This window comes from Balaenoptera musculus, chromosome 11 (genome assembly GCF_009873245.2).
Source record: "Balaenoptera musculus isolate JJ_BM4_2016_0621 chromosome 11, mBalMus1.pri.v3, whole genome shotgun sequence".
In the NCBI taxonomy this organism is placed as follows: domain Eukaryota; kingdom Metazoa; phylum Chordata; class Mammalia; order Artiodactyla; family Balaenopteridae; genus Balaenoptera; species Balaenoptera musculus.
This window is the reverse complement of record NC_045795.1, coordinates 103,683,077-103,951,309: the sequence shown is the minus strand read 5'-3', so window position 1 is coordinate 103,951,309 and position 268,233 is coordinate 103,683,077. Positions and strand designations below refer to the sequence as shown.

Sequence of the window (268,233 nt, the reverse complement as noted above, 5' to 3'; positions counted from 1 at the left end):
AGGCCCATCCAGCGCCCCCCACGGAAGCCCTTCTTCACGTAGCTCCTGTGCCAGCCGCTCTCCCAGCCCCCAGCTCCCCCCGGCCGTCCTCAGACACACAGCAGAGCCTGCAGCCTCGGCGGCCTGGCCCCGGCCAGGGCCAGCAGGACTGGGCACTGAGTTGCCTACCCCACGTCATCCCTGCTCAGCGCTGGGACGAGGCCACAGCCGTCCCAGCCATGCTGGCCGTGCCCTCAGCCAGAGCCCCCTCGCCTCCCCACCACCTCCCTGACCGCCTGGAGCCGAGTCAGATTCAGCTGCTTCTCGCCCGTGCTCTCTGCCACTGTGTCCAGTGGGGCCATGACATCCCACGCGTCAGAGTGTCCCGCCAGCTGAGCGACCACTGCCTATTGGCCGAGCACAGGTGGGGTTCGGGCCCCGTTCTTGGGGAAGGCACAGCTCAGCTGGGGAGGTGAGATCCTCCCCAAAGCAAACGGGACAGCACACCCAGGGCCAAGAGGAGTGGCAGGGGCATAGGGGGCTTTGGAGGAGGGCGGCACTCAGCTGAGGGAGATGTGGGCATCAGGCAAGCAAAAGCTCCCCTCAGTGGGCCAGGGCTTTGGCAAAGGCTGTTGCTGCTGTGACGATGCTACCGGGCACGAGCGCCTTCATCTCTGAGGCTCAGTCTCCCCATCTGTAGAATGGGAGTGACGACAAAACCCATAGCGGGCCTGCGGGGTCAAGACTACCTGTACTTAGGCTGCCCAAAGGCCCCTTGGCTGCCTCTGACCGTCACTGCCCCCTGGGCTCAGGGCACCGTGGTGCCGTGTCCGAACACACCCACGAGGCCACCTGTGAGCAGCCGGCGGGCTCCCGGGAAGCAGCTCACGTGCTCCTCGCCTCCAGCGCTGGTCCTGCGCCCAGCCAAGCGGAGCCTCGTTCTTCCTCCGTTTAATCACTAACTCTCCGCTCCGTCCTCCCTCCCCCCGCTCGAGGGAGTGTTATGAATGGAATGTACCGATTCCGGCCTGAGCGCGCGCAGGAATGCGCCCGACCTCCCCCGGACGCGGCGCTCCGCCCAGAGCCGTGCCGGATGCTGCGCCGCCCGCAGGGGGAGGGCACGGGGGTGCCGCGGGGGGATGGGGGGCGGTGGTGGTGCTGAGCGCGTCTTGGGGGCGACGTCCAGAGGGGCGCTGGCCTCCGGGGCGGCGGGGGCACGCGCACCTCAGCCCAGGGCGTGCGCACGGGCGAGGGCGCGCGCACACACCAGAATGCACCGACACACTAAGGGGAACACACGGCCTTTGTGCACAAGCAGGCACTGCAGGTGGGACACAGTGGTGTATACCATCCACACCATGCTCTCCACAAACAAATACGCATAGTAGGGGTGTTTGCACACACAGAGGCATGCATTCATAGGCAAGATGCTTGCATACATGTGCACATATGCATTGCAGTGGAGTGCACAGACAGAGAACCTTCAAACACACTTGGAGGGAGGCCCTGGGTGAGCAGCCTGTCTCCTTAGTGGACAAGCCAAAGGCAAAGGGCCCTGAAGTCCTGGGCACAGAAAACCACGTCCAGCTCCCGCAGGGCGAGGAGCACCCTTGATTCCTCTCTGGCCCAGCCCGGCCCCTGCCCTGCTGGCCTGGCCTTTGGGGCCTGAGGCCTCCTGGGAAGAGCTGCACAAGGGGGTGTTGGGGGCCAGGCTTCTTCCTCAGGGGCTCCTGCTAACTGAGGTTTTTGTGTTTGTGCCTTTGTGCTTGTGTCCAACCGTGACAGGAGGGCTTAAGGAGTGGCAGCCGCTGCCCGGGGAAACGGAGCTCCAGTAGGGCCCCTGGGCCTGACCCCGCAGCTCGGGTCCTCCCCCGCAGCCTCCCGCTGCCATGGTTGTCGGCCAACCCTCCGGTCCCTGTGGGCTCCGGCACTTCCGTGGGCAAGCTCCCTCTGGACGCCATGTTCTCCCACGGGACATGGGGTAAACAACCTCGCGGCCCCATGGGAACCGGGCATCCTGCCAAAAGTTTCATTCATTCGTCCATCCATTCATCCACCCGTCCAGGAATTACTTGCTGAGTGCCTGTCATGCCGGGCACCGCAGGGACCCCTGTCACTCAGGACACCCCAGTCCCCGTCCCCACCCCCCTGCAAGCATCCAGCTCACAGATACGCTCTGTTTGGCCTTGCTATGATTTTCAAAGTTTTGATTTCCTATAACACCCAGGTTTCTTTTTGGAAAACTGGGACATTCTGACGTCAGGCCTGCCCAGCTGCGTCCTTCTGACAGCCATCCTCCCATCCGCCTCCCGCTGGCTGTGCTCAACTTGGGGCTGCTTGAGCCCCCAAGTCGGCCTTTGTGTTTGGCCCACAGGGTGTTTGTGGCGGGGCCCCCAGCCTGGGCAGGGGCAGCCCCCAGTGGCTGGAGGGACTGGATTAACTTCCCTAACTTGGAACTCTGGGCATATGTGTGTTTTAAATGTGAGGCAGGCAGGGAATCCAAGTGTTTTGGGAGAAAGGCCAATCGGGATCACGAGGTGGCAAGCCTTGGATTCTTCATAAACGACTGTAGCTTGAAACATCTCGGGCGCTGCGCTTACGTGAAGCCAAGCGGAGCCCTGCCCGCTTCTGTCCGAGACGCCCCTCGGAGGAACACCCGCTGCTGCACGGCCAGGCTTCGGGATGGGGGTGGGGTCCACTCCCAGCAGCTCTGATCCCACAGAGCCCTGGGCCACCTCCTGTCTCAGAGTCTTTGATGACGCATCCCCGCATTTCTGACTTGTAGTTTGTGTCGTCCTTTGCTTTCGTTGGTGGACGTCCGGTTGCAGGCTGAGGTCCAGAGCCCAAGTGAGTGACCCAGACACGTCCTCCAGCCCCGAGGCATGCCCCTGCCAGTTCAGGCCCAGCACCTGCACGTCCACTCCTGGGTGGTCTGTTTGTTCTGATAATGAGAACACAGTGCAAGGTGCAACAGGACGTTTGGCCAGTTGCACAGCTATCCTGCCGACGGCAGGGTGAGGCAGCCGGGTGGGTCGGCTGAGTCCCTCTGCGAGGCTGTGTCTGAAGGGGTCTGCTGTTTTCCCTCACGTTCTGGGTCTGTGTCCTCACACCCGGGCAACAGGCCCCTTGGAAAGAGGACCTGCCCGGGAAGTGTCCCACACCCCCAAGCTGCCTGTGGGTTCCCTTCCCTCCCCTCGCCCCTTGGGGTGGCCCTGCTCCTCTCGTCCTCCCACCGACGCCAGGGAGAGGGTGTGAGCCCACAAGTGATGCACGCGCCCATCCTGGCCCCCAGCTTTCCTGGACCCGGAGTCGGGGCCAGCATGAACACGGTGCTGATGCCTTCCCGACCCACAGAGATGGACACAGACCCAGAAAAGGGGACGAGTGTTCCTGAACTGACTGGGATTTTGGTTTGCTTACAATGGGAAGTGGAGAGAGATTAATTTGAGCGATGAATTCCATTTAAGATGCTGTGCTGCTTTATGGGCTAAAATTCATCCCGACCGCATGGACTTTGCCTTAAGTTTTTAAAGAAAATCTCTAACTTTTAATTTCATCAAAATTTAGCTGATTTTATTTCTTATATTGCGCTGTACTCTCATGTTTCACTTCTAATTTAGGCCTGGGGGGCTTCCGCGCCCGCCCCCAAGGTACCCCCGTGCGGCCTGAGGCTGCTTGCCCTGGATTTGGGGAGCTCAGCTCACCCACAGGGACAGGTGCCGCTCCTCACAGGCCCCTTCTCTGCTCTGAGACGCTGGGGTGGGGCAGCCGGGACCCGCAGGACGACAGTAGGGGAGGAGGAGGTGGCCGCATGCTCCGTGGAGGCCAAAGCGAAAGCCCGGATATCTTGGGGCCTTGCTCCTGGCAGGAGGGTTGCCACAGATCCCTCTGTGCCCCATCAAAGCCAGTTTCTCAAGAGGCAGCAGAAAGCCCTGGAAATGCTGAATCACACGCTGGCCTGGGCCGCTGAGCTGATGTAACCCCTCTCTCCGTTGTGTAATGGGATGAAAGGGCCAGCAGGGAGGGGAAGCACACACGGGGACTTTGCATCATGCACACGTCCAGCAGGGCCAAATCATCAAACACACTTGCCGGCGCTGCCTGCCCAGGAGAGCACGGGGTGGGGGGAGCTGAGGCACCCAGTACATGCTGAAGCGCCCACTGCACGCTCTGCTCTGTGCCCCGCAGCCCTGGTGGAACCAGCACCGATGCCTGGCACCGCCCGCCCTGCGGCAGGTCTCGGTCCCGGGACCTCTGTGCCCTCCCGAGGCTCCTCCAAGGTCTCGGACCCCAGGGCTGAGCGGCACCAGCAGCGCCCTGGCCCAGCGGCAGAGGCACTTGGCTGTGCTGACTTAGCCAGGCCGGCCGCTCGCGGCTGCTTTCCACGGGACTTTAGAGCGGCCCGCCCAGACCCTAGAACGTGGCCCCTGGGGGCACCGCCATCCCCGCCAGAGGTTTCCAGCAGAACCAGGATTCCAGATGGTCTGCTGCACTCCACTGCCCCCCTCCGGTCAGGCTGCAGGGCCACCCACAGGTCCAGCTCCGGTCTGGTCCGTGGGTCAGGGCACCAGGAGGAAGGCCCTTCACCCCACGGGGATGACGCCGGGATGGTGCCTCTGTTGTTATTCGTACGAGGGTCCTCAGGGGCCTTGCCAGCTCACTTGCATCACGTAAGAAGAGGAAACTTCCTGGCCTCTGAGGAAGGAGGGGGGCGCTGGCCAGCCTCGGGCCAAGCCTGGCACCCTCTTCTCTTTGCTCTCTTTCTCCTTCATGAAAGTTAAAAGATCTAGGAAGCGTCCCTGCTCCGTCAGGGGCTGTGAGACCTCCCAGGGCCTCACCTTCTCCATCCATAAACGGGCTCTTGGGCTGAGAGGCTTTGTGCTCTTCCAGACACTGAGATTCAGGGCAACTGAAGAACGTTCCCGGCCTCCAGGAGAAGAGGCACTAACGGGGCCTTTTCCCTTTGTGGAGGCTGGGAAGGAGGAAGACAGAAAGAGCCCAGGCTGGCAAGCCCCTCTCTGTGCCCCCTGCATCCGTGTGGACCGGCTGTGAGGCAGTGCCACAGAAAGCAGTTGCATAGCGACCCAAGAGCCCCACAGAACCCACGCCCCAGCAAGTCACCCACCAGCGGGGAGACAGGACTTGAATTCAGCTGCCTGGGCCTTCGAAGGCACCCAGAACCGGTGTGCGCTGGACCCCACCCCCTCCCCCTCGCCTCCGGCCCAGGCCTCCCCGTCTCTCTCCTGTGCCCTCAGTCCCCATGCGTGCCAGTCTTCCGTCAACACTATCTCTGCATCCACTGTGTCCACTCACCCGAGTCGCAAGGCCAAACACTCACTGGGGCCAGGAAGGCCCATGAGTAAGCAAGGCATAAGCTTAACAAAAAACATCCGTCTCAGGACAGTGGTGGTGGCCATGGTGTAGGGACATGAGGGGCGTTGGCGAGCAGGGCACGTCCTGAGCCTGCACAGCCCTGCCAAATGTAGCCACAGGACCATGGAGCTCGGTGGCCCCTCTGAGCTGGGCAGGGTCGTGAGCCTTGGCCTTAAACCTTCTTAGCGGTGACGCTCTCGCTGTTCCTCTGCGTGTGACCGAGGCCGGCTGAGGGCTGGAGCTGCCCCAGGACTGAGGTGCTAACCTCCAGGCCCGGTGCCCTTAGCATCCCAGGCTGCCTCTGGCTCTGGGGAGACCCTTGGGGGCCGCCGTCCTTGCTCGGCCTCCCCACAGGGCCGTAGCCACCGTGAAGCACGCAGAGGCTGGGGAAGTGCTTGTGGGTGGCGCTCCCCTGGGACACTTGCGGCATCACGGAGACACGCCGGGGCTGGCCTGCGGGAGGATGAGAAGCACGCCGGCCACTCTCCCCCCTGTTTCCCCAGCTGATGACCAGCCAAACCCCAGGAGCAGAGCCCCTGCTGACCTGCGGCCAGATGCCCGGAGCCACCCGGGCGGGGCCAGGTCAGATCACCTGTGGGCAAAACAAAACCACTGCAGTTTGGGTAGTTTCTTATGTACAACAGACAACGGAGTAAACCCTTCCACGCCGTCTGTCTCGCTAAAGAGAAAGAAGGAATGGACACTGTGAAAAGTAAACAACTCTGGAGTGGAGAAAGTGAAGTCTGGCCTCCAGGTATTTCTATCAAAGACAATCACTGCCAATGTCCAGATAAATCTTCCAAAAATCTCTTTTTTAAAAAATTTTTTATTTATTTATTTACTTTTTGGCTGCGTTGGGTCTTCGTTGCTGCACCCGGGCTTTCTCTAGTTGCGGCAAGCGGGGGCTACTCTTCGTTGCGGTGCATGGGCTTCTCACTGCGGTGGCTTCTCTTGTTGCGGAGCAGGGGCTCTAGGGCACTTGGGCTTCAGTAGTTGTGGTGCATGGACTCAGTAGTTGTGGCTCGCGGGCTCAGTAGTTGTGGCTTGTGGGCTCTAAAGTACAGGCTCAGTAGTTGTGGCACACAGGCTTAGTAGCTCCAAGGCATGTGGGATCTTCCCGGACCAGGGATTGAGCCCGTGTCCCCTGCATTGGCAGGCAGATTCTTAACCACTGCACCACCAGGGAAGTCCCCCAAATCTCTTTTTATAAAACATGTTCTCATCCATCTATCTTTTGTGTATCTATCTATTATCTATCTGTCAATCATCTATTATTTATCTATCAATCTTCTATCTATGTATCATCCATCTGTCTATCATGTGTCTATCATCTGCCTATCGTCTGTCTATATCTCTCTATCTAAATATCTATCAGGGGTCCTGTTGTACACACTGTAGTGTCACTTGCTTCTTCACCTTATGGCTAACGCAGCAGCTGTGACTCTCTAGGGCCCCGTGAGAGCTGCAGAGAAGGTAAGAACAGTCTGGCTGGCGGCAGGTCCACTGTTTCATTTTCCTCTTGCATCTAAGTGTTACTGACCAGGATTCTTGGCCTCCTTAACCAATAGATATTGATTAGAGGCCAGACAAGAAATTCAGGCAAGGCTTTATTGGGATTCGCGCTGTAGCAGGAGAGAGTGAAAACAAGTAACAGGTGCCCTTGCTCACTCCCTGCGGGGGGGTTGGTGAGCTGGTTCCTTATATGGGGTGAGGGTAGGGGTGGGTCCAGGGGTCCGGCTGGAGGGGTGACTTTAGGTGGCCTGCTCACCCCATGGGTGGTGCTGTGTGCAGGGTATATGCCCAGGACCCTGCTTTTGCTCCTGACTCATCAGAAGTGGCAGTTGGATTTTTTGTCTTTTTGTATCTTGTTGTTCATAATTTGCCCCAACTGAGCATGCATACAATAAGTTTTACTCCATTATACTAGTTTCTTTGTATCTGTTGCCCGAGGGGCCGTCTGTCCAGGTGCAAGCCCTGCAGCAAAGGGTCGCAGGTGCCAGGTGTTACACGGCTGATGTATCCGTCCGCGTCTCAGCAGGAGACAGACCACATGCTTTACAGAGTTTAACTAAGAGAAATAGGTGAAGGGATGATTTGCAGAGAGGAGGGCTGAGTCAGGGGGGCTGTTGGCCGTCTGCTCGGGAGACGGGCAGGTGTGTGGTTCCTGGACCCACGATGGCTGCAGCTGCACAAGGGACAGATCCAGGAGGGGACGCTGGCCGCAGAGGACAGAGCTACACTACGGGGAGGTGGGGGGAAGCGGCACTAATACCCTATCCCTGCCCTCCTGCCGCCTGCCCCCACCGGCCCAACCCCCTGGAAGCCTGGAGGATTTGCCTGTAGCGCACGGGGCAGAAAGGGCGGGAGAAGCAGAAGGCTCGCTTCTCCTTGGGGATCAGGGCGAGTTTTTCGAGGCAGGGGCGGCACAGGCATCATCTTCTGGGAAGAGGGGGGGCTCTCCCTGGAACTCCTTTTTTTCTTTTTAAATTTATTTATTTATTTATTTATTTATGGCTGTGTTGGGTCTTCGTTTCTGTGCGAGGGCTTTCTCTAGTTGCGGCGAGCGGGGGCCACTCTTCATCGCGGTGCGCAGGCCTCTCACTGTCGCGGCCTCTCGTTGCAGAGCACAGGCTCCAGACGCGCAGGCTCAGTAGTTGTGGCTCACGGGCCTAGTCGCTCCGCGGCATCTGGGATCTTCCCAGACCAGGGCTCGAACCCGTGTCCCCTGCATTGGCAGGTGGATTTTCAACCACTGTGCCACCAGGGAAGCCCCTGGAACTCCCTTCTTTAATCGTCCTTCACGGGCACCGGGAGGTGCACCTGGACGCTGAGGTACCACGACGAGCCCACCGGGAGAAGGGGCTCCCGGATGCAAGCCCGCCGCCATCTTGGACCTGGCCGGTTCCGGTTCCGGCGCCTCCGGTTTTCCTGTCCTCCTGGCGCTGCCGGCAGCCCGCATGCCCTCAGGGATGGCGGGGAGTAGCGCTGACTGCGTTGGTGACAACCCCCTGCCTTGTTACTGCTCCTCATTCTCAAGGGGACGGCAGGCGGTCACTGGGCTGAGAAGCAGGGTGTCCCTGGCCAGCCGAGGGAGCCCTGGTGGTCACCCGGCCGTCGCCGCGTTTTCTTCTACCCCTGGGTCGTCATTTGGAGCTTGATGGCCTTACTTCTCGAAGAGACAGAACTCACCGGGCAGATTGAGGACACACGGACCAGAGAGCCAGAGCCGGCGAATAACTGAGGGGCCTGGAAGCCGGAGCGCCCTTTGGAGGCCGCCCAGGCCTGTTGAGTCAGGCCCTGGCTCCGAGCGATTAGCCCGGCGGCCTTCCCAGCGAAGGCCGCCGCTCCTCTATTTGACCGTGGACGTTACCATAGCAACAGCGGAAGCGGTTGCTGGGGCACAAGCCCCCCTGGACCAGCCAGCAGGGAATCAGGAGCAATGCGGGGGTTGAGTGTCTTGTGGGCCGGAGAGTCCAGTGAAGGTTTGCCTTCTGAAGTCGGAACCGGGCTCTCCAGTTACCCAGGCCACTGTCGAGGTCCTTCCCACCAGGCTCACTCGGGCACCTACAGGGACGACCACGCCTGCGGCCACCAGCCCAGCTCTTCTCCTGCCCCGAAGAGTGGCTCTGCAGCCGGGCGGCGTGGTGAGTGAATTTAAAAACCTGAGTGTAGCGTGGGTCGGGTGCACACCGCCGACAGCCCCGCGTCCGCTGGAGCTTTCTTGGAGGTAGTTTGCGGCCTGGGTGCCCTTGTGCTGGGGCCCAGGAACACATACCCCTCGGGGGCGCACACTGTGTGGGGTTCTCTTTAGTCATCTTAGGGCTAATGATGGTGCCCTGACATCCAGGGCACTGAGTGCATGGGCCGGACACCTTCCAGGCTCGGTGTGATCATGTTCCCAGGGCCAAGAAGCATCCCATGTACCCAGGCTCCGGATGGGACGATTGGTTGGGCCCCCAGAAAACGGGGATTCGACTAACGCACGTGACTTTGTTGGGGTGGGAGTGGTAATGGGGGCAACCTTGGTGTCCCTGGGCAGGAGCACAGACGTGGAGGAATTAAACTGGAGTTTGGTGAAGTTCCCAGTTGTCAGTGGGGTCCCCTGTTGGTCCATGGGCCCATCTTCATTCCCGGATTGAGGCTGACGGCAGACCCAACAGTCCGTAAAATTCCAGCCCTGTTGGGTGTCTCGTGTGATGTTATAAAAAACTTTAACCCGCCAGGGAGAGATAACAGGAAGGACCATAAGAAGAATCGACCCTTGCATTCTAGTTGGGGACGGTGTTAATTGTCTTTAGGATGTCTTCAGAACCTTGGGGTCAGAAAGAGGCTCCCATATGCATTCTGGCCGAGGGGAGTCTGACACGGCTGTAAGGAGCTCAGGGTCCAGAGCCCGTTTGACCCAAGGGTGTTGCATCTGTAAGGTGATTCCCTGTAAAAATTCCTTTGTGTCAACAGAGGATCTAAGGAGACCTAGAGATCACAATGTTGCAGCTGCTTTGAGAATGACTGGAGGTGTCCTTGGGTCTGATACAGCTCAGAAAATTTAAGTTTTCAGTTCTTTGTCTGAAGTCTTGCCCACAGTGGCCATCCAGCTCTGTTTAGGATGCCCAGAACACAGTTACTATATTTTGATTTCTAAATGTATTTTTCCTTAATAATTAAAGGAGATGTACAATGCATATTCAATAGGCCACAAAAGCAGGCTGTTCTAGTTAAATCATATATAAATCACATATAACGCATACCTCAATATGTGAAAACTTTTTCTGTCATTTTCCCTTTTTGTTTGTAATTCCTTTAATAAATCAAAATATTTTACCCTCTGTCCAGGGTGGTTTCTGCCTGCCCTGGACCCATTACATCCCTCAGTGGTAGGCCTACCTTTTGTTTATTCGTTTGCCTAGCTATCCACGTTGGGGAAAACTAGTCAGATATCATGAACAAGCTCAGAGGTACGCTGATTGGAGAAACTTTTTATAGGCTATGCATTTTATCAATCATACGAAATTGTCACACAGACATTGTACACGTGGGCTTAGCAGCAAGCAGTGTTACGTGTCATGGTAGTTACACTCTGGGACAACTAAAGAATTTCCTTTCCTTCCTAAGTATTAGGGGCAACAGTACAGTTAACACAACAGCTTTCAATTCTCACAGGGCCTGGTCGCAGGTCATGGGGCATTTGATCTTCCTGTGAGGATAGATCACTGTGATAAGCTTCAGAAACAAACTTAGAGTGTCTTTTTAATAATTCAGCTAAACTTTACAATTATGTAACATAACATGGAGCTATCTGGCAGTTGAATCTTAGACTGTAAATGCAGACCTCAATGAACAGAACCAGAATTTAAAATCCACTCAAACATAATCTTTTTATCTCTAAAATTACCCTCATTTCTACCAAATATAGCCAAAATAAGGCTAATTTATTTGCAAAATAAGTCTGGTTTCAATAAACTTGGTCTGATGATTTTCATAAGTGTAGTTGATCATACACATTCTTTAAAAATTGGCTTTGCTGGAACTTTTTATAAGGAATCTCAGATTGAATTTTTAAAAGACCTCTCGAGGCCAGGAAAGCCATGCCAAGGGCTTGCTACCAGATTCTTCCTACGATATCTGTAGAGCTGGATGAGTTCCTCTTTTCTTGAGATTCCCGAAATATCTTGAGATTCTTGTACTTGTCAAGAGGTGGCTTTCTTTATTCACCTGATAAGGCTGCTGGGAACCTAAGAGCTTCCAGTCTCTGGAGGGATCAGGTAGAGAGAAAAGATAAATGTTTCAATTCTGCTTATGAAGGTATAATTTACCAAATTGCTGTAAGTCATACTTAGCTTGAGGGGAAGGATTTCCTTATATCTGGAAAACACAGATTAAAAGCCAGTAATGTTTCAGACGGAGCCCGTAAAAATTATAACCGTATTCACTAGTTCATTCAGTCTTATGTAACTACTCCTTGATCTCTTATTAACAGTTTTATGAAGCCGTCAGGGTTTCAATTAGAATTCTTTAATTTCTTTACCCAGTTCAGTGGTATGATCTTAAAGTTATCAGAAACCTATACTTGTCAAAAAGTCTTTTCTATGAATTTTCTTGAAGATAAAGCATTTTTGTAAAAGCATCAGAGTGAAACAATAACTGTTTATGAATGACAAAAGACTTTTTAAAAGCCTGATTAAAAATCTGATTATAATGCACTTAACAGTGCTGTAACACACAACATTTTAAGATAATAACTAGAATTGTGACTGATAACATTATACCAGAACATATTCAATTTTTAGGACCTTTATATAACTTTTTTTCTGGAATATTTACATTAATGACACTTACCCATACAGTATAACCTAAGAATGTTTATCACCATTCATCTGACAATGTAATTTAACATACCAAGCAATCCTATTTAGTTTCGTAGCTCTTTCTGAGATGGCTCAGGGGCCCTTTGGAAAACTCCAAGCTAGCTAGAGAAAGAAACTTACAATCTGTGGTCAAGAGCAGCTCAGTATTGCAGGAAACTTTGTTCTCTTAACAGAGGGCAAATCAGACTTCAGTCTTGCACCAGCTTACTTTTAACCGTAAAGTTCATTTAATTAAATTCACTCTACTCTTAGCCAGTCCTGATCACACACAAAACTCTCTTTTCCAAGGTTCCTTTTCCATGCACCTTCTACAAGTTTTATCTGTATTAGTTTAGAAATATCAAGCTTCAAGACATAATCATCCTCTTTCACACTTTCCTGGGTTCTGTGAGTCATTCTAGTGAATTCTCGAAGCTGAAGGTGTCATAGGAGCGCCTGAATTTATAGCCGGTCAATCAGAAGCGTGGTGGCTTGCGGAACCCCTGAGACTTGCAGCTGGCGTCTGAAGTGGGGGCAGCCTTGGAGTCTGACACTAACCCCAGGTGTTTAGAGTCAAGACTGAATCGCAGTACACTCAGCTGAGTTGCCACCAGATTAATGGCTGAATAATATTCCATTGTATGTATGTCACAATGCTTATTCACTCATACGTTGATGGACCTTTGGGCTGTCTGCACGTTTTTTTGGGGCTATGGAAAATAGTGCTGCTGCGAACATGTGTTTATCTGCTTTCAATTCTCTGGGTAAATACCTAGAAGTGGAGTTGCTGAGTCATATAGTTATTCTATGTTTAACTTTTTGAGGAGCTTCTACACACGTATCCATAGTAGCTGAACTATTTTACATTCCCACCAACAACGTACGGGTTCCCATTTTTTCACATTCTTGCTATTTTTGCCTGTTCAGGCTGCTATAACAACCAAATACCACAGGCTGGGTAGGATATAAACAACAGGGATTTATTTCTTACAGTTCTGGAGGCTGGATGTCTGAGATCAGGGTGCCAGCATGGTCTGGTGAGGGCCTTCTTAATGGTCCATAGCTGGTGCTTTTTCACTGTGTCCTCACAGTGTGGAAGGGGTGAGAGAGCTCCATGGGGGTCCCTTTATAATGGCACTAATCACATTCCTGCGGCTCCACCCTCATGACCTAAGTACCTCCCAAAGGCCCCACATCGTAATACCATTGCATCAGTAATGAGAATTTCAATATATGAATTTTGTGGGGACATAAACATTCAGACCATAGCACTTGCCCATGTTTGTCATTTTCTGTTTGTTTGCTTGTTTGTTTTTGTTTTAATTATAGCCATCCTATTGGGTGTGAAGTGGTATACCATTGTGGCTTTGGTTTGCATTTCCCTAGTGACTAATGATGTTGAACATATTTTCAAGTGCCTTTTGGCCATTTATACATCTTCTTTGGAAAAACATCTATTCAAGTTCTTTGCCCATTTTTAAATTGGTTTGTTTGTGTTTTTGTTTGTTGAGTTTTAAAAGTTCTTTATATATTCTGGATAGTAGGCCTTATCAGATATGTGATTTGCAGATATTTTCTCCCATTGTGTAACTTGCTTTTTCACTCTCTTGAGAATGTCCTTTGATGCCCATAAGTTTTAATTTTGATGAAATCCAATTTACCTATTGTTTTCTTTTGTTGCTTGTGCTTTTGGTGTCAAATCTAAGAGCCCACACTGACGCTGTGTTTTCTTCGAAGGATTTTATATTTAGGTTGTTGACAAAATTGTTTTTGGCTCTTTAGGGCCCCTACACTTATGTATGGATTTGGGAGTTGGCATTTCCATTTCTGCAAAAAAGGCTGTTGGAATTTTGGCAGGGATTGCATAAAATATGTAGATTGCTTTGAGTATCATTGACATCTTACCAATATTATGTCTTTCAATCAAGGAACATGGGATGTCTTTGCATTTATTTAGGTCTTCTTTAATTTCTTTCAGCATTGTTTTGTAGTTTTTAGTGTACAAGTCTTTCACTTTTTTGGTTATATCTATTCCTAGGTATTTTATTCTTTTGGATGCTATTATAAATAGAATTATTTTCTTAATTTCTTCTTTAGCTTGTTCATTCATTGTGTATAGAAACACAACTTAATTTTGTATATTGACCGTTTATATCCTTCAACTTTGCTAAATGTGTTTATTAGCTCTGGTAGGGTTTTTTGTTTGCTGGTTTTTGTTTTTTTGGGGTTTTTTTTGTGAATTCTTTTGGATTGTCCTATATCATGTCATCTGTGAGTAGACATAGTTTTACTTCTTCCTTCCCAACTTTGGTGCCTTTTATTTCTTTTTCTTGCTTAATTGATCTGGCTAGAACCTCCAGTACAGTGTTGAATAGCAGTTGTGAAAGCAGGCATCCTTAACTTTTTCTGATCATAGAGGAAAATCTGTCTTTCATCACTGAGTATGATGTTGGCTGTGGTTTTTCATGAATGCCCTATATCATGTTGCAGAAGTTCCCTTCTACTTATGAGTGGTTTTTATCATGGAAGAGTGTCAGATTTTGTTAAATGCTTTTCGTCCATCTACTGAGATGATCATGTGGTTATCGCCCTTCGTGCTCTTAATGTGGTGTATTACACTGATTGATTTTTCTCCTATTGGACCACCCTTACATTCTCGGGATTATTTAACTCTGAAATACAGTAAAATTTGTCAGTCTTTTAATTTCTGAGTTCTAGGTTTGATATCATGCTTAGGAAAATATTCCTCTATCCTGTGTAGCTCAGAATATGCCTTGAACCCACTGAAACCTTCTTAATAGCTGCAGAGAATGTCATTGCATGGGTGACCTGCACTTTTGTGAACCAATATCCAGTTGATGGGTGTTGGTGGTGGGCAGTGCTGGTGCCCTTCCCAGGTTTCCTTTTCCAAGATACTCAAAGAAAACATTGTGCTTTCTAGGGGGGACTCTGCCATTCACCAGCGTAATTGAGTGGCCACATGTATAGTAATTCATGGTGGGACAGCTGTTTGCTGGGTGCCTCCTCTAGGCTGCAATATGAAGAGGACATGCCTACGAAGTGTTTTGCTCCAAATCTTTAGCCTGAACTCAATTAAGCTCCAACCCCTAATTTCCATATTCGGAAAAGTGGAGGACCAAATTAAATGATCCTATTACAAAAAATCAGGCAAATCAGAATGTGGGACATTTTACAAGACCTGGGCTCTTCAAGAAGTCAGTGCCATTTAAAAAAAAGCTGGGTGACTGTTCTAGAACAACAGAGACTGAAAAAGCATAATAACCAAATGCAATGCATGAATGTAGATTGCATCCCCACTTTAAGAAAAAGCTGTAGAAGGAATTCTTAGGATAATTGGAGAAATTTAAATAATGATGAGATATTAGATGATATGGAATTATTGTTAATTTTATTAGATGTGATCATGGCATTATGATTTGTAGGAAATTATTTTTATTCTCAAGAGATACGGGCTGAAGTATTTATGAGTGAAGCATCACGATGTCTTCAATTGACACTCAAATGATAGAGCTTAGATAGATCAATAGAGAACAAAGATGGGAACATTTTATTTTATTTTATTTTTGTTTTTTTTGGTTTTTGGGTTTTGGGTTTTTTGGAATTTTTCAATTTTATTTTATTTTTTTATACAGCAGGTTCTTATTAGTTATCTGTTTTACACGTATTAGTGTATACATGTCAATCCCAATCTCCCCAATTCATCCCACCCCCTCCCCCGCCACTTTCCCCCCTTGGTGTCCATACGTTTGTTCTCTATATCTGTGTCTCTGTTTCTGCCTTGCAAACCAGTTCATCTGTACCATTTTTCTAGGTTCCACATATATGTATTAATATACGATATTTGTTTTTCTCTTTCTGACTTACTTCACTCTGTATGACGGTCTCTAGATCCATCCACGTCTCTACAAATGACCCAATTTCGTTCCTTTTTATGGCTGAGTAATATTCCATTGTATATATGTACCACATCTTCTTTATCCATTCATTTGTCTGTGGGCATTTCGGTTGCTTCCATGACCTGGCTATTGTAAGTACTGCTGCAATGAACATTGGGATGCGTGTGTCTTTTTGAATTATGGTTTTCTCTGGGTATATGGCCAGTAGTGGGATTGCTGGGTCATATGGTGATTCTATTTTTAGTTCTTTAAGGAACCTCCATACTGTTCTCCATAGTGGCTGTACCAATTTACATTCTCACCAACAGTGCAAGAGGGTTCCGTTTTCTCCACACCCTCTCCAGCATTTGTTGTTTGTAGATTTTCTGATGATGCCCATTCTAACTGGTGTGAGGTGATACCTCATTGTAGTTTTCATTTGCATTTCTCTAATAATTAGTGATGTTGAGCAGCTTTTCATGTGCTTCTTCCCCATCTGCATGTCTTCTTTGGAGAAGTGTCTCTTTAGGTCTTCTGCCCATTTTTGGATTGGGGTGTTTGTTTTTTTAATATTGAGCTGCATGAGCTGTTTATATATTTTGGAGATTAATTCTTTGTTGATTCATTTGCAAATATTTTCTCCCATTCTGAGGGTTGTCGTTTCGTCTTGTTTGTAGTTTCCTTTGCTTTGCAAAAGCTTTTAAGTTTCATTAGGTCCCATTTGTTTATTTTTGTTTTTATTTCCATTACTCTAGGAGGTGGATCAAAAAAGATCTTGCTGTGATTTATGTCAAAGAATGTTCTTCCTATGTTTTCCTCTAAGAGTTTTACAGTGTCCGGTCTTATAATTTAGGTCTCTAATCCATTTTGAGTTTATTTTTGTGTATGGTGTTAGGGAGTGTTCTAATTTCATTCTTTTACATGTAGCTGTCAAAGATGGGAACATTTTAATAGTTGTTATCTAGGTGGGGACTCTACAGATACACAGTTGTTTAATGTATTCTTTCAACTTTTCTGTATGTTTGAAATTTTTCCTAAAAGTTGGGAGAATAAATTTACAACAGTATGAATGGAAATACTCCATTCATACTGTTAAGCAACTTGATTTTTTTCCTTATCAACATATTGTGTATATCTTTCCTCATCCTCTTTATTCCATTGTATAAAAGTCAAGAGTTTGAATTTCAAAATCTCTAATGCAGGATACCAGACCCAGATGTGTTTCATTGGTGAATTCTAAAAAACGTCTGAGGAACAAGTGATATAAATTTTTCACAATCTTGTCCATAAAAGAGAAGTCAAAGAATGACTTCCTCACTCATTCTCTGAGGTTAGCATCATCCTAATACCAAAACAAGACAAAGACATTGCAAGAAAGGAAAACCACACACCAATATCTCTCATGAACATAGACACAAAAATCCTCAACAAAATATTAGCAAATCAGGGACTTCCCTGGTGGCGCAGTGGTTAAGAATCCGCCTGCCAGTGCAAGGGACACGGGTTCGATCCCCGGTCCGGGAAGATCCCACATGCCGCGGAGCAACTAAGCCCGTGCGCCACAACTATTGAGCCTGCACTCTAGAGCCTGCGAGCCACAACTACTAAGCCCACACACCACAACTACTGAAGCCCACACGCTCTAGGGCCCGTGTGCTGCAGCTACTGAGCCCATGTGCTGCAACTACTGAAGTCTGCACGCCTAGAGCCAGTGCTCCACAACAAGAGAAGCCACTGTAAAGAGAAGGCTGCGCACCACAACAAAGAGTAGCCCCCACTTGCCGCAATTAGAGAAAGCCTGCGCGCAGCAACGAAGACCCAACGCAGCCAAAAATAAATAAATAAAATTCAAAAAAAATTTTTTTAAGTTAAAAAAAATATTAGCAAATCAAACCCAACAACTTATACAAAGAATTATTCACCATGACCAAGTGGGGTTTCTTTCAGGTATGCAAGATTGGTTCAACATTCAAAAATCAATTAATGTTATCTATCACATCAATGGGCTAAAGAAGAAAAATCATATGATAGTATCAATAGGTGCAGAAAAAGCACTTGACAAAATCCAATACCCATTCATGATTTTAAAACACTCTTAGCAAACTAGGAATACATAGAAACTTCCTCAACTTGATAAAGACCATCTACAAAAACCCTACAGCTAACATCATACTTAATGGTGAGAAACTTCCTGATTTCTCTGTAAGATCAAGAACAAGGCAAGAATGTCCCCTCTCACAACTCTTATTCAGCTTCATGCTAGAAGTCCTAGCTAATGCAATTAGACAAGACAAGAAAAGAAAATGTATACAGATTTGGAAGGAAGAAATTAAACTGTGTTTGTTAACAGATGACATAATTGTATATGTAAAAAAGCCCAATGAATTGAATGAAACTCCTAGAACTAATAAGTTATTATAGCAAAGTTGCAGGATACAAACTTAGTATAAAAGTCAATGGCTTTCCTATATGAAGGCAATGAGCAATTGGATTTTGAAATTAGAAATGCAACACCATTTATATCAGCACCAAAAGTCATAAAATATTTAGGTGTAAATCTAACAAAATATGTACAGGATCCCTGGAACAAGATCTAGGGTCCAGAACAAGAATGTAGAGTTTTATAGTTATTCTTTTAAAACGAAAAAATCAAAGAAGATCTAAATAAATAGAAAGATATTTTGCGTCCATGGAAGGAAGACTCAATAAGTTGGTCTTTCCAAACTTGATCTTACATATTCAGTGCAATTCACATCAAAATTCCAGTAAGTTACCTTGCAAATATCAACAAACTGAGCCTAGAGTGTATATAGGGACTTCCCTGGTGGTCCAGTGGTTGAAAATCGGCCTTCCAATGCAGGGGACATGCGTTCAATCCCTGGTTGGGGAACTAAGATCCCACATGCCTCAGGGCATCTAAGCCCAAGTGCTGCAACTACTGAGCCCACACTCTGGAGCCCACGTGCCACAACTAGAGAAGCCCACGCACTGCAAAGAGCCCACATGCCACAGTGAAGATCCCGCATGCCGCACCTAAGGCCCGATGCAGCCAAATAAATAAATACATATATACATACATACATAAATATTAAAGTATACATGGAGAGGCAAAGGCCTAGAGCCAACACAATATTGAAAAAGAACAAAGTCAGAGGACCGATACCACCCGACTTCAAGGCTTGATATAAAGTTACAGAAATCAAGATAGTCTAGTATTGACTAAAGAATAGACTAAGAGATCAATGGAACAGAGTAGAGAACCCAGAAAGAGACCCACATAAATAGAGTCAACCTTTCTTTGACAAAAAGGTCAGAATCAGTAGTGACAAGTCATGTTTATGGCGTATAACCTTGATATGATGTGATGAAAATGGCTCTCTGCCTCTGTGGTCTTCCCATAACCTCAGTCTAATCATGAGAAAAACATCAGATAAATTTCAATAAAGGGGCATCTTACAAAACTCATTCCTCAGAGCTGTTAAGATCATCAAAAACAAGGACAATATGAGAAAATATCACAGCCAAGGCCAAGGAGACATAAGTAAATATAATGGGTACCCCTGGGACAGAAAAAGATGTTAGCTAAAAAGTAGGGAAACTAAATAAACTTGGACTTTAGTCAATAATCATGTCTCAATAGTAGCTCGTTAACTGCAACAAACAGACCATACTAATATAAGATGTTAATATAAGATGTTAATTTTAGAATTGGATGAGGGAGTTGATGGAAACTCTCTAAAATTCTCTCAATCTTTCTGTAAATCGAAACTGTTCTAAAAAAGAAATTTTATTTTTTTAAAAAATCAGTAACTGCAGCAAGTATGTAAGTCTTAGAACAACACAAGAGTTTTTTGAGGACGATTATATTGTATTACTAATGTTGAGAATTCCCAGTGCATTGTGATAATAAAGAGCTGACTCTATTTTAGTTGGTTTTGTAAGTTGTCTCCAGACAAGCCTCCTGTGATTGTCTGAACTGGAGGCAGGACCCCCACTGCCCCGCCCTGGGTATGCACTGCTCCAAACCTCTTATATTTATTTTTCGTGATTCCTGCCTTACTTGATATTTGCTATCTTCTTTGTTTATATCCTGTGATCACCTTTACATTTCATTTTCATCTTTTTTTATTACTGATATTTAAGAATTTTTTTATACCTAAATGCTATTAACTCTCTGTGTTAGTTTCCTAGGGTGACTCAGTCCCACAGACTGGGTGTCTTAGAGCAACAGAAATGAATTGTCTCTGTTCTGGAGACTAGAAATCTGAGATCAGGGTGCTGGTAGGGTCACGCTCCCGCTGAAACCTGCAGGGGAATCGTTCCTCGCCTCTTCCTGCTTCGGCTGGATTGCTGGTGATCTTTGGCGTTCCGTGGCTTGACGATGCATCACTCCGACCCTCTGTCTACACACGGCCTTCTTCCCTGTGTGTGTCTGTCTCTGTGTCCAGATTTCTTTTTTATAAGGATGGAAGGTATTCGATTGGGGCCCACCCTAATGACGTCATTTTAACAAGATTACCTCTGTAAAGATCCTGTTTCCAAACAAGGTCACATTATGAGGTGCTGCGGGTTAGGACTTCAACATACCTCTTTGTGGGAGGGGACGCAATTCAGCCCATAACACTCTGCGATGTTCATTTTGGTCGTGAATTTTTTTTACCAGTGACTTCTTCCTCTTTTAATATTTGCAGTACTTTTTAGCATAAAAATTCACATTTTTACGTGATTAAATCAGTTATGTTTTTCCTTTCTGACTTCTGAAAAACAAAATACTTTTTACTCCAAGTTTTTAGAATTATTATTGTATATCTTGTTGAAATAATTTTATTGATTTTTCATGTTTAAGTATTTAATCCTTCTAGAAATGAATCTGTGCGCGGTACAGAAGTATCTCTTGAATTAAACATAAACGTGTACTTAATGACCAGTTTTAGTTCTCCCCGCACTGAGGAAGGAAACGTCTCCTTACTGCCTCTTAATTAGCAAAGAGCCCACCCCTTCCATGGACTCAGTAAAGCACACCATTATCTGAAGTTTGGTCTTTTCCTGCTTCCCTTTCCGGCTTCGCCAGGAGAGAAAGTGCCCACAGACCCCCTTCCTTTACAGGCTGCTCCCTGGCAGCACAACGAGAGCCTTAGAAATGGACAGTCCAGAAAAGCCTGGACGGAATTATTAGCCAAGGAGTGTTACTGTCCTCGGTCTCCATCTGGGAGAAGAGAAAGGAGGCTACCCGCTCTCACACGCGTGCACAGATACACGCCCACGTGCACACGCGTGTTATAGTCATATATGCCAACACCAAATGCACAGATACACACTCACGTGCACACGTGTTTATAGTCATACATGCCAACACCAAATGCACAGACACACGCCCATGTGCACATGCGTGTTATAGTCATATATGCCAACACCAAATTTAATGAGTATAACTCTGAAATCCAGCTGCCTTACTGTACTCTCTTACTGTTTCGAAACGGACAGTTAATATAATGACACTTGTCTCCTTCCTTTCCAAAGTTTTTGCCTCATTTCTCGGTCTTGCTGCATCGTCTAGAATTTTGTGGGCAATGTTGATTGACAGCATAGGTCTTCAATCAACACTGCAGTTTCTAAGTGCCAAAAGCTCTGAAATCTCAAAGTCCTTCCATAGGTTTGTGGCAAACTCACTGGGAAACAAACCCTGAGCTGAGCTAATGTTGGTTGTTCATACTCCTCGCGTGCACACCTGGGGCGAGCGCACCCGGCTGCTGAGGTACTGGCCGCTCTTCACCTCCCCAGCACGCTGTGTCTGGTTGTACATCTCAGTGTACGGCTGGGTTCAAAGTTGTTGGATCATTTTGCCACCTCCTGTTTTCTGTTAACCCAAAATGCCGGACCGATCGTGTAGGCCTTACTATGACCAGCGGAGGCTCTGTGCCCTGGGCAGTGGGCAAGGACCTACATCACGTGTGGGCACCTCAGGGCAGCCGGAGAGGGAACAGCAGGCCGAGGATGGTCTGAGAGGGTCGGAGGCCAGCACTTCACCTCTGTGAAGCGCTGTGGTAGCGTCACCCAGAACCACCACAGTGGGTTCCATCGAATATAGACATAGGGCTTTTGGTGCCCTGACGCTAGGTGTGATCCTGGCCAAGACTGAGAACAGGCTTGGGAGACCTGAGTCTGTTGTTACTCCGTCAGGCTCCTCAACACGCTTGTATCAGATAGGAGAGGCCAGGTTACACCATGGTCGCAAGCAACCCTGAAACCGCAGTGGCCTCACACGGTAAAGCTGTATTGTCCCTCACCCAGAGTCCACTGCACATCCAGGCAGCGTTCTCGATGCAGGGCCGCGCGGTCTAGGCCATGATGACCTTGGGACTTTGTTGGGGGAGCTGCAGCAGGGCCACAGGGACTGGCCCTGTGGAGGGCCAACGCTGGCAACAAAGAGCTTCGGCTTGGACTTGACGTTCACCGTTTCTGTTCACGGGCCAGGGCTGGTCCCAGGGCCTCCGCTAACGACAAAAGCAGCGGCAACTGGCTGTGGCCAGCAGCAGGAGCTTCTGCCGTGACCCTGACGCCTGGCAGTTTTGAGGAGAAAAGGTGAAGGATGGGGTTTGGCATTTTTCTCCCCTCTCTCTTGAAGGGCAGCTGATCCAGCAGAATGCACAAATCTCGTGAGACAGCGTGACGAAGTTGTACACGTAGAAGGACAGCTATGTGATGGGCATTGTGTGAGACAGCACCCAGATCAAGACACCCACGTCCCCAGAAGGCACCCTGGTGCCTGCTCCAAGGGAACTGGCCCCAAACCTCCGCTCTGACCTCTCACACTGTAGATCAGTTTTGCTTGGTTTTGTATTTTAAAAAATGGAATCCACGGTTGTGTGCTGTTTTGTATGAATGAAAATTCAAGATTACGCCTGTGAGATCCACCCATGTTGCTGCAAGGATTCTTGTTGTTTTTGTTACTGTGTGGTGTTCTATTACATTCTTAAACACCACCATTTAATTGATCTTTCTACTGTTTAGAGACATTTGTGTTGTTTTACATTTGGGGCTGAAAAAACAGAGTTGTCGAGGGTATTCCTGACTGTAGCTTTTGGGGGATGTGAGCCTTCATTTCTGTAGATTCTGTACCAGGAGTGGAGGTGCCGGTTCACGTGGTCAGTTTGCTTCATCAGATGCTTCCCCGTGGTTTGCCACGTGGCTGCACCAGCCGTGCTCCATCAGCAGTGCACGGGTCCACACTCTCGGCCACGCCTGATTTGGTGAATGTAGCCACTCTGGTGGGTGGGGCGTGGTATCTTGCGGTGACATTTATTCGCATTTCCTGGTGAGTGACGATGTTAAGTACCTTCTCAGGTGTAGACTGACCATCTGGACATCCCCCTTGGTGAAATATCTACTCCAGCCTTTGACCAGCCAGTCTTTACTGAGTTATGTCGTTTTCTTATTGATTTGTTCTTCTTCCCATTTTCTGGTCATGATGAGCCCTTTACTGGATAAAAGGTGACTTTTGTTAGTTGTTTTTTTCATTCTTAACAGTGTCTTCTGGTGAATAGAAATTCATTTAATGAGGTTTAACTTTTCAACATTTTCTTTTCTGTTTCGTGTTTGGCGGTTTTGATGCTGTTCTAACCAGGCACACATAAATAACCACAGCCTCCAGGGGACCACCCCCCTCCCTGACTCAAAGCAGAGCAAGTGGCATCACCCGGCAGGGTGTGTGTCCTCTTGGTGGAGAGAAGGGGAGCGAGGCCCCCTCGCCCGAGGGCCCTGCGTGGCAGGAAGCAGGATGTGGACGGGAGATGGCAGGTCACGGACCGTACCTCCCGAGGGGGTCGAGGGCTGACCAGTGCGTCACACTCAACCCTGCAGGGAGGATCTGGGAAGATCCGCCTGGGCCTTGTCCTCCTTCCTGACCCAGGGACCTCGCGGCCACACGTGTGGTCAACGAGCCAGGAGGCAGTAGTGCGTCACGCGTCTGGCTTCCCTCGTGCCGCTGCTCCCCTGGGGCCCTCCCCCAGGTGCGTGACCGGGGCGGTAACTGGACGGGGCACCGGCTTCCTCCAGCTGCAAACTCACGGCAAGGCTCTGCCCCAAGGCGCTGGACAGCAGCAGCTCCACTCCTGGGTGTCACTCAGAACGTGTGTGCACGTTCAGCAGGAAGCATGCTCTCGAGAGCTCGTCCAGGGCTGTCCTCACAGTCCTGACGGGGCCCTCGGCAGGAGGGGGAGTAGATTGGGGTTCATCACGTGGCGGGGAGCCAGGCGGTGGCGAGGAGGAACCCGACGGACGACTTTCGCGCACTTGCCCAGAAGACAGATACGAGGGAATATCTGCCGTGAGATTCACGCACATAAAGGCCCCAAAGCAGGCAAAACGGACGTATGGTTGCAGAAATCCGGAAAGGGTTTTCCCCTGCTGGCAGGCGATCGGGGGAGCGAGAGGGCTCCTGGGAGCTTGTAATGTTTGCTTTCTGGATCCGGGTGATGGTGACATGAGTGTATTCGTGTAAAACTCAACCAGCTGCACGCTGAGGGGATGCCTGTTTCCTGCATGCATATTGAGTGTGCAAAAGTGAGAAAGGAAAAGACTCTGGCCTGGGGAACCCATCAGCGTGGGAGGTGGTACCCACAGAGATAAGCGCCCTAGCTGCCACTGGCACAGGTGTCGGTGGGGACCAAGAGGGGTGGAGTCTTTCCAGGAACCACAAAGGCATTCCCCCCGTGGCTTTAGACTCTGGAGCTCCTGGGCAGGAAGCCCCACATCCTGGGAGACAGCCCTTTGGAATTATGGGCAAAATGACTTTGGCTGCCATCCTGGAGGCGTCTCTGGAACCTCAGCCGCATGGTCTGCAGGCAGACGGGATGGCGGAGAGTGAGGAGCAGAGAGGAGGCCGTGGGCTCGGAAGTGCAGCCAGGAGGAGCAGGCAGGACCCCAGGCCCTCGGGTGTGCCGGGCTGGGGAGAGCGGGTGGCCCTGGCCCCGCGTGGCTCCCTGGGCTCTGGTGGGCAGGCCGAGGCAGCGGGGCACCGGCTGCTCCCCTCCCTGGGGCCAACCCCAGGTTTCCGGGCCCGCGTTCCCATTTGCAGCAGGACAGAGCTGGCTGTCCTCACCTCCTCTGGGAGGGCAGCCACGGAGGACTGCGGCCAGGACGGCAGGACGCTCTTGCCATGCAGATGAGCTGCGACAGCTCCGCCGAGACCTGCTCTAAGGCTCCTGATCTCAGACCCTAGTGTGGTTCCAGGCTGGGTCTTCCAGGGGCTGGGGGTGTCCTGCAGGCCCAGAGGAGCTGGGGGGAGGGCCTGGCGGTGCCCCTGGGTCTGTGGCGGGGCTGACTCCATGCTCTCTCTCTTTAGTTAATTTTTTGCAGCAGGTCATACGTTTACCTGGTTCAAAATCAAAATGATTTTTAACAAAATGATAAAAATGTTCACTTCTAAAACCTCGCTGTCCCTCCCTGTCTACCTGCTCTTCTGCGCCCCCTGCTGGCACGTTTATCAGCTCTGCACGTCTGGCTGTGACAGGTTCACCCCAAGGTGAAATACGCATTCCACGCCCCACTGTTCTCCATGTTCTCCGCCGGGCCCGCTTTCTTTCTCTCTCCCCACACATGCAGAGGGTTTCCTGCTCTTTCTGCCGGCGCACAGTGCTGTGGTGTCTACTTAGCCAGGCCCGGTGTGCGTGTGCCATTTTGCACTCCTGCACACGTATCTGTGGGAGCTCCCCTGTTTGTCACCCTCACTGACCTCGAGGCCCTTGGTGGCCAGGGCTGCACATCACGCGGGCCTGACTTATTGGCCCCCCACCCTCTCAGCCTCTCCTGCAGGAGACCCGGCTCAGAGAAGATTCGACGTGGCCTGACCCCCCTCCTGGGAGGCCCCTTAGAGGGTCTTTGGGTCTCCTGGACCAAGCACAGAAGGCTCAGAGTGACCCCTCCGGTCCTGCTGGTCCCCTGGGCTGCGAGCGTTCAGGGACCCTTGGGCAGTGAGGTCCACAGGACATGGCGAGCCCCGGCCGGGAGGTTGGCCCTGAGACCCCACGGAGGGGCATCTGATGTGCGGCCTAGGCCAGAGTGGAGAGAGGTGTCAGCCCGTCCGAGGCGCTGGCCCACCTGTGGGCTCTGGGCCCCAAGGAGAGGCGGGGCAGTGCAGCAGGGAGCCTGAGTGAGGATGCAGTCGGGAGGGACTTGCGGCTCCCAGGCCAGCCTGGGACATGGCGGTGGGCTTTCCGTCTTGGTCCCAGGACCGGCGCCTGGGTCAGGAGGGATGGGCACGGCTCAGGCAGAGCATCAGAGAAGCCCAGAGCTCGCCCAGAGCCCCTCCCGTGTTGCTCAGGCTGAGGCAGGGGAACTTGTGCCCACGAGATGTGCCAGGAATTAGGGGACACTCGCCTCAGGTGGGTGATGACCAAGGAAGGGGGGACACCCATCTCTTCACTGTGCCTTGGCTTAAACCTAGGACTGAGAGCTTCGTCCTGGGCCCGTGTTGGGCCAGGACCCCTCGTCCACGTGTGAGATCAGGACCCCTAGTCCACGTAAGAGGCTGGTTTTTCATTTTCAGTGTTGACATACACTTAGTTTTCAAAGGATATTAAACAAAGATATAACTTGATTTAAAGAAAATTTTAATAATTGTGCCTATAGTATCCAAATATGCCATAAAAACCAAGGGACTCAGGTTGGAGACACAGTGCCCTGAAGGTAAATCATGTAACGGGTGAGCAAGGGGGGCTCAGTGGGGTCTCGCCGCCGGGCCAGGTCTGGAACGACCCCCTCTGAGGCCAGGAGGGGAGGACCTGAGCCCCACGCAGGGCTCCCCCATAGCGGGCTCTGTGGGCCCCTCCCAGCTGGCGCCCTCCTGGGCAGGACAGTCCCCCAGTCTGTATGTAGCGAGTCATTTCCAACAAGAACCTTGGCCCATCTTGGAAGTGTCTCAGCCTAACTGACTTTAATTATGAACAAAGAGCCACACTGTGTGCTTGAGTCCTCGGGGCTTAAAAATGGGGCTTCCAGCTAGGAAAACATGTGGTGGGAATTTTGACAGGCAGTTTGGGAGAGAGCGTGATCAGAAAGGAGATGTCTGGAAAAGAAACCACAGCCAAAGTGTTCAAATGGCTCCTTTGTCAAAATGCCAACTGATGGCATTGTTTCAGGAGAAAGATGTGGCCGAGGTTTTGTGAAGGCCCACGGGCCTCCCCAGGCCTCTGTCCAGCTCAGGCCCTGCACGGGCCTGGGGGCAGGGCGGGGGACGGGGACACCTGGACCAGCAGAGGAATTCCCGGTGGTGAAAAAGCACTCGCCCTCTGCAGGCGGCCAGGAGCCTAGTGGGCTGGAGGTTTTTCAGGAGACAGTGCAGGATCTGGAAGAACCAGTCTGCGCACTGCGGAACCGATCCTGGGCTGGATGGATTGTGACTTTCCCTCTGTCATTCACTCGCTGTGACGTTGGTCAATCAGCTTCTTCTCTGAGCCTCAGTTTTCTCACCTGCAAAATGGGTTTTTTGCTTCACGGGGTTGTTTGTGGTCTGCGGGCCGCGGGGCCTGGCATGTGCCACTCCCCATCTTCCCAGGAGCCTCGGGTCTCTGCTGCCTTTGGCAGTGCCTGGATCGCAGGCAGCAGGACCCGTGTCTGGTCAACTGGAACGAGAATCACATAGCGATGGGGCAGCTCACAGAATCGAAGAGGAGGTGAAAAACAAATTTCTAAGAACCAGAGCCAAGGGTAGCTCCCACTGAAAAGCTGGAGGACACTCCTCTCGGGGGTGATGGTGGATCTCCTGCCGTCCACGTTTGCAGTACCCTGCTCAGGACTCAGGTCCCCAGGGGCCCAGAGTCTCGGCTTGTGTCACAGCCTGTTGCCCAGGAGGTGTCTTGATCGACTTCTCACCACAACCGCGTGCACTACGGATCTGCAGGCCCCAAAGCAAAACCAGCGAGCACTTGGACGTGGGACTGGGTCTGGGGGGTGCAGGAAGGAAGAGGGCAGGCGTCCATCAGCCCCTCCACTGAGTGTCTTCTCTCCTGAGAGCCTCTCCCGCTCCCCGCGTCCCCCGGGCCCGGGGCTCTCTAAGGACCGTTCAGGATAACAACGCACCTGCTCGATGGTGATCACAGCGTCGGAAGCACATAAACATCCCACGTGGGCACCAACCTTTATGTTCCCCAAGTGCGATCTCAGCTTTTTTTCACACCCACTCTCTCTGGCTCTTCATCGTACACCTTCGAGCTGGCAGGCAGGGGACCCCCCATTTTCAGGAGGCTCCACAGAGACTCGGATGGGAGAAGTGAGAGGAGGCGGCCGATGTCCGGTCACAGAGCTCACAGGATGGTACTTACTAATTTTAGTAGATTTTCTGTTTACTCTCTTGGGATTTTGTGGATCAAAATCATAACTTAAAGTAGTAGTACTTTATCTCTTCTGATTATTATGCATTCTACTTTGTTCTTATTTTATTACACTACCCCAGAAATTTACAGTAAAAACAACAGCCGATGCCCCTGTTTGCTTCCTGAACTTAATGCGTCTGCCCCTCAGGTTCTGCCTGGAAACACGATGCTGGTTGATGTGCTTAAAACAGTGTTTGGTCTACAGTAGGTGCTACATAAGTGTTAGAGAGTAATTATCGTCACTCCGCCTCACAAACAGAGGCAAGCCCCCTCCCCCCTTCCACACCTGGGCTTGGGTGGAGCTGAAGGGGCCTTGGGTCGTGAGGCCAGAGGCTCAGGCCCATAGTGGGGGCTCGGTGCGTGTTTACTGGCTTAAAGTGCGTGCCTGGTGGGCAGTGAAGGAGTTCCAGCAGCTCCGTCTGGGATGTGCCGGCCTCGCAGTGGCGGGGAAGGAGCGTGGTGGGAGCGTGTGATGGTCCTTACAGCTCAAGGTGGAGTCGGACACCGTCCTTCCCCCTGCCTGCAGCCAGGCTCCTCACACCGAGAGCTGGACTCTTCCCTCACCCCAGAATCTGGACTGTCTCCGGGACTGGCCTGACGGATAGACAGGGGTGGAAGGAACATTCTGGGGCTTCCGGGCCAGTGATGGGCCTCATCACCTCCACCTGGACTCTCGCTGAGCTCACTCTGGGAACACTTGTTCTTGGACGCTCCCTCGTGGGACCGAACTGTCACTGAGAGCAGCCCTAGCCTCCCAGAGATGCCGAGTGTGAGTGCTGCGGTCACGGGCCCCAGCGGAGGTTCCAGGTGACGGTCAGCATTACCTGCCAGCGATGTGACTGAGCCATCCTGGACTTCCAGCCCGGCTGGGCCTTCAGAGGGCCTGCAGCCCCAGCAAAGACCTGAGAAACCCCGAGGAAGAACTCCTGACCCCGTCAGTGTCCCTGACCCCAGGGTCTTTGCATGATGGCACGCTGTGTTTCAGGCCGCTGTGTGCGGGGCGGGGGGGGGGTCTTAAAGCTGGAGTCGATGCCCAGAGCTTCTGCTGAGAGGGCCACACACCACTTCCCCTCTCAGGATCCAGCACTGAACCCCCAAGTCACTGGCCAGGAATTGGTGTCCACGGGGCAGAGAAGTATCATCCTGCCTCAAAGGGGCTGCAAGTGCTCAGAGGAAAGTGGCTGGATACGAGATAAACACAGGGATAAGGTGCATTGGTACACACTAGCCATAACCCCTTACAAAACACAGCGAGTGAGGATCCCATTTACAGCCCCAGTAACAAAAATAAAGTATCTGGAAACAGCGTTCGCACCTTGAATACATCTGGTTCCTGGTACATGGCCCCAGGGAGGTGGGAGAGGTTTTGCAGTGAGTGCGTTAGCAGGGTTGCATGCTGGGAAATTTCCAGCCAAGTTGCACACGGGCTTCCTGCATCTTCCAGATGACTGAAAATGTCCTTCTGAACTGTTAAAATGTTACTGTGTATGTGCTGAGGGTGGAAAACATGGTGTAAAGTAGGGTAGCTGGTCTGATTGGACCATAGCTGGGAAATTCTTTTAAGTATGTGCCAACGTGAAAAAGCATAAAATCACCTGCAAGGCGGAGCCCCCAGGCCTGGGCACTGGTCCACAAGCACAGCCGACGCCACTGAGCCCTCTCCCTCCGTGGGCGCCCAGCCCAGGCCTGGGCGGATGGCCCCCGAGAAGAAGGCAGGTGCCCCTCCTCTAGAAATACAGTTTCTAATAAATCTTTGCGTGCAGAAGGAACGCAGCGAGCATCCCAGGGTTCTTAACCTTTGGGAGTGAGACTCTGACCAAGGCTACAGATCCTCTCTCGGGGAGAGCCCCGCCTGCACAGCACACACATTCCTGCGTGACGCTTCTGATGGCTGCTGAGTCTTGTCCCGACCCCCAGGTGAGCAGAGCCTGGGTTTTAGAGGTCTGCGTGGCCAGGGGCGGGGGAGGTCGGCAGGGAGACAGGCGAAGAGGGTTTGCAGCACGGAGCACACCTGAGCACACACCGTAGTGCTGGGCAGTGATCCGCAGGGGGCGGTGAGGGGAGAGTGAACAGTGAGGGAAGAGGTCCTGGGGTGTCTCGGAGGATGGGGTCCAGAGCCCTGGGGCCTGGGCGGCCCGGGAGGTGAAGGCCACCTCTCCTCTGGAGCGAAGGGAGGGAGAGGAGGGGGCAGGGACCGGGACCAGCCTCACGGGTGCAGGACCCTCCCAGGCACGGGGTCCTGGACCCCTCCCACAGGCATTTACCGAGCATCGCTGGGCTGGGGCTGCTCTAGGGCACCGTCCCTGCTCTCATGGGGCTTCAGAGGGGCAGATAAGTGAGTAGAATTTCGTTAATAAACTGGACAATTTCAGGCATTGCTTGGTACTGGAAGGAAGTATATCAGGGGATGGGAAAGGGGACAGTAGGGTCCTCGACGAGGCCAAGGAGCTGGCTGAGGAGAGCATCAGAGGGAGCCAGCAACTGCAAGGGCCTGGGGCAGCCGGCTCTCCTCCCACTCCCGACCTTCAGCTTCCCCCTTCCCCACGTAACTCTCACTGCCCACAGCGGGTGCTCACAGCCCTTAGTGCATGAGGAGCGAGGAAAGGTGGGTGTGTGGTCCATGGCCCCCCACGACCTAGGTGCTGGATGCACCCTGATTCCCCTTCACCCAGGAGCTTGCCAGGCACAGCCCTGCCCCACAGCCTGTGCTCAGCGTGCCCTTCGCCCAGGTGTCCCTTTCTTCCAGGTGTGCCCTTCTGCAGGTGTATCTTCCCCCAGGTGTGCCCTCCCCCAGGTGTATCTTTCCCCAGGTGTGCCCTCCCCCAGGTGTATCTTTCCCCAGGTGTATCTTTCCCCAGATGTGCCCTCCCCCAGGTGTATCTTTCCCCAGGTGTGCCCTCCCCCAGGTGTATCTTTCCCCAGGTGTATCTTTCCCCAGATGTGCCCTCCCCCAGGTGTATCTTTCCCCAGGTGTATCTTTCCCCAGATGTGCCCTCCCCCAGGTGTATCTTCCCCCAGGTGTGTCTTTCCCCAGATGTGCTCTTCCCCCAGGGCCCACATGGCTCCCTCACCTTCTCTAGGCCTCTGCTCAGCCATCGCTGTCTCATGAAGCTTCTCTCACCACCCTGTTTAAAAGGCAACGTCCCCAACCCTCCTCTTGCTCTTCCCCACTTTATTTTTCTGCGTCTCACACAGTCTGTACCTGCCGTGTATATTCTGTTTACTGTCCGCCGCCAGCCATCGGGTGTAAGTGCCAGGAGGGCGAGGTTGTTTTGAGATCTGTGTTCCTTCTGTACCCCCAGCGTCCAGAGCAGCGTCTGCAGCACGGCAGGTGCTCAGCGCACCTTAGCAAGAGGAAGAATGGTCTTCGACAGCTCTATTTCCCTGCCCCGGCTTTGAACCTCAGAAGCACAGGAACCCTGTCCTTTTCATCAGGGCCAACACACAGTGGGTGTTTGTTCAAATGTTGGTTAAACTCAGTGGCCCATCTGCCTCTAGAGACACCAGTAATTTCCAGGAAGCTCAGAAAACCCTTACGAGAAAGGTTCTCCCATGCCCTGGTGGGGACGGCTCCCTCCCCAGTTAACCAACTCCTGTCCCAGCAGTGACCTCGGTGGGGCTTACTCAATCTGATCAACAGAGAAATTTCACAAGCCCAGTGTCACTCCTGTGGGGAACCTCAGAACACAGGACAGCTGGGGCAGCCCTCCCTGTCCAAACTCCGTGCTCGGGGAACCAGTCGCTGGGATCAAACTCGCCAGAACAACCCTCAAAATGGAGAGCCGCCTGTGAGGCTAGCCAGACCTGCCTCGGCGGGCGGCTCACTGGGGGATGCGTCCGCCCAGGGATAGGGTGCCACGCTCCTGTGTGCAGTAGGGCCCCGTCAGGGCCTCCCCGGAGAGGGTCTCGGAGGTGGCAACGAGCTCCCCCAGACAGCACCCGAGTCATCAGCCCCGGGCACCCCTGAGGAAGAGGCCACATGGAGAGATTGTCATTGGCCTTCTGGGCCATCCGGGGGCCGTCCACTGGCCACGACCAGCATGCTGTCCGTAGACATTCCAGCCAAGTAACCCCCCAGCTGACCCCGCATAACTGTTGGGCCCTTTCAGCTTCCCGGGACCGCATGCGTGGAGCAGTGTATGTGTGTGTCTGGTGGACAGCCCTCTGCACCTGCATGTGGCGAGCTGCTCTGCCCAGCCCGGGCACTGGTGCAGACAGCCCTGCTGAGTGGACGGTGCCTGGAGGGCAGCACTGCCCAGGGAGGGGACACGGATGTGACCTGCAGGATGGGTAGGAGTGTAGTCCAGAGAGAGGGCAGGGCACCGGGAGAGCTCAGCGTGTGCATGACGTTCAAGGGACCGAGGTCGGCGTGGCGACCAGAGCGAGTGTCCTGGACAAGGGCGCACGTGTGGGTCCTTGGGTTGGGAAGGCGGCACCGGAGGAGGTGACGGGGAGGGGGGAGTCATACAGCCTCCCGGCAGGGTGGCCTCTGCTCGTTCAACCCACTAGCCTTCCGAGGAGCCTTTGGAAACGCGTCTCAGGCCGTCTCCGGGGAGGGGAAGCTCTTAGCCGTCCACCCCATCTCCCTCGGGTCCAGGGCTGCCTCGTGGGGTGGAGGTCCCTGAGCCGTGGCTGCCAGCCCCCGGCAGAGACGAGTCCAGACGGGCAGGCATTCCCACAGCAACCGAACAAGCATCCTGCAGCTGCACCTTGACAGATGCGCTTCCGTGGTGACCTGGAGGCCGCGTGTGGTGCAGGTCTTAGGCGCCCAGGCCTCCAGGGAAGGCCTGGCTTTCACGGGCCCTTGGGACAAGTGTAGAGTTGCATCTGCAGGGAGCTGGGATGGTTGTGTGGACCTTTATTTTTTTTTTTCTTTCATTTTAACTTTTTTTAAAAAATTTTTATCTATCTATCTATCTATCTATCTATCTATCTATCTATCTATTTATTTATTTATTTATGGCTGTGTTGGGTCTTCGTTTCTGTGCGAGGGCTTTCTCCAGTTGCGGCAAGTGGGGGCCACTCTTCATCGCGGTGCGCGGGCCTCTCACTATCGCGGCCTCTCTTTTTGCGGAGCACAGGCTCCAGACGCGCAGGCTCAGTAATTGTGGCTCACAGGCCCAGTCGATCCGCGGCATGTGGGATCCTCCCAGACCAGGGCTCGAACCCGTGTCCCCTGCATTGGCAGGCAGATTCTCAACCACTGCGCCACCAGGGAAGCCCTCATTTTAACTTTTAAAGGAAGTTACAGAAACCTGGTTAAAAGACATCCTTCCAATCCACCACCCTCACTTTAGACCCTCCTTTCAGTGTCCCGGACTCTGACCTGGTTATTGTATTCTGCCCCTACTGCTCCTTGGACGGAATTTGCCTTTTTACATTTGACAAGCACGTGAGCTTGTTTGGATGCATTGTTTTTACTTGCGCTCTGCTTATCCTAAACTTAATTATCAAGCAGCGCTTGACTCCGCCCTGATCGCAGGTTGAATTGGGATGTTCTGGTCGCCACATTCCAGCCATTGTCTGTGTGGGGTCGAGTGGGCCTGCAGAGTCCTGCCCTCCCTCCAGCCCCCCCTTGGGTGGCGTGGGGTCACCGACTCCGGCCGGGCCAGCCCCCAGGCCAGCCGGGACGGCCGTGGCCAGTCCAGGTGGATCCGAGGGAGGTCCAGGCCTCTCAGCGCTTTGACAGGAGGGGCGAGGTGTGAATGCCTCTAGAGATAAACACATCCCCTTGCCGTGTATGTGTCTCTTCTGCTTCGCAGAAACAAAAACTCCATTTCAGGAGCGTGTGTTACCGCCAAGGAGTTTTAGTGTAGGGAGCGCTGTGTGCACCTGTCCTGCTGGAAGGGGCGGGGGCCGGAACACTGGGCACTGCTCTGGACTCCGGGGAAGGGCAACATGTCCTGGGCACACCCCCGGCTCAAGGCCCGAGGGCCCCTCTCCCTGCGTGGTGTAAGGAGGCCCCTGAGTCTGCCGGCCTCTGCGGTGCGTGATCCTGACACTTGCGGAGGTTCGTCGGGTCGTCCGTAAACAGCAGGGCCCCCTGCCTCTCTCAGCACCCCAGCCCCGAGAGCTGGCACGCAGCTGACAGCGGGTGGCCTCCGCCTGGTGGCCTCACCTCAGCTCCTGCTTGGGCCCTGTCCCGTCCTCCCCGGCTCTTCACCTGCACTTGGTGACAAGTAACTGAAAACGCTGCAACGGCGCCAAGCCCGGGGGTTTTCTCCCCGGCCTGGTGCTTACCAGCGTGCTCTGGGGTCTGCCTGACACCCAGCAGGGGGCTCTGGTCCCCCGTGGGCAGAGGCTGGGTCTGGGAGGGGATGGGGGGCGGCCCTCCCGAGGGCGTGGGACGCGACCCATCAGACCACGTCCCCTGCCTTGTGCTTTTCTAGTCCCCGTAGGAGAGAGAGTGAGGGAGAAAGGGAGTTGGAATGACCCAGTTATTAACGTTTGTTTTTATGAAAACCGCACTTGCGCGCGGCTAAACACTTGAACAGCGCTAAGAGCCCAGGACGAGAAGGCCTCCAGACCCCGTCCACTCCGGCCCCTCTGCCGCACGCGGGCGCCGCCTCCACACCACGTCCGCTCCTTCGGCCGCTGGCTTTGCTCCCCTGTCCCTGTGCCTAGAACAGTGCCTGCCGGGCAGCGGGCCTTCCAGGACCATGAGGTGGGCTCGGAGTTGGTCAGTGTTTCCGAACAGTAGGCGTCCAGGACTGCGGCTCGGGGAGGAGGTCTGACCAGAGCCGCCGAGCCTGTCATGACAGGCGAGGGTCTGGTCCTTACCGGTGACTCCCCCTCTCCCTCACCCCCGACCTTCCAATACAGGAAGAGCAAAATTTTGGTAAAATTAATAATCAGTTATAAACTGAAGAACCTATCATCACTGTGCATCACTAGGCACTGTAGAGACACAGTAGGACATTGTGATTTTTTTTCCTGGTCCAATTCTTTGTTATTCTTAGAGTTAGTTTTTAAAATGTGCTTAATTTCAATGTATGGGTCTTTATTTTTTATTTTTCTGAAATGCCCCATCAGGCCTGTCACGTGCATAGCGATGTTCTTTCTTTCGTGCTTCTACTAATGTAGAATCTGTGGGCTTCGGTCCCAGCCCCTCTCTGTGGACGTTTGTCTGGCCCGGCCGGCCATCCTGAGATTGTCCTTTTTAACTTCCTATGCTGAACCCTGTTTCCTTGATCCAAATCCTGCTGTCTCTGGGTTTATTTTGTTGTTTTTTCTGGATCACGTGCTCCAGTGGCCTCTCAGAAAGAATGCTGTGTGTGTGTGTGTGTCTGTGTGTAACTTTCAGTACTAGCTTGTCTTCAAACTGTTCCTTATACTCTCTCTGTGTCTCACTTTGAGTTGGGAATAAAATATTTGGTTGAAAGTAATTTTCCCTCATAATTTTGAGAGTAGTGGTTCTTGCTTCTGAGAAAGCCTCCTTCTTTATTTGGTTCTCAGTGCCCTCCCTTTTCCCTGTTCTGAAATTGTGTGGACACCTGCTTTTCCGTTCATGGAAGTGGTGCCAGGCGAGTCCTTTCCATCTGGACGTCCTGGTCCTTCGATTCCTGAAGGGCATGAAGCGCCATTATTCAAGACTGTCTCAAATTATTCACTCTTCATACGAACTTGTTTCAGAACATAAAAGCTTTTCTTATTTCCAGTATACAGAGGGCTTCTATAAATTGACAAAAAGACAAAGAGAAAAAAGGGAAAATGCAGGCAAATTATAGAAGCAGAATCCACATCATGAATAAACATAGTAAAAGGTGATAGTTTCTCTGGTGTCACAAAGTTGCAATTTTAAAGCGACAGTAAGATTCTGGTTTTGAGGTTCTGGTTGGCAGAAATGAAAAAGACAACATCCAGCGATCTCTCACCCTGCAGTGTGAGGCGGAAGCGTGACATATTGTAACACCTTCAAAAAGCAAATTTGGGTAATATCTGCTAATATCAAAACTGTCCAAAAAAAAACTGTCCATACCATGTAACTCAGCAATTCAACATTTGGAAAACTAGCCTTCAGAAAAGTTCCAGCACATAAGGATGTTTGCTACAGTTTTGTTGGTTGGGGGGCAGGGGGGTGTGAAACGCTGCCATGTGCACCAGAAAGCCGTCCCAGCGGCCACACGTGAGCCCACGCCCGCTGCCGTGCACGTGTGTGTGGGACGGTGCCACCGGGCAGAGTGCACAGGTGCGAGAGGAACCACGGCTACTCCTGGCAGGTGTGCGGGGCTGCGGGATGCAGGAGCCTCTGTGACCATCAGTGTCCCAGGAGGAGAGCAGCACAGAGGGCAGACCAGAGGGTTCAGTGAGATGTTGCAGCTGAATTAGAGCGGAAAGTTTCATTATGAACTTGTGATAAATTCTGTCTTTGCACGTGTTTCCTAGCTCCTGACCTGGGGTTCCTGATAAAACTGATTTAATCAGGTGGTTCCTGATTAAACTCACCCCGGTCCTGCCAGGTCTCATCCTCCCAGGGAGGCCTGATGCACCCCAGGCCCCACTCCTGACGTCTCCCCTCTCACTGATCACAGCACTTCCCTGTCTTTGGTTTCTGCTCCCCCACTGGGCTCCAAGCACCTCCAGGAGGGACGCTGCGCCCGACCCTCTGCCGTTCTCACTTGCTCCCCTGCACTGAGCTCCTGGGGGACCCCCTGCAGCCCAGGCACTGTCGCAGGCGCTGGGGATACAAACCCAACCACCCCCCACCAAGGTTTGATTTTACATGGGGGTCAACAGGCCCCTGTGCGAGGCCTTCGCAGGAGCACAGCTGGGCACTCTGTGACTGTCAGCCCAGCTCTCCAGAAACACTTGTTTTTATTTCCAGGTCCTTGGGTGGATCCCGGTTCAAAGCCTGGAGCTGTATGAAGGTTCACTCATACTTTACCTCTGTCTGTGCTGTGCTCTGAATGTCCGTTTCCCCGAATTTGTATGTTGAATCCTAACCCCCAGAGATGCTGGTATTAGGAGGTAGGGGCTTTGGGAGGTGATCGGGTCATGAGGGTGGAGCCCTCGTGAAGGGGATTTGTGCCCTTAGAAAAGGGACCCCAGAGCTCCCTCGTTGCTTCTGCCACGTGAGGACACAGCGAGAAGTCTGTGACCCAGAGAAGGGCCCTCACTCGACCATGCTGGCACCCTGACCTCAGACCTCCAGCCTCCAGAACCCCAAGCGGTGAATGTCTGTTGTTATAAGCCACCCAGCCTGTGGTATCGTGTTACCAGCCTGAACTAAGACAATATGTAAAATCCCATGTTGCCCATTTCAAGGGGGAATATCTAGGAAAACCATCCTGAATTCTCAGTCCCCATGGGGGCTGGGCATCAGGTGACACCATGAATAATTCACAAGGTGGGTAGACGCAGGGGTTGGGGGGGCGGGTCTCACTTAGTACCTGAACAGGAGACCTTAGGACTTGGGCAAAGGAAACACTGGCCCCAAGTTGGAAAAGAAAGCCTGGGTCATGCGGCCACTGCCTTTGCTTTCCCAAAGGCCACAGACCTCCCGAGTTAATGTTTCCCTTCCAGCATACGCACAGCACCCAGCTCCTGAGTTCCTGAAGGACAGCTGAATCATCCTTACACAACAGAAAGAGATGCCATCTGGTCACTCGTCCACCTGGCTTGAGCCACACTCACCCCCTAAGCTACCCCGAGACCGCCTCTCACCCTCAGCCTCGGGCCGAGCAAGCCCCCGCTGTGCTCCCGGCCGCCGAGGGGCCTGCAGAAGGCTCAGCAGAGGCTCTGTCTGTTGGGGGCATCCTCCGTCCACACTTGCCCGCTGGGGCCTCTTTAGAGGCAGCTGACGGAGACCCTTCCCCCTCCTCGGGAGTCTTGCCATTGTGGAAAGACAGACAAGCATATGGCAAAGTATATTAGGGTGTGAGTTGTGCTATGAACGTGGGATGTAATCCCCTGAAATCCCCTGGACAGATACTGGAGGCTCCTGTCCCCTGCACCAAGGGAGGAGGGCTGGGGCTGCAGGAGCCCATCCCTGAGCCGAAGCAAGGCTCGGATAGACCAAGTGCACGGGCGTTCCGCAGAGCGAGCTGAGCTGGCAGAGGTGGGTGCAGTGTGACGCACTCAGAGCACCATGTAGTTCTAGGATGCAGGGGAGCTGCCTCCTGCCACTCTCTGACCTCAGGCCCCATTCCTCGATCTGGTCTTGAAAGGATGGACTCAGAGTCACACACTGTCACCTCCACCACGTTGCACGTGTGAGAAGTGAGCCACGGAGTTCAGGCCACACTCAAGGGCTCGAGGAACTGCACTCCTCTCCTGAAGGGGCGTGTTAAAGACCTCTAAACCGCCACAGTCCTCCAAGAGCCCGCAAGTTACTCAGTTCTCCCACACGCAAAACATACGCACTCCCCAAACCCCAGGCACAGCAGGATGGGCTCAAAGTCCAGAGTCTGCGTCTGAACCAGGTTCTGATGTGGAGGAGGCTCCTGGGGCGTATCTTCCCCAGGGTAGCTCCTGGGGTACAGTGGCTCTCAATCCGAACACCTGTGAATTCAAGGACCAGTTGTCGGCACTCCCAACCCCCGCCCACACCCAGCACACAGCAGTGGGACAGGCACAGCGTGACCACCACAGGCACTCGAAGGGGACAGGACCGGGAGGCGCACAGGTGTCACTCAGCCGCACGGTCCTGAAATCCCCTGGGCAGATGCTGGCAGCGCCTTCGTTAGGACTCGGTCTGGTTCTGGCCTGAAAGCGGGCCCTCGTGCTCTTGGTTCCACCTTTGGACTCTTCATTCTGCTCTGCAGGCCATCCTTTCATCTCCATAAAAGGTACCCTATGTTTGCACCTGTGTGGTTTCTCAGGCTGCTTCCTGCCAGAAGAATTTGGGGCTGGGGCGGGGAGAGTTCCAGAGGTCTCTTTTCATTTTGCACTGTCTCTGATACTTTCAGTCCAAGCTTTTGCCAATATAATTCTTTTAAAAACCAAGTGTGTCTTTATGAATCTTACTGAGGTTCAGTCCTTTGATCAGCTGGCAAACCCACTCAACCTCTTTGAGATACACCCTTCTCTACCTTGGGCTTCTGCTGAATGACAACTTTTTTTTTTTAAATTTATTTATTTTTTGTCTGTGTTAGGTCTTTGTTGCCGCGCGCGGGCTTTCTCTAGTTGTGTCGAGCGTGGACTACTCTTCGTTGAGGTGCGTGGGCTTCTCGTTGCAGTGGCTTCTCTTGTTGCAGAGCACGGGTTCTAGGCACACGGGCTTCAGTAGTTGTGGCGCACAGGCTCAGTAGTTGTGGCTCGTGGGCTCTAGAGCGCAGGCTCAGTAGTTGTGGCGCACGGGCTTCGTTGCTCCGCGGCATGTGGGATCTTCCCAGACCAGGGCTTGAACCCGCGTGCCCTGCACCGGCAGGTGGATTCTTAACCACTGCGCCACCAGGGAAGCCCTGAATGACAACTTTTAAGCTTCCCGGAAGTCCTACTGTTGAACCGAATACTCTGAGGTGCCACTTTTGACCTTTTTGAGAACTTAACAAAGGATCTTACAGCATACACTGGGCTTCATCTTTAGACCCTCTTTTCCTGCCATGGCCGTGCCTCATGTCTCCCTTCACCTGGGAGTTGTGTGTTAATTTTAGCATCACTTGGCATCCAGAGAAGCTAGGAAATCTGAAAACCAGCAAGTTCTGGTTCCTTTTTATTTAGCAGTCCTCCTTTGGCTTATCTGTCTTCTCTCACATTTTAGTATAAGCAGCAAGAAGAAGTCAGGAGGCACCTTCAACATTCTGCCTGGAAATTGCCCTAGCTGGGCAGCCCCGGTCCCCTGGCACATTTTCTGCTCTCCGTGTTACTGCAGGCGGCGTGCTGCCAGGCTTGCTGCGTAGACTCCCCTCCTCTCTGCACGCCCCCTAGGACTATGGGTTCTTCTCTGATTTCCTAACACCTCTCTGGGGTGTCCGATCTCCCAGCCATTCTTTCAGTGTCACCTGTCACTCTTCGTTCTCTGTTCCAGCTTCAACGTTCTCACACAGCTTTCCCACCCCAGGCTCCTCACGTTCAGCCGTTTATTCCGCAAGTGTTATTGAACACCTGCTAAACACAAGGCACTACACCAGGTGCTGGGGAATTCCTGCGACTGCGACCGTGTTTGACCTCGTGTTCCAGTGGGGGAGCCGGTCAGATAATCCCGAAAGCAGTGATAAACCTGCGGCTGAGAGGGTGCCTGAAGGAACACTGAAGCCCTTCTGTGGTCATGTGACGAGGGGGTCTTTCCTAGCGGCGGTGTGGTTAGGGGAAGCTTCCCTTAAGATGTGACTTTGAAGTAGGAGCCTCCTGAAGTACGGGTGGGTGTCCCGGAGCAAGACCTTGACAGCACGTGGAGAGTTCCTGAGCCAGCGAGTGAAGTTACCCGCCTGGCCACTTGCCCCTTATCCGTCAGCCCTGCGGGTGCTCACTACCGCGGGGCCTTTGCAAAGCCCTGTGAATCCGGGAGGGGTCGCAGCCCGGGAGCGCCCTCCCCTCCCGCCCCACCCGACCCGGCGGGACTCTCCGCCCGCCCCGGCCCCTCCCCTCCCGGGCTCTGGCCTTGGCCGGGGCTCCGGGACTGGCAGGGGCCGGCCCCACCTCCCCACCGCCCAGGCAGGGCCCGTGCCAGCTCTGTCCCTGCCCGGACCCGGACTCAGAGGTCCGTTCTGGCCAGCGACGCCTGCGCTCCTCCCGTGCGTGGTGAGTCCCGGTCCCCGGCGCCCCAGGGAGGGAGGCCGCCGCCGCCGCTCGCGGCTCCGGGGGCTCCGGGGGCCCTGGGCTCAGGTCCCCCCGCGGAGGCGCCTGGGGGCCCGCGAGCCTGGCCGCCGGGGCGCGAGTCAGGGCTCCCCCGGGGGCAGCCGAGGCTCCAGCCTGGCGGGGGGTCCTCTGGCTGCAGGGCCGCGGTGCGGGGCAGGGCCTGTGGAGGATCGCGGGGCGGCCTGGGTGGGCGTTATCAGCCCCGCTTACAGAAAAGGAAACTGAGGCCGGAGAGGGAAAGAGACGAACCGAAGGTGACTAGATGGTCCTGCCCCGCTGCGCCGCCTGCCCCCCCCAAGTCCCTCACCCCATTTTCGGGATGGGGAATGGTCCCCCCTGATTGGCCAGATCTGGGGGCCGGGAACGAGGACCTCTTGTGATTGGACAGCTCCAGCCCTCCGCCCCCCACACCCCCCCGCCCGCGCCGCCGTCCTTCTTGCGCCGGCGGGAGCTGGGACCCCAGAGCCCCAGCCCCGCCCCACGACCTGGTTTGGGGGTTGCACTAACTGCGTGTACTCAGAGCCCGGGCCCTTGGCGCATCTGTCCAGGCCCCTTACCTGCCACCTGCCTAGGGGAGGCGGAATCTCCCTCAGGTACCGGAGATGGATTCAGTGTGCTCGGAGCAGGGGGCCCACCCCCCGGGCAGGGTCTAGCCGCTGGGCTGGGGCGGGGGGCCTGGGGAGCCCGACGGTCCCCCTGCTGCCACCTCAGCCCCACAGCGTCCCCGGGAGGAGGGCACCGAGGGCGCCAACCGGGCGGGAGGCCCTCGTGGGCTCTGCGCTCCCCCACCTGACTTACCTGGCGCCAAAGCCCAAGGTGGGCTGTCCCTGCCCAGGGCTCGTGCCCTGCCAGCTCCAAAGGTGGCTTCCCTGACCCTGCCTCCCTGCTTCCAAAGGGATCTTCTTTGTCCCCTTTATTTTTCCACAAGTAATATACGCTCAATAAAAAAATTAAAATAAAAATAAAAGATTTTGGAAAGAAAAAGAGAATTACCATCATCAGAAGACTTCCAAACCCCAAAACCCTACCTGGTGACTTTTAATATTTCTGTGTGAGTCCTTCCAGGCTTTTTCTCTGCCAGTACACACGTGCACATACATACATACCACACACACACACACACTCCATACACACCACACACATACCATACACACCACACACACACACACACCATACACACACACGTACCATACACACCATACACACACACACACATACCACACACACGTACCATACACACACACACGACACACATACACACCACCCTCACACACATATCACACACACCACACACACACCACACCCACACACCACACACACATACCACACACACAGGACCACCATTCTCATTCATTTGACAGTGTCTTTTGCAGACTTTTTAATCTTGATGATGTCCAGCTTATGTTTTTCTTTCTTGAATCGTGCCTTTGGTGTTGTATCTAAAAAGTCACCGGATACTCAAAGTCATCTAGGTTTTCTCCTGTGCTATCTTCTAGGAGTTTTATACTTTTGCATCTTACATTTACATCTGTGGTGCATTCTGAGTTAATTTTTGTGAAGTGTGTAAGATGTGTGTCTAGATTCATCTTTTGCATGTGCACGTCCAGTTGTTCCAGCATCATTTGTTGAAAAGACCATCTTTGCTCCGTTGTGTTGCCTTTGCTCCTCTGTCAAACAATAAAGATTTTAGAAGGCGAAGAGAACATCTCTAGGAACTTGGAGGAAGCAAAGATTTCTTAAACAGAATAGAAAGCCCACTAAGCATGAAGGAAGATTTTGATGCAGTGTAGTATATTGAGTTTAAGAAACTGTGTTCATCAAAAGGCACCACAGAGTAAAGAGTCCAGCCACAGAACTGGAGAAGATGTTTTTTGTAAATATATCTGACAAAGGACTCATAGTCTAGATTATTTAAAAACAAAATGAAACAATACCAAGCAAACAAAAACCTCCTACAAAATCAGTAAGGAAAAGATCACCCAATGGAAAAAACAGACAGAAAGAAATCCAAGTGGCTGATAAACGTAGGAAAAGGTGCTCACCTTCATCAGCCATCAGGGCTGATGAAACCCCAGCAGGATAACTCCAGTCCCTGTCAGCAGGACAGTAAAATGAACAGATAGGAGGCTGCAACGCAAAGCACGTGGAAATCGGTAAAACCACTTTGGAAAACTGGCAGAGGCTGGTAAGGCTGAACATTTTCACACCTGGGACCCAGGAATTCCACTCCCAGGTACTCACCCAACGGAAGTGTATTCTTGTGTTCAGTAAGAACCACGTGCCAGGGCTTCCCTGGTGGCGCAGTGGTTGAGAATCTGCCTGCTAATGCAGGGGACACGGGTTCGAGCCCTGGTCTGGGAAGATCCCACATGCCGCGGAGCAGCTGGGCCCGTGAGCCACAACTACTGAGCCTGCGCGTCTGGAGCCTGTGCCCCGCAACGGGAGGGGCCGCGATAGTGAAAGGCCCGCGCACCGCGATGAAGAGCGGTCCCCGCACCGCGATGAAGAGTGGCCCCCACTTGCCGCAACTAGAGAAAGCCCTCGCACAGAAACGAAGACCCAACACAGCCAAAAATAAATAAATAAATAAAAAAAAAATAAAAGTAGCTATAAAATTTAAAAAAAAAAAAAAAGAAAAAAAAAGAACCACGTGCCAGAATCTGTATCACATCCGTCTTGGTAATAGCCTCAAGCTGGAAACGACCCAAATGTCCACCCACAGTAGGATGGATACATGAGCGTATTTATTTACCCTCACAGGGAAACACTGTGGAGCAATGAGAATGGACACAGCACGGCTACATGCACAGTGCTGGGGGGAAACGATCCACAGAACATCACGCAGTGTGATTCCATTTATGTAAACGGAGTCCACCCACATCCTACCTCTCTGTTATCTAAATGGGCTTCTGGAGTGTTTCTTTACTGAGCGCTGATTATACTGGTGTGTTCAGTTTGTGAAAATTCATTGAGTTACATACTTACAGTTTGTACACTTTTCTGTGTGTCCGAAGCATGTAATACTTCAATAAAATTTTCTCCAAAAATGTATATTTTTGTAGATAATTTAAAGAAACGTATCAAGTAGATAATAGGTTTTACGGATATGAGCATGGTGAATGAATGAGCAAACTTTGGTCCAGCCGTGCGTCTCCCCATGCAGCCCAGTGGCACCCGTCGCACCTCCCACCACACCTTTCGTCCTCGGCCCGTCCACTGGGCATCTGTCTCTATGCAGCCCAAGTCCAGGCCCATTGCTGCTTCCTGCCCAGGGAGAGCCTGGCCTGCAGGCTGGAAGCATTTGAGGAACATCTTTCTCATCAACAAGTGAGGAAACTGAAGCTGATGTGACTTGACCGAGGTCACAGGACTGGTTAGTTACAGAAACATGCTCAGATACGCCTGGGAAGACACCACACGCAGCGCCCCATGCCGTGTTGGAGGTTCCAGGGGGGGAGTCCCCGAGGCTGCGCTCGCACGCGACTCACGCTGCGGTATCTACAGGCCCACCGTTCAGGACCTCTTCCTTCGTTCCTCGTGCGGCTGCCTCCCCGCAGTGGCCGGCGGCCCAGGGAGCCCAGAGCTGGGCCGAGGGGTTGGGGCGGGCGTGGGTGGGCTGCCCCCTTGGGCCAGCGAGCCCTGTCTGACGCCGAGGTCGTATTCCTTTCCCAGGTCCTCCCGCCCCAGCCCCGCTGCCATGAAGATCGCAGTGATCGGACAGAGCCTGTTCGGCCAGGAAGTTTACTGCCACCTGAGGGAGGAGGGTCACGAGGTCGTGGGCGTGTTCACTGTGCCGGACAAGGATGGGAAGGCAGACCCCCTAGGTGAGTGGTGGCCCAGGAGCACGGAGAGGGGCTGCCCCGTGGGCCGTGGTGGGAGCAGAGCCTGCGGGGTCTTGTGTGGGGCTGTGGGCTTCCTTGGACAGAAGCGGCCACTCATGGTCTACCCCGGATCCTGCTCAGGTGCCAGTTGGCCGCTGGGCTTTTCTGGAACCAAGTGGACTGCAGGGTGGGGCTTGTGTCCTGGAGAAGGGCCGTGGAGAAGCCTGGCCTGCTCCCAGGGCCCTTCAGTCTGACCACTCTGGGCTCCCCCGACCGCGGCACCCATGCTCTGAAAAGGCCCCCAGGCGGGAGTCACCACGGCCAGCGTTCTCAGACGTGAGCGTGCCCTGCACCGCGTCTCGGGGGGCACCTGTTGAGCAGAGTGCTGAGGCCCCGACACCGCCCCCGGCCCCAGAGTTTCTGCTCAGAGGGATGGGAGGGGCCTGGGAGTCGCATTTCTAACAAGTTCCCGAGGGCACCTCAGCAGCGCAGCAGGAAGCAGAGTCCTCAGCTCGATGAACAGACCTTCAGGCCCCTCCCGGGTCCTTCTCAGGCCTGATGGATTCAGAATGTGGGGCCGGACGAGGAAGGGGGCGTCGCGGGGCTGCCAGGCCGCAGGGCTCGGTGCATCAGGAATAGAGAGTCTCCCCAGGTGGAGAGTGCAGGCTGCCCCCACGCCAGCCCGGCCTCGGCTCCAGATCTGAGCCCACCGCAACCCGTAGCGCAGCCCGAGTCCTGCCCGTAGCCGCTCGGGGACCCCTGACGGCAGCTCTGAGCCTGGCTGGGGCTGCTTCTTGACCTGACCTCAGATGTCCAGCAGATGTCCCTGGTCACAGTGGGGACAACTTTTGCAAGCGTGGTCCGGTCTGCTCACGTTGACCCACGTCCCTGAACCCAGGGCACAGAGGCAGAGGGACCGATACTGTGTCAGGTCAGCCAGGGCCACGCATCAGCCAGGTGTGTACCAGAGAACCGAGGGCTGGGAAGTGCTGGACAGGGGCTGAGGGGCAGGCAGAGGGGAGCTCGGAGGAAGCGGCTGGTGACGGCAGGGGCAGCGCCACCTCCGAGGGGCAGTGGGGCAGGCAGAGGCAGGAAGCTGCATTCTAGAACTTGGGGGCTTGCGGACTGCGCATCAGACCCGCGGGGAGGGCGCCCTGCTCCGGGCAGCTAAAGAGGCCAGGGGTCAGGCAGGCGTCTGGGAGAGGGAGGCGGTCAGCAGAGGTCAGTCCTGGCGCAGCAGCTCCTGAGACCTGGGCCCCGGCCGGCGCCGTCCCCTCTGGGCTGCCCAGGGCAGCCCGGCCGGGCAGCGGGGGAAGCTGGGGGGACAGGCTTGGGGAGGAGGTGTGGGAGCCACCCCGAGGTGCCGAGCTGGAGTGGGTGCGGCAGTGGGGAGCGGTTTCTCACCCGCTGTCCCGCAGGCCTGAAGGCCGACGAGGATGGAGTGCCAGTGTTCAAGTTCCCCCGCTGGCGGGCAAGGGGACAGGCTCTGCCCAACGTGGTGGCGGCGTACCAGGCCCTGGGAGCCGAGCTCAACGTGCTGCCCTTCTGCAGCCAGCTCATCCCCACGGAGATCATCAGCGCCCCCCGCCACGGCTCCATCATCTACCACCCGAGTCTGCTCCCCCGGCACCGGGGGGCCTCGGCCATCAACTGGTGAGCCAGCGCCCAGACACCCCACCTGCCTGAATCGTCCCCGTCCCTCAGCCCGGAGCTCTTCTCTGCGGCTGAGGAGCAGGTGTCACGCGGTGCCTGTGCGTGCTGCCAGACGGCGTCCACGCGGTGGATCGCAGCACGATCCCTGAGCAAGAACTGGGGTCAGGCAGCGCCGTGCACCCTGCATTCCCACAGTGAACCGCGAAGTGTTCCCGTCCTGCAGCGGGGTTGCCGGGGCAGAGTGGGCTGGGGGGCTCCCTGAGGCCTGCTCTAACCCCCACCGGCTACCGATGCTCTCAGCAGCCCCCCACTTGGAAAGAGATAGAGATGGAGGAAAGAATCACCTGAACAAGGTAGTCTGAGACGAGAGGTGATGTATGTATCTGGAGGGTGGAGCTGTTCAGAGGAGCAGTCAGGAAGGGGAGGCATCTGCGCTGGAGAAGAGAGCGGGTTTGTAGTCAGACTGGTCTGATTAGGATTCAGGCTCCCTGACCTCCAGTCATGTCTCCTCACTTCTCTGGGCCTTAGTCTCCTTATCTGTAAAAGGGGCATGCGATGCTGTTACACCAGTGGGGAGGATAAAGTTACACGGGGCGTTAAGGCTTTTAGCACAATACCTGGCACACAGTGGGCATCAGTGAACACCATTTTCCTTTTTCGGTCCTCCCCTGGGGAGATGGGGGTGTGCTGCAGGGCGGCGACGGTCACAGGGTCAGCCCCCAGGGCCTCCTTCTCCGTGGTCCTTCCTTCCGGACTCAGGTTCCACTCCTCTGCTCCCTAGGACCCTCATCCATGGAGACAAGAAGGGGGGGTTTACCATCTTTTGGGCAGACGATGGTCTGGACACCGGGGACCTTCTGCTCCAGAAGGAGTGTGAGATCTTCCCGGACGACACTGTGAGCACGCTGTACAGCCGCTTCCTCTTCCCCGAAGGCATTAAAGGGATGGTAAGGCTGCCCCCAGGGCCTCCCCTGCTGGCACCCCCACCCCACCCCGCCCAGCTCCAGCCTGCTGCCCTGAGCTGGCCAGGATTCTGGAGGGGGAGAACTCTCACTTCAGGGTTTCAGAGGTAGGATTAGGACATATGATATTGTATAAGGCAGGACTCTTGCTGACAACTGTCAGAACAACTCAACAAGCTTTAGCCAAAAAGGGACATTTTTGGCTCATTTAAGATAGAAGACTCCAGGCAGGATGCCATCAAGCCTGGCTGAATCCAGAGGCTTAAGGCCTGTCACGGGATTCTATCTTTCTGTTTCTTCACCCTGATTCTACTTTCCTCCGTTTGATTAGCTTCATCCTCAGGTTGCCCTTAAATGGGAGGAAAAGTAGTCACTGGTGGCTCAAGTTTTATACCTCTTGATTCTAGGGGAAGTGAAACCCTCTTTCCCCTAGAATTTATGAACAGAAAATCAGAGGAGACTCTGATTGGCCGATTTAGGTCATGTGATGACCCCGAGCCAATCACTGGCCGACATGGGGGAGCGCTGTGATTGGCAGCCTCTGTCACATGTTCCAGTCTTGGGGGCTTCTGGCCAAGGCTGGCCCAGGTGTGGTCACTGCACTGAATTCCCGCAGGAGGAGGAGGGCTGACCCAAAAGGCTGATGTCAGAGCTGGTTGTGCAGGCCCCATAGAGGTGGTGTGTCCAGCGGGGGAGGCTGGCCAGGGCAGGAGTCCGATGGGGACGTCTCCATAGCACAGCAGTGGCTGCGCCCCCAGCCCTGGGCCCCATTATGCGGCCTTGGATCCACCTGTTCACAGGAGTGAGCAGGGAGACCTGCTGGAGGTTTGGCGTGAGAGGCAGGAAGGGGTCATCTTGCTCATCCTGCAGAAACCAACCAAGAGCATCCTTCAGGGCGGCGTCCAGCAGGCAGCCGCTAGCCACGGGTGGTTATTAAATTAATTTAAATGACTTGTAGTTAAAGATCGAGGTCATCAGGCTCACTGGCTACATTTCAGGTCCCCAGAAACCACACGGGGCTGACGTGGAACATGTACGTTACCAGGGAAGTTCCCCCTGGGCAGTCCTGCCTTAGACACTTCTGAGTTCTCCCGGCTTCTCAGCCTCGGGTCTCCGGGGGCTCCCACCACCACCTTCCCTCCCTCCGGGCCTAGCGCCTTGGCTGTCCTCCCCTACATCCCTGACTTCTTCTCCACAACCTTCCTCTTTCCTGGAGCAGAGAAACTTCTTCTTGCTTAACTTATTAGGGACCTCCAAACCCATCACGCGGTCCGGGAGCCATTCTCCCTAAGAGACAGGGAAGGTTTTAGACAAAAACGTGGACATTGGTGTGTGTTACACCCGTAGAGGGCTTTAGCTTACATGATCTTCTAGGGCCTTGTGTGGGAGAGAGGATGAGGTCTTGCACTCATTGCTCAGACTGGAAGTAGATTCGAACTAATTTTACCTGTCCCTACAGCACCCATTCCGTGGGTGCCTGTCACGTGCCCACGTGGTTCCAGGTGGGTCTGTTCAGTGAGTGGCCTGGTCCAGACTCAGTGTGAACCCAGGGTCTGGGAGTTGGGGGGCCCTAATGTTGGGGACACCAACCAACCCGTGTCTCCCCAGGTTCAGGCTGTGAAGCTGATTGCTGAGGGCAGAGCCCCCAGGCTCCCTCAGCCTGAGGACGGCGCCACCTACGAGGGGATTCAGAAGAAGGAAACAGCCCAGGTGAGTGCCAGGGCCCTGCCCACCCAAAGCCTGCCTGTGCCCCGGCTGGGGAAAACGGGCGGCCAGGACGTACCTGTTTAAGGCCAGAAGAACGAGCAGCCCCAGTGCAGGAAGCATGAGCTAGGCTCGAGTGGCACCTGGACAGGCAGGGAACGGGGTCTGTTTGGGTTCTTCCCGGTTCCTCCTTAGGAAGAGGTAGGCGGGGCCCTCAGGGAGAAGAGCTGGTTGGGGGGGAGGGTGTAAGAATCAGCCGTGGTGCTGGCTCCTCATCTCTGAGATGAGACACCAGAGGGAATTCAGCTCCCCGGGGCTGTCGCAGGTCGGGAGCCTAGGTGGGCCCATGGGCTGTAGCTGTGCTCAGGGCTCGCGGGGCGCTCTCTCGGGATCTGTGGGAGCCCTGTAAGTGAGGAGAAGCCGCCGGGGGGGAGGGATGGGGTGGGACAGGCCTGCACTTTGTGTAGGGCCTTGGACTTCTTGACCACAGAACATTATCTCCCCCAAGCCATCCTGGAGTTCACATCCCGTGAAAGACTGAGGGTCCACGCGCACCCAGAGCCGGGTTGCCAGGGGGAGGCCCAGCCCAGCTCTGGGCCTCGGACTGGAGTCGAGAGGACGGGCCCAGCCCGTGCCCAGCGCTCCACCCAGTGTCAGGGTCATCAGGGCAGGAGGGGAGGCCAGAGGTGTTGCCCAGATGGTCAGGGAGCGGGCAGAGACCGCTGAGCACACACGTCCTGCCCCGCAGATCAACTGGGAGCAGCCCGCAGAGGCCATTCATAACTGGATCCGCGGCAACGACAAGGTGCCGGGCGCCTGGACGGAGGCCTGTGGGCAGGTGTGTCCCTGCGTGGCCGGGACGGGCTGTGCTCCGTGTGTGTCCCCCGGCTGCATATCTATCAGAATGCGGCTGAGCTAAGCGGTACATAGCCATCGCCCAGACCCCCAACCCCGGCCAGGTCCCCCGGCCCCCTCGGCCTCTCCCTCGGGACCCGTGGCTGCAGGAGAGGGGCCGGCACGGAGCAAGGCCGCCAGGCCCAGCGGCAGCTCTGGGGTCGAGCTGTGCTGGTTGTTCGACTCTCAGTCCCAGGCTGCCAAAAGTTCCGAAATAGCAGAAGTAAAACCGATGAATCGGCAAAGTACTGCTAAGTAAGTTCATTGTGCACACACGGAAAAGTCAGTTCCGGAACCAGGAGCCCTCAGACCACACGCGGTCTGTTGGTGAGCTTGTGAATTGAGGAGGCAGGGACTGGTTACAACAAGAATTTTCTCAAATGGTAGGGATTTGGCTAACGGTTCCTTCATATCAATTTTGAGGAACAGTTCAAATTTTGCTTACGATTTCCAGAGACACAAGCAAGACGTGACTAAGGTCAAGTTGGTCTTGACCAACTTGCAAAATAAGCTAAATTAAGCTCTGCTCGTGTGACTGAACTGGTTTTGTCTGCTCAGGGACTTTTCAAGGCTGGTCCGCATTTGTGTGTGATTGGAGCAGCTCTCAGAGACCCCAGGCCCAGCCCTGACTTGCCTTTGCCCCCGGGGGTGGGGCCCTTTGGCCGAGCCCCGTCGAGGGCAGCCCTGTCCTCCAGGAAGCCCCCGGCCGTCCCAACCCCTGCTCACAGGCTGGCTGGCAGACCGTCTGGGGTCTCTGCTGCCTGCGCCACCACCAGACCCTTTGCACAGTAGCCAGGGCTTGGTGTGTCCCCAGGCAGCACCCTCACCCGGTGATGCTGCCGCAGACCTCCTGCCGCTGTCTGTCCCCCTGGGTCGGAGGTCACGGGCCAGTGTGCGGTGACGCAGGGCCCCTCCGAGGCCTCAGTGCCTTCTCCAGGTCTCGTCTGTGCCCCCGTTTGTGCCCTGACCCTCACCCCCACCCCGTGATTCCCAGCCCCCCCTCAGCCCCTCCTGGTCCGCCACAGTGGGCCTCTCTCAGCCAGCACCTTCTGGTTTTCCTGTCCTCAACAGAAGCTGACGTTTTTCGGCTCGACGCTGAGCACTGAAGGCCTGGTGCCCGAGGGAGAAACTTTGCCCATCCCCGGAGCCCATCGGCCAGGGGTGGTCACCGAAGCGGGACTGATCCTCTTCGGGAATGACGACCGAATGGTAACGTTGCTGCTGTGGGTCCCCTGTCCGTACTGTAGGCTCAGGGCCACACACGCCTGTCCGGGTGCTCGGGCCCCACAGGGAGACTCCAGGCTTTTCTGGAGAAAACAGGGGAGAAGGAGACCACAGGCTCCAGGAGGGAAGACCCTCGACTGCTGGGTCAGCCTACTTCTTCCGTGTCCCGGGAAGGCTGGCCCTGGGCTCTTCCTGCCCAGGTGCCCCCACCCAAGTTGGGTGCCCTGGGTGGGTGTCAGAGTTGGGGAGGCCCTCTCCGGGGAGCCCGGAACTGGAGTCCGGGTGCCCAGGGCATGGTCACTGGACCTCTGTGCCTCAGTTTCCTTCTCTTTGAACAAGGAAGCCACACCGGGCACATAACGTGCTCTGACTCACCTGAGAGGAGTGCAGCTCAGAGTGACAGCTACGATGTATGCAACTAAATATTTATAGCATGCCTGCGTGCCAGGCACTGTTCTAAAACAGTTGGATGATTTAATTTAGTTTTCCCAACAACCGCATGAGACATGTATCAGTACTATACCCATTTTACCGAGTAGAAAACTGAAGCAAAGAGGTTAAATCACCTGCCCATCTTCACCCAGGCTAGCCTGTGGCAGAGCTGGGAGTCCAGCCCAGCTGGACCTCTCTGGCCCTGAGGCCCACCGCTCAGCCGTGATGCTCCGCCTTAGTGCTCACCCCACGCGGCGGTGGGCAGATCTGGGCCTTAAGGTACCAGGGGCAGAGAAGAAGGAGGACAGGCGGGGGGTCTTCGAGCACTTCTGGGAATTTCAGCAAACACTGTGGACGTTGAACGCTTGGTAGCGGTGGCACGTACAGGCCAGGTGGGTGTGGAGCAGCTTTGCTCGGACGGGCGTGAGCTCACGCTGGGTGCCCACCCTGCTGGCCCGAGGCTGCCTGCAACCTACAGTGACTGGGTGTTTCAGGTATCCGTGGTCGATGCCTTCGGACGCCACGTGTCTGTCCTGGATCACGTTCCCAAAGCAGGTCTGAAACAGAGTGCTAGTGCTTGTGAGTTATCGAGGGAAGCGGCCAGGGCAGAGGAAAACGCTCAGCAAAGATACAGGCCTGGAGCCGTACAGCCTCCTTCTGCCCCCCGGGCAGGCTCTGCGCTGTGAATTGCTTCTGCCGACTCTGCCCCCGCACCCTCACGTCACTCAGGCCTGGGTTTCCGCCCCCACTGGGGCAGGGTGAGGGGCAGCGAGGCGCAGCCCCTGGGCTTCTCTGCATGACCGTGACCGTGCTTACCCACCAACAGCGGTCAAGGAGGAGGGTGCAGGTGTAGACCTCTAGCGGCGGGCGGAGGAGGGAGGAGGGGTTGCGCTAAGTCCTCCCTGAATCCGTGAGGCCAGCAAAGTAAAGAAGCAGCCTTCGCGGAGACCCTTGGTCGAGCGTCTTTCCGGAACTTCCGGCTGGGGCCTGGCTGGGCTTTAGCTCCAGAAAGCTCCGGAGCATCTTTGGAAGGCAGCAGGGGTGGGCAGTCAGCCGGGAGCCCGGCTCTGGTTCCGTCCGGTGTGAGCAGAAGGTGCCGTTTTCCTAGACCACTGTTACCCGACAGACGCGGTCTCTGCCGTGAGCTCACCTGCTTCTCCGCCCCGAGGGGCACCTGATGACCTCTGCCAGGTTTCTAGGGAGTTTCTGGAAGCTTGGCTCTTGGGTGATTCGTTGTTTTCTCCATTGACTTTCAAGGCAGTGCTTGAATTACTTTAGTCTAACGAGTAGGCATCAGTTTTGTAGCGTAACCCAACCATTACAGGTTTTCGAGCTTGAGAGCGTGGTGGGGTGGATGGCAGGGAAGGAGCTCGAGCGAGTCCCTACGGCAGCAGCCTCCTTGCCCCATCTGGGCTCCCGGGCCTGCCTCCGGGGAGGATGGAGACGAGCGTGTGCCCACCGCTCAGGCAGCCTCGGGTCCTGACAGCCTTCCTTTTGCAGCTGCTGGTGAAGAACATCCAGCTGGAGGATGGCAAGATGATCCCAGCCTCTCAGTTCTTCAGGGGAGCAGACAGCACTGGCCTCGAGCTGACGGAGGAGGACCTGGTCATGGCGGAGGCTGTGCGGGTAAGAGACACCTGCGGGGCCACCGTCGGGTGGGGCAGGTCGTGCACAGCAGGTGCGTTTCGCAAATCTCACCCCCCGGGGTCGGGCTGTGCACACCCTCTAAGGACGTATGTCCTGGCCCCGGGCACAGTGTTGGTCCTGTCCTGTCACGGGGCTTCCTGATGCCCCCTGCCCTTCCTTCCTGTGCCACTGGGACCTAGGATTGGCTGCTGGGTCCGACTCCTCTGGGGACACACTGTCAACAGTGGGCAGATAGAATAGCTGAAGGACCCAGCTGTCCTGCCGTAGGGCATGTGCGCCGGCACCTTCCGGAAAGGCTTCCCGAGAGGGAGACCCCCACGTGGTCACCAGCACAGCTGTCACAGTCGGCCGCCCTGGACTCTGGGCCACCCCGCCCGTGTGCCGCTGGACACCGCTGCCCTCTAGGAGGCCCGGTGTCGCCCCCACCTGGAGTCCAGGCATCGGCCACTTCCCAGGACCGCCCCTCCTGCTCTCTGCTCCACCACCCTCTCCCTGGAAGGCGTGGTTTTGAGGGTGTTTAGCTGTGTTGCTCAGAGGGCGCTGGATGGATTTTCAGCTGTTCAGTCATTCGGTCGTGGGTTTGCTTATTTGAGATACACGTCCAGACACGAGGGGTGTGATGGTCGGCAGTGTCTCTGCTGTCACGTGTGTCCCTTCTCACAGGGAAGAGAGCCAGAGAACGACCAGGCAAGGGAATAAAATAATTTCCGACGGGAGATGTGCTCAGAGGGCAGTAACGGTGATGGGAACGAGGTGCCTGGAGGCCGGGGATGCTGCAGAAGGGAGGTCGGGGAAGGCCACCCTGGGTAGGGAGGTGGTTTGTGCTGAGACCCAAGTGGAGAGAGACGGCAGGCACAGCACATGCCGAGGCCCTGAGAGCCGGGGAGCCACGGAGGGCCAGGCGACGGCCGCGGGGCGACCGGGTGCTCGTGACCAGTGCGGACGCAGGACCCAGCAGGGGGGGGCGGGGGAGCCTGCCGGTCCGGGGGGCACCGAGCACCTCCTCAGGTGGAGGCTGAACATTCTGTATGTCTATTAAAAAGAAAAAAGCGCCTGTTCATTCAAAAAGTATTCTTGGAGCAATTGCTCTGGCCCTGGGCCTGAGCCTGCCCTGGGGTTACGGGGCCAGCTGGACAGACTGCCTTCTGGAGCTTGTGGCCGAGTGGTACCGGGATGGCTGAGGCTGGTGGCAGAAGAGGTAACAGCTTAGTGGCAGCTGCTAGGACCTCAGTGCCGCTGGCCGTGAGGCCAACAGTCATAAGAAAAGCAGATGCTTCTGGAGTGTCCGGGTTGCTCTAAACTGAGTTCCGGCTGTGCAGCAGAGCCCTCACGGGCTCCCGCACCCCGAGCTCTGCCAGCCCCATTCCGGGGATGCCCCCAGGGCTGCCCTCAGCCCCTTGCCCAGATGAGGAGACCGAGGCAGGGGAGGCTGCCTGCATCTGACGGCTTGTCAGGGGCCGAGCCTCTGGACGAGGCCACGCGGCTGCTCGGGTTCCACACACCCCAGGAGGGCCGGCGGGCAGCGCCCACACAGCGACAGCGACTGCTGGCCCCGGGCTGAGCGAGCGTTGCAGTCAGTGAAGGTTTGGGGCAAGAGGTGATTTAGCAGTTGACCTTGAAGGATGCCCAGGATTGAGTGTGAGCTGGGGGTTCAAGGAAGCATGTCACCAGAGGGTGAGAGCCTGGGTGGAGGCCCGGGGAGAAGGCGCAGTTGTGTGGGGCGGGGATGGCTCGGGACGGCTGCTGATGGTCCCCAGGAGGATGGGGGGGCGGGAGCAAATCCAGGGCAGCCTCCTGAGAGAGTCCAGGGAGGGTCAGCCTAGGGGTCACTGGGGGCTGGTCCTGGTTGGGCCACAGCCTGGAGCCCGGCCTGAGTGTGGGCCTCCCGGCTCCTGCCCTGAAAGGCCCGGCTGGGAGCTGCCCAGCGAGCAGTCGTCCCATAGTGTCCCGTCGTGTTCCATCGTGACCCTTAGGATGGCCCTCCTGTGCTGCCCACTCGGCTTTCACTGCCCTGTCCACGCTCGTCCACGAGGCCGGGGGCAGGAACCACTGCCCTCCACAGGCCCGGGGCAGAGGGGCACAGAGCCAGCTAGCCTCTCTGTGAGGAGGAGACCCAGGGCTCCCGAGCCCCCTCGGTGGCCCCGTTCACTCACAGAACCACCCCCCGCTTTGCTCTCCCTTCCACGTGGCAGCACCCACGCACAGTGTCACGCGGGGACGCCCACCCTGGGCAACCCTCCAGGTGGAGCTGGCTGGGGGCGGGTCTCGGGAGCAGCTCTGGCACATCCGCCCTCCCGCCCCCCCGGACCAGCGTGGGGACCCCTGCGAAGCTGCGGTCAGGGTGAGGTGGGTGTGCGGACAGCAGCCTGGGCTCCTGCTGCCCCAGGGAGGCTATCACCCCAGTACCATGAGGCACCGGGAGCGTCACAGAGCGGAGTGGACGGGCCAGCCTGGCGCCGGGCAGTGCGCACACACCCGGGGCTGTTCCCACCCCCGCCGCTCGCGCCCGGGCCCCGGGAGCTGTGTGCTCACCGCTCCTGCTTTCCAGGGTGCCTGGAAACGGATTCTCCCCAACGTCCTGGAGGTGGAAGACTCCACTGACTTCTTCAAGTCGGGGGCCGCGTCGGTGGACGTCGTCAGGTAAGGCCTGGAGTGGGGGTGGTGTCCCAGGTGTCTCTGGGTCAGGAGTCACCCGAAAACGTAGTGGCAGGAAACCATGCGGGTCAAGGATCCAGAAAGGACGCACATGTGCAGGCCTCGGGCCCACCAGGAGTGGACCAGCGGGAGCTGGGACAGCTGGGCAGGCGTGTCCTCCCCCAGGCTGTGTCGTGGCCCCAGAGCGGCCACTCTGGGACTTGGACGTCTAGCTGGCGGCTCCCGGCTCTGCAAACATGAGACCAGCAAGCAGACAGGTGCGGGCCACTGCCCTGACTGGTCTCAGTGGCCACAAGCCCACCCAGATTCAAGGGCAGGGGCGGGACTGAGACCCACCCCTCATGGGAGGAAGATCAAACAATGTGCGGCTCTTTTATTTTTTGTATTTATTTTATTTACTTTTTAAAAGTAAATTTATTTATTTAGTTTTGGCTGCGTTGGGTCTTCGTTGCTGCGCGCGGGCTTTCTCTAGTTGTGGCGAGCGGGGGCTACTCTTCGTTGTGGTGCGTGGGCTTCTCATTGCAGTGGCTTCTCTTGTTGCAGAGCATGGGCTCTAGGCTTGCGGACTTCAGTAGTTGTGGCATGCGGGCTCAGTAATTGTGGCTCACAGGCTTAGTTGCTCCGCAGCATGTGGGCTCTTCCAGGACCAGGGCTCAAACCCGTGTCGCCTGCATTGGCTGGCAGATTCTTAAGCCCTGCACCACCAGGGAAGCCCTGTGTGGCTCTTTAAAAACTGCCACAAGCCCAACACCCCTGTGAAAGCCAGCATGTGTGGGGAGGGACCAGGCAGGTCGGGTCTGGTACAGGTGGGCACGTTGGGCTGGAGCACGGGTGGTCAGGGAATCATGATTGCAACTCTTTCTATTTCATTTTATTTTTTGAAAAGGATAGTTGTTTATTTTTTTTAAGTCTTTATTGAATTTGCTACAATATTGCTTCTGTTTTACGTTTTGGTTTTTTGCTGCGAGGCATGTGGGATCTTAGCTCCCCAACCAGGGATCCAACCCACACCCCCTACATTTTAAGGCAAAGTCTTAACCACTGGACCGCCAGGGGAGTCCCGCAAGTCTTTTTAAATTTTAGGAGTGACTTTACGTGCAGTGAGGTGCACGGATCTTGAGAAAACAGTTTGGTAGCTTTGATTTAACATGTGTAATGCACACGTTATAGCACATGTATAATATATATATTATGTGATATGTATCGTATCTCACAAGCTACACCTTGATGAAGACATGGGCCCCAGCCTCACTCTAGGGGATCCCTCCTGCCCCTCCCCAGTCGGCGGCCCCCAGGGATGATCTGTCACCACAGATCAGGTCACCCAGTCTTCAACTTCATGTGAACTGTCCCTCTTGCCCTTTAACAGGGGTAATAAGTTCTAATTTGTATAAAGAGAAGGATAATTTTGCATCTGTATTCATCAGGGATATTAGCTTGTAGTTTTGTTTCTTCTGATGTCACTATCTGGCTCAGGTATCAGGGTAACGCCGACCTCGTAAAGTGAGTTTTGGAGTGTTTCCTCCCCTTCCGTTTTTTTGGAAGAGTTTGAGAAGGATTGGTATTAATTCTTTTTAAATGTTGGGTGGGGTTCACCAGGTTTTCCCTGGTGAATCCCACCCAAAGTCCTGGGCTTTTCTTTGTTGGGAGGTTTTCGATCACCAATTCAGTCTCCTTACTTGTTATTGGTCTGTTCAGATTGTCTGTTTCTTTATGATTCAGTGTTGGTAGGTTGTGTGTTTCTGGGAATTTATCCATTTCTTCTGGGTCATTCAATTTGTTGATGTGTAATTGTTGACAGGAGTCTCTTATGATCCTTTTTATCCGTGTGGTATCTGTTGTATTGTCTCCTCTTTCATCTAATTCTTTTGTTTTAGTCTTATCTTTTTCCTTAGTCTACCTAAAGATTTGTCTCCTTTTTTTATCTTTTCAAAAAGCCAACTCTTAGTTTTGTTGATCTTTTCTATTGTTTTTTTTCCCCCGGTTTCTGTTTTATTTATTTCTGCTCTGATCTTTGTTATTTCCTTTCTTCTGTTACCTTTTGGCTTAGTTTGTTCTTCTTGTTCTGATTCCTTGAGGTGTAAAATTAAGTTGTTTATTTGAGATTTTTTTTCTTCATACAGACATTGATCACCATACACTTCCCTTTAAGAACTCTTTCTCTGTGTCCTATAAGTTTTGGTATGTTGTGTTTCCTCTTTCATTTGTCTCAAGATAGTTTTTGATTTCCCGTTTGATTTCTTTGGCCCATTGGTTGTTCAGGGGTGTGTTGTTTAGTATCCGCATTTTTTTGAATTTAGTTTTCCTCCAGTTTTTGGTTTCTAGTGTCTACCATTGTGGATAGAAAAGATGCTTGGTATGATTTCAGTCTTCTTAAATTTGTTAAGACATGCTTTGTGACCTAACCTGTGATCTGTCCTTGAGAAGAATTTGTGCCGTGCTGCTGGGTGGAATATTCTGTGTATGTGTGTTAGGTCCGTTTCATCCACAGAGTTAAGTCCCCTGTTTGCCTATTGATCTTCTGCTTGGATATTCTATGCATTGTTGAAAGTGAGGTATTGAAATCTCATGGATTTTTTGTGATGCTATTTCTCCCTTCAGTTATCTTACTATTTGTTTCGTACATTTAGGTGGCCTGATGTTGGGTGCACATATGTTTATAATTGTTATATCTTCCTGGTAAATTGACCCTTTAATAACCATTGTACAACGTCCTTTTTTTCTTGACAGTTTTTAATTTAAAATCTATCTTGTCTAATAAGAGTATGACTACCCCAGCTCTCTTTTGATTATTATTTGCATGGAATACCTTTACTATCCTTTTACTTTCAGCCTTTTTGCATATTTTCATCTAAAGTGAATCTCTTGTGGTATATGGATGGATGCTGTTTTTATCCAGTCTTACAACCTGTGTTTTTAATAGGAGAGTTCAATCCATTTCCATTTAACCAGATTACTGATAAAGGATTTACTTCTGCTGTCTGTCTGTTTCCTGTCTGTCTTTTATGCTTTTTGTTCCTCAGTTTCTCTATCACTGCCTTTTTCTGGTACTATACCACTTTGATTCCCTTTTTTTTTTTTTTTTAGCTATTTCTTAATTACCTTGGAGATTGCAGTTAACATCTTTAACTTACAGCAATGTAGTTTGAATAATACCAACTTAATTTCAATAAAATATAAACACTCGTATCCTATATATAGTCACCCCACCCCTTTATATTGTTATTATCCTAGATTACTTCTTTATACATTGAATACCCATTAATATAGGTGTTAAATTTTTGTTTTATATATTTGCCTATTATGTAATATAGTAAAAGGGGAGAAGTTGCGAACCATACCAAAAGTACAATAATACTGGCTTTCCTATTTACCTACGTAGTTACCTTTGCTAGTGCTCTTTACTTTTCCTTATGGCTTTGAGTTACTGTTTAATGTCCTTTCATTTCAGCCTGAAAGACTCCCTTTAGGGCAAGTTTACTAGCAACGAACTCCCTCAGCTTTTGTTTATCTGGAAATGTCTTAATTTCTCCTTCATTCTTGAAAGATAGTTTTGATGCATATGGAATTCTTGGTTGACACTTTTTTTCTTTCAGGACTTTAAATAAGCCATCCCACTGCCTTCTGGCTTTCATGGGTTTTGGGGGGGGGGAATCAGGTTGTAATCTTATTGAGGATCCTTTGTGTGTGATTAGCTTCTCTGTTGCTGCTTTCCAAATTCCATCCTTGTCTTTGGGTCTCAGCAGGTTGACTGTCACGTGTCTTGGTGTGATTCTCTTTGAGTTTATCCCGCTTGGAGTTCATTGAGCTTCTTGAATGTGTATATTCATGTGTTTCCTCAGACTTGGGAACTTTGGGGCATTATTTCTTCAAATATTTTTTCTGTCCTGTTCTATCTCTTCTCTGGACCTGGTATGATGAGTATGATCTGATAATGATGTTCCACTGGTCCCTGAGGCTCATTTTCATTTTCATTCTTATTTATTTATTTATTTATTTATGGCTGTGTTGGGTCTTCGTTTCTGTGCGAGGGCTTTCTCTAGTTGCGGCAAGTGGGGGCCACTCTTCATCGCGGTGCGCGGGCCCCTCACTATCGCGGCCTCTCTTGTTGCAGAGCACAGGCTCCAGACGCGCAGGCTCGGTAGTTGTGGCTCACGGGCCTAGTTGCTCCGCGGCATGTGGGATCTTCCCAGACCAGGGCGCGAACCCGTGTCCCCTGCATTGGCAGGCAGATTCTCAACCACTGCGCCACCAGGGAAGCCCCATCATTTTCATTCTTATTCATTCTTTTTTCTTTCTACTCCTCATACTGGATTATTTCAAGTTCACGATCTTTTCTTCTGCTTGTTCAGATGTGCTCTTGAAGCCTCTAGTGAGTGTTTCATTTCAGTTATTGTATCTGTCAGCTTCAGAATTTGTTTGGTTTATTATTATAATTTCTATCTCTTTCTTGATATTCTCATTTTTTTCATAATCATTTTCCTACTTTCCTTTAAGTCATTGAACACATTTTTTTTTTAATTTATTTATTTATTTATTTTTGGCTGTGTTGGGTCTTCGTTTCTGTGCAAGGGCTTTTTCTAGTTGTGGCAAGCGGGGGCCACTCTTCATCACGGTGCGCAGGCCTCTCACCGTCACGACCTCTCTTGTTGTGGAGCACAGGCTCCAGAGGCGCAGGCTCAGCAATCGTGGCTCACAGGCCCAGTTGCTCCGCGGCATGTGGGATCTTCCCAGACCAGGGCTCGAACCCGTGTGCCCTGCATTGGCAGGCAGATTCTCAACCACTGCGCCACCAGGGAAGCCCTGAATACATTTAAGATGGTTGATTTAATGTCTTTGATAATAATCCCTAGGGATGGTTTCTTCCAAACTCTTTTTTCCTGTAAATGGGCCTGTTTCTTTGTACGTTTTGCAATGTTTTGCTCAAACTGGACATTTTGAGTGTAATGCTGTGTCAGTTCTGAGAATCTGATTCTCTCACTCCGGGGAGGTAGTTAAATCTTGCTTGCTGAGCGTTGGAGCCATCCATTTGTGACTTTTCCAAACTTTTCTTTGCATGGTGTGTATTCCTTGCTGTGTGTAATCATTGAAGTTTCTCTTCTGTTATCCCTGTGGTCATACACACTATGCAAAGCATGTATGGGATTGGCCAGCCTTTGGGCCAGCCCCTCAGCGATCAAAAGCAGCCTCAGCACTTGGAACCCACGACCCAGCTGTGTGGAGGACGAGGTCCTCATTGCCCCCCAACCCCCGCCTCCAGGAGGCCACAGCAGGAGTGACCTGCTGCCACTGCCGCCTCCTGCCCTGGGGGTGGAAAGGCTGGAAGTTACTGCCACAGCCCAGCTCTTCACCACGTTCTTCCCTGGAAGCTGCAAGTGTCGACCAGACTCGAGAATTCCAAAGCATTTGATTCAGACAATTCCTGCCTGTTCAATAGTTGTTTAGGTGGAGGGACGGATTTTTGGAGCTTCTTGCTCTGCCATTTTGTGTCTGTAAATGGGCTTTTATTTCTCTTGGGTAAATACCTAAAAGTGTTGGGAAGTATATGTTTAATTTTTAGGGAACTGCCAAAGTGCTTTGCAAAGTGGCTTCCAAAGTACTGTTTTACAATCCCACCAGCAGGGTACGAGGGTTCAGGTGCTCTGCACCCTCACCAGTGGTTGGTATGGTCAGGCTTTTAAGTTTAGTTATGCTGGTAAGTACGGAGCCGAATCTCATTGTAGTTGGTTTGCATTTCCTACTGACGAGTGATGCGAAGCATCTTTTCATATGCTTATTTGCCGTCCATATTTCTTCCTTGATGAAGCATCTGGTCAATCTTTTGCCTATTTTCACTTGGATTTTTTTCTTAGAATTGATTTTAAGAATTATTTACATATTCTGGAGCCGAGTCTTTTATCAGGTATGTGATTTGGAAATATTTTCTCCCAATCTGTGGCTCGTCTTTTCATTCTTTTCACACTGTCTTTCAATGATTATTATTAATCTTCTATTAATTATTACCACGTGGATTGTCTCATTTACTCATCAGGAAATAGTAGAGGAGCCATGATTGGTCCAATTTTACAGGCAAAGAAACTAGGCTCAGAGCAATTGGTCACTTGCCCAAGGTCACAAATTCGTAAGTGGTGGAGCCAGAACTTGAAACCAGAGCCTCTGAATCCACGGACGGGGCTTTTAACCCTAACTCTAGACTGACACCCACGCCTCGGGGGCTGAGATGAGCCACCACCTCTGCCGCTAGAACCAGGCAGGTCTGCCAGGCCTCCTCCAGGCCCTCGCTTTTCCATCTTCCCTCCAGATTGGTTGAGGAAGTGAAGGAGCTGTGTGATGGCCTGGAGTTAGAGAATGAAGACATTTACATGGCAACCACCTTCGGGGACTTCATCCAGCTGTTAGTGAGAAAGATGCGAGGGGACAACACGGAGAGCAAGTGCGTCATCGACCACGTGAGTCCTGGGCCCCCCACGCGGGCCCGGCCTGGGTGTCATCGACCACGTGAGTCCCGGGCCCCCCACGCGGGCCCTGCCTGGGTGTCATCGACCACGTGTGTCCCGGGCCCCCCACGCGGGCCCTGCCTGGGTGTCATCGACCACGTGAGTCCCGGGCCCCCCACGCGGGCCCTGCCTGGGTGTCATTGACCACGTGAGTCCCGGGCCCCCCACGCGGGCCCTGCCTGCACACCCCTCAGGCACCCATACCTGTGGATCCACAGTGACACTTGGGGGAAGGCTGGATGTCCAGAAGCTTTAGTGACCCAAGCTTCCCTTGGTAATTCCAAATAGCCTAAAGATGCCAGGCGGTAGGACAAACTCAACAGAGGAAATTGTTGTCTAAGACTCAGTATAGGGGACAAGTTCGGTCCCAAGACAGGAGACAGGGTATTAAGGAGAGACTTTTACAGTGTGCTTCTCTCTCCACCCCCTTTCTCCTTTGGTGGGTTTCCTGGCGTGGCTTTCAGCCCTGCCAACTCATCCTGTACCCCCATGTGACCCTCGCCCCTAGTCCTGGCCCCACCACCGCCCAGCAATGGCAGCGGCTTCCTGCTGGTGTCAGCCTCTGGCTTGACTCGTGGCTTCTCAGCTCTTCCATCACCTGTGCAACCAGTCACCTGTGTGAAATTCCGTTGGTTGAAACAAAAGAGAGAGAAAGGGATTGGGAATGTTCTCCCAATAAGGAAAACAAATGATCCTCTACATTCAACTTGTATATATGAAGTATGAGGAAGTAACTGCAAATCGATTTTTTAAAGAAACTGTGGAAAAACCATCCCTGGGGTATCTCAGTAGACTACCAACTCCTATGGGAATTAGCTTTGTGATAGTTTGTCTGGCTGGTGCTTTGGAACAAGGGCTGATGAAGAAAGTACGGGTGACCAGGGTGGACACCAGGCTGGCCTTAGGGTTGTGGACAAATGACTGCGGAAGGAGGGCCGGCATCCCAGAGGCTCCGCGTTCAGCGTGGGATTGCAGGCCCGAGGGGCAGTGAGCGGGGGCCGCGTCGTGTCTGGGGGCCGCAAGTGCTGTCTGCCCACTGGCGCTTCCTGTGTGCGGAGGCCACGCAACCAGCCCAAGGTCAGTGGCAGAGCCGGGGCTCCAGCCGGGCAGTCTAGCTGCGGAGTCTGGCCCTCCATCTCTTCTTATCACTCAGCTGCCACCTCTGCCCACACAACAGCTCCCTGGGCAGCAGGGCTGGATCCGACGAGGAGGCCGAGGAGGCTGGGCTCTTGCTTGTGTATTTGGAGTGGGGGGGACAGGGCGAGTGGTCCCTGTGTCTCTGGTGGGGTCGTGCCCATCAAGGATGCCCGTTCGCAAAGAATATACACTGCAGCTCCAGCCTGTGACCCTTCATCCCCAGGTGGAAAAGACCGTGAACAAGCTGACCCTCCGAATGCCCCACCAGCTCTTCATCGGAGGCGCGTTTGTGGACGCCGAGGGCGCCAAGACCTATGAGACCATCAACCCGACAGACGGAAGTGTGAGTGCAGGCCCAGCACCCCCTTGCCCCGCACAGGCCCCCGATGCCCCCTCTCCCATCTACTCCCCCTCCCCAGTCTGGGGGCCTCTGGGTCCCGGCTGGGGGCCTCTGCTGGGGCGAGAAAACGCTGCAGTCAGCCTCCAGCCCTTCCTACGGGAACGGCGTAGAGGCAGATGCGGTGGGGAGGGTGGTGGGGACGCGGGAGGACTCTGGAGGGTCTGCAGCAGAGCGAAGCCCTCCCAAGGAGGAAACGGAGGCCATTCCCTCCCCTCCACACCTCAAGAACAACCCCAGCGTCGGGAGGGCCCGCCTCGCATCCCGGGTTTGTCAAGACGCCCTGGCTGTAGCTGTCCTGCTTAGTGCACACGTATGGCACTGTCACTTTCGTGCACGCTCCCACACTCCTTCCTACAGACGCACACCGCAGAAGACAGGGCCTCAGAACGGTCCTCTGAGGGGAGTTTAAGAAAGTGATGGGTAGAGTGTGTGGACCCAGACAGGTGCCCTCAGGCGGGAAAGTCAGGCGCTGCCACCACAACCTCGGGGCCAGTTTTGGGAAGCCCAGGCAGGAGGCTGTGTGGATGCCTGGTGCCGGGGCCGTGGGCAGGGAGGGCACAGCCTACCTGTGGTGACCAGCAAGGAGGCGCTGGCCTCCGCCCTCCCACCCCGTCCAGGTGGCGGGAGGTATGGGGGCCTGTGCTCTCGGGAGGTGGGCACCTCGGGGCATGGGATGCAGGGGGGTCGGGCTGGCCCGCCTGCGACTGTGCCTCACTAAATTTATGGGTCTCTGCTCTCGGTTTGCAAACGCTGAGCTGACCCTCGGCCTTACGGCTTCAGTCTGAGTCCGTCACCCTGTTTGGGGTCAGCGGGAGAGTAGAGGGAAGGCCCTCGGGACGTAGGAACACGGCCCTTTCTGCAGGCCCCATCTCCCCTCGTCGTGCAGACCCTGCCCATGTCCTCCTGTCCGCCGACCTTGGCCTCCGCGGCCGCCCAGGTGGCCAGGCAGGGCTTCAGGGCTCCGCTCCACCACAGGTCATCTGCCAGGTGTCCCTGGCCCAGGTCAGCGACGTGGACCAGGCCGTGGCTGCTGCGAAGGACGCCTTTGAGCACGGGCTGTGGGGGAAGATCAGCGCGCGGGACCGGGGCCGCCTCCTGTACAGGTGGGACCTCGCCCGCACCCGCCTGCCTGTCCCGGGCCTTCCTCTCAGGCCGCGTCCTCGCGTCCTCACGGTGGGGGGGGGGGGCGGTCCTGGAAGGGCAGTGTGACCACGGCCTGAGGCCCAGGGGAGGCTTCTCAGGGGAAGTAGCTTGAGAGGCAGGAGGGACTGTCCCAGGCGGGGGCCCGGGGGAGGTGCCCGGCTGGAGGGAACAGTGTGGGCGGAGACGAGGCACCGAGTGAGTGAGGGTGCGCTTCGGAGCGGAGCCGCTGCTGCAGGGTAACAGCTGCTCCTGGGCCGGCCCAGAAGGCACCGCTTGCCTGGCCTGCCGGGTGGCCTGGGCCGGCGCGGGGCTCCCAGGAGCCGGTGGGCGGGGTGGGGCGGGGCGGGGCGGGCCGGGGCGGGGCGGGGCGGGGCGGGCCGGGCCGGGCCGGGCCGGGCCGGGCCCCGTGCGTCCTGGCCCAGCCGGCCTCTGGCTGCCAGAGTCTCCTGTCTCACGTTCCTCTGCTGTTAAACCCTCGGCCCCGTCGGAAGTCCAGGGAAGGGTCGGGGACGCTCCGGCTCATGACCCGGGTGGGGGTGAGGTGCGGGGGAGAGCTGCTGCCCGCCCTCCTCGAGCCAGGCGGTCCCGCTGGGGAGGAGCAGGTGCCCCAGGAGGCGGGGTGGTGCTTCCAGAAGGGGGCTGCTGGCCGATGAACTGAGCGGGGTCGGGAAGCCTGCTGAGACGGCCTCAGGAAGCCGTTTTTCTCTCTGGGTCCTGGGGAGCCGGGCTGGGGCCAGGTCGCACTGCGGGTCCCAGCTTGTCACTGGGCGGGAGGGCCCCCACCGTAGCCTTGCCGTCTGAAGGCCTTTTGTTTCCACTCCAGAGGCCAGAAATGCCGGGGCAGCTGCCACACAGGCAGCCGGAGAGAGGGGCCAGAGTGGTTTGCAAAACAGAACGGAGATGGTGGGTTTGGGGCGGGCGAGGGCACGCCCAGCCTGCCGTATCTCAGGAGCCATCAGTTGGAAGGCATTGGCTGGAGATCTGAGGCCCCAGAGATCTGGCAGGGCTGTGAACCCTGGCAGAGCAGGGACCCTGGTGGGCTGCCCTGAGCCAGACCGCGTCCCTCCCCCGAGACCCTCTGCTGCCCTGTGGTGGCACATGTTGCAATAGCCCCACTGGCCACAGGACCTTGGGGGAGGTGCCCCGAGCAGCTGTGTAGACAGACCCCTCAGGGCTCTACAGCTCCTGGCGACCCAGTTCCCTCCCAGTCCCTGGAGAGGGGCGAGACGGGATTTCCCTGGTCCATGGAGGGAAGTGGGACCCCCGTGGACACATCACAGGAGGAAGACACCACGCAGTTACGGGAGAAGCTGGGCAGAAAGGCCCAGGGGGAGAGTCAGAGAAAGTCACCAGACACCCCCAGGAGCCGGGGAGCCGTGTACCCAGCTGCCGGAATGGACCCTGCAGAGCCGGCGGGCGTCCGTGGAAAGCTGCTGCCCTGTGCTCGCACACTTCCTTGGGTCCACGGCCTAGAGTCTGGTGGTGGCCCGGGCTGCCGTGGTCAGGGGCCGGGGGAGGGGGTCTGAGCCGCCTGGCACCTCAGCGTCTGCCCCTCCCGGTGCCCACCCCGCAGACCTTCAGGAGGCCAGCGCTGCCTGCCTGCTCTTCCCCGACCTGGCGCTGTGCGGGGACCAGGCTCTGTCAGGCAGAAGGCACCCTCACCCAAGCTGCCCCCCAGCCTCCCAAGCAGCTCAGGTGACAATTACTTAGGGACTCGTGACACGGCCACATCACGCGCACGTGGCATTTTGCACAGGTGTGGTGGGTGGAGGGATTGGGGGCTGACCAAGGAAGAAGGCGTGGCCACGAGAGCCAGCAACACACCGCAGGCTTCATCGGGCGGCACCCCGCAGCGGGAGGCCCCCCGAGGCTGCAGTGGCGGAACAGGGGCGCTCCCGGGGGGAGAGGGTCCTGAGAGGGGCTCCCGTGTCCGGGTGAAGTCACCCAGCAGCACGCACGCCAGGGTCTCTGTGTCAGAGGACTGGGAAGGCCCGTGGCTGTAACTGCCCGGCCTGTCTCAGCAGTGGTAACAACTGTCGGGTGAGGTTCCTGGGGGACGCATCCACTTACCAATGGCTAAAAATGTGCATGTTTGGGCTATCTTTAATATAATTGGATGCGTAAAAGTTGGCGCTGGCGGGCTTTTGAGCTAAAGTGTCTCAGGCTGCAAACACCTTAAAAGACAGGAGACATGACAATCTAGGGGCCGACACACACAGGCCACCTCATGCTGATTTTACTATGGATTTATGTCTTTGGCCTTCTGTCCTCGTAGCTGACGGAACCCTCGTCCTTGTAACGCCAACAACACGGCGTCTCCACTGTTTGGTCTATAGTTTTTCTCAAAAAGTGACTTACCTTCGCTCCCGTACCCGGAGAGTGACCTGGCACGTGCCTGTCTCTGCAGTGGCGGTGGGCCCTTCCGCTCAGTCCCCAGTCCCCCTTGCCAGCCCCACACTGTGTGTGGGCCGTGCACCCAGCAGGTGCCGGAGGTCGGGGAGAGCAGGAGGCCAGAGCTGTCTCCGTGCTCGCGGGAGAGGCAGGCAGTCTGGAACACCTGTCCCAGCGTATGTCTGTGCCGGTCGGAGACTTTGAAGGGCTGCGGGGTGTGATTGGTGGTGGGGGGGGGCCGCAGCCGGCTTCCCGGGCCTGAAAGAGGCGCAGCGGTCGGGACGGGAAGCGGGAGGGGGCGTGGGGAGAGCCGTCCAGGCGCCGGGCGGGGCTGACTTACCTGAGCACCTGGACGAGGCTGACGTGGAGGGGGAAGAGGGCGGCGACACCATGGTCCCGGGAGGAAACGGGCAGGGCCTCGGGGCCGGTGGGCCGGGCAGGGGTTGAGGCCGCATCCTGAGTGCGGTGGGCAGCTTCGGGGTCCTGGGGTGTTCGGGCCGTGCTGGCGGCCGCACCAGTGGCAGGGTGCAGAAGGAGCGGGTCGGCCGGCTTTGATCCCACGGCGGAACTCGTCACGTGCAAGACCGAGGGCTGCTCTGGATTGGTGGTCTCCACCTGCCCCTGGTGCATGAGACCCTCACACGGCGGGGGGAGGGGGCGTCCCAACTCCCAGGCGCCCACAGCAGACGCCCACAGGGACCGCTGAGGGCGGCTGGACGCGGGCTCAGCCGGAGGAGGCTGTGCAGGTACAGCCGCGTGGAGTGCTTGGTGCTCGAGCCCGGCATGCTGTCCCCGGACAAGGCCTCTTGTCGCAGAGGCAGCGGGTGTGATTAGGAAGCAGTGGATCCATCGATACCCCCGGGAGGAAGAGAGAGAGGAGAGGAGGGGGCCGGGGCACCAGGCTCACGCCCCTCCAGCCAAGGAGACGCCGCCGTCCCGTCTCACGGATGAGGACGCTGAGGCCGGCACCTGAGCGAGGTGGAGCTGGCAGCGCCCCCGGCTCCTAAGGAAGGGCCCCGAAAGGGCAGGCGAGGCCGTGCCCGGCCTGAGCCCGGCTCCCTCCCCGCCCCCTCAGGCTGGCCGACCTCATGGAGAAGCACCAGGAGGAGCTGGCTACCATCGAGGCCCTGGACGCGGGGGCCGTCTACACGCTGGCCCTGAAGACCCACGTGGGCATGTCCGTCCAGACCTTCCGCTACTTTGCTGGCTGGTGCGACAAGATCCAGGTGGGGCCCCCGCGGGCGTCCGGGCCGGCACGGCACTCTGCGGGCCGCGGCACAAACCGCCGCAACGTTGTGGCCTTAAGGAAATGCCGGGCATTCGCTCCCGGTTCTGCAGGTGGGAAGCGGGTCGGGCTGGGCTGGGCTCCGTGCCAGGGTCTCAAGGGTCGGTGTCGGGGTGTCGCTGGGCTGGGCCTTGCGGCAGCTCCGGGGAGGACCAGGTGTTAGCAGCGCCCGGGGGCAGGGCTGCGGCCGGGGCTCCTGCGGTCCTGTCTGCGGTCCTCGCCCAGCCCTCCCCAGCCCATCCCTCTGACTCTCTGCTGCCACGAGCTAGAGGCCTAGAGGAGAGCCGCCTGCTCTCCCCGAGGTTCCCGTGGTTATGCTCGGCCCACCCGCACCACCTCCCCATCCTGAGGCCAACTCTGCCCTACTGTGTCATCGTGCGGGCAGCCCAGCAGGTCCCAGGGGTCAGGGCCTCGCTTGGGGGCCACCACTGGAGGTTTTCCTGCTGCAGGCAGTGGTGGGTGAGCCCCTGCAGGGAGACCCACGGCTGCGGGGCTCTCGGGGTCTCTGCTGGGTCTGGGCTCTCACCCAGTCCGAGTGCAGCCGCGAGTTCGAGGGAGGTGGTCTGCCTATTGCCTGCTCCCCGTTAGCCTCTGCGTCACAGGCCTCCTGGGCCAGCACAGCCCCCAGAGGCAACCGGCGCCCACCCTGGCCCCTGTCTGCCCCAGAGGCCGTCCCTGTGCAGGACCTGCTTCCTGTCTGAGGACTCGGCCAGGCTCGGCTCCTCACCCCCTGTGGCCGCCCGCTCCGCCCGGCTCTGGACCCCTCAGCTGTCCTGTCCTGCACGAGCGGGGGATCGGGACACAGCCCCGGTCCCTCCCCGGGGCCCAGGCGCAGGCTGGCTGCCCAGAGGGGAAGGGGTGAGGGGCCAAGCCCCTCCCGGTGATGCTGCTGCTTCTTCCAGGGCGCCACCATCCCCATCAACCAGGCCAGACCCCACCGGAACCTGACCATGACCCGGAAGGAGCCCATCGGGTGAGTCACACGCCGGGCACTTTTTAGGACTGCGTGGGGGGCTCAGACGTCCTCTTTCTGTGTATTTATCAGACAGCTGTTTATTTGCCAGCCACTACCTCCCAGACATGACAAGGGCCGGAGATGCAAAGAAGAGAAAAACCAATGCAAATTCCTGTTCTCAGCGTGAAAGCAGCTTTCACCTCCACAGCCCCTGGTCCCTGCCAGGCACTGTTTAACGACTTTGAGACTATAATTGTATCTAATCCCTACGGTAACCCTCCATCAGTCAGGGTCATGGGGGGAACAGAGGGCACGCCCCAAGATTTTATCTGAAGAGTGTAATGACCGGGGTACTTAAGGACAGGGAATTCCTACACAGCAGCGGGGACAGGAGCCCTCAGCGAGACCAGCCCGCGGCACAACGAGGAGGACAGACGTCCAGTCAACACGGAAAGACTAGGTTTGGGAGGGATTTTAAACCCGCAGCGAGGGGCCCCATGTTACCATCCGATGTCCAAAGGCCCGTGGGGGCAGCAGGCCCGCCTCGGCCGAGGCCACCCGGCAGTGACCGCTGAGACCTGGCGTCTCGCCCGCGAGGCTCAGTGCGGGGACTCGCTAACGCAGGACGGGGACGGGCACCCGAGGAGACGGCACGTGGCAGAGCTAAGGGCTCAGCACGTGGAGGCAGACGCCGCCGGGAGGGGCTCAGTGCCGGGGGAGAGCATGGGGTCAGGACACAGGGGCTGCAGGAACCACCCCCCCCAGCAAAGAACTACCCAGCCAAGGTGTCAGCAGTGTGGAGCCAGGACCCTGCTCAGAGCCGCCCTCAGGTGCAGGGGCCAGGGGCCAGTCACGTGAGTCTGCGAGGTCCCTGAGCCTCAGCCCCCGCACAGGGGGCCCATCCCGTCGGACTGAGTAGGGCGCTGACCCTGCCCGGGTGCCTGGCTGCCGGGCGAGTCGGTGGGGAGGCCTTCCCTGTACTGGCGGGTGGGGGGCTCTGTCGGGGCTTCGTAACCAAGCACCACAGCCTGCGAGACTCGCGCCGCGGACTTTGGTCGTCTCAGTGTCTGGGGGCCGGGGGTGTCGACTACGTGTCGGTAGAGTTGGCTCCTTCTGAGGCTGCCCCACTTGGTGCCCCTGGGCTCTGCCCTCGCGCCCACACGGCCCTCTCCCTCTGCGGGTCTGTCTCCACAGGGCTCTCCGTTCATAAGGACGGCGGTCACGTGGGGTTAGGCGCCCACCCTAATCCGGCGAGACGCCATCTTAACTAATTACACTTGGGATGGCCCTGTTTCCAGATCGGGTCCACCTGGGGCACTGGAGCTAAGCCCTCAGCGCCGGGATGCGAGGGCATGGTTCAGTCTTGAGGGCAGGATGTCTCTGCTGCGTTTTCTTCTTCGGACCCTCAGCCTCCTTCTCCTCGGTGACCTCTCCCACTTCCCTGGGGGCTCTTGCCCTGCCCCCTCTGCTGCCTTGTCCCTCTGGGTGTGCTGGGTGTATGTGGGGTGAGGACCGGCTTTCCTACCCCCTCAGCACACCCCACCACTCCCAGGAAGGTGTGTGGGGCCCCGTGCCGGCCCCAGGCCCCACTGTGCTCCCGCTCTCCCGGCCCATGAACCCTGTGGCTCCTCACCGACCCGTCATGCCCTTGGCCTCTGCGCGTGCCCTTCCCACTGCCGGCTCAGCTGAGCCATCATCGTCTGGGGAGACGTTCCCTGCTGATGATGGAGGTGATGACGATGAAGAGGATGGTGGTAATGACGGTGAAGGTGATGACAGTGAAGAAGATGGTGATGAAGTGATGATGGTTAAGATGTTGACAGTGAAGATGGTGGTGACGATGGAGAGGAAGATGGTGATGAAGATGGTAATGATGGTGAAGAAGATGGCGGTGAAGATGGTGACGATGGTGATGAAGATGATGGTGAAGATGGTGATGATGGTGAAGAAGATGACAGTGAAGATGGTGATGATGGTGAAGAAGATGACGGTGAAGATGGTGATGATGGTGAAGAAGATGACGTTGAAGATGGTGATGATGGTGAAGAAGATGACGGTGAAGATGGTGATGATGGTGAAGAAGATGACGGTGAAGATGGTGATGATGGTGAAGAAGATGACGGTGAAGATGGTGATGATGGTGATGAAGATGACGGTGAAGATGGTGATGATGGTGAAGAAGATGACGGTGAAGATGGTGATGATGGTGAAGAAGATGACGGTGAAGATGGCGATGGTGATGAAGAAGATGACGGTGAAGATGGCGATGATGGTGATGAAGATGATGGTGAAGATGTTGGAGGTGATGAAGATGATGGTGAAGATGTTGGAGGTGATGAAGACGATGGTGAAGATGAAGACGGCAGTGACAATGACGAAACAGCAGTCACTTGGTCTGCACGGGGCTCCATGTGGACAAGCTCATCTAACTGTCTGACTCACAGGGAGGGGCTGCCATCACCGACTTCTCGGGGTCAGGAGGAGGCAGGGCCACGTGCCTCCTGGGAGCACAGGTGTCATCAGTAGGTCTCCTAGGACGTGGGGGCTCCCTCCATGGAGACACTGCCCAGCCAGAGGCTCCTCTGGGGCAAAGGGGAAGCACTGACACTGGACACCATCTCTCAGTGCACAGCAGGCAGGCTTTGTCAGGTCCCCAGACTGACTGTGTCCTTCTTGTCTCCTCGGCACCGACCCTGGCCTGATGCCCAGGAGGACCCTCAGCCACAGCCACCTGTGGGACCCTTGACCCTGTCTCAAATCCTCCTGGTCCACACATATGACCCCTGATTCTCTCCCGCGTCCCCCCGGCCACCCCTGTGACCCCTGACTGTCTCCCAGCCCCTGCCTGCTGTCACCGCCCCATCTCCTGGTGCTGCCCGTACCCAACTGTGTCCCTAGACTGTGTCCCATCAGAAGCTGTGCGGTGTCCCCTGCCATCACACCCTGCTGGGAAGAGGGGCTACCGCCAGACTGGACATACTGCCCCATCAGGGCCTGGGAAGGCAGGTGTCAGCGGTCCCTCTGCGGGGCCATTGGCGCCGCATCGGGAGCCTGGCCCTGGGGTGGAGAGGCGGCGGTGGCAGGTCCACACGGGACCCAGCCGAGCGGAGAGACGAAGGCCTGCTTCCCTCGTCCGACAGGGTCTGTGGCATCGTCATCCCCTGGAACTACCCCTTGATGATGCTGTCCTGGAAGACGGCCGCCTGCCTGGCCGCGGGGAACACAGTGGTGATCAAGCCTGCCCAGGTGGGTGCGGGCACGCCCTGGCGGGGCCTGAGGGCTTGGAGGGCGGGTGGCACCTGCGAGGGGCGACGGGCAAGGAGGAGGGCCCTGCGGGTGAGGGCGGCCCTCGTGGGCCGGCGCACGGGGCGGAGGCGGCCTCGGGCGGATCTGGTGTTGTTGGGGCCGCGGGGCCGAGTCAGGCTAGCCGGGCTGCGCGTGCAGCTGCTTGGTGAGTGGTTGGCGGTCTTTCACAGGCGCCAGCTCAGCCCCCTTGCGCGGCCCCGGGAACCAGGATCCGGGCCCCGAGCCCTGGGTGTCTGCTGTTAGAGCTGGTGCTTCAGGGCCCAGACATCCTGGGGAAGCTTCTATGTGTCCACCACCCAGGCCCCTCTCAGAGTAGCCATGTGACGGGGTCCCTCATGCAGGCTGAGGGGCCTGAGCAGGGTGCCCTGCGGTGAGGTCACCCCACGAGCCTCGGACCCTCATCTGTACTTTGGAGGGTTCAGTTAGGAGCTGAAGGTCAGATGCTGGGGCGGTGGGCCCAGGGGGTCTCACTCAGCTCCTGTGGGGCGATTTGGCCTCAAGGGTATTAACATAGTAAAAACCAGCAAAATGATACTGGCTTATAGTGTCTACCCTGAGTTAGGCACTCCTCAGGCATTTTAACATGCATAACAAATTTCCCAGTAATTTGCGTACATCTGCTTACTAACCCCTGAGGTGACCCTTAACCTCCCCCTTTAGCGTGGGGGCATGCTGAGAGGTCAAAGCAATTGTCCCTGGAAGGCCCCACTCCCCCAGCCCCCACAAAGTCTGGGCACCCACAGATGCACCTCTCAGCCTGAGGCCCAGCGGTGGGTGGGGCGTGGACCACCGAACCAGATGAGGAAAGTTACCCCTTTTCCTCCAGAAGAGGAGCGGCTGCTGGCTTGTGGGGTGTCGAGGGCAGGGGACGGCCGCCAGCAGCGGAAGGCGGAGCCCACTTCCCTCCTGTCCTGCCTCCTCAGGTGACCCCACTCACAGCCTTGAAGTTGGCAGAGCTGACCTTGAAGGCTGGCATTCCCAAGGGCGTGATCAACATCCTGCCAGGATCCGGTAAGGGCCGTGGTCGGGGGCAGGAGGTGCATTTGGTCAAAACGGCCTGCTACGTGGTGTGCCCTGGTGGGCAGGGTAACAGTGGGGAGGCCTGCCTGGAGGCGGAGGACGCCGCCCTGCGATGGGGGAGAGCTGTACCTGGAAGGGTTTTGCGTTCAAATGCCTCCGCAGATGTTTTCCATTTTCTGTACGTGTGTGTGTGCTCTGGAATAAACTACAAAACTTGGGAATTATCAGTTAAGAAAGGAAAGGAAATGTGCATTTACCCTGTCTTTTATAATTATATAATCACCTTTACTGGTGTCCTATGTTTTTTTCTATGGATGTGAATTACCATCTAGGTCACTTGTTTTCCTGAAGTACTTTTCATAGGTGGGTCTACTAGCAACAAATTTTCTACGTTTTTGTTTATCCGGAAATGTTTTATTTTGCCTTCATTTTTTGAAAGATAGTTTTGCTGAATGTAAGGTTCTTGGTGACAGTTCTGTTCTCTCAGCACTTTGATTGTATCATCCCACTGCCCTCTGGCCTCTGCTGTTTCTGATGAGTCAGCTATTGATCTTATAGTTCTCTTATTTACAAGTCATTTTTCTCTTGCTGCTTTCAAAGTTTTCTCTGTCCTTGTTTTCCAGCATTTTTACTATGATACATCTGGGTGTGGTTCTCTTTGTGGTTATTTGATGTGGAATTCATTCCGCTTCATGGATGCATAGAGTAATGTCTTTCATCAAATTTGGGAAGTTTCTAGCCATTATTCATTCTAATATTTTTTTCTGTGGTTTTCTCTTTCTGCATGCCTTCTGGCACTTCCATTATGAGTATATTGATGTTCTTACTGCTGTCCCACTTTTCTATGAGGCTCTCTTCACTCTTCTTCATTCTTTTTCTCGCTGTTCTTTAGATTGCATAATCTCCATTAGTCTTCAAGTTTACTGATTCTTTCTTCTGCCAGTTCAAACCTACTGTCGAGCTCCTTTACTGAGTTTTCATTTCAGTTGTACTTTTTTAGCTCCTGGTTCTTTTTTTATTTGTTCTTTCTTGATATTCTCTGTTTGATGAGACATCGTATCACAGCTGCCTTTAGTTGTGGTTTTGTTCAGTTCTTTGAACGTCTTTATAACCGCTGCCCTGAAGTCTTTGTTAAGTGTGACATCTGGGTCCTCTCAATGTCAGTTTGTATTGCCTGCTCTTTTTTTCCTGTGATGGGTCACATTCTACGGTTTCTTTGCATGCCTCATAATTTTTTTGTTAAAAACTAGATATTTTAGGTAACACATCATACCACCTCTGGGTACTTGTCCCCCGTCCCCTCTCCAGAGCTTGTGTTCACCATTTTCTTGTTTATTTGTTCAGTGACTTGTTGGACGGTTTCAGAGACGTCTCCTTCCCCTGCAGTGTGCAGCCAGTGAGGTCGCCCCCCAGAGAGCACAGCTGTGGGCTGTGCAGCCTCCCAGTGGCAGCGGGTGTACAGGGGCCCCTTCCTCTCCCGGTCTGCTCATCTGTCTGCCTCTGTCGTTATCACACCAGCTGCTCAGCTCCGCTCACTGCAGGCTGGCTGCTTTGTTGTTTTCAACAATACCCTGGGGCATAAACTGCTGCGCAGTCTGATCTGATTAAATTCCTGTCTCTTTGCTCAGCCCTTGAGGTTTGTTCTTACTCGGAAGGGCTCTTCCCTGGTTCTCTCTGGTAAACTAAATGACCTGTGGTTTGTCTTATTGCTGCCATAGCGCTACCAGCCTCCTCTTAACTGTTCACCCCCAAAATCTCCAGTGTTTTTGAGAATGTCCTTAGGATTGAACTTCCTCATACAGTTTCAAATAAAGTCAGTTCCTCTGGGGAGTGTTTTGGAGCGCTCTGTTTTTACAGAAAGCCTCTTCCCGGGCCAAAATCTCTGAGCCACGGCCTCAGGCGCTGGGCCCCCTGCAGGAGATGGGACCAGGTGGACGAGGTCCCGGGAGACTCAGCCTGCCACACCTGGGAAAGAGCCGTCACCTTACAAGAAGGGCAGGTGGGAGCCATACTCACAAAGAATTTAGCCTCTGAAACTCAGGGTTGGAGGAGATGAGAACCACTGCCGGCCTCCCCTCCCGGAGAGGTGCCACATCCTGGTCTGCATTCCTGACCACACCCGCTTAGGCTGGAGGAGAGGGGAGAGTGGTTCACGGCTCAGGTGCCACAGACTCTCCTGAATAAATGCCTCTTCACTTGCTGTCTGCCCTTAGGAAAATTCACAGAGACTTTAAATTGTTGTTTTTTTAACGGTTTTCACCAGTTTTGGTTGTTTCCCTGAGAAGTTATCGATAGGGCCCCTCATACTGGCCTTTGGTGGTGACTCTCACCTCATACCTTTTGAATACATTGTGTTTATGTTTTTATTATTCTTAAAAAATATGTCATTGTAATTTTGGTATCCTCTCTGACCCGCTAAGTAAAAAGAGATTTTTTTTTCCAGGTGTCTTTTTCCCCCTATAATTCTGTTCTAATATTTCTAGCTTTACTATGTCATAATTAGAGAATTCAGCCTGTGTATTAGTTTTCTAGGGCTGCCATAACAAAGTACCCCAAGCCCGGGGGCTTAAACAACAGGGATGTATTGTCTCGCAGGTCTGGAGGCTAGAAATCCGAGATCCAGGTGTCGGCAGTTCTGTGCTCCCGCTAAAGGCTCTGGGGGAGGACCTTTCCTTGCCTCTTCCAGCTTGTAGGGCATCACCCTGACCTGTGACTTGACCTTTACATGGCATTTTTCCTGTGCATGTCTGTACCCAAGTTTCCTCTTTTATAAGGACACCATTGTCCCAACAACGACCTACCTTATTCCCAAATAAAATTACATTCTGTGGTACTGGGTGTTAGGATATCAACATATGAATTTGGGTGGGACACAATCCAACCCATAATAGCCTGTAAAAATTCTGCTTTCTAAAATGGAGAATTTCTTTGTGACCTAGTATATGATACTTTCTTATAAATATTTCTTGGATAGCCTAAAACAGTGATATTATTATTATTATTAAATAGACTTGATTTTTCAGAGCAGTTTTAGGTTCACAGAAGAATCGAATGGAAAGTATAGAGATTCCCATACATGCCCTGTCTCCCTCAGAACGTCCCACATTTGTTACGGTTGACAAACCTACACTGGCATGTCATCATCACCCAAAGTCCATAGTTGACATGAAAATTCACTCTTGCTGTTGTACATTCTGTGACGAGTGTAAAACAACATTTACCCAACACTGTAGTATCAGATGGAATGGATTCACTGCCCTAAGAATCCTCTGTGGACGAGGAAAAATCCCATTCATTTCTCCCTCCCCTGCAAACCCTGGCAACCGCTGATCTATTAACTGTCTCCAGAGTTTTGCCTTGTCCAGAATATCATTTAGTCATCATCATCAAGTATGTAGCTTTTTCAGGTTGGCTTCTTTCACTTAGTAATATGCATTTAAGCTTCCTTCGTGTCTTTCCCTGGCTTGGTGGCTCTTTCCTTTTTAGAGCTGAATAACATTCCGCTGTCTGGAAGGACCACAGTTTATTTATCCATCAGCTACTGAAGGACGTCTTGGTTGCTTCCAAGTTTTGGCAGTTACGAATAAATTGACCTTTCCATGGCATTTTTCCTGTGCATGTCTGTATCCAACCCCCTATGCAGGGTTTTATGTAGACATAAGTTTTTTACTCCTGCCGGTAAACACCAAGGAGCACGATTGCCAGATCATATGGTAATAGTGCGTTTAGTTTTGTGAGGAACTGCCCAAAATGACTACACCATTCTTGTGATGACGAGAGTTCCCGTGGCTCCACATCGTTGCTGGCATTTTGTGTTGTTAAGGTTCTGGATTTTGGCCATTCTGTGGATGTGTAGTGGTGTCTCATTGTTGTTTTAATTTAAATTTTCCTGATAACATATGATGTTGAGCATCTTTCCATGTGCTTATTTGCCATATGAATATCTTCTTTGGTGAGGTGTCTTTTCAGATATTTCACCCATTTTTTAATTAGGTTGTTTGTTTCCTTATTGTTGAGTTATTTGCGTATTTTGGATAATAATCCATTATCAGATACATCTTTTGCAAATATTTTCTCCCCAAGGCAGTGATTTTTTAAAACATTAGTGGGGGAATGAAATTAGCGTCAGAATCACGTATGGAGCCTTAACTATATAGAGAGAATGCAAGTGTCCTACTCCGAACCTTCCGAACCAGACCTTCACTGGTGCCGCTGGGCACAGGCAGTTCTACAGGCGTGGAGGCAGGGGGACAATGGCGATGGGGGGACTGGGTCGGGTGGAGGAGCCCCAGGACTGGCTGGTTAGTGGAGGGTGGGGGGAGGGCAGGTGTGGACACTGACGGTTGGCTTGAACGGCTGGCTGCCCAGAGAGGTTGCTGACTGAAATGGAGAACACGGGGGTGGGGGGGGGAGCAGGTCTGGGGAAGCTTAGGAGTTCAGTTTCAAACACGCTGAGTTTGAGAGGCTGTAAGGCATCCAAGTGGAGGTGACGAGCAGGCCAAGGAGTGATAGATGGGTCTGAATGCAGGGAAGCTGGGCTTGAGACAGAGATTTAGAGGATGATGGGCCTGCAGATGGCATTTGAAGAGGTGAGCCGGGGTGAGGTGACCGAGGAGACCGTGAATTGAGAAGAGAAGGGGGCCCAGAGTGCAGCCAGAGGCACTGGGTGTTGTAAGAGTGGGGAGAGGGAAGTGGGGCGCAAGGAGGTGGAGGAAGGGCAGTCAGGGAAGCGGGAGTGGAGTAGGAGAGGAGGAGACCAGCCAGAGGAGGAGAGGGACGTCAGCAGGGGCCTCGCGTGAAGTCTGCGCAGAGGTGACCCTGAGGTCTCATTGCACAGCAGCCCGGGAGGCTCAGTGGGCACTGGCCACATTGGGGAGGGTCCCTGCAGGTCCAGGAGGGTCAGTAGGCAGTGGCCACATTGGGGAGGGTCCCTGCAGGTCCAGGAGGGTCAGTAGGCACTGGCCATGTTGGGAAGTGTCCCTGCAGGTCCGGGAGGGTCAGTAGGCACTGGCCATGTTGGGGGGGGTCCCTGCAGGTCCAGGAGGCTCAGTAGGCACTGGCCATGTTGGGAAGTGTCCCTGCAGGTCCAGGAGGGTCAGTAGGCACTGGCCATGTTGGGGGGGGTCCCTGCAGGTCCAGGAGGGTCAGTAGGCACTGGCCATGTTGGGGGGGGGGTCCCTGCAGGTCCAGGAGGGTCAGTAGGCACTGGCCATGTGGGGGGGTCCCTGCAGGTCCAGGAGGGTCAGTAGACACTGGCCATGTTGGGGGGGGGTCCCTGCAGGTCCGGGAGGGTCAGTAGGGACTGGCCATGTTGGGCAGGGTCCCTGCAGGTCCGGGAGGGTCAGTAGGCACTGGCCACGTTGGGCAGGGTCCCTGCAGGTCCGGGAGGGTCAGTAGGCAGTGGCCATGTTGGGAAGGGTCCCTGCAGGTCCAGGAGGGTCAGTAGGCTCTGGCCACGTTGGGCAGGTTCCCTGCAGGTCCGGGAGGGTCAGTAGGCAGTGGCCATGTTGGGCAGGGTCCCTGCAGGTCCAGGAGGGTCAGTAGGCACTGGCCATGTTGGGAAGGGTCCCTGCAGGTCCGGGAGGGTCAGTAGACAGTGGCCATGTTGGGAAGGGTCCCTGCAGGTCCAGGAGGGTCAGTAGACAGTGGCCATGTTGGGAAGGGTCCCTGCAGGTCCAGGAGGGTCAGTAGGCAGTGGCCATGTGGGGGGGTTCCCTGCAGGTCCAGGAGGGTCAGTAGGCACTGGCCATGTTGGGGGGGGGTCCCTGCAGGTCCAGGAGGGTCAGTAGGCACTGGCCATGTTGGGGGGGGTCCCTGCAGGTCCAGGAGGGTCAGTAGGCACTGGCCATGTTGGGGGGGGGTCCCTGCAGGTCCAGGAGGGTCAGTAGGCACTGGCCATGTTGGGGGGGGGGTCCCTGCAGGTCCAGGAGGGTCAGTAGGCACTGGCCATGTTGGGGGGGGTCCCTGCAGGTTCAGGAGGGTCAGTAGGCACTGGCCATGTTGGGGGGGGTCCCTGCAGGTCCAGGAGGGTCAGTAGGCACTGGCCATGTTGGGGGGGGTCCCTGCAGGTCCAGGAGGGTCAGTAGGCACTGGCCATGTTGGGAAGGGTCCCTGCAGGCCTGGCATGGCGTGGGGGGTCGTGGAATGTGGGGCGGCCAGGAGTCCAGGCATCCCCACAGGAGGGGTAATGAGTACTGGTTGGTGGCCCTCACCCTTCTCTCTGCGTCCCCACATGGTCATCTGTGTCTCTGTGTGTGTGTGTCCTTGTCTCCTCTTCTCATAAGGACACGGGTCGTATTGGTTTAAGGCCACCCTAATGACCTCATTTAATTCAATCACCCGTTTAAAGACTCTACATCCAGTACAGTCACATCTGAGGTCAGGGGTCAGGACTGCAGCATGTGAATTTGGGGAGACACAGTTCCGCCCACACCAGGGAGCAAGGCGCGGTGAGCCCGGGGTGCTGAGGCCCTGGCTCGTGGGGCCCAAGCTCTGGCCATGGGTGGAGGAGGGTGGCCAGACCCCTGTCTCGCCCTGGCACCGTGGCCATGCTTATCCCCCGCCCACTCCTCCCTCCCCCAGGCTCAGTGGTCGGCCAGAGACTCTCGGACCACCCCGACGTGCGGAAAATCGCGTTCACGGGCTCCACCGAGGTGGGGAAGCATATCATGAAAAGGTAGGCGGTTGGAGTGAGTGGAGGGGCCAGCACTGTGGGACCGATGGCCTCTGGTGTGAAGTGGACAGTGCTGTGTGTGAGCCCGAGCCTGTGGCTGTCACAGGATGGGGCCACTGCAGACCCTGGTTCCATGAGTCTGACTAGCCCTCGGTCAGGCCGGTGCAGCGGGACGGGACCAGCGAGGGGCGGGACGTCACTGTGAGCAAGCGCGGCTGCTGGGGATGGAGCTGCTCGGGATTGAGATGAGCTGTGAGCACGAGGGACACGGATCTCGGAAACTTAGCACAAAGTAGAGCATCGCGGCAATTTCTATATAGGTTACCAGTTGAAATGACATTATTATTATTAATGGGGTTAAATTACATAGAGTTAATTTCACTGATTTCTTTTGAGCTTGCTTTTAATGTGGCCACTAAACAAAAATTACCATGTCCTGCGGCTGGTATGGGAGGCGTTTGCCCTCTCCTGCTGACCAGCGCTGGCCGAGGGCCCGCTCCCGGCTTGGTGCCTGGACTTCGGCCTCGAACCCGCTGGGTCGTGTCGCTGATTTATGACACGACGTGGGCCGCGCTCTGACCCTTCCAGGCCTGTTTCCCCCAGTCCCGTGAAGGGAGTTTGCATGTCGGTGGTTCTGGTCCGTGCTGCTGCCGAGCTTGGAGAGGTCGATGGGGCCGGACCCCAGGGCAGCAGCTGCAGCTCTGGCTGCCCCGGGCCTCGCAGGGCGCCTGAACCCCCCCAGTGCAGCTGAATTTCTGGGGTGAGGTCTGGGCAGACGTCTGCACTTTGAGTGACAGGTGCAAAGGGAGAGGAGCTGGGGGCTGCTGAGCATTCTGACCTGCAGGGTCTCCAAGCCCTTCCTCTGAGGACACCTGACCGCCACGACTGCTGTGCCCCGAGGGTCACGCATGGGACGTCCCAGGACGGTCCAGCTGTGGCGGGGCATCTCCACGGGGATTAAAGCTGCAGCCCTGCCCCCGCCCTGGCTCCCACAGGCCTCTCTGTACCCCTCAGCCCTGAGGTGGGCGCCATGTCCCCCTTCTTGAACGGGCACCACACGGGCGCCCATCGCAGTGGCTCTGTGTGGCCTCCTCTTGGGGTCAGGCCTGAGGCAGCGAGGCTGAGCCGGAGGACCGTCTGCAAGGGGAGGGGTGCGGGGGCGCCCGTGAGAGCAAGGCCTGGGGCACGGCTGGGCTGGGCTGCTGGGCTGGGAAGGCGGCAGGGAGCCAGAGGAAGTGAGGGGACGAGGCGAGAGTGACGGGAGAAGGCGCGGCCTGGGTCACACAGGGCTCCCCCCAGCCCGGACCCTCCGCCGTCCTTTTGAGTGAAGCGTTCTCTGGAGCTGCCCTCGTCCCTCACCTGGCGCTCCCCCCGCCACCCCGTGTCCCGGGCTCTGGGGACCCAGCTAGCCTACTCTCTGTTCCCTTCAGCTGTGCCGTGAGCAACGTGAAGAAGGTCTCCCTGGAGCTGGGCGGGAAGTCTCCCCTCATCATCTTTGCTGACTGCGACCTCCGCAAGGCCGTGCAGATGGTAAGGGCCGTGGGGGGCGGGGGCCGGGGCTCAGGGTCCACGGGCAGACGCACAGTCAGCCTGGACCGCAGAGAAGGAAGGAAGGGGCCTTGGGGACAAGGAGTGGCATGTACCTACAGAACAGACCCCCAAGAAGTTTCACAACTGCAGGGGTAACTGCAGTCAGCTGCAAGGATGGGGAAACGTGAACCAGGGTTCCGTCTGTTCTGAAATCAGCACGGCCAAGTTTCCTGTCCCACAGAGAAGCAAGCAGAACCCTGGGCACTTGGGCGGGACCCTGCTGGCAGCGGCCACCCCTGCTGTGGCTTGCCCACACTTGCCCAGCGCCGCCATGGACTCGCTGGGCAGCGTCGGGCAAGTCACTTAGCCTTTCTGGGCCTTGCACCCTCACCGGGACGATGGGGAGGATGGGAATACGGGATTCAGCTGTTACGTCTGAAGGGCGTGGACCACGTGGCAGGTGCTGTGGGTCAGTTGTCCTGACACTGTCACTGTCGTCATCACACCTCTGCACACCAGTGGGAGCAAGCCGGTCAGGCCACACTCAGCCAGGTGCCCAGACACCCCCCACCCCATCCAGGTGCTGCTGTGCCCCAGAGGAGGACGTGAGCCCAGCACCGCGTGGAAGGGGTTCAGCCTCATTAGAGGGGAGACCGAGGGACTGTCGGCCCCAGGGTCTTGGCGGCCGAGCAGAGGCCGATGCTGCCAGGCCGGAGGCCTGTCTGTGTCTCTGGGCAGTGCCGTCCCAGCTTCTTCCAGGAGAGCCGAGCCTGACTGGCTCCCCCCCCCTCCCACCCCCCCCCACTGCCCCCCCCCCCGACTCCCCAGGTCCAAAGAGCAGGCGCCCTGGGGCCTCGGAGGACGTTTATCCGGGACTCGGGCCTGGGCAGGCACCATCCCTCCCGAGAGGCCCACCCCTGCCGCCTGCTGCAGGGCGCAGACCCCGCCTCCCGAGAGGCCCACCCCTGCCGCCTGCTGCCGGGCGCAGACCCCGCCTCCAGGCTCAGCTCCGGGAGCGCAGCCCTGAGCCCCGTCACGCCCGGGAGCCCGCCCAGCCTGCGGGTGTCCAGGCTCCCCCACTGCACGCGCTTCGTGCTCCCCTCGCTGGTCTGGTCCCCCAGCGGCCTCACTTCCCGCTTGTTCCCCTGTGGCCTCTCCTCTCTGGGGATGGTGCCCAGTGCCCGCGAGCCTGGGCGGCCGCAGGAGGTCAGGACACCTGCCTTCTTCCCCTTCCCGATCAGGGGGCGCCTGGGCCCAGTGGGGGCTGGGGGCTGACGCCCGGGGGTTGTAACCCAGCCCTGTCACCTCTTCTGCGAAGGGAATGAGCTCTGTCTTCTTCAACAAAGGCGAGAACTGCATCGCCGCCGGCCGGCTCTTTGTAGAGGACTCGATTCACGACCAGTTTGTGCAGAGGGTGGTAAGTTGTGCCTCAGGGCCTGGGCACTGCCCACTCACTGGGTACAGGGCCTTGGCGGGCAGAGCCAGGGCCGGGCCAGGCACCATCCACCTGGTCGGGGGCGCTGTGACAAGTCTTCCCTGGTTTTTATTATTTGGGCAAGAAACGGCAGCCCCGCAGCTCCCCTGATGTGAGCAGCAGGGCCCGTGTTCGGGCGGGGCCCTCCCTGTGCAGCCCAGGAGGGCAGACGTGGGGCCGGGCAGGGGGGAGTCCAGGTGCATCCCCTGCACGCCGCGTCGTCTGCCCACCTTGTCACGGGGCGTCGTTGTCTTGTTTCCCTCCGCCCGTGGGCTGCAGCTCCTCCGACTGGGAGGTCGGGTGCAGGGGCGCCCTGTGCTGCCCCCGCGCCCCCCCTCACTCCCACCTGCCTGCACGTCTGCGTCATCCCAGCCCCCGGCACCAGGCCCAGGTCTCCTTGCACGGAGGGTGCACTGGGGGCTTCAGCCTGGAAGGCAGGTTTGGAACCAGAATGTGGTCCCAGGAGTCAGAGCCCTGCATGTGGACTTTGTTCAGGGGCCAGCGGCTGGTCTCTGAAAAGGGATACGTGGGAGGCGGGTCAGCCGGCGACTGGTCAGAAACCACGGCCCCCAGGCGACCCTGACGGGGAGGACCTTTGCAGGTGGAGGAGGTGGGGAAGATGAAGATCGGCAGCCCCCTCAACCGGGACACCACCCACGGGCCACAGAACCACGAGGCCCACCTGCGGAAGCTGGTGGAGTATTGCCAGCGCGGCGTGAAGGAAGGGGCCACGCTGGTCTGTGGTGGGAACCAAGTCCCCCGGCCAGGTCAGTCAGCCCTCCTGGCCACGTGGGCAAGCCAGGACGGCGGGTGGCGTGGCCTCCGGGGCAGGCGTCGGAGGGCCAGGCTCCTAGGCTCCAGCCCCCCATCCGGGGCCTCGGGGATGAGGGGCACCGTGGCTGTTTGGACACCTGCCAGGTCAGGTGTGGGGCTGGTAAGATGAGGCCCTGGAGCTGGTGGAATCTCTATTGGAGTGGCCCTGGTTGCCCAAGCATCTCCGCATCCTTGAAACTCTTTCCTCCCATGGATCCGTGGTGCTGGATTTCGTGGTTTTCCTATCTTTGGCCATCACTCCTCCATGGCCACTCTTGGCCGGAAACCCCCTCTCCACCTGTCCCTTGAATGTAGGGATAGCCCCAGGTCTGTCCTGAGCCTGGACACTTTCCCTGGAGGGTCTCTCGCCCTGCAGCGGCTCAGGCCCTCCCAGGACTTGTCTCCTCACCCAGACCCCTGACCCCTGGACCCCTCCGCTTGCACGTCACCCAGGCCCCTCAGTCTCAGTGGTACCAAGTGCACCTCATCACAGCATCCCCAGCCCCGACCTGACCCCAGACACGCCCCTGCCCCTCTAGAATCTTCAGTGCAATCCAGTCACCGAGCCCGAGGAGCCGGAGCAGCAGGGTCGGGCGATCTGGGCTGCTTCCCCTCGGGCCACCTGCGCCCCCTGCCAGGCACACGTCTGTCTCCTACACCCTCACCATCCAACCCTTGGTGCCGGCACCGAGCCTCACGCTAGCCTGTCTGCTCGATGGCGTGAAGGAGGGAAGGAGGGAACGGATTCCAGGCCCCTCTCTTTCTTGACCCCAGCTCTTAATTAACTGCCCGATTCTCTCAAACCTGGAGATGTTCCCCGCCACCATCGTGCCGACTCTGCCCTGAGTCTGGACCGTCACGGGGGCCCTGGGGGCCTCCTGAGCCCCCAGCATGCGCTTAGGCGGCTGCCGCGTCGGGCTGTGTGTCCCCCGTGCCGAAACCCTCCCACGGTGAGCGCTCCGCAGAGGCAAGCTCACCCCAGCGTGCCTCCCCGCCTGTGTCTAGCCTGCGGCCGTAACTCTCCCTCCGAACACGCCTGGCGTCCGCCTGCTCGCTGGGCGGGCTGCCCCTCTGCTTAGCGGATGCCTCCTGAGCGCCCCCGCCTGGTCACCTCATCACTCAGGTGACCTCGGGCTCAGGCCGCGGCGCTCCCACAGGTCTCGGCGTCCCTGGGCACCTCCTGCCTGCACAGAGCTTTTGTAGCCACTGCGCCACCGCTGTCTGCTGGCCCTCTTTTCTGCCCCCACGAACGTGGGCTTCCGCGAAGCCAGAGTCTGGGGCTGACGTGACGCGAAGGCACCTTTGCAGAGCAGCTAGGGCTGCAGCACCCAGGAGCCGTGGGGACCGCTGCCCACCGGCCCCTGGCCTGAGGGGCAAGGGCAGGGAGCTGAATTCCTGGGACCCCGTGGGGGACAGTGCTGTGAACACAGGCTCCCCCCAGTGGCCCACCCACCCGGAGGCCAGAGGGCGAGGGGTCCCGGGCGTGCAGCCCTCCTCCCCGGGGCCCGGCGCGTGGGGGCACGGGGGTGTGGGCAGAGACTGGCCACCGCGGAGCTCCGGGACCTGGGGGCACATTTCCTTTGCAGACAGGGTGAATACAGGCCACACCCCAGGGGTCAACACGTGCTCATACGTGACTCATGCTTTAGAAATTGTAATTACTGTTAAAATATAATTGATAAATTTATAAAAATATGGAACATTTTATTAAAGATAAACTTTTTTTTGTTCTTCTCAACACTAGAGGTAGAAAATTTCAAGTCTCTTGGTTTTCCCTAAATCAGGCCAAACTAAACCTTAGTCCAGCGGGTCTCAGGGCCCGCAGCTCTATGTCCAGAGGAGAAGTAGTCAGAGGTTGCCTTTCTGCCGCCAGAAGTGGTTTTGTGGGGCAGCCAGGGCCTGTGGGGCGGCAGTCGGGATGGGAGAAGGTGTGTCTGGCCGAGAGCACCGGCCCCTACCCCCGGGCAGGCGGCGCCCACCCCGCAGGGCCAGGAAGGATGGGGAGGCTGGAGGGCCTGTCCACGAGGACCACAGTCCAAGCCCCCCTCCACGGGGCCGATGGAGGGCCTTCCGGAGGCTGCGCTAGCCGAAGGATCCAGATGTGCTTTCAGACTAAACGTCACTGGAAAAACCCGTGTTTTGTCCGGCTGCGAGCTGCAGCCCTGGCGGTGGACACACCAGCTCCCAGCGTCACGTCACTGTCCTTACAGCACTTAGCCGAAAGGCTGTGAGGGTCAGGACTCGTGCGCCTGGGGCAGGAAAGCCACCCACAGGGTCACGAACTCCTCTGTCTCCACCGCAGGTTTCTTCTTCGAGCCGACCGTCTTCACGGACGTGGAGGACCACATGTTCATAGCCCAGCAGGAGTCCTTCGGGCCCGTCATGATCATCTCTCGGTTTGCCAACGGGTAGGGAGCCCGCTTATGGGTCATGACAGCCCTGATTCTTGCCCTTGTTACTGGGGTCTTCGCGTGAGCCGCGGGGCCGGGAGGGGAGCTCAGGCGGGTGGGGGCTGTGGACGCAGCCCGGCCCCCGCAGAACCCTCGCAGCCGCGGGGGTGGAGACCCCAGGGGACCGCAGGGCGGCTGGGCCCACCAGGAGTGTCCTCCGCGTCTCTCTGGGCATCTCCACGGCGTGCTGGGTTCAGCCCTGAGCACCCACGGCTGCGTCGTGAACCAGCCAAACGTCAGTGGCCGGAATAGCAGCCATTGTTTATTTCGCTTGTGAATCTGCAGTTTGGTCAATGGGGCTGACGGGTCTGTGCCCTGTGCTGTGTCGGGCTCCCCTCTGGGGCTGGGGACGCAGGTCTCTCTGGGTCCCACGTCCAGGGCTAGACCCTTGCTCTCCTCACGGAGGCCCCCCTGGCTTTTCCCTGCAGCGACGTGGACGCGGTGCTGTCTCGGGCCAACGCCACAGAGTTCGGCCTGGCCTCTGGCGTCTTCACCAGGGACATCAGCAAGGCCCTGTACGTCAGCGACAAGCTAGAGGCGGGCACCGTGTTCGTCAACACGTACAACAAGACCGACGTGGCCGCTCCCTTCGGAGGGTTCAAGCAGTCGGGATTTGGCAAAGACCTGGGTAACCTAATCGTGCCCGCTTTCATTTATTCGTTCAACAAACATCGGTTACAGGCCACTCAGTCCCAGGGGCCAGGGGTGGAGCTGACGAGATGGCTGCTTACTTCTTGCTGGGAGGGGATCGGTGATAAATGGGGCTGGAAGCCGGCCAGACAGAGCGATCTGAACAGGAGGCTGGAGAGTGGCTTTAGCTGGGGGCCAGGTGGGCCTCCCTAAGGAGGTGTCCCCTGGGCTGAGACCTGAGTGGCTGGAGGAGCTGCCGTGAAGGCCCAGGTTTGCGCATTCCTGCCAGAGGGGACAGCGGGTCCTGAAGGAACCAGCTTTGGTCTTGGAGCTGCAGAGAGAGGCTGAGTGCTGGAGTGGGCCCAGGGGCGGGGAGGAGGCCAGGGAGGCAGGCAACGGCCGGATTACAGGGCCTGGGGCCGCAGTCAGGGCTCAGGCTTCAGACAGGGGAACCCGTGGGGGCCGAGCATGCCCGACGTGGTGACGTGAGTCCCAGTGTAGAGACGGTGTCACCAGGCGTGCCTGCCCAGGGAAGTGGACTTCTGCCCGGCACCCCTCTTCCCCTGGCTGCTCTGTAATGTAGGGTGGGTCCCACTCCCCGCATCCTGCCACTGTGGAAGCCAGAAGCTGGGGGTTAGGTCCAGTCGGGATCAACCCTGAGGTCAAGCTTGCCGGGGGGCAGGGGGGTGCGAAGGTGCAGGAGAGCAGCATGCTCTTCTCAGCTACGGAGCCAACGGGGTCATGAGGTGACGGGGATCCGGGAGATGACTCCGGGGGTGCGGGGTCATGAGACCACAGTGCTGCCGGGACCATCACGTTGCCCCCGGGCTCGCGGTGTCTTGCAGGAGAGGCGGCTCTGAATGAGTACCTGCGGGTCAAGACAGTTACCTTCGAGTACTGAGGAGGGTCTCAGGATGTGTCCCCGGCTGCGGGCTCGCCCCTCCCAGTGCACAGCTCCTCCCTGAACGTGGTGGAAGCCTCCTGCCTGCACCCCTGTCCCCGTCTGGGACCCCCATCCTGTCCCGTCAGCGCGGCCGTCGGCTCGGGCAGAAAGTGGCCCCGTGCGAATAAAGGTTCTGGCTGGCGCCCTGCGTCTGGCCCATCTGTGTGCCCAGGCCCTCCGTGCGAGTCCTGCTCTCGGGCCAGCTGGCCGGGCTCGGGAGAGCCAGGCGCCCGCCTGGGCAGGGTGTCGGCTGCCGCCTCAGAAACCGGGTGCTGAGGTGAAGTCAGGACGCACGTCTGTTGGGGTGACCCCAGGAGACGCCAGGAAGGAAGCAGGCTGGGCCGCGGACGCCTCCCCAGCAAGCGGCCGGGCCCTCCCCCCAGGCCGAGCAGACCCGTCCAGGGCCCCGCGGGGGCGGCCGGCTCAGCTCGGGCCGCAGGCTGCTGGCCCCGATGGGCGTGCTCCCCCTTCGCCCTGCCTGTGTCTTCTGCGTCTCCCGGGGCCCAGCGGCCGCCCCACTTCTCCTGTCCCCCGCCATGCGGCCTTGCTCTCCGTCCGTCCCGCCCTCAGCGTCCCGACCCCCCGGGGAGTGACAGGAGGAGCCGTGAGGAGGGGTCCCTTGTGCTAACTAGACACTGCCTGCACAGCCCCTCCCTACCCCCGCCCCGCCTTGGGGCGGCCTCTCCCTGTGTCCTCTCCATCCCGAGCGTGAGGCGGCCCTTCTCCCCAGACCTTCTTAGGGGTCAGGAAGAACCAGCAACCCCGCCTCGAGGGGCGACGCAGCCCCACAGCCAGACCCCGCCCGATGCCCGCCTGCCTGCCCAAGGCAGGGCCAGCCCCCCAACCTGGTGCCGGGTCTCCAGTCTCATTGCCCACAGAGGGGAGAAATGTGTCTCGTCTCTGGACTCTGTCCCCTGCCTGGGGCCATTCGTGAGGACCCACGGTGGAGGGGACCGGCCCTGTCTGAGGGGACGTGGACCTGCCTTATTACCTCCTAACTGGAGTGACACTCCCACTCGTGCCCCTTTGCTGGGTCCCCGTTGTTTCGCCCCCAACACCCCCAACCCCAGGGCCAGGGCGTCCACAGCAGAGTCCGGGCTCTGCAGCTGGCTTGGCCCTCGGCTGCTGCTCTCCTGCCCCCCTCGCCAGGCGAGAGCCTGCAGGGTCCCCAGGGGTCGGCCTGGCTTCCCTGAAAACAGCCCCGCGGGCAGAAGAGCAGGCAGGGCCTGGAGCACAGCCCGTTCTCGCCCAGGTCGAGCTAGGAAACACCTTCCTCCCCGTGGCCCAGGGCTTGGCTGGCCGAGCGGCTAAGCTGCACTTGAGAATTCTGGTTCAGGTGCGAGGCAGCGCCTGGCTTTGTCCTGAATCCTGTCTCCAGAAGGGATTCAAGACTCCTCCAGAAGCCGCAGGCAAGTGTGTAAGAAAAGCACCCAGCGCTCCCGCCTGGGTCTGTCTCTCCAGTGAGGCTCCTTCACTTCCACACAGAACAGGTCACTTCTGGTCACTAGATGTCGGGGGGCTGGTCCCCACACCAAGCAATTCTCTGTGACACCAGCTGAGGGTCCTGCAATTTAACCAAATTCTGACACTGCTGCCTGGAGCTGGTGTCAGACCCCACAGATTGAGGGCTCAGCCCCACAAGACTGCCCCCCGGGTGCCAATCCCAAGCAGGGTCCCCAGGTTACCTACAACTTCTGTCTGACGTGGCTACAAAGCAGAGGCTCCCACGACCCCGTCCTTGGGTTCAATCCATTTGCTAGAGCAGCTCACGGAACTCAGGAAACACTCACCTACATTTATCAGTTTATTAAAGGATGTGGTAAAGGAAACAGATGAACAGCCAGAGTACGTAGGGCGAGGCCTGGGAGGGTCTGAGCACAGGAGCCTCTGTCCCGTGGACTTGGGAGTGCCACCCTCCGGGTGTGGATGTGCTCAGCCCCTGGACCCTGTCCTGTTGGGGTTTTTTGAGCCTTCACGTAGGCGTGATCCATCGTTAAGTCCATTCGCGGCCCCTCTCCCCTCTGTGGAGGATGGGGGGGCGCGGGAGAAGGGCTGAGAATCACAAGCTTCTCCTCCTGGCCTCGTCTCTCCGGTGACCAACCCCACCAGGAGCCCCCGAGAGTCGCCTCAATAAACAAAACATGCTCCCAGTGTTCTTACCATTTAGGAAATTACAAGGGTTCAGGGGCTCTGTGCCAGGAGCTGGGGCGGAGAAAACATGTATTTTCTGGTATCTCACAGTAAGGAGCATAAGACTGAGTTATCTGCCATTTCTTTCTTTTATCCCCTTCTTTCCTAAGTCATAGAACTCCCAAATTGTACCCGGGCGCATGGCTGCGTGTAGGACGCAGAATTCCCAGCGTCCTTTGCAGCCGGGCAGTGGCCACAGGGCCCAGTCAAGTGGACAGAGCTCCAGTGGACGTGGTAGCTGCCCCTCCTGAGGCACGGCCTGCAAGGGCAGTCGGGGCTCAGGCTGTCACCCCCTCCCTCCTCCCCTGGGGCGGGCTGGAGGCGGCCCGGTGGACCCGGTGGTAGGCGTTTTCCCAAAAAGCAGATACGGCAGGACGGTGCCCGGAGGCCATGGAGAGCACGGGAGGGAAGACGCCGAATCCCCACCATCACGGAGGGGACCCGCCAGCAGCCCGTTACATGGAGACAGTGAACTTGCCCCTCCCTTTTTATAATGTTTAAATGCATTTGTCCTCACCGAGTTGACAGAAGGGTTCAAGGCAGTTTAGAAAAATAATACAATTAAAATAGGCGTGGGTGAATCAGGGCAGAGAAGTGCAATAGGAAGGAAGACGAGCAGGAACGCGGCTGGCACAGACACTGCCTGCAGGGAAACTCTATCCGCTTCTAAAGCTGGAGCACAGTTTAGGCAGGGCTTTCCAGCTGCCGAGAGTGGGAGGAAACCTGATCGGTGACCTAATTCATGGTGTCTGTGCGACAGAAACAAGCTTGTGTTTCTGGAGAAGAGAACGAAATTCATCTTATGAGTCCTCCTGAGACACATTTTACAATGTGATGACCACTGTCTTACACGATTTTACACAAGGTGGTGATGAAATAAAATTCATATTTTAAGGCAAGACAAGAAAAAATTAAACATAAGCTGCTTCTCTGCCCTCTGGCCTCCTCCCTCCCCACTAGTGTGCCTGGGCGTCTGCATTGGGTGTAACCTGACCTCCCCAATGGCAGAAATATCTGCTCAGCCATAGAAATACATTTTCCTCCTTCTGGCGACAGCCATGGAACTCCTTAGAAGGTAACATTCCTTTCCTTATCCTCTAAGAGGTCACGATGACCCACCACTCACCTTGTACGTGCAGCCATCTTTGGTGGACTTTACGGACGAGGCCATATATCATTTCCCTTAAAGATAGTGATTGGTGCAGAACAGACTGGTCAGACGACCTGGGGAGATACTGGGCTGCACCTAAAAGAAGTTCTTAGCTCAAATACTTACGTATGACCTTATTAACGTCACTAGCTGTGTTACTTGTATTCTGCCTATTTTACAAGATTATTGTTTCTTTTTTTTTTTTTTTTTTTTTTTTTTTAGAAATTCACGTTCTTTTTATTTATTTATTTATTTATTTATTTATTTATGACTGTGTTGAGTCTTCGTTTCCGTGCGAGGGCTTTCTCCAGTTGCGGCAAGTGGGGACCACTCTTCATCGCGGTGCGCGGGCCTCTCACCACCGCGGCCTCTCCTGTTGCGGAGCACAGGCTCCAGACACGCAGGCTCAGCAATTGTGGCCCACGGGCCCAGTCGCTCCGCGGCACGTGGGATCCTCCCAGACCAGGGCCCGAACCCGTGTCCCCTGCATTGGCAGGCAGACTCTCAACCACTGCGCCACCAGGGAAGCCCAAGATTATTGTTTCTTGCATTACCAAACCCGATAAAAATAATGATGACCAGGTGACCTAAAACAATTGTCAAACACATAGTTCTGTAAGATCAGTGATTGTAATAGTATAACTCTAGATATGGGAAGAAGCTACAAGAAGGAACCATTTCCTGGACCATAACAGACTAGGAGGACAGGTGGCCCAGAGGCTTTGGGCTACTGTTAACAGGGCCCAGTCCAGTAACAGCACATTGAGTGGCCTATCAAGGAAATCCTCGCCTGACCTGGGAATGAGCATTCCTAGTGCCATGGGATAAATTGGTCATGAAATGCCTCCCAAACCTTGGTCAAAATTAAGACAAAAAGGAGGGGGCTGTGACATAAAGAATGTTGCCCACCATCCAGTCCTACAAGAATGAAGTCATCAACCACCACAGTCGCTGACTTACAGGACACGCTGAAGGGAATTCAGGGCGAAGATCAGGGTGAGGCACTTTGTGCTCGGGGAAAACTGGCAGAACTGACCCTCAGCGAGTTCGATATCTTCAGGAGAAAATTTTTATGAACCTGGATTCTCGCCTCTTCCCACACTTAGAAAAGCACTGAAACCATTAAGGTATCTGTCCTTCGTGAATAGCAGTAACCTCCTACCAAGCCGTGTGCTTGGCTGCACGTAGCCCTTCGTCAGAATCACACATAGGCTGCCCTCCCCCCTCACCTCTTCAGGACAGGCCTCAGAGTTTTCTGAGAAACCGTCTCCCGGGTTATAATCCTCAGGTTGGCTCAAATTACATTTTCTGTTTCTTTCTCAGATTGACTATTGATTAACTTTTCATCGACAGCAGTAAGCTTCAGACAGTTGTTCTCAGGACCTTCCGCAAGGTGAGCTGAGGACACGTCCAACCACAGCCACTACGACCCCTGCAGGGCAGCTGGGGTGGGGGCACCCCTGCTCCAGCCACAGGGCTCAGTGGGAGGGGGGCTGGCATTGCCCGCTGTTCACACTGCCGCTCTGGGCTCTCCGCTGGTCGGACTTGAAGAGATGGAACTCATCGGAGGCCAAGCCTTGCATTTATTCAGGAAAATGTTTCCGACGTGGTAAAATCGGGGCCGGTGGGGATGTTCAGAATCAAAACATGGTCACAGGATTGCTCCACATAATAAAGGAAAGAGCATTCGAAGGGAGGAGGTCCCACGGGGCTGGGGGCTGTGATGAGGGGGGCATGCTGTGTAAGCTCCTTCCCCTCCTCCCCTCCAGAGGACACGGTCCCAGAGACGAGATGGTTCTGTGCTCGAGGGGACACGGAGGGGACACGTGGAGCGGCCAGGCCTCTGCTTTCTGTTTCATATAGTAGATATGATCTGGTGATAAGTGCTCGGAGAAAACCACAGCAGTAAGGCATGGGGAGTGCTGTCTGGGGGGAGAGTGGGTGGTGCGCTGCTATTTTATACGGGGCGCTCAAGAAGGCCCTTCTGATAAAGTGGGATTTGAGCAAAGACCTGCAGGGAGAGGGAATGAGGTGGGACCCGCATTGCGAGTCTTAAAAACGGCCACGAGTTTGGGATCTGCTTCCACCAAGTAACGGGGTTGCTTCTCTATCTCTTGAATTGGGCAGGTCTTGCGGCTTGCTTTGACCAGTAGGATGTGGCAGATGTGATGCTGTGCCTGGTCCAAGCTTCAGCCTCAAGAAGACACACAGCTTCCGTGCTTGAACCAGCCTCGTGGAGGGTGAGAGACATGGGCCCAGTGTCGCTGGGCCCCAGAGCACAGCCGCCCAAGTGGCCGGGAACTGACCGCAGACTCACGGGTGAGAGTCTGAGGAGACCAGCCCCAGCACTGACCACTGAATCGTGGGATAAATATGACTGCTGTTTCCAGCCTTGCAGTGGCAGGGTGGTTTCTCGTGCAGCAAAAGCTAACTGATACAGACAGCTTTAAGAAGTGAAATCTCTGAGTCAATGTTTCAGTGCAGGTTAGACTATAGGACTCAGGCAGGGAAGGAAGGGCTAGACTATAGGGGGCTGTAGTAAAGCTATACGTTTTTGGAGCATCCAAAATATCAACCACTAGGGAAAAAGTTAAGTCAATATTCTCAATGCTGCCCATCCCAATATCTTCATTTTATATTACAAATATTTTTATATCCCCCTTTTTATATCCTCTAATGATTTGCAGGTCACATTACCCACCTGTACACGTAATCTAAATAAATTAATATATTGCCCTCACTGTAATATAGATGAGAAATGAAAGAAAGGGATTTTAAGTAAAATATTATGTGCTTCAGTACACAGAGGTGGGAGAGCTGGGGCTCTGCTCAGGCTCTGGCAACTAACCTGAATTCAGATTGCTCTCACGGTAGAACCAGGGGACTCAACTGCAAAGTGGGTGAGGCCTGATCAGGGCCTGTGCGTTTACGAAAGGCTCCAAAATTATAAAATTGTGGTAACGTACACATAACATAAAACTTAACCATCTTAACCGCTTTCAAGTGTACAGGTCAGTGGCATTACGTATGGTCACGTTGCCATGCAACCGTCACCAGCATCATCTTCAGAACTTCTTCATCTTGCAAAACTGAAACTCTCCCAGCAGAGACTTTAATGTTAGTGGCAAGTGAGGTGATTCATGGAGCTGAGCTGTCACTCACCGCCAGAAGGAAAAAGATGCACACTGTTCACCTGTAAATCTGTGCCTGGTCTCTACACAGTACACAACAGATTAGAGCTGTGAGGGCATCAGATCCCCCAGGTTATGGGCTCAGTCCCGCAAGTCTGCCCGCCCCCCAACTTCAGATGCCAGTTGCCAGTTGAAGCCAGGTTGTCACGTGTGCTTCTGACCCACCAGCTGTAGATCAGAGGTTCCCACGACCCCCTCCTCAGGTTTGATTAACTTGCTAGAGCAGCGTGCTAGAGCAGAACTCAGAGGAACACTTTACTTACTAGAGCGTAGGCTTAACGATAAGAGGATGTGACTCAGGAACAGCCAGATGGAAGAGACGCACCGGGGAGGGTGTGGGGAAGGGTCCCGAGCTTCCACGCCCCTCCCCCCACCCCACCCTCCTCTCCCAGTCTCCACGCCTTCCCAGCCTGGGCGCTCTCTGAACCCGCTCCTTCGGGGTTTCTATGGAGGATTCCTTACGTGGGCGTGATTGGCTACATCACGGGCCCCTGGTGACTGATTCCACCTCCAGCCCCGCTCCCCTCCCGGAAGGTCAGGGGCCGGGACCCACGTTCCAGGCCTCTGATCACACGGTGGCTCCGCTGGCATCCAGCCCCATCCTTGGGTGGTTTCCCAGAGTCACGTCATCGACATAAGGAAAGACACCTTCATCCCTCTCAGCCCAGGAGATTCCAAGGGTTTTAGGAGCTCTGTGCCAGGAACAGTGGACAAAGACCAAATGCGTCTTTCTTATGGGCCGAACTCCAAGCCAGGGCATGGCCTCTGGGAGACGCTGGGGAGGGAACCTGTGCCTCTCACGGGTCGGGGGACAGACGCTCACTGACCCCAGATCCCTTCCCTTTGCCAGCTTCTCTTCAAAGTGCAGGACTATTTTTAGCGGTGGCTCCGTCACTTTGGGCCCTGCAGGTCCGGGTCCCGGGAGCTGGACCATCGCTCCTGATGCCCCACCTGGAGGGAGAGCCAGCAGCTTCTCCAAGGTGCACCCGGGTGCCTGCATTTTAGGCTCCCTGCTCGGGCCTCGGCAGCGTAGGGTGGAGAAGACCCCCAGGCTGCCTGCCGTGGGGAGGCCGTCCAGCAGGGCGAGAGGCCCCACGCCCCTGACCCAGCACTGCTGGGCACCCTGGAGGGCAGGCCCGTTTCTTCCTCCCTGCTGCCCCCCAGGCCCAGCTCCCGAGCACATGGCAGGAGGGCGCTGAGCTGGGCACACAGAGGCCCGAGCCCCCGGCCTCGCAGCCCCTTCCGCTGCTGGGTCTCCGTGATGTCCCCACAGAAGCCCACGAGGGTCGTGTGGGTGAAGCCCAGAGCCGGCCTCTGCTGAGCAGGGCAGTCTGGGCTGGGGATGCAGCGCCGGCCCTGGATTATCCGAGAGCCGCGGGGGGATCCCTGAGGGCCCTAGACAAGGCTTCATCGTCATTAGAGACCAAATTGCATTCCTTGGAGTTCTACTGTTTCACATGGAAATGCCACATTATGACTTTAGTACCAAACACCGGACCATCCATAGAGCGGTGAACTCTTACCTGGAGCCCTGGGTTAATCAGAGTGCGGCCCTTCATCCACTCACTGTCGTGTGTTTGAAAGACACAGGCCGATGGAATGGAGAGACTGGCCTTAGAACAGAGTGTGAAGCCCGGCTCTGCCTCTCGAGGCGTGGCCTTGACCTTTGGGAGTTTCCTCATCCGTGAAAGGGGGTCCGCGGGCCATACAGAAAGCACAGGGGCCCAGAGCGCATGCCTGGAAATCTGACGCCCTGCCGCCCGCACCCCCTGCAGCCCGGCTGTGGGACCTGCAGGGACTCTTGGGAGGTCTCTCTGCCCTCGTAAGCCACCTGCCTACCTGGCCTGAAGGTCCAGGGCTCCGTTGTCCTGGAAACAGCCCTCACTTGAGGCCTGGTGGGATAGGAGTTGGCAGGGCCTTGGGGTGGGATCTCCGAGGCCCCGGCAGGACAGGACTGAGCTCCAGGCGCCCCGGCTGCCTCCCGCTCCCCACCCCCACCCCCACTCTCCCAGCGGGTTTCCTGGGACCACCTCCCAGACAAGCTTATCTCCAAGTCTCTTCCCAGCGGGAATCCAAGGGCGAACCAACAGTCCCCTGAGGAATTCGGGGTGTGAGAGGCAAAAACACCCTCCCTAGTATAGCACAGTGACGTGGCTAAGAGGCGTCGGGAGACCACAAGGAAGGAGGCCGAGGACCCGTGCCTGACACTCCCCGGGGGCAACAGTTCCCAAGCAGAGGCCGTGCAGAGGGAGCCTGTGTGGGACCCGGTGGGCAGGAGGCCGGGGGCTCTGAAGGCACACCTGAGCGGCACTGCAGGGCAGGTGGGCTCATTGTGGGAAGAGGCTTGAGGGCCCTAAACTCCAGTCACTTTGCGGGGTCAGTCTGGGTGGGGAGGGCAGGGCTTGGCCAGCCCGTCACAAGGGCCCCTGCCCAGCAGGTCTGCCCACCGGCCCTGACACTGGGTGGGCATGGAGGGCAGGAGGGAAGGGGGTGGCGCCAGGGCTGCTGCCACCAAACTGAAGGCCATTTGGGGAAGACAAGGACTGGCCGGGAACAAGCGTGGATGCCGTGGTGGCAGAGTGACAGCAGGAATCTGGAACAGACAGGAGGAAAGGTGCAGGCAGGGTCAGGCCTTCCTAGTGCCCCAAACATCCCCCAGTGGGCCATTCGGGTGCCTGGACTCACCCGTCAGAACTTTAATGGTAACAATAAACTTAGTAGCAGCAAACACCTCCTGGGCTCCCCGTTCGTGTGCTGAGGGCTTCACAAGGACCTTCCTGTCGTCCTCCGACCTGTGAGGCAGCACTCATACTATCCCCACGTTACAGACGAGAAAACTGAGGTTCACAGCTTTCCTAAAATCAGCTTGCTGTGAAATATTAATCCCCTGCCTTAGTCAGATTAGGGTGCCATAACAAAGCGCCTCGCACTGAGCAGCTTAAACAACAGAAGTTTATTTTCTCACGGTTCTGGAGGCTGGAAGTTCCCAGATCAAGGTGCCTGCAGGGTTGGTTTGTGGCGAGGCTATTCTTCCCGGCTTGTAGACGGCCACCCGCTTGCTGGGTCATCACAGGGCCACGGCTACTCGTTAGGACACCAGTCCTAGCCGGGCCCCCCTCCATGACCTTACTTAATCTTTATTGCCTCCTTATAGGCCCTATTTCCAAATACAGGCACACTGGAGGTTAGGGCTTCAACGTGTGAATTTTGAAGCCACAGCTGAGCCCATAATATCCCCTGACACTGAATGGAACTGTATCATTTGCAAACGTCTTTTGTGTCTGCGTATCTTACGTTTCCATCCAAAAACTACAGTTTGGGCAGAGCAGCTCTTCGCAAAAGCTACTCACTGCTTGGAATCTGGCCAGGGCTCTGGACACCCAGCGCTCTGGGCACCTGTAAACACCAGTGAGAGGGGAAGCGAAGGGGCAAACTGGGCACGAGCCAGCTTGCAGGACTGGTGCACGCTGCCTGCCACCTGCCGAGGCCCCAGAGAACGGGCCCCGCATCCTGGCACGGCAGCCGTCCTTTGGAGCTTGGCTGCGGCTGCCCCTTTGCAAGAGGGCTACATTCTCTCGTGCTTTCTCTACTACGGAGGTCAACTGTAAGTTGCCATTTATCATTATGCTTTGGCTGGTTTATTTTTCTTGTAGTAAAGTTAAGAATAAAATGAAATGTTTCTTGTGCCCATAATTATACTGAACCAAGACAGCCACAAAATTTACAGAACCCAGGGCAAGAGTACAAATGGGGGCCCACAGCCATATTTGCATTCACAGGAATTGCAAATAAAACAAACAAGTTGTAAAAGGGGGGTCATTCTAATTTCTGGCCTTGACAAATGTACTTCCATAGCAACTTGGGAGGCCACTGGACTTCCCAGTGGCCCTGTGGGAAGGGATAGCCCGTGTTCCTGGACCCGTTTCTTCTTTGGATTGCTGATCTGGGCACATCAGCAGAAGGGGCTTGGAGCCAGTGGGAATTCCTGGGTCCCAGGTAGCTGGAGCAGGTCTAGAAAGTTGAGAGCAGGACTCCTGGCTACAGGTGACATGACCCCTGTTCCATGGGGAGGGCAGGAGGGGCCAAAGGATGGCTGGCCCTCTGAAGACCAGGTGCCTGGGGAGTTCCAAAACCAGACATGGGTCAAGAAGGCCACATGCTCCTGAAAAACAGAGTGCACGTGTGTCTGTGACTCTGGAGAACTCTGTATTTCACACACAAAGTTGTCTTTTGTTGAAATAATATAGTGCAGTATTTACTGGGTCTTGCTAAATATCTGGCCTCCATCTGCACTTGATGGTCCCTCCCCTGCCTGGGACTTCCCTTCGTGGGACCACATTCTGGCTGTGACCCTGAGCAGGCTCCCAGCAAACCCTGCAGGTGAGCTTTGCCTGAGACCCCCTGCAAAATCTCATTCCTCCTCCCACCTTGGCTAGAGCAGGCCAACGGTCAAAAGACAGTTTTGAGTCCATCGGGGAAAGCTGAACCGCTGGGTATTATTAACTTTGTCAGGTGTGATGCTGGTATTATGGAAATGTTTCAGAAAACAGGCCTCATCGATTAGATAGACTCAAGTATTTACAGGTGAAATATGTCTGCTGGATGCTTTAAAATTACTGCAGGAGAAAAAAAAGGTGTGTGCGGAGCCCGGGATTTAGATGAAAAAAAAAAAAAAAAGCACGATGCAGCGCATGCCCGCAGCCGGCATGAGGGAAGTGGGGCCGTTTCACTGCCCCGGGCCGCCCGAGCGTTTCCGGGACGACACCGACGGGGGAAGACGGGCCCTCACGCCCCTCCTCCGGGTCTACCCGCGGCCCTGCAGCCGCCAAGGCAGAGAACCGTCCCAGGGCGGGTCTTGTCGCAAGAATCCGGGGGAGCCCGCCCTGCAGCCCGGGGAACGGGGGAGGCGACCCAACCGGCCCTTCCCCCGCCGGTCCCCCCAGCTCCGCCCCAGGACCTGTCCCGCCCCCGAGCCCCCGCCCAGAGTCCCGGTCCGCGGGGTCGGGCGGAGGGGCCCGGGGAGCGCGGACGCCCGGTTTGGGGGCGGGGACTCCGGGCCCGGGGGCGGGGATTCCGGTTTTAGGGGGCGGGGACTCCAAGCCCGGGGGCGGGGCGGGGACTACGGGTTTTAGGGCGGGCTTTGGGAGAAGGCCGCCGTCCAGCCTCCTCCGTGGCCCTTGCGGTCTCGCTGCTCCTCCAGCCGCGTCGCTTCCCGCCGCCGCCCGGGGGTATCCGGTGAGTGCGGCTCTGCGCCCGATGGGCCCGGGGTGGGGTGCGCGGAGGGGGCGGCCCGGGGCTCCGAGGGCCCGGGGCCGGGTGCGCGGAGGGGGCGGCCCGGGGCTCCGAGGGCCCGGGGCCGGGTGCGCGGAGGGGGCGGCCCGGGGCTCCGAGGGCCCGGGGCCGGGTGCGCGGAGGGGGCGGCCCGGGGCTCCGAGGGCCCGGGGCCGGGTGCGCGGAGGGGGCGGCCCGGGGCTCCGAGGGCCCGGGGCCGGGTGCGCGGAGGGGACGGCCCGGGGCTCCGAGGGCCCGGAGCCGGGTGGAGCAGAACGTACGCGGAAGAGGAGGCAGGACTGGGGGAGCAGGGGGCGGTCCGCGCGGCCGGGGTCAGGAGAGCGGGACGGGACACCCCTCGGCCCGGAGCGTGGGGGCCTGTCGCTCAGGTAGCTCTGGGGCCCGCGCCCACAACACCCGGCGTCGGCGCCGCCTGGCCCGCTCCCCACCCCCACCAGTGATGGGAAAGCACCCAGCTGGGTCCAGCACTGCCTGCCTTTAACGGCCCTTCCAGGTGATTCTGCTGCGGTGTAGTTAAAACCGTTGACTTAAAACGGCAGAGCCTCTGAGGGTTTGTGCTGGGGGTGGGGACAGGCCCCGTGTCCTGTGATGCAGATGCATTATTCCCCTGTGTCTTCACGACCCTAAGGAGGCACAGAAATTTAACATTTCCAAGGACACACGTATAGGAGGGGAGGAGCTGTGGGGGGGTGAGGCGCGTGTGGGGGGTGAGGCGCGCGTGGGGGGGTGAGGCGTGTGGGGGGTGAGGCGCGCGTGGGGGGTGAGGCGTGTGGGGAGTGAGGCGCGCGTGGGGGGTGAGGCGTGTGGGGGGTGAGGCGTGTGGGGGGTGAGGCGCGCGTGGGGGGGTGAGGCGTGTGGGGGGTGAGGCGTGGGGGGGGTGAGGCGCGCGTGGGGGGTGAGGCGCGCGTGGGGGGGGTGAGGCGTGTGGGGGGTGAGGCGCGCGTGGGGGGTGAGGCGTGTGGGGGGTGAGGCGCGCGTGGGGGGTGAGGCGTGTGGGGGGTGAGGCGCGCGTGGGGGGGTGAGGCGTGTGGGGAGTGAGGCGCGCGTGGGGGGTGAGGCGCGCGTGTGGGGTGAGGCGTGTGGGGGGGGTGAGGCGCGCGTGGGGGGGTGAGGCGCGCGTGGGGGGTGAGGCGCGTGGGGGGGTGAGGCGCGCGTGGAGGGTGAGGCGCGTGTGGGGTGAGGCGCGCGTGGGGGGTGAGGCGCGCGTGGAGGGTGAGGCGTGTGGGGGGTGAGGCGCGCTTGGTGGGGTGAGGCGCGCGTGGGGGGGTGAGGCGCGTGGGGGGTGAGGCGCGTGGGGGGGGTTGAGGCGGGGGTGGGGGGGTGAGGCGCGCGTGGGGGGTGAGGCGCGTGTGGGGTGAGGCGCGCGTGGAGGGTGAGGCGCGTGTGTGGGGGGTGAGGCGGGGGTGGAGGGCGAGGCGCGTGGGGGGTGAGGCGCGCGTGGGGGTGAGGCGCGTGGGGTGAGGCGTGGGGGGGGTGAGACGTGTGGGGGGGTGAGGCGCGCGTGTGGGGGGGTGAGGTTCCTGTTGGGGAGTGAGGCGCGCGGGGGGCGGTGAGGCGCGCGGGGGGGGGGGTGAGGCGCGCGTGTGTGGGGGGGTGAGGTTCCTGTTGGGGAGTGAGGCGGGGGTGGGTGGGGCTGGGTGGAGTGGGTGCTGGGCTTGGCGGTCCTGCTGGAGCCCGGCTGCTCACCTCTGGCCTGGCTCGGGCGGCACGCAGGGAGGGGCCGGTGGCTGCTGAGCGCAGAGGGACGGGTCTCTGTGGTTGTGTCCTGAAGGGTGGGGGAGAAGTGGACTGAGAGCTGGGGGGCAACTTGAGGTCAGGGGAGCTTGTTTTTGAGGCAAGTCCTGGAGCAGGTTCCTTTCCCAGCAGACGACCCTGCAGAGGTTGAGGGGAGGAACCGAGGTGAGGAGACCTTGCAGGTGGGCGTCCTTGAGCAGCCGAGGTGGGCCTGGGGCAGGGGGCTGCCTCTCTGGCCCTCTCCGCCCTGGTCGGGGTCAGCGGGGCAGTAATGGTCGGGCCGTCCTGGGGTCTGGTGAAGATTAAGGAGGTAAAGCATCGCCCCACGTGTCATGGGCGTGGGGTGGTTAGTTTTGGAGAGATGAGGGGTACGGCCCTGAGGCCCTGGGCCCACAGCCCTGTTCTGCTCAGCGTCCTCCCTCCTGTGGGTTCCACGTAGAATGCAGAGTGGGGACCCGAGGTCCCGCCGGCGGGTTTGGAGCACGGGCGGTGCTCGGTGGGGCAGGTCTGGACCCCTCCTCCCCCTCCGCTACTGCCTCTGCCCCATGGCCTGACCTGGCATCCTGGCTCAGATTACCAGCATCGCCAAGAGTGTGGCAGGAATTTAAAGGAAGGGGTTGGGCTTAGAGGGTTAAGGGCCAGAAGGCCACGGTGTGGGGGGAAGTGGGTTCCAGCCCTTATGAAGGACCAGGGCTTGGGCCCCCAGTGAGGGCAGCCCCTGCGGGTGGGCGGGCCAGCGGGCATCCCTGGGCTGGTTGGCAGGAAGTGCAGGGCAGGTGGGAATAAGTAACTCCCAGCCTTGTTAAGTGGTTTGCTGCCTCTTTGAGCCAAGCAAAGCCTGTCCCGGCCCCAGTTCTGCAGGCTGGAGATGAGGGGCTCCCCTGTGCCTCCATTCATTGTGCCCTGGGCACCCCTTTTCTGCCCAGCACCTCCTCTGCTGTCCACAGTGTGCCCTTGCCCCTGGGGAGGGGCTGCGTGACAGGTAGCCACGTGCCCCTGCTGGGTTCTTGCCTCTGCTCTTCCTGAAGCTGTAAATCCTCTGGGAAAAAAGTTTACCAGCAGCTGGGTGCAGTAAGCCCCCCACCTCATTCCTCGCCTGAAACTGTCTGGGGTCAGCTATCGGGGATGACAAGAGAAGACATAAAGACATATCTACTGAAGACAGGGGTAGAAAGGTGTATACATTTTATATTAAAAAACATCCAGGATCTAGAACATTGATTAAAAAAAAAATACAGTGTGAGAAAGAGAGTGAGTGTGAATGTGAGAGCGTGTGTTTATGTGTACATTGTGTATATATGTGTATGTGTACATTGTGTATATATATGTATATGTGTACATTGTGTATATATATGTATGTGTACATGGTGTATATGTGTGTGTACATGGTGTATATGTGTATGTGTACACTGTACATTGGAAGGATATGTGTATGTGTACACTATGTGTACATTGGAAGGATATGTGTATGTGTACACTGTGTGTATGTGTGTGTGTACATTCAAAGGATATGTGTATGTGTACACTGTGTATATACATGTGTGTGTGTGCATTGGAAGGATATACACTAGACAGCATTAGTGATCTTGGAGCAGTAACATTGTTGAGGACTTAAACTTATACCTTTTTGTATTGTGTAAATCTTATTTCTCATGAACACATTACTTGTGTAATAAAAGCAATCAGGTTTTTATTTTGGAAAGGAAAGTAAGTTGGATGGTCCCTCAAGCGTAGAACAGGTGAATGGATTGTGGTATATTCACGCGGTTGCTTTCTATACAACAATAAAATGAAACAGATTCAGCAATGTGGCTGCATCTCAGAAATGTAATGTCCAGTGAAAGAAACAAGACATGAAAAGAGTAAATGGAGTGTGATCTTTTTTTTTTTTTTTTATGGCTGTGTTGGGTCTTCGTTTCTGTGCGAGGGCTTTCTCCAGTTGCGGCGAGCGGGGGCCACTCTTCATCGCGGTGCGCGGGCCTCTCACTATCGCGGCCTTTCTTGTTGCGGAGCACAGGCTCCAGACGCGCAGGCTCAGTAATTGTGGCTCACGGGCGTAGTTGCTCCGTGGCATGTGGGATCTTCCCAGACCAGGGCTCGAACCCGTGTCCCCTGCATTGGCAGGCAGATTCTCAACCACTGCGCCACCAGGGAAGCCCTGGAGTGTGATCTTATTGATCTAAATTGCAAAGTGAGCAAAACACTACTATGGGATCCCCTGCTTACCCATGGGGGATACGTCCCAAGACCCCCTGTGGATGCCTGAAACCACGGTTGTGCTGAACCCTGCATATACTCTGCTTCTTCCTGTACATACATACCTGTGATGAAGTGTAATTTATAAATTAGGCACAGCATGACTACGCTTGTGCCTTGGGGCCATTATTAAGTAAAATAAGGGTGACTTGAACACAAGCGCTGCGATACCACAGCAGTGGATCTGGTAACCTACAAGGTTAAGTGAGTGACCAATGGGTGAATATGCCAGACAAAGGGATGATTCACATCCCCAGCAGAACAAAGCTGAACAGTGCGAGCTTTTGTCACACTGCTTAGAACAGCACGCAATTTAGAACTTATTTCTGGAATTTTCCATTACTTTTGGACCGTGGTTGACCTCAGGTAACTGAAGTCGTGGATAAGGGAGATGACTGTCAGGAATTCCCTGGCAGTCCAGTGGTTAGGACTCTGCACTTTCACTGCCGAGGGCATGGGATCAATCCCTGGTCGGGGAACTAAGATCCCACAAGTCATGCGTGGCGCAGCCCCCACCCCCCCAAAAAAAAGAGTAAAGGGAGAGGACCATCTATTGTTGAGCTCTGTAGTCATAGTTGGTAAAAGTGAAGGAGAAATAGAACAAGCTGTGGTGTGATCGTGTCTGGAGTTAGCACTAATCTGGCGGGGAGTAGGTATTTCAGAGAGTCTGCAGAGGCTGGGAGTGTTCTGCTTCTTGACCTTATTCCACAAATGATTCATACTTTTTATTGAGGTATAAATCACATACCAAAAATGCACCCTTTAAAATGTACAGTTCAGTAGAACAGAAAACCCATGTCCACAGAGACTTGCATAAGAATGTTCAGAGCAGCATTATTCCTAACAGCCCAAAGTGGAAACAGCCCAGATGTCCATCACCTGAGGAGAGGATAAAGAATATGTGGTCCAGCCACACGATGGAATGTTACTCAGCTGTAAAAAGGAGTGCAGTACTGATTCGTGCAACAACATGGAAGAACCTTGAAAACATTATGCTAAGTGGTATCTTAATGTGGTTTTGATTTGCATTTTCGAAACAACGAATGTTGAGCATCTTTTAATGTGCTTGCTTATTGGCCATTGTGTATCTTCTTTGGAGAAATGTCCATTCAACTCCCTTGCCAATGTTAAAATTGGGTTTATTGTTGAGTTGTAAGTGTTCTTTTTATATTCTGGAAACTAGATCCTAATCAGATATATGATTGGCAAATATCCTCTCTCATTTTGTGGGTTGTCTTTTTACTTTCTTGATAGTGTTCTCTGAAATATAAAACTTTGAAATTTTGATGAAGTCAGTTTTACCTAATTTTTCTTTGGTTGCTTGTACTTTAGATGTCACATCTAAGAAACTGAAGCCTAATCCAAGGTCACTGTGTTTCGCCTATGTTTTCTTCTATGTGTTTTATAGTTTTAGCTCTTAGGTTAGGTCTCTGACCCATTCTGAGTTAGTTTTTGTATGTGATTTGAGGTAAGGAACCAAATTCGTTCCTGTGCCTGTGGATGTCCTGTCGTCTCAGCACCATTTGTTGAAAAGACTGTTCTTTCCACCTTGAATAGTGTGGGCAACCTTGTTGAAAATCAATTGACTGTAGATGCACGGGTTTATCTACGGACTCCCAATTCTGTTTCATTGATCTGTATTTCTAGTCTTACCCCAGTACTACATGGTCTTGATTACTCTAGCTTCATAGTTAAGTTTTGAAATCCTGAAGTGCATGTTCTCCAACTTTGTTCTTTCTTCCAAGTTTGTTTAGGATTCTGGGTCCCTTGCATTTCCATATGAATTTCAGGATCATCATGTCATTTTCTCCAAAGTAGGCCACTGGAATTTGGACAGGGATTGCACTGAATCTGTAGATCAGTTTGAAGTGCTGCCATCTTAACAGTGTTCACTCTTCCAACACATGAATATGGAATATCTTTCCATTTGTTAGGTTTGTAAAACTTTCTTTCAACAATGTTTTTCAGTTTTCAAGGTAAAAGTTTTAAACTCCTTTTGTGAAATGTGTTCTTAAGTATTTTATGCTTTTTGATACTATTGCAGGCACAACTGTTTTCTTAATTTTTGGATTGTTCATTGCTAGTGTATAGAAATAAAACTTAACTTTTTTGTATCAATTTTGTATCCTACAACCTTGCTGTACTTGTTGATTAGCTGTAATAGTTGTGTGTGTGTGTGTGTGTGTGTGTGTATGTATGTGTATGTATTCCTTAGGATTTTCTATGTACAAGATCATGCCATTTCTAAATGGAGGTAGTTTTACTTCTTCCTTTCCAACCTGCATGCTTTATATTCACTACTGAAGTCGTCTTACCTTGGACTTTTCTTTATGAGAATATTTTTATTACTAATTCAGTCTCTTGTTATCGGTCTTTTAGTTTAAAAAAAATTTTTTTTCTTGAGTTAGTTTGTATGTTACTAGGAATTTGTCCATTTCATCTAGGTTTTCTAATTTGTTGGCATACAGTCGTTCATAGTATTCCCTCATAATTATTTTAAAATTTATAATTTTGGAAGTAATGTTCCCACTTAAGTATTTCAGTCTTTTCTCTTTTTTTCTTGGTCAGCTAAAGGTTTGTCAATTTTTTCAGTCTTTCCAAAGACCCAACCTTTGTATTTGTTGGTTTTCCCTATTGTTTTTCTATTCTTTGTTCCACTTATCACCACTCTAATCTTTATTACTTCCCACTCTGTATTTTTTCAGGGGGGTGGTGGTGATTCTGCTCTTTTTCATGATTTTTCTTAAGGTGAAAGATCATTTATTTGAGCTCTTCTTTTTTAACATTGGTACTTAAAGATATAAATTTCCCTATAAACACTGTCTTCCCAGCATTCCATAAGTTTTGGTATGTTGTATTTTTATTTCTCTCAAATAATTTTCTGATTGCTTTTGTGTGTTCTTCTTTGACCCATCAGTTATTTGAGCATGTTTTTTAATTTGCACATATTTGTAATTTCCCAAATTTTCTTCTGTTATTTTTTCTAATTTCATTCCATTGTGACTGGAGAACATACTTTGTATGGTTTCAGTCCTTTTAAATTTGAGACTTGTTTTCTCCTCGATGTATGGTCCATTCTGGAGAATGTTCCATGTGTACTTGATAATAATATCTATTTTACTGTTGCTGGGTTGCAGTGCTTTGTTTTCTATGTCTTATGGTTCTTTCTGTTCCTTTATCCTCCGTTACTGCCTTCTTTTGTACTAGATCTCATGTATTTTCTCGTGTGCCCTAACCTTTATCATTGTATTTATATATATGAGATATTTATAAGATATATATATATTATATATATAGAGTTATTTTTTTAGTGGTTGCTCTGAGGGTTACAAGTAGCACTTTAGCTTATAACCTTCTAACTCAAATTAATAGCAACTTAATTTACTAGTATATAAAAATTTTGTTCATATATAGCTCTGTGCCCACCCTTTTGTGGCCTTACTGTCATACAAGTTGCATCCTTCTACACTGTGTGCCCATCAACACTAATTTATAACTACTGCATTATGCAGTTGTCTTTAAATCAGATACAAGAAAAGCGTTACTAACCAAAAAAAATAACGCTTACACTGTTTTTTAAAATATGCCTGTTAGTTACCCTTGCTAACGCTCTTTATTTCTTCATGTGGACAAACAGCTGTCTGGGTCCTTTCATTTCAGCTTCAAAGTCTCCCTTTGGTATTTCCCCTAGGGCAGATGTGCGAGTGACAAATTCTCTCTTTTCCTTTACCAGGGAATCAATTTCACCTTCATTTTTGAAGGATAGTTTTGCTGCCCATAGAACTCTTCAAGCACTTTGAACGTGTTGCGGCTTCTTGATTTCTTCTGGCTCCATGATGTCTGGTGAGGAGCTGTTGATCTCACTGAGGGTGCCTACACACGGTGGGCCATGCTGTCCTTCTTTAGACGTGGTTCCTTAAGTTCTTTGAACATATGTTAAATAGCTGATTTAAAGCTTTTGTCTAGTTAGTCTGGACATTTAAAATAAAATAATGTGGCACCTCTGGAAATCAGATTCTCCCCTCTTCTTCTCAGGGTTGCTTGTTATTGCTGCTTATTGTAGATGTTGCTTGTTTCATGACTTGTCGGAACTAATTCTTTAGTCTGTTTTCTCTATTGTACGTGGCACTGAAGCCTCTGCTTGGTGATTGGTGGAGATTTCCTTGAATGCCATGCCTGGTGCCGATGGGTCTCTCAGTCCTTGCCAAAGGGGCCCTGTGTGCATGTCGGGGCATCCCTTCAACCCTCACTCGGGTAGTTGGTAGCCCTACCTTTGCCTTCACTTCCTGCTTGTACTGAGCCTCTAGATCAGCCAGAGGTGAGAGCTTGGGTCTCCTCGGGTATTTCCTGAGCATGTGCACAGCCCAATGCCAGTGGCCTTCTAGTGTCCTGGGATTGTATGGGACCTTTTCAAAACCCACGTAGGCATCTCATTCCCCAGCTTTTCCTTTTAGGCTTTTTGGCTAGTGTGTTGTTAACCCCAACTATTATCTACTGCCTCAGGCAGCCAAAAAGGGAAAAGGCTTTTTATACGAAGTGAACCACAAGTCAGGTGAAATACAGAGAGTCTGCAGCTGGCATCTTCTAGTGAGCTACCTGATGTCCAATAGTGACAGTTCTTTGGGAATGAGGCTTTGAAAAAGCTCTGGCCCATTCTGATCTTTCCAGGCGGTTGGTTTTTAAGGCTGCTGCAGAGCTGGAGAGCAGCGGATGGGACTAAGGCAAGTTAAAACAGGACAGACATCGCGGGCATCACTCTGTGGCTCTTTGTGCTGAGATCCAGCATTTTTTCTTGAAGAAATGTGTTGCTGCAAGCCTTTGATTAATATCCATAGTTCTCAAAAAGAAGATTCTGACAGTTTTTGTCAGTTCTCTTGTTGCTTTCATGGAGGAAAGAATTTTCAGAAGTCCTAATACCTCCAGTTTTGCTGACTGCAGTTCATATATATTTAATGTTCACTTCTGTATGTACTTTTTCCCCAAACATGTGCATATTAAAGTAAAGACTGTTGTAAATCCGGGTTGCAGGAGGCCATGTGGAGCAGGCTCCAGGGGAAGGGCTGTGGATTAGCCAGAATGATGCAGCCTCTGCTGGACAGAAGGGTGTGAAAACCTACAGGCTGTCAGCCCCATGGGGGTCAGGAACTCTGCCCTACAACCCCTGTTGCTTTATGTCTCCCAGATTAAGGCTGCCAGGGGCTCAGCTGTACTCAGATGGACGGGACGGAGACCCGACAGCGGAGGCCAGAGGAGCTGGGCCTGCTGCACGGCCTCAGCACAGGAAGACTCCCTGAAGCCTCGGAAGATGGACTGCTGAGTGTCCCTGAGAGCCAAAGGGTGGCCCCTAAACCCCTGGGGCCTGAGCTCAGCAGGGAGACCACCTTGTCCATTGGCCTCCAGGTGACAGTGCCCTTCCTGTTTGCAGGCCTGGGACTGTCTGGGGCAGGCATCCTTTTGAACTATTTCCAGGTAAGAGGGGACTAAATGGGGGTGGTGGGGGTGGGGTACTGTCTAATGCAGCCTGGGGAGTAGGCAGGTACACATTGTGTCCAGCCTGGGGACAAGGGGCAAGCCCTTCTCTTCTCAAATACCATTTTTCTATAATTTTGGCAAGATTCTTTTAGTTACTGATGTCAGAGACTAACTTTAGCCCAGGTTAAGCTTTAAGAGACAGTTATTAGCTCATACAATTGAAATATCTGAGGGGCTGGATTTCAGACCTGGCATGATCCAAGTGCTTACAGGGTATCAGGTTACTGGCTCTTTATCTGTCAGCTCCGTTTCATTTTCAGGCAAGATTCTGTACTTAGAGGGGAGGGTGGCCCTTGGCAGTCAATCCTTTGTAAGTGTGCTCTTAAAAAAAAAAAAGCTTTCCGCGTCCCTCGCTGCGGGTGTCGGGGCAGAGTGGCGCAGTCCGCTCGGAGGGTTCTAGGCCAGCGGCTTCATTGCGGGCCCCACCGCCGCCGACCCCACTCCTCATTGGAGAGGAGATGGAGGGCCGGAACAGTGCCGTTGCCGCCAGCGTGCGCAGGGCCCTTTTCATCGGGTCCTGCGTTTACTTCGACCGCAAGAGGCAGAGTGACCCCAACTTCAAGAACAGGCTGCGAGAACAAAGAAAGAAACAGAAGCTTTCCAAGGAGAGAGCTGCACTTTCCAAGTTACCTGACCTTAAAGATGCTGAAGCCGTTCAGAAATTCTTCCTCAAAGAAATACAGCTTGGTGAAGAGTTACTAGCTCAAGGTGAATATGAGAAGGGTGTGGACCATTTGACAAACGCAATTGCTGTGTGTGGACAGCCACAGCAGTTACTGCAAGTGTTGCAGCAAACTCTTCCACCACCAGTGTTCCAGAGGCTTCTGACTAAGCTCCCAACAATTAGAGGATTGGAAGTGCTCAGAGCTTGGCTGAAGATGATGTGGAATGAGAAACAAATATCAACACAATCATCTCAATTAAAAAATATTTTTAAAATCTTTAAAAAAACAAAAAAGATGAAGAAGAAGAGAGAGAGAGAGACTTCTTGGTCAATATCCACATCAGTCTGCAAAAATTGACCCTGCTGTCAAGTGTCCACTCCTGTTCCAATTAGTGCTTCCTGAGGGATGACATTCTCTGCTCGGCAGCTTGACTTCTCTTGTCGTCGCCCTATGAGGGGAGGTAGGCCCCTTGATTTACACTCTAACAGAGCCCTGTAGCGTGAGGAACTGGGAGTTACCCATCAGACAACAAAGCTACCAGTGTACCATCCCTTTCTTGTTCTTTGAGTATCAAAAGCCCCATTCCTCCATCAGCATGATCGGCAGAAGTCCCCCCTGGAAGAGCGTGGTACCTAAGAATACTTGAAGCCATTAGTGGCCAGGTCGTCGCTGTTGGTTGGCAAGGAGCTGAGAACACAGACTGTCTGGAATGGTGAGCCGGGAGGGCGGCCGCCTCTGCCCCTCTTGCTGCAGGCGCTCCGTGCCCGGGGAACTTGGGCCTGCCCCTCGCTGATTTGGAACCAGTCGGGGTTTGAGTCCCCGTCTGCCACTTAGCTGTAAGGCTCGTGCTTTAAAATTTTTAAGACCAACACTTAAAAATCAAGAGATGTCACATAAAAATTCAAGTTCCTGTTTTCCCTTGAAAATCTGGCAACTCTTCCAACATTGGACCCACATTCCCTCACAGCCACAGTTAGTGGTCACTGCCCTCTCGGTGTCCACGGTCCCCACCGTCCCTCGGTCTGCACCCACTTCACTCTGCTACCTGCCTTCCCCTCCCCTGCCACCTGGGGTCCTCAGTGACCCTTCCAGCCCCTGCAGTCCGGTTCCTCGTAGCGTCACAGCACTGGTGACGGCCAGCTGCCCTCCCAGGTTCCTCCCGGACCTGCTCAGGCCCCAGCATGGCTATGTGTCACGCCAGAGTCCCTGCCCTGGTGTGACTCAGCCCCAGGCCCCCGTTTGGTCTCTGTGATCCCCAGACCCCTCAGCCCTCTCCTTCCTCCAGTGACCTGGTGCCCTGCGGCCCCATATCCTTCTTTACCCGGTGGTGAGTCACACCGCTGTAGCCTCCAGAGCACCTTGGGGCCTGGCTTCCGTGTCCCAGAAGTTCACATGCCGCAGACCTCCCCCAAGAATTCCCTCTTCCACCTGAAGACCGCCAGAGTCCTCGCCACCCTCCTCGCCACCCTCCTCGCCACCCTCCTCGCCACCCTGCTGACTCTGTCTCCCTGAAGTCTGTTCTCTGTGCCGCGATTTTCAAAAAGCCTATTTGATTGTGTGTTCAGTATAACACCACCGAGCATGTATCCCCTGCACACGCACACGTGCTCACTGATACATACGGACACGCATGTGTAGGTCACGTACGTGTGCATATTTATACACACGTTGGTTGATATATGTATGTCTGTATATTTACACACAAGTATGTATAAGTCCCCTGCACACACACGCTGGTTTATAAGTTGCACTTGGAGCGGCAGGTAACAGAACACCGTGTGGCTTGGAGCCCAGACTCCAGAGCAGAACCAGCTGGGTTTGCGTCTGACCTTTGTCACTGGCACAGGCCGCCCTGTGTTCCTGGTTTTCTCCTCATAAACCAGAGCTAAGGGAGAACTGCCCAGGTCGGGCTCCCGGGAGGGCTGTGACACGCGGTGCCGGGGCCTTGGACTTGGGCCTGGCCCATGAGGGTTCGTGGCCGACGTTCTTACTCTCGTCGATACTCCATCACAGGTAGTTCTGTGCTGATGTTTAAGAACTTATACAAAAGCTGCAACTCAGATAAGAATTAGAGATACCTGTTCTAGTGCTTCCTTCCCATGCCTGGGGGCGGGGCCCGGCCAGGCAGCCCCACGATGCAGCTCTCCCCAAGTTTTAAGTCTCTGTGCACTTGCCTACTGCCTCTGGGATAAAGCTCCCAAGCTCCTAAAATGCATCCGAACATCCTGGGCTCACCTGGCTGTATCAGGATGCTTGCAGCCACAGGTACCAGAAAACCCGACTTACAGTGGGTTAAGTAAGAAGAAAATACGTCATCTCCCAAAACGAGGTTTCCAGGATAGGGCGATTCCGGGGTTGGAAAGTGGTGTCACCACCAGCCAACGATGTGTCCGAGGACCCGACGTCGTCCCAAATCCTGCTAGTCAGCCCCCACAGGTCAGCTTTGTCCTAGAGGCACGTCGTGTCCAGAGGGAGAAAAGCAGGCCGTGTTCTGGTTCCTCCTCAAGTGCAAGGAAACTTCCCCGGGGACTAGCTCCCCAGCCTCTCCCCGGCCAGATGGAAGCCACATGTAGGCAGAAGGGCTGGAACAGCGTGATGAGCGGGCCTAAGTCGTGGTCCAAGGGGTGGGTCCTGCTGCTCCGCGGCCTCACCTGGGCCTCCCCTCCCCAGTCTCCTCTTCCCCCTCCCGGGTCCCTAGGAGCCTTTCCTGGGACGCCGCCCCCAACATCACTTCCCGGGGCGTTGGCCTCTACCTCCTCGGTTGAATGAGACTCCCTGAGCCCAGAGGCTGCACTTTTTTTTTTTTTTTTAATACATTTGTTTTTCTGGAAAAAGTAAAGCATTCAGGTGCCCGAAAGGTCAGCATGTGCACGGGGACAGGACGTGCTCCCTGCCTGTCCCCAGGCTCTCGCTTCTCCAGGGCAGCCAGGACCTGCACCTCTCGTCTGCCTCTGTGCATTCCTCTCACCCTTTTACCCACGTGGTGGCACATACAAACTGTTGTGTGTTTTGCTTTTTTCGCTTTACAGTGTATCTCAGAGGTTATTCTTTGTAAATATGTTAAGAGCTTCCTTTTTTTAAAAAAGATTTATTATTTATTTACTTTTATTTTATTTATTTTTGGCTGCGTTGGGTCTTAGTTGCAGTGCACGGGCTTCTCTCTAGTTGTGGCGTGTGGGTTTTCTCTAGTTGTGGCACGCGGGCTCCAGAGGGCGTGGGCTCTCTAGTTGAGGCGCACAAGCTCAGTAGTTGTGGCGTGCGGGCTTAGTTGCTCTGCGGCATGTGGGTTCTTAGTTCACTGACCAGGAATGGAACCTGCGTCCCCTGCAATGGAAGGCAGATTCTTTACCACTGGACCACCAAGGAAGTCCCAAGAGCTTCCTTTTTTTTAAATTTTTTTTTTAATGGTCGTTCAGTATCCCATTAGGCAGACATACCAGAGTTTATTCACCATTTTTCCTCTGATGTTTGTTTAAGTTTCACAGCTATGTTAGTTTGCTCAGGCTGCTGTAACAGAGTACCACAGATGGGGTGCTTTAAACAACAGACATTTATTCTCCCGTCTTGGAGGCTGGATGTCTGAGATCCAGGCGTCGGCAGGGCCTCTCTCCTTGGCGTGTAGACGGCCGCCTCCTCCCTGTGTCCTCACGTGGTCGTCCCTGTGTCTGTCTGTGTCCGCGTCTCCTCTGACTATAAGGACCTATTGGATCTGGGCCACCCCCCCCTCCACTTCCAGCTTTCCGTCTCCAAATGCAGTCCCATTCTGAGATGCTGGGGACTGGGGAGGGGCACACAAGTCAGCCCTTAACAACTTAGAGCAGCACTGCTGACAGCGCCACGTTCTTTACACGTCTGGGTGAAGGAGTGGGACGGATTGCTGCAGGTAGAGCTGCTGGGTCAAAGGGCATAGGCGTCCATAACCATGATAGACGTGGGGCTGCTCCCACCTCCCTTAACGGTGTATCTTCAGCCTCTGTGATCTTTCACGACCTGGCAGTGGATCCTACACTGTGCGCTGTGGCCTCTGCTCCAGGGAGTGAGCTGTCCCGGGGCTCAGAGCTTAAGCAGCCCCTGTGCCCCACGGCTGCTGTGGGACAGCAGTCAGCAGAGCTGGGTTTCGGCTTCAGGTGTCGTGATGCTGCGGCCGAGGGGTCCGCGTGCTGAGGCCTTCATCCCTTCCCCTCGGGCATGTCCAGCATGGCAGCTTCATCCAGGTGTGGGGTCGGAGAAGGAGACCGTCTGCTAGCGAGATGGGTCCCAGGAGCAGCGTCTTTGCCGGCTACCGGACGCGTCAAGTCCCTGAGGTCAGCTCACCCTGGGGGTCGTGGTTCAGAGGCCGGGATCCCCGGAGGCCGTCCCTGGGACCGCCAGCAGTGTTCACTATAGTGGGATTTGCATTTCTCATCAGGAGTGAGTGAGGTTGAGTATCTTTGGATATGTTCTTTGTCCGTATTTCTGAGGAGTGGTTTTTGTTTCTGTATTGATACTTCGGGGCTCTTTACATCTTAAGGAAGTTGGCCCTTCCATTGTGATATGGATTGTAAATATGTTTCCCATTTTTCCATTTATCTTTTTACATTGGTTTTGGTGGTTTTTTTGCTGTGCGTGTACTTTTTTCTGTAGTTAGATTAACACACTCTCTTTCGAGGGTCCAAGCCTGCGTCCTCCTCAGCGACAGCGGCTGCCCCTCATGCAGCTGCCCTGCCCCCCAGGCCCCTGCAGGCCACACAGGCCACAGGTCAGAGGGCACCTCTCGGGAAGGAGGAAGCCCCACTCTGTCGTGCGTCTGCGCTCTGCATTGCGCGCAGCGAGAGTTCAGGCTGGCCGTCTGCGGACACTGAGCTGGTCTGCAGAGAGGCCAGAAGCCCCGGGCCCCAAGTGCGGGTGGGCGTAAGGGGAGGGAGGGAGGGTCCTGCAGGGGTCACGCCTTAGCAAAGACACGGGGTGGCCTGGAGAGGCTGGGAGGGCAAGCGGGCGGCTAGAGGGCCGAGGCGGGGGGTGAGAGCTGAGGGAAGAAGCTGAGGCTGGGCTGGGTGACACAGGGGTGAGGTCAGCCTGTGCATCACCTCCTGCCCCGGGGTGGGGGGCGGCCGAGCACACAGCACTGGCCGTGTTGAGCGCTCACAGCCAGGGAGGGCCTTCGGGGCAACGCTGGGCGCAGGGTGAGCCGGCTGGGGTGGGCGCCCGAGCCTGCTGCCCGCTCCCCCTGGATATGAAGGGCTCCTTACCCTCAGGCACGGAGTGGAGGCCGCTCGGGGCCCCCGCTCCCCCCATGCCACAGCCGCGCACGGCCTTGCACCCCATTGACCCTGGACGCCCTGATACCAGCCTAGACCCGGTGCTGACCGGGACCTCCAGGGAGTGGGCTCTTGATGGGACGCAGAACTTACGGGGGCCCCTTGGTGGCCAGTAAAGGCGATTGAGGGGCCGGTGTGGGTCTGCCTCCCCCCAGGGCGAGTCCGCGTTCGCCAGTACCTGCGGCAGTGCTGACGCCAGGGCTTCTCTTGCTGCCTTGGAACTGAGCAGGAGCTGCGGGAGGGCCGCTGTGCCCCTCGGCTTAGTGCCGGCCTCGGGGGTGGGGCAGGGGGGTGGCTGTCCCCATGAGAAGTGGAAGGACGAGGGTCCCAGCAGGCCTGTGGCCTTAGTGCAGGCAGACACATCTGTCGCCCTGTGTGTTTGGAGTGTCTAGGAGGCGGGGTTCCCAGAGTTCCTTCCCTAAACGAGACGGCCCTTAGGCAGTGGCCCAGGCATCTAAAAGGCGCAGAGCCGGGCGGCCGGTGCTGAGGCGCTGCCTGGAGGTCGGGCACCTGTGCTGACCGCTGGGTGGCTCGGGTCCTGCACCAGGAACATCCGGTCAGGACGGGAGGGTGGTGACCTCCGCCGAGCGCCACCGTGACACCCACGAAGTGCACAGACCCCACTGGGCCCACCCAGTTGATCTTGGGGACTCCCAGGAGCCCAGGTTTGGGGGTCACCTCCTCTGGTCTGTGGCATCTGACTCAGGACAGGGAGGCCACCCCCTGTGGGTGGGAGGTGCCAGGGGCCCAGGGTTGGCTCCCCGCCCCAAATTGAGGCTGCCCTCCTTGGTCGCCGTGCCTCCCAAGGCCCACGGGCAGCCGGGCTGTGAGGGTCCCAGCAGGTCTGCGAGGGCCCCCTTCCCAGGAGAGCAGGGTGTGTACCTGCGTCATGGCTCAGCTGGTGGGCGGCGCAGGCCCGGGGGGAAGTTTCTGGCATCAGCTTAAAGCCCTCAGTGGTCCAGGGGCCCCGGAGGCTCTTGAGGGTTCTCTTCAGCGGAGGCGTCTCTGGGGCCCAGTGGGGGTGCCTGCCAGCTCTAATGGAGCCTCTTGTCGGAGGGGCCAGTTCAAGGCAGGCTGCTCGGCAAGTGCGGCCTAAATGGGCAGGAGTAAACTTTGCACGTGAAGACGGTCACCTCCAGAATCCACAAAGCCCACACAGGTGCTGGGCTGTGTTCGCACGTCAGGATGGGCTGCTCCCGGTGAGCAGAGGGTCTTAGGGTTCTGAGCGAGGGGAGGCTCGCCCTGCGAGGGCCGTGGCGGCCCATCCTCTTTGGGGGGGCTCCTTTGTGAGTGTTCGGGTGTCTCGGGGAAGGTGTCCCGTGAGTCTGTGGAGGGGCGGCCATCGTGTAGCGCCAGCCCCGCGGAGGCGCAGCAAAGGCCCGACCTGCAGGGAGCCTGCGGCGGCAGGTCCGCCTGGGAGGAGCCAAGGTCGGCACGCCGAGAGTGCTGAAGTGGGCGCTGAGCGGAGCGTGCTAGCCGGATCTGCAGGGCACAGCGTTTACCGGCTGCCGCCTGGGTGCGGTCAGTGTCCCGACGGGATAGGTGTTGGGTGTGGGGCCCAAGCACGGGGCCCCGGCTTCACGGCTGCGGTCACCACTGCGAGGCGGTTTGTCTCTGCCAGGTTTAAGAACAGAGCTGGGCGGTCAAGTGGAGAGCAGCGGGTACCCCCTTCCCTCAGTAGGCCTCGCGAGACCAGGTTCAACCCCGAGGGCCAGTCTCAACGTGGTGGGCTGCGTTGGGCCGCATTAACTATTTTAACCGGGGAGGGGGTGCCACGGGGTCCCCTTTCGTCAGCCAATTTGTAAGTCAGGCTGGCAGCAGGGGTGCGTGATACGGTCCGTTCACAGTCGTTCCGGCCTCGGGGAGGTGGTGACCCCGGGGCGGCTCGCGCACAAGCCGGCCAGCGGGGCTCCGTCCCCGGCGGCCTTCACCGTGTCGGGAGCTGGTCAGTCAGCAGAAAGCAGCTGGTGAGGCTGCCGGGCGTGCGCCGTCAGGGGCGGCCGTCCTGTTCGTGATGCCAGCTGCAGTGACGGCCTCCTCTTGAGGGACCTGCGCCTGGACAGGTGAGCGCAGAGTTCATCAGCCCTGCGCACCAGGCCCGGGGGAGGGCGTGCCTCACGTGGGGCCCTCAGGGCTGCGCCCAGGAGCGCCAGCTGCCAGAGGCTGTGCTGGCGGGCGTTGTAGGTTCACGTACCGGTTCCCGTGGGGCTGTGACTGACTCGTTTGTGTTCCGTGGGCTCCTCGGGGGTCGGGGCGGCGGCAGTGGGGCTGCTCCAGGCCCTGCTGGCTTTACCAGGTGTCCAGGCAGCACATCATAGGAATAATGTGGACCCTACACGGCTCAACTCGTGGAAGGCTGATGGGTCTCTTTCTGTCTACTTCTATAATGCTGCTTGTTTGTTCGTCCATACAGCACACGCGTGGGCCACGGGCCAGCGCTGTGCCAGATGCCGTGGTGGACGGGGTGCCGGGCCTGCTCTTGGCCGTCACGGCCGAGCAGGGAGTGACAGGGGCGTGAGTCGGGGTTAGGCCGCGGCAAGGGCTACGGGGAAACGAAGGGGCAGAGCTGGGTGACGGCTGGAGCAGCCTTGAGGGGGATGCCGGGAAGGCGTCCCTGAGGAGGGGGCTCTGGGCTGAGGCCTGCGTGGCGAGGGGGCTAGTCGGCCGGGGCGGGGGCACTCGGTCCCACGTGGTCACCGGCAGGTGCGTCTGCCGGCCGAGTTGGAAGCAAAAATGAAGACGACCTTTCCTGTTGATGAGGACATAACTGCCTTGATCTCTGGGACCTCAACAGGATGGGGGGATTCAGGCCTTTAAGAGTGACCGTTTCGCTCAGAACCAGCCCAGGCTCAAGGTGACCCGCGAGAGGGCGGGAGGCCGTTGGGAAGGTGTGCTCCTGGGAAAAAAGCTGTTCCCACCGAGGACCCCGAGACTGACATGAGGACCGGCCGTGCACCCACCCTCCGCGGCCCCTCCTAACTGTCCCGCAAGTTGAGGGGTTGGGGGGGTTCTGACGCCGCAGCTCTGGGTGCGCAGGGGCTGGGCTCCCGTGTCCGGAGCGCCTGGTGGTTCTGCGTAGCGTGAGCTGAGACCCTTCTGGTGGGGCGGGAGGTGGTCACAGGCCCGGGGAGGGCAGGGACTCTTCAAGGTCACCCAGAGCCACCTGGCATCTGACCCAGATTCCTCCCGAGGCCCAGCACAGTCCCAGAATCCAGCTCAGGCCCTTGGAGACTTTCCACTATGCTACTGAGCTCCTGTGAAAGTCACATTTCCAATCTCCTCGACTGTGAGCCAGTGAGCTGTGTTGACATATTTTGTTCTCATGTTGCATGGGAAAGTAATCTTCCGCACACGATGGCATCTTTTATTTGTTTTTGGTGACAGTTTATTTTTTGATGGTTATAAAAGCAAATAATCACAATAGATATACAGAAAGTTATGAAATAAAGGTCACTTAGGATCCCACCACCTAAAAGTACCCACTTTTAGCATTTTGGTATATAACCTACTGAATTGTTCACTGCTTGTGTGTGTGTGTGTACTTATTTCTCATTATTTTTTAAACAAAAATGAGAAACATTTTTGTAATGATTTATAACCTGCTGAATTAGGGATCTTTCCCATATGTAATCATGCAAGCGGTTGTCTATTTCCACATCTTCTGTCCTGATGAGAGTTCAGGGACCCACTGTGTATGATTTTATGTTGTATTATGACGTTCGACCGCATTTAAAACTGTAAAGAGATCACAGGAGGTGCTGAAGCCAGGAGAAAGAAATCGCTAGTTGGGGGGCCGGTCCAGCTGCGGGCTTGGGGACTGGGGCAGCCAGCGTCCAGAGTGGGCCCGCTGAGAGGGGTCTGTCTTAAACGAGCTAGCGGCCTTAGGCGCGTCAACTTCTGCCACACTCTCCTTAGAAATGTGCTGTTTCTCTCAGCCTCCTGCTGGTTCAGACTCCTGTGTGAACAAACGGACCCTCACCTCAGAGGCGGGCAGCAGCGGGGGCAGTGGGCACTGGGGTCGGGGGCCGAGGTCCTGGCCCCGCCTGTGAGGCTGACTGGGGGGTGGTCATGGGCAAACCCTCGCGGGGCCGTCAGCTTTTCATTTGCAAAACCGGGACCTTTGCTTCCTGGTGCGTGGCCCGGGGGTGCCTTGAGAGTCTGGTGATGGACGGAATGTGACGTGTGTGCACGTGAAAGGGCATGGGGGGTCGGCTGTGGCCTGAAAGCTCAGGGAGATTCTGGGCTGCGCAGGGAGGTTAGGAGTTGCTGCATTATCTGAGAAGGTCCCCTTTGCTCCTGCTCTGCGGCAAACCGCGCCTGACTCTGTGGCTGGCGGGAAGCCCGCTGTCAGTTTGATCTCAGATCTTTCATTTGGACGCCACTCAGCGAGCAGCTGGTGGGACACACAGTCCAGGACCGTCCCCTCCTGTGACAGGACGGCTGCTGCTGGCTGCTCACGGGGCCGCAGCCAGAACACACCCGAGCTTCTCCTCGGTGGGGTGGCGGGGTCCCGAGCGCCAGCATCTCCGGAGGTGGGTGGCGGAAGCCGTCAGGACCCCAGGATCGGGGCCCAGAACTGGACGGGGGCAGCGTCTCCTGCACTCATACACAAGGGGCCAACAGACCCCAGCCCTCGCTGGGAAGTGGGGCTCCTTCTGTCTGGCTCCTGGGAGGGGCTTCATGAGAAAGTGAAGGGGGCGAGGAAAGATGCAGTGAAACATCGTGGGCGCGAGGGAAACGGCCGTCAGGCTCTGGCTGGAGTTGGCGAAGAGGGAATCGAGCTTGGCCAGCCCAGTGGGATCTAGGGTGCTGAGGGCTGGACTCCAGGCTGAGGGCTGGGCTTGGGCGTGGGGTGGACTGTCCGAAGGAGGGGAACCGGCCGAGGTGCACAAGAGGTGTGAGCGAGCATCCAGCCCTCGGCTTTGGGCTCCTGCTGGCTCTGGCCTTGACCCTGCTCAGCCCGCCCTCAGGCCTGGACACTGTCCCCGGCACCTGTGGCATGCACAGTGGACACACTCATTTATTCCACGTAGAGACCCCCTCTCCTCGGGGTCGGGGTCGGGACGGCAGCTCAAGGCTGGTCTAACCTCTGTTGGCGCGAGCCTGGGCCCCTAAGAAGCACCTTACAAGTCTCTGTCCTTTGAGAGACAGCAGGGCTGCATTCTTTCTGTGAACACAGCCTCTTTCTGTGGCCGTGAGCCCCTCGACACCTAGGTCAAGTGGCCGCAGGGCACAGCTTCTTTCTTGGGGGCCTGCAGGCCTCTCGACCTTGAGGGGTGACAGTCCTCAGGGGCTCAGACCTGGCCCGAGGAGCAGGTTCCTCAGGCTGAGATGTCCCCAGGCCCCGTGCGGCCTCACCAAGGCCAGGCCTCACGTGGCTCCGGCTCTCTGGTCCAGCCCGAGCCAGCGTGGGCCGGACAGCTGGACGCTGTCAAGGTCGCTCCAGGGGACAGGGAGCCTCCTCGTGGGAGGCCAGCCGAGGGAGGTCCCACCGGACACGGCAGCCACTCTCGGAGGAGAACCTGATCTTCGGGGAGTGGACAGCAGGAGTGGCCGAGCCCTGAGCGAGGCTGAGTCACCCGGCCTTTGTTCGTCACCGTTGGCTCTGGCCCTCGGCCGAGGGGCAGTGGACACTGTCCACAGCACAGGGCGCCTGGCAGCTCTGCCCGGGTGGACTCCTTAGGAGACACGTCCTGGTGTGGGCGGAGGCCGGTGTTGGGGGCGCCCAGGCTTGGACATCCAGGGAATGCGTCACCGGCCTGGCCATGGTGGTCACCCAGCTGGACCTGGAGCTCCGCTTTCAGGGCTCGAAGCTGCGAGGCTTCCGCTGTGAGCTCACCCGCTGCCCCCGCGGGGGCCTCCCCGAGACCACCTTCACCATCGTGGGCCAGGTTGTGGTGCCCGTTGCGCTGTCTGGCCTCGGCATGGTGACGGCCGGCCTGCTGATGAACACCGTCCAAGTGCGTATGGCGAGGCGAGGGGCAGCATGGGCCCTGGGCTGGGGGACCAGGCATCACACACAGGACAGGCCCCTGGGTCGGGCAGGGGGCCAGGCTCGGGGGGCTGGCAGGAGAGTCCTCCTGGGACCTCAGTGTCTGAGAGTCACAGAGACTTCTGACGACCCTCCACCGTCAGCCTGCATGAGACTCCTCAGCCTGGGAGCTCGAACCACTCTCCTTCCAGCAAACGCAGACCCATTAGGCAGGGCCTGGGGGGCCTCTAGTCCTGTCCGCCGGTCCCTCCCCACCCGAGGGGCTCAGGCATCCTGCCTCAGTCTCTCCACCTGCAAACTGGGCAGCGTCGTGAGGTTGGTGTGCTGGCCCGAGCGAGGGTGCCGGGCACCGCTCCTCCAGCCCCAGAATCTCCGGAGGGGGGGGTCTCAGCGGGAGGACAGGGTCCTGAGTGCGGCGGGGGTCCAGGCGCACAAGGGGATGCAGACGCGGGGGTCTCCATCAGGAGAGGTGTTTGCTGGGAGGCCCAGGGGGTCTGTTTATGCCCTGGGTCGGCTCTGGGAGCCGTGTTTGGGTCACTTACGGAGTTAGTGTGTTCTCGAGCCGCTGGGGCCTGTACGTGAGCATGCGGGGGGAGGGGCCGTCACCTCTCACATCCCGCCGTGCCCCTGTCTCTGAGCTGGAGGGGGCGGCCGACACCCACCCGGGTACCCGGCTCTGAATGAGGTTCTCGGGGCGGCCTCTGGCTGCCCTGCCCAGTGGACAGGGCACTTCCTCGCGTGCTGCCAGCTGGAGACCCGGATTCCTGTCTGCTGCTTCCCTTGGAGTTGCCCCAGGGTCTGTCACCCTCCCTGGGCCTTGCGGACACTGGGAGAGTCCACCCTGAATCTCCCTCCTTGACCTTCCCCAGCACCTTACGTGGAGCATGGCCTCGTGTCCCCGACCTGCCCACCCATGACCCTTTCTATGGGGCCTCGGGGCCGAGAACAGGCGGCCGAGAGCTCGGCAGAGTCCAGGAGGTTTGGTGGGGCCCTGCGGGGAGAGGGGGTCATGCCTGACCATCAGCGGAGGTGCCCCGGGGCCAGGTCAGGAGGGTGTCCAGCTGGAGAATGCAGTGCCCTTCCGGACCGCGTGCGGGTTCCGTCTGGGAGGTGGGCCCAGAGCAGACGTGGGGGAGGCTGTCTGCAGGTCTGGCCTTGAGCCGTCAGCTTCGGGGGGGCCAGCGACTGGGAGGATGGAACAGCTCTGGGCGTCACAGCCCTTTCCTCGTCCCCACTTTGCAGACAGGGTGCGTGAGGGTCAAGGGCCCTCCGTTTACTGGGTTCCGGTGCTCACCACCTCCCTGCTCACCCCTCCCGGCAGTGCAGGAGGCAGCCTTGGGGCTCCCAGAGGGAAGCCCACATCACGGGGGGCTCCTGGCTCCAGCGGTGCCCAGGCTGGTGCCTGCCCGGAGCCATTCACACCGGGCCTCGGGGCTCCCGAGCCCGCAGTGAGGTAGACCACCTGGCCCGACAGCCGCGCCTCATGGGCGGTCCCCGGCGTGGCTCTGTGCCTGGCTGGGTGCAGGTTTCACCTACGCTCTTTGGGGCCGGGAGTCTCTGATTCTGGGCCTGGGGATTGAGGCCCAGTAAGTGGCCAGAGTATCAGTTTCGTGTCTTCAAAAAATTATTTTTCAATTACACGAGTAAGGTGTAAGTATTTCTTTTTATGGAACAAGCATCACAGAGAGGTTAAGCCGTCTTTGACCGCGGCCTCCGTCGCAGTAGGTCCCTTACTATCGAGTCGTGTGTGTCATTCCAGACCTTTTTGGGGTTTACATGCACACGTGGGCACCAGGGACCGTGAAAGCGCATGTGATTACTCTTCCCAGATCGGGGCTGAACCAGACAGGCTGGCTGCTCGGAGCAGCCAAGAGCCAAGCGCCGGGCAGGTGGACAGAGCCACTTGTCATCCAGTTCCTCCTTCGTTTGTTGAGCGAATTTGGTTGAATCCTGAGCGGAAGCTGACCTTCCTGGCAGGCGTGTCTGGTGGCCGTTGGGCCCCCCTGCAGACAACGGGGAGGGGGCAGAAGCAGCAAGGGAGGAGGGGCAGGTCGGAGACTCTGCAGACGCTTTGCTGGACCTCAGAGGTGGCGTTCCCAGGGTGCGTGAGCAGCAGTGAACGTCCCGGCGAGGGGGCCCGTGTGTGCAGACCACGGAGGGGGCGAGCGTGTGGGCAGGGGGGCGGCTGCCGACGGTGAAGGCTTGTTGACTTTGTCCTCGTTCTTTGTTCTAAAACAAACATCACGTTTTGCTTCACTGGGGTCCAGCACAGGCGTGGAGAAAATCGCACAGCTGGTGAGCACGCAGTTTGGTGAGCCATCTCGGGATAGAGGGGTGCGTTAACCCGCCAGACGGGGGGCTCGCAGCCCCTCGGCTCCCCCGCCCCGCCCACTCCTCATGCCCCGATCTGCACTGCCTTTGTGTTGGCGGAACACGAGGACCTGCGTGCCCAGGACTGGAATTAGTGAAGGGTCGTAAGGGGCTGTCCTCCCTGGCTGCTGGGGTCTGAGATGACCCAGAGGTGCTGCTCAAGGCTGCAGGGGAGAGCTGGGGGCTGTAGGCGTGATTGAGAGACCCCCCAAGTGCAAGAGCCAGCGCACGGGGCCCATGCAGCAGGGTCAGCGTGGAGCCTTGGGCGGGGGACCTGTGGGACGTCCAGGGCTGTCCGCGGCCGGGGGCAGGCGTGAGCCGGGTTGTGGAGCCAGCCGCCGTCAGGGTGCTCTGGGAGTGGGTGACCAAAATCCCGAGCCATTCAGGATCTCCCTGAAGAGGTCTGCAGGTCAGGCAGCTCCAGCCCTGTTCATCCCTTGGACTTGGTGTCCCCGGGGCCCTGGGCTTCTGTTCTCCTGGCGCCGTCCACCTTTGCTGACTTTGTCCCTGAGTAGCCCCTCGTGGTCGTCTGACCTGATGTGTCTAAAGCCCCTTCCCAGCTCTCCTCGGCCGTGCCTGTGGCCCAGCCCAGGCGACCCCTTGCAGGAGGATGGGACCACCGCCCGCAGGCTCACCTCCTGCCGCCCCTGTGTGGGGTGGGGAGGGGCCTGGGCCTTGGAAGGGAGAGGACTTGGAGAGAAGGGAGAACCGAAGCAGGAGGGGGAGTCAGGGTTAGAGGGCAGGGGGTCACGACCTTGCTGTACTGCTGGCAGAAGCAGATCCGAGTGGACGGGGTGAGTCCAGGGAAGGGTGGGCGGGAGCGTGTACCGGGGCCTCAGGTTCCTCGCGGGCAGCCTGACCTCCCCCGGCCTGGCTCCGTGTATCCTGGGACAGGGACTTTCTTGGCCGCGGACACGGGATCTTGGCAATGGCTGACCTTGGGTTTTCCTTTGAAAACGTAACAGTCGTGGGTGAGTCGGTCCCACAGATTCAAGGTTACTGTGGGCGCTGAGATGTCTGTGCCCACGTTGAAGAAGCAGAGATGGTTATTAGACCTTTGCAGCCTTCCTGTCTGGAGAAAGAAAATAAGTCCCTTTCATTTTTGTTTTTTGTTTTTTTTTGTTTTTTTTTAGCTGTGTTGGGTCTTTATTGCTGTGCGCGGGCTTTCTCTAGTTGCAGCGAGCAGGGGCTACTCTAAGTTGTGGCGCGTAGGCTTCTCATTGCGGTGGCTTCTTTTGCTGCGGAGCACAGGCTCTGGGCGTGCGGGCTCAGTAGTTGTGGCTCGCGGGTTCTAGAGCGCAGGCTCAGTAGCTGTGGCTCTTGGGCTCTAGAGTGCAGGCTCAGTAGTTGTGGCGCACGGGCTTAGTTGCTCTGCGGCATGTGGGATCTTCCCAGACCAGGGCTCGAACCCATGTCCCCTGCATTAGCAGGTGGATTCTTAAACACTGCACCACCAGGGAAGCCTCCAGTCCCTTACGTTTGAAAAATGTAAAAGGTCAGGAGGGAGATGAGGAGCCCTCAGCGGAGGCCAAGATGGGACAATCAGAGGTCAGCACAGGACAGGACGAGGCCCCGCCAGCCACGTGGAGACAGGGGTGTGCCCGTCACGTAGCGGGGGAGGGGTTCCCACGGGGAGTCAGCCCGCACACAGCGGTCTCAGGGGCGGCAGCCAAGTCCAGTGGTGCCGGGAAGGAAGGGGGCTGAGAGAAGGGGGTGTACTTGCGGGGTGGGTGCTCGGTCTTGTGTGCTGGTGGGAGGAGGGCGAGAGCGCCAGCCCCTGGGAGGGGGCTTCCCAGGCGGGAGGGGCCTCCGCTGGACAGGACGCAGCGCCCCCCTGGCCGGTGACACGTTCCTTCCGCACTTTTCGGAGAGGAAGGCTTGTTAACTCCACCAAAGCTGGGACTGGGTTCTCGACTTCCCAGCTTTGTAGAAAAGGTAAAGGAGAGGGAACCGTAACTGTGAGTCCGGGAAACTTCCCAGATCTCAGGACACCAAGGGGTCTTCAGAGGGCCTGGCCCGCCCCTTTGCTTCCAGGTCCCGTAAGACGCATTGTGGGGCGGCTCTTTTGATGACCCTCTGGGCCCCCGGGGTAGGGGGACTCTTGTCTTGGGGACGGGGAACCAGACCCCCCGCCACCTGCCTCCCAGCTCACAGAGCAGCAGGGTTTCTAGGACCAGCTTCTGTGGAGGGTCACAGACAGCTCAGGCCCAGGGAGGCGGAAGCAGCTAGTCGGATCAGATGGGGTGTGAAAAATTGGTTGCGGTAGGGGCAGTCTTAACTGCATGTTAAACAGGTAGGACTAGTTTCCCTTCACAAAGAAACGTCTTCGCGTTCTCTTGAAACGTGCTTGTGCTTCCGGTTCCTTCTTTTTACATTTTTACTTGTTTACAAGTGATAGAGACACATTCTGTCAGTTTTCACAAATCCAGGGCCCCCATGTGACCTTGGGCCCCACCCATCGGCCTTGGGGCCGGGGAGTCCCTGCCCAGCCCAGATCGTCCTGCCAGCTCGCCCGTGAGAAATACCACAAGAAATCCCCAACTTTGAAGTTGGGGGCTCATTCCTGTTTCTACAGATGTGCACACAGGACAAAGCAGTTCCCCGTCCGTGGGCACAGGCCCAGACCCGGTCTCCCGGCAGCCAGAGAAGGAAGGGGCTCCTTGGGCCGCTGTTCACGGTTGATCATTACTCTGTTTAGTTTAAAGCCATTTAAGAAACTGGGTAGTTTTTTTCATTTTACAGGGAAGGAGGACTTGTCGAAGTATCTCTCGAGCAGTTCCCGAGAGGCGCGGTACGTGTGCTTGGACTGACCCCCAGTTCTTTCCCCGCAGCACTGGCCCGTGTTCACGGAGGTGAAGGACCTGCTGACCTTGGTGCCGCCCCTGGTGGGCCTGAAGGGCAACCTGGAGATGACGCTGGCCTCACGCCTCTCCACCGCGGTGAGTGGACGTCTGCACATCTGACCTCCAGGTCTCCCCGTGGAGCTCGTGAGCGGGTGCGTTGGACTCTGAAAATCTGACGTCGTTGGGAGTTGTCCTGTCGTGTGGCTCTACCTGGTCACTCCTCCTGGCCATCACCCTGCTCTTCGGCCGGAGGCTGGGCTGCGGACGAGGCCCAGATGTCAGGGGCGCTGTGTCCCTTGTTCATGCTGGAGCCTGAGGCTGGTTCCACACACGACCCAGAAGCAGTGGCGAATGTCCTAGAATCCTCGTCACCACGGTGTCCTCCTCTGGGCACTCTGTCACAGTTCCCAGCTTTGCTACTCTCCTCACCCTCCCACGGCATGGAAATCCCTTTCCTTCTGTTATGGGGATGGTCTCCTTTCTCTGTGAAAACGTCCTGATGCGCTGTGTTCTAGACACCGAGAGGTGGGCGATGCAGCTGGGGTGCTGGGGGGGTCCCTGGAGCCCGAGGCTGGAGAGAGAGGTGAGGGGTGGCCAGCTGAACAGCAGTCCCCAGAGATGTCCACGTCCTAACCCGTGGAGACTGAACGCTCCCTTACGTGGAGGTGTTTGCACACGATTAAGTTAAGGCCCTTGCGGTAGGAGATAATCCTGGATTGTCCAGGGGACCCGGTGTTGTCACAAGGGTCCTTACCAAGGGGAGGCGGGGTTGGAGGGAAATGTCAGACAGAAGAAGGAAGCAGAGTCGGGGGAGCAGATGCTCGCCGCCACCTGCAAAGATGAAGGAAGGGCTGTGAGCCGGGTGTAGCTCTACCTGCTGGAAACGGAAAGAAACAGCCGCCCCCCTGCATAGACCCTCTGCAGACCCCTGGCCTCCAGAACTGAAAGAGAAGACGTTTGCATCATTTTCAGCCACTGAGTTTGTGGTAATTTGTCACAGCAGAGGCCGGACCGGGCAGTCTTGTGGGCCATTGAAATGTCTTAAGTGGCAGGTGACATGGTGCCTGTGTGTGTGCACATACACGTGTGCACACACGTAAGTGTGATTAAATGGGTCGGTGAGAGGGAAGAAATGTTGATGGTAATCCCTGCCATGGTGGCATTTCAGGTTACTTTTTTTAAATATAAATTTATTTATTTAGGCTGCGTTGGGTCTTTGTTGCGGTGCACGGGCTTCTCGTTGCAATGGCTTCTCTTGTTGCAGAGCACGGGCTCTAGGCATGCGGGCTTCAGTAGTTGTGGCATGCGGGCTCAGTAGTTGTGGCTCTCGGGTTCTAGAGCACAGGCTCAGTAGTTGTGGCGCACGGGCTTAGCTGCTACGTGGCATGTGGGATCTTCCCAAACCAGGGCTCGAACCCGTGTCCCCTGCATTGGCAGGTGGCTTCTTAACCACTGTGCCTTGGGTTACATTTTTATTTCATGGTGCTTAACTGCATATTAAACGCTTCTGTGCTGTGATTGTGTCTTACAGTTATAATTTTTTTTAAATGCATAAAATGTGGAGGGGAGAAAAGAATGATTGGAACAATTCATCATCACAGCCTGTTTGAGGAGAACAGCCCCATTATCAGTGCAGTAGAACCTTTAAAAGCATTCAAGGGCTTCCCTGGTGGTGCAGTGGTTAAGAGTCCACCTGCCAATGTAGGGGACATGGGTTCGAGCCCTGGTCCAGGAAGATCCCACATGCCGTGGAGCATCTAAGCCCATGCGCCACAGCTACTGAGCCTGCGCTCTAGAGCCCGCAAGCCACAACTACTGAAGCCCGCGCGCCTAGAGCCTGTGCTCCACAGCAAAGAGAAGCCACTGCAATGAGAAGCCCGCGTGCCGCAACAAAGAGTAGCCCCCGCTCGTCGCAACTGCAGAAAGCCCGCGCAGCAATGAAGACCCAACTCAGCCGAAAATAAATAAATAAATAAAATAAATTTATATAAAAAAAAAAGAGGGCTTCCCTGGTGGCGCAGTGGTTGAGAATCTGCCTGCCAATGCAGGGGACACGGGTTCGAGCCCTGGTCTGGGAAGATCCCGCGTGCCGCGGAGCAACTGGGCCCGTGAGCCACAATTACTGAGCCTGCGCGTCTGGAGCCTGTGCTCCGCAACAAGAGAGGCCGCGATAGTGAGAGGCCCGCGCACCGCGATGAAGAGTGGCCCCCGCTCGCCGCAACTAGAGAAAGCCCTCGCACAGAAACGAAGACCCAACACAGCCATAAATAAATAAATAAATACTTTAAAAAAAAAAATTAAAAAAAAAGAAGCTTTCAACACCCAACACTGTATTAATGTGTAAATCAATACAACAAAAACTCACAAATTTTAAGTGTACGGGTCAGTGACTTTTGACAAATATACACACTGACATAACTCCTATCCCAATCGAGATACAGAGCCTGCCACCCACAGTCCATCCCAGAAACCCCTGATCCACTTCCAATCTCTGTAGATTTGTTCTGCCTTCAAGACCCACTCATGATGTAAAAAATATTCTTAGTGCAACTTGAAATAGAAGAATATTTTATTTATATTGTTCTGGGTGTTTTAGCTGGTGTAATGTGCCAAGAAAAGGAAATAAGACCCTTAAATAAAAAAGAGGGAGAAAAACTTATTATTTGCTATTGATAAGCTTATCTTCTTGGAAAACTAAGCAAATCAACTAGAAAAGTTTTAAAACTAATAATCTCAGTAAAGTGATCTGGTTTCAAAATATCTAGATGAAATTTAAAATAGACATTAACATACATGTGCAACTACATACTTCTGCACACACCAAAATTGGTCATTACAAAGTACAATTGAATTGTAAAATTGAATTGAAAAAATTGGAGATACCTTTCAAACAATGAACAAATTTTTTTTAGTTGTACGTATATATTCATTCTTTTTTTATATGTATATTCTTTTCCATTATGGTTTATCATAGGATATTGAATATAGTTCCCTGTGCTGTACGGTAGGACCTTGTTCTTTATCCACCCGATATATAAAAGCTTACATCTGCTAACCCCAACCTCCCACTGCACCCCACCCCCAACCCCTTCCCCCTTGGCAACCAGCAGTCTGTTCTCTGTGAATCTGTTTCTATTTCATAGATTCATGTGTTATATTTTAGATTCCATGTATAAGTGATATCATATGGTATTTGTCTTTCTGTTTCTGACTTACTTCACTGGATCTCTAGTTGCATCATGTTGCTGAAAATGGCATTATTTCATTCTTTGTTATGACTGAGTAATATTCCACTGTATATATATGTACCACATCTTCTTTATCTATTCCTCTATCAGTGGACATTTAGGTTGCTTCCATGTCTTGGCTATTGTAAATAGTGCAGCAATGAACATTGGGGTGCATGTATCTTTTTGAATTATAGTTTTGTCCGATATATGCCCAGGAGTGGGATTGCTGGATCATATGGTAGTTCTATTTTTAGTTTTCTGAGGAACCTCCATACTGTTCTCCACAGTGGCTGCACCAATTTACATTCCCACCAACAGTGCAAGAGGGTTCCCTTTTCTCCACACTCTCCAGCATTTACTGATTGCGGATTTTTTGATGATGGCCATTCTGACTGGTGTGAGGTGGTACCTCATTGTAGTTTTGATTTGCATTTCTCTAATAATTAGCCATGTTGAGCATCTTTTCATGTGCCTATTGGCCATCTGTATGTCTTCTTTGGAGAAATGTCTATTTAGGTCTTCTGCCCATTTTTTGATTGGGTTGTTTGTTTTTTGTTGTTGTTGAGTTGTATGAGCTGTTTGTATATTTTGGAAATTAAGCCCTTGGTTGCATCATTTGCAAATATTTTCTCCCATTCTGTAGATTGTCTTTTCGTTTTGTTTATGGTTTCCTTTGCTGTGCAAAAGCTTGTAAGTTTGATTAGGTCCCATTTCAAACTATGAACAAATTTTAAAACTTTTTCATACTGAAGCCTCAAAAAGAAATGTGTGGGACCCATACAAATAAAATGACAAAACTCCGTAAAGGGAAACAGAAATTTGGAGGGAGAGATGGAGTTTCTGATGGGAAAAATCAATGTTGTAAAGTTACCAGTTCTCCCTGTTTTTGTTTATAAAATTAATGCAGTTAATGCCAGAGAGATTTGGGGGAACATTTGACAGTATTATTTTAAAGTTTATCTGGAGGAATGAGTCAGAATAACCATGAAAATATTGGTAGGAAAAACAGAAAGAAAACTAATGGTGAAATTTGATTTCCAGATTTTACAACATAATAAAAAGTTATAGTAAGAAAAATATTTTGCAGCCAGTCTCAATTGATATATCAGAGAACAAAACAGAACATCCAGAAATAAACTCAGACTTATACAAATACAATCTACTGTATGATAATATGACATTTTAAATCAATGAAAAGAGGGTGGATTATTAATAAATGGTTCTGAGATAATTGGCTAATTCCTTAGAAGTAATTTTTATTTTATGTCATACATAAATGTATATTTTGAATACATGGAGTAATTTAAAGTAAAGCATGATACCAGAAAAACACATCAGTATTTTTAGAATTGGTGACAAGAAATGCTTTTTAAATAGCAGAACAAATGCAGAACTCATAAAGGAGAGACGATGCCTGTCTCAGTTAAACTGGGAGCTACGTAATAAGTTTAGTTCCCTGGGGCTGTCGTAACAAAGCACCACAGACCGAGTGGCTTAAACAACAGCAATGTATGGCCTCTAAGCTCTGGTTATAAGTCAGAGATGGAGGCTGGGCTGGGCTGGGCTGGCTCCCCCTGAGGGCATAGGGGGCTCTGCTCCAGGCCTTCCCCCAGCTCTGGGTCTGCTGTGATCGCCACTGTTCCCTGGCCTGTAGATGCACTGCCCCAACCTCTGTCTTTGTCTTCACGTGGCTCTGCCTGTGTGCACATATGTCCAAATGTCCCCTTTCTATAAGGACAGCAGCCACGTTGGATTAGGTGCCCACCCTACCCCAGCATGACCTCGTATAAACTAAGTACATCTCCAACCACCCTATTTCCAAATCAAGTCACTTATGAGGTTCTGGGGGTTCGGACTTAAAGTTCTGTTGGGGGGACACAATTCTACCCTTACAGTTTCCTTGCACAAATTAAAAGGGGAATAACCCACAAGGGGAAGAGTTATACAAAATTAACAGAGCATCTGTATCCTCAAGTATCTAAGCAGCTCTTTTACATCAGCATGAAGACAGACCCTTCAATAGCAATGTGAACAAAGGGTATGAATCAAAATTTCATGTTCAGGGTAAGACTCCGCGCTCCCAATGCTTGGGGCCCGGGTTTGATCCCTGGTTGGAGAACTCGATCCCACGTGCATGCCACAACTAATAAGTCTGCAGTGCCGCAACTAAGAGTCCACATGCCACAACTAAAAAAAAAAAAATCCCACATGCCACAACTAAGACCTGGCACAGCCAAAATAAGTAATGAGAGAAATAAAATTTTAAAAAATATATTAAAAAAAGAAACTGCCAGAAAATTTTATGAAATCTCACCAGCAGTTTTTGAGATATTCAGTTTTTCTGCATCCTCACCAGTATTTGGTATTGGCTAGTTTTTATTTTAGCTGTTTTAATAAATATGTAGTGATATCTCATCTTGGTCTTAATTTGCATTTCCCTAATGACTAATAATGGTCATCTTTTCTCATGTGCTTCTTCGCCATCACATACCCCTTTGAGTGAAGCATCTATTCATATCTAATTACATTACTATTTTTACTCTTGAGTTTTGAGAGCTCTTTATAAATTCTATATATGAGTCTTTTGTCATATATGTGGTTTGCAAAAATTTTCTCCCATTCTCTGGCTTGACTTTTCACCCCCCTGAAAAGGTCTTTTAAAATATTTTATTTTAATTTTAGTCAAATACACATAAATTTTACCATCTTAACTGATGTTAAGTGTGCATTTCTCCACGTCCTCCTCAGCCTTGTTATTTCCTGGGTTTTTGTTTTGTTTTGTTTTGTTTTTGGGGGGGGTTGTTTGTTTTTTAACTAGTAGCCATCCTAATGGCTGTGATATTGATTTGTATTTCCCTAGTAATTAGTAATACTGAACATCTTTTCATGTGCTTTTTGCCATTTTTAATTTTCTTGGAGAAATGTCTATTCAAGTCCTTTACACATTTTTTAATGGGGTTTATTTATTGGTTGTTGAGCTGTAGGAGTTCTTTATGTATTCTGGAACTTAACCCTTATCAGACATATGATTTGCCAATAGTTTCTCCCTTTCTGTTGGTTTTCTTTTCACTCTGTTGATTGTGTCCTTTGATGCACAAAAGTTGTAAATTTTGATGTAGTCCAGTTTATCTTTTTTTATTTTCTTACCTGTGCTTTTTGAGTCATATCCAAGAAATCATAACCAAATACAAGGTCATAAGATTTTCCCCTATGTTTTCTTATGAGAAGTTTATAGATTTAGCTCTAATGTTTAGATCTTTGATCCATTTTGAGTTAATTTTTGTATATGGTATTAGGTAAAGGTTCAACTTCATCCTTTTGTACGTGGCTGTCCAGATTTCCCAGCACCATTTGTTGAAAAGACTGTCCTCTCCCCATTGAATTGTCTTGGCATGCTTGTCAAAAATTATTTGACCATATATGCCAGGGTTTATTTCTGGGGTCTCTGTTCTAGTCCGTTGGTCTTTGTGTCTTTATGGCAGTACCACACTGTTTCAAAGCCTGTAGCTTTGAAATAGGTTTTAAAATCAGGAAGTATGAGGCCTCCAACTTCGTTCTTTTTTTAAAATTTTTATTGAAATATAGTTGATTTACAATATTGTGTTAGTTTGAGGTATACAGTAAAGTGATTCAGTTATATATATATATATTTATTTTTACATTCTCTACCATTATAGGTTATTACAAGATATTGAGTATAGTTCCCTGTGCTATACAGTAGGTCCTTGTTGGTTATCTATATAGTAGTATGTATATTTTAAGCACAAACTCCTGATTTATCCCTCTCTCCCCCTCCCCTTTGGTAACCATAAGTTTGTTTTCTATGTTTGTGAGTCATTTTCTGTTTTGTAAATAAGTTCATGTATCATTTTTTTTAGTTAGATTCCACATATGAGTGATACCTTGTGATATTTGTCTTTGTCTGTCTGTCTTACTTAGTATGATCATCTTTAGCTCCATCCATGTTGCTGCAAATGGCTTATTTCATTCTTTTTTATGGCTGAGTAATATTTCATTGTATATATGTACTACATCTTCTTTATCCATTCCTCTGTCGATGGACATTTAGGTTGCTTCTGTGTCTTGGCTATTGTAAATAGTGCCGCCATGAACATTGGGGTCCATGTATCTTTTCTAATTATGGTTTTCTCCAGATATATGCCCAGGAGTGGGATTACTGGATCATATGGTAGCTCTATTTTTAGTTTTTTAAGGAACCTCCATACTGTTCTTCATAGTGGTTGTACCAATTTACATTCCCACCAACCGTGTAGAAGTATTCCCTTTTCTCCACACCCTCTCCAGCATTTATTATTTGTAGACTTTTTAATGGTGGCCATTCTGACTGGTGTGAGGTGATACCTCATTGTAGTTTTGATTTGCATTTCTCTAATAATTAGCGATGTTGAGCATCTTTTCATGTGTTTGTTGGCCATCTGCATGTCTTCTTTTGAAAAAATGTCTTTTTAGATCTTCTGCCCATTTTTTGATTGGGTTGTTTGTTTTTTTGATATTGAGCTGTATAAGCTGTTTGTATATTTTAGAGATTAATCCCTTGTCAGTTGCATCACTTGCAAATATTTTCTCCCAGTCTGTAGATGGGCTTTTTGTGGTGTTTATGGTTTCCTTTGCTGTGCAAAAGCTTTTAAGTTTAATTAGGTCCCATTTGTTTATTTTTGTTTTTATCTCCATTACTCTAGGAGACGGATCCAAAAAGATAGTGCTGTGATTTATGTCAAAAAGTGTTCTGCCTATACCTTCCTCTAGGAGTTTTATAGTATCTGGTCATACATTTAATCCATTTTGAGTTTATTTTTGTGTTTGGTGTTAGAGAATGTTCCAATTTCATTCTGTAGCTGTCCAGTTTCCCAGCACAACATATTGAAGAGACTGTCTTTTCTCCACTGTATAGTCTTGCCTCCTTTGTCATAGATTAATTGACCATAGGTGTGTGGGTTTATTTCTGGGCTTTCTATCCTGTTCCATTGATCTATATTTCTGTTTTTGTGCCAGAATCACACTGTTTTGATTACTGTAGCTTTGTAGTATAGTCTCAAGTCAGGGAGCCTGATTCCTCCAGCTCCGTTTTTCTTTCTCAAGATTGCTTTGGCTCTTCGGGGTCTTTTGTGTTTCCATAGAAATTAAAAAATTTTTTGTTCTAGTTCTGTGAAAAATGCAGTTGGTAATTTGATAGGAATTGCATTGAATCTGTACATTGCCTAGGATACTATAGTCATTTTGACAATATTGATTCTTCCAATCCAAGAACATGGTGTATCATTCCGTTTGTCTCATTTTCAATTTCTTACATCAGTGTCTTACACCTTTTGGAGTACAAGTCTTTTGCCTCCTTAGGTAGCTTTATTCCTAGGTATTTTATTCTTTTTGATGCAATGGTAAATGGGATAGTTTCCCTAATTTCTCTTTCTGACCTTTCATTGTTAGTGTATAGAAATGCAACAGATTTTTGTGTATCAATTTCATGTACTGCAATTTTACCAAATTCACTGATGAGCTGTAATAGTTTTCTGGTAGCACCTTTAGGATTATCTGTGTATAGTATCATGTCATCTGTAAACAGTGACAGTTTTACTTTTTCTTTTCCAATTTGGATCCCTTTTATTTCTTTTTCTTCTCTGATTGCCATGGCTAGGACTTCCAAAACTATGTTGAATAAAAGTGGTGAGAGTGGACATCCTTGTCTTGTTCCTGATCTTAGAGGAAATGCTTTTCACTGTTGAGTATGATGTTAGCTGTCGGTTTGTCATATGTGGACTTCATTATGTTGAAGTAGGTTCCCTCTGTGCCCACTTTCTGGAGAGTTTTTATCGTAAATGGGTGTTGAATTTTGTCAAAAGCTTTCCTGCATCTATTGAGATGATCATATGGTTTTTATTCTTCAGTTTGTTGATGTGGTGTATCACATGATTGATTTGCAGAATTGAAAAATCCTTGCATCCCTGGGATATACCCCACTTGATCATGGTGTATGATCCTTTTAATGTATTGTGTTTTTTTTGTTTTTTTTGTTTTTTTTATTTAATTTTTTTAAAATTAATTATTTTATTTTATTTTATTTTTGGCTGTGTTGGGTCTTCGTTTCTGTGCGAGGGCTTTCTCTAGTTGCGGCGAGCGGGGGCCACTCTTCATCGCGGTGCACGGGCCTCTCACTATGGTGGCCTCTCTTGTTGCGGAGCACAGGCTCCAGACGTGCAGGCTCAGTAGTTGTGGCTCACGGGCCCAGTTGCTCCGCAGCATGTGGGCTCTTCCCTGACCAGGGCTCGAACCCGTGTCCCCTGCATCGGCAGGCAGATTCTCAACCACTGCGCCACCGGGGAAGCCCTTAATGTATTGTTGAATTCAGATTGCTAGTATTTTGTTGAGGATTTTTGCGTCTATGTTCATCAATGATATTAGCTGGTAATTTTCTTTTTTTGTGGTATCTTTGTCTGGTTTTGGTATCAGGGTAATAGTGGCCTCATAGCACGTGGGCTCTTCATTGCGGTGCACAGGCTCCTCTCTAGTTGTGGCACGCAGGCTCCGGAGTGCACGGGCTCAGTTGTTGTGGCGCACAGGTTTAGTTGCCCTGCGGCATGTGGGATCTTAGTTCCCTGACCAGAGATCGAACTGGCGTTCCCTGCATTGCAGGACCAATTCTTAACCACTGGACCACCAGGGAAGTCCCTTTGTTGGGAGTTTTTAAATCACAGATTCAATTTCAGTACATGTGATTGGTCTGTTCATATTTTCTATTTCTTCCTGGTTCAGCCTTGAGAGATTGTACCTTTCTAAGAATTTGCCCATTTCTTCCAGGTTGTTCATTTTATTGGCATATGGTTGCTTGTAGTAGTCTCTTATGATCCTTTGTATTTCTGTGGTGTCTGTTGTAACTTCTCCTTTTTCATTTCTAATTTTATTGATTTGAGTCCTCTCCCTTTATTTCTTGATGAGTCTGGCTAATGGTTTATCAATTTTGTTTATCTTTTCAAAGAACCAGCTTTTAGTTTCTTTCATCTTTGGTATTGTTTTCTTCGTTTCTAGTTCATTTATTTCTGCTCTGATCTTTATGACTTCTTTCCTTCTACTAACTTTGGGTTTTGTTTGTTTTTCTTTCTCTAGTTGCTTTAGGTGTAAAGTTAGGTGGTTTGTTTGATATTTTTCTTGTTTCCTGAGGTAAGCTTGTATTGCTATTAACTTCCCTTTAGAACTGCTTTTGCTGCATCCCATAGGTTTTGGATCATTGTTTTTTTCATTTTCATTTGTCTCTAGGTATTTTTTTGTTTCCTCTTTGATTTCTTCAGTGATCGATTGGTTGTTTAGTAGCATATTGTTTAGACTCCACGTGTTTGTTTTTTACAGTTTTTTCCTTGTTGTTTATTTCTAATCTCATAGCGTTGTGGTCGGAAAAGATGCTTGATATGATTTCAGTTTTCTTAAATTTACCAAGGCTTGCTTTGTGGCCCAGCATGTGGTAGACCCTGGAGACTCTTCTGCATGCACATGAGAAGAATCTGTATTCTGCTGCTTTTGGATGGAATGCTCTATAAATATCAATTAAGTCCATATGGTCTAATGGGTGATTTAAGGCCTGTGTTTCTTTATTGATTTTCTTTCTGAATGACCTATCCATTGATGAAAGGGGGGTGTTGGGACTTTCCTGGTGGCCCAGTGGTTAAGACTCCACGCTCCCAATACAGGGGGCCCAGATTCGATCCCTGGTCAGGAAACCAGATCCCTCATGTGTGTCGCAACTAAGTGTTCACATACTGCAACTAAGGAGCCTGTGAGCCACAACTAAGGAGCCCACTTGCCCCAACTAAGGAGCCCGCATGCTGCAACTAAGGAGCCCGCTGTCTGCAACTAAGACCCGGCACAACTTAATTAATTAATTAATTAATTTTAAAAGAACAATAGGTATTAAAAAAAAGAAAACATGCTATAAAGAAAAAGAAAGTGGGGTGTTAAAGCCCCCACTATTATTGTGTGACTCTCGATTTCTCCCTTTATGGCTCTTAGTGTTTGCCTTACATATTGAGGTGCTCCTCTGTTGGGTGCGTATCTATTTACAATTGTTATGTCTTCTCCTTGGATTGATCCCTTGATCATTATGTAGTGTCCTTCTTTGTCTCTTATAATAGTCTTTATTTTAAAGTCTATTTTGTCTGATAAGAGTATTGCTATTCCAGCTTTCTTTTGATTTTCATTTGCATGGAATATGTTATTCCATCACCTCACTTTTAGTCTGTATGTGTCCCTAGGTCTGAGGTGGGTCTCTTGTAAACAGCATATATACAGGTGTTGTTTTTGTATCCGTTCAGCCATTCTGTGTCTTTTGGTTGGAGCATTTAATCCATTTACATTTAAGGTAATTATCGATATGTATGTTCCTACTGCCATTTTCTTAATTTTTTTGGTTTGTTCTTGTAGGTCTTTTTTCTTCCTTTACTCTCTTTTTCTCTTCTCTTTTGGTTTGATGACCATCTTTAGTGTTCTGTTTGGGTTGTGTTTCCTTTTTTGTGTTTGTATCTATTATAGTTTTTGGGTTTGCTGTTCCCATGAGGTTTTGTTATTGCCGTCTATATACGTACGTGGTTATTTTAAGCTGCTGGTTGCTTTCCTGCCTAGAGAAGTTACTTTAGCATTTGTTGGAAAGCTGGCCTGGGGGTGCTGAATTCTCTTAGCTTTTGCTTGTCCGTAAAGCTTTTGATTTCTCCGTCAAATCTGAATGAGAGTCTTGCTGGATAGAGTATTCTTGGTTGTAGGTTCTTCCCTTTCATCACTTTATATATATATCATGTCACTCCCTTCTGGCCTGCAGAGTTTCTTCTGAGAAATCAGCTGATAACCTTATGGGAGTTCCCTTGTATGTTATTTGTTGTTTTTCCCTTGTTGCTTTTAAAGTTTTTTCTTTGTCTTTAATTTTTGTCAGTTTGATTACTGTGTATCTTGGCGGCATGTTCCTCCTTGGGTTTATCCTTCTTGGGACTCTCTGCACTTCCTGGACTTGGGTGACTGTTTCCTTTCCCATGTTAGGGAAGTTTTCAGTGATTATCTCTTCAAATCTTTTCTCAGGTCCTTTCTCTCTTCTGCTTCTGGGGCCCCTATAATGCAAATGATGGTGCATTTAATGTTGTCCCAGAGGTCTCTTAGACTCTCTTCGTTTCTTTTCATTCTTTATTCTGCTCCTCGGCAGTTATTTCCACCATTCTGTCTTCCAGTTCACTTATCCGTTGTTCTGCCTCAGTTATTCTGCTATAGATTCCTTCTAGTGTATTTTTCATTTCAGTTATTGTATTGTTCATCTCTGTTTGTTTGTTCTTTAGTTCTTCTGGGTTTTTGTTAAACATTTCTAGCATCTTCTCAATCCTTGCCTCCATTCTTTTTCTGAGATCCTGGATCATCTTCACTATCATTATTCTGAATTCTTTTTCCAGAAGGTTGCCAATCTCCACTTCACTTAGTTGACTTTCTGGGGTTTTATCTTGTTGCTTCATCTGGGACATATTCCTCTGCCATTTCATTTGTCTAACTTTCTGTGATTGTGGTTTCTGTTCTGCAGGCTGCAGGATTATATTCTTTCTGCTTCTGCTGTCTGCCCTCTGGTAGATGAGGCTATCAAAGAGGCTTTTGCAAGCTTCCTGATGGGAAGGACTGGTGGTGGGTGGAGCGGGTCTTGTCCCTCTGGTAGGCAGAGCCATGCTCAGTAAAACTTTAATCTGCTGATGGGTGGGGCTATCTTCCCTCCCTGTTAGTTGTTTGGCCTGAGGTGACCCAGCACTGGAGCCTGCAGGCTATATGGTGGGGCTAGTGGTGGCCTCCAGGAGGGCTCACGTCAGTGAGTGCTTCCCAGAACTGCTGTTGCCAGTGTCCTTGTCCCTGCAGTGAGCTTCAGCTGCCCTCCCCATCACCTCTGCAGGAGACCCTCCAATACTAGCAGGTAGGTCTGGCCCAGTCTCTTATGGGCTTTTTACCCCTGGGTCCTGGTGCGCACAAGACTTTGTGTGTGCCCTCCAAGAACTGAGTTTCTGTTTCACCCTGTCCTGTGGAAGTCCTGCATTCAAACCCTGCTGGCCTTCAAAGCCAGATTCTCTGGGGACTCCTCCTCCCGTTACCGGATCCCCAGGCTGGGAAGCCTGATGTGGGGCTCAGAACTCTCACTCCCATGGGAGAACTTCTGTGATATAATTATTCTCCAGTTTGTGAGTCACCCACCCAGCAGGTATGGGATTTGATTTTATCATGATTGCACCCCTCCTACCATCTCATTGTGGCTTCTTCTTTGTCTTTGGATGTAGGGTATCTTTTTTCTTTTTTTTAGGTTCCAGCATTTTTTAGTCATTGGTTGTTCAGCAATTAGTTGTGATTTTGGTGTTTTCATAAGAATGGGGTGAGCTGACGTCCTTCTACTCCGCCATCTTGAACTAATCTCCCAAACAAACTCTTAATATGTCCTGCATAGGTGAGTTGGCACCTTTGGAACAAGGGGCCACTTACACCTATCATTCTAAGAGATCACCAGTCTGTCTTGGAGTCCTTCTTCTTACTTGTGTGTATATCTGTTGTAGATTTTTGGTTTGCGGTTACCATGAGATTTTACTATAGCAGTCTATATATATACATGATTGTTTTAAGTTGCTGATCTGTTAATTTCCAATGCATTTCTGATATCCTGCATTTATACTTTTCTCCTCTCATGATTTTGGTTTAGATATATACTTGTGTGTGGATGATTTCCTACTTTCACTCTCTGTTTGCCTTTACCAGTGAGCTTTTCCATTCGCGATTTTCTTGTTTCTAGTTGTAGCCTTTTCTTTTCTGCTTAAAAAAGTTCCTTTAGCATTTGTTGTAAAGCTGGTTTGGTGGTGCTGAATTCTTTTAGCTTTAGCTTGTCTGTAAAGCTTTTATTTCTCCATTGAATCTGAATAAGACCCTTGCTGGATGGAGTATTCTTGGTTGTAGGTTTTTCCCTTTCATCACTTTAAAGATATCGTGCCACTCCTTTCTGGCCTGCGGAGTTTCTGCTGAAAAATCTGCTGATAACCTTTTGGGGGTTCCTTTGTTATTTGTTGCTTTTCCCTTGTTGCCTTTAATATTTTCTCTTTCTCTTTAATTTTCGTCAGTTTGATTACTATATGTCTTGGCATGTTCTTACTTGGGTTGATCCTGTATGGTACTCTGTGCTTCCTGGACTTGGGTGACTGTTTCCTTTCCCATGTTAGAGAAATTTTAAGCTATTATCTCTTCAAATATCTTCTCAGGCCCTTTCTCTCTCTCATCTTCTTCTGGAACCCCTATAACTCGAATGTTGGTGCATTTGACATTGTCCCAGAGGTCTCTTAAACTGTCCCTGTTTCTTTTCATTCTTTTTTCTTTATTACGTTCTGAGACAGTGGTTTCCACCACTCTGTCTTCCAGCTCACTTAACCATTCTTCTGCCTCATTTATTCTGCTCTTGATTCCTTCTAGTGTATTTTTCATTTCATTTATTGTATTCTTCAACTCTGGTTGTTCTTTATTTTTTCTAATTCTTTGTCAAAAACTTCTTGTAACTTCTCAGTCGGTGCCTCCATTCTTTCCCTGTGTTCTTGGATCATCTTTATGATCATTATTCAGAACTCTTTCTTGAGTAGATTGCCCATCTCCACTTCACTTAGTAGTTCTTCTGGGGTTTTATCTTGTTCCTTTGTCTGGAACATATTCCTTTGCCATCTCATTTTGTTTAAATTTCTATTTGTATTTTTATGTATGTAGTAGCTTAGTTACATTCCTCAACCTTGGAGAAGTGGCCTCTGTAGGGGATGTTCTATGTGTCCCAGCAGTGCTCTCCCCTCTCGTCACCCAAGGGCCAGGGACAAGCTAGTCCCAGGGTAGGTTCTGACCCATGTTTTCAGACTCAGTTCTGTAGGCTTCAGGATCGTAGTTTCCTTCCTTCTGGTGTCTGCCCCCTAGTTGGTAAGCCTGGTCTAGAGGCTTGTGCAGGCTTCCTGGTGGGAGCCTGCCCACTGGTGAGTGGAGTTGGGTCTTGGCCCTCTGGTGGGCAGGGCCATGTCAAGGGGCATGTCTAGAGGTGGCTGTGGGTTCAGAAAGTGTTTAGGCAGCCTGTCTGTTGATGGGTGGGGCTGTGTTCTGCCTGTTGGTTGTTTGGCCTGAGGCGTCCTAGCATTGGGGCCTACAGGCTGTTGGGTGGGGCCAGGTCTTGGTGCTAACGTCCCAAGCAAGATATCAGCCTTCAGATGCATACTCCTGGATATGTTAACCACCAGCTTTTATGTCCCAGGAGAGAGCCACAGCTGCCCAAGAGACCCTCCAAGACCAGCAGGTAGGCCTAGCCCAGGCTCCTTTGGAGTCACTGCTTTTGTGCTGGGACCTGGTGCTCAAGGGACTTTGTGTGCACCCTCCAAGAGTGGAGTCTCTGTTTCCCCAAGTCCTGTGGAGTTCTTGAGATTAAGACCTGCTGGCCTTCAAAGCCAAATGCTCTGGGGGCTCCTCCTCCCAATGCCAGATCCCCACGCTGGGGAGCCTGATGGTGGGGCTCAGAACTCTCACTCCCATGGGAGAACTTCTGTGATATAATTATTCTCCAGTCAGTGGGTCATCCACCCTGGGGGGTATGTGATTGGATTATATTGCAAGTATGCCCCTCCTACTGTCTCATTGTGATTTTTTCTTTGTCTTTGGATGTAGAATATCTTTTTTGGTAATGTTTCAGTCTTTTTTATTGATGGTTGTTCAACAGTTAGTTGTGCTTTTGGTGTGCTCATGGGAGGAGGGGAGCTCAAGGTCTTCTACTCCGCCATCTTGTCTTCTCCAACCTGGTTTGTTTTTTTAAGATTGTTTTGGCTTTGGGGGGTGTCTCTTGCGACTCCATATGAATTTTTAAATGAATTTTTTCTATTTTTGCCATTGGGTTTTTGATAGGGATTGCATTAAACCTGTAGATTGCTTTTGGTAATATTGACATCTTAACAATATTGTTTTCCAACCCATGAACATAGGATATCTTTCCATTTATTGGTGTCTTTCAAAATTTCTTTCAGTGACATTTTGAGCATACAAGTCTTTCACCTCCTTTGTCAAGTTAATTCCTAAGTGTTTTTTTCTTTTTGATGTTACAGTAAATGAAAGTTAAATTGCTTAATTAATTTTTTCTTCAGATTGTTCATTGTTAGTAAAGAGGCACACAAGTGGGTGTTTTTTGTTTCTGTTGTTGATTTTATATTCTGTGACTTTGATGGATTGCTTTATTAGTTCAGTTTTTGTGCAATCTTTAGGGTTTTCTACATATAAGATCATGTCATCTGTGAGTAGAGATAATTTTACTTCTTTCTCTCCAATTTGAATGTCTTTTCTTTCTTTTTCTTGCCTAATTACTCTGGTTAAGACTTCCAGGACTGTGTTGAATAAAAGTGGTGAAAGTGGGTATCCTTGTTTTACTTGATCTTAGAGGAAAAATTTCAGTATTTCACCATGAGTGTTATGTTAGTTGTGGGCTTTTGATATATAGCTTTTATTATATTGGGGTAATTTCCTTCTATTCCTAGTTTGTTGAATGTTTTTATTACGGAAAGTTGAATTTTGTCAAATGCTTCTTCTGCATCAATTGAGATGATGGCATGGTTTATTTTCCTTCATTTTGTTAATAGAGTATACTGCATTGATCAGTTTTCATATGAACTAGCCTTGTATTCCAGGAATAAATCTCTTTTGGTCATGGTGTACAGTAATTTTAATGTGCTCTTGAATTCTGTTTGCTAGTATTTTATTGAGGATTTTTGTGTCAGTATTCATAAGGGATATTACTCAGTGGTTTTCTTGTAGTGTCTTTGTCTGGCTTTGGTATCAGTGTAAATCTGTCCTCACAGAATGAGTTTGGAAATGTTGCCTCCTCTGCAATTGCTTTGGAAGAGTTTGAGGAGGATTGATGTTGATTCTTCTTTAAATGTTTGGTAAAATTCACCAGTAGAGCCATCTGGTCCTGGGCTTTTCTTTATTGAGAGGTTTTTGATTACCAATTCAATCTCCTTACTAGTTATGGGTGTGTTCAGAGCTTCTATTTCTTCACGATTTAGAGTTGGTCAATTGTGTATTTCTAGGAATTTATCCTTTTCATCTAGGTTGTCCAATTTGTTGGCATATAATCATTAAAGTACTCTCTGATAATACTTTTTATTTCTGTAAATTGAGTAATAATGTCTTCTCAGTTCTACTTTTAGTTATGTGAGTCTTTTCTTTTTTCCCTTAATCAGTCTAGCTTAAGGTTTGATCCGTTTGTTGATCTTTTTGAAGAAACAGCATTTGTTGATTTTCTCCATTGTTTTTCTATTTTCTGTTTATCCCTAATATTTATTTTTCCCTCTATTTTTTTTATTGGAGTATAGGTGATTTACAATGTTAGTTTCTGCTGTACAGCAAAGTGAGTCAGTTATTCATACACATGTTATCCACTCTTTTTTAGATTCTATTCCTATATAGGTCATTACAGAGTACAGAATAGAGCTCCCTGTGCTGTTTAGTAGGTTCTTATTAGTTATCTATTCTATATACAGTAGTGTGTATATGTCAATCCCAATCTCCCAATTTATCCCTCCCCTCCCCTTTCTCGCCTGGTAACCACAAGTTTGTTTTCTACATCTGTGACTCAAGTTCTGTTTTATAAATAGGTTCACTTGTACCACTCCTTTAGATTCTACATATAAGCGATATCATATGATATTTGTCTTTCTCTGTGTGACTTACTTCACTCAGTATGACAGTCTCTAGGTCCACCCATGTCGTTGCACGTGGCGTTATTTCGTTATTTTTTATGGCTAATATTCCATTGTATATATGTGCCACATCTTCTTTATCCATTCCTCTGTTGATGGACACTGAGATTGCTTCCATGTCTTGGCTATTGTAAATTGTGCTGCAATGAACATTGGGGTACATGTCTTTTTGAATTATGGTTTTCTCTGGATATATGCCCAGGAGTAGGATTGCTGGATCATATGATATGGTAGTTCTATTTTTAGTTTTTTAAGGAATCTCCATATTGTTCTCCACAGTAGCTGCACCAATTTACATTCCCACCAACAGTGCAGGAGGGTTCCCTTCTCTACACACCCTCTCAACCATTTATTGTTTGTAGATTTTTTGGTGATGGCCTAATATTTATTATTTCTTTTATTCTGATAGCTTTTGGGTATAGTTTGTTCTTTTCTAGTTGTAAAGTTAGGTTGTTGATTTGAGATTTTTCTTTTTTTTCAATGAATGTTCCAAGTGCCCTTAAGAAAAATATGTATTCTGCTGTTGTTGGGTAGAGTATCATGTATCTGTTTGTTAGGTTCAGTTAGTCTATAGACATGTTCAAGTCCTGTGTTTCCTTCATAATCTTCTGTCTGGTTGTCCTATCCATTATTGAAAGTGGAGAATTGAAGTCTTCTCCTATTATTGCAGAGCTGTCTACTTCTCCTTTCGATTCTGTCAACGTTTGCTTCCTGTATTTAGGCGTTCTGATGTCTGGTCTATGTATGTTTATAACTGTTACGTGTTCCTGGTGGTTTGTCAATGTATAATCAGTATATATTTTATCAATATACAAAGTCCTCTTATCAGTATATAATGTCCTTCTTTGTTTCTTGGATCAGTTTTTTACTTAGTATCTATTTTGTCTGATATTAGTACAGTCATCCTTTCTCTTGTTTGGTTGCTATTTGTAAGGAATATCTTTTTTCCATCTTTTCTCTTTCAATCCATGTGTGTCGTTAGATCTAAAGTTACCCTCCTGTAGACAGCATGTAGTTGGATCTTGTATATTTAAAAATTTATTCTACCAATTTATGTTTTTCGATTGGGAAGTTTATTTACATTTAAAGTAATTAGTGATAGGCAAGGACTAATTATTGCTGTTTTGGTATTTGTTTTCTGTATGTCTCATAGCTTTTCTCCCCCTCATTTTCTCCCTTTCTGTCTTTTTGATGAGTTCATTTTTTGTAGTGATAGGTCTTGACTCACTTCTCATTTTTCTTGTGTATGTCCTGTAGATGTTTTCTTTGTGGGTACCTTGGGGAATCCGTATAACATCCTAATATTATAATAATCTATTTTAAACTGATACCAACTTAAATTAGTCAAAAATTCGATTCCTTTAAAGCTCTACCCCATTTATGTTATTGATATCATGAATTACATTTTATATACTGTGTACTCAGTAATATAGATTTAAATTATTTTTATGCTTTTGTCTTTTAAATCCTACAAAGGCATAAAAGTGGAGTTATGAACCAAAATTACAATACACAGGTTTTTATATTTGGCTGTGTGTTTGCTTTTACTGGAGAACTTTATATTTTTCAATATATATATTTGACTGACTTTTTTTTTTTTTTTTTTTATAAATTTATTTATTTATTTTTGGCTGTGTTGGGTCTTCGTTTCTGTGCGAGGGCTTTCTCTAGTTGCGGTGAGCGGGGGCCACTCTTCATCGCGGTGCGCGGGCCTCTCACTATCGCAGCCTCTCTTGTTGCGGAGCACAGGCTCCAGACGCGCAGGCTCAGTAGTTGTGGGTCACGGGCTCAGTTGCTCTGCGGCATGTGGGATCTTCCCAGACCAGGGCTCGAACCCGTGTCCCCTGAATTGGCAGGCAGATTCTCAACCGCTGCACCACCAGGGAAGCCCCTGACTGACTTTTGATCATCCTTTCATCAACTTGAAGGACTCCCTTTAATATTGACCATAGGGCAGGCCTAGTGGTAGTGAACTCTGTCAGCTTTTATTTATCTAGAAATGTCTTAAATCCCCCCTCATTTTCAAAAGACAGTTTTTGCCAGAGTTGACAGGTTTTTTTTTTCTTTCCGGACTTTAAATCTGTTGTCCCGACCTGATACATAAACTATGCTAGCTTCCGGTCTGATCTGTGAGTCGGATGAGAGAGAAGCCCGTCTCTTGGGAGCCCCTAGACCAGCCAGAAGGTCACAGACAAGACCATTCTTTCCCTCTGTCCCAAGGGAGGCCCAGGGGCTGGACAGCTGCCTCCTGTCTCCACGGGGCTGTGCCGGGGGAGTGGGGCAAGGGCGACAACGACCTTTCCTGCCATCGGGGGTGAGGCTTTTCCTTGGCTGCTGCCGGGCCTGGCCTGGCTTCTAACCCTCCCACGGAGCTGCTGTGGTCAGTCTGGTGGTTCATCCTGTGTTTCCTCCAAGGAGCACGGCTGGGCTTCCCTGTCCGCCCTCTGGCTGATGTCCCTCCCCGCCGGCTTCCTTTTCAGTGTATCTTTCGTGTGGTTTGCCTGTGTCGTCCAGGACCCGCTTCAGGGGAGAGTCCTGGCAGGTGGTCTGTCTGGACTGCCAAGTGTGACGGGGCCTTTATCCTCCCAGCTGACCCCAGCCTGGCCGGATAGCGAGGCAGGGTTCACAGGTGTGTCCCCTCAACTGAGACAGGCTTGCAGTGTCCTCTGTACCCAGTGTTGCTAATGGTGGCCTTGCGTCTCTTTGAGTCTCATTTCTCGTAGGTAGTCTGTTGATTTTATCTTCCTATCTGAACTTTTTTTTTTGGCGGGGGCTGCGTGTCGTGCGGCTTGCGGGATCTTAGCTCCCCAACCAGGGATCGAACCCGTGCCCCCTGCACTGCACATGCAGAGTCCTAACCACTGGATGGCCAGGGAAGTCCCCCATCTGAACTTCTTTTGCATTTTTTTTTATCATCCACGTTCTGAAATTTCACCGCGGTATTTCTGGCATGGACCGTTTTCCCTTACCTTATATACATCTTAGATTTTTCAATCTAAAGACGTATGTCTGTCTTCAGCTCTATGAAAATCCTATTTTTTGTGATTTCTTATATTCTGATATGCGTTCACATTCCCACCCTCTCTCTAGCTTTAACGTATACACATGCAGCTTCTGGATCTGCCTTCTTTCCATCTCTGTCTGGTTGTGCTTCATTCTGGGAAAACACCTGCGCTTGATTTTTCATTTCACTCATTTCCTCTTAATCTTGCTCTCAAGCTCTGTGCTACTGAGGTCATTGTGAGGAGCCCTGCTTGTCTCCGTGTTTTACTTTACATTCAGAGACCGAGTCTGTGCTTTCTAGAACCCCAGACCGTCTCTCCCTGTGCGAAGGCACCAGCCTCTGCCACCCCCTGGCTTAGCTGTCCTAGAGTCTTACTCGGGTTCTGTCTTGATTGTTTCCTTAGGCTTTTGCCTCCATTTTTGGAGTCTGCTGAGTCTGTCATGACTGTGGCCTTCAGGGGACAGGGATTCTTGGTCACTCGAGCATCCTCTATTTGGGTTTCCTCCTAGTCTGTGGAGCTCCTTCTGTAGAGCAGGTGACCCCCTGGTGGCTGGGGGGCGTCACAGTGTGTTCCCTGGAGGTACAGGCCGCTCACTGGTCTCACTGGTCTGTGTCCCTCTTACTGTGGCCACTCTGGGCATTTCCCTGCCTGTGACCCCAGCACACAACCTCACTGCTTCTGCTCAGCCAAGCGTCCCCTCGTCGGCACAAGCTGGTCAGGCGAGAGGAGAGGCGCCTCTTGTTGAAGCCAAGTCACCACCTGTCCGAGGTGCCCGTTGTCCCCGGGGCCTCCTGTCCTGGGCGGGAAACGTGTCCTGCCGTCATTTCTGGGCGTGGGTCCTCTGTCCACCTAACTCCCCTGCTCTTTATGCCCAAGGATTTCCTCTGAACCTGTGTTACACTGTAGAAGCCTCTTCTTGTTTCCAGTGTGTGTCTGAAAGCTGTCTGCTCTCTGCCATGATGAGCCCTGTGATGCTGGACTGGAGTCAGAGATACCCATGTAAACTACGTGTGTTTAGGACGCACAGAGGGAGACGAAACTAAATTTGCGTGTGTGCACAGCGGGGTTAGAGTGCATACACGTACGTTTCCTGGCTCCATCCATAAGAGGACCTAGAGGCACTGACACCGCAGTAGCACCAAGTGGAACTTTCAGGAGAAACAGCATGTGTGCATAGCTTCAGATATCTCCCCCAATAATTGTGAATCGCTCTGGTAGTTTTAGAAAGTGTCCTCAAAGCTTCGATCTGCTTCCATGGAGGAGCAGGAGCTTAATTCCCCTCCCCCTGAGCGTGGGGCAGACCTGATGAGTGACTTCTAGCTGATGGCGTGTGGGGAAGGGAAAACCGTGAGTTTGCAGTGCAGAATCCCGGCAGACGCACCTCAACCGAGGTCAGGGCACCTGTGATCAGCCGTGTGGTGTCACGCGCCTCGGAGTCTGCACACGAGGAGAAGGCACCTCCCCTCGGCAGCCTCTTCCCCCCCAACCCGCACCCTCAGTTTAGTCGCGGGGAGGCACCAGACAAGCCCACGTTGAGGGGCCTTCTGCAGAAGGCCTGAGCAGCACTCCTTGAGGTGCCACGGTGAGAAAGACGAGGGAAGGTGAGGACCCATCACTGCCTGGAGGAGACCAAGGAGCCAGCGGGGGGTCCGGACTTACTTCCTGGAACAGAGAAGGGACAGCGGTGGGAAAGCCGGGATGTGCAAATACATCCTGTCACCTAGCTGGTGGTGTTGAGCCAGTGTTGACGTCTTAGTTTGATGACTGTCCTGTGGTTCTATAAGGCAGTGGTCCCCAACCTTTTTGGCACCAGGGGCCGGTTTCGCAGGGACGATTTTTCCGCGGACGGGGGTGGGGAGGGACGGCTAATGTGAGCGACGGGGAGTGGCCGGTGAAGCTCTGCTCGGTGGCCCGCCGCCCACCTCGTGCTGTGCGGCCCAGGGGCTGGGGACCCCTGCTGTAAGGTGTTACGGTCAGTAGAAACTGGGCGACAGGTATATGGGAAACTCTCTGCGCTGACTCTGGAACTCCTGCAAAAAAAAAAGTCTACATTTATTTAGAAATAAAAAGTTAGACGGTTGTCTTTCTCTACCCTCCAGTTTGAGGAAGGAGAAGGACAGCAAGCGTCAGTCCTCTCTCTTAATCCAGTAAGTATTTTTTGTTGTGAATGGGCCAGATGACCTTGTGAAGCTCTAACTCGCTGGGCAAGTCAGGACCTGGCAGCAAACAGGAGGTGCAGGGACAGGAGCCGAGCAGAATTAAGGAGGGTCCACCGCAAGGTCGTGGTGGCAAGGCTCCCCGGGCCGCGTAGCGGCAGGAAGTGACCCTCACCTGAGGGACGGGGGGCGGGGCTGGTCCCCACGCCTGGGCCGGTCGCTGAAGGAGAGGCCGAGTGGCCGAGCTGCAGCCAGAACCGCAGGGCAGGGAGGCGTGCTGATGCAGCTGTGAGGGCTCGTGAGATTAAGAGAGACGGAAGATGTTTGAGTGTATGTGATCCAAATGCACGCTCAGGAAGGGCCTGCGGGCTGCTTCTGCTGAGGTGAATCTGGGTCGGTCTAGAGACGCTCCAGCTTCCCACTCCTTTGCCTTGGAGTCTTGAAGGGCCCCAGCCTGTGCCAGGACTGGCCTCGTGCCTCTAGCTCCTAGCCTGACCTCTCCAGGACCGTCGTTCTAGGGGAAAGAAATGTCCCTGTACCTTGACGGAGACCTGAGCCCGCTTGCCCGAGGGCCCCTGCCCGAGGTTCACCCTCCTGGCCGGCCCCGTTCCTTCCCTCCTTCACGGCTCCGTCCCCCACGGCCCTGGATAACGGACCCCCTGAGGGTCTCCATCTGCACACCAGTTCCCGCCACCAGCCTCCACGCGGATAACTCACCCGAAACCCACGCGCCCGGTGTCTGGACGGGAATCCACTGCCCGTCAGCCCCGTTGCCGTCCCCTGGCCCAATTCCCTGAAACCCACAGCTGCTTGCCCCCGGCTCTCCCCGCCTTCGTCCCTATGGGGTCTCCAGGCACCCTCTCCTCCGCTCCCTTTCCTGCTCGGCCTGGACTTGGTCTCAGGCCTCTGGCGCCAGGAGGCACCTCCATGCCGCTTCGTGGGCTGTACGGGTTCTAGACTTGTGCACGTGTTTTACACGCTTCCCAGCCAGCGGAAATGAGGCTTCTTGAGGAAGGGCCGCCTTTCCGATCCGTACTGGGGGTCATGGGCCCGCAACAGCCCTCTGACTGCCCTGACACGTTGCAGTTGGTTGACTCACAGGACCCAACACACGGGCACCGGCGTCTCTGGGCCGCAGGGGGCCCGGGGCGGGGGGCGGGCGGAGCGGGTGTGGCCTCGGTGGGTCCCTTGCTGCTCTGCTCCACCTGCACCCTGGTTCCTGGGCGGACACCCAAGGCAGGTGTCAGGCCACCTGGAGGAAGCCAGAGCCCACTGGGGCTCCACAGTGGTGACCTGATGTGTCCCAGGCGCCCAAAGACAAGAAGCCTCCCCTTACTTGTACAAAGAAAAGTAATTCTGGGGGCTCCCCTGGCCGTCCAGTGGTTGGGACTCCCTGCTCCCACTGCAGGGAGCCTGGGTTCGATCCCTGGTCGGGGAACTAAGGTCCCGCAAGCCGCACGGCGTAGCCAAAAAAAAAAGTAAAAAAGAATTATGTATTTTCCTCAGAGTTCAGTAACGTAGTGAACTCAGTACAAAGGAGCCAAGAAAATACATTTGCTTTGAAACTTTTTCTTATCTACATCTTGAATTTTGCTGGCAAAGCCTGTGATGTTAGGAGCAGCTACCCCTTTTAAAGGAGAAAGCTGCATTTCCGATCTCACTTTTTTATTCCAAGAGAAGAGGGACTTACGTACGTTTCTTAAGCAGGACACTTTGCCAAGGTGGGATGAGTGGCTGCTGGTCACGTGAGCTGCGACTCGTGGGCGGGGAGGAGGGATGGCAGGGTGGGGGGAGCCCGGCACCCCTCATGGACCGGCTGGATGGTCAACGGCTGAGGTTCTTGGTGACACGCGTGCCCGCGTGTGCACGTGTATGTGTGATCGCACACCTGTGAGGGGAAGAGCTGGGCCTGTGTCTCCACCTCTCCAGCCCCGAGTCACCGTTTTGAAAGCTGGCAGGACAGTTGGCTCTGGCAGCAGTGAGGGGGCGTCTGCTGGCCTGTCCTGAGACCGCCTCTCCAAGAAGGGTGGGCCTGGCTTCGGCACTGCCGCCCGACTCACCCTCTGCCCTTCTTTCCATCCTAGGCCAACACTGGGCAGATCGATGACCCCCAGGAGCAGCACAGAGTCATCAGCAGTAACCTCGCCCTCATCCAGGTGACCCTCCCGTTTGTCCCTTCATGCTTCATGCGCGTCGCAAACTTGTGTCTCCTCCTAACTGTGGGGTCGCGGGGGACATCTCACGGAGCCAGGAAGCCCGAGGTAGCAGTAGGCTGGGCCTGGATCTGGACGGAAGTGTTTGTATCCAGAGCCTCCCGGGCTCCTCTGGCCGGGGCAGGCTGTGGCCACACCGAGAACTGGACCCAGGTCGCACTGGCGTGCAGGCGAGACCGTCACTGACCAGCAGGCTGCCCTGGGCAGGACACACAGACTCAGGAGGGGCCTTGACTTCTCACCTGGGCCCCGGAGCCCGTTTCCAGCTCTCCGCTGGGCATCTCCAGAGCAGTGTCGCCAGATCTGGCCCCGTCGCCTGCCCTCCTCACACCCCTCTTTGAAGTCCCCGACTCCGTCTGGTTTGGGCTGGAAGTTCGCTCTGGGGTGGCCCAGCTCAGGGGCCTCATCTGTAAGATGGGCTGCTGTGCGGCTCGTCGGGTGGGATTCGCGTGCCCACTGAGTGACACTCCCGTCTGACCCGGCTAGAAACCCAGCAGCCCTCATTCTGCCTCTGTCCCTCACCCTTCCGTCCGGCCACTCTGAGGACCCTCCCCTGGGCCGCCTGGAGCCCAGCCCCGCTGCCCTGGCCTCCCCGTCCAGGCACCTGGGCTCCAGTGCGCTTCTGCACGGCCCCTGCCTGGCCTTTTCTAACCCTCGAGCTCAAGGGGCCTCCTCCCCCTGGAGCCCCTTTGCCGGCCCCCCTGTCCAGGGGTGGGCCCGGCCCCCCTCCCCTCCCCTCCCCTCCCCTCCTGGGATGTCCTTTCCCCTCCCCGGCACCCGGTGGGGACTCCCCTCAGACCCGGCTCCAGCCTGGCACTGGCTGCCTCTCCGGGCCTTGCGGGCGCCGTCAGGCCGTCCTGGACGCAGTTCTGTGTTTAGACGTCTGCCTCGTCCACCGAGGTGCTTCACAGGGGCCGGGTCTACAGCCTGTGGCTGAAGCCCCTGGAGGTTAAAGCTCTCACGAGGCCCCGGCAGAGGGTCTGCAGGGGCGGGTGGTAAACGCCTCAGCGACAGTCACTGGTTTTGCGTTTCTTTTCCTACCGAATCCTCCTCAACCGGTGTTGATTAGGTCCTGCTGTGGGCAGGCCCTGGCCTGGCACGTGGTCCTGTCACAGCGTGGATGCAGTTGGTCTCCTCCATTTTTTAAAAAGCTTAACATCAAAGCATAAAGGATGCAGTAAGTTCCATACTTAAACTTTTTGAATAACTTCAGCATATTCTATCACGACAACGTACCCAAGAGTGATACGTGAGCCAGGACCTCACGGGTAAGAGGGAAGGGCAGCCGGGGGCTGGCTCTGCGGGGCCTGTGCAGACCTGCCGGGCTCGGCCCGTCCGCTCACAGACCGACCCCTCGCCCTGCGGGGCACCTGCAGTTACAGGCGCCTACTCGATAAGCTATACTGCAGTGAGAGTGTTCTCCTTTTGCATAGATTTCTTAAGAGAACTTCCCACAAGTTCACAAGGTATGAACAGTTTAAGGCTCTAGATGTTTCCCGAAAGGATTGCAAAATATCTGATTTCTTGGTGCAATAACAGCACTAGAATTAATAATTGAAATGGGACTTCACTGGTGGCGCAGTGGTTAAAGAATCTGCTAGCCAGTGCAGGGGACATGGGTTTGAGCCCTGGTCTGGGAAGATCCGACATGCCGCGGAGCAGCTGAGCCCGTGTGCCACAAATACTGAGCCTGTGCTCTAGCGCGCAGCAACGAAGACCCAACTCAGCCAAAAATAAATAAATGAATTTATTTATTAAAAAAAAAAACTTGAATTATTAGTTCCTCATAAGCTCACCAGCATGGGAAGGACTCTTCTAAACCCTTTCTGTGTTTGCAGACACATGGATGTGCCCACAGACACAGACCACACGAGTTCCCATGTTTCTATGCATAAAACATACTATACTGTAGGTGTAACTTCGTAAATAGCACTTTTCTCTTAATAGTGACTTAACGAATGGACGTCACTCTGTACAGAGCAGCTCCAATCACCATCATGATTATGTGCTTCTTTGTCCGCATGTGCACGTTTCCCTGGGAAAATGCTAGATCATCAGGTATTTGGATAACTTAGACAAATTTCCTCCCAGAATTCCTGTATCAATTTTACCACCATCAGTGTGTAAGACAACCATCGTCCCACGTATTTGTCCCTGTGTACTTTGTACTGTTGACCTTTGAGTTTTAACTTTACTTCATCCGACAGGTAAGAAGTATACCCCATCCATCCATTTACCCGATGAGCAGAGACCCCAGTGCCACGAAAATCAAACAGTGCTTACTTTTAATAGAGGAGGACCAGCCCTGGCTACAAATAACCCTAATCCTAACCTTCCAATTGGGATTTTATTTAAAATTTTCCTGATTACTAGGGATTTGATCATCTTTTGTGTGTTTCTTAGCCGTTTGTATTTCCTTTCTGTGGATTACCTGTCATATCCCTTATGCATTGTTCTCTCACCTTATCTTTTTATTATTGTTGATTTGGTAAAATGGACTCATTATTCTGGATACTAATCTTTTATTAGTTCTGTAAGACAGAAAATTTTCTCCAAGTCTATCCCTGCCTTTGTTTTGTGGTGTCTTTTATAACACAGAAGTCATGCTTGGACTTTGTAAATCTTAGCTGTATTTTTCTTTATAGATTTTATATGTTTCATCTTTAGTAGGAGGCCTTCCCTAATCCAAAATCTGAAACACATTATTCAGTACTTTCATCCGTTTCACACTTTAGGTTTTTATGTTTAGGTATATGTGTGTGAACGGTATAAAGTCAGAATCTATTTTATTTTTCCAAGCAAATATCCGGTTTCTCTTACCTTATGTATTCCATCCTGATTTGAAATGCCACCTTGATCATAGTAAACTTTCATACATTCATGATTAAATTTTCATACTTTAAAATTTTCACATATTCATGGTTCAATTCCTGGATCCTGTTCTGTCCTGCTGACCTATTTGTCTATTTCTCTGCCAAGCCACCGTTTTTAATACTATAGCTTTAAAGTACATATTCATAATGAAAATGCCAAAATTTCCATTTTCTTTCTCAAAGTTGTTATGGCTATTCTTGCACATCTGCTCGTTTTTGTGAAAGTTAAACTTAAAATGAGTTGTCAGGTGCCATGAAGAATCTTGGGACCCTGAGTGGAATTTTGTGTGTGAGCTGGGCGTGTTCTCGTCTGCGGAACCTGACTGGCCTCGCGTGTGCGCCGGGGCCTCAGCTCCGACGGCTCTGGTGTCTCCCGGGGGTCCTGGGCGTTTCCGGGGGGCAGGGGCACTGTCTGTGCTGCTGGAGATCACAGCACTTTTGTCCAGACCAGTGAGAGGGGCTGTGAGGAAACACGGGGGGCCCTTGACCGAGGACCCTACACAAGATGACGGGGAAGGACGGGGCGGGGCAGCGGCTTCCGCAGGGATCGGGCTGAAGGGGGTGTCGGCTTTGTTGCTCTCGGGCGAGGTCAGCAGGCCTGCCTCACATCTGGTTCCTGCCCGCAGGTGCAGGCCACCGTCGTGGGGCTCCTGGCCGCCGTGGCAGCCCTGCTCCTGGGCGCGGCGTCGGGGCAAGAGCTGGACGTGGTGGAGGCGGAGGTGCTGTGCGCCAGCAGCGTCATCACCGCCCTCCTGGCGGCCTGCGCCCTGGGTGAGCAGCCCTCGGGGTCCTGCGCGGGTCGGGCTGCCGCTGCGTCGTCACACCCACCTTGACCTGGAGGGCGGCGAGGGGGTCCCTGCCCTCTGCTGGGGCAGAGACACGTCTCTCTGTGACTGGCTGGCGGGAGGGCCCGGGCGGGGTCTGGGGCAAGGCAGGTCCTGTGCCCCCTCCCCCGCCCGAGGCCACCACGCTTCACGCTCCTTTTGGAGTGCTTGCGAGTATCTGAAGCTCTCGTGTCAGCTCCCTGCACGACGGCAGCTCCTCCGAGAGGGGCCTGCGTGTCCTCTTCTACCATCTGCTGTCCCCACCCCGCTCCTGCCACGCCGCCTCAGCCCCGGGGAGCTCACGCGCATCAGCGAGGAGCCCAGCGGGTGCGCACATGTTCACCACTCAGCACTCCCCGGGCCTCCTGTGTGCCAGCTTCTGTCCCGGAGCCCGGGACACGCTGGGGGCCGACGCTGCGGGGCTCATCCTAGTTCAGGGTGATCCCTCGGTGCGCGAGCACACGGGTGACTCCAGTCGCGCGGTCCCGACTCGCTCGCAGTCACGCTGTGTTTGCTTCACACGCTTGTTCCCTTGTGTACTGTCTGCTCCTCCACCAAGCAAGTAGTATGAGTGCAGAGCCCGTGGTTCTTTCCACACTTAACCAAGGCACCAGCCAGCTCCCAGGTTTTCTGAATGGACAGTGGTCACACTGGTTCTCTCTGGACCGGGTGTCTGTGTGTATCGTGCAAAGCGCACGCAGGTCCAGGAAGGAAGAGGGGTAGCCTTGTAAAGTCGACTGTTCACTCGCCCGACCCCCAGCAGGATGCAGCTGGTTATTTGGTGGCTGTGGTTCCTACCAGGCAGCTGCATCCCCGTGCAGGAGCCCAGGGCAGGGCAGGGCCAGAGCGCGGAAGCCCAGGAGCCAATTCACAGACCTGCTGCATGCCTGCACGTCTGGGCCAAGGAAGGGCTGAACCTTCTGAGAGAACAGAGCCTAGGAGACACCAAGTCTCCAGAAGGCGGTGCCGTTCCCATGGGCCATCCTAGCTTCTGTTTTATAGATGAGAAGACTGAGGCCTCAGATGGGGTGCACCTCAGTGGCAAGGACATAGCCGGGATTGTCCCAAGGTGAGGGGGACTCAGGAAGCGTGGCTGGTGGGTCACAGCATGACCTTGGCCTGTCTGAGCCATGAAGCCGGGCAGTGGTGCTGGTGGTTTGTAATAAGTGATCTCAAACCGGTGGTGTCCTCTACGCATCCCTGTGGGATTGTCACCAGACCACCAGCTCAGCCAGGCAGTGTCAATTCACTTACAAATGACATTGCAAAAGAATAAAGTTGCTGGGACCTGGTCACAAAACAGCACAGACTGTGGCCAGCAGCTTTCGATGGCACCGTGATAACTCTGATTACTTTTAGAGTTACAGAACGCTGGGTCCAGTGTTAAAGCAGCAGTGGCCAAGACGCGAAGTGTCTTCTTAAAGGCCACACGAGATGCTGCTGGATTTTGTCCCAGGCAGTGTGGCATGGGGGGTGGAAGCACGTCACAGTGGCCTCAGAACCGAGTCAGAACAGAAACAGGTCCTGGGAGGTGTAGCGGCCACAAGGAAGGGCCTCTCAGGTCCAGCAGGGACGTCACCCTGCACTCGTGGCCACGTGCTGGGCCCTGGCAGCCCCTCAGGCCCCCCAGTGCCGTGCTGCCTTCTGTGTGCCCCCCCTTCCCTCCCTCCCTCCCTCCAGGGACCACCTGCACTGCCGCCCCACACTGCCCCAGACCCCACCCTGCCGTCTTCCCTGCAGGCTTTGCCCCTTGGAAACCACTCACGGGGCCAGTTGCCCCCCCAGGGCCCCTGCTGCTCAGAGCAGTTTGGGGTCCACCTTCCTGCCAGGAGGGCTGTGAGCATCACACCTGTAGTTCCGAAGGTGGGGAGCGTCTCCCCGACGGCTCAGGGGGTCATCAGAGTGCTTGGGCCGCTCCACAGCGTCAAGCCCGCGAGACCCAGGGCAGAGTCCAAGCCTTGCGGCCCCGGTGCAGGGAGGGACCCCGAGAGCGGGCGGCTCCGTGGGTGCAGCGAGCTCCTGGCCAGCCCCGCCACCCGCTCACCGGCCGCCTGTCCCCTCCCCCTGCAGGGATGCTGATGGTCTGCATAGTGATCGGCGCCCGAAAGCTCGGGGTCAACCCGGACAACATTGCGACGCCCATCGCGGCCAGCCTGGGAGACCTCATCACCTTGTCCCTCCTGGCGTTCGTCAGCAGCTTCTTCCACAAACACAGAGGTAGGGCTCGAGGCTGGGGTCTGTCCTTTTATAGGCGAGGCCTGGGGTCACTGGGCAGATGGGGGTCGCCCCCAGGTGCCGCCGGCTTTTCCAGTGCACCATGGGGACAGGTCTCTCCGGGCAGCAGATGTACAAGTTGTCAGTGTCTACCTCTGACAGAGGCTGGTCTGGGCACTTCAGCACCTCCTCGAAGGGGGCACAGTTCACACCAGACACACACCAGCTGCCTGAGAGGTGACTCCAGGCAGGAGTGTCACAGCCAAGGAGGCAGAAGCCAGGCTCCTCAGAAGGTGGCCTGTGACCTGGTCAGCCGCCGAGGGGGCGTTTGCACACGTTCTGGGAACAAGACCTTGTGGCCACCCCCCCACCCCGACATCGCCCAAGTCCGCGTGGGGACACAGCTTGGCTCGCGCCCTGGACGCTGTGGACACACGGCAGCCCCTTGCCGGCGGCTCCCTCACTGCGTCTGCACAGCTGAGCACCCGCTCCGAGTGTCCCGTCTGTGGCCTCCCACCTGGTGTGGCCCCCCCAGGATGGCTGCACGCCTGTCCGGATCTAGCAGATGTCAGTTCCGAGTGCGGTCACGGCTTCCATGGGTGGAGTGGACAGCAACGAAGGTGAAACGTGGGGCGTGGTGGGCGCGTGGACCCAGGGGTTTAAGGAATCGCCGGTTTTTACATGTGGGCAACAGAAGTGGCCCAGGACACGCTCCCAGTGAGGGTGGCGTGGCTCCGCGAGCCCCAGCCATCCAGGAAAGGCCTGCAGCAACAGGAAGGATGGTTTGGGAGATGCTGAAAGTTCACGAAGTGGAGGTGAAGATCTAACAAGACGCCCTAATTTTATTCTTCAAACACACTGAATTTCAAAGATTTGTGCACGGACTAGTTATGGAGTCTGATTTGCAAAATAACTTTTGAGTTACCGGCCTCCCCGGGCCCTCCTCCCGTCTGCACCCAGCCCCCATGCCTCCACACACACCCGGGACGTCAAGTCCCGTTGGGTCACCCGTCCCTGCAATGAGAGACTGGGTTATCTCGGGGGTCCCGGCTGGGCAGCAGTCAGGTGGGTCCTCGCTGACGAGGGTGAGCCTGCAGCCGCTGCGCCTGTGCTATCACCAGGGAGACGGCCACCGCGGCTGGGAGGCTACGGCCCTGAGTGGCGACACTCCCAGCTGCCGCATCCAGGCCAGCGGACACCTGCCAAGGCCCTGGGCCTACCTCCTGCCCTGGACGCTCAGGGCACAAGGATGGCCACAGCTGTTTCCTGCGTAGAAGGGCAGGGGCCCCAGGCCAGGCCCGCGTGCTGGGTGGGGGGCCTCTGCTCCGGGCGCAGCCGGGGTTGGCGGGCGCTTCTCCACAAGGCCGGTGAGTCACCATGTGTGCGGGTGAGAGGCGGGCGGGTGAGGGGCCACACGTGCCCTGTGCGTTGGGTTCCGGCAGGGGCCCAGGTTCCTGAGGCTGATCCAGGCCGAGGTCCGTCCTCGTGGCTCCTGCCACCTGGAGCGGGTGACACAGGGACACGGGCCCCTGTGAGAATGTGGGTACCGAGGGGTCCCCCCGGGGTGACCTCAGCAGGAGCAGAGCCGGCATTGCTGCCCACGGGCGTGTCCTACTCGGCCACCTCCTCCCAGGCCGTCCGAGCGGGTCGGTGAGAGCAGGAGAGTTGGGTACACAAAGTGCCGAGTGCGGCACTGGCCACGGTCACGATCCCGTAAACGGAGCCGGGAATAGCGAGGCCGGGCTGAGAGCAGGCCGAGGAGGGCACGTGTGTCGGGAGAGCCGCAAAGGCGTCAGTAAAGCGAAGGCAGGTGCGGCGGGGATCGAGGTGGACAGGAGCCCCTCAGCCGCGTGATGGAGGTGCAAGGGACGCTCCATCCAGACTGGTGGGGATGGGAGCCGCTCCTCGGGCCTCTGGGGCCCCGAGTCCCCACGCACCTGTCACCTCCGCCACCCAGGCCACAGCCTGGGCCCCACCCTGAGCTCCAGCCCCACGGCACACGCGCCCCTCTCTCTTCCCCCAGACAGTCGGTATCTGATGCCGCTGGTCTGCGTCAGCTTCACGGCCCTGACCCCCATGTGCATCCTCGTCGCCAAGCAGAACCCGCCCGTCGTGAAGATCCTCAAGTTCGGGTGGTTCCCCATCGTCCTGGCGATGCTGGTCAGCAGGTGCGCGGGTGGCGACGCCTCGGGATCCGGGTGGGGTGAGCCACGGCCTCGGGCGCCTTCATCACGCTCTTCGCTCGTCTCCCCCGAGAACCCTGGGCCTGGTGTATTCTGAGGGGCAGCCCTGTTCACAGGAGGCGAGCGCCAACCACGGCCCCGCTCCCCTGCTGCCACCGCTGAGCTGGCCTCACGGCCACAGCTCTGGGAAGGCCATTCCCGCAGCCCAGCCACTGGTGAGACCTACAGGGCTGAGGGATCAGTGCTCCGGGGCCCTGGGCCCTCCAGCCCCATCCTTGGGGGGCCCTTTCTCCTTGTGGACCCTGACGGGGGCCACCCCAGTCCCTTCCGATGTGCTCTCCTGACTCGGGGAGCAGAGGCTGTGGCCGAGGTGTCTTTGCGTCCAGAAGCTCCTGGACTCCAGGTCTTCGCTAAACCCCAGGGCTGGTGGGCCAGGTGCTGAGCAGCTTTGGGGAGCGGGGGTGGGAGACGTCACATGGGCCCCAGTTCCTGCTGAGAGCACCTCAGGGCTGTCACGTGCCAGGGCCCAGCCAGCTAAGTGGCCTCGGAAAGGGTCTGGTGTTTTCAGTGGCTGACATCTTCCATGGGCCTTCTGGAACAGCCGAGACTCAGAACAGAGGTGGGAGCCACGTGCGTCCTCAGAAGACACAGGAGACCAGCTCGGCCACCACGGATGTTTTGGGAGGGTGACGGGCTGACAGGGCGGCCTGCATGGTGAGGGTTGGCCAGCGTCCACTCTAATCGTTTGCCATCTCCCCCCGCAGTTTCGGGGGGCTCATCTTGAACAAGACCATCTCCAAGCAGCAGTTCCGAGGCATGGCCATATTTGCCCCCATCATTTGTGGTAGGTACTGGGTCCCGTCACCTGGCTTCTGGGTGGTGGGGCCAGAAGAGCAGCGATCTCGGAGGTCCAGGCCCGGCCCCGGGAGGCTGCTGTAGCCCCTGGGGAGAAAGCGCTGCCCCCGGCTACTACAGGTCACACCTGCCCTCACGGGCACCCAGGACCAGAGCTGATCCCAGAGCCTTGAAGGCTTTAACCCGGGATCTGCTGGCACCTGAGGCCAAGTGTGGCTTCAGAACCAGCGTGTTGGCCTCTTGTGGCTTTCCTTTTAACTTAGACTCACTGATGACACTTAAAACTGAGGCATTTACACAGAGAAACCAGGATTCCTGTCTCCTCCTTAAAACGCAAGGCAGTGACAACACTGGTTCACGGTGGGGTGGGCAGGAATCAGCTTGCCTCAATCTCCTCCATCCCCTGGGTCTCCTCCGGACCCTCCACTGGTTCACCTTCCAGGCTTAACTCTGTGGGCATTTAGCCCAAGTTCGGCTTGTGTCCAGTTTCTGGTAAGGCTCTAAGTGGGGCCGGCTGGTCGGAGAGGAACGAGTGTGGCAACCCACTGCCCAGGCCGTCTGCGCAGTGTCCTGCGCGTGCCAGGCCTGCACCCAGCCGAGTCCACGGGGCCTCTCCCAGCGCCAGGCCGGCCACTGCAGGGAGGACAGCAGCAGCTGGCCCAGGGGCCACAGGCCTACAGAGTCCCCTGGGGTCCTCTGCTCGGTGTCTGTAGGGGCCGAGTGAGCACCGCGAATGACTTCCGCAGGGAGGCGAGGTGGGCGGTGGGGAGCACTGCAGGGCGGGCTGCTGGGCGACCCGCGTGGTGCCTAGCCGGTGGCGGGCTGGTGGGAACGGAGCCCCAGGGAGACAGGAATCTGGATTAAGGGCCTAATGTGTAAAGGCCGCCAATTAATTTATTTTTTTCCTTTTTTTTTAAAAATCGTCGTGGGCCAAGCAAAATAGATCTGCAGTCATCCTCTGCCCATGGCCGTTGCTCGCATCCTCTGGAGCAGCCGGGGCACATGTGGCCCGGTTAGGGGTCGTCCTCCATGGGGATGAGGCGGTGGGCAACCCCACCGCCCTCTAAAGGGGACAGTCGCCAGGGGCAGGCCCCGCTCTCTGCCTGCAGGGGCTCCGAGGGGCCTTTGTCACTGGGGCCTGTGGCCCCAGCAGAGCTGGCCACGATCAGCTCCCCAGGACGTCAAGAGCTCCCCCTCAATGAGCCCCAGCTCGGCTGCCACACGACCCTCCCTCCCCTCACTCTCGGCCCTCTTTCCTCTCCTTCCCGCCTTGAGGTGAAAAGTTCCTTTCCTTTTCTCAGACATTCCAGTGTTCGCTCTGTTTCCTTCCTTGAGTGGCTTCCCGAGACCTCCCCGCCCACTTCCCTCCCTTCCTCCCCCATCACACCTCCTTCTCCTTAAGAGCTGCCAGCTGTCAAGGTGATGCAGCTACTACCTCAATACCTCATTCACAAGGCCCAGGCCACCCTTGTTTGCTGCCAGACACAAGATCTGTGGGCAAGTGGGAGGGAAAGAAAAGGAATCAAGGGCTGAACCAGTCAAGGAAGGCTTCCTGGAGAAGCTGGACTTAAAATAAGGGATAGAACTCAGAGACTGGCATAAAGAAGGAGAAACCAGATTCTCTCTCTTTGCAGGTGTTGGTGGCAACCTGGTGGCCATTCAGACCAGCCGGATCTCCACGTACCTACACCTGTGGAGCACGCCTGGGGTCCTGCCCCTCTGGATGAAAAAATGCTGGCCTAACCCCCGCTCCACATTCTGCAGCTCAGGTGGGTCTGGGGTCTTCCAGAGGCCACGTGGCTGTTTCTTTAAGAATCTGGTGTCTGTGGCAGTAGAGTCCTCAGACCAGCCCCGACGCGCCAACGTGGCCTTCACCGGTCCAGTCGCTCAGCCAGAGGCACACTGACCATCTCCAGGTTACAGTGTGAGATGGAGGAGCCGATCCTACCCCTGGGGACAGGCACGCTCCAGAAGAGCAGACGCACACGGATTCCAAGTCGTGCTGTGCTCCGAAGGGCCACGGAAAGGCTGACGGGAGGCATCCCCCTCTGAGGACGAGCGGGGGCGGGGGGCTGGGGAGAGGCCCCGAGGGGCAGGCGCTGGTCCTGCAGGGCCCGAAGCTTGAGGAAGGACCACCGAGTCTGTTCTGAGAACCGGGGACCCAACGCGGTATTGTGTCTTCTGTTACTTTTCAAGTCCTACTCCTCTGCCCCCACCTGGCTGGGAGGGAGGGGGCCTGGCTATCCCCCCAACCTCCAGCCTCACCTCCTGGGCCAGGGCGTGGGGGCTCGTGCCGAGTTGTCTTCTGTGGCTGCTGACCCTTCGGGTTCTGACTCCCCAGCATCTGGTCTGGGATGCAAGGCAGCAGCTCAGGGACCTCACCTCGTGCTGCTCCCTGGGCTGCGGAGCCCTGGCCAGCCCGCCACGTCCCTCCACCTTCCAGAATCTTCTGTTCGTTTCATATGACGTCCAGGGCTGTTGGATGAGTGGTGAGAGGTACAAGAAGTGTGTCTGCCTCACCTTGTCTAAAGGGGGGGGAGTCCCCGTATACTTTCTGACTTATCTGTATATAGAAAGGCTCTTTACCCTCTACTGCATGTATTTCAGCGTGCACCTGTCTTAGAATCACAGACTGGGAGCTTATAAACAACACACATTTCTCACAGCTCTGGAGGCTGGACATCCAAGGTCAGGGCACCAGCACATTGGGTGCCTGGTGAGGCAGCCTCCTGGTCCACAGACAGGGAAGAAGGGGGCGAGGGAGCTCTTCGGGGGCCCTTCACTCATGGGGACTCCACCCTAGTGATCTGACCACCTCCTAACACCATCATTGCGGGTCAGGTCACAACTTATGGATTTGGGGGGAAAACAAACATTCACTCTGCAGCACATACTTTACTGAATTCTCGCTGTTTAGTTTTTCCGTAGATTTTCTTGAGTTTTAATGCCAGCTGCCAATAGTAATTATTTTGCTTTTGCCTTTGTAAGTTTTTTAAAAAATCATCTTTTTAAAATTAGCCCTCGTCTAAATTTTCACCATGAACAGATTCTGGTGCTTTAGTGTGCGTCCTCACCTTCTCTCTGCAAGTTATTTTACGGTAGACTCTGTAGTTACGTTTATCCTCCTTTTCTTTCTTTAGCTGATGAAACGCTTATGGTTAACTCGGAAGGAAACGGAGATGGACTTCTCACTGCAGTTCCTCATTTCTGCCTGAGAAGCTGTTGCGTCCCCACGGGTGGTTTCACGGCGGTTGTAAACTGTGAAACCCCATTTCGCGCAGCGTCTTAAACCCATGAGCTCGGACGCTGAGGAGAGTGTGCTGACGGGCGTCCCCGGGCCCCGCGCGAGGGAGGGGCTGCCCACGCCGGAGCCTTCGGCCCCCCCGAAGCCGCGCACGTCCTCCTTCCTCCCCCCGGGGCCGCGGCGTCCCACTCCCCACCACGTCAGCCCGGTCAGCCTTCCGCCTAGTACCCGTCAGGTTTGAAATGACTTTTGTTTCTGCTACTTGATGCTGGTTTTTCTCTCTTCCCTACGACGTCAGCTCCCGAGGGAATGACAGGCCTCGTCCCCGTCGCTAGACACGCTGCACACGCAGCTGCTCCGTGAGCACGGGCAGCAGGAAGAGGGGCCGTGGGCGCCTCACTGCCAGCAGCTCATGCTGCCTCCCCTGCTCCGTTTCTTCCAGAAATCAACTCCACGTCGGCCCGTGTCCTGCTCTTCCTGGTGGTTCCAGGCCACCTCATCTTCTTCTCCATCATCCACCTGGTGGAAGGCCAGTCAGTCCCAGACGACAAAACCTTCGTGGGGCTCTACCTGCTGGCGGGCCTGGTCCAGGTAACGATGGCCCCGGGGTCCCATCCTGGGAGGGGTCCCATCCTGGGAGAGGTCCCTGGACACGCAGGACACAGTCCCCACCTTCCGGAAGTCCATCCAAGCCCAAGGGCGTGATCCAGACGCACTGCTACAGGCACGTGTGGACTTCAGTCAGGCCGTCTTCTGAGACTCTAGCTGGGAGGGCTGGGGCCTCTGCAGGGTAATGGTGGGCTCCGGTGGGCACTCCCATGAGGGCGGCGTCAGCGTGTCCATGACCCTGAAGGACAGGCTGGGGAGCCTGGGAAACTGTCCAGAGCAGCGGCAGGGAAGTGGCTGTGGGGCCTGGGACCTGACCAGGGCTTGAGGTGCCTCCACGAAGGGCCAGCTGTCCGGAGCTGCCCCGGGCGGGCCTCCGGGAAGTCCGAGCTGCACTTCCAGCCAGACCCCTGTCCGAGCCTCCGAGGCGGTGGGTGGAGCTGGGCGGTGCGCGGCCTCTGAGCTGCACGTCACACCCGAGAGGAGCCCAGGGAGGGCTTGGGGTGGATGTGTCCACCGTGGTGTCCGCTCTCGAGATCTGCTGGTTTCTTGGTCACACGGGGCTTTCTCCTTGGCCATCACCTTGTGTCTCCTCACCTCGTGACAGGTGACGATCCTGCTGTACCTGGCAGAAGCGACGGTTCGGCTGACATGGAACCAGGCCCTGGACCCAGATGACCACTGCATCCCCTACCTTACGGGGCTGGGGGACCTCCTCGGGACCAGCCTCCTGGCACTCTGCTTCCTCGCCCACTGGCTACTGAGGAGTGAAACGGGGCTGGATGGCACCTCAGAACCAGCATCTGGACCTTCGTAAGGAGCCCAGACGTCCCTGCTGCTCAGGAGAACCTTCCTTCGTGCCCATGGGAACAGGGTGTGGTTTCTCCCCAGCCGGACCCCCAGGGTGGCCGACCCTGGCCTCTGCCAGTCGGCCGAGGACGCACACACCCTCTGGAGCTGCTGCTGCCTGAGCCCGGGATGGAGCCTGAGGTCAGGAGCGCTTGCCGGCGAGCGTCCGTGCCTGTGTGGAGGGCAGGGCGCTGCGGCCTGAAGACGCTGAACCGAGAGGCGCCTGTGCACTTTGCGGGGGACACACACAGCCCGGATGCAGTGCAGCAGGAAGGACACCCCCTGTCCCCGAGCTGGGGACGCCCAGCCCTTCCCTCTTCTGCTCCCAGCATTCCTGTCACTGCTTGCTTTTTCTCTTTCATTAGAACAAATCTCTGCTTAGATTTTAACGATCAGAGGAGTGTAAAAATAAAGCTGGAACCCCAGTTCCACCCCAAGGTGAGTGAGTGTGGGATCAGCCCCAATACAAAGAAAGACGGGAAGGGGAATCAGCAAGCTGGACCAGTGGGTTATTGCTACGGATGCAAGGAAAAATGTCAACTTTCCATGCGCGGCTGTACAAAAACTTTTAATTCACTCGCATGAGGAGTTGGGCCCAATGCCAGCAGGGACCTCAGTGCCCAGGAAACGGAAGTCCTGAGCACCTCAGGGGGACACCCACTGGGGGTGTGCGGGACAGAGGTCCAGCCGCATGGCCCGGACTCTCCTCCTGCAGGACAGGCGGCCGCCAGGCCTGGCTCCTCGTGGAGGGGCCTCTGGACGACCCGGGGCTTCGGGGAGCACCATCTAGAGATGGAGACACCCCCTCCCCCAATGCAGGACACAGAGGAGTCACTGTAGAAAGCAAAAGTCCTTCCCAAAAGCCCAAAAACTCAAAAGAGACAAACAGAATGGGCAGAGTTGGGATGATTCCAAGCCTGAGAATCAAAACAGCATCTGAACAAAAACAAACAAACACTTCGAAAGGCACAAGGCAAAAAACCATTTCTGAGAGCCCGTGTCTAGTCCACTGATGAACCAATAAATATGTGCAAGTTCACTGACTTGTCTCCTTCTTCAGGACAGACCTCACTCCGTGAAAACACACGGGGACACGTGCACCCCTGCACCCTCAACAAGCCACACGCCATGCACGTACCTCAGTGCTCAGAACGTGGCTGTACAAACCGCTGTCCAATTGCCATTAGATGTTACTACCCAAATACAGAACTCAGAAAAAATCATCACTATAAAAGGGTTAACTCTATATTTGGTCTGTGCAGGGGCTGCGACAGGGCCTGGGGGCCTCATCACCCGTCACGTTCCCCTGACACCAGGCCGCCTGGGCCGCTAGACCCGGTGCCACCCCAGCCCAACGGCAACCCCCGCCGAGGGCGGGGACAGCCTGTTCGCACTCAGCCAGACGCTGCGCCCAGTGCGGAAGCCCCGTCAGGGGCCACCGCGGAGGCTCCGTCCTCTTCCCTGGGCGGCCGTTTTTAAACGCAGCAAGCTCAGGCGGATGCAGGCCGCGTGCACAGCCGAGCGGGAAAAGGCACGCTCTGCCCTGAGAGGATGGTACGGCCCCAAACGGGTCCCTGATAAAACGTAAGAAAAACACTTGTGAAAATGTACCCAAAGTCTCTGAAGAACGAGGCCAGCCTTCCAAGCGGCGCCCTCGGCCCAGGCAGAGCTGGTTTCACTGCAGGGCCCACAGGCCGACCGTGCTGCCCGAGCTCCACATGTCCTCGGGCCCAGCGGCCCCTCCGGCTGCAGGGAGCACCTCCTGCGAAAGCAAGCACAGCGGTGAGCTCGGCAACCGCAGCACAGCGCAGGCCCACACGCGCCCCTGGCCTCCCTTCGTGGAAAACACTCGTTTTCCCCCTATTTTAAGCATATATTCCTTGAAGGAAAACATTTTAGTATCAACAAAACTAAGCAAAGGTGAACTCAGTCCTCTGCTCTGGGTCTCCTCAGAGATGGGACTGTCCTCCCTGACCTTTGACCCTCCCCACTCGCTCCGGGAGCGCCCCCCACTCCGAGTCACGGTCACGAGCTGCCATCCGCGGCATCAGCGCGGACGGGCTCCAGCCACGTGGCCACGCCACCACCACCCGACCCGCCGCCTGCAGGGAACGGCTGTCAGCACTAGGTTCCAGGCCACGGCGGCCCCCCGCTCGCTTGTACACGACCCTGAGATGAGGAACGCCCGACGGCTGGAGGGCATGGCCATGAGGCCTTCCGTACGCTGTGACCGCACGCACTCCAGTTCACCCTCCCCCCCGCCCCCCGCGCTCCGTTCAGCATTCACTTCTAACGTGACGGAGAAGGCTGAACAGCCCAATTTGAATTTAAGAAAACCAAAATTACTGTTTGTTTCTTACATACACATTTGAAATTGGATAAGCTACACACTTCATTATTTTATACCCAAATCTCAATTATCCACTGCCACCCACACTCAGCTTAGCCTATTTCCCCACGGGCTAAAATCCGGCCAGCCCAACTTCCACAATTCTAAACGTACGACCCTTGAAGACCGTATTAAATTCCACCCCATCTACTGTGACGAGTGAATCCCAGCCGTACGCTCCACCTTTCATGTCTCGATCCCTTAGCCACCTCTTCCACAAAGTGGAAAAACACCCTGGCAACCCACCACCCAGCGAGTCCCACGCAAGGCCACCTCAGGGAGAAGCCTCAGGAAGCCGGAAGCTTCGTGAGTCTCAACAAACCCAAAGAGCAAAGAGGCATCCAGACCTGGAGGACGTAGACGGGCAGATGGACAGCAAGCAGGGGTTGGGAGACGGGAGGCTGCGGGCCGGGCGCCAACGGGAAGACCACGTCCCCTGAGGGATCATCCTGGGAAGGCAAGCGCACACGGCTCAGTCACCTTGGCCCGAGGAGTCCCGCTACCTTGAGACGCAGCAGAACCAGCCCACCCGCCTTCCAGGGGCGGCCTGAGGCCCAGCGGTGACCGGAGCCCTCCCCCGAGCCCAGCTCGAGGCCCAGCTGCACGGCCCCGCGGCCCGAGAGCCGAGCACACAGAGGTGCTCAGAGAGGCTGGGTCAGAGCTACACACCCTCAGCGTTTAAACCTCTTCTCTCCCAAAACCCTTCCAAATCATCTTTCAGCCCCTGCAAAGCGAGGCTGAAGGTGACCGTGTCCCCAGAGCCACGGAGGTGGGAGCAGCTGCAGGTCCCCGCTGGCCCGGGCGCAGCCCAAGAGGTGGCCGGCCCTGCCCTGAGGGGCTCAGTGCGGCAGAGAAAATAAGAGAGAAACAAGCCCAGCACCATTTCCACAAAGGCCACCTCCTCCGGGCGCATCCCGGCACAGGATGAGCCCAGCTGCCTTCACCCGGCCCCGTGAGGAGAGCAAGGAGCCAGACGCACTGCCAGTTGTCTGCAATGCGGCCACGGGACCTCGGGCAGGAGCGGGACGGAGTGCAGAGGGCAGGCTGCAGGGGAGCTGGACACGGGGAATGCGAATCCTGCCCGAGGGGAAGCGTGGACACAGTGGAGTGACGGACAGGAGGGGTGCACGACGGGGCGGGACAGCTCACGGGCTCTTACCTGCAGCAGCTGGACCTGGACGCACGGCAGAGCCACGCCGGGCACTGCGAGGCTGCCCCACAGCCAGGCTCCCGGGCCGGCACGGACGTCACCTTCCCCCGTGCTCAGTGCGGGCCCCGCGGCTCCTGAAACACACAAGGCCCCCAGACTCACGGCTGCTCAGCCAGAGGGAAGAGGCCGAGACCAGGCCTCCGCTTAGAAGCTGAGCAAGGCTCTCATGTCTTCCGCACAGACGGCTCAGGCCACGCCGTCCTCGAGGGTGGACTCCTCCTCACCCTCCAAGCCTGGGGCACGCGGGGTCCCTGACACACGGAGCACGACCAAGCTCACGGAAAAAGAAGGGAGGGGAGCCAGCTGCATCCCCCCACCGCGCCCCCCTACCGGCACCTCAGCACCTGCTAAATGGCTCTTTCTGCCCAGTTTCCTTCACAAAAATCATCACTTTCTTGGTTTCTTAACAACATGCTTTTTAAAAAAATTAAGCACAAAGAAGAAAGAAAACATCCTAACACCCAGAAAGGGTTTTTCTGACACAGGAACCCTGGATTCAACCCTGGTTCCACCACCAACTCTCCCTGACCCTGGCCAGGTGAGCTGAGCTCTGGCCTGCGGCTCCCACTGCAGAGCGTGGGGAGGGCGGACCAGGCGGGCGTGCTCAGGGTGCAGGGCCGAGCCCAGCGCACAGCGAACACCGGGGGTGGAGGCGCTGCCACTGCTGGGTGGACACAGGCAGGGGAACGGCCTCCCACAGACGACCTTATGGTGGGCAGCACACAAGCTCACTCAATGAAAGCACTCAATTAAATGTTGTTGAATTTAACAACGTCAAAAGAACGAGTGAGGCTGAACGACTTGCTACTTCCAGAAAACATGTCCTCAGGAAAATGTCTAACTGACCTCAAGTTAAAGATGAAAACCACGAGAGGCTGGCCGGCTATTTAGGTTCTGTCCCCCTTCTGACGGGCACGGTTGGCTCTGCTGCCCGACAAGCCCGCCTGCGGGCCCCATCCCCGGGGTCTCGCTGCAGACTCCCCTCCACGTGTGTCCTCTGGGTCCAGCCCCAGTTCTCCGCCTGCCCCAGGAGCCTGGCCCCTGCTGCTCCCAGCAGGACTCACTCCCTCCCCTTCGACAGGGAGGAATTCAATGTCCCCCCCGTCCTCCTGGGGCCTGTGCTGTTCCAGCCACCTCTGGAATTTTACCTGAATCACTGTTATGCTTTGAAGTCTTTTATCACCCTCATACATTTCCCCGCAATACAAATCTGTACATAAATTGAAATTTTACTTATTTTTAAAGTTTTCTTAAATATACTTTCTAGAAGTGAACACCCTTCATCTGAAAAAGTGAGTTACCATTGCAATTATCAGAAACGCAAACCCAGTCAAAATAAGACACATTAAACTTTGATAATTATAAAATATTAAAAGGAAAATTACACTGAACAATGTATCGAGAGGAGTGCACTGCCGGCCTGCTCCCAGGCGGCTCGTGTCTGTGTGAGCACTGAGACTGCTCAACATACATTTCTGCCAGTTAAAAAAAAGTTTTCATAAAATGCTCACGTGCTTTAAATACAGTTTCATCCCAACTGTGCAGCTGAAGATTCAGCTCATTTATGTTGGACGAAGCCCATGTAGCACGGTCAGCCTTACTCTGCTGAAGGGTCTGACTTCATTTTTTAATCCAAATGAACATACCCAGACATGCTTCAAAGAATATCATGAAACCACTATGGAGTAAATTAAGGAAGGCACCAAATAATGCATCTTTTGAAGTCAGTTTTAAAAGTAGGCAAGATTTAAATGGTGTATATCTAATATTCATTATGTAGTCATACAGCATAAAGATGAGATCAATCTGAGCCATTTCTCCTTATTTACGCTGCAATGACTCAGTGCCAGCTGTGTGGGTCTCGCTCTAAGTTATCTGTGAAACGAGAGCTATGATCAAAGCTTTGCTTTCATTCATGAATGTGGGCACGTATGCTACTCAACTAGGGGGAAATTAAGTAAAAATCACATGTACAAATCAGAAATAAACCCCACTAATTTCTTCTACACATCACGATTCCGCATTTCCTTCATACTTAACGGAAGACAGGTCCACACTGCTAAAAAGCGAGTAACTAGAATATCACTGTTAGTAAGACGAAGCGAAGTCAGTTTTAACTACTGTATCAGCACACACTTAACCTGAAAGAAATCACCTAAGTCCTCTTTTCAACGTGTACCTTCAATCCAGTGTCTGGGAACCTGGTGACCCCACAGACCCCACGGCTACATTTACAGGCATCAGTGCCGCTGGCGTGAAGGGCTCTCTCTCTCGCCCGGGGCTCCCACCCGGCCCCGTCCAGGTAACGACCGGGCCCGGGACAGGAGGCCCGCAGCTGAAAGCGGCCCCCGTGCGGGCGCCTGTGCCGCCTGGCCTTCCTGGACCCTCTCCTCCAGCAGCTCGTCTCGCGGCAGCAGCGGGGGCTGGGAAGCTGAGGGTATCCAAGGAAGCGCGCCTCCCACGGGCCCACCACACGCCCCAACTCCCAGCACCTCGACACGCGGCCCTGGGAGGCCTGCCGGAGGGTGGGCAGGCAAACTGGCCACGTCCACCCGTACAGGGCTCGTCCCCGGACCAACCCACGGGGCCTGGCCGAGGGGCTCGGGAAGACCCTGGCCTGCTGCGTACTCTCCCGAGGGGTGTGGTGAGGCTGGTGGAGACACGGCGGGCGTCTGTGGAGGGAAAGGGGCAGGAGGGCCTGCAGTGGCCCCTGGCGCGACGCTAGCAGAGAACGCGTGGAGGCTGGGGTCCCCCAGGCCCCTCACGCCCAAGACCCAGGCAGAGCACCGCCGTCGGCACCACGAGGAGGGGACCCTGACCCCCACGGAGCGGGCGTCGCCCAGACTCCCCGCTCGAGCCGTCGCGGTGGGGGTTCTGTTACACGGCCCCAAATGACAGACTGCGCAGTCGGGTACTGTGTCATCGACACCCAAGACGGCCTCAAGTTAACCCCACGCCTGAGCATGACGGAGAAGTCCGTCTCTGCGGATGCCTGAAGGCACACGAACGCAAACCGAGGGTCGCCACACGGAGCCCACGACGACCACGCAGCCCCGAGTCCTCACCAGTAAAAGATGCCGCGGCGCTAAACATAACGTGACTCATTTCATTAACAGGCCGATCAAAAGAAAAATCAAACTTCCTCTTCCACGGTGGAAATCCACAAACTCTTACCAGGCAGGCAATCTTCACACTGAACTGAGTATTCTCCACATTTATCCAAAACGCTGATCTGTGCTGGGTGACTTTAAGGGAGAGGAGAGTAAATCCAGCCAGCAGATACACTTCCACTAAGCAGACCTCAGAAGACCATCCTCTTTGGGCCTCAAACGGCAGGGTGAGCTGGACTCCACACTGCATACCGGACCCCTGGCCCATCCGTGAACTGCGGGACCCCCAGCTCCCCTTCCAGAGCCCAGCGAGACCAGGTGAGGCCGGCAGCACAGAGCCAGCTCAGACCATGTGCGCGCCCACCCCAGCTCCGCCGCGAGGCCCTCGCAAGCACACCCCTGCGACGCAGAACCTGCCCTCCACGCCCAGTGGGCAGGGGGACCACGTGGTCACTCTCCACTGGGGTTCCTCGTCGGAGACACAGAGCACAGCAAGAAACTGCAGGGACCGCTCCCTCCATTCCTGCAAGGCAGGAGATCCGACAGGACACAGCGTGGACGCAGAGGCACTGGGGCTGAATTCTCAGTTTCTGACGTGTTCAGTCCTACACAGCTGTCGAGAAGATGCGCTACAAAAACAGATCATTCCCAAGGAGAGACGTTCACGTTATTAACAGGAAAGAGCAAAGTACTGTATCATTTCTTCCAGATAAGGATATACGTGCAGTTTATACACACGGAAAACGACTACCATCAAAACGAAGGACGTGGTCTCCCAGGGCGGTGGAGCACAGGCCAAGTGAGTAAGAAGCCACTTCCTTTCTCCCCGCCTAAGCCAGCGTCACCAGAGCCACTCACCGGACCCCACGCTCTGCTCCGCGCCCAGTGTCCCACGGGCCAGCCCGCCTCAGGCCCCCAGGGCCCTCCCACCACTTCTCTTTCCTGAAGACGCACCAGGAGACTCACCAAGTTCATCTTCCAAAGGAACTGAAGCCTGACGGGGGGCTTTAAGTTCCTTTGGGATTTTCAAGGAACTGAATAAAAGACGCAAGTCAACACTAGAAGGAGAGCGTTTCAAGCCAGTACGGGGAGGCCCTGAGCAGGCCTCATCCAGGCCTGGCGTCCTTGTCACCGGGGGTCCCGAGACACCTTGTTACTGTTAGCGCCGTTATAAGTGAGATCTGTCTTTTATTACTTTTTTTCTGATTATTCTAATAGAAAAGCTAGAATCTGATATTTGCAAGTTCATTGTGCAATCAGCTACCTATCCTTCCCTCTTATTTCTAATGATTGGAGTCAATTCCCTTGGGTTTATAACCATCATCGGAAAGCAATGACCACTTCTCCCTACGTACCTACCCTCCTCCAAACTTCCGCAGATGTGCCTAACGCCCCTGTGCTGTTGCCCGGCTGCCTTTTCCCGACTGTGATGGGAAACGACGCTGCCAGTCTGACTTGCTTATTAGGGAAATCTTTCTGGTTCCTAAGGATGAAGATTTATGATTTTTAAAAATCAGCCATAATGACTTTTATCAACTGCCTTGTTTGGCATCGGTAAGGACGCAACAGTGCCCACCCCGACCCCAGCCCGAGAGAGGCCGTCGTCCGGGCCGCGTGCTGGCTCCCCGGGAGCACCGCGTCCGCCTCACTCGCGGCTGGTGAGACGCGGCCTTCCCGCGTGCGATGTGGTGCCGCCAGGCCCCTGAAGGGTCCGCAGCCTGCACCGTGGGGTCCGTCCCCCTCAGGTTCCTACCCAGAAAATGGGGCGTCAGCAGCCACGCCTCAGGCTGCCGTGAGGACGTGGAGAGGCAACGGGGTCGGGGGAGCCCAGGACGCAGGGCACAGGACCAGCCCTCGTCTAGGAGGAACTCCGTGGGACACCGGGCGGGACGGGGCACCCGTGTGCCGAAGCTCACGCTGCTGGCCGTGCACCGAGTACAGGCGTGTGTGTTTCCAGGGACGTACAGACGAGCCCACACCCACACGCGCTGATGAGGGAGCAGGGGCACCCTGCCCACACCAAGGGGCCGAGGGGCCCTCAGCGAGGTCTGCGGTCACAGAAGCAGCCGCAACGTCACTGCCCCTCAAAGGTGCTTCTCGCTGGGGGTCGGTCGGGGCCCAGTGGCACGCAGGGACGCCGTGGTGTGGCACCCAGAGGGGCTCCGTGCAGGCAACAGGGACGCGGGTGACGGTGCACTAAGGCACAGCTCCTGGGCAGCACCTCAGGAGGGCAGTGCCGCCCCTAAGTCCAGGAGGGGGACAGCACACAGGGCCAGAACCACGGCAGGGCCGCCCCGCAGGAACGGGCCAAGGAACACAGCGCGAGCGAGGTCCTGGTCCCCTCCTCCTGCCCACCTCCCAGGACGGGAAGGCCAAGCCAGCCCCGCTGGGAAGGGCAAGGTGAGGACCCACCCAGAAAGGTGGACGGACCCCCAGAGCGAGCCAGGGCCGTCCACCGCGCAGGCCTGCGGGGAGCACGGCCAGCCAGGCCCAGGGCCAGTGGAGGGGGCGGTCTACGCGGACGGGAGTCCTCCGCCCAACCGCAAAGCCGGGGCCTGAAGCACACACGGTCCTGCCCGCTGCTCTCCTTAATCTGCTCCCACGGCCGTACGGACGGTCTGTGAGCGCGAACCGTGAGCGCCCGGCGAGACCCACGGCCTTCCCTGCACGCTCTCCAGCCCCGCGCCCCCGCCCAGTCTGCGTCCTGCCTGGGTCGCAGGGTCCCCCGAGGCCCTCACGCACTCACGGGAACGGGCAGAGCTGCCCTCGCCGCTTCTCAGAGCGTGTGCTCAGCGGCCCGGCCCCGCCTGCCCGGGGCACCCTCACCGGCACCACGCTGACCTCGGTGGGGGGACCCCAAGAAGCCCCCTGCTCTCCTTGCCTGCTCCGTGTCCCTATGGTTTATTTTCACAAGAACAGGTGGAACGATCCTTTAGAAAATACCTCGTCCCTCTTCTAATCACGCTCTCACGGGCGCCCAGTTCTGACGGTGACCCAGAGGCCCCAAGCGGCCCGGCCTCCTGCTGGCTCCGAGCTCGTTCCCCAAACGCTCCCAGCCAGTTGCTCTGGACACAGGGCCTGTGCTGAGCGCACCCTCTGGACTCGGGCCTCGCCAGGACTGCCCGTCACCGCGTGTGTCCACGCGAGGCCTCTGCCCTACGCGAGCCTGCGAAGCGTCGAGGACCGGCTCGTGCTGCTCACGCGCCTCCTGACACACTGTGATCGCAGGAGCCCCTGCCCGCGGCGTCCCAGGCCAGTTCTGTCCCCTCCCCTTCAGGTCCACCCACTTGGGAAATGTCCTCCTTGTGACAGGCGCCTTCTCCACTGTCCTTCCTCCAAGCTGCGGCCACAAAGGGCACTGCTGTGGCCGAAACGGGGCACTTGGGCAACATCTCAGCCCCGTCACCTTCCGGCGGATCCTCCCGGGTTCTCTTCTCTGAGTCACTGTCTGTCCCCTCCCTGCAGGTCGTGCTCACTCCTCTCAGTTTATTTCAAGGGCCAGAAGCTCCGGGACAACACTGACACAAGGGGACGACGGCGGTGAGTCTGAGCAGGACGCCTCTGGAGACCCACCGGTAGGGTGGGGTTGGCTTCTGGCTACAGAACCTTCCTTCCATTCCTATTTCCATCAGGAACAGAAACCAATTTTTAGAATAAAGAGAGGATCTGTTGAGAAGACAGTACCGTTCCTCAGGGACCCTTCACTGTGAGACCTGAGTAGCAGACTTCCTACCGCGATCACCTCAGGCTGCCTAACCCGCTGGGGGACAGCAGACCAAATGTGCTGCCGAACCCCAAGTGTGTTTTCTGGGGAGCGGCGTTCTATTTTCAGAAGTCACCATCCTGGAGACGCCCAGGCCATGGGCGATTCCCGTTCCCGAGGCCCCTTGGCACCGCGCCTCCACCAGGAGCAGACCCGCCCACAGCTCAGCCCCGGAAACACTCACTCCGTCCACGGCGTCCAACCGCTGGTTTCTGAGTAATGATGATTTCTGTCTTCTTGGAAAATCACGCATCTTGTTGCAAGGACTCCAACTTATAATCACGTAGTATAGAGGATTTCTGTTTACTTTCCACTGAATCTGTGGAATTCACTTACGCTTCCCCTTTATCCTTTGTAAAACTGCTCAGACAGATGTAGCAAATGGCAGCCCAGGAGCTGTACCCACTTAAGGCTGCTCTGTTTGGCCCACACAGATTTTTTAAAAATCTGAGTAGGTTTTCACACTTAAGCGTCAAAATCAGGATTTCTGACTCATCTTAGTCTGTTCTGTTTCCATCTTGAAAGACTCAGCCCCTCCTCCTTGTTCAAGAGGAAGGCGCCCTGCTCGGCGCACCCGCCCCTCCCACACAGAACAACCACCACCAACCTTCCAGGGCTGCAGGCACTGCACCCGCCTCAGCCCAGCACAGCCCCGCAGGAACGCCAGCCCCTCGGGAACCCCCGGCCCCGCGGGAACCCCCAGCCCCGCGGGAACCCCCGGCCCCTCGGGAACCCCCGGCCCCTCGGGAACCCCCGGCCCCGCGGGAACCTCAGCAGGTGCTCCTCTGCCCGTTTTACAGAGGAGAAGGCTGGGGCCCGAGAGGCTGCCTGCTCAAGTTCACGCCACCACACGGCCACCTGCTCCTCCTGGAAGTCTCTAACCAGCTCCTATTTCTTCTTTCACCCAAGAGTTTTTACTACGTTTTCTTTTGTTTTCCAAGTGATTATTACTGTGTTTTACCACATTACGGTCAAAAACGTGTACTACCAAGCTGTTTTTTCCTAGACTTTGCTATGGTTTTCCTGACGCCTAATTTGTTCAGTTTAATTTATATAAATATTCCACTGTCATGGAGTAGAATCTATTACAACAACTTTACTAATCCCACTGTAAACATATTTTACATCTTTATTTTTTCTGCTTGTTCTGCAAATAATTAAATTAACAAATTCCAATACTGCTAGGTTTTTATCCAGTTCTCCTGGAGTTCCATCTGTGTTTACTTCATATTGTTTGATACTGTAAGTTTTCACATAAATATTCATACAAACGGTCACAAGTCATGGTAAGACTGCTGATTATGTGTGAACAGCAACCAAACATAGGGAAAGCCTTCTCTGCCCAATTGTTTTTCTTTGAATTCTATGCTTCTGATATTAGTATTAACACCCCGCTTTGTAATTTTTCTTTTTTGTTTTGCTTTATCTTGTCTCAATTCTAACCTTCTAAATACTCCTGTCCACAACATGTCTCTCCTGGACATCGTGTGGCTGGGATTTTGCTTTCTGCCTCAGTCAGAACAGTGGGGGAGTCCCACTCATTTACGTTTTCACTGCCACACACACGTGTGTGTTCTGCTGGCTATACCTCCTCCGGTGGGCACCACGCTTTCCCTCCTTCCCTGCCCTTAAAGGGCAGAAAGTGCACATCCGTTCACAGTTGTCAAGTTGGGTACATTTCTTTTTTAAAGCTTATTTTGCTAACTGTCAGCTTCAAGAATAAAAGTTTCTCTTTTACGTTGAGAAAATATTCTTGGTTTGAGGGGGGAACCTCAGCACTCAACAGCAACCCAATGGGAACAGTCTTGGATTTTAGACCCTATGTCCACTTTTCAAATCGTTCAGCCTACGCATTCCATAAGAACGAACGGGCGCGCTGCACTGAACCTCGGTGACACCGCGAGGCCACTGTGTGTACACGACTCCACCTACATTCCTGCTCCTGCAGCTTCCCTGCTCCTGGACCTATTACACCACATCCCGACACCCAGGAAGCCCCCAAACCCAGGTTTCTCCCAAGTTTGGTGCCAAAAAGAATGTAGCAGCAACATGCGACCCGAAAGCACGTGAAGACAGTTTACAGTCTTACTGACTCACTTAAGTGAATGCGTTTCACTGAAAAGCCAACACCAGAACTAGGCGTGGTGAGAAATACAGAATGTGCGTGCCACACTGCCACCCTAAAACGCAACACACTCTGAATCCGAAGCACAGCAGCGTGGGTTCACGTGCATGCATCTACTTCCCAGCACGCCCGCCGGGCGTCCCGAGGCAGCAGCACCCTGGGGCAACAGGCAGCGGCACAACCCGCACCCGGCGTGGGAACGGGCGCCCTGAGAAGCGGCTGCTCCAGGGCTGGGCCTGGGGGTGCCAACAAGTGAGGGGAGTGCCCCCCAAGAACCATGATGGGGCCTGGCAGGAGGGCATAAGAATGCAACCAAAAGAGCTGCCAGCGGCCAAAGGTGGAACAATTCGAGCAGCAAAATAAACCCTGACAGTATCGATTATAACCCAGCACTAATTATATTCCGCTAAAAGATAAAGTCAATGTCTTTAAGCCTGTACTGATATAACTGACTGAACTGATAAGGGGAGAGAAGGGACAACTGTTCCTTCCAGAAAATTCTAATTAACACACGCACAGGAGGAGGGAGATGGAAAATCGCCGTTAGACCACCACAGTAACGACAGCACAGGCCAAGCTGTCCTCACACGCGGAACAAGCGGGCGGGTGAGGAGAACAGACCTCGCACAGCGTGGGACCGGGCGAACCTTGCCCCGTGGCCCAGCCCCCGGGAAGGAGTCTCCAGGCCTCTGGAACGCGCCATCAGGCAGACAGGCCCCTTCGGACGGTCTGACAATGTGACTCGGGGCGGCAGCCTTGGGCCACAGGGGCAGCTCGGCCTCCAGAGGGGGTGGGGCCGTCAGCACTGACCACAGCGCCAGGGACGGGGCGGCGGGTAGCTTCGCTGGGAGTGTCCTCTGCCCGCAGCCAACTGTACTGTGTGTCCCTTTGCTGCGATAATCCATAACCATGGGTTCTGAGCCCTTCTAGAGAATTCGTGAACCCAGAGAGTCACAGGGACCCTCAAACTTGCTGGTGGTGTGAGAGTGGGGTAATCCTGCAGGTCTGCACTCCAGCCCAAAGTAGCCACCTCAAAACAGACATTTATCGCTACAAAGGGAAAACCAGGAACTTCACCATGGAGGACACAGCGGACCCCACCTTAACCCAGGGGCCAATGTCAGCTCTGCCCCAATACGTTTACTGCGTGGACCCCGAGAAGATGCAGGGACAAGGTCACCTCACTTTGGGCCCCCCAAAACACACAACCTTGGTCCAATCCAGAGAAAGCACCAGACAGACCCGAAGGGAGGGACGCCCTGGACCGAAGGGCCAGCATCTCGACAGGAGCATCTGGAAGGTCGAGGAGCAGACACAGAGGAAGAGGCCGAGGGGCTGACCCAGGACCCGGGGCAGAAGAGGGCCCCAGGGGACCGTCACGTGCACGTGAGGTCCGAGCCCATCAGTGGCCCGTGGCCCCAGTCCTTCCCCAGCTTTGTGGACACACGTGATCTCAGAACACGTCCACACGGGGGAGGCTGGGTGGAGGGCACCACAACTGGGGACAACACACATGGAAGCGTGTTTCTGCAAGTCTAAAATTCCACCAAAGTAAAGGGTCGGGGGAAACACACAGCTGGCCCCGAGGGTTCTGGGAACGGGGCTGTGGGTCTCTATTTATGTTCCTCTACCTCTTGGCTGTTACGGGACACGAGGGCGTTCAAGGTCACGTGGGGGCAAAGGTGAGCCTACACACCCCAAGAAGAAACTCTTCTCCTGCCTTCACGTGTGAAGGCTGCATACTGGACAGGATCCAGATTTCTATGTCCCTTGAAAGTCGATAGGATGTTTAAATCAATGAGCGTATGAAGTACCCTGACCACCCCTGGAGGATGCAAAGAAACCAGGTAGCTCGTTATTTTGAAAACTGATTAAGAGACAAATGCAGACATTTCTGCTGGCTTTCCTGTATGAGCAGAAGTATTCTAGCTTAAAATGGGAAAGACATCAGCTTCCTCCTGCAGCCTGGTGATTAACAGTCCAGACCCTGGGCGTCCGCGGCTGGGCCGGCCGTCAGGGCCCCACAGGCTCTAAGTCAAGTCAGAGCAAAGCCTCCAGCCGGAGCGACTGGTTTACAGGAAACACGGAGACAGAGCGACCTGTTACCCTGAAGTACGAGACCCGCCAACCCGATGGGGCAAACTGCCCAGCCTCCAGCGGACGCGCGTACACGCACACACACACGTACACGCACACACACACGGGCGGGGCTACGAATGTGAAAGAGACCCCAGACATGCAACAACCAACAGGAAATACGGGCCTTATTTGGCTGATTAGAATAAACAGGTAAAAAAACATTCATGGCATCTGAAACGACTAAAAATGGGAACGCTGGCTGGATATTGATTTTAAGGAAACATGTACTGCTAACTCCTAAAGAAGTGATAACAGTGCCTGGCGTGTATTTAAGTGTCCTTGTTTTTAAAAAGATAACGCTGAAATATTACAAAAACAATGAAAACAAAACTTTCTCTACAGATGCCGCCCCAGAGCAGCTCCACCTCCACGGAGCTGAGGCCCCGGCCCCTCACCAACTGTGCCCTCGTGGACGCCACCACCACCTGCCGCCGCCATCTCTGAAGCTCCCACCCCCCGGCCTTCGGGAACCGCAGGGCTGGCCCTCCTCGGCACAGCGAACGCTGACAGGGCCCACGCTCACCGGGGGGCACTATTTATTGCCCCAGAGAGGAGGGCGCTACCATTACGTGAAATAAGACGCTGTCGTATTAAGAAGATGTAAAATGGTATACAGCTAATCCTACATACCTTTTGACATTTTAAAATATATTTTAGATAAATATTTTTTATAAAATGAAATCTACAAAATAATGCTATTTGAAGAATTCAGCGTCACCTTCACAGAAGGACTGACTGCAGTTTCCCTTAAGCACCGTGCCCACTATGCCATTTTCAGGATGGATGGAGGAGGTCACAAACTAACAGGTCCTGTCTGGTCCACTTAGTGTTTTCTAAAAATTCAAACAAGATGCCGACACTTTAAAATCAGCAGCGTTCCTGCACTGGGGATCCACAGCGCCACATACCCCCTGGGGGGCCCCACGAGACGCGCCCGGCCCCCTCCCCGCACACAGCCTCACCTGTGTGGCTCCCAGCTCCTTTCTGCTTTTTTTCCTTGGCTAGTTGAATGGCTCGGGAATCAGTTCTTGCTGAGCCCCCGCCTTCCTGAGACCAAAGAAAAGCATATCAGTCACGGGACCCAAACAGTAGAGGGAGGGGAGCAGGGGACCTACTGAGCGCGGGGTCTGCTTCCTGAACAGACCCCAGCAAAGGCTCAGAGAATCAAATGCCACATCCAGTGACAGCGACCGCTGCACGGAGTCTGAGCTGGAACCATACACGTGATTTTATTATCCAGGGAAGCAAAGTTTATTCCTTCAAAGTCTAAAACGTACTAAAATATTTTACACAGAAACCAGCTTAAAGTGAACTGCAGACCGCTCTGCTGTCTGAAACACAGAACCAGTGTCCTCAGTGACCAGGACTCACTGACTGCGGCCCCTCCCCGGGTTTCAGGACGTGTCACACCACGCCCGCGTGGCCACCCCGGGGGCCCAGGCCGTGTGCCCCACGGAGGCTGCTCAGGGCAGGTGCTCCACTCAGGGTCTCACCCGGCAAAGCAGAGCAGTAAGTGCATCACTGAACCGGGGCATTTACCGAGGGACCTGACGTACGCACACGGGACTGGGGGCGCCACACCCCTGCGGACGCACGGTGAGGACACGGTGGAACCCTCGTCCCCGCAGAGAGAGGCTCGGGCGTACCTGCGGCCCCTTCGCCACGCGCCTTCTGGGCTCACAGATGCCCGGCTGGCTCACGTCACACAGCTAGCGAGAGAACGGACAGGGTCAGGGTCAGGGTCAGTCTCGCGCTCCGCCGGCCCTAGGCCACTGCCGCATCCCTCACAGAGGACGCTGATTCAAAGGAGTAACTTTTCTTTATATCGTGGTAAATTAAGATTTAACTTTTTGAATACAAACATCACCATCAATTAACCTGCACCACAAAGAAAAACCTACTTGATCACTCCCACCTGAGGCTGAGGAAAGACATTCTCTTAAGAATCTGATTAAATTACTTTAAATTAAATTATATTAAATGTATAACTGACATAAATATAGTTAAAATATATTAACTGCCAAGCCTCGCAATTGGAGAAGTGCTCTTGTAACCCTCCAGAGACAAAGGCTCCCAGACCACTCCCTTTTTTTGTTGTTCTTAATTCAAATTAAAAATTTTTGCATGGTTTTAGTTTCCATTAAGCCGTAAGAGACAGTTGATGTCACAATTCCTCTTGGTCACGACTCCGTCTGAGGATCTGCTATTATGTGATAAGCTCAAACACAGAACGTTTCAACATTATGAAATACCCCAGCATTTTTCAAGAAAAGACACGTTACCACCAAATCACAGAACTCGAAAAGACCTTAGAAATCATGTAGCCAAAGCCCCTCATTTTAGAAATAAGTGAGAATTTAAGGCTCAGACACGTTAAGTGATTTGCTCAAGGTCATAAAAACTAATCCGTTCCAGACTCGAAATTGGAACTCAGATTTCCAGATTTGTAGGCAGGAGCTCCATCCTTTTGCAAACCCCTAAGAAACGTCTGCACGTAGATTAATCCAGAACACTGCACGACGGGTGTGAGACGTGACCGAACAGAGCACTTCATACCAAGTAGAAGCCGCCGGTCCCCGCACCAAGTCCCGCGTCTTTCCGAGGTCCGAGCTCCTCTGCAGGGCTGGACTCCACAGGCCGCAGCGCCCCTCCGCTCCATGCCTGCTGTCTGACGGCGTCGGGGCCGGGGGCCGAGTCCGGTTCCACTTTGATGGGAATCAGCAGCTCAGGGGCACTGTCGTCTCCCTGGGGGCCGCTCGCAGAGGTGAAAGCCTGGGGGTCCCGACTCAAGCTCTTCACGGGCAGAGCCACCAGACAGCCCAGCGCCCCTGCGTCCACGGCCTGCACGTCATCTGCAGCGAGGCTGCCCTGCTGGAGAACCGTGGCTGCCGTCCCGAGGACGAGGGGCCTGTCCGGGCCCGGTGGGACGTCACTGTGGGCCACCAAGACCAGGGGGCCCATGGGCCCTGAGGCAGCCTGACTGGCAGGGAGGCCCCCCCCGAGAGAGGCGCTCACGGAAGTCACATCGACAGTCAGGATCCCAGTGCGCAGCGCCCCGTCGGAGGTCCTGGGGGCACCACCGCTGTCGCCAGGCGTGTCGGAGAAGAGGACCGCCAGGTCCACGCTGCTGAACTCACTCTGGCTGGGGCTGCTGAGGTCACTGCTGGGCGCGAGCGCGCTTGGAGCTCCCAGCGGAGGGAAGAGATCTGAAAAGGAAGGAACACTCTGGTGACCTTAGGCCCTCAGAGACCAGGGAGCTCTGTATGTGCTCAAGACGTGAGCAGGCGACCACCGAGGGGACAAGGACGGCTCTTCCTGCGGCCGCTGCCTGGCCCTGCAGGCGGCCACGCTCTGCAGCAAGGCGCCATGGGGGACACGCCAGGCGCCCTGTCCACGCTGCCCGGAGCCTCGAGCCCACGGGCATCTCCCCAGACTGCGGGCATGACCTGGGTCAACGACGCTCCCGAAAGACACCGCCCAGTGACGGGAAGAGGCAAGACTCGAACCCCAGTCCTACCAGCTTCAAACCCTGAGCTCACTCCACCACAAGCAGCCACCCTAGGAGACCAAGCACTCTCGCAGAGCAGACACCTGCAGGCCTCAGGCCACGCTGAACCCTGGCTCCCTGTCATTTCTGGCATCGGCTATGTGGGTCCACGTCCCACCCAGCTCTCTGCCCACTTCGCGACAAGCAGCCTCTCCAGAACGAGAGGGCGCAAGGGCAGGGACGGACAGTGGGGGAAATCTGGCCTGCCGGCCTGCCTGCCTCTGGGCTGGAGCAGGGCGCCCCCAGGGAGCTGCGGAGAGCACATGTCAGACACCGCACTCTGCAGGCCTGGCCGTGGCCTCCTGGATGGAGCTGCTCCATTTCCAGGCTCCACTGCCCCCACTGCCGTGGGTTCCAGCATCTGTGCCCCTCAGCGGCAGACACAGGGCCTGGCCCTCAACAAGCCGCCCTCGTTCACTTAATTGCTGCCGCAGCGCTCTCCCAATACTTAATTGTTATTCAATTAAGATTTCAAGTAATCAGATTCCCCTTGGGAGAATAATGAACACTAACATACTGTAAAAAAGTTTCAATGAATGTTCAAGTTGGGGGTTCATACACAAGGACACCCAATCACCCAAATCCTAGGGCTCACCAGGCACCAAGCAAACAGGAAAATGGAAGCACAAAGAACTGGGGCACAGCTGCCAAACGAGGCCTTGACTGCCCCTCTCCCGCGGCTTCCGACACCCAGGCCCGGCCAGAGGGAAAGGCGCTCCCAGGCCTGGCACCATCCCTCCCTCCCAACCCTGAGCTAATCCCAAGCTCACACTGTCCAGCTGTGGACGCCACGTCAAAGTGCCTATGATGCTTCTACCGTGAACCTATGAAAGAAATCTACTCTAGACGCCACCCCCCCAAAAGTAAATAAACGACAACCAAATTCAGAATATATCATCTGCAGCTGTCGTACTACTTCAAAGTTTAAGAACTGGATCAACCTATCATTGCTTCAATAATCATCTAGTACCAAGGAAACACTCTGAAAGGGCAGTGACTCTTTGAAGTAACTAAAAATGGAAACATGTCTCTTTTTCAAAAGTTTCCTTGATAATCTTGATGATTCAGCTCCCTATGAAAAAATCAATAATAATCTAGGCAAATAGATACCAGTGTGCTCATAAATCTCCTATTTAGCATCTTGCTGATTCCACAAATATTTACTGGAGACCTGCCAACGTGCAAGGGCCAGACATTCAAAAATCATTAAACAAACATTAATACAGAGCATCCTGCATGAGGCCACAGCATGACCTCACTCCAGCACTTCCTTGCCAATGGGAGCCCCACCCGGGACCAATGTGAGAGGGACCCGAAAAGCCAATTCAGGGCCTGGCAGAGTCCGTCCACAATAAACAGATGCTCCCAGGCACCTATTTATCAGGAGGCAAGCCTGGGACCCCGTCACACACCCGACATGGGACCACGTCACATCATAAATGCCAGGCCTGGGCCACCCCTCAGTCACCTACGCCACAGAAGACCACGTCAGATCATAAATGTGGGGCTTGATATGCACCCCAGGCACCTACCCGACAAGAGACCGTGCTACATCATAAACGCCAGGCCTGGGACACACACCCCTGATGACCTACCTGACACGAGACCATGTCACAGCATAAATGCAGGGCCCGGGACCAACCCCCCATCACCTACCCAACACGTGCTTCACGTACTGGTGCCCCTCCCAGGATCACAGCGGGGAAGTGGCTATGCCTGAGGCTGGGCAGGCCTGTCACAAAGGTGGCACTGAGCAGGGCCTGGCAGCAGCTGCTCAGGTAACTACAGCTAGGACTTCACCCTCCAGGCCCTGCCGGGCCGCAGAGCACGGTGCTGGGATGGCTCTAGGGAGAGGCAGCCGCAGGACCACCCAGACCCTCAGGCCCGCCCAGGAGCCGGTGCACGGGGCGGGATTCTCAGTCCCAGGCCCCCAGGTAGCAGGACGGCCAGGTCCGTGTGCCCAGAGTCGCCCCTCTGGGCTTGTCATGGTTCGCGCTCTGCCCCCAGGACGTCCGGAAACAGCTCTGTCCTGTCTCCTAGGACTCTCCCAGGCGGTGGGACGGACAGGAGGAGCTGAAGGGGTTGGACGCGATGTGGGGCAGGCTCGGGACACAGGACGAGGTCACAAGGAGAGACTCAGGAGACCAGGCTACGGAGGCCAACCCCGCGGAAGCCCCTCAGAGACAAGGGCGGGTGAGAGGGTCGGAGGCAGGAAGCGGCAGAAGAGAGGCCACGAGGCCACGCAGCGTGGCAGCTGCGGTCCCTGGGCTGGGAGCCGAGGAAGCAGCGACTCGCGCTGTGTCCCTGACACGCGTCCAGTGGACTCTGGGCGCCCTCAGGGCCGTGAGCGGGGCCGACCTGGGTGCCGGTGGTGCTGTCTGATCACGTGGGCCTTCACGCTGTGCTTGGAAGAGAAGAGTCTGTGGCAGCTGGACACCGGGCACCTGCTTTTCGTAGCGGCCACGTCCTGCAGGTGCTTCTTGGAGTGGATGTAGAGGCTGCTCCGCGCGGAGAACCTGGCACAGCACCCTGGGCAGAGAGAGGGACGCGTGTTAGCCTGAGGGTCCCCGTCCCGGCAGCACCCAGACAGGGCACGTCCCCGCCCTGCCCCCGGCAAGCGCCCTCAGGCAGCATCACGAGGAACCCTGAAGTCCCGCATTGGCCGCAGACAGGACGCGTGACCTGCACAAGTTAGCTCCGGCCTGTCTCCTCTCCCGCCACCAGGGCTGCATCGGCAACTCCATCCCTCAACCGCTCAAGTCAGGCTGACCGCCTCCATTAAGCTGCTACTGGAAGAAAACCTGCGACCCCGTGACACCTGGGGCTGGAGACCACCCCACAGACCCGCCACTTCCTCTCATTTCGCCCCTAAGAAGCTGTTGGCCAGACGGGCCGAGCAGATGGCCGGGACTCAGGGGCAGGAGGGGAGCCCGGAGTTGGCCCTGCCCAAGTCCGCAGAGCAGACACGCACCCGGGGCAGAGGGAAACAGGCAGACCCAGAGCCCTCCCTCACGCCCCGACATCCCACCGCTGGAGCTCGGCGCGGCAGGGTCACAGGAGGGAAGAGGGGTTCCTGACAGCCACAAGCTCGTCACCTGGTAGGGACACATAAGCAGCCAGCTGTCCTAACACAGGCGGACTGAAGCCCGGGGTCGGGCCACCCAGCGTTCCGGGAGCAGAGGAGAGCCCCACCCCGAGGAGGGAAGGTCTCAGGAGACAGGTCACGTCTGAGGTGCCGGGCGGCGTGGCCACCACAGCAAGGAGGTGCGGCCGAGGGGCTGCCAGGCCAGGCTGTGGGCGCTGCAGGACCGGCCCCACCCGCGTACGGCCGTCTCGACCCCTTCCGTAAAGCGGGGCCTCCACGGTACTCACGACGCCCAGGAAGGACGCCACAGCGCTGTCACGCTACAGCATGTCAGGGAAGGTGACGGGGTCGCTGGGGCCCGGGGCCCGGAGGAGGGCTACTTCAGGAAAAGAGGCTACGCAGAGAGGATACGGCCACGGCAGTAAGGGCTCTGCCACCCCTGAGAGCAGTTCTGAACTGATTTCATTTTCAAACAAAACTTCACACCCGTTGCCAGGTCAGGCTCAGAACAGGGCACTTGGGAAACACAACAGAGAAGAGACACCTCTGGTCTTGCCCCCGGGGGCCCTGTCGCCACACGTGCTGTGCTCCACACCCCCTCCCAGCTGGGACCCTCACAGAGACTTCCAGGCTGATCACACGGCGGCGGTGCTGAGCACGCCGCCTACCGCACGGCCTTCCCGAGGGCGGGGTCGACCACCACAGGGACGTCCACCATCCACCACGCTGCTGCCAGCGGGGAGTTTCCACTTGTAGAGATACTTGCGAATTCAACAGGGAACAAGATAGGTATCATTTTATTTTGTATTTCCTTTGATGATCAGGAGTAGGACCATTTTTCCACGTGTGTCAACGACTACGTTCTCCTAATTACAACATAATCTATTGAGACTTGTGTTACTGCTTTACAAATTAAGGATATTCACACACAGCCCCACGCACTTCTACCAAGTTATCACCCCGCCAGGGGAAGGGCAGAAGCAACGTGTCAAAGACAGACTTCCCTGCAAACCCCAACTCCTCAGGAGTCTGCTCAGCTCCCACCCACATTCCCGCGGGGACCACGGCAGGCTGGAGGCCCAGAGAAGCCCCACCAGGCACACGCCGCCCTCAGCCGACCCTCGTACACACTCGCTGCCGCGCTCCCCTCCCCGTCCTCTCCTCCTCCTGCTACTGCTATGGAAAAGGCGGGGAGTGGCGGCTTTTTAACTTTTTATTAAGAATGTTTCAAACGCCTACAAAAACAGAGAAAATGGTAAAATCATCCAGACTCAAAAACTGTCAACTCTCAGCACACGTGAAAAAGGATTCTGGGATGCCTCCGCCAGCCCGCCTTCACCGCCACTCCCTTGAAAAGCACACCCTTGACCAAGCGCTGCCGGTCACCGTCTATGTCAGACCGGCGCAGAGCTCTCAAGGATGCAGTCACCAAAAGGAAAAACCTCCCTCCTCCGTCGCCATTCGTGCCCCTTCCTCTTTCCCTCAAACCCCTCAAGAAGGAGGGAAGCGGGAACAAGCCTCTCCCGCCTCGCCCCGCCCACCCGCCTCGCCCCGCCCACCCCCCGGGGTTAGCCCCCCCCCCACCGCAGGCCTCGCCAGCCGCCCGCGGCCCCTCAGCTCCTCGCACCGGCCCACTTGCCTCCTTTCCCAAACTTCGTCCTCTCTTGGCCCAGTGCCCACCTGGCCCCTCGCGTCCTCCTCAGGCCCCTCCCGGGGCGCCCTCTGCTTGCCCGCCCGCACGCGGGGCAGTTCCCAGGGCTGGGCCGCAGGCCTCCTGCCGCGACCTGCCAGCAGCGGGTGGCGCTTACTGAAGTCCTCTCAGCCCTAATTAAACTCCCTCACCAGCGGAGCCCCCACCCCCGCCACTGGACAGAAGCAGGGAAAAGGAAGGGCTGGGAGCCGCACGCGCAGGCGCCTTCGCCGCACCGACCCGGCCTGAAGGACCGCCCCGCGTGGTCTGCCCCACCCCCAGCCCGCTGCCCCGCCTCCTGAGCATAGGCCGGCAAAGCCCGCGGCACCTGGAACGCAGGCGTCCAGACCCATCTCCTACCTGTGCCCCGTGTCCCCGTCTCAGCTGAGACGCTGGCCCAGCCGCCACCTCCTCCACAGCACCCGCTCCTGAACCCTCGCCAGGCACCGGGCGTTCTAACTCCCGCCTCTGCCGTCTACGCCGTCCTCCCTTCCCACCACCTGCCCAGGACCCCAGACTCGGCCTAAACCTCCACTGTGGCCCCATCACCCCGCCTAGAGCCCTCCGCCTGCTGCCCACACCGGCCCTTCTGCCTCCACTGCCCCTGCCTCCTGGGAGCCACTCCCCCACCCCAAGAACCCTCCAGGTGACCTCCTCTGTGCGCCAAGCACCCTGCACGTTAGCTGTGTACCTGCGGCCCCAACTGGAGCCCTGGGGAGAGGCGGGTCTGTGTCTGATTAGACCACCTGGGCTACATTCCAGGAACTGCTCAGCTGGAAGTGGGTGTTTGGTATCCCTTTCTCCAGGTGAAGAAACTGAAGCCCGGAGAACCTTGCCTGAAGTCACTGATTCAGGGAGGGTGGAGCCAGGGTTCAACTTCACACCCCGAGGGAACCCTCCCGCCGACCCGGAATCCTGCCTCTAAATCGCCAGCCTGGCTTCACTGCTGTCCACTCACAGCGTGAGGAGCCACGGCTACTGAGTCCGAGACGTGCCACGTGCCGAAACGGGCTTTCTTCACACGTTCTGTCAGTGAATCCTCACAACCATCAAACCCAGAGGGGACTCAGCAGAGCGCCCCCCCGCAGGGCCCAAAGTCCCGCGGCCTGACTCTGAATCTGCTCTTTCCGACACACTGCTCCCAAGACCCGGCCACCGGCTAAAACCAGCCGAGCCCACCTCACGCCGCAGCCGACACGACGCACCTCGAAGCAACTTCCACGCAGAGCGTCCAGGCAGCCGTGGGGCCGGCTCACACCTACCTTCCACGGGACACGCGAAGGGCTTGGTGCCCAGGTGGGTGACGCTGTGGCCCTTGAGGTGCTCGGCCCTGGTGAACGACTTCCCGCAGCCCTCGACGGGGCAGGGGAAGCGGCGGTCCTCATCGTGCTTCCTGCGGGACAGAGAGCAACGGGCAGTGACCACTCACAGCCAGAGGGTTCCATTCCGGAGGAGCAGCCTCCCAGAGACCCTGATGAAGCCACTTCCCCCACTCAGCCGCCCCACTCCTACACAGGCTGTCCACACCGCAGGGGACCTCACCTCACATACACACAGTCTTTCTCTAAGCAGACACCTCAGATCCCAACTGTGCAAGTACAGACAAAGCACCCAACCTCTCTGGCTCCCAATGCAAAAGAGGAGAACAAGAGGCTTCCCTGGTGGTACAGCGGTTAAGAATCTGCCTGCCGATGCAGGGGACATGGGCTCAATCCCTGGTCTGGGAAGACCCCACATGCCGCGGAGCAACTAAGCCCACGCGCCACAACTCCTGAGCCTGTGCTCTAGAGCCCGCGAGCCACAACTACTGAGCCCACATGCTGCAACTACTGAAGTCTGCACACCTAGAGCCCGTGCTCCGCAACAAGAGAAGCCACCACAAAGAGAAGGCCACGCACCACAATGAGAAGCCCCCGCTCGCCGCAACTAGAGAAAGCCTGCGTGCAGCAACGAAGACCCAACGCAGCCAAAATAAAATAAATAAAAATAAATAAATGTATAAAACAAAACAAAAACAGGAGAACAAGAGCTTCAGTGTCAGAGCTGCTGAGAGGCCGAACAAGGGACACAGGCCAGGCGCCAAGTGTCACCTGCACAGAGGCCCAGTCCTCCAAGCCGTCATCACCACGGCGGAAAGTTTGTAAAGACACGACCAAGGCTTAATCTATAACCTTAATTTTTTTAAAATATCAAATTGCATATTAAGTATACCAGTTAAACTTAAAAACAAGTACACACAGAAAAAACTGACTTTGGGTGATCAGATTCTGTGTGGTTTTCTTCTTATAAGGTTTCTGAATTTTCTAAGTTATCCACGTTGGTTTGTTTTTCATAACTTAAAGAAATCCAAAGATTATTCCATCCATAGGCTTCTACTACTAACAAACAACTCACCTGTTTCCAAAACTGATAATTCAACCAAAATGTAAAAGGTTACCTTTTGTGCCTTAGGAGTTTAGACATGCTGGTGAAGGTCCAGCCACAACTGTCAGAATCACAGATAAAAGGTCTTTCGCCTTAGAAAAGAAAAAAAATCACACCACTTGATTACAAATGTGGGCTGCGCCGACAGCAGATGGGGTCCAGACGTCCCCGGCTCGTTACCTGTATGGCTTCTCAGGTGGATTTTCAGACGACAGGCTTTGTCATACTGTTTGCTGCATCCAGGAAAGGAGCAAGAAAAGAGTTCTTGTTCCCTGAAGTGGGCCCGGTTATGGGAAAACAGAGCACTCACTGTGATGAACGTCTTCTCACAGCCTGAACAGAGAAAACACAAACCCTGCTCACTGGCGTGACGAAAATCACAGAACACGGCTAAACCAGCCACCACCCCAGGGCGCTGCGTGCACTGGGGCAGACAGGGAGGAGGACGACTAAGGAGCATCTCCAGACAGTGAAGACCTTTGCAGCTGAAGTAGGGGTGGCTCAGGGCAGCCCACGGGTGCACACAGGCCACCTGTCCCCATGTGACCCGGAGACAAAGCACCAGATCAAGAGAAAGTCCTCCAGCACAGCCCTGCCCCCAGTTCTGTAGCTCAGACCCTGTGGACATGGTGGGAACTCAACTGCCCAGGTTGCCCACGTGAGACCATAAACCCAACGAGAGAAATCAGAGACTAAGGAACAAGATTCCGTCTGGTCGGGCTGAGCTTGGAAGGGCTGCAAACGACTGCAGTAACACCTGAGACTTTTTCACCTGTGGGAGTGAGGCCGCGTCCCCCACCCTCATAAACACCCTCCCGGACGTCCTTGGCGGCTGGCAGCCCGGCCTCTGGCAGCGACCTTCTCTCCCCCTTTGGTCCATTTCCTCGGGGTTCCCTGCTCTGTCAAGGGTCACTGGGGTCATCTTCGCTCACATGGCCTTTTCCCACCACCTGCATCTTCAAGCCCGGCTGAGCCACCAGACTTTGCACGTCACTAGTTTTCCTTTGACAGAAAGGTTCAGCGCTCAAACAGGGCAGAAAACACAAGGCTACGAGATGCTTACCAGGAGTCTCTGCTGCAGCGCTTCTCAGAGCCTTGATGGTGCTGCCAGGTGCGCACAGCACTCTGCAGGACAGCCCAGGGAGCCCCGCTCTCCACGGCGACACTTAACTGGGAAACGCTGATCCTCCTAAGTGCCTTACAATCCTCCTCTCGGGCATAAATCTGTCTATGCCCAGCAGCCCCAGCCATTCCTTATTTCGGGCCTTGGTGTCTTCTCACACTCCGTCAGGGAGATCTGAACAGGCTGAGTCGGTCTCTGCCTCAGCAAGAAGCACCCTCCCCCAACCGACAGTCAAGCCTCCTGAGCCAGCTCTGCAATCTTTCCCACCTGGAGCCTCCTCGGCGTCCCACTGCCTCTGCCTGGGTCACCCCTCAGGACACGCCGGTCTGGAACACTCCACGGAGCTTCACTGGTCCCTCTCCTGCTCCCGCCCACCTCAAAACCCCCGGGGGGACCCCGTGCCCAGAAGCAGGCTGGACCCCTCATCCTCCTGGTACTATGCTCAGAAGGATGGCCCCTGAGCTTTTTACTAGAGGGCGGTCCGCAGACCACCGTCAGATTCCGAATGCAGGACCAAACGTTCGGAATCAGTGGCCTACAGCCATGCTCTCCACGGAGACGGGTTGCACAGGACAGGCCAGGGCACGTGGGAAGAAAACACGGGAACCTGTTAACATGTGAATTTTCTTCCGCCCTTTCAAAATCCCACATGTGAGTACACTTCATAACGTACAATCTAAGGGGCGCACTCCGCGTCCATAACGCATCAACAGGGTCGCCGGGCACACACTCGCGCTTCTCTTTTAAGGAAGGGCACCTGGGAGGCCCTCGGGCACCCTGCCCCCAGCCCGCCCCACTGCCCCCATCCCCTGCCTTGGCTCTGCAGCGTGGCCCCCGCACCGCAGCCCCTCCTTCCCAGGCGGGAACCTTCTCTCGTGCTAGAGCTGCCTATCCCGGGGGAGAGGTCAGGGGCACTCACAGCGGAGAAAGACCCCTCCGCCCACTGCATCCACCTGCCCAGAGTCTCTCCGTCTAAAGATGAAGACGACTTTCAGAACTTTACGCAACTGTGAAGCCCGAAGAAAACAACGCTTTCAACGGCACAATAGTGGATGCACCGCACCCCCGCGATCATCCCCTCGGCGCCTTAAGGCCTCGCCTGGGCCGCGTGGCCCTGCGTCCCTGCAGCCCGGGGCACGCGCCTACACGCCAGACGGAGCTTTTCTAAGTGACGAGCGAGACCTGCCTCAAGCTCCCGTCTCCGGGAAGACGCCTGGTGGCCTCGCTCACCGGAAGCCGCCGGGGAAGGGCGCCGAGATTCTCCCAGCTGCTGCCCAAGCCTCGCGGCCAGGCGGGGTTCGGGAGCCACCGCGACCCCGAGCGGGAGAAGAGACGCCGCGCTGCCCGCCCCGCCCCGCCGGCGCCGCTCACCGGGAAAGTCGCACTTGTAGGGCCGCTCCGGCTCGAAGTGGCTGCGCTGGTGCGAGCTGAGCTTGGCGTGCGTGGGGAAGCGCTCGGCGCACACCTCGCACTTGAACAGGCTCTCCTGCTCGTGGCCCTTCATGTGCGCCCTGAGGTTGTACACGGTGGTGAACTTCTTGCCGCAGCCGCCCACCGGGCAGCCGAAAGGCCGCAGCTTGTCGTGCGACTGCAAGTGCCGCTTGAGCTTGTACGACGTGGTGAAGGCCCAGCCGCAGCCGTCCAGCGGGCACTTGAAGGGCCGCCGGCCCTGGCCGCCGCCGTGCGTCAACAGGTGCACCTGGAGCTGGTGCTTCTTGGCGAAGGCGAGCGCGCACTGCGGCTCGGGGCAGCGGTACCCGGGGCCGGCGGACGCGCGGCGGGCCCCTGCCGGGCTGGCGGCCTCCTGGCCGGGCGGCGGACGGCGGGACGGCGCGGCCAGCGCGAGGACGCCGCGCTCCAAGTGCACCAGCAGGTCCTGGCCGCCGGCGGCCCGGGGACCCACGAGGGGCGCGGCGCCGGGGACCTGCGCAGGGCGGCCGGCCGGGCTCGCGGCGGCGCCGGGCTCGGGCTCGGTCTCCCGCCGCCCCGGGGCTTCGGCCGCGCCGCGCGCCACTTCCAGCAGCACCACGAAGGAGTCGCCGCCGCCGGGGCCCGCCGGCCGGGCCTCCCCGCGCCGCGGCTCCTGCGCGCCGTCCTCGGGGTCCCGCAGCAGCAGCAGGCGGCGGTGCGCGGAGCCCGGGGTTCTGCGGGTCCGGCCGGGGCCGCCGCCGAGCTGGGGTCCGCGTGGGGCCGGGGCCCCAGCGGCGAGCAGCGCCGGCGCGTCCATCTTGGGCCGCTGCGCGTCCAGCCACCGCCTCGCCGGAAACGCCACCCCGCACGCACGCCCGCGGAGCGCGACGCCGTGCGCTACGCACGCGAGTCGGCGCCAAAGCCCGGCGCGGATTGCAGCCCGGCGCGCGCCGGAGCCGGCCCGAGGCGCGCGTGCGCGGAACGGCGGGCGGGGCGCGGGGCCTGCCGGGCCGCGTGACGTCAGGGCTCCGTGCGGTGGGCGGTGCAGGGTGGGTCGCTAGAGGCTGGCGTTACGCTCCCGGCCGGGTCGCGCGGCGGAACCGGCGGAACCGGCGGAACCGGCGGGTCGGGAACAGTCCGGCGGCTTGTAACTCCGAGCGGTCCTGCCGCCTCAGTGAGCGCTGCCTCGCATCTCGTCCCCGCCCGGACCGACCGCGCCCCACCTGCGCGTTCCGGGACGATGACCCCGCGGCTGCCGTGCCCCCGCCCCCGGTCGGTCCTCCGCCGGCCGCGCCCGTGATCTTCCGAAGCGCAGGTCCGGCTGCGCCCCCTCCCCGAGCGGCCCCGCTTTGTCCTTGCTCCCCCCACCGGACCCCCGCCCCGCTCCCCCTCTTCCCGCAGGACGAGCGGCTTCCAGCCTGGGGGGCTCTCTCCGAGTGCCCTCCCCCCGCCCCTCAGACAGCTCTCAACTGCAGTTGTTCCGTTCGTCCCTGTTCCAGTGAAGCCTCCGTGAGGACGGGGACCCTGTTGAGTCATTCACAGCTGTGTGCCCAGATGCTAGCAGTGGAGACGCTCAGTAAATGTGTATTGAATTGAGGAATGATGTATTATTAAAAGTTCTTCAGAAATAAAGTACTTCGGGGGACTTCCCTGGCGCAGTGGTTAAGAATCCGCCTGCCAATGCAGGGGTCACGGGTTCGATCCCTGGTCCAGGAAGATCCCACCTGCCGCAACTACGCCCGCATGTCGCAACTACGCCCGCATGTCGCAACTACGCCCGCATGTCGCAACTACGCCCGCATGTCGCAACTACTGGAGGCCGCACACCTAGAGCCGGTGCTCCCAAACGAGAAGCCACGGCAATGAGAAGCCCGCGCACCGCAACAAAGAGTAGCCCCCGCTCGCCGCAATTAGAGAAAAGCCCGCGTGCAGCAACGAAGACCCAATGCAGCCATAAATAAATAAATTTATTTTTTTTAAAAATAAGGTACTTCAGGAGTTCCCTGGTGGTCCAGAGGTTAGGACTCCGCGCTTGCAATGCCGGTTGGGGAACTTAGGTCTCTCCACACGGCCAATAAATAAAATAAGGTACATCAATAATATTGAAAAGAATAGGAAACATTTATATGTAAGAATTTGTGCCAAAAATAAATTGCTCCAAGACCATTCAATGAAGGAAACAATCTTTTCAATAAATGGTCCTGGGACAACTGGTTATCCACATACAGCAGAATGGGTTTGGACCTCCACCTCGTACCAGACACAAAAACGAACTCCAAATGGATCCGAGGCCTAATGTAAGAGCTGTAACTATAAAACTACTAGATCTGTGACCTTGGATTACACAGTGGTTTCTTAGATGTGAAACCGAAAGCACAACCAATGAAAAGAAACCAGTTGGGCTTCAACAAAATTAAAAACTCTTTAGTCAAAGAACACAAACAAGAAGGTGAAAAGATAACACACAAAATGGGAGAAAATTTGCAAATCATATATCTGATGGGGATCTACTATCCAGAATGTACTTTTTTAAACTTGTAACTTAATCACAAACAGACAATCCAATTTAAAAATACACAAGGGATCTTAACAGACATTTTTCCAAAGAAGAAATACAATTAGCCAATATGCCCATGAAAAAAAACTCAATATCATTCATTACTCATCAGGGAAATGCAATTCAGAACTACAATGAGATATCACTTCACACTTACTAGGATGGCTATAATTTTTTAAATGGACAATAAGTGTTGGTGAGGGTGTGGAAAAATTGGAACACTCATATATTTCTGGTGGGAATGTAAAATGGTGAAGCCACTGGAAAAAAGCTTGGCAGTTCCTCAAAAAGTTAAGGATAGAATTTCCTTATGACCCAGCAATTCCAATCCTAGGTATATATCCAAAAGAAATGAAAACCCATCCACACAAAAACTTGTATGTGAATGTTCACAGTAGCATAATGCTACATTTAGAAAAACGGAAACAGTCAAGTGTCCATCAACAGACAAAGGGGTGAACAAAATATGGCCTATCCATAGAAAGGAATATTATTTAGCCATAAAAAGGAATGAAGTACTGATACACGCTAAAATATGGGTGAACGTTGAAAACATGCTAAGGGAAAGAAGGCAGACTCAAAAGATCACATATTGTGTGATACCATTCATATGAAATGTCCAGAATAGGTAAATCCGCAGAGGCAGAAAGTAGATTAGTGGTTGCCAGGGGATGGAGGGCGGGGAATTAGGACTAACTGCTAAGAGCTAAGGGATTCTTTTCGGGGTGATGGAACGTACTGGAATTAGACAGTGGTGATGAGTACACAACACCATGAGTCTACAAAAAACACCAACATTTACACTTTAAAATGGTGACTTTTATGTTCTGTATGTCTCCACAAAACGTATATTGTTAGGAGAAGTCCATGTAGAACATTGTTGGGGAGAACCCCATTTATTTAGGGGGGAAACTGTAGGCGTGTTCACATGCCTGCATATCCTGGGGAAGTTTCTGGGAAGACACAGACACTGCTAGCACCTGTGACTGCTCTGAACTGAGGTGGGAAAGGGCTCTTTCACTCTACACTTCACTCCCTTTGACACTTTTTCGTTTTGTTTTAGATCATGAGTGTCTTTAATTTTTATAATTAAATATGTTTTCCCCACTGTGGAAAACAGTGTAGCAGTTCCTCAAAAAACTAAACATAGAATTACCATATTGAAACAGGAGGGAAGGGGGCAGGGCACAACCTTTAAAAGATTGTGGATATGACAAAAACTGGTTAGAACCCATTAGGTCCAAGATGACAGAAGATCTAATTTCCAGTGGACCTTGAGCCTCATTACATGCTCATTGTAATGCATCAGTTAAATGACACACCCACGGGTGCCAGGACAGTTCCGAGGCTGACCATAAAAGGCCAAAAAGCAGGCAGTGGTCCAGTTCCTGGAAATCCCTACCCCTTCTCCAAGGTAGTTGAAATAACCCTTCCACTCATTAGCCTATGAAATTACCCAGCCCATAGAAACTAACCACCCAATATTTCGGGGCCTCTCGCCTTCTGAGCTGGCCCACACTCTGTCTGTGGAGTGTTTCCCCCAGGGCCGCTCTCACCTTTTGAGACAGTCTGCATTCTGTCTATGGAATGTGTAGCTCTTACCTCTCACTTTGTCTCTCACTGAATTCCTTCTGCACTGAGACATAACGAACCTGAGCTTCATCAAGTCCTGAGACCAGGTGTGCCATCTTACTTAAAAGACCATGGGTTCGAGTCCTAGCCCGTGGGTTTGAGTCCCAATCTGGGTTTTGGCGGGGTTCGAATCCCATCTCAGTTGTGTGGTTTCAACATGACCCAGCAATCCCGCCTCTGGGTATGAACCCAAAAGAATTGAAAGCGGAGACTGGAACAGGTATTTATTTGCACACCCATGTTCACAGCAGCACTACTCACAACAGCCAACAGGTGGAGGCGTCCTCACTGCCCACCGATGGTTGAACGGATAAATAAAAATGTGATTTATGGATTCAACAGAATATTATTCAGTCTTAAAAAAAAAGAAGGACATGCTGACACATGGGACAACATGGATGAACACTGAGGACATTATGCGAAGTGAAGCACGTCAGTCATGAGAGAGCAAACACGGCAGTACATGCTTCCACTCACGTGAGCCCCTAAAGACAGACAGTCAGACTCCTAGAGACAGAAAGCGGGATGGTCGGTGCCAGGGGCTGGGGAGGCGGAAGGGCCGGTGTGGGCAGGTCTGTGTAATGAGGACACAGATGCAGTCTGAGAAGATGAGAAAGTTCCGGAGATGATGGGTGTTGATGGTTGCACAACAATGTGAATGTACTTAAGACCACTGACCTGTACACTTAAACATGGTTAAGATGGTAAATTCGATATGTTTTTTTACCACAATAAAGAAAAATAATGTTTTCATGAAAAACCTTTGGTGGCAATATGGATGTTTCCGCTGCTTGATTTTTCACCTTTCAAGAGTGACTGACGGTATTTTTAAAAACGTTTTTAAATGGGTGAAATGAGCCCTGTTAAACGTTTGCAAAGGACTGTCCTCGCCCTCCCGACCACCCTGCAACAAGCAGTAGGGTTTAGAGGGAGGAGCAGAGGGGCAGCTCATTCCCTGGGCTTGACTGGTGGTGGTGGTTCAGTGATGTCTCAGGCACAGACAGAAACGCATATTCTAGAGGGATTCCGGGCATTAGGAGCACCGCAGACGCTGCCCGTTCACCCTCAGGAACCCAGGCCCTGCACTCGGAGCAGGTGGGTGTAGAAAGGGCTTGGGGCAGCCGGGGGAGGAGAAGCAGAGGACACACGTGCACTTGTCACATTTGCATTTGCGGGGAAACCCCACCAGCCTAGGTGCTGCTCGCGCAGCACCTGACAGGCTGAAGGGCCTCACTGCGGACTCTGAACGGTCAGTGGCAGCATGCAGTCCTGCCGGAGCTGCGGCAGGAGTGGGGCTGGGCCGGGCCGGGCCTTCCAACGTGCTTTTTTCCCCCAACACCACCAGGCAGGTGACTCACATCTGACACTAGCCACCAGGAGATCCCGCAGCTCAAGGGCTCAGTCCTGCCAGAGTGCCGTCAGATGCCCGTTGCAAGTCAGGTTGTCACCTGTGCTTCTGACCCACTGGCTACACACGGAGGGTTCCCATGACCCCCTCCTCGGGTTCAATTAACTTGCCAGAGCAGCTCAGAGAACTCAGAGAAACATTTTACTTAAATCACTGGTTTATCATGCAGTGACATAAGAACGGCCCGATGGAAGAGGCGCAGAGGGCCACGCCTGGTGAAGGACTCGGGCTCCCACCGCGAGTGCGCCGTTCACCCCGGATCTGCAGGGCTTCACCAGCCCAGAAGCTCTCCCCATCCCCTTCCCTTTGTTTTTTCCTGGAGCCTTCCTTACACAGGTGAGACTGATTAAATCATCGGCCATCAGTGATTGATTCAACCTCCAGCCCCTCTCCCCTCCCTGTCGGGGGTGGGAAACTGAAAGTTCAACTCTCCAGTCACAAGGGTGGGTCCCCGGGCGACCAGCCCCATCTCAGGGGAGGCCCCAAACTCGGAAACATAAATTCAGGTGTGGCAGAAAGGGGCTCTTTACGAATAGCAAAACACTTCATCTCTCTTATCGCTTAGGAAATTCCACGGGTTTTAGGAGCTCTGGGCCAGAAACGGGGCTGAAGACCAAACACATATTTCTTACTGTAAATCATCATACCACAGAGTTAAAGGAAACTTCTCCATCAAAGATCGCCGAGACGGTAAATTTTACATGTCGTGCGGATCGGGCCATTTTAGACCTTGCTTCTGGGCGTGTCTGTGAGGGTGTTTCCGGGTGACATTAGGATGTGAGCGGGTGGGCTCCCCAGAGAGAGCGATAGGTATCATGCAAGCAGTCGAGGCCCAAACACAACAGAAGGGAGGAGGAGGAGGAGTTTGCCTTTTCCTGCCTCCCTCTTGTGCTGGGACCCCTCCTCTCATCGCCTGCCCTTGGGCTGGGACTCACACCATGGGCGCCCCGGGCTCCCTGGCCCTGGCGCTGGGGCTGAACTGCGCCCCCCGGCTTCCCTGGGCCTCCGGCTCACATGACATACACGGCATCTACCTCTATATATGGACATCTATCTATAGCACATATGGATATAGGTACGGGTATACCTCCTGCCGGTTCTCTAGAGAGCCCTAATACACACACAGATTCAAATCCCAACAGAGGCCATGCAGGTGACACAAACGTGGGAAACAGGCAGGGGTAAGAAATCAGCAGCTCCTGTCCAAGAATAAACAACAAACACACTTGGCCTCGCCACCGGAGGACAGCAGAGGCTGCAGGGCTGCGGTAACTTGGGTGAAACAAGCCCAGGCCCAAGGGGCCTCTGGCTAATTGCTGCCACAGCGGTGGCGAGCGCGTGGCGTCACCTAATCTCTTGAGTTCTTTAAGTAGTTCAAAATCTGGATTTTTTAAGTGAAATTTCCCAATTTCTAAAAATCGGTGACGATGTCAAAAAATTTTTACAGAGGGCAGGCCAAATAGAACGCAACTGAAGGTCACGTCCAGTGCCAGCCCCCAGGGTAGGAGCCCCCTCTGAAAAGCCCAGGGCGAGAGAGCTGAGCCCTCCTGCACCGGCCTGCGCTGGTCGGCAGGGAAAGCCTCTGTTCCCGGGCGGGTCCAGGTTCCCAGGGAGCAGAGGGGGCCCCGGGAGGGGCCCGGAGACTTTCACAAGGCCCAGTTTCGAAGGCAGCCGAGCTCACGCCCATCAGGGCCAACTGTTTTCTACCTTCATCGTTCTGATGAAAACATTTCTGAGTGGACTACACATCTCTCCTTTCTTAAAGAAGGCTGGCAGAAGGTTGCTGCTGGTGGGAAGGAGCAAATATCTAAGTTAATGGTTTTAGCGCTTTTCTAAGTGTGGGAAGAGGTGAGAATCCAGGTTCATAAACAACTGCTCCAGAAAATACCTCTCTGAGGGCCTGCTCTGCCAGTTTTCCCAGAGCACAGAGAGTCTCACCCTGATCTTCGCCCTGAACTTTCCGGGTGTGCTGCAAGTCAGCGGCTGCAGTGGCTGGTGACTCGATCCCTGCAGAGCCGGCTGGCGAGTGACACTCTCTACTTGGCACCTCCATGGCTACCGAGGCTGCGGGCACTGCCCTGACTCCCCCCGGGCCGGTGGTGGCCCCACTCTGGGTGTCAGCTGTCCCTTCTCCCTGCTGGCGGCTGAGGCAGGGGAAGAGCCTGCTAACCGGCGGCCTCAGTAGGGCGCCTAGGGAGGGCCTGGAGCCCTCACACGTGGCCCGAAGCCTCCTGAGACCCTGCCCTGAGGCTGGCCGAGCCCTGGCCGTCCTGAATAAGCGAGGGCGCTGGATGGGAAAGGATGACGGGAGGGCCTGGTCTTCAAACTGGCCATATCCTCTTTGTTTCTCCCTAGGAACAGGGAATGTTCGCGCAGATACACGCAGCAGGGTGCCCTCCGTGGAGACCTGTTGACGGCGATACGATCATTTGGACCCCGTGCTCGCCGTGTGGAAGAGAAGCCCTCCCAGGACGGCTTTAGCAGGTGAGGACCAAGGAGAAGGGGAGGTCATCCGGGCCTGGTACAGCAGCTCCCGGCACTGCCCAGGAGCCCAGGCAGCTCTGCCTTTCCCCATGCCTCCAAGTGCCGCGGCGGTCCTCACGGTCACGTCACAGCAGGGCTGCTGTGCTCCCAGGCACCACACCTGAGGTCCTGGCAGGAGGAAGGGGCAAAGGCAAAGAGCAAGGCAGCCGCACCTGTCCATTTTTATTACAGCTTTCCCGGAAGACCCACCCAGCTGACTTCCCCGTCGTCTCATGGGCCGGAAGCAGGCCAATGGTCACTCCTAATTACAGGGAAGGCTGGAAAATCGCTACTTTTTACGTGCACATTGCTGCCCAGACAACAGTGGGGTTTTGTTAGCTCAGGCAAAGGTGGAATGGCCCGTGGGGAGGACTCGGCCCCCCGGCTAGATGTGGGGGGAGGGTGTCAAGTTTTCTGCGGCTCCTTGGAGACCGGCCCCCAATCTCTTTCTCAATTTGAGCCTGTCGTGGGGACCAAGGAGAATAAGGACATGGTCAAAGCTGGCCTCTCTGTGCAGCGAGGTCGCCGGCCCGGGCGAGGCCGTCTCTGCCTGGTCCCCTGGCGGCCCCACACCAGTCGGTCGGTCGGGGAAAGGCGGGGCGATGGGCGAGAGCCTGGCCCAAGGAGCCCTGCCCCTCGGCGGGAGGAGGGACAGCAGGCGGCTCCAAGGACCGGTCGGTGCCCCGCTTGGCCAGTGTTCACGGCACCAGCCCCCGGAGCCACTCCGCGCCAGGCCTGAGCACCCAGCCCTGAAGAAGACCCCCACTGCCTTCCCGGTCCCCAGGGAGCCGCGTGGTGACAGCAAAGGTCCCCGCCCCTCTGGCCTCAGCTGTAAACTGGGGACGCAGCGACACTCCCTCCGGGTGGTGAGGCCCAAGAGGGCGTGCGCACAGCTCCTGACCCAGGAGAGCACGGTGGGGGGGGGGGGTGGGCAGCGGCGGGAGCCAGGTGGCTGTGAGGTGAGGGCGGGACCGAGGTGGTGAGGGGGCCACACGGCTCCGGGTCCCGCTCACAGCCGCAGGGCCCGCTGGAGCACACGCTCGTCCGCCGCCTCATGGGGCAGCGTCACCACCAAGCCCCCGTCCTCCTGCATCGTCTGGCAGATGATCTCGTAGGCCTTCGGGTTCCCGGCCCAGCAGCGGCGGGCCACCTGCCGGCGGGGCGGGGAGAGGGCGTGGGCGTTGGTGCCACGTCGGCGGCGGGTCCGTGGGTTCCCACGAGGCGTTCCCAGCTCACACCTCCTCCTCTCTTGGCCAGAAAACTGACCCACCCGCCTGTGACGACGTGACACTGGCCATCCTTCTGCCCGGACTCCTCCCCCCACGGGCAGGGGCTCCAGGCCAGGCCCCCGGCGTCGTCCTCAGAGCGCACGGACCTCGGCTCTGCCTTCAGACCTCTCTCCCGCCCGCTTCCTTCCCTCCACCCGGCCCAGCGTCCTCAGGGCCCCCTGGACGGTGGCCTCGGCGCTCCCCCCGCCTCTTGCTGCCTTCCTGCCACTCCCCACCTCCCCCAGCCATTCCCTCACTGCCTCACTGCCTTCAGGACGAGGACCAGCCCCCTCTGCTGGGGCTCCACCCCTCCACCCTCCTGGGCCACCCAAGTCTAACCCTGGCGTCGGGCTCCCAAGCCCCTCCCCATTCCACTCACATCTGCAAATACCCCCATCACCCCCGACCTCGCATTTGTGCTGCTTCCGCCTTCAGGCCCACCGCGGCCATCGGGAGGGGTGCAGCCCCGCACCACACGCGCACGAGCCAGCAGGCACGCGAGCGACACCGCCCGGGCCGCCTGCGGACACAGGCTGGGCTGGAAAGAGCCCGCCGGCCGAGATGCAGCCGTCTGAAGGGGAGGGAAACCCTGGCGGTGGCTGGCGGGGAGACACAGGAGCAGCGGGGGCTCCGGACTGTTTTCTGGGAGGAGGGCAGGGCACTGATGGGGAGGGCCGGGCGGTCACTCACTCCATTGGACACGTCCCAGCTGAGCACCATCTTGGCCTTTTGCTCAGCCTCCTGGGTCCCGTCCAGCACAAGGCCGAATCCCCCGTTGATCACCTCGCCCCTGCGAGAGGCAAAAGGTTCCCAGGTCAGGCTGGGTGCGACCCTGCGAGGGGCAGGCCTGCTTCGGAGGCGCTGTCTGGGGAAACAGCCCTGCAGCCCGGAGCCTGCCTGTGCCGAACGGCCTGAGGGATGCAGGCTGCCCACTCGTGCCTCCGCGCTCCACCCACAGACCCCAGGCCCCCCTTCAGGGCCCCCGCGTGTCGCCTCCGTGGGGGACGGGGCCACCTCTTCCGTGGTTCCCGCTCTTCCACGTGGCTCTCTCTTCCTGCCGTCCTTCGCACTCTGCCTTCCTGTACTCGCATTTGGGGTCCTGATTACTTGCTTTGAGGGCCGACTTCCTTGATGTCCAGCATCTCTTGGACCACCTCCTCTCCCGGGTTTGGTGTGTTCTGGGGTCACGCGTGTCTTGAGGGCTGTCATTCGAATCTCATCATCCACGTGTGCCAGTGCCCGTCCTCTCCCGCTGTCTGCCCCGCAGTTTTTCCCCACCAGCCACAGAGACTGCGTCCTTCCTGAAGCCCCTGGATCCGTCCTCACCCTCCACGTCTTTCTCAAAGGCTCCTGCCCAGCTCACATCCCTGACCCTCCAGCCCCTTTCGGTTACACACACGAAAGATTCGGAAACGCCCTCAGTCTTGTCAGCTCCTGCCAGGTTTCACTGCCAGGCTCCTCCCCATGACCCCAAACCCTCAGGTCTCAGACCCTCTGGCCCCTCCGGCCTCACCCGCTTCTCTGCCCAGCTGGACCCTCCTGACAACCTCAGCCGGTTCCCACCAAGAGGGTGAGGACCCTCTGCCCCATCCCACCCAGGGAGCGGAAGCGGAACTCCTGTGCCCGGGCCCGCGTCCCTGCAGCCGGCAGCCCTGTGCCCGCGAGGGGGCTCCCAGCACTTCCCGTGGCCCCTGTGGTGGGGGAGGCTCTGCACGGATTCAAGGTCATCAGCACTCGCCTGTCAGAGGCTGGTGCCGGGGATCAGAGGACAAAGCAGGCGGCAGCCACAGTCCTCTGACCAGAGAGGACTTTCGGAGATTAGAACGACATCTTTCGTTTTGGTAGCCCGAAGCCCAGACGGTCAGAGGGCAAAGGTGCTCAGCCCCAGGTGACCTCTGCAAACCCTGCCTGGAGCAGTCCTGGGCCCAGGAAGACAGCAAGAAAGGAGGACCTGTATCTCGGAGCAGTTGCTGGACAGAGAACGGTCCCGTGGAGAAGGACATAAAAGCAGAACCCTATGTCACATGTAACAAGAGTCAGTGCCAGATGTACTAAGGAAGGAAGTACTCAACGTTATAAGATGAACAAGAACACGCAACTCAGGAAAAAGACCCTGGGAGAGAGCGACTCAAAGCAAAACAGCAGAGTCTGTAATTCTTGCCCACCAGCCTGGCAGCCCTGGGTTTCAGGCAGTGATACCAGCCAGGGCTGAAGAGGTTATGCAAACAGGAATCTTCATGCCGGGAACTGTGGCACCCACAACGCACACACAATAACGGTTCACGTTCACAGGAGGGGTGCCTCGGCGGGTCGGGGGGCGGGCCTGTCCTGGCTCCTTCACAAGTGACTGCGGGTGGGTTTGCTGGGAACCCCAGGCAGAGTCACACTCTGGGTGCAGCTGCCTCATAGGTGGGACCATCGAGATGATTCGACGAGTGTCTTTGGAGACACCCGTGCACAGGTCGCGCACCATAGGAGCCTTAGCTGCCGTGACTAATCTCCACTGCTAGCCCGCAAAGCATGCTGCTATCATGACCATTTGTCCAGGAGAAACAAGCTCCTTGGGGATCCCCATGCACAGCCGGGTTCGAGATATGCTCTAGTGAGGAAACAGTATCAGTATCCAGACAAAGACGGTGCATTTATTCCTCAAAGACGTGAGGCCCCGGGGCTGGACCGGGTGTGAGGACAAAAGGCGGGGACACAGGGACTGAGGCTCAGCACGACGGTGAGGCCCGGACCCTCCCGCGCGGCTCCGGAACTGGCCGCACCCTCCCTGGAGGGACGGAACCACACAGTCTCTACGGAACCACACAGTCTCTACGGAACCACACAGTCTCTACGCAGCCGCCCAACCCGCCGAGACCAGGGACTGACTGCCGACTCTCCCGCCCTGCGCCCTGTCTAAAAGGAGCAGACAGCACGGACCGCGGGCCAGGCAGCACAGGACAGACCCCAGCACACAGTCAGAGCAGACCGGGCGGAGCAGGGACCGCAGAGCGACCCAGTGCGACACTGACCAGCTCGGAATCGGGGAGCCAACAGATAGTGGAAAAACTGAAAGCAAACTGAGAGGTATCAGCGTGGCTTATGACTTAGAAACTTGCTTTTCCACACAAGAAAGCAAAAACTATAGCTGGAGATGGAAGGAAGAACAGGGGTGGGACAGATTTTTCCCGCTGATTTTCGCGGGAAGGTTTGCAGCAGTATCTGGTGGATTAAACCATGCACGTGTGTGTCTGCTGGATTCCAGGTGAATCTGAGGCACTTTCCACAGGAGCCTTCGAGGGCGGCCACGACCAAGGGCCTCGGTGCCAGCGCCTCGCCAGCCGCACCCTGTCAGAGCCTAGGGGGCAGCCTGGCGGTGAGGGGGGACCCCGCTCTGGGAGCCCCGTGCAGGGTCAGCGGCGAGCAGTGTCCCGAGGCCTCGTGTCCTGCACACTTTCTCGGGGGCTCCGTCCTGCCTTCTGCGGTCCTGTCACCAATGTCGTGAATCCAGGGACAACAGATCTGGGTCCAGATCCGGCTCCACCACCACCTCTGGCCCCCTTCAGAGCTGCTTTTGCACCTGCAGCATGACTCAGCAAATCCAGTGCCAAAACGCCAGGCGCTCTCTCCCGTCCTGGTTTTCCCCAGCCTCTGTGTCTCTGAAAGGACACGCGATCCGATCACATTTTCCATTCATGAGAGCCACCTGACCGGGCTGCAGCTTGGAATTCCGGCCTCGAAGGGCCCAAGGCCAAGCCAGCCCCCGGGGACGCTCTGGAAGCTGCAGTGTGAAGGACTTGGCTCTGGAGGGCAAGTCCAGGCTTGATCCGGCCAAAACGGGCTCAGAGGTCGGCTCAGAGGTGGCCGGGCCTGGGCAGCCCTCCTCCTCTGCGGGGCCACGGCGCCCCCTGCTGCTCTGAGCCGGGAATCCCGCGCAACCAGAGCTCCCCAGGCGACCCCCCGCCCAGAGGCCACGCGCACAGCTGTAGCCCCAGCTGCCTGCTGCCTCAGTTTCCGCATCTGTAGGTGCATTTCTCTTCCAAGAGTAGGTGAGAGAGGGGATTCAAATGCTTGCCGTGCGGCCCACTTGCAGTAAACATTAGTTATTCATCGTTCTTAGCAGCAAATGGGACATCATGGTTTATAACAAGAAAGACGTATTTGGTCTTTGTCCACTGCTCCTGGCACAGAGCTCCTGAAACCCTTGGAATCTCCTGTGCTGAGAGGGATGAAGGTGTCTTTCCTTATGTCGATGAGGTGACTCTGGGAAACCACCCAAGGATGGGGCTGGATGCCAGCGGAGCCACCGTGTGATCAGAGGCCTGGAACGTGGGTCCCGGCCCCTGACCTTCCGGGAGGGGAGCGGGGCTGGAGGTGGAATCAGTCACCAGGGGCCCGTGATGTAGCCAATCACGCCCGCGTAAGGAATCCTCCATAGAAACCCCGAAGGAGGGGATTCAGAGAGCGTCCAGGCTGGGGAGCCAGAACGCTTCCACGTGCTGCCGTGCCCGGCCCCAGCCCCACAGGGTCCCTTTGGGTCCTCAACACGTGTATCTCCTCATCCGGCTACGGATTCACATCCTCTGATACCTTTTGTAATCCATCAGAAATCCAGTGAATAAATGGGTTCCCTGCGTTCTGTGAGCTGCTCTGGCAAACCAGTGGAACCCGAGGAAGTGGCTGCAGGGACCTCTGACCTGCGGCCGGTGGGTCGGAAGCACGGGTAATGCTGTGGACATGTGACTGGAGTCGGCGGGGGGGACGACGGCCCGGTGGGGCCGAGCCCTCAGCCGTGGGATCCGACGTTATCTCTGTGCTGACAGTTGGAATTGAGTGGAACTGCAGGACACCCAGCCGGTGTCAGAAAACCCCCTCATGTAGGAGCTGGGTGCAGAATTATAGGGACGTCCCCACGAGGGAACTGCATCTGTCGCCCAGAAGGGAGCCTCCCAGAAGCGCTAGCTCCCTCGCGGCGTGGGCGGGAAACAGGCCTGGCTGGGCAGAGCGGGGCCAGGACCCAGGGAGCCCAGAACCCAGGTCCCCGCCTCCCAGCCCAGCCCCTGGCGGAGTGAAAGGACGGGGCCAGGACAGTGCTGAGAATTCCCTGGAAAACACCTGTGAAAGCAGCATGAAAACGACAGGAAAGGATGGTTTACGGCGTCCACAGCAGGCCTTGGTGTCCCGCGCGACGGGTGAGACCCCAAAGGTGGGGTGTTGGGCAAGGCCCCCCATTTCCAGCTCACACGAGGAGCCCTCGGTAGCAGGAGCTCCAGGAAGCAGGCCCAGGACCCTGGAGGAGACCCCCGAGACTTCCACAGGAGCCCCAGCTGCACCACCGGCCCTCGGAAACCTCCTTACCAGCCGACACCCCCGCCGTTGTGCAGGGCAACCCAGGTGGCTCCCCGGAATGCACCTCCCACGAAGTTCTGCACGGCCATGTCTGCGGAAACAGAGCCCCGTTAGCCCCCGAGCAAGGCGGCCGGGCCGGGCCAGGGTCTGAGGGACGGATGGGAACGAGGCAGGGCAACTGCAGGAACAGCAGAAACTTGTATTTTCAGAGCCAAGCAAAGCAGGATAATGAACAAGTGCCCGACGAGCACTGTCGCCCCCTGCTGTCTTCTCTCCGGCACCAAGTGCCAGGTACAGCGTCCCAGAAGCACGAAGGACAAAGGAATTCAAAGGGATGTGGTGGCGGTTTTAGCTCAGACGACACAGAGCGTCAGTCCCACCCTTAGAGCAAACACGCTAAAGTCTGGGGGGCAAGCTGCAAATTACCAACTGTCCTTGGCCCATCAGAGGCCTGAGGTCCCAGGGCGGCCAACTCACCAGAACTCTGTGGGGAGGCAGGCACCTGCACAGAAAATGGAACCCGTGCCTCACTCGTGTCTAAGGACTTGCTGAATGACAAGCCTGAGCTTGCCTGAGACTGAGGCCCCTGGGGACACGGACAGAACGGGTCGGCACCTTCTGGTGGGCTCTTCCTCCAAACCCCCACTTGTGCCCACAGAGAAGAGGAGGGGGTCCTGGGAATACTTCCCTCCTAGTGCAGGGCTATGAGATGCAAGAAAAGCAGCTCTAGGACCTGGAAAAGGCCAGGGAGCAGATTCTCCCCTGCAGCCTCCTGGGACGTCACAGCCCTGCCCGCACCTCGACTTAAGCCCCGAGAAACTGACTTCAGACTTTAGACCTTCAGAACTGTGAGGGAACACATTTGTGCTGTTTCCAGCCTCTAAGTTTGTGGTATGTTGTTACCGTGGCCAAAGGATACGAATGTAAACCACATTAATATCAGAGAACTTCAGAGCCAGCAGTATTATCAGGGATAAAGAGGGACATCACACGATGATAAAGAGGTCAATTCTCCAAGAAGAGACAATAAACCTAAACAAGGGCACACCTAACAACACAGCTTTAAAACACACATGGCAAAGTGGATGAGAACTGAAAAGAGAACAGACAAATCCACACACACAGTTGGGAACTTCATCACCCGTCTGTCAGTAAGTTATGGAACAAGTCAGCAAAAGGTTAGTAAGGATCTAGAAAACACGAACAGCACCACCAAGTGACTTGACCTAACTGACGTTTAAAGAACAAGCCCCCGAGTAACCGCAGAATACACCTTCTTCCCAAGTGCACCAAGATCGACCACGTTCGGGGCCACAATACAACCCTTAGCAAATTTAAAAGAACAGAATGAATACAGAGTAAGCGCTCAGACTATAATGGGACTAAATCAAAAGTCAGTAACAGAAAGATATCGGAAAAATCTCCCCAAACTTGAAAATTTAAAAAGATACTTCTCAATAACTCATGGATCCAAGAGAATGTCTCAAAGGAAATTTAAAATATTTTGAACTGAATGAAAATAAAAATATATTATGTAAAAATCTGTGGGGTGCAGCTAAAGCAGTGTTTAGAGGGAAGTTCATAGCATTAAAATACTTTTATTAGAAAAGAAAAAAGGTTTAAAATCAGTAACCTCAGCTTCCACATCATGAAACCAGAGAAAGAAGACCAAATTAAACCCATAGTAAATAGGAAAAAGGTCATACTAAAGATGAGAGTAGAAATCAATGAATTTGGAAGCAGAAAAGCAATTTTTAAAAATCATTTAAACTAAAAGCTTCTTGCGAATATCAATAAAAATGATAAACTTCTAGCCAGACTGATAAAGGAAGAAGAAAGAAGACACAGGGACTTCCCCGGCGGTCCAGTGGTTGGGACTCTGTGCATCCACTGCAGGGGGCATGGGTTCAATCCCTGGTCGGGGAACTAAGATCCCTCAAGCCCCACAGCAGCCAAAGAAAAAAAAGAAAGAAAGAAAGAAGCCACAAAAGACCAACATCAGGAATGACAGAGTGGACCCCACAGACATTAAAAAGATAATGAAGGAATATGATTCTATACTCATAAATTCCATAACTTAGATGAAATGGACCAATCCCTCAAAACAAAGTGATGTGGATGGTGTTCCTGAGTGTCTACCTCCTTCCCTTGGGATCCCGTCCACAAAGGGAGGAGCTGCAGGTGCTGGGAACCAGAAAGCCCCCCAGGACCGGAACGCAGAAGCTCTGGGGTGACAGTAACAAGCACAGTGGCTGCAGCAGCAGCAGTCCCTCCCTGAACGCGGGCTGCGGGAGGTGACCACCTTCTGAAAATCACCAGCAAGAGACGGGGCCAGGTGCACCCAGGTCTCGGGCATCCACTTAGCTGGTCCACCTGGTACCCGCCCTGGTTTACAACTGAGCCTGCGTCCCAGGACCCCTCCGTCCTGGGCTGGTCACCCCGTGCCATGCCTCTCAGATGCCAGCACCTTTTTTGCAACGCCACAACCGACTGAATGAATCACTTGATTGTTAAATAAAATCCAACAGAAAAAAGTTTAAGTTTGTTGTGTTCCTCACCTGCACAGAAGGCAGAGCCGTCACAAATGTTGGAGGTCTCCCTAAACGGGCTGTCTGTGCCGCTTACGTCATGGTGGTCTCGGCTCAGGACCACCGGTGCCTGCAGTGTGGGAGGACACAAGAGGTCAGCTACCAGTGTCCACTGCCCAGCGCAGGGCAGAGATCAAGGGACAGGGCACGCCCGACGCCCTTCGGATTCCCCTGAAAAGCAGACCTTTGGCGGGAGGAAGCACAGGGTTTCCGATGCCCCCGTGGCTGCTCAGAGACACACTTTCCGGCCGCCCGGAGCCCCGTGTGCTCCCCAGGTGCTGGGTCCGAGTCTCCTCAACTCCACCCACACTGTCACCACACCCACTTTATAGAGAGGAAAACTGAGGCCCGGAGAGGACAGGACACCTCCCCGATGTCACAGGGCTGTAAGGGACAGCCTGGCGTTTTGACCGCAGTAGAGGTCTCGGGATTTCATGGCTTCAGTGTCCGAGGAGCTGTCCTGCCCTTGAACAGGCCAAGTATGCTCCCCCTCTTCACCGTTGCCCTGAACCACCTGTGCAGTATTCCAGCACCTTCTGGATACTCAGGCCTCCACTCTGCGTCTGCAAGGCAGAAGGCCATCCTGACCCCTGTCACCCCACATGTCACCTCATTCACTTTATTCACAGAGCTGAGAGCCCCTGAATTGATACCTTTGCCTGCATGTCCAAGTGTCCCTCCACCACCACCAGGCTGGCCCCTGTCTACCTTGTCCTCTACACAGCAGTGTTGCAGCAAGGCTGGCACCAGGGGGCGCTTAGGAAGGAGTGGGGGGGAGGGAAGGAGGGAGGGGGGAGGAGGGAGGGAAGATGGGAGGAGGGAGGGAAGGGGGAGGGAACGGGGAGGAGGGAGGGAAGGGGGGAGGGAAGGGGGGAGGGGGGGGGGGGGGAGGAGGGAGGGGGCGGGGGCGAGGGGGCGGGAAGGGGGAGGGGGGAGGGAAGAAGGGAGGGGGAAAGAGGGAGGGGGGAAAGAGGGAGGGGGGAAGGAAGGAAGGAGGCAGGGAAGAGGGAAGGAGGGAGGGAAGAGGGAAGGAGGGAGGGAAGGAGGGAGGGAAGGAAGGACTAAGACGCTGTCTCTGCCCTGCCAGCACTGTAGCACCATAGCAGGACGTGTGCATGCACCGAGCGAGGTGGGCAGGGCTGACCAGCAGGGAAATGGGGAAAAGCAGGGAAGGTTGTCATGGTTTGAAAGGGACAATTTAACAAAGTCACATGAAACACTCGTGGGAAAGCCACGTTTTGAGGTTACGGGAGCCTCTTTTCTGATAAGAGGCTCAGAGAGGGCCTCTGACTGCCCAAAGTCACACAGCAGGGACCGAGTCGTCAGAGCCTGGGTTTGAGGACGGGCCTCCTCCCTCCCGGGCCTGGGCTGGCCTGGTGGGGAGGCTGGGTAGCCCCATCTAAGCACAGGACAGCCCACCTTGATCTTCCCACGGGCGATGGCTTGGTTGAAGGCCATGGCGAGGGCCACACGGCCTTTCTGGTCCGAGTACAGGATCCTGGCCTGGGAGCCCACCACCTGCGGGGAGAAGGGCGAGAGCTGACTGACGCGGGGGATGTTCGGGAGACACGTCCACCAGCAGTCAGACGGCCGCCTCCAGGGAGGCAAGAGGCAGCTCTAGAGTCCAGCATGTGCGGTCTGGGCCCCCAGACGTCCCTCCTGACCCATCCCCGCAGGGTTAACCCCCAGGGGCCTCCGGGACCCTGACTCGCCCGTCTCCGGGGATGTCACCTCTCGTGGGCGTCACCCCGCTCGACCCTCCCAACCAGAGTAACCTCAGCACCCCCCAAGGCGGCGTTGATGTGTCTGCCTTGCTCCAGCTTGGCACCCAGAACCTCCTTAGTGAGCCTGTGAGGAAGACACTACTGTCCTCATCACAGGCCCCGTTTTACAGGTGAGGAAACGGGCCGGGGAGGCTGAGCCCCTGCGCACCGCCACCAGGACACAGCCCCCTGGGAGCTGGGGGGCAGTCACTGGGGAAACAAAGGCTCCCGAAAATGCACCACTGTTCACGTTAGCGCGGTTGCTGCTAGCACAGCAGCCATTGTCAGCACGCTGGCTCTCAGCCGGGCGACATCTGGGGATGACTGTGGACATTTTGGGTGCTGCTGGCATGGGCAGGGCGGCTGCTAGACTATGGTCCCCGTGACAAAGGATATCCAGCCCCCCGGCGCTCGAAGAGGTATTAGCGCCCATGTTCACAGCAGCGTCATTCACAGTAGCCAAGAGGGGGAAGCAACCCAGTGTCCATGGCCGGTGATGGACAGACAAGGCGTGGTCCGTACACACAGGGAACATGATTCAGCTTAAAGAGGAAGGAAATCCTGACATGTGACAACACGGACGAACCTTGAGGACATCGTGCTCTCTGAAATAAGCCAGACGCAATAGGACAGGGGAGGGGAGAGGGGGATAGTGTCTGACGGGGACAGAGTTTCAGCGGGGGAAGATGAGAAAGTTCTGGAGATGACGGTGGTGATGGTTGTACAACAGTGTGTACGTGCTTAATGCCACTGAGTTGTACCTTAAAAATGGTTCGAATGGTAAATTTTATGTTATGTATATTTACCACAATCAAAAACAATTCGTCTGGCCCCAAATGTCAGCAGTGCCGAGACTGAGAAACCCTGGACTCTCCAAAGGGGGTGCAGGTGTCTCCCTCAGCCGCCCAGGGATGGGGCGAAGCACGGGGTGGGGGGGCTCCACAGGAGGCCCGCGCATGCCAGCCTCTCGGTCAGCCTGTGGCTTCCTCGGCCTCCCGCTTTCCGCCCAGAGGCCTTACTTTACTTGCGCCAGCTGCCTCAAATCCTTTTTGGAAAAACTGTACCGTAAACCAGCATGGCAGCCTTTCAGATTTCCTGGATCCAGAAACAGAAAATGGGAGGACCTGACACAGGATTGCCAGCTTTGTCAAGAGTGTACATTAAAAGAAACAGTTAAAATGTTAAAAGGACAACCTTCTGTGACCACCAGCTTTCATGAGATGGATGGAGGGAGGGAGGGAGGGAGGGAGTGGGGGGGAGGGATGGAGGAACGGGGGATCGCAACCTGAAACAAGGGGGAAAGACGCAATGTCCAAGTAGCTTTAACTCAAACACAAAGAGAGGGTCCCGCTCGCAGGCTTGGGGCGGCGTCCAGCTGGCCGCCCACGTGCCCTCAGCCCCGCAACCCTGCCAGCCCCTTCTCGGTGGTCGTGCCCCTCCTCTCCGGGCCTCCCTGGACTGGCCCCCCATCTCCACCTCTTGCCCCACCCTCCCAGGCCCAGACCCTCAAGTGCAACAGCGACGGCCGTGGGCATCTCAGGCTCCAGGCGGTTGGCATGAAGGGTTTTGTGGAGAAATGCATTTGTGACCACTGGGCTAGGAGGCGGCGGCAACCTGGGGGGACAGGGCTGGACCAGGAATCCCAGGAGAGGGGGCTCAGAGCTCGGGGCAGGCCTGGTTGAAGCCCAGGCCAAGGACCCACTGGTCCAGACGTGGTGGTGGCATCCGGCCACCAGGGTCTGTGGCCAAAGGCCTGTGACCCGCACGCCCATTTCGCACTTTGCCCTGGTGCATCCGGTTGGCCGTCTCCTCAGGCCTGTGCACTGGCTGAGCTCTCTGCTTCCCCCACTGTCACTCCCCCCACCCAGCCCCCAGCCCCGCTTAGACCCGAATCCACAAGTTAGCTCCTCGTCCGTGTAAACCAGTCCCCACCCCGAGTCATCCGACTGGTGGTCACGCTCACAGTCACAGAAACGCCCGTCCCCCCAGGCCTGGCCCTGGAGAGCGCCCGAGGGCCTGCTCCGAGCCCCACACCACAGCCAGGCGGCACGCGCCGCCTCCAGCATCTCCATCGTGCAGATGGGGCTGGGGGCTCAGAGAGGCCAAGCCACTCACCCCAGGTCACACAGCGGAGAAGCCGGGAGACCTGGCTCCAGGGCCCTGCAGGGGAGTGAGGGGAGGAAAGACCTGCCTGACCCCGGGTGCTGCCCCGGAGCCCAGGCCCCCTTCTGAAAGGTCCCGGGCTTCTCTGTCCAGCGGCCGCTGGGTGAGGTGGCCAGTGGGGACATCGCCTGAGTGGCCCAGGTGGCGAGCAGCCCCTCACCTCGGGCAGGGTCCAGCTGCCCACCCTGCCCCCGCCAGGCCGAGCCCTCACCAGCCGGTGCCGGGAGGCCTCCCGGATCCAGCGGATGTTGTCTACGTACTGCTGTTCCACAGCCGGATTCACTGCGGGGAGAGGGGAAAGGGCGTCACAGGCAGCGGGAGCCCCTGCCCCACGGGGGTGGGGGCACAGACCCTCCCTCGCGAAGGCTGCGGGGCAGAGGCACCTGTCTGTGTCAGCCACAGACGGTCTGGAGCCGCTGTGACACGGAGACACAGAGGGGCCTGGACACGAGGGGACGGGGCACACGGACACAGGGGCAGCTACAGGGAGCCAGAGCACCAGCACCAGGCACCGCCCAAGGATGTGCCCTGTGCCCACAGGGCCAGGCAGGGGACCACGCGCCCAGGCTGCCCAGCACCGCCAGGCAGGTGTTTATCGGAGCCTCTGGGGGTCACCCGCGCGCCAGCATCTCCAACCAACGGCCTCACCTCCGCCAGCAATGGCCTCCTCCAGCACTGACGTGGCCAGCTCATCCGTGACCACCAGGTCCTGCGGGTCCCCGGATGTGCACACCCAGCGGAAGGGCCCAAATCCCTGGGAGAAGATGTCCCTGCAAGGGCAAAAGGCTCGTCAGCTGGGGGCTTCCCAGGCTGGCTGCACCCCCTGGCTGGGGTCACCATGGTCCACGGTCGGCGAGGCCGCAGATGCTCCAGACTGAGGAGGTGAGGGCCGTGCGCCAGCAGGTGGTTCGTGGGGGCCTGTGTAGTGAGTGGGCGTCGGTGTCCACGATTGCTGCCGGAAGCCCCTGAGCCTCGAACTGGACGGTAACTTCCCCCACCCCCTCTGTCCCCTCGGCGTCCTCTCCCCCAGCTCCCGGTACCCCTCTCAGAGCTGTACCATCTCGGGCTGCAGGAGCAGGGAGCTGGGACACAGACAAGCAGAAATTCCTTAAACTGCTGTCAGAGACAACCTGAAAACCAGGCAACTGAAACTAAATATTGGGACAAAGCAGCCAAATCTGCTTTAAGCGGGCTGACCTTGCGAGGGCACTCCAGGCAGAGGAATGCAGGGGCCTCCCTGGGCTCCCGCGCCCACCCAGCCCCTGCTGGGCTCCCTTCCCACTGCCCCCTGGGGACACCCCAGGGGCCCTGGCCCAACTCTGGCCCCTCCCCTCCCACAATGAACCTCAGAAGGACGCGGGCTTCTCTCGCCCCGCTGGGGTCCCCTCCGGTGCAGAGCCGGGGCTGCTCCCCACCCCACCCCAGCGGCTCAGGCCCGAACTCCACCGTGTCCTCACCCTCCGGCCGCTCCCTGGTCCCTGCTTGTTCCGGCCCACGTGGCCAGGAAAGCACACGGCTGCAGGGATCAGGCCCTCGGCCGCCCACTCGGGGCTCGGGCGTGGCCGACCCTGTTCTCTCCCTGAGGCCCTGCACAGGGTCTCTCCTTTCCAGCTCTTTTCCCCCTGCATTTTGGGGTGGAAAGCCCCTGACCCGGTGCCGTGACCACTTGGGGCCGAACGTAGGTCTCAGCACGTGGCCTGAGCAGCGGGGAGAGGAGGAGATCTTCAGACCTGCATGTCTAGGACAGACACTGGAAGGGCCCATCACTCACCCCATGATGTGCTGGACGTACGAGGGGTAGCGGAACTCCGTCCTGTTGGCGCCCGTCTTCCCCACGTCGGCCCCTGTGCGCAGAGACCCAGCATCACCTGGAGAAACCGAGGCCCAGCGAGACCAAGGCCCTGGCAGGGCCAGCTTCCAGAAGGGACACGTGGAGCCACCCCGCGGGCCACACCGGCCCGCCCGCGAGGCCTGCAGAGAGCGGACCCCCCTCCCTCCTCTCTCACCTGCTCTCTGGGCCTCCAGGAGGAAGGCGTTGCCGTAGTCCCAAAAGAAGAAGTTCTCCTGGGCCAGCCTGTTGATGGCCGAGACCTGCCTCCTCAGGCTGTGAGACGCGCGGTCAGTGGTCAGCTCAGCTCTGCCCGCCAGGGCTGTAACGGCAGCCCAGCCCCACGAGCCCCACCTCCCTGCTGACTCTTCCCCGGGCTGGCTTCCCACCCCTCCTGGCTCCACCCCAGCTGACCCCCCCCTCCTGGCTCCACCCCCTGCTGACCCCACCCCCAGCGCCTCCTGCCTGGAAGCCCCCACATCTCCCGGCTCCTCAGGTCCCCCTACCCTTCAGGACCCTGCAGGCAGCCCCTAAACTAGCGCCTACGGGTCGGGTCGGGTCCTCAGCCAGCCAGCCCGGCGCCAGGACCAGACTCAGTGCTGAATAAGCAACGGCCTCTTGCAGAAGCACCTCAGGCTCCCCTCCACCAGCACCTGCTCAGCACTCACACGTGCTGGAAGCTGCCCCCAGTGTTTTGCAAATGTCACCCCAGTCTGTCCCCAACATACCCACAGGCCAGGGAGCCCATGACCCCGTGTGACAGAGGAGGAGACAGAGGCCCAGAGAGGTTAAGGGTCTTGCCCGAGGCCACACAGCTGCCCCAGGAGAAGTGGGCAGAGGCCAGAGCCTCCCAGTCCAAAGTTCCTGCAGGCCATGTGCGCCCCACCCCTCCCCCAGCAGCCCTGGGACCTGCATCACCTTTCCTGGACCAGGGCTCTGAAGGCGGCAGGGTCGGAGGCCATGAGGCTCTGGGCCTCCGCGAAGCCCAGCTGCACGGGGTAGTAGCCACCGTTGAACGGGTTGTGGCAGGACGTCTGGTCTGACCCCAGGTCCACCAAGAGCTCCCCCGTCGTGTCCAGTTCACGGACCAGGCGCTCCCTGGGGAGACTCAGGTGGTCAGGGCAGGGCAGGCAGTGCCGGGGCCCAAGCTCAGGGTCCAGCCAGGCGGGCACGCAGCGTTTCCCAGCCCACATGCCCAGCAGTCAGGCATGGAGGCTCATCCTGCTTTCCCTCTGGAAAGATCCCTGGCGGGAGGGGTGCCTGGCTGGGCAAAGGATCCGGGCCATGAAGGTTGGGAGCAGAGCCTCAAGCTGACACTGGAAGCCTTGTGTCCCGGGAGCACCTGGCCCGGGACCTTGGCCGGGGGGGGCTCACTTGGTGTCCCCAAGGCTGCCAACTCGCCCCACTTACCAAAGATCCACCACGTTGCCATGGTAACCAAGGCTGAGGGCCTCCTTCCTCTTCCTCGCTTCCCTGGAAGGGGCAAGGGCAGGACAGATGGCCCCATCGCACCTGCCCACGGCTACCCACCCCCAACACACAGGCCCCAAGCTGGTGGGGATGCAGAAGGCCCAGGAGGCACCCAAAGCACCAGGTGTGAGCGTAGGCCTGAGATGCAGGGACCCATGAGGTGTGTCTTTTGAGGACCCAGGCCTGAGGGGAACAGCAGACTGAATGCCCTCGGGGGGGCTGGCTGGCAAAGGTGACAATCCCTCCCCGCCCCAAAGTGTAGAACTCGATTAGTAGAATTAGGGCTGTTGCCGCGAGGACTCTACAGGGATCTTTGTAGAACTCACTCAACGTGATCTTTAAGTTGCAGATGTCACTAAAGGTGACTCTAAACATTATTTGGGGGACTTCCCTGGTGGCGCAGTGGTTAAGAATCCACCTGCCAATGCGGGTGACAGGGGTCCGATCCCTGGCCGGGAAGATCCCACATGCCACGGAGCAGCTAAGTCCATGCACCACAACTACTGAGCCTGCACTCTAGAGCCCATGAGCCACAACTACAGAAGCCCGCGCGCCTAGAGCCTATGCTTGGCAACAAAGAGAAGCCACCGCGATAAGAAGCCCGCGCACCACAACGAAGAGTAGCCCCCGCTCGCCGCAACTAGAGAAAGCCCGCACGCAGCAACAAAGACCCAACACAGCCAAAAATAATAATAATAATAAACAAATAAATAAACAAACATTATTTGGAAAAATAAAAGGACAAAAAATGAAAGCGTATTTGGGGGAAGCAGAAGATTTGAATACATGAAAGCCCCACAGACATGGGAGGATCGCCATTCCCATCTGCGTCTCCGCAGCTCAGGGAGCAGAAATGTGCCCAGACGGCTGCTTAAGGCACTTGTCACACTGATTTGGACGGTGTGTGTGTCCACGTGTGTGACCGTGGAAGTAAGCACCCAAACTCTGTGTGAGTGATGAGAGGGAGCAGGCAGCTGGAGGAGGGGTATTTAGAGATGACAGAGATGTCACAGCGGTTGAAAGTGTGTGTGAGCATGCGAGTGTGTACATGCGGGTGTGTGTGGGTGCGAGTGGGCACGTGTGCTCCAGAGGCACCCACAGGATCGGAGCCAGATCAGGCGAGACCCTTCATGCCACACTAGGAGGCTGGAACTTCTCCTGTGATTAATGGAGAGTTTTCTGCCAGTTTTCAAAGATCTATGTCCAAAAAGTATCCAGTCTTGGTAATGGGAATATTTCTCACACTCTGTGTGTCTTTGAACATTTTCACATAAGCCCCCTGGAGACCCTGGGCGAGTCTAATTGCAGCAGGTGGAGCCCCCTGTGCAGAGGCGAACCCCCCACACGGGGCTCAGTTCTGCGGAGCAAATTCGTTGAGAGGATGCTTCAAAAACGGCACCTGACCAGCGGCCTCCAGGGCAGCCCCGCCCCGTCCCCACGGAGACAGCTGAGGAGACAGCACGCAGCAGGGAGGGGCCCGGCGCCACAGGACCAGCCGTGGCCCCCTTGGGGAGGAGGACGGGCCTCGCAGAACCTGACGGGGTCCTGTTGAGGAGAAGCTCCACCTCCCAGGGGTCGAGCAGATCCGAGCCGCACCTACTGCGTGCCAGGCCCTGGGCTGGGCACTGAGGCACCACGGGGAGAAACGCAAGACACGCTCTTTGCAAAACTGTGGCCGAGCGTCGGGGTCACCGAGAAAACTACTGAAGTCTGTTAGACCACGTGTATGGGCACCACGGATGCACACGGGCTTCCCCCACGCTCGCGGAAGGGACCAGCGAGAAGCAGAAATTTAGAAGGTCCCAGCCCGGTCTCCCCCCGAGCCGGACACTGTACCTGAGTCTTTCAATGCAGCGGTCCAAGCTGTCGGTCACTTCCATCAGCCAGCCTTGCTTGTGGCGTTTCATGAGGGCCGCTCCATCCACCTGGGACCACGAGGCACGGGTGTAGATCACCCCCTTTCCCAACAGGGCCAGGCAGACCCTACGAGCTGCTGTCCGTATTTACTCCCCCTCCTGCCTTGCATCAGCAAACCTGGATTTCGCTCAGGGTGACGCTGTGCTCGGCCCCAGGGGATGAATCACATCCTACGTAATCACAACTGCCCTCCCACCGCTTCCAGCCTCCCCTGTGGATAAGAGTGTCCGTTTGATCCCATACTGACTGATGAAGTAAAAGAAGGAGCTTCTAAGGCATTATCTTCCTGCTAAAATAGAGTCAGCCATAGCTGGCACTTCTCCTTTTCCCTGCCTTGAATGTAGATGGGATGGCTGGGGCTGGGGCCGCCACTTGTGTGTGCACTAGGGAAGCCCAAGAGAATCTAGAGATGTTGACCCTGACATTGAGCTGCTGAGCCAATGCCAGCCCTGCTGGTTACCTGAAAAAAATAAAACCCTCTTTGTGTAACCTGCTCTCGTTGGGTTTTCTGTCACCTGCAGCCAAGTGGGCTCCTAACAGGTACATCTGTGCATGTCACAGGCTTACTACCAGCCAAGTGCAGATCCCACGGGTGCGTGCCCCCATGCTTTCCTCACAGCCGCCCCTCCTCTTCTGCTCCCTTCCTCTCTTCCTGCCCGAGGAACTGAGAGCCAGAGGGAAGGCTCCTGCGCTCTCCCCGGCTCTCCCCCGACCGACCGCTCTGTCCGTTATGGGGGAGCCTGGCTCACTTATTCACAGGCTGTAGTCCAGGCCCCCAGGGCAAGGGAAGCCAGGCCACAGGCTGGCGGTTTCACGGCAGAGTGTCGGCAGGCACTGGCCCTGGCAGGTGATGGGCACTTGGAAGGCAGGCGCGTTCGCTGCCCTTCGGACCCAGGCTGGGAGGCTTCGGTGGGGGGTGAGGGCGAGAGAAGAGGGGGCAGGCGGGGGTGGGGGGCTCTGGAGGAGGGCGGGGAGGCGCTCCCGCCAGCTCACCTCTGCAATCACGCCGACGCACCCCACGATGACGGCGGCTTTGGCCTGAGCCCCACTCATCCCGCCGAGCCCGGAGGTGACGAAGACCTTCCCGGCCAGGTCCTGGACGCCCAGGTACCGCCGCCCGGCGTTCAGCACGGTGAGCTGCGGGGCAAGGACTCGGGTTCACGATCCACGCCAGCTCGTTCACCCCCGGCCCGCGGGCAGGCGTGGCCCGTCTCTCACCACCGTGCCGTGGACGATGCCTTGGGGACCAATGTAGCAGTAACTGCCCGCCGTCATCTGGCCATACCTGCCCACAGAGGGGAAGCGGGGTGAGCCGGTGCCTGGGGCCCCACTGCCCATGGCCTAAAACGCACTGTCATCACCCCAAGTGCAGCACTACCTTCTCCTTCAGAAACAAAAGAACGCTATAGAAGAGGCCACAGTCCCCATTTCTGGTCCCCCTCAGACCTTTCACAGACAGGTTTCATTCTCTTAAAAACCGTAATAAAATCGGTGAAATCACTGGGGACATTTAGCCACACGGACGAGAGCTGACATGACCCAGCACCTCCCGCTGAGGATGGGGCACCACGCCGTCCCGTGGGGGCCAAAGCCGGGGGAGCCGACCCGCGCCCGCAGGAGGAGACCCGGGGCCGGGGAACACACAGCGGCAAGGGCCGCGGCCTCCCGGCGACACCCCGAATCCCGACAGTCTGCGGGATTCCGGTCCCGGGACGCCCAGCCACCTTCACGGGGGCCGGGGCGGGGAGCTCTGCCACCCGTCAGGGGACGCCTGAGACCCACGTGCGGCGTGCAGGGCGGAGTCCAGCGAACGGAGTGTTTTGTGTGAGCGGTTATTGCTGTTTACATAAATGGCCTTGTTCTGTAGGCACTGTTTCTGGAGCTGTGTTTCCCCCAGACAAAAGGCCCGTGGGGGCCTTTCCATGTCAGCACCCGCAGACCTTTCGTGGCTCCACGGTCAACCCCATCAGAGGTCACAGGACGTCCCCTCTCCCTGTCAGTCAGCCGGGCGGCTCGGCTGGGCCACAGGACGAGGCTGCAGTAAGCGACCTCCCTGGCCCTGCCGTGCCCTCCAGGGTAGAATCCAGGCAGGCGGTGCCAGGGCATCAGTGCAAACATTTAAAACACTAATAGCCAGCATCACATTCCGGAGTGACCGCCACCAGCAGGGCATAAGCACTCCTGCTGGCATCACGTGATGATTACCCAACATTTGCGTTTCTGGCAGTGTGATGGGAGATTGTGCTGTTGCCTTACTTTTACTCTTCCCTGAGGACCACTGAGGTCAGGAGACCCTCGAGGCTGCTTTCTGGACCTTCTCTCCTCTGGATCAGGGTGGATCCTGATTCTCGCAGATCTGAATGCCGAGCCTGTCCCATAACTGGGACAAAGCGCTGGACCATTTAGAACCTCTGCTTCCTCTTCCAAAAAATGGGGAGTCACGACCTTTGCCTTGCAAGTTTGTGTGAATATGACAGGACGTAAGAGAATGAGGCTGATGTGATAAACATCTACCAGGGAGGCGGGTGAAAGCATCAGACCCCGACGCAGGGCGTGCTCCCTGGTGGCCGCCACCCACGTCGCCTTCACAGATAGGATCTGAGTTCCAAGGTCGCACAGGGACATGCGGCAGGGCCGGGAACCGATTTTAAGTCCTTCTGACTCCATCCTTTGTCTCACCTGACCCACTGCAGCTGCTCCTGAGATCACTCTTGGGGGTAAAATCATGGGGTCAGAGTTGTCTCCATTTGGGACTTTGACCGCAGTCACTGGATGTGGCCCTCCCGCGCCCCCGGCCTCGCTGTATAGACCTTGACACCCCAGCCTCTGGCTGCCTGTTCCCCCACATACCCCCCACCACGGAAGGGACCAGTTCCATTTTTGTCAGCCTGATGGTGAAAAGGCTTTGCCCTGGTCACCTGGTCCTTATACAGGTAACCCCTTCCCACCTCTATGGTGATTTGCATCTTCTCTTTGGTCAACTGCTCCCAGCGCCTGGGGTCAGCCCTCTGGGGCAGCCAGACCAGGTCTGACTCTGCAGCTCCGCCCCTTTAAGCTTCTGTCCTGAGCCTGCGGGACAGGAGCACAGGGGCTGGTCCACGGCCACACTCAGGCCGCTGACCAGACACCGACTACCCCTCTGCTCCCACTGGTACAGAAGAGGTCGCCAGGCCTCATAATAAGTAATAGTAACAGCAACTTATTATATAATAACAGTAACTACTTATGACGAAGGAAAAAGGTAATTGGGTTTCTGAGCCTCAGTTTCTTCCTCCACAAAATGGGTTAATAAGGGCCCCTAGCTCAGAGGCTTCTGTAAATCCTAGAGCAAGTGGCGGCGACCATGATTACAATCATTCACAGGCTATCGGCCTGAGGCCCGGCAGGTTGGCCCCCAGCACGGCAGACTCGCTCACACTTTACGTGGTTACAATGCCAGCGCACCGCTCCCGGAGACCCACAAACACGTGCAGATCAGGGATGTCCTGTCGCATTCTTTACCTTCCCAGAGAACTGGGAACAACCCAAACCAGGTGGCAAGTGAGCTAAATAAATTACAGTGCAACAGCACTGCCGGTGAAACCGAGCAAGTCAGCCCGAATCCCGAGGAGGGGACAGGTGCAGAGGGCGCTGTCCCTAGCTGTCCAGTCACCCCCGCCGAGCGTCCGCACACACACGGGATGTCGGGCAGGACACAGGAGACGCTGTGAACTGGGGCGTCTGGGCGGGAGGAGGTTCCCTTCTCGCTGTGGCTCCTGCTACAACGTCTGAGGGAACACCTCCAATTGGAGCGTTAATGGGACAGCGCCCTCAGGGGCTGCAGAGACACACACATCGTCAGAGCTCACAGAACGGAGCACGTGACGTGTGCGTTTGTGCATTCGTGACATGTAAATTTCACTTCGAGACCAACAAAACTCTGGGGACTTCTCTGGCAGTCCAGTGGCTAAGACTCCATGCTCCCAATGCAGGGGTCCCAGTTGGATCCCTGGTCAGGGAACTAGATCCCACACGCATGCCGCAACTAAGAAGCCCGCGTGCTGCCACTAAGAAAGTCTTCATGCCGCAACTAAAGATCCCGCATGCAGCAACTAAGACCCAACGCAGCCAAATAAATAAATAAACATTAAAAAAAGAAAAAAAACTATGGACAAATACTGAATTCCAGGCAACAATATTTGCAGCTTACTTTGAGACGCATCAAAAAAATGATAGTGGATATAGGGATGGATAGACAGACAGATAGGAGATCAAGTGAATTTAGTAGCATATTAATCACAGAATCTTGGTGTTCCCTGTTAATTCTGCCAATTTTCTGTATGTTTGAAACTGATAGTAAATTGTTGCAAAAGTAGGATTCACGCCTATATGAAAATTGTAGGTATATCTATGAAAACTAGCAGGAAATACATACATGCGAAACTGTGCTATAGAGCTTTGATTGTGAGAGCTTTTCAAAGTTGTAGTTACTGTTGCTGTGTTGCTTTATGATAAAGCCTGGCGAAGGCCATAACATAAGCTGAAACAGCACTTACATTGTAACCCCCATGGCAAAGAGCTTCTCGTACTCCATCCTGGAGGAGTAGTTGGGAATGACCTGCACAAGAGGGGCGGGCTGAGGGCTGGGGGCAGCGCCGTGCCCTTGGGGACGATGGCTCGGCAGGTGTGCGGGCACCTGGCCCTCCCCGCTGCCCTGGGACCCACCATCCCGTTGGTGATGACCAGCCTTGGGGCCCCAGGGCTGCTGGGGAAGAGGCCCAGGGGGTGTCCGCTATACATGACCAGCGTCTGCTCCTCTGTCATCTGGGACAAGTAGGACATCGTCAGCCAGAACTGCGGGGAGAGTGAAACACGGGGGGCTCTGTGAGCGGGGGCCCTGCACCAGCCCCAAGTCCCCCCCCCAGGCCCTAGCCATCCTGCCCGGAACCCTCTACCCTCCAGTGGCTCTCCCGCAGGACCTCCGACGTCCCCAGGTAGCCTCCAGGGCTGGGATCTCAGGCATCAGGGAGGCAGAGCCCGGGTCCTGAGCCTGGTCTGTAAGGTGCTTCCAGGCCAGAGGACGTGGGGGAAGAAAGGCCTGGGGTCAGGGCGGGGCCAGGCCACAGTCCAGCGTACCTGAGCCCAGTTGCCGAACACCTGCCCGTTTCCTCCGTAGGTCACGAGCTCCTGGGGAAACTGGGGAGGACACGATGCTGTCTGAGATGGGGGCCTGGAAGGGAGGCCCCTGCCTGTGCAGGGCTCAGGGGCCGGGTGGCCGATGGCCCCCGAAGGAGGAGTGGGGGGCAGGGGAGGAGCCAGAAGGGGCAAGGCCCGGGGACAGCGGCCCACCCGGGACCGGGTAAGTGCTCAGCCTGGGGTGAGCGTCAGAGCTGGGTCTGGGGTCAGTGTCAGGGGTCTGTCTGGGGCCGGGGCTGAGGAAGCTCCCACCACTAGCTGGAGTGGTCACGTCCTGGGACCCTTTCACCCTCAAGTAAGATCCTCGGGGACCCCCGAAGCCTAACCTTTCTTGAATATGGGTGTCAGAGGTACAGACTGGCGCTCGAGGACGCCGGGAAAGGCACGTGTGGCCACTGAGCACTTGAGCCACAGCCCGTCTGACAAGCTCTAGGGGTAAAATATACCCCCGGTTTCAAAGACTTAGTAGGAAAAAAACACTACAGAATATTTATATTGATGATTACATGTTAAATGATAATATTTTGGATATACTGGGACAAACTACAGTATTAAATCTGTTTCTGTTCAGTTTGCACGCGGCTATTAGAAAATGTAAAGTTACACGTGTGTCTGTTGTACCAACGCTGGTGTCGTGGTGCTGAGGCTGCACCGTAGTTACGGAAGATGCAGCTGCAGGGGGCGCCCTGGAGAAGGGGATGATGCCCTCTCTGCACTGTCTCGGCAACTTCCCTCCAATCTGGCATTATTTCTGAATAAAAAGCTTGAGAGCATGTCATGTGTTTCTCCCACTCCGCTTCCGCCGCGGGCCCCCGGCCCCGTTTCCCTGGCCTTTACCTGGGCCACGGCAGGGTCCAGGTTGTTCATGATCATGTGCATGATGGTTGCAGCCACTCTCGTGCGGCAGGGGTACCGCTCCACGGGGTAGGCCCTGCAAAGGGGGTGCAGCTGCCAGGCCTGACGATGGGCGGGCACAGGCTTCCTTCCTGCTACAGCTCGGGCCCAGCCCGGCCCGGGCTCAGAGGTGGACAGCAAGCCCTGGCATCCCGCAGAAGGCGCCTGGGAGCTCCCAGCAGGAGGTGGTCCCAAACGCGCTCCTGCGTTGTGCCGGGCCCTTCCCACCCAGGCCGCCCCCCCTCCCCGGTGGGCAGGCTCCAACTGGGATAAAGCGGGCTTCAAAGCAGAGCTGAAGCCTCTCCTCCAGGTGGACTTGATTCATCCGTCCTTTCCTTCAGGCCGTCGGTGCTCCTGGGCACCAGTTCTGCGGTGGGTGCCAGGCCAGCAGGCCCAGACAGGAGCGAGGGCATGTGGCTCCTGCTTTGTGGGGTCGGTCCAGACAGTCTGCGCTGCCGGCATTTCCAAGAACAATGGGGCCCAGAGTGTGATGCCCGGGCAGGGGCAGCATCTCCTGGGGACGGTGAGGAAGGCAGATCCTCCCGCCCGGACCTGGCTGCAGCCCCAAGCCTGGCCCAGGGCAGAGGCATCCATGGGCCTCCTAGTGGGAACAGCCTGGACCTCCCCCTCACTGTGTCCTGACCCCCAGCAGGGTCCCTCCAGGGAGCCTCCCACTCTGGGCCCCTGTGCAGCTGTGCCCGCAGCACTCACTTCATTTCAATGTCGGGGCAGAAGCGGTACATGTAGATGTGCCCATACAGTCGCAGCTCCTGGGCGAACTCGGGGGCCAGCAGCTCCTGGGTGTCCGGGGGGAAGTACCGAAGGGCATTCCTCAATGCCAGCTGGTGGTGGGGAAGGGGAGAGAGGTGAGGACGGCAGGGGTGTGGGCTCCAGGCCAAGATCTCCCCACCTGGATTTGCCTCTGCTCCACTCAGAAACCCAGGGCCCCATCCGGAGACTGCCTGGTCCTCACCCCAGGCCAGCCTACCATGTTGCCTCCTGCAGGAAGCCTTCCTTGACTGCCCTTCCTGCTTCCCGTCGGCAGCCCTCAAGTCCCTCCCTCTTCTTGCTCACCGGGGACCAGGCTGCTTGACCCAAGGCAAGGACCAGAGAGGGGCTGCCCTGAGGCCTGTGGCTACAGCGGCAGGTGCAGACTCAAGGGGAGGGCAAGCTGACAAGCCGGGGCCGGAGGCTCTTTGTGCAAGTGTGGAGCAGTACCCAGCGTGGCCGCTAGCCTCGGGCGGCACACAGCTCCGGGAGGCCTGCAGCAGTGCCTGACACCAGGGACAGGCGCCCAAGAGCAGGAAGAAGTGGCTAAGGCTTCTCATCGCACCAGGGAGAGCATCCCGACTCCTGCCCCCGTCAGCCTTCTCCAGGCGGCCCTCGTGCTCCTGCCCGGCCTCGGCGCCTCGGCCCCTTCCCTTCCCGCTGCCCCAGCCCCCGTGCCAGCTGCCTCCCTGGGAGCCCCCTCCTCGAAGCCCCAGTCCAGACGCCTGTCCTTGGGGGCCCGCCTTGACCTTGCCATCTTGACTCTCGGCACCCCCATGCTTCTCTCCCAGCCAGGATTTGCGTCTTCGGACGCTTCGCCATTGGTTGTTTCCTTGCCTCCCATCAGTCTCGCTGAGCTCAAGGAGGGCCAGGGTCCCGGCGGACCCTTCACAGCGCTCCCCCTCCCACCACCCGGCAGGGGCCTGCGGTTGGGGGTGCGGGGTGACGACCCTGTGTCAGGGTGGACGTCGAGGCCATTCCTTCAACCAGCTGACCCTGGAGAACGAACTGCTTTGGGCGCGTGATGAGGAGCCGGTGTGAACGTATTCATTCAGCACAGGTCCACCGAGGGGGAGGCAGTGTAGCCTCAGAGAAGACGGGTGGGCAGAGGTGACAGGAGAAGAGCCTATGGCCCCGGCCTGGGCCCTGAGGACACCAGCACGTGGGCAGGCGGGGCGGAGGGCCAGCCCGGGAGACAGAGAGCCGGGACCCGGCCAGGAGCCGAGGGCAGAGGCCCAGGAGGAGGACAGCCTGTCCCGTGTGCCCTGAGGTCCAGCACGCGCGACAAGGGTGTCACTGGGGGCCTGGGGGCAGGTGGGGTGAGAGGAGAGAGGAGGGGAAGGGTGATTCAGGAAGGAGCCGAGGGCAAGAAGGGCAACGAGGGAAACTCCAGCTCAGGAGTGACGGGAACTTGAAAAGGTTTGCACAGCGAGTCCCTCTTTAACGTCCACGTGGAGTAAAAGCACATAATCCCTTCTCTCTTGGAAAAATCGAAAGGCGGCTAGAAATACCTCCACAGGAGGTGCTCAGACTCCAGCAGACTTGAGAATCGCCCAGAGGGTCAGGTGCATCCGGAGGGCTGGGCCCGCCCGCAGCGTCTCTGACTCACGTTTCTGACGGGTTCCCAGCTGCTGCTGCTGGCCCGGGACCCCCGGGGAGGCACGTGCAAGCCACGCGCAGCAGCGGGGCGGGAGGGGAAGAGGCCGGCGTGGGAAGGACATGCTGCAGAAGGCCAGGGACACGGCTTCAAGGGCAGGCAGGGCTAGGCACGCGCCAGAGGTCAGGAGGGCTGGGCCCTTCACGGTCGTGTCCGGTCCCCTCGGCCTGGGCCTCTGGGGTCCATGTTACTCCTCGATGCAGAGGTTGGGTGGTTTTTTCTATCAGTGTACAGCTTCTAATCAGAGCTTGCCAAGAGAAACTGAACATTTACAGAAAACTTTCAAAAGCAACGTGTCACACACACACGCTCCACGGGAGGCTTGACCTCACTACATGGGCCCTAATACTTCCTACGCAACTGTAGCTTCTTTTATTTCATTTTCTAACGAATACTGGTTCCGACCCCCTAAGCCCACTTCACAGCTGGTGGGCTATTTCTCCTTGTGTACAATTTTCATCTCCGGATTGGTGAATTTCTCTTTATCCCTGAAATTCAGAAAATTAGCCTGGATATGTCTTCATGTGGACTATTCTACATTGGGGTTTCTTTTTGTTCTTTCAACGATAAACTGTCTCTTTATCCGAAATTTCACATTTTTACTAGTTCAGCAAAGTTGTCTTCTATTATACTTTTGTTCAATAACTTTATCTTCTGTGTCTGAATTTACATAATAGGCCTGCAGTGACTATTTCTTGAGTGAAAAAATTAAAAAAGCAGCAGCTCTGCTGGCCCGGATTCAATACTCCAAGCTCTGAATGGGGGGCAGTTCTCGGGGTCAGGATGAGAAAATGGAACTCGGACAGGCGTGTGACCTGCCCCGGGGGGATGAGGGGCAGCCTCAGCAGAGGAGGCCCCATGAGGACAGGCCAGGCGGAGAGGCGGGCCGGTTTCCCAATGAGCTGGGAAAGGCAGGCACAGCTGCCTACCGGGCCCTGCTAACCTCCGGCTGGACCAGCCCGGGAGGCCGCCCGCCTGCTTCTGCATCTCTCGGGGCACCAGCTTGGCCGTGTCGCTGGAAGGACTGATGAGATAACACGCACGGCCCAGCACACAGCGCAGCGCTGCACCCGCCTTCTCCTGTAAAGACACCTGAGCCAGAGCCTGGGGCGTTTCTTGCTTCTCCCCCTCCCCAGCTTTGCAGCTTCCTTGTTACAAGGTCTTCAGTTTACTTCAAACGCTGCCAGGAAGAGCCCGTGGGGGCCACACTTGGGGATTCACCCCCAGGCTCAGCTGGCGCTCAGGCCGCAGTGCTACCGCCTCAGCTCCACCGCGAGTCTGCCCCGGAGGGTCTGCTGTGTAGCACGTGGATTTTCACAGGTGAGATTGTGGCCTGTTATCATATAATGCAGCTACCAGGGGGCTCTTACTGGCAAAACCAGAAGTATCTAAGGCACATAAACTGGACAGAATTCTAGAGACCCCTCCACCTCCCCGACCTTGACCTCACAGGCATAAGAATCGGATAAGCTCAGTGGCCTGTACCCTTAGGGTCACGGGATTATTTCGTAAAAGTCCCGTGTTCAGCCGCTGGGCTGGAGAATTCTGGGTGCCCGATGGGATGGGGGACAGAATTATGGCCCCCAAAGATGTCCACACCCTATTCGCCGGGAATATGTTATGTTACACGGCAAAAGAGACTCTGCAGATGTGATGACGGAAGGACTTTGAGATGTGAGATGATCCTGCCTCTCCAGGTCGGCCCCAGTAATCACAAGCGTCCTTCCGAGAGGAGAGAGGAGGGTCAGAGTGAGAAAGAGGGATTTCAACGTGCTGTGCTGCCAGCTTTGAAGACAGAGGACGGGCCCAGGAGCCCAGGAACGCAGGCGCCTCTGGAGGCTGGAAGGTGATGCAGCAGGGCTGGTGCTTCGGGAGGCCCTGAGGGGAGAATCCCTGCCCTTGCCTCTTCCAGCCTGCACACCTCACCTCTCTGCACTTCAGGCTCCTCTCCTGTAAAATGAGCACATGGTCCCCGCCTCACAGGGCTGTCCACCCGGCACCTGGCACACACGGGCCACCGGGGGGCCAGCTGCCAGGACGACCGTCTGCACACTCATGGCCTCCACGCCGGGCCCCTGTCCGCCTGCCCCCCTAGGAGCTCTGCGCCAGCCCTCGCTCTCTGTGGGCAGCATGCAGAGCAGCGGGTCACACTCCTGCTCCGAGACCTTCATGGGCTCCTGACGCAGTGCGCACTGGCAGGCATCCAGGCCCCCCAGTAGTCGGGCTGGGCCTGGCTCTTGAGGTCGGCACCCAGCCTGGGCCTACGCGGGGCCTCGTCCACCCCAGCTTCCTTTGCACAGGCCCGTCTCTGCATCTCCGCTCACTGCCTCCATCCGTCCCAGATGCCTCCCCTCTCAGATCTCCCAGTCTGGGAACCTTGCCCCTGGTGCCAAGACCACCTCCTCCAAGAAGCTTTCTTAGGTTTCTCCTGCCCGCTGAACTCTTGGAGGGTGTTGGTTCGGGCGCTTAGCACATGGTCTTGATCACTCATTCAACAAACAGCTCTGGCATCACTGAAGACCCAGAAGTGAGCCCCACAGAACCCCACCCTCAAGAAGCTGAGGATTATGGTCAGCAGTGGTGGGAGGTCTTCAGATCTGGGATCTCAGGTCCAGCACAGCCCCTGAGGGTGGGGCACGCTTTGGGGAAATATCGGTAAGAGAAGCTGCACGTGGGGGAGCGGGGATGCCGAGGACGTTTCTGACAGGATGTGACGAGACCCTCCCTCTGCACTACAGTCCCACAGTGACTGAAACGCGACAGCCAGACCATCCTCTGCGTTTCAACAGAATCCACTTAAAGAAGACCAAAGCGTGAAGCATGTTTTCATTCATCCAAACCACGAAAAACAACAACAGTTCAAACAATGGGGCAGCTCCAAACGCACCAACAAGGAACAGCCTCAAAAGAAACCAGCCTGTATGGAAAGCTTCCACTTATGCTTTTAAGAAGGACGGACACACACACCTTGTGCGCACATAGAAAGTGTCCGGAAGGAGACACCAAAAGATTATAAGACGTTATGATATTTGACTTATCTCTTAAAACTACCTTTAAAAGCTTATGTCAAAATTCAAAGGGACATTTAAATAAAACAGAAAACCAGCCACAGGAGAGCGTAAAGCCGGCCGCCGAGGAAGCGGTCCCTGGGTCTGGGCCTGTCCAGGAGGAGCTCTCGTGTCCTCGCGCAGGTCTTGCGGGGAGTGGACGGGTGGGCCTTCCAACACCCACCGCTCCTCCCAGCCGGCTGGCCTCCTACACTTCAGTCCAGCCGGGACACTGTGGACCGCAGTCCGCCCAGAGCCCACCCGCAGGCTAAGGGCTCAGCCCCACGAGACGGCCCCACTTCAGGTGCCAATTACACGCCCCGTTGTCGTCTGTGCTCCTGGCCAACCAGCTAGAAATGGGGAGCCCACGCCCCTCCTCAGGTTTAATAATTCGCCAGAAGGGCTCACAGAACTCAGGGGAACACGTTCGCTGGTTTATTATCTGACAAAGGATGTGATGGAGGGTACAGGTGAGCAGCAACCCTCGGCGGGGGTGGGGGAAGGGGCAGGCGCCCCCTGGCACCTCCACGTGTTCACAAACCCAGCCGCTGCCAACCCTGTAGCTGGGGGATTCGGGAGGCGTAGGCATGGTGGATCATTAACTCCATTCCCGGCCCCTCACGTTGAAAGTTCCAACGTGCAACCACGGCTTGGTCTCTCTGGTGACCAGCCCCGACCAGGAGCCGCCGGAGTGGCCTCCTACCGCCCAGGGAATTCCAGCAGATCTAGGAGCTCAGTGTCAGGAACCCGGGTCAAAGACCAAACAGCAGCAGGAAGGGGGTGGGGCACAGATCAATACGCCTATTTCTCCTTGTCCCCCAGGACCATCCCCACGCCAAAGGTCGAGGCATTGGCGCCCAGCAGGAAGGTGACCAGGGTGGAAACTCTAAAGTCCGCCTGATCCGCCCGCCAGCCCCTCCAGTTTGCACGCCCTGTGCCCCCCCTGCCATGGCCGCCCCGGGAGGGCGGCAGCCTGTCTGGGTGGCGGGATCCCTCTTTACATCTCTGCGCTCACTTGCATTTGCTACTTTCCCCCACGGTTCCTGAAGTTGTCAAGCCATCCTCAGTAAAGGAAAACAGGAGAGGAAAACAGGAGAAAGCTCTTTCTCTGCCTCATTGCGGCCGCCTGCGCACACCTGTGTGTTGTGGCCAGGAGCGGGGCACCTGGTGGCTCAGGCTCCGGAAGCTGGGGCAGGACGTGCAGTCCGGCTCCTACGCTCACTTCGCCTTCCCGGGCTGGAGGTGGCCACAGGCCCCCGCTTCCTGGCTGGGTGATCGTGAGCCCCAGGGTCCCTCCCCATCAGTAAATGGGGGCCGGAGTCCTGCACCCCAGGGCGGCCGCTGGGCAAAGAACGAGGGATGTTGGGTGTGAAGGAGTCTGGCACACACAGCTCAGAGCAGGACGTGGGCACTGCCCAGCCGGACCACCCAGAGGGCAAACGGCCCTGCAGGAGGGGGCCCAGCCTCTTACCTGCTCCTCAGCGGGGCTGAGGCCGGGGGTCCTGACCGGCGCGTGGGGCACCCCGGCCCAGCGTCCACGGTTCTCTGGGAGGGGCCGCAAGGGCAGGCCGGAGCACAGCGCCTGGAGGCTGGACATGTCTGGCAGAGGCGAGGCGGAGGCCCACTCCGTGCGGGGGCCGCGGAGAGACTGGGCAGCCGAGGTCCAGCTGGGCGGGGTCCTCTGGCTCCAGGCCCACCTCCTCCAGCCCCTCATTGGCCCCGGGCCTCCGGAAGGAGCCGTGCGTAGGTCGTAGGTCGTAGGGTCACGGCCCCCAGGCTGGCGGCCCGCAGTGTTGACCTGGGGGCGGTGTCCTGGGAGAGGCGGGCTCCACGCCAGGGACGCCTGGGTGAGGGTCCGTTTGTCCTTTTAGGGGGTGCTGGCCCTGAGGGGCGTGTTTTCTAGGACACAGCATGGGGAGCGCTCTCGTGTCCGGGTGTGTGTCTCGTGGGGGAGTGACACCAGGCAGGCGACGTGGGGTTTGTGTCTTGATGATGGGGGCCCGCGACACTGACCCCGCACAGGGTGTGGTGCCCCTCGTGTCCCTCCTCCCTGCCCCCTGGGTGACGGGTGGCGGGAGGCCGGCCAGCGGCAGCTGCACCCTCCTCAGCCCCCCCGAGGTGCGGGCCTCTCTGTGCCTCAGTTTCCTGGTCTGTAAAATGAAAGCAATAACAGTAGCTACCTCATGGGATCTGTCTGAGTATTAAACGAGGTAATACACGTGAAGGTCTTAGAACAGCGCCTGCACAGAATCAGCACCGGATAAGATGTTACTTTTCTAATTGTTGCCACTATCAAAGAAGCAAGGAACAGAGCAATGTAGTAGCACAGAAAGCAAAGAAAACGTATACACGTGGGCGTGAACTGTCTCTGAAGGATCCACAAGGAACTGGGAGAGAACAGGAGGAAAGGAGACCCTTCCCTGTAAGACTGGTGCTTTCCACATTGCCAGGGCACTGAATGCCACTAAATTGTACACTTTTCAATGAGTAATTTTATGGTATCTGAATTTCACCTCAATTCAAGAGAACTGTGGAGTTTTTGAATTTTGCTCCGTGGACAAACCAAATAAACAAAATGTAAAACTAACAAGGAGTAAAGAAAGGCAGGCAGGCCCTCAGCATGTGCCTCCCTGGGCCTCAGGCCTCGGGCTCCTGGTGCTGGCCGTGGCCTGTCCTCTTCAGCGTCGACTGCCTGCCTTAAGTCTCCCCTCCCGTCACTCCCAGCGGCTACTCCTGTCCTGGCCAGCCTCTCTTCCTAGCACCCGGCGACCAGCACCGAAAGCCCAGCCCTGCCCGCCTGGTACTACCACCCAGGCCACACTGGGCCCCAATCTCTGCCGTGTCACCAGCAGGCCCATCAGGCCTTCTCGAGCCCGGCAGGACCTCTGTCCCTTGGACCATCAACTTAGTCCCTGCTTCCCCTCCTTCCCCTCCAGCCACCCTGCCGCCCTGGGTGCCTTCTCTGAGTATAGCCGGGGCCCTGAGGCCACCGCACCCTGGTCCACACCCCTCACCTCTCCCAGAGTCGGCCCAGCCTCCCTCCCTCCCCACCCCCCTCCCCCCTCCCCCCTCCCCGTAGTCCGTCGGCAGCGGGGCAGTTAGAACAGCCCACACGGTGGCCCACGACGGGCTGGGGACGTGGACGCCCTATCTGCCTCTCCCACTTCTCCCATCCGCCTTGGCCACCTCAGAGCCCCCTTGCTGCTTCCCGTTCAAGGAGCATGTGCATCTTTACGCCCATGGTGGTTTTAAACAAGCCGGCAAATCCTTGCTTGGGTGCTTCTCTGAGTGAGGCTGGGGCACCCCTAGTGGTGCCCGGGGAACCAACAGGAGGCAGCCTGAGGCTCCGTGGGAGCAACGCCCGGAGCCAGACCCCACCTGGGGCGTGAGGAGTGAGAGCGCTGCGGTGTCTGCCCAGCCGTGACGGAGCCTCGGGTCGGCCAGCCTGGGCCAGCCTCCGGACGACCAGTCCCAGCTGCCGTCTGACGCAGTAGCATGAGATCCCCGGTGAGAAGCACCCAATTGAGCCCCTTCCCCAATTCCTCACCCACTAAATTGTGAGCGAAATTGAAATGTTTAACGCCTAAATTTTAGGGCAGTTTGTTACTTAGCAACAGCTACTAGCAGGGCGCCTCAGGGCCTCCGCAAGGGCTGTTCCTTCTGCAGCTCGCCACCTAATCACCTCTGCTGCTGGCACCTCCCGAGGCTGGCCCTGCACACCTCCCTCTGCCTACCCTTATTTTCTTCATAGCACGTTTACCACCTGCCGTGATCGCACATGTTCGCTCCTTTTCCTATGCCCTCCGCCATCCATACTGTAACCCACGAGGGCAGAAAGCGCCCGGTCCTGTCCTCCCCTAGGGCCTCAGCACCCGGTGGGTACCCAGTGCCTGTTCAACGAGGGATTGAATGCATGCGAACTCCCGTGAGAGGGCAGAGGCCGCAGCTGGCGTCTTTTCAGGGGAGCTGCCAAGGCCCTGGGCGAGGCATGCTCACCCTCCCACCCCAGGACCCAGCACTGGGCCCCCAGGGGTCTCCAGGCACTTTCCTGGATGGGAATGGGCTGAGATGCTGTCCTCAACTTTGGCCACCAGGTGGCAGCACAGGGACCGAGACTCCTTCCTAAGGACGCCAGGGGCTGGGACCCTACAGAGAACGCTGGTCCCAATGCAGGTGTAGGGGAGATTGGGGGCCGGCTGGGGGTGTAGATAACCGGGAATCCAGGTCCTGGGCCCAGAGCAGCAGCAGCCCTGCCTGCAGGCCATTCTGGGCGTGAACTGGATGCTCCCCAAGGCTCTCTGTCCCGGTTGTCTGGAAAGTCATAATAAGGAGCTTCTGGTTTGTCTGGGAACTGTTTCCTGCCCCTCTGCCATTTCAGACCTATCATAGCATTTGGAGCCATATCTTTAAGACAGCAGAACTATTATTTATTTAATATTCTCCTTTAAATAGACCTTTAAAACTTACACATAACGGGAAGGAATTTTTCTATCAGCACCTTAACAGAAACCAGAGTCACCTGCCAGAAACAGACAGTAACTGTAAAAATAAAATAATCAGCAACATAAAGTACTTAGATGGCATTCATTGAGTGCCAGACGCCATGACAAACATCTCCTCTGTCTCATTTAGTTCCCACAACACGATGAGGTGTGTCCTAGTACTACCCCACTGCAAAGGGAACTGGGGCACAGAGAGGTTAGGCCACTTTCTTGATCTCACACAGCACGTAAGTGGCACCACCAGGGTTGGAATCACCAGATTCTTCAAAAGCAGTTCAGAAACGCAGCCTTTCCCACACACTCACACTGCTCAGTGTTGGCTCAAGCACACACGCCAGCACACACAGCACCAGCTGCCCCCGTGGGTGCCCTGCTGGCCTGATTTCTAGGCATCAAGACCCTGGGTTCAGGCCGGGTCTCCCAGCCCCCAGGGATTCACTGTCATTCCCCTGCACTCAGGAGTCCTCAGCGAGTTCTAAGTGCTCCCCTGGGGTCTGGAGCAGCTGTGGGGGACCAGGTGAGGCACAACAGTCCTGATGCCCGGAGGCGTGAAGTGGGACTCCCCACCTCAGCCCCCCATCCCGCCCCCCTCTCCACCGGCTGCGGCCTGCAGGCGCGGGGATCCAAGCAGGACCTGGAGACCCCCGTGTAAAACAAGGCTACAGGGTGGGCTTGGGAGGAGAAAGAGGCACCCTTGGGCCTGATTCCGGGAAGGGGGGTTCCGGGGGAGTCATGTATAGGCGGCTGGTCCCCCAAGCCAGCCCCTGGACCCCTGGTACGTAACGCAGCAAAACGGCAAGGGGACACCGTGCTCCCCCGACCCGCTCATCCGCCAATGTGACAAGGCTTCTCGGCGTCGGGTAGAGGATGGCGCCCCCGACGAGCGGAAGAGGACGGAGCCGCGCCGGCGACAGGGCTCCCTCCACCCAGTCTCCACCCTTCGCGCCCTGGACCACTGCTCGGCTGCCCCGCTGGACTCGGTGGGGGACGGGCAGACTGGCCCGCCGACCCGCCTCGCCCACCTGCCTGATCCCCAGCAGTCGCCGCCTCGCCCCCCAACCCCGCCCCTGGCGAGCAGAGCCCTCGCCCCTGCCCCCGCGCCGAGGGCAGTGGTGCGCGCCGCCGGGAGGGTCCCAAGTCCGGATCCAGGAGCGAGGACCAGCCCCTGGGCGGCCCAGGGGTGGGTTGGGGTAGGGTTTCGGGTCTGGTTCCCGGTGCGGGTCCGGGTCCGAGGACTCGTCCGTCGGCGGGCCAGCGGGAGGGCCGGGGGCGAGTTGCCCTGGGGCGGGTTTCAGGTGCTGGTCCGAGGACTCGTCCGTGGGCGGGTCCAGGGGCGGGGCGGGGGGCCGGCTTCGGGTGCGGGCCGGGCCGGACCCCGCGGACAGCGGCGCGCGCCGGGCAAGCATGGGGAGGCGCTGCTGCCGGCGGCGCGCGCTGGTGGCCGCGTGTCTGGGCGCCGCGCTCCTGCTCCTGGGCGCCGCGCCCCGCGCCCTGCGCCCGGGTGAGTGCCCGCCGGCCCCAGGGCCGCCCCACCAGCGGCCGGTCCCCCGACCGGCTGGGGGCACCTACGGTTTCCTCCCGGGCTGGGGGACTGGGGCGGGTGGGCTCAGAAAGGCTCTAAACGCCCCGCCCTTGTCCCGGCTCCCCGCAAGGGTCTTGTTCCCTCGGGAGTTGGTCTCCCAAGGCCCGGAGAGGTGAGAGGTGACAGTCCGGGCCTCCCAGCCTGTGCCCAGGGACCAGGTGAGTGGTGGGCGGCGGAAGGCATTAGGCTCACCCGGGAAGTTTGCCTCCTTTGCCTCGCGCTCACCCCGCTTAGCGCCCGGAAACCCCTCCGGGTCCGCGGCCGCGCAAGGGTGGCGGGCTTGACCCTCCGGGTCCGGAGGTGGCCCCTCCGCGCACCGCGCTGCGCCCTGGCGCCCCTGCTCCGGCTGAAGTTCGCACCGGGAAGGACTAGGGTCCTGAGTACCCACCTCATGGTCCGGTGGGGGAAACAGGCAGCCAGTCGTGACCGCCGTGCGGATTTCCAGCTCCGAGCCGGGCATATGTTGAGTCTTCACTCACGGGAGAGGCCGAGGGGCCCGTGGGCGGCCTGGGGCTGGAGGTGCCCAGAGGCCTGTTCTGACCTCTGCTCTGTTTGCCTTTTCCTGGTGTGAGTGTGAGTGAATGTGAGAGTGTGTGTTGGGGGAATCTGTATCTCCTCCCCCACCCCCTGTGGGCTCTGCAAGAATCCTTGGAATCACGCCTTTGGAGCCTTGCAGAGGGGGTCCAGGGAGGAAGTAACCGTGTCCGCAGGTGGGAGGGGACCATGGGAGTGTGGGGTCAGGGTGGCTCAAGAGATGAGGCTGAGGAGACTTTGGGGTCAGCACGTACCCACCTGGCTGGGTCTGGGTGACCTATCCCTGCCCCCCTGCCCAGGGCCTCAGTACTGCCATCTATAAAATGGGCTGCTCGAGTTCTTCCTTACAGGGTCTCTGGGGAAGTGGAGTTAAATGGGAGCAAAGTGCCTGGCTCCCAGCCTCTTCATCAAGCCGGATGTCACATGGGTGGCGTGGTGCCCCCCGCATCCTGGGGTGAGGGGCTTCCTTCTCCTGCTCACCTCAAACCTCTGTGCCTGCCTCTGGGCTGCAGTCCAGGTGAGCTGGGCTTGGGAGGCTCCTCGGTGCTCACCAGGGCTCTGCCCAGTCACCCTGCCGTTCACACCGTCCCCGCCATGTCTGGACACAGCTTCCCAGACCTCGCCGCCTCCCCAGGCCCACGGGAGGGAGCCGCAGTCAGTCTTTCTGTCCCCCGACCAGTTCTGAGGTCTGGGTGGCCATGGGGGTGGTGCTCCTGGCTCCTGGGGAGGGGGCTCCCATGTCCTAGCTGAGCCGAGCGTCCCCCGGCACTGTGTGGGCTGTAGTCCTAGTATCTGCGGTCATGACACTGGCCACCCACTCTTTCTTGAACAAATGTTTACCAGCACCTAGGGCCGGGCAGGGCACAGTGGTTCCTGGCCCCCAGGGCTCAGGCTTAGGTGTGGGGGGAGAGAGAACCTGCACTTTGTTCCTTCTGACCTCCTCCCTCTCCTGTAGATTAGGAGGGTGCCTCCCATGCCCCCTTCCTAGCCTTTGCTCAGGCCGTTCCCCACCTGAGCCGAACCTGCCTCATGAATACCCTTGGCCATGACCCTCTCCCGCAGCAGGGTGGCCTCACTGCGTCTGGCCTGGCAGACCCTTCTGGAACCCTGCTTCCAGCGCCCCCAGGTGGGGAGGGGCCTTTCTTCTGCTTCCCAGAGCCCCTCTCTGTTCCTTCTGGACTCTCAGACCTTTCCCCATGGCCTGCTGCCAGCCATCAGAGCTTTGAGCGTGACCTGGACAAGCAAGGGTTAATCAAGCCAACCTACCCTGCTGGCTCCTCTGCCCCCAAGCCCTGAGCTGAAGCACCTGACCCCAGGAGCCAGTGAGGCTGTGCTAATGGTGGGCCTGCAGGCCCGGCAGAGGGGGCAGAGACAGCGGGGCAGAAAGGGCAGGCTCTCTGTCCAGGGCCTCTGGAAATGGCTTCAACAGGGCCTGCGGCATCTCCGAGTGTGTCCTGGCAGCGTGGCCCGAGCTGGAAGGGGGTGGAGCGTGTGGCTCGTGGTGGGGGGATAGGGCTCCAGGGCCCAGGAGGGACTGCAGCCCCTTCCTCCAGGCAGGTGAGTCTCCAAAGCGGCAGAAGTTGCCACAAGGTGGGCAGGAGACCCCTGAAGCGGGCTCCGCTGCCCCTTTTCTAGTGGGGAGGTCTGGAGCAGCCCAACTGGTGCCCGTCAGGCCAATGCTGACCTAGTGGCCAGGGTCCTGGGGACGAGGAAGATGCCAGAGGAGGTGGGACAGCTGCCTGGGGCACTGCTGCCCTCAGCGCCCTACCCTCGCCCCGGCCCCACTGACAGGCCCACTGTCCCCCCTGCCCGCCCACCCTTGGCTTCCCCTGTGGCTTACCTGGTGGGGTGACTGACTGCTTCTGTGTGATGCCCTTGACCACGTATTCGCTGGGTGCCTCTTTGTGCCAGCGTCAGTCTGGGCTGGGGACAGAACTTACTGATGACCTGCCCTCCCAGAGTTTCTGTTTTAACATCAAAACCCCAGATCTGCAGTCTGTACCCTCTGTCCCCAGAGGCACACCCAGGGAGAGCCGTGATGCTGCTACTTTAGCTCCCCACCCCTGCTGGTCCACAGGGGCCTTGCTGGGAGGTGCTGGGGCCCACCCTACCCCACCCCGTCCTGACCTCCATCCCCTTCCGGGTTCACAGGGTTGAGCATCTTTCCTGAGGTTGGCAATCAGGGGTGTTTTTCTCAGAGCCAGGCTGGGCTTCTGCCCACCTCCAGGGGACCCTGGGTGGGTGGGGCTTGTTCCCAGGGGGCCCGCCCCTCCCTTCTGGGCTGGACTGCTGCCCTCCCCGTCTTCCGGGGCACAGCCCATCCCTTAGGGCCCCGCTTCCTGTCCGAGGTCCGAGCCCCTCCAACAGCCTTCCTGGAGGGGCTCCAGGGGGAAGGACCCAGGAGGCTCGGGTGGGGACGCCGGCTCTGTCCCCGCTGTCCGTCCGCTGCCTTCTCGGGCACAGCAGCACCTGGGGACCCAGGCCGAGGGAACAACGGTCCACGATGGCCTCGGAGCCCCTGCAGTCGTGCAGTGTAGGGCCCTGTAGGCAGCCACCGTTTCTAATGAGACACCAGGATTTGGTCCCACGCAGAATAAATGCAGAAATGCCCAGTGACTCCTGGTGAGCCAAGGTGCCAGGGCTGGGGGTGGGGGTCAGTGAGGACAGGGCCCCTGAGGCCTCAGCAGCAGCCCCTCAGTGCAGGCGTCCGGGCTTGCCCCCGGCTGCCCTGTATCCGCTGCCTCCCCCGGAGCCCCGCAGGCCCCAGCCCGCAAGGTCTCTCAACGCCTGCTCCGTGGCGCCCCAGTGCCCGACTGGACCCCCGACTCCTTCCTGTCCTGGCCCTAGAATCACAGCAGGTGACGGGTCAGAGACGGGGTGCCCCCAGAGGGCCGTGTCTCAGACTCACTGGGCCAGATGCTCTGCCATCAGGGGCTCGAACCACGTCTGCATCTCTAGGTCTGGCTTTTCTCTGTGGTGGCCTCACTCCCCGCTCCCCAGCCAGCGGGCAGCGCCTTCTCCGGTAGTTTCAGCCAGGGTCCCAAGGAAGCATCTCATTGGCCTGGATTGGATCACATGGTGCCCACCTCTGAGCCAATCGCTGTGGCAGAAAGGGATGGAATGCTCTGATTGGCCAGACCTGGTCACATGCCCAACCCAGCCGCTACGGGAGTGAGGAGCCTATCAGAACCACCTGGAGGGAACAAGCAGGTTTGTGTCTGGAGGGAAATCAGGTGGGTGACCAAAAGGAGGGGGTGTGGCTGCTGGGAGCCCAATCAGTAGATGCTCACCACACTGCTGCCCACTCTCCCGAATTGCCGGAGGGTTCAGAGCTCTAAGGCACCTTCCAGGCCACCAGAGAGTAAAAGTCAGCTGTCAAAACAGAAGGCTCCAGAGTAGGGACTGGTCGTCTCATTTTGCAGAGGAAGACGCTAAGATCAGTAGAAACGAAGTGACTTGCTCAAGGCCTCCCAAGTAGGAAGTATGGGTGCCAGGATTTAAATCCACGTCTAAATCCTAACCCTTATGCTTTCTGCTGTACAGGGCAGGTGTATTTGGGTTGGGCTTTGAAGGCTGCAAAGGAGTTTACCAGGTGCAAAACAACGATAGAGAATTGCAGGCAGAGGGAGTGGCACAGAAAAGCATGGAGGAGTGAAATGGCCTGGTGTGCTAAGGGATGTGCTGCTCCCTCAAGGGTTCATGAGATGGAGCAGTGAAGTGGAGGCCAGGAAGGTACTGTAGGTTGGTGAGTGGCCTTGAATGGCAGGCTAGGAATTGGGGTGATCGCCCCACGGCCAGGAAGGGCCATCAGTCTTTAAATAAATACTCGCAGACACTAGCTGAGGTACAAGGATTATAAGAAAACAGGACAGTGCCCTCCTTGCAGAGCTGACCTTCCAGAGGGGCAGCCAGACATCAGCCCACACAAGTCAGATGATCTCAGCAGTAATGAGTGCTGTGAATAAATTAACGGGAGGCTGTGGTGGGACATTTGAGCTGTCGAGATCTGAATGAGAAGTATTGACCCTAAAGTGTAGAGGTTTCTCCTGAGGTGGGGACGCACCTCATGTGTCCACTGACCAGCAGGAGGGCAGTGTGGCTGGAGCTGAGTGAGGGAGTGAGCAGGGAAGGGTGGGGCTGCGCCTGGAGACGCCCTGGAAGGAACTGGGACTTGCCATCAACCAGCGAGAAGCCACGTGGGCTTTTCCATCACACGGTGGTGGGAATAAAACCTGTGATTATCCCAGGCAGAGGGGACGCAACTGTACTGGGAGTGATCTGACCAAGCAGGGTTCCGTTCTGGGCATTGTGCAGCTCAGTGTAGAGTCTGAATCTTAAATGCAAGTGGAGAGATGGCTACTTTAAAAAAAAAAAAAAAAAAAAAAAAGCGGCAGGATTGCTTTTTTTTCTCGTGAAGGGCTTGATCTCTGGAGGGAACATCCCTGCCCCCAGCCTGCAGGTCACAAGGGGACCCAATGGGCCAGGCAGCGCTGCTCCTGCCCATCTGTTCTTGCGACACTGGCCCAGCTAGAACTTATTAACCGGAAGCCGCGTCGTAACCTCTACTCCCTGGGCAGGGGTCACCGAGCACAGCTTCCCCCACGGGTGCAGCCTCAAGTGGCCCAGGTACGGCTGCGCCGGGCCTGTCCTCAGGGTGAGCGGGCCAAGGACCGTTTGTCGGTTTCTGTTTTTGGTTTCCCTGTGCGGCGTGCCACCCCCTGGCCTGCGGTGCTGTGAGGATGGGTGGGGTAGTGTGCAGGGCAGGGTAGGGCACGGCAGTAAAGGACGCACTCACGCCATGGCCTGGGGTCAGGCCTGCTTAACGCCCTTACTTGCTGTGAGGCCTCAGCAGTTTTCTTTGCGTCTTTGAGCCTCAGTTTCCCCATCTGTCAAGTGGAGATAACAATAGCTCCTACCCCCAGGAGTACACGTGTCAGTGAACAAAGCAGGGGCACGGTGCCAGGCTCTCGCCCACCCAGGACCTCCTGCCCGGCTCCCCGGCCTCCCTGCAGGCTCCTGTGCTGCCCAGGACACTCCAGCCCACGTGCAGCAGGCACTGGGCTGTCAGGCTGGGCCTCACGCTGGCCCACTGGGCCGGGACCCAGGCCTGCTCGTGAGCCCGGGGCTGCATGGCTCCCCGGCCTGGACCCCGTGGGCATGGGCCCTGGGCGCCTCCAGATGGCGGGCAGCTCACCCCCTCTGCTTCCCGCCCCTTCACACCCAGCTAGTTTGCTTTGAGCTATTTCCAACATCCTGCTGTTGTCTGTTTCACCTTCTCCAGCCTCTGTCCCTGTCCTCCTGTGTAGCTGCCTTTGTCTCTGTCACCCCTCAGTCCCTCCCACCTCCTTCCGCCACCCTCTCCCCCTTGTCTCTCCCTCTCTCTCTATAACCTATTTTTGTTTCCTTTTCCAAAGGAGAACCCGCCTGCGGTTTTGCCTGTGGCTGCTCTGGGCTGGCCCAGGCCCCTCCCTGGCCATGAGGCTGGGCCTGCCCACCTAACCCTCTGGCCTGTCTGCTCCACAGCGCCCTGGGCAGGGAGGCCTGGGACCTGGGGGCTAGTGGAGGGGCTTGGCGACGGGAGTGGGGGTAGCAGGATGCTTCCGTGTGGCCCTCTGGGGACAGCGCCTACCCTCGGAGCCCAGGCATCCAGCTTCACGGAGGCGAGGCTGGACCCAGGGATCTCCAGCGCATTCCCCTTCGACCCTCCTCCACGGCCACCCTGCCCACCCTGCTGGACCGCGGCTCTTCTGCTCTGTGCAGTGGCAGGCGTGGAGCTGGGCGGAGGCGGCCCAGCCCTGTAATCACTGGCCTCGGCTATTCTGGGCCTCTCGCCTTCCACCCACTGGCTCCCGGGGTCTGGGATGGGACCTACTTTCCTGCAGGCTGTGGTCTGGCCAGGAAACGAGAGGCCCCACACAACGCTTGGTGTTTCCGGAAGGCTGCGTGCTTCCGAGTCGTGGGGCTCTGGGGTGGAGGTGGCCTAGGTCTGCTCCTCTGCATGCCCCCCGGTGGGCACCAGCCTTTTCTCCATCCCCAGCCGTGACCCTGAGGGAAGCTCTTCCCCTCTCAGAGGCTCCACTTTCCCATCGGCAAAGTGGTGAGGCGGACCCCCCCAACCCAGGGCTGTGCGTGGTGCTGGGCTAGTGTGGTGCCCGCAGCTCCTGGGGCCTCCCTGCCAGCCAGCAGCCAGGAAACAGAGGTTCAAGTCTTGGGACCACCGATGACCCCCAAGACCTGGGCAGGCCCTGAGGGCCTCACCCCTCCACGTGCCCTGGTCACAGGAGAGCTTGGTCCTTGTTCTGGGGACACTGGAGTGGGGAGGGGCCCTGAGGCTGCCAGAGGCCTGGCAGGTGGCCTGAACAGCGGGCTTCAGGTACACACAGAGGGCTCTGGAGGCCGAGGCACGGCCTGTCCAGCTGTCATTTACTGCTTCATTCAACCACCTCCGCCAGACACTGCTCCAGATCAGCGGTTCTCAACGTGCACTGCCGGGCCAGCAGTAACAGCATGCCTACACTGTCAGAAACACAGACTCACGGGCCCCGCTCCACACCTACAAGGGCCAGAGCCTCTGGGTATGGGGCCAGGCCACCTGTGGTTCAGCAGGCCCCATGCACGCTCAAGCTGGAGAACCACTGCTTGTGGTCAACTGGCCAACAGGTCAGTTCATCAGATTTTCCAGGTTTGCTTGTTTGCCAAAGACTTGTCTTAAGGAAAAGTCTTGCATCCTGGCAGCATTTTAAGACTGTTCATTTGGTTGAAAGCCAAGGATCATGGAAACGTTCGTTCTTTTTATGAATATATTATTTTCTCATATGATCCTGAATTCTTAAAGATATTCCTCTTATGAATATTCCATATTATTATGAATTCAATAATTTCTCAGTAGCCATGGAATATATTTAAATTTGTAAACCAGATTTACACATGTTCTTGTATATATTATTTTTTATGCTCAATATTATTTATTTTTATTGAGATAATACTCTCATTCTACAAAATTCACGTTTTTAAAGTGTACAGTGGTTTTTAGCATATTCAAAAGCTGTGCACTGTCACAGCTGTACAAACCCAAAACGTTAGCCACTAGCCCTGCCCCCCATGTTCCCAGTGCCTGCGTGCCCCCCCTCCCCCCATCCCACCCAGAGCCCCTGGAAACCACTCATCTACTTCCTGCCTCTATGGATTTGCCTGTCCCGGACGTTTTATATAGACGGAGTCAAACAATGTGCGCAGGGCCTTCTGCGACGCTTTTTTCACTCAGTGTCAGGTTACAAGGTGCATCCACATGGTAGCAGGTGTCAGTGCTTCACTCCTTTTTATGGCCATTAAATGTTAGCTGTGGGTTTTTCCCAGATGGCCTTTATCAGTTTGATGATGTTCCCTTCGATTCCTAGTGTTTTCATCATGAAACGGTACTGAATTTTGTGCAGTGTTTTTTCTGCATCTCTTGATGATCATGTGGGGTTTTTTCTTTATTAACATGGTGTATTACCTTGATTGATATTTTTATGTTGAACCAACCTTGCATTTCTGGAATAAATCTCAATCGGTCATGGTGTATAACCCTTTTTACATGTTGATGGATCTAGTTAGCTAGTACTTCCTTGAAGATTTTGCATCTATATTCACAAGAGATACTGGTACATAGTTTTCTTTTTTTGTGACGTCTTTGGTTTTGGTATCAGGGTAATACTGGGTTCATATGACGAATTGAGAAGTGTCCTCTCCTCTTCTGTTTTGTTTGTTCGTTTGTTTGTTGAAGAGTTTCGTAGAGATTGGTGTTACTTTTTCTTTAAATATTTGGTAAAATTCACCAGGGAAGCAATCTGATCCTGGGCTTTTCTTTGTGGAAATTTTAAAAAATTACTAATTCAATCTCTTTACTTGTTATATGTCTGCCGAGATTTTCTATTTCTTCTTGAGTCAATTTCAGAAATTTGTGTCTTTCTAGAAATTTGTCAGTTTCATAGGTTAAATTTGCTATTGTACAGTTGCTCATATTGTATTCTTCAACCCTTTCTTATTTCTGTGAGGTCCACTACTAATGTCTCCTCTTTCATTCCCAGTTTTAGTAATTTGCGTCTTCATTCTTTTTTTCTTGGTCAGTCTAGCCAAAGACTTGCCAATTTGGGTGATTTTTTAAAGACTGCATTATAATTTATTAGTTTATTAATAACTATAATCATATTTAAGAAAAACATGAGTCTTTGGTAGTCCCGGGAAGACTGAGGAACGCAGCGATGAGACAGAGAGCACCCCTGCCCTTGGAGGCTGCCAGTCTGGGCGAGAGCAAAACCTGCGTTTACCGTGAGGCGACACACACACCAGCAGGGGACGTACAGGCCACTGTAGGTGTCCCCAGCGGGTCACCTGAGCTGGTCACCTGCTCACCACCAGAGAGCCGGCAGCTTGGCTGTGCCATGTCCGCTGCTGCCTAGCCCTTTCTGTCCGCCTGTGCCCGGGGCCAGGGGAGGCTGGACCCAGCCAGCCCGCTGTGCCCTAACCATCAGGGCTCCATGCACGTGGCTGGCAGAGGTGGGGCGTGAGATGAAGGCAGATGGAGGTGGGAGAGGTTGGGTGGTCAGGGCACTCCCGGAGGGCGGTGGTTTCCACCTTCCCTCTTGTTCCCTCCTGCCCGGCCCCCTCCAACTGGGGAGGGCAGGACGTGGGGGCAGGAGTGACACCAAGCACCCTGCCCTGGTGGACGAGGGGCCCTGTCAGTGCCCCCAGAGGCAGGCGGGACACAGGTGGGAAACTGAGTCCCAGAGGTGGATCCAACGTGCCGAGGTGAGTTGGCCAAGCCCCCAGGAACACGGCCAGTCTGTCTGGTGCAGCAGTGAACGCCCCTCTCCTTACTCCCCCAGCGTTTGAAAACAGGGCCGTGGGCTCCAGCTGGCTTGGCGGCAAGAGGAGGAGTCCCCTGCAGATGCTCTACGACCTGGACCAGGTAGGTGGACAGACGCCCCGTCCCTCCCTCCGCCTCCAGCCACGGGAAACCCCGAGCTCCCACGTGGACCTGCTGCCGTGGGGCTGCAGCCACAGCCAGCCTCTGTCCGGGAGGGAATGCTGGGCTGCGGCAGGGCAAATCGTGGGGCAGGCTGAGAGACCTGGGGTCTCCAGCTGTGGACTGAGGCCACGCCCTCTGCAGCACTGTTCCACGTGGCGGACAGAACGACCAGAGGGCTGTGTGCCACCCACGGCAACAGGCGGCAGCCAAGGGACCCCCGATCTCAGTCCTGCTGTGACAGAGGGAGACAGGCGGGCGCCCCCTCACCAACGGGGGGACCTGCAGGGACCACACACTGTGCCCACTGGGAGCACACGTCTGGCTCACACACACCCCAGCAGGCACACTCAGCACTACCGAGCGCCTGCGGGTCACCTGGGTCCCTGCCCTTGAGGTGCTGACGGTCCCGCGGGGGGAGGGTGGCATCTGATGGCTTCCCGCACCAGCCTGCACTGACTTGGGTCCAGGCTGCCCTGAGCTCTGGCGGGAGGGCACAGTGTAGATGCAGACCCCCTCTGAGAAAGGGACACGGGGCCTGCAGAGGGACAGTGGAGATGCCGATGGGGGCACCGAGTAGCTGGCGGTGGCAGAGGGCCATAGCGGGGCAAGGGCAATAGGGAGCCGGGGAGGAGGACCACACTGGGCTGGGGAAGGCGGCCGCTCACCGAAGCCCTGAGGGCTGAGCCCAAGGCACCCACACCCTTGGGGTGCAGGTGGGAGGCCTTGGTTCAGCGAGGGTGACAGGCTTGCCCTGGGCCACACAGCGAGCGGAGGGCAGGCCAGCCTCTCAGCAGGCTTCCGAGGGGCAGGTGGGGCTGGCTCGGCCCCCTCGCAGCCTGAGGGCCCAGTGGCCGTTACGTGTCAAGGCGTCCTGCAGCTGGACAAACAACAGCAGAGAAACGGTCTGACCGACAAGTGCTGACCGTGCACCGGGCACTCGAGTTCCGGGAGCCCACGCAGGCCTCACGGCACTCCTGTACGATGGGGCGTCATCATCCCCGTTTACCTATGGCACTGTCCCTTGGCACAGGGAGGCCAAGGACCCTGAGAAGGTCACAGAGCTCGTAAGGACTAGACCCTGGCTGAGGGTCAGCCAGGCTGGCAGGGATGAGGGCTGTGGCTGTAGGACTCCGTCCCGAACCGGTGGGCACAGCCCCGGCTTCTGAATCCTGAGGGGCCCGAGGTGGAGTCCCAGCTTCTCTCCTTGACAGCTGCAGGCAACCCACTTCCTCTGAGGCTGTTTTCTCTTCTGTAAAATGGAGAAAGCAGTGCCTGTCTTGGTATTCATAGGGCTGCAAGCAACAGAAAAACTAGCTGAGGCCAATTTAAGCCATCGGGACACTCACTGCTTATGTCTCAAGATGCTCAGACACCAGCAGCCCCTGGTACGGCGGCACAGGGCTCATCCCCATCCTCCGGACGTTACTACTGTGTAAGCTACTGGTCTTACACCCCACCCCGGCTTTAGGGAACGGTGAGAAAATACTCAGTTTGCCCCGGCGCTTAGCGCTCTGACGTCAGACGTCTTTACCAGGCTGACTCTGACGCCTCATGTCCGTTCTCCGGCTCTCGGGGTCCAGAGTGCCGTGCACGCGATCAGTCACATCCTGCACGCGCCTCAGGCCGGGTCGATTCACTTCCCCCCCATCCAGGCCCCCTGTCTCCCGCGTGGCCCTGACCCACCCCCGTCCTGTCCCCGCAGGGCCCGCGCTCCGCGCTGGCCGAGGTGCACCGGCAGCGGCGCGACCTCCTGCGCCGCGCCTGCAGCCGCCACACGCGCCGGCAGCACCTGCTGCAGCCGGAGGACCTGCGGCACGTGCTGGTGGACGACGCGCACGGCCTGCTCTACTGCTACGTGCCCAAGGTGGCCTGCACCAACTGGAAGCGCGTGCTGCTGGCGCTGAGCGGCCGCGGCCCGGGAGACCCGCGCGCCATCCCCGCGCACGAGGCGCACGCGCCCGGCCGCCTGCCCTCGCTGGCCGACTTCAGTCCGGCCGAAGTCAACCGGCGCCTGCGCGCCTACCTGGCCTTCCTGTTTGTGCGCGAGCCCTTCGAGCGCCTGGCCTCGGCCTACCGCAACAAGCTGCAGCGGCCCTGGGGCGCCACCTTCCAGCGCCGCTTCGGCACCGGCATCGTGCGGCGTCTGCGGCCGCGCCCGGGCCCCGACGCGCTGGTCCGCGGCCACGACGTGCGCTTCGACGAGTTCCTGGCCTACCTGCTGGACCCGCGCACGCGCCGCGACGGGCCCTTCAATGAGCACTGGGAGCGCGCCCACGCGCTCTGCCACCCGTGCCGCCTGCGCTACGACGTCGTGGGCAAGTTCGAGACGCTGGCGGAGGACGCGGCCTTCGTGCTGAGTCTGGTGGGCGCGCCCGGCCTGCGCTTCCCCGAGCCGCCGTCCAGGGCCCGGGCCGCCGGGCGCGACCGTGCCGCGCGCCTCTTCCGCGACATCAGCCCCTTCTACCAGCAGCGCCTCTACGGCCTCTACAGGATGGACTTCCTGCTCTTCAACTACTCCGCCCCCTCCTACCTGCGGCTGCGCTAGCCCTGAGGGCGGGGGGATGGGGCGCGGAGACTGCGCATGCTGCGGGGCTCTGACTCCGCCCCGAGAGCCACCGCCCCCGCGCTCTCTCACCCTCGGCCCGCCCACCAGGGCCAACCGCGTCCCCGGTGCAGCCCCCGTGCAGCCCACCTACCCGCGGAGGGGGCTGGACCCCTGGGTGCCTGCCGCCTGCCTCCTCGAAGCGCCCCAGCCGGCGGGTGCTTCCCCAGGACCCCTGAGTGGCTGAGGATGGGACAGTAGGTTTCTAGGTTGCGAGCGCCTGTTTTTTGTCCACTCTGTCCTGGAACCTATCCGTGGCGCAAGATTAGAACGCTGGCTCGGCGCAGCCTGTGGCCCATCCTGGGGCCCTCCCCACCTCACCTGCCCGGATGAGGACGGCCCTGGACTAGGAGAGAAGCCCGCCGCCCCTCCCCGGGCCAGGCCCAGGGCAGGCCCAGCCTTGTCGCCAGCTCCGCTCAGGCGGCGACCGTGAGCTGCCGGCCACCTGGGGCGTCCTGAGCCCGGAGCTCCCCGAGGGCCCTGTTCTGGCCCCACCCTTGGTCTCTGTCCTGCTCGGTCTTCCTGAGCCCACAGAGCCCAGGTTGCAACGTAGTGGCAGACTTTATACGACCTTGGTGAGCTGGGGAGCTCATATTTTTGAAATAAATGTGTTTTGTTACTTTCTGACATTTTAGAGTTTCTGTGTCTCATTTTGCCATTTGTTCTGGGGGCATGAGGTTGTCTCATCTTGAGCCTGGGTCACCTTCACAGCAGTCCACAGGTACCAGGTTATGTGGGGAGTGGGATAGGGAGGGGGTACACCATGGGGAGGGTGCTACATTCTGGCTCAAGGGGCGACAGTGACACTTGGGGGAAACCTATCCTTTTACTCTGCCTGGGTCGAGGCTTAAAGCCAAACCAGCTCAGCCAAGCCCTGCGCTTCGGGCTGCCTCCTGCCCTGGGGTGTGTGTGTGTGTGTGTGTGTTGGGCTGCTTGGCAATGAGGATCCCCCCTCAGAAGCTACACACGCTGTGTTACATCATGCCGTCAATGCCCCGATGACACACAGCTTTGTTCCAAGCTCACGCAGCGCCCATGCAGCCTGTGATGTGACCTGTTTGCTGAGTTACCTCCATCCAGAAGCCACACCCCACGGGCATCACAATTACAAGTCACCCTCCTGCTCTGCCCTGACACTGCGTGCTGTCAGCCCGCAGCACCTGCTGTGGTCTGGCACTCATCACAGGCGCACACACTCCCTCAGGTGGGGCAGCAGTGCACGCGCGCCGTGTCTCCGTGTCACACTCTCCACAGCCCACCACACAGCCCTCCTCTGTGCCCTGCCCTCGCCTGCCTTGGGGTATCTACCTGCTCCGAGCTCTCTGGCTGGTGCCAGAACACCTGTCCTCCCAGAGCACAGGCTGTCAGCCAGCCTCCCAGAGCTCGGGTCCCGACTGGGTCACTGGACGATCCGAGAGAGGCAGGGTCTCATGGGCAGAGCTGGACAAGTCGTGAGGGCGCCCAGGGGGCTCTCAATCAGGCACGCCCATCAGGGATTCTACTAAAACCAGACACAAGTTCCTAAAGGGATTGAGGTCACCAGCTGAAGGTCCCAAGCGTCTACCTTGCTCACCATTGTCTCGTTTTCCCAGTTCCTCAGTCTCCAGAACTGGGTGGTGCCGGTCAGCACCCTCCCCGGGATGGAAGGGATGTGGGTGGATTGGTTTACGAAGACCTGTTTAAAAGAAGTTTCGGTGTTCTTTTGCTTTTTAGGGCTTTCATTGTCAGGAAAATGTTTCCCAGATTTTTGTAGCTGTGGTGTTGGTTTGTTTTTTGTTTTGTTTTCGGTTTTATTTTGTGGCTTTGTCATCCAAGCAGCTTCCTGGGAGGCCTATTTCCACGCTTGAAAAGTTTGCTAAAATAAACCCCTGGTTCTTTGGGCCTGGAGGGATGGTGCACATTCCGTCTCCAGGCAGAGCCCCACTTCCCCCCGCCTACCGGCCGGACCAGGCCTTGAAGCTTCTCCGGCCGCAGGGGAGGCAGAGGGAGCGCCCTTCGAAGTGCCTGCTTCCAGGGAAAAGCCGTCAGCGCCGTCTGGTGGAAGAAGGGGGAAGGGGGCCCGCCCTGCAGCGTTTGCCCCTCAGGTGGGAAACTGCAGTCCTCCCGGGACTCAGCCCCAGGTGCCTGCGGGGAGGCCCTCCCTGCCCTTCGGTGGCGCTTCCTGGAACCTCCTCCCAACTGGACTGGTTGCATCCACATCCCTGTCTGCAGACCTGCTCTGGGGAGGATCCACTGCGGACTTGCTTTCATTTCACTAGTCCCTCAGTAATAGGCAGTTAGGCTCACCTGCGTCCTTGCATGCACCTGGTCCTGCGCACGCGTGTGTGACTGTAGGAGAAACTCCTGGAAGGCGGGCCCGCACCCGCGACCACCTTCTCCTTAGGAGTCCTCAGCCCTGTGCTGTGCGTGTTTGGCTCTGCTCGCACTCGGGGCACCAGGACAGTCGAGGTCTGGGCGGCTGCACCTGCACTCTGGCAGCACGCCCCATGCGCCACACGGGCCACCGTGGTCATTTCTCTGGCCTGTGGGGTGACTTTGCACCGAGAACCCCGCTCAGCCTCTCCTGCTGTCAGACATGCAGCGTGTCGCGCGTTTGTCTGTGAGGTGCTTCCCAAAGCTTGTTTTCTTCTCTGAGGACCTCGTGTACAAACGCTCAGCACACAGCGAGACCAACAGATAGTTCCTTACTCCCTAAACGTTCTCTCCTTAGCGAGAACTTGCAGGGGAGGAGCCCTGAAGAGCAGCACGTTTTATGACTGGATTCAGGGGACTGGCTGAGCTTTTTTTACGGCAGAACCACCGGCTTTGCCCCACGCGCCCTCCAGCTCCGTTTCCTAAACGCTCTGGGGCCACAGCCAGTGCAGCCTGGAGGTGGGGCTGAAGGAGCCTGTCTGTCAGCTGCTCGTGGCCACGTGCAGAGAGACCCTCGGGAAACAGTGTGGTGCCCGCAGGTGAGGGTGAGTGCTCAGGAGCCCTCTGGCCAGCAAGTCTTCTCTGGAGACAACGTGCCAGGGGACAGGACCGGACAGGAAAGCTCAGAGCAGCCTCGCCCACCACAGCAAAGAGTGGAAACAATCAAACATCTATCGGAAAGAGATGGACACTTGCGCACATTGCTAAGGGCGGCCACCCTGGTCCTCCCCAGGGTCCCCACCCCCTCTCTCTCTCCCAGGGGGAGGGCTACAGTGAGGGTCCCAGTCTGAGTGCTCGCCCAAGGCTCCAAGATGACGTCCTAGCCCCCGTCTTAGTAGAACAGAGGGGAACCCTTACATCCTCAGCAGTCACCCTCCCACATATGCTGCTCCTACGAAAGCCAGGGGATTCCGAAGGCTGGATTGCAGCGAGCCGGGAGCCCTTCTTCCATTCCCGTCTTCTCTTTAGAGTTGTAAAACACCCACAATGTGGTGTTAGGTTCACACAGTAAACATTTAGAAAATGGTATGCCCGTCCCCAACTCCCCAGCTTTTCTACCCAAAAGTTGTTACCCACGTACACATGCCCACACACACGTGCACGCTCATACATGCACACACATACACCCACACACCGTTTTCTAATATACACAGATGGCAGCATTTTAGACACTCTCTGCTGTGCTTTAAAAAAATATCTGAACGTCCTTTGCAAATTGTTCCAGATCAGTATGTAAAGGACTGCTGCTTCTTTCTAATGCCTGTCTAGTGCTTCGCGGTGCAGCTGTGGCATAATTTAAAGGCGCCATTAATGGATATTTAGGTGGTTTCCAATCACTTGCTATTTCCTGCAGCGCTGGAATGAATATCATTGTCCAAACATCTTTCCTTACATGTGTGAGCATATCTTTGGGGTAAATTCTTGGAAATGATATTCACACGCTGCAGAATTGACCGTCACCCCATTTTATGAATGAGAACACACAGCCGGACATGCAGACGACCTTCCAAAGGGGTGTGAACCTGCAGCGTGTATTCACGGGGCGACCTTTCCGGGGCTCCTCAGGGCTGCTCGCCTCCCCACAGGTCACCTCAGCCTGAAGGGAGCTCCCGGACCCGCTGCCCTGAGCACCCGGGGGGTGGGTGGTCGAGAGAGAGGCGGCGCAGAGCTGGGCTCCAGGAGGGGCCCCCGGGGGGTCGGGCGGCATCGGCCGGGGGGTGCCGCGGACCAGGGGAAGCGGCAGCTCAGCAGCACCAGCTCCCAGGCGTTGCTTGGTGGTGACGGTGGCGGCTGGAGGCTGGACAGTGGAGGGAAATCCGGGGCCCCCAGCCTGGAGAAGCCACACAGAGCCCGCGGTTACCCTCAGGAGCCTCCCCAAACCCCTCAGAGAAGTCTGCCGGGGCTGCAACCAAGATTCTGCTCCCAGCGCGGACACGCCGCCTCCCAAACGCCACCCGCCTAGACATCCAGCAGCCTGAAGCCTCCTGCGCTCTGCCCCTACCTGGACCCCATGCCTGCCCATCTTGGGAGGGACCAACCGTGTGCCACCACATCGTGCGGACTCCTACCTCCGGGACCACCTTCCCCACCCACCTCCCGAGACCATCCTCTCCCCTCCCCCTCTTCCCTCCCCCACTGGGCCTCCTATCCCCACCTCCCCCATTGGACCACCCTCCTCGCTCCCCCATTGGATCAAGCTCGCCACCTCCTCCATTGGAGCAGCCTCCCCAGCTCCCCCATTGGACCACGCTCCCCAGCTCCCCATTGGACCAAGCTCCCCACCTCCTCCATTGGACCACCCTCCTCGCTCCCCCATTGGACCAAGCTCCCCACCTCCTCCATTGGAGCAGCCTCCCCAGCTCCCCCATTGGACCATGCTCCCCAGCTCCCCATTGGACCACGCTCCCCAGCTCCCCATTGGACCACGCTCCCCACCTCCTCCATTGGAGCACCCTCCCCAGCTCCCCCATTGGACCATGCTCCCCAGCTCCCCAGCTCCCCATTGGAGCAGCCTCCCCAGCTCCCCCATTGGACCACGCTCCCCAGCTCCCCATTGGACCAAGCTCCCCACCTCCTCCATTGGACCACCCTCCTCGCTCCCCCATTGGACCAAGCTCCCCACCTCCTCCATTGGAGCAGCCTCCCCAGCTCCCCATTTGGAGCAGCCTCCCCAGCTCCCCCATTGGACCACGCTCCCCAGCTCCCCATTGGGCCAAGCTCCCCACCTCCTCCATTGGACCACCCTCCTCCCTCCCCCATTGGACCAAGCTCCCCACATCCTCCATTGGAGCAGCCTCCCCAGCTCCCCCATTGGACCATGCTCCCCAGCTCCCCATTGGACCCCGCTCCCCAGCTCCCCATTGGACCAAGCTCCCCACCTCCTCCACTGGAGCACCCTCCCCAGCTCCCCCATTGGACCAAGCTCCCCACCTCCTCCACTGGAGCAGCCTCCCCAGCTTCCCCATTGGACCAACTCCCCAGCTCCCCATTGGACCACGCTCCCCAGCTCCCCATTGGGCCAAGCTCCCCACCTCCTCCACTGGAGCACCCTCCCCAGCTCCCCCATTGGAGCAGCCTCCCCAGCTCCCCCATTGGAGCAGCCTCCCCAGCTCCCCTATTGGAGCAGCCTCCCCAGCTCCCCCATTGGACCATGCTCCCCAGCTCCCCATTGGGCCAAGCTCCTCACCTCCTCCATTGGACCACCCTCCTCGCTCCCCCATTGGACCAAGCTCCCCACCTCCTCCACTGGAGCAGCCTCCCCAGCTCCCCCATTGGACCATGCTCCCCAGCTCCCCATTGGACCACGCTCTCCAGCTCCCCATTGGACCAAGCGCCCCACCTCCTCCATTGGACCACCCTCCTCGCTCCCCCATTGGACCAAACTCCCCACCTCCTCCATTGGAGCAGCCTCCCCAGCTCCCCCATTGGAGCAGCCTCCCCAGCTCCCCCATTGGACCATGCTCCCCAGCTCCCCATTGGGCCAAGCTCCCCACCTCCTCCACTGGAGCACCCTCCCCAGCTCACCCATTGGACCATGCTCCCCAGCTCCTCCATTGGAGCAGCCTCCCCAGCTCCCCCATTGGACCATGCTCCCCACCGCCCCATTGGGCCACGCTCCCCAGCTCCCCATTGGACCACCCTCCCCAGCTCCCCATTGGACCAAGCTCCCCACCTCCTCCATTGGAGCACCGTCCCCAACTCCCCCATTGGACCAAGCTCCCCACCTCCTCCATTGGAGCACCCGCCCCAGCTCCCCCATTGGACCATGCTCCCCACCGCCCCATTGGGCCACGCTCCCCAGCTCCCCATTGGATCAAGCTCCTCAGCTCCCCCATTGGACCAAGCTCCCCGCCTCCTCTATTGGAGCACCCTCCCCAGCTTCCCCATTGGACCACGCTCCCCAGCTCCCCAGTGGACCACGCTCCCCAGCTCCCCATTGGACCACGCTCCCCAGCTCCCCATTGGACCACCCTCCCCAGCTCCACGTGAGACCACCCTACCATTCCTGTTTCCCAGACTCCAGTGGCTCCCATTACCCCTCAGATAAGCGCTGGCCTTTAGCACCTGGTGATCTACCCACTGCTAGGGGCTCAGGGTGTGAGGGAGGGCAGTCCAAGGGGGGCAGGCCTCAGACTCCCTCCGTCCAGCACAAAGGACTTGGCCACGCACAACCTGACTGCCAGCACAGGACCGTGACTTGCCTGACCCCTTCACAGGAGAAGCTGAGACCCAGGGACACCTGTGCCCCCAGCCCGCAGCCTGTCAGCTGAGAGGAGCTGGCGCCTGCAGCCGAGTGAGGGCGGGGTGCTGAGACCCAGGACCACAGCCTGGGCCGCGTGGGTGGGGAATGGGCACCATCTGCGCTTCTGTAGGGGTGCGTGTGCGGGTGTGCACGTGTGCGCTGCCTCTCAGGATGTCCGTTCAGGGGATGGTGTGCACCTTTGTGACTCGCCAGGGTTATACACGGAGTGTGGAGCCAGGGGCCTCCCGGGTCAGAACAGACACCGGCCTCGGCTCTGAGGACCTGCGTGCCCACTCACGTCTCTTTGCTGGCAGAGTCGCGGGCTGTGGGCCTGGGGCTGGGGTCCTGGGGGGCAGCGGGAGGCCCTTCTATGTCTAACACCTGAGTGCCAGTCCTGGTTCAGGGTGAGTGGGTGTGTCTGCGCGTCTTTAGGTTTGCATGTGCTGGGTCCTTATCAGGGTGTCTGGGTGTTTCGCTACGTGTCCCCCCACCCCTGCCGTGTGTGTGTGTGTGTGCGTGCTGCCCAGTGTGGGTCCCCTTCCGGCCCCTCCAACCCCCAGAGCTGGCTCTCCTCCACTCCACGCTCGGCCCTGATTCCCCACCCGTGGACGAGGCCCCAGGTGAGGCCAGGCCCGCCCGAGCTACCCTGCCGGCTACGGAAGGGACCGCGGGCTCTAGTGTCTCCCCGGGGCCCCAGTTTCCTCAGCCTGGACGTGGTGTGTTCGTGTGTGGACCAGGTGGAAGGCCGGGCGGCGTGGTCCGCAGGCAGCGCCAGTGACATCCGGCCTGAGACTCACCCTCTGACTGGGATGGACCTCGTGGGCACCAATGTCTTCTGCAGGGGCAGCTGCTCCCGCAGCGAGCTGCTCATCTTCGTGACCTCCCAGGGCTGCAGGGGCTCCGCGTTGGTCTCCGTCAGCCAGGAAAACCTACAGGAGCACTTGGCATCTTTGGGGGCTGCAGCCCAGACCTGTGGACTAGCTCTCGCTTGCCTGGAACTTTCCACGTTCCAAGCACTGCTCTGAGTGCTTTATAACCATGCTGGGAGGTAGCTATTGCTTTGCCCTTTATGGATGGGGAAACTGAGGCACAGAGAGGTTAAGTGACTTGCCCAAGGTCACACAGCTAGGAAGCAGTGGAGCTGAGATCTGGGCCAGCAGCTGGCCCAGAGCTATGTCTCGGCCCTGTAGCAACGGCCTGGCCCCGGGAGCCCCAGGCCCCAGGTGTAAGCCTCCCCTTGCGTCACGTAAGGGCAACTCTGCCACGTGCATCTGCCACACTGGGCCTCAGGACAGAGTCTGGGGCCTGGCGACAGAACAAGGGTCGAGGTGTGGTGTCCAGCCCAGCCTGCCGCGGGCGCTCGCGAGGAGGCCGTGCCCCGAAGGTTCCTCTCGGGGCAGCCATCGGTCCTCCCACTCCCTCCCAGGCCCCGCCTGCCTGCTCAGCACTCTGCCATCTCTGCTGGCTCCTGAGTGCCCTGGGGCTTTGCAAATTCCTGCCCCTCCGCCCCCTCCTCCTGCCCCCCGCAGCCGGATCCCATTACACCCTCACAGGAGCAGGTGCTGTGAATGGGTGACAGGGCCACTGGCCCAAAGGAAGCGGTTGGCCATGGCTCTGGGGTGCCCGGGGGCCCTGGGCCCCTCTCTGGAGGCCCTTGGCTCAGGGTGGGATGGGGGCGAAGGTGGACCCCCGCCGTCACGGACCGCAGAGCTGGTCAGGGAGCTCCCTGTGGACAGACGACCGCCCCGCTCCAGCTGTGCGCCCCAGAGTGCGTTCCTGGGGTGCCTGCGGGGAGGCAGGGCTTGGCCTGGGGTCAGGGTCTGGGCTGAGGGTCTGGGCTCAGGGCCTGGGCTGAGGGTCTGGGCTCAGGGCCTGGGCTGAGGGTCTGGGCTCAGGGCCCGGGGTCAGGGTCTGGGCTCAGGGTTTGGTACCTGTACGGAAACTTCCTGGCAAACTTCTCCTCGGTCCTGGTCTTACTCTTCTTACCCTGGTGGGACCCCTTGGGGGCCTTCACGTCCATCGCAGAACGGGGCTAAGCTGGGGTTCGCCCTTCAGCCACAGCTGGAAGACAGGCGGGAGGAGCCAGTCGGGACCTCGACGGCGTGGCTTCCCCTTGACTGACCGCCCGCCCTTGTCTGCCGAGGAGATGGGGCCGAGGGGAGGGCTGTGAGCTGCCAGTGAGCCGGGCCCCGCCTCAGCCCCCTGCTCCAGGATGCTTGCTCTGCTGTGAGTGTGTGTGTATAGTGTGTCTGAGTGTGTTAGGGTGTCGTGTGTATATGTGTATGTATGTTTGCTTGTGTATGAGTGTGTGTGGGTGTACGCGTGTGTGTGTATAGTGTGTGTACGTGTGTGTTTAAGCATGCGTGCAGCTCTATGCGGTTCTATGCCGTGTGTGGCTCCGTGTCGCCCCATGGTCGAGCGGACGCTCGGCTCACCGGCCCCAGGAGGCTCCCAGCTGCTCCCCTGCCGGCAGCCACATCCTCCCTCCAGCGCACCCCAGCCGCGGCCACCACGGATCTGCTCCCGTCTGTGTGAGGACGTGGCTGCACGGGGTTGTACGGGTGGGATCGCGCGGCCGGCACCCTTTGGAGACTGGCGTCCTCCTGCCGTCGCAGGGCTGGGTCTGCAGGGGCTCCTGCCCAGGGCTGAGCTGGACCGACTGTCACCCACGGGACCCCGGGGCAGTTCCCAGGCTGGAGGCATTATGAATAAAGCTGCTGCAAATGTTCACGTAGAAGTTTCTGCACGAAGATAAGACTTTGTTTCTCTGTTGTAGGCGCCTAGGAGTGCAGTCGCCAGGCGGATGGAGGTCCATTTTTAGTTTTAAAGGGAACTGCCACGTGGTTTTCGAGTCGCTGGGTCATTTTCCCTGCCCAGCAGTTAGGAGTGGTTCTCTTTTAAGGCACCCAAGAGTAAGGGTAACCCAAGGCAGGGCTGAGAAGGGCTGGGGTTAAGACCTGACCACTGGGGCTTCACGTGCCCCTTGGCCCCAGCGTCTGTGCTAATGTGGCTGCACTGTGGTCCCCACAGCCAGCTCCTCCGCACGTGCGTGACCTTCATGGGCCGATGCCGGCCACCTGCCGGCACCCCGTGCTCCACAGGCGCGGCGGCTCCCAGCATGGGAGGTCCCGAAGCGCCGGCCGAGGCCCTGGTTCCAGGTGGGGATGGTGTGGATGCTGTCAGCCACCCACGGACGTGCCTGACCGGCGGGTCTGACTGCGCCGGGCCAGACAGGTCCCCGGGAGCCAGTGCCCTGGAAGCAGCCCCGCTGGCGACGCGGGGAGGGGGTGGGGAAGGAAAGCCGGGCTGCTTGGCCCCTTGACCGGGACAGCCCCGGGGCACCCTCCCCACAGCACGGCCCGCGGAGGACCTGGCAGGACTGGGCGGAGTTGCCCACCGTGGGGACGCCATGTAGAGTGCCTCTTTCCCCCCTTCTCACCTCCCACCCCTGCCGAGTCGCGGGAGCCGCTCCCAAGTAAGGCATCTCACAGCAGCACGCACCTGTCCCCCGTCGTGGGACTGGCTGAGCCGCCAGGAACCAGGCGGGGAGGGCGAAGGCTGGTCACGTCCCCGCAGCACCGCGTCTGACCACACACAAGCGCAGGGCAGCCACTGTCTGCTGGCTCCTCCTTCCCTGTCAGACCTGAAGCCCACCCCCCATCCCAAGCTGGGGCTGCCCACCCAACCCTTCTCTAGTCACAGCAGCTGGGTTTCCATGACAACACTTTGCATGATAATGGACCTCCTGAAATCTGGAGAAAAGCCTCCTGGAAACAAGGCGCCCCTTCCCAAGTCTGGGGTCTGGGTCCCCAGGAGGCCGCTGTCCCAGTGGGGATTGGGTTTTCTCTCCTGGGGGAGAGGTGGAGAGGTGGGCCAGGCTGCTCCCCAGGAGGGATTCGAGGGCTGCCTGGGGCAGGTGCCCCAGCGTTGTGGCGGAGCGTGCTGGCCGTGAGGCTCATGGCCCAACTGGGCACAGAGCACCTGGACAAGGCCACGCGGGAAGCCCTGGCCTGTGAGCCCCGAGCACAGCGTCCTGGGGGCCGGGCCCCACCGAGGAGTCCTCCTGACCCGGACTTACCGCCAGCAAAGGGCCGTGTGGACGGGGCAGCTCTACACCAGCGCAGGTTAGGGGGCCTTTGCGGCCTCTGACGTGGGACCAGGGTTGTTACGAGGACACCAGGGACCTGTCTGTAGCCCTGGCCCCCAGCCCCTTGCTATCAGGTAAAGCTTTCAGCCCCCCTCCCCCGAGGAGCCAGGAGAGGGCCCTGGTCCAGGACGGGGCTGGGTCCGCACAGGAGGTGAAGTGTCTGTTGAGCTCCGTGCAGGACCTTGTTTAATGTTGCCATCTGATGGAGGACACATTACCATCATCCCATTTTCAGGTAAGGAAACGGAGGCTCTAGAAGGTGAACTGCTCGGCCTGCGTGCCCCCTCCCCCAGCACGTGGGGAAGAGGTGGGGTCCGGGCTGTGTCCGGGCCACGTGGCGCAGTCCTGGAGAGGCTGGCGAGGGGACCCCACGCCCACCGGGCCCCACCTGCAGACCCCCTAAGCCCTGGGCCTGGCCCTGCAAACCGTGCCGAGCCTGCTTCCCGCGGGGCAGGAGGGCCCTGCCGGGTCCCGGGCAGCCCTCCGTCCCGCGGCTGCTCCCAAGCCGACTTGGGGCTGCCCTTCCCAGCCACACAGGCTGCCTCCCCGCTCCCGGCAGTGACCCATCAGGGTGTGGATCGCAGGGCCCAGGAAGAGGCCAATGTGAGGGCCACTGCCCACCCCCCCACCCCGCCAAGGCCAGCCCCCCAGCAGGGAGCCTGCAGCCAGAAAGGAGTGGGTGAGCGAACCCCCCAAGGGGCCGGCTACTCACCTGGCCGCCTGAATGACGCCAGAGCGGGGGGAGACGCTGTCTATGGTCCCGGCTGCCGTGCACCGGGTGAGCACTGGCCCCAGGGCCCCAGGGGCCAGGCCCACAGGCTCACTGCAGCATCAGAAGCCCCTGAGGTCACAATCGGTGACACTGCAGCCACTAAGCCACGTGGCTTGGAATCCAGCCTGAAGCCCTGCTGGCCGGGGCATGGCGGTGGGGGCAGCTGCGTGAGGGCTGGGCTGGCGGGCGTTCCCGCTTCGAGGACCCCGGACGGGAGCACCCACACCTACACGTTTGGTGGCAGAGCCCCCTAGCCCTCCTTCAGACTAAGCGCAAGGGAAGCCCTACAAATAGCGAACAACTCGCCCTGGCTGCAGAAAAGCCCCTTTTCTGGCTGACCTTGACTGAGCCCTGGCCACAGCCCAGGAGCCGTCTGGCTGGGCCAACGCAGGGGAGGGCAGTTAGCTCCGGGGCCTGCTGCCCCGTGGAGGCCCCGCCAGGCTCAGAACCGTCAGGGTCGCCACTGGACAAGCAACGGCGAGCATCCCAGGCCAGGGCGCCTGCGTCCCAAGTGGGGACTAGAGGAGAGGAGAGGCGCAAATGGTGTAAAGCAAGGCCTCCTCCTGCCCTGACGTCCTAGGCCTTTATCTGCGAGTGAACACGTAGGGAGCGTGTTAGCTGGGGTCCCCGGAGCAGCCCTGAGATGGGGGTTCTAGTCGAGGGACATGCCGAGGGAGGGACGCAGGACAGGGCAGGTCTGAGCTGCCGACTGGTCCCAGGGGAGCCCTGCAGGGACCTCCCCGGAGCCGTTCGTGCCCTGAGGCGGGGCCAGCCTTTCGGGCCCGGGCGGTCACGCCTGGCCTGGGGCCTGTGGTGTCCCGTGCCCGGGAGAGCAGTGCTGAGTCAGCACCTCACGGCGGTCAGGGGGCAGGAGGGCTTGGCTGGGACACCAGCCTGGTCCAGAGGTAGGAGCAGGGCCAACCTCGCGGTCACAGAAGACAGGGAGAGTGAGACGGAGGAGGAGGTTTGGCGAGATGGCTGTGCTGTCAGGAGACTCCCAGGAGCTTGGGAGGGAGGTGGACGGGCCCACACGGGCATCCAGGGCTGTGCAGGAGCCGGACTTCCCAGCAGGCTGTCCACACCCTTAAGCCTGATTTAGGTTCCCTTGACTCTTCTCTGGGCCACGGCGTCTCGGACTACGGCTTAGAAGGAACAGCAGGGGAGCGTCGGCACGGGCTGGGGCCCAGGGCACTGTCGGCCCCTCTGAGCTCACACAGTGGTGGGGTCTGTGAAGGGCTGGGCTGGCCGTGGGCGTGCCAGGTGAGAGCCCGGCCTCTGCCCGACTCGCCATGCCACCCTGGGCACACGGGACCCTCTCGGAGCCTCCGTGTCTGCGTCTCGGGGCTGTGGAGGAGGGGGTGAGAACTTTCCAGGGGTCCCATTGGCGCGAGGTCACGGTACCGAGGGGACGTGAGCTTTGGTCTGGGAGGCGGCAGAACCCGTGGGGCTGGCGGCGGGGCTGAGCTTTCCTCGCTTTTTATGCCCCTCACCTCCTTTCCAGCCTGGTCATCGAGCAGCAGAGCTGAAAGGAGGCCTCTGCTGGTGAGGGCAGCGGGTCCAAGCGAGGCCCGCCGGGGCTTCCCAAGGCTGCTACAGATTGTCAGTGAGGAGAGAGATGACAAGACGCGCGCTTTGAAAATATGGCTCTGGCTCTGTGTGGAGAACAAAGAGAATGGGGCCGGGAGCGGGCGGACCAGGGGCCATCGGGGTAAGTGACACGAGAGACAGACGGCGGCACCTTGGAGCGAGGTGCTAAGAGGACAGAGGGAAGGGGGCGGGCCTGAGAGATGTTCAGGAGATAAAAGTAACACAGCGTGGTGGCGATGGAGGCCATGAGGGGCTCAAGGCGATGCTGGGCTTCCTTCTTTGCCCCCACATGGGACTGGACGGAGCCTTGGAGGGAGACGACGAGTCCAGTCTTGGTCAGGCTGAGTCTGACCCTCTGAGATGTCCCTCCACTTAGGCAGTTAAACATCTGGGTCTGAGATTCAGACGGGTGAAGTCTGGCCTTAAGACGGTAGTTCGGGTGTCACTGGTGTATCAACAGTAACTGAAGATACTCATCCGAAGGGGACAGAGCGCAGCAGGAGAAGTTCGGAGGGCATCAGGCTGACGGTTAAGATGCTCCAACATTTAATGACGAAGTCAACATTTGATGCCCACGAACCAGACAGAGACACAGACGGAGAAGACACAGAGAGTGGTGTCACCAAAGCCAGGGGACGATCTGGCTCTAGGGGCACGAGTGGTCACAGCCTTGGTGCTGTGGGTGTGCTGCGACATGAGGGCTGAGAAATACTGGGGTCTTGGGGCCGATTCATTCCACGCGGAGCTGGTCCTGGGAGGGACGGGCACAGACTGCAGGGGCTGGACCCTGAGGTTGTGTTGTCACATTCCCTGTGCCATGTCCCCAAGGCACTCTCCGTCGTACCCTGCAAACTGGATGCATTTACCACTAACGGTTTTTGTGGGTTCTCTAGGGTTTTCTGCATATAAGATCATAGCATCTGTGAAGAGACATAACTTTACTTCTTTTCCAATTTGGATGCCTTTTGTTTCTTTTTCTTGCCTAATTGCTCTCTCTAGAACTTCCAGGACTCGTTGAATGAGCAGTGGGCAAAGGAGGCATCTTTATCTTGTTCCTGATCCCGGGGGGAGAAAAAACCTTTCCGTCTCTCAATACTGAGTATGGTGCGATCTGTAGGTTTTTCATATATGCCTTTATCATGTTAGATTTTGTCAAATGCTTTTTTTGCATCAATTGAGATGATCATGTGGTTTTTACCCATCACTCTATTAATGTGGTGTACTGCGTTGACTGATTTCCTTATTATGAAACACTCTTGCACCCTGGGATAAAACTCACTCGGTATATAATCCTTTAAAGATGCTGTTGAATTTACTTTGCTATTATTTTGTTGAGGATTTTTGCACCTATAATCACCAGGGATATTGGTCTGTAGTTTTCTTTTCTTGTAGTGTCTTTGTCTGGCTTTGGTGGCAGGGTGATAATGACGCATAGAATGAGTTAGGAAGTGCTCTCTCTTCTTCAGTTTTTTGGGAAGATTCTGAGAGGGATTGGTGTTAATGTTTCTTTAATGTTTGGCAGAATTACACCAGTGAAGCCATCTGGTCTTGGGCTTTTTTTGCTGTTGGTTTGTTTCTTTAAATCAACTTTAGTAAGGCCTAATTCACATACAATTAAATGCATTTTAAAAACTGTGGTAAAATACACATAAGATCAAAATAACCATCTTAACCATTTTTTTAAAGGTTTTTTTAAAAATTTATTTATTTATTTATTTATTTATTTTTGGGTGTGTTGGGTCTTCGTTTCTGTGCGAGGGCTTTCTCCAGTTCCAGCGAGCAGGGTGCACTCTTCATCGCGGTGCGCGGGCCTCTCACTGTCGTGGCCTCTCTTGTTGCAGAGCACGGGCTCCAGACGCGCAGGCTCAGTAGTCGTGGCTCACGGGCCTAGCCGCTCTGCGGCATGTGGGATCTTCCCAGACCAGGGCTCGAACCCGTGTCCCCTGCATTGGCAGGCAGACTCTCAACCACTGCGCCACCAGGGAAGCCCCATGTTAACCATTTTTAAGTGTACAGTTCAGTGCTACTAAGTACATGCACACCGTTGTGCACCCATCAGCACCCTCCATCTCCAGAACGTTCTTCATTTTGCAAAACTAAAACTCTGTCCCCATTAAACAGCCCCTCCCCCTTCCCCTCCCCCAGCCCCTGGCCCCGCCATCCTACTTTGTCTCTACGGATTTGACTGCTCTCATGTAAGAGAAATTGTACAATATCCCCAGTTCTGTCACCGGCTTATTTCACTTGGCATATAATGTCCTCAAGGTTCGTCCACGCTGATGAAATTCATGTCGGAATTTTCTTCCTTTTTAAGGCTGAATAATATTTCATTGTATGTGAAGTCCACATTTTGTTTATCTATTCATCTGTGGATGGATACTTGGGTTTCTTCCACCTTCTGGCTATTGTGAATAATGCTATGAACATGGTGTACAAATATCTCTTGGAGACTCTGCTTTCAGTTCTTTTGAGTGTATATTCAGAAGTGGAATTGCTAGATCATATGGTGATGCTGTTTTTAATTTTTTGAGGAACTGCCAGACTGTTTTCCACAGTGGCAGTACCACCATTTCACACTCCTAATGGCACACATGGGTTCCTGTTTCTCCACATCCTCACTGACATTTGTTGCGTTTTTTTTTTTTTTTTTGAACAACAGCCACCCTGATGGGCGTGAGGCGGTATCTCACTGTGCTTCTGATTTGCATTTCTCTGATGACTAGTGGCATTGAGCAGCTCTTCATGTGCTTATCGGCCATTTGTGCATCTGCTTTGGACAAAGGTCTATTAAAGTCCTTTGCCCATTTTCAAACTGGGTGGTTTGTTTTTATGTTATTGTGTTTTGGAAGTTCTCGATATATTCTGGATATTATATTCTGGATTTTCAGATACGTGGCTTGCAAATATTTCCTCTCATTCTGTGGTTTGTCTTTTTACTCTGTAAATACTGTCCTAGTGTCCTTTACTGCAGAAAGCTTTAAATTCTCCTGAGGTCCAATTTGTCCATTTTTTCTCTTGTTACCTGGCCTTTCATCATATACAAGACTGATTGCCAAATTCAATGTCATGAATGTTTTGCCCTATGTTTTCTTCTAAGAGTTTTATAGTTTTTGCTTTTACATTTAAGTCTTTGATCCATTTTCACTTAATGTTTGTATATGATGTTAGGCAAGGATCCAATGTCATTCTTTTACATGTGGTTCCCCAGCACCATCTGGTGAAAAGATTGTTCTTTTCCCGTTAAGTGGTCTTGGCACCCTTGCTCATATACTGAGGCTTTATTTCAAGGCCCTCTATTCTCTTCCACTGGTCTATAGGTTCCTCTTTGTGCCAGTACCACACTGTTTTGATTGTTGATGATTTGCAGTGAATTTTGAAATTAGGAAGTATGATATCTCCCACTTTGTTCTCTTTCATGATTGCTTTGAATATTCAGAGTCCCTTCAGATTCCATGTGAATTTTAGGATGGGTTCTTCTATTTCTGCAAAAATCATTGCTGGGGGCTTCCCTGGTGGCGCAGTGGTTGGGAGTCTGCCTGCCAATGCAGGGGACGTGGGTTCGAGCCCTGGTCTGGGAGGATCCCACATGCTGCGGAGCAACTGGGCCCGTGAGCCACAACTACTGAGCCTGCGCGCCTGGAGCCTGTGCTCCGCAACAAGAGAGGCCGCGATAGTGAGAGGCCCGCACACCACGATGAAGAGTGGCCCCCGCTTTCCGCAACTAGAGAAAGCCCTCGCACAGAAACGAAGACCCAACGCAGCCAGAAATATAAATAAATAAATTTTAAAAATCATTGCTGGGATTTTGACAGAATCTGAATCTACAGATTGCTTTGGGCATAACTGACATTTTAACAATATTAAGCTTTTCAATCCAGAAATGTGGGATGTCTTTCCACTTACTTGTGTTCTTTAATTTTTTTCAGCAACGTTTTGTAGTTTTCACTGTACGACTATTTCATCTCTTGGGTTAATTTAGTTCCTATGAATGTAATTCTTTTTCGGGCTATTGTAAATGGAATTATTTTCTTAATTTCCCTTTCAGATTGGTCATTGTTAGTATATAGAAATTCAACTGATATTTTGGTGTTGATTTTGAAATCCTGCTATTTGCTGAACTCATTTATTAGTTCTAACAGTTTCTGTGTCTGTGCGTGTGGAATCTTTAGTGTTTTCTACATACAAGACCGTAACATCTGTGAACAGAGATAGTTCTACTTCTTTCTTTCCAAATTTGGATGCCTGTTATTTCTTTTTCTTGCCTAATTGATCTGGCTAGAACTTTCAGTAAGTACTATGTTGAACAGAAGTGGCAAAAGGGGACATCCTTGTCTTGTTCCTGATATTACACTAAAAGCTTTCAGTCTTTCACCATTGAGTTAGATGGTAATCGCGGGGTTTTCATATGTGGCTTTTATTATGTAGAGGTAGTTTTCTTCTATTCGTAGTTTGTTCAGTACTTTTTAATCGGGAAAGTGTGTGAAATTTTGTCAAATGCTTTTTCAGCATCAATTGAGATGATCACGTGGTTTTTTTCCTTCATTCTGCTGATGTGGTGTACTACACTGATTGATTTTTGCATGTTGAATCATTCTTGCATTTCAGACATAAATCTCACTTGGTTACGGTGTATGATCCTAGGAGAAAATCTATTTGCATGAGAAAAGACAATGAATAGATACCAATGCTGAGATCACACAGAGAGCAGTATTACCTGACAAAGATGTTAAAGCAGCTGCTATAAAAATGCTCCAACAAGTAAGAGAAAACACTCTTGAAGTGAGTAGCCCAAATGTAGCTCAAATACAGCTGCTTGCATTGCACTCTGTTCAGCTGCCCCCCAACCCACATCTAGGGGAAATCAGCAACATCTCCTGTTCCCACCTCAGTTACAGCAATCGCTCCACCCGCCTCTCTTGCTTTTGCCTCCCCAGTAGAAAGGCGAGTCTGTAACTGGATCCTG

The 268,233-nt window shown here is 56.0% G+C and overlaps 6 protein-coding genes, 1 long non-coding RNA gene and 1 pseudogene across 29 annotated transcripts; 5 read left to right on the top strand and 3 right to left on the bottom strand.

Annotated features, from left to right (window-relative positions):
• The first annotated feature begins 40,542 nt into the window (after window positions 1–40,542).
• Window positions 40,543–88,499, top strand: ALDH1L1 (aldehyde dehydrogenase 1 family member L1). The gene is made up of 23 exons (XM_036869056.1): window positions 40,543–40,644; window positions 44,374–44,525; window positions 45,941–46,175; window positions 46,957–47,122; window positions 48,746–48,847; window positions 49,590–49,679; window positions 50,807–50,944; window positions 52,892–53,017; window positions 55,587–55,678; window positions 61,995–62,142; window positions 63,551–63,670; window positions 64,703–64,830; window positions 68,337–68,487; window positions 69,449–69,519; window positions 72,642–72,747; window positions 73,731–73,818; window positions 80,410–80,503; window positions 81,931–82,030; window positions 83,349–83,447; window positions 84,106–84,271; window positions 86,620–86,725; window positions 87,196–87,395; window positions 88,243–88,499. Exons 2-23 carry the CDS (start codon window positions 44,399–44,401, stop codon window positions 88,296–88,298), a joined length of 2,709 nt encoding a protein of 902 aa, XP_036724951.1. The 5' UTR covers window positions 40,543–40,644; window positions 44,374–44,398; the 3' UTR covers window positions 88,299–88,499.
• A 4,470-nt stretch (window positions 88,500–92,969) lies between these two features.
• On the top strand, window positions 92,970–94,434 carry LOC118904169. Its single transcript, XR_005021943.1, has 3 exons — window positions 92,970–93,073; window positions 93,450–93,585; window positions 93,808–94,434. It is a non-coding gene; the product is annotated as an uncharacterized LOC118904169 (long non-coding RNA).
• Window positions 94,435–99,960: 5,526 nt separating this feature from the next.
• On the top strand, window positions 99,961–166,908 carry SLC41A3 (solute carrier family 41 member 3). Of its 7 annotated transcripts, none has more exons than XR_005021990.1 (11): window positions 99,961–100,106; window positions 109,336–109,622; window positions 126,841–126,948; window positions 152,093–152,164; window positions 155,721–155,865; window positions 157,989–158,135; window positions 160,156–160,300; window positions 161,080–161,159; window positions 162,805–162,939; window positions 164,311–164,649; window positions 164,857–164,995. XR_005021990.1 is itself a non-coding variant. In XM_036870579.1 (11 exons), exons 2-11 carry the CDS (start codon window positions 109,368–109,370, stop codon window positions 165,835–165,837), a joined length of 1,446 nt encoding a protein of 481 aa, XP_036726474.1. In that variant the 5' UTR covers window positions 99,961–100,106; window positions 109,336–109,367; the 3' UTR covers window positions 165,838–166,908. The 7 variants fall into 7 exon arrangements, 6 of the variants coding, with proteins under 6 accessions (XP_036726474.1, XP_036726478.1, XP_036726479.1 ...); XM_036870579.1 differs by lacking the exon at window positions 164,311–164,649 and adding an exon at window positions 165,628–166,908 and having other exon boundaries at window positions 164,857–165,005; XM_036870580.1 differs by lacking the exons at window positions 99,961–100,106; window positions 164,311–164,649 and adding exons at window positions 107,880–107,996; window positions 165,628–166,908 and having other exon boundaries at window positions 164,857–165,005.
• LOC118904443 lies at window positions 110,144–110,577 on the top strand (annotated as a pseudogene).
• Window positions 125,064–194,822, bottom strand: ZXDC (ZXD family zinc finger C). Of its 12 annotated transcripts, none has more exons than XR_005021989.1 (12): window positions 193,846–194,819; window positions 191,532–191,684; window positions 191,365–191,443; window positions 190,190–190,320; window positions 186,511–186,681; window positions 183,162–183,811; window positions 182,252–182,314; window positions 181,568–181,652; window positions 169,418–169,572; window positions 168,606–168,707; window positions 167,481–167,631; window positions 125,064–125,081 (listed from the first exon to the last, which is right to left on the bottom strand). XR_005021989.1 is itself a non-coding variant. In XM_036870577.1 (11 exons), exons 1-11 carry the CDS (start codon window positions 194,699–194,701, stop codon window positions 165,491–165,493), a joined length of 2,439 nt encoding a protein of 812 aa, XP_036726472.1. In that variant the 5' UTR covers window positions 194,702–194,821; the 3' UTR covers window positions 165,422–165,490. The 12 variants fall into 12 exon arrangements, 9 of the variants coding, with proteins under 9 accessions (XP_036726469.1, XP_036726464.1, XP_036726465.1 ...); XR_005021987.1 differs by lacking the exon at window positions 125,064–125,081 and adding an exon at window positions 159,556–159,631; XR_005021988.1 differs by lacking the exon at window positions 125,064–125,081 and adding an exon at window positions 165,569–165,645.
• Window positions 194,823–199,609: 4,787 nt separating this feature from the next.
• UROC1 (urocanate hydratase 1) lies at window positions 199,610–241,502 on the bottom strand. Of its 5 annotated transcripts, none has more exons than XM_036868349.1 (21): window positions 241,406–241,502; window positions 240,338–240,420; window positions 227,119–227,249; window positions 226,351–226,444; window positions 225,454–225,513; window positions 225,043–225,171; window positions 224,874–224,935; window positions 221,557–221,623; window positions 221,332–221,475; window positions 220,258–220,346; window positions 218,362–218,424; window positions 217,870–218,049; window positions 217,130–217,227; window positions 216,895–216,967; window positions 215,772–215,893; window positions 215,335–215,405; window positions 212,617–212,715; window positions 211,168–211,267; window positions 208,619–208,700; window positions 203,963–204,062; window positions 199,610–203,154 (listed from the first exon to the last, which is right to left on the bottom strand). In XM_036868349.1, the coding sequence occupies exons 3-21, from the start codon at window positions 227,148–227,150 to the stop codon at window positions 203,014–203,016; spliced, it is 1,806 nt and encodes a 601-aa protein (XP_036724244.1). In that variant the 5' UTR covers window positions 227,151–227,249; window positions 240,338–240,420; window positions 241,406–241,502; the 3' UTR covers window positions 199,610–203,013. The 5 variants fall into 5 exon arrangements, with proteins under 5 accessions (XP_036724244.1, XP_036724245.1, XP_036724246.1 ...); XM_036868350.1 differs by lacking the exons at window positions 240,338–240,420; window positions 241,406–241,502 and adding exons at window positions 228,785–229,025; window positions 233,351–233,423; XM_036868351.1 differs by lacking the exons at window positions 240,338–240,420; window positions 241,406–241,502 and adding an exon at window positions 238,978–239,296.
• On the top strand, window positions 237,773–250,736 carry CHST13 (carbohydrate sulfotransferase 13). The gene is made up of 3 exons (XM_036868352.1): window positions 237,773–237,882; window positions 247,365–247,447; window positions 249,210–250,736. Exons 1-3 carry the CDS (start codon window positions 237,786–237,788, stop codon window positions 250,050–250,052), a joined length of 1,023 nt encoding a protein of 340 aa, XP_036724247.1. The 5' UTR covers window positions 237,773–237,785; the 3' UTR covers window positions 250,053–250,736.
• A 3,244-nt stretch (window positions 250,737–253,980) lies between these two features.
• On the bottom strand, window positions 253,981–258,784 carry C11H3orf22 (chromosome 11 C3orf22 homolog). Of its 2 annotated transcripts, XM_036870685.1 has the most exons (3): window positions 258,696–258,784; window positions 257,562–257,693; window positions 253,981–254,352 (listed from the first exon to the last, which is right to left on the bottom strand). In XM_036870685.1, the coding sequence occupies exons 1-3, from the start codon at window positions 258,782–258,784 to the stop codon at window positions 254,109–254,111; spliced, it is 465 nt and encodes a 154-aa protein (XP_036726580.1). In that variant the 3' UTR covers window positions 253,981–254,108. The 2 variants fall into 2 exon arrangements, 1 of the variants encoding a protein (XP_036726580.1); XR_005022002.1 differs by lacking the exons at window positions 257,562–257,693; window positions 258,696–258,784 and adding an exon at window positions 254,524–254,587 and having other exon boundaries at window positions 254,244–254,352.
• Window positions 258,785–268,233: the final 9,449 nt, after the last annotated feature.

Coding starts and splice junctions, on each gene's coding strand:
- C11H3orf22 (XM_036870685.1), bottom strand. CDS start 258,784: ATGGACGTGAAGGCCCCCAAGGGGTCCCACCAGGGTAAGAAGAGTAAG. Junction 257,694..258,695: donor GCCAGGAAGTTTCCGTACAG/GTACCAAACCCT, acceptor GTGCTCCTGTAG/GTTTTCCTGGCTGACGGAGA. Junction 254,353..257,561: donor AGGTCCATCCCAGTCAGAGG/GTGAGTCTCAGG, acceptor TGGCTTCTCCAG/GCTGGGGGCCCCGGATTTCC.
- ALDH1L1 (XM_036869056.1), top strand. CDS start 44,399: ATGAAGATCGCAGTGATCGGACAGAGCCTGTTCGGCCAGGAAGTTTAC. Junction 53,018..55,586: donor TCATGGCGGAGGCTGTGCGG/GTAAGAGACACC, acceptor CCTGCTTTCCAG/GGTGCCTGGAAACGGATTCT. Junction 83,448..84,105: donor ACCAGTTTGTGCAGAGGGTG/GTAAGTTGTGCC, acceptor GGACCTTTGCAG/GTGGAGGAGGTGGGGAAGAT.
- UROC1 (XM_036868347.1), bottom strand. CDS start 233,476: ATGTCCAGCCTCCAGGCGCTGTGCTCCGGCCTGCCCTTGCGGCCCCTC. Junction 226,445..227,118: donor TGCCCCGACATTGAAATGAA/GTGAGTGCTGCG, acceptor CCCCCTTTGCAG/GGCCTACCCCGTGGAGCGGT. Junction 203,155..203,962: donor GCTGGGACGTGTCCAATGGA/GTGAGTGACCGC, acceptor CCCCGCCGGCAG/GTGGCCCGCCGCTGCTGGGC.
- SLC41A3 (XM_036870579.1), top strand. CDS start 109,368: ATGGACGGGACGGAGACCCGACAGCGGAGGCCAGAGGAGCTGGGCCTG. Junction 126,949..152,092: donor CCTCACGCCTCTCCACCGCG/GTGAGTGGACGT, acceptor TTTCCATCCTAG/GCCAACACTGGGCAGATCGA. Junction 158,136..160,155: donor CTTCTTCCACAAACACAGAG/GTAGGGCTCGAG, acceptor CTCTTCCCCCAG/ACAGTCGGTATCTGATGCCG.
- CHST13 (XM_036868352.1), top strand. CDS start 237,786: ATGGGGAGGCGCTGCTGCCGGCGGCGCGCGCTGGTGGCCGCGTGTCTG. Junction 237,883..247,364: donor GCCCCGCGCCCTGCGCCCGG/GTGAGTGCCCGC, acceptor TTACTCCCCCAG/CGTTTGAAAACAGGGCCGTG. Junction 247,448..249,209: donor TGCTCTACGACCTGGACCAG/GTAGGTGGACAG, acceptor CTGTCCCCGCAG/GGCCCGCGCTCCGCGCTGGC.
- ZXDC (XM_036870569.1), bottom strand. CDS start 194,701: ATGGACGCGCCGGCGCTGCTCGCCGCTGGGGCCCCGGCCCCACGCGGA. Junction 182,315..183,161: donor GGACCGGCGGCTTCTACTTG/GTATGAAGTGCT, acceptor TTCTCTCGCTAG/CTGTGTGACGTGAGCCAGCC. Junction 165,646..167,480: donor TCGTTCTTCAGAGACTTTGG/GTACATTTTCAC, acceptor CGCTTCTGCCAG/GTACAGCAGGATCGTCACCT.